At 34.8% G+C, this 288,358-nt stretch overlaps 1 pseudogene; it reads left to right on the plus strand.

The window, feature by feature from the left end:
• The first annotated feature begins 98,316 nt into the window (after positions 1–98,316).
• Positions 98,317–98,734, plus strand: LOC131515447 (pyruvate dehydrogenase (acetyl-transferring) kinase isozyme 2, mitochondrial-like; annotated as a pseudogene).
• Positions 98,735–288,358: the final 189,624 nt, after the last annotated feature.

Consider the following 288,358-nt stretch of genomic DNA (forward strand, 5'->3'; position numbering starts at 1 on the left):
CTGAAAGGATAAAAATAAATTATATCCATGTATTCATGTCAAAAGATAGAAAAGGAACATTAAATTAAGGAAAGCAGTAGGAATAACTAACAAAGGTAAGAACAGACATTAATGAAATAAAAACAATGATCGAGTATGAACATAAGAAATGTTCATTCTTTGAAATGACTAACATAATGATAATCTTTGGCAAGATTGATAAGAAAAAGAAAGAAACTAGAATAACCAATATCAGGAATTAAAAAAAAAAGAACATTAATGATTTTAGATTCACTAAAATCTATTTTCTATAAAATGCCTACACTAGACACTCATCTCCTTTCACAGTGAATTTTAATGAAGTACAGAACACATTTTAAAATATTACTTCAAGGCTCAAATTTCTACTTTGTACTTGACTAGGCAATTTTTAGTAAAGCTTAATGACCCTTAACTTTTCTGAACTTTTCTTAACTGTGTATGAACTGGCTTCTGAAACCAGTAAAAAATTCTCGTCTCTTTTTTCTCCATAAAATTATTATTCCCACATACTTTTAATTTTCAAAGAAAAATACTATAGTTCTAACAACCTTCAATGATGACCAATTAGGTCTTTTTGTTTTTTTCATATCATTATGAGTTCATGAATTCTTTTTTGTTTTGTTTCAATAAATTATAGTCTTTTTTTTTTAATGCTCAGATTATCTTCTCATTTGCCAATGACAGCTTCTTCAGGTTGACTCATATGTCCTTTTTACATCACCACATTAGTTTTTTGATAAACTCCTTGGTTCCTGGGAAAAGATGCTCCAGATTCATCTTGTACTTTCATATCCTGCATTAGACCTGAAATCAGCCATTTCTCCAAGGACCCCTTGGAGTCCTTTAGTGAGAAATTATGTGTAGGGACCAAAAGTGGATGTTCTTTGCCATTGGGTTGCTATTGAGTTTTGCTCTTTTTAATGTATACAGCTAGGAAATACATGTTTTTGGAAAGAAAATATAAATCTTAAGTTTATACTGGTATTACAAATTCAAATTTAAGATTATAGAGTTCTTTTTTTTTAATCTGTATTTTTTTGAAAGAGAGACAGAGTGTAAGGAGGGGAGTAGCAGAGAGAGAGGGAGACCCATAATCCAAAGCAGGTTCCAGGCCCTGAGCTGTCAGCACAGAGCCCGACACGGAGCTGGAACTCACGAACCATGAGATCATGATCCGAGCCAAAGTCGGACGCTCAACCAACTGAGCCACCCAGGCAGCCCAAGTTTATAGAGTTTTAAATGACCTGATTTTATGTTTGTATCTCTTTTTTCCTACGTTGATATCTTGGTTCTCATAAAATTAGACATGATGCCTACTTCCTTTATATATACATAAAATAGCTTCAAAATAATACTTATATTATTACTACTAATTGTATTGATTATGGTTTAAGATTTCTCTCTTTCGCATCCTTACCTTACCTGACTGTGTAGAGATACACAGTCAAAATGCATTATCTTAAAATCATTTGAAAGAATTCACTTCTTTGTATGGTTATGCTACCATATAATTGTTCTTTTCAAAAATACTGTATCATTTAGACCTTTTTAATACCTTACAAATTGAAAGAGATATATTTGTTCATGAAATTAAAAAGAAAATAGAAGACAAGGGACAGACTGGGAGAGAATATCTGCAAAATATATATATATATATATATATATATATATATATATATATATATATAAAATAAAGGATTGTTAGCCACAATATACAAAGAATTCTTAAAAGTCACTAATAAGAAAATGAATGACCTAATTTAAAAATAGGCAAAAGACCTAAGTAGACATCTCACTAAAAAAGATACACATGGCAAGTAACCCTATGTAAAGATGTTCCACATCATATGTCATCAGAAAATTAAAACAATTAGATACTACTACATAACTGTTAGAATGGCCAAAATCCAGAACACTAACACCACCAAATGCTGGTGAGGTTGTTCATCACTGTTAGGAATATAAAATGGTACACATAACTCTGGAAGACAGTTTGGCAGTTTTTTGCAAAACTAAAAATGCTCTTACCATATGACCCAGTAATCGAGCTTCTTGATATTTATCCAAACAAGTTGAAAACTTTGTCTACACACAAACCTGCGGACAGATTTTTGAGTAAGTTTATTCATAATTTCCAAAATTTAAAAGCAACCATAATGTCCTTTAGTATGTGAATGAATAAATGGTAGGACATCCAAACAATGGAATATAATTCAGTGTTAAAAAGAAATGAGATATCATGCCATGAAAAGACATGGGGAATACTTAAATGAATATCACTATGTGAATGAAGCCATATGAAAAGGATACATACTGTATGATTCCAACTATCTAACATTCTGGAAGAGGCAAAAACTACGGAGACATTAAAAAGATCAGTGATTGCCAGGTGTTGAGTATGGGGAGGAAAGAAATCATCTATGAAAAATCACAGATGATTTATAGGGCAGTAAAACTATCCTGCATGATGCTATAATGGTGGATACAAGCCATTGGAACCCACAGAGAGTACAATACTAAGAGTGAAAATGTAAAGTTTGGGTGATAATGATGAGTCATTGTAGATTCATCAATTATAAAAAATGTATCATTCTGGTGTGGGATGTTGACAAAGGAAGAGACTGTGTTTGTGCAGGGGTTATAAGAGAATTCTCTTCACTTTCTGATCAGTTTTGCTGTGAACCTAAAACTACTCTAAAAATAAAGTATATTAAAAAATGTGAAAGTAAGTAATACTTGATCTAGTGGTTAAAATTGTATCACCAAGGGCTTGACTTTGCCCCATATCTCTTTTTTGGTTTCTGAGGTGTGTTATCTCTAATATTCTTTATGGTGGCTTCCTCTAGAATCTTCCATGCCTATAAATTATAGTGGCAGCTTAAGTCTTACATTATCACAAAAATAGAGAATATAAGAGAGATAGTCTCTTCTACAGAGACTCATTGACATATTGGGGAGAAAGTGTTTCTTCCTTAGAAACAGAATGTTCTCCCTGAAATTCACTGGCCCTTATTAAGTTTTCTGTACATTAAGTTTTCTGAGTTAGACACTGAGACAGTGGTATAGAACAAATGGATGGACCAAGGTTAATCAAAGAAAAGAGGATAGAAACCCAACACTGATCATTTGTGTAAGTGAATAGTTCTTGAGAAGAAATAAAACGTTAACAGATGTATTTTTTAGTTCTTATTTCTTCCTGTGAATTTGAGTTATCATTTGCTGGTGCTTCCTTTCAGCTTGAAGGACTTCCTTTAGAATTTCTTTGAGAGCAGTTTGCTCAAACTCTTTTATTCATGGTTTATCCAGGACTGTTTTTTTTTTTTTTTATTTCAGCTCATTTTTGAAGAATAAGTTTGCTGAATATAGGTTTTATTTTATTTTATTTTATTTTATTTTATTTTATTTTATATTAAGAGAGATAGTGAGAGAGAATGGGGGAGAGGGGGAGAGGGGGAGAGGGGGGGAGAGAGAGAGAGAGAGAGAGAGAGAGAGACAGAGAGAGAGAGAGAGAGAGAGAGAATCTTAAGTAGGCTCAAAGCTCAGTGCAGAGCCCAGTACAGGGCTTAATCCCATGACCCTGGGATCTGACCCGAGCCGAAATCAAGTGTTGGACACTCAACCGTTTGAGCCACCCAGGCTCCTGGTAGATGATTTAAAAAAAAAATTTAACATTTATTTATTTTTGACAGAGAGAGATAGAGCATGAGTGGGGGAGGGGCAGAGAGGGAGACACAGATCCCAAGCAGGCTCCAGGCTCTGAGCTCTTAGCACAGAGATCTATGCACTATGGGATCATGACCTACACCAAAGTTGGACGCTTAACCGACTGAGCCACCCAGGCACTCCTAGATGACTTTTTAAAAATCAGCATTTGAATACTGTACATTTTTCCAGTGCTTTCTGGAATTGTTCCTGATGAAATCTTAGTCATTAATCATACAGATACTCCTATACATGATGATTTTTTTTTCTTTGTCTTCTCAAGATATTTTGTCTTTGGTTTTCAAGTCTGACTATAATGTTTCTAGAGATGATCTCTTTATGTTCATTCTCTTTGGGATTGGTTGAGATTCCTGGATCTGCAGATTAATGTTTTTCATCAAATTGTAGAAGTTTCCAGTTATTATTTTTTTGAATAGTATTTTCAGTCCCTTTCTTTCTCTCATCTCTGTTGGGAAATCCAATTATATTTACAATTGGTATATGTGACCTTTTCCTATAGGTCTCTGTGGCTCTTTTCAATCTTTTATTTTTGTTGTTGCTGTTCTTCTTCCAATCCATGAGCATGGAATTTTTTTTTTCCATTTTAGCAGATGTATTCTTAATTTTCTTTCCTCTTGTGAGTCCTACATCATTTGAAAATGTTAGAGGAGAGTGGTACCCTGAACTGCAACACCTCTGTACCAACACCCCCATCATCCTGGTGGGGACTAAACTTGATCTCAGGGACAACAAAGATATGATTGAAAAACTGAAGGAAAAGAAGCTGACTCCCATCACCTACCCACAGGGTTTGGCCATGGCTAAGGAGATTGATGCTGTAAAACACCTGCAGTGCTTGGCTCTCAGGCAGTGATGCTTCAAGACAGTGTTTGATGAAGCTTTTTGAGCAGTTCTCCGCCCACCCTTAGCCTCCACCACCAAGAAGAGGAAGAGAAAATACCTGCTATTGTAAATGTCTGTTCGCCTTTCCTGCCCTGACCCCTCAAAACCTTTGTATGCTTTGCTAAAAAATGGTGAAGCCTTGGGGTGCCTGGGTGGCGCAGTCGGTTAAGCGGCCGACTTCAGCCAGGTCACGATCTCGTGGTCCGTGAGTTCGAGCCCCGCGTCAGGCTCTGTGCTGACAGCTCAGAGCCTGGAGCCTGTTTCCGATTCTGTGTCTCCCTCTCTCTGCCCCTCCCCCGTTCATGCTCTGTCTCTCTCTGTCCCAAAAGTAAATAAAAAACGTTGAAAAAAAAATTAAAAAAAAATGGTGAAGCCTTTACGCTCAATGCTAAATTTCTGTAACAGATTAGTTTTTCCATAAACCCATATTGAACCAATTAAGAAAAATGCCTAGATCCAGGCATGTGTATGGGTGAGAAAGAACACTCAATGTTCAGGTCATTTATGTATCTCTCCTGGTTTTTACTTTCTAGTGGACCTTTTTGAGACTCCTCTTTCTATATGCACAAGCTAATGATATGCCAGGAGTGTTTAAATAGCTCAGGGCCTTTCCAGTCCACTTTCCAGCTAGGTCTTTTTGGTTCTTGTGAAAAACAGTGACTAGGAATATGCTTGCCCAAAATCAAATGCAACATCAGACTAGTGGAATAAGATAATAGCTATACCTCACGTGCTACTTCCAAACGGTAATTTTTCCAGGAAATAATGAGCCCCTGAGTCCACAGCGATAAAACCCTAGTGGTCCTCATGGCCTACCTTACCTTGGCAGAACTTCTACATTGCCCAAGCTTGGAGTGAGGAGGTGGTGTCAACTGTAGGCCAAAAGGACAAGATTCTTGCTCTCCTTGCCTCAAGTTCAACAATTTTTAAATATAAATGCTTTTCAGATTGTTTGGTAAATTTCTAAAGTCTTATAGTGGTTGTTTCAATCATGCTCATTTTATAGTTAGTTTTTGGGTTATGTCTCATTCATCCATAAGTCCTCTATAATCTCTTTCATGAGTATAAAAACAAGGAATGATCAGGAGCTCATGAGCAGGAAGAATAAAAAAAAAAAAATACATGTGTTTATTGTTAAAGCAGTCCAAAATCCTCAGAATAAAATAATTAAATGTCTTTGCCATATTTTGGGTTTCTCTATGAAAATCTACATACTCTAATTAACTTCCTATTATTACATTATTATAAAATTCCAGGCCAGAATATTTTACTAAACCAACTCTTTATTAAGCAACTCATTATGTCTATTTTAGCTCTCCTTTGTTCGGTTCTTAAATAACAAATCTTTTGATTTATTTATTTACTAAATTTTTACTACTTTTCTAATACATGCTAAGTATTGTTGTATGAAGTTAGAAGGCAACAGTGATAAAGATGCAGATTTTATATTCAAGGAAATCATATTCTAAGGGAGAAGTTAAACAAACCAAGCCCATTAAAATATCAGCTGATAGCACAGAAGATACGTTATTTGACCTTCATAACACCTTCAGTAGAAAATTTTTACTTTACAGAAGGTGTTCTGTTGCCTCTGCCACCTTCTCTCCAACATACTTTCACATAAGCAGCATCTATTGGTCCCTTGTGTGTGCAGAGTGAAGTACAGAAACCTATACGGTTTTAGAAAGCTGCACCAATAAATTTTCTGGAAGCCACTATCTTTTCTCAAAGTCTTCCTTCTTTCCCAGAGCTTTCAGTAAACCCCCAGCCCCCACGGTTCTATTGAATCCCCTAAGCCTTTATATTTTCTAAAATCTTAATTGAGTACTTAAAAAAAATAAGAGTGAAACTACATGTTTTTAAGACAAAAACATTTCCAACTTTCTGTGATTAATACCAAGAAAACACAGAAATTTTCATAATAATCAACTAAACAATTATTCTTTCACTGTCATTTTCAAGGAAATAAATGTCAAAGCATGGTTTTATAGTGAAACACTGCAATAACCTATAAATTTTCCAGTGAAAGCAGCTCTATAGGGTAGATTCATGATGAGATGAAATGAAAGAAGCAGGATTAAGCAACAGTCAACTGATATTAAAATGTCAAACACAAGGTGAAAATAATCCTTTGATTGAAGATAGTAGAGTTTGTGGAATTCACATGTTTTCACAAGGATGAACAACTATTTCAATAAAGATATTTTCTTTCATTGTTTTGACAAGACACTGTTCTGTTGAATAAATTGAGGGAAAAAAAGGAAAGAAATACCAATGCTTAGCTCCTGTATAAGTCAAAATAGGTTAATTTATGCTATGATAATAAACTAACTCCAAATTCTCAGCAGCTTAAAGCAATAAAAAGTTACTTCTTGTTTTTGCTGCAGGTTCCATGCTTCCACGCAGCGCTCATTATAGCCATTGAGGCTGATGGAGGCTCTGTGTCAATACTTGCTTCTAACAATCACCAAGCCACAAGAAGAGGACTCGGTAAATTGTGCATTGATTGTTAACGCTTTTATCGAAAAGTGACATACATATTTCCATTCTCATTTCCTTGACCAAAAAAGTCGCATGGCAATTCCTAACCACAAGAGCAAGAATGTTAAGTTCTTCCAGCCACCTGGAAGTATAACCAGAATATTTGTGAGCAACTCTAAATACTACCTCTGCTCTTCACGCAATCTACAATCTAATGAGGGGAATTAGACATCGACTCCAATGTCATTATGAGAAGAGATATGATAAGGGCTGACAGCATAATGATAAAAATATAATGGTAATGACAATAAAAATGTTAATAATGTCTAGGTTTTATCAATTTATTATTTTGCCAGTCATCATTCTAAGTGTTCTACACGGTACTACTAATGCATTTTATTTTCAAAACAACTTTATGAGGTAGGTCGTATTGTTATTGTCTTGTTTAATAGATGAGAAAACTGAAGTACCAAGAGGTTAAGTGACTTATGGATAACATATATATTAGTGAGCCAAGATTAGAACCTAAAGAATTTGGTTCCTGAGCTTGGATTTTACAGGCTATAGGACATAATAACCTGCTTGCCATAGTACTTTGATTTTCAACCTTTGCTTTTAATATACAAGACGTGTCTTCATCTAAAAGCTTACTTAAAAAGTTAAGAACTAATCCAAGTGACACATCGTTAGTTAAAGTGGGGCAGCATGTACTGTCTTCCAGTAACAGATCTAGAAAGTTGGCATTAACATAAAAAAAAACCTTGACATTTATTTGCTAAAAATATGACTAATTAATATAACCCTTCACATCCTCATACCTTAGCTAAATTATCTGTTTGTAACAGGTGCTTTGTGACATTAAAAAATAGAAAAAAAACAAGTGTCCTGAGACACAAAGTCATGAGTCTATTGTCAGGCTAAAATTTAATAGACTAAGTTTTTTATTTCTAGAGTTCAATTTTTTAAAAACTTTCTCAACTACATGGACACAAACAAATCCAGAATTAAGAAAGCTGTAAAGGAGGAATGGACAATGCTCCATAAGAAGGCTGAAAAGCACTATCCTACCAGTTAATTATTAGCCAGCTGGGTAATCTTGTTTAATTCTATAAAGAGGCCAAAAAGCACAGCTATCTGGCAGCCACCAACAGAGAAGAGTCTGAATACCCTCTATACTCCATGAAATCCATGCACCTGTCGAAAGTATTTGCTCTTCCAATCTTCAATGTGCTTCCCATTATTCATTCTTCATTAACATTGAAATGAGAAAAATACTGAGATTTATATTCTTCTAACTTCTATACCACTAACTGCTTTCTCTTAAATTGTCTGCATATAAGAAAGAAACACAAAGCCAATATCTATAATATTTCTTCTCAGAATACAGCATTTAACTTTAGTAGTCATTACTACATATAGTTTTAAGGAGATATATACTTGAAAACAAGCAAATACAAATATTTGGCATCTTAACCACCTTTAAAGCAATTAGGTGAAATATGAGAAATAATTTAAATAACTACAAAAATAAATAGATATATAGATATTATACACACCCCTCTTTCCTACACACAAACACAAAGACATTCATTTACTGAATACTTCCACTTTCTATGGTTTTCTTTTAATTAACCTCATGAATATATTAATGTATTTCAGCTATGCTACATAAAACTGTTTTTTTTTTTTTTAATTTTTTAACGTTTATTTTTGAGACAGAGAGAGACAGAGCATGAACGGGGGAGGGGCAGAGAGAGAGGGAGACACAGAATCGGAAGCAGGCTCCAGGCTCTGAGCCGTCAACCCAGAGCCCGACGCCGGGCTCGAACTCACGGACTGCGAGATCGTGACCTGAGCCGAAGTCGGACGCTCGACCGACTGAGCCACCCAGGCGCCCCATAAAACTGTTTTTTAACCTCCATAATTATAAGTGGGTGTCAGTATGTTTTTTAAAAAAAAGGTTAAAATACTTCATTTCTTAGATTATTTTCTTTATAAAAAAATTTTTTTAATGTTTATTTATTTTTGAGACAGAGAGAGACAGAGCATGAACGGGGGAGGGGCAGAGAGAGAGGGAGACACAGAATCGGAAGCAGGCTCCAGGCTCTGAGCCATCAGCCCAGAGCCCGACGCCGGGCTCGAACTCACGGACCATGAGATCATGACCTGAGCTGAAGTCGGACGCTTAACCGACTGAGCCACCCAGGCGCCCCTCTTAGATTATTTTCAACTCTACTGTTATTAAGATTAATTCATAACTGTAAATTTGAAAAAGCATTTTGGGTTTAGACAGCAAAACTGATATTTCAAATGTAGTTGTTCTACATTTAAAATGGGATCAGGGCACCTGGTTGGCTCAGTCGGCTGAGCATCCGACTTCGGCTCAGGTCATGATCTTGCTGTTTGGGAGTTCGAGCCCTGAGTCAGCTTCTGTGCTGACAGCTCAGCCTGGAGCCTGCTTAGTGTTCTGTGTCTCCCTCTCCATCTGCCCCTCCCCAGCTTGCACTCTGTCTCTGCCTCTCAAAAATAAATAAACATTAAAAAAAAATAATGGAATCAAAAAATATGGTAATTTTACTGTTGAAACTAGTATAACATGAAGTGTTTTCTTGAAAGTGATTTTATATTTCTTAGAACTTTAAAATATAACTCTGGCATATCTCCTACATCTCTTCTTCATTCTCTGCGGTTTATATTACAGTGTGTGCTACTGAATGCAAAATTCAAAGTCTCTTTTAATTTTCAAAAAACCCGTAAGTGATTAAGAGGGTTTAACTGAAATTTCTTATGGTCCTTGGAGAAGTTGGACATAATACATAAAAAATCCTAAAAAAATAAAAACAAACAAAAAAATCATACTCACTTGAGACATTCTTGGTTTTTCAAATCTTGTCTTGTACTTCCTGCCAATGGTACTTTTCTGTCTGAGCTGTTCCCTAGTAAATCATTCTGTCTCATTCTCTAAGACATTTAAAATTCTTCCTTTCTCTTTTGTTTACAGTAGTTTGTTCTTTCATGGAAATCTGGGTACTGGGTAGTAACTTTATATCACATTTGTGTTGAACAATGAATTTCCCCAACTAAATAGTTACATTTGTTTAATCAGGTTATTTCACTCACAAGAACCCTGTTTATATTCTCAGTACTATAGCTATAAAATTTGATATTAGATTTATTTTTGTAGATTCCACAAGCATCTTCCATATATTTTCTCCTATATTGTAATGGGACATTTCTATAAAACACTATAGTCAAAGATATTATCATCATTGTCCCAGTAAACTACAAGGTTCCATTGCTGTCATTAAGGACTTACCTGCCAAGTTAGAAAACTTATGTTTTAACAAAAGTCTTTCCTGCCATCCAAATGGCCATAGCTCCCACAGTAATAAATGTCATCCCTCCTCAGTATCTATCTCTCTAAATCTCCGGAGAGTAATGTCTGAACAAAAAACAAAAGGGGTAAAATCACATAGAGCCTGATTATATTTTTGGAATGAGCTCTATTAGCTGTACCTGAAGAGTTTAAATGGAATGGGGAAAAAAAATAGAAATTTTTCCCTAAGAGAATTTTTTTTCTGTACATATGAGTATTGGTTATGCTAAATTCTGAAGTTTCCTTCTCTGGGTTAGTAGGGCATTCTAAGCCAAATAATTTCATTTGGCTTTGAGAAGTGCCATTATTTCTGTTAAGCCAACTAGAAGTTTAGCAAATTTTCTAACTTCCCTTTGATTTGTTATGTAACCTTAAAGTACTTTAATATCACTCTTTTTTTTTTTTGCTATCTGACCTCTCAGTTACATTGTCATACATGTTTCTTGCTCTCTCAAAGGGAGGTGATCTAGATTAATGAGTTTGAACTCCACAGATTAATACTCTATAAGTAGAAATCATTTTTCAATTGGTATTATTTCACTATTTCAATTTTCTCAAATCACTCGGGACCCATACTAACCTAGAGGGATGACAAACAATAAGATTAAGCTAGAACAGCCATGATGTAAATTCTCGCACAACCTTCAGAAAAATGTGAGTACCAACGTTGTTAGGATTAGACCAACGACAAGCTAACTGCTGCCAAAGCAGAAAGACAATTTGTTCTTAAAGGATCTTACCAAGCTCTTTCCCTAAGGCTTCCCCTTTAACTAAAATCATGCTCAGGAGATAAATGGAAGCCAGTGAGTTATAATGTACAGAAGCACAGATTGTTAACTGAAGTTTGATCAAAGAGAATCAGACTAACAGAGCACAGAGACAGCATTGGTGGTGCAAATTAGTCTGGAAAGGTGATGTTATGGTTGTAACAGCCTTCCACAGAATCAGGATTTGTTAACATTGAACACGTGTTCTAGAAATGTAGGCAGAATACTGTTGGAAAAATTAACAGATGGATTAACATTAATATTACACATTATCAATTATGTATTAAATGTTATTTATAACAATACTGTATTTTAGAAGGAAAAAACCTCAACACTGAGATTTTCATCATCTGTCTTTAAGAAATTTCGGGTACTGTAACCCTGTTCTTCTAAGATAGTAGTATGGTGGTGGTAGGAGTAGTAATCGGAACTGGTAACTCCTAAATAATTGCAGTCGTTTGCACTATGTACCTTGTGAGTGACAAAAAAAGCATTCCTCTTTAAAGACAAACCGTTAAGGACACGTAACATTTATGATATTGCTTACTACATTATAAGCACATACCAAGTGATTTACATACATTGTCTATTAGTAGTGAGGTACAGAAAGATACATTTCTCAAAAGTGCTTCAGTATTTACTGAAATTTGATCAAAGAGAAATTTGACTTTTTAAAATCACAACATTATACAATAAAATAAACTATCTTCATTATGAATATATATTATAAAGTTTCAATTAATTCATTGTTAAGGGATAATATGAATGGTGTTGCAAACATTTGATGGAGACCGTATGACCACCAGAGAGTTTAGCTCTTTACCATCATATGATCGTGTGAATATTCACTACAATAAAAATACTCTGAACAATTGTTTGACCAATATTTTCAAGATAAAAATAGAAGAAAGATGCTGTTAAAAGCTTTGAAAGTACAGCTTCAGAGTCACACGTGACCAATTACAGTGCTTTTGGGGTATAAATATTACTCCCAGATTACAACTAGGAGGAAAAGCTAAGTATATCAAAAGTAAAAAGTAAAACAAAACAACAAACAAACAAAAAGCCAAACCCCACACACAAAAAATTAATATTTAAGTAGTGGTTAAATGGCAATAAAAGCACTGTTAAGAGAAATTGTAGACTTAATTCTCCATTAATTGATACAACAAACTGAATACTATCCATAAGCCAAAGACAATCAGGTAAGGTTTATCAGAAAATAATTTAGCTAAGAGATAGATCTAGAAGAATTCAGAACATGTGAAAAGAGAGGAATATTATTAATGATAAAGAAGTTTTATGTGGTAATATGTAACCCACAATAAAAATATAATAGAGTACCTTTATGTATGTTTGATGGATGGTTTTTGAGCTGGTGACAAAAATAAATGGTTAATGTAACGTTACAAAGGTACTTTTGCCTTGGAAGATGTATGGAGAAAAATAAATGCTGGACAGTGTGTTGTAATCTTAGGTTTTACATAAACAACAGAGAGAAAAAAAAAATGCAATGAATTTGATTCCAAGTTGTCTCTTATAAAGATCTGATGTGTAAACATAAATTTAAAAATGTGAATTTATAGGCAATTCAGAATTTCTTTTTTTTAATTTTTTAATGTTTATTTATTTTTGAGAGGGTGAGAGACAGAGTGTGAGCTGGGGAGGGGCAGACAGAGAGGGAAACAGGAATTGAAGCAGGGTCCAGGCTGTCAGCACAGAGCCAGACACGGGGCTCGAACTCAAGAACCATGAGATTTTGACCTGAGCTAAAGTCACACGCTTAACTGACTGAGCCACCCAGGCACTCCTAGGCAAATCAGAATTTCAACAATTCTGTTCAGAATCTACTCACAAAAAACAAAACTTAAAATAAGTTTTGATGATTCCATGCAATTAACTATCAGATAAATTGGAATTATTTTCTAAACTACCAAAAGTAATACATGGTTGTGGGATATCATCATGGAGGAAAGGAGTATGAATTAAGTTTTAAAGGAGGGCACTTGTTGTAATGAATACTGGGTGTTATAGGTAAGTGATGAATCACTAACTTCTACTCCTGAAACCAATATTACACTATATGTTAACTAACTAGAATTTCAATAAAAACTTTTAAAAAAGGATGATGTTATTTTGAGTAATGAATAATATATTGGAAAATAGGTTTTGAGTGTGTATTGTAACCTCCTAAAGTTAATAATACTAATAGAACTCATTAGGCAAAGATTTATTGAGTATCTTCTCTTGCACACAAACATGCTAGACCTCAGAAACATCTGAATGAATATTGAAAGATCGCCTTCCCTGAAGTAGTTTATAATTTAATGAGATAAACAGATATGCAACATCAAAGCAAACCAACAAAAAAAAATCAAGTCAGATTTGACACTGTTCAAATATTTGTAATAAAAGATATTGATTGATTTGAAGAAGATGACCTTTGAATGTCATCTATAATTGATATACAGGTTTAATGCAATTCCTAACAACATTTCAAGAAACAGTTGTGTAGATATAGACAATATTATTTTAAAGTTTCTATGAAAAGAGAAGGAATCGGAATAACTCAAGCAGCTTTAAAAAAGAAAAAGGAAATAGGAGAAATAAGTCTACTTGATTTCAAACCAATATATATTTAAGTAATAAAGACTGTGGAATTAATTGGTGGAGGGACAGAGACATAGATGAATGAAACAAAATAAGGAACTCAGAAATCAACCCACACAAATGCCCACAACTGATTTTTTTGAATTAAGACTCTATTTTTTTAGAGAAGCCTAAGGTTCACTTCAAAGTTGATAGGAAAATATAGAGATTTCCCAAATATCCTCTGCTTCCACACATGCATTGCCTACCCCATTATCAACATCCCCAGCAGAATGGCACATTTTTTATAACTGATGTACCCACATTGACACATTATAATCAAGCAGAATTCGTAATTTATATTACTATTTAATATTGGTGTTGGGCATTCTGAGTTTGGATATATATAATAACTTACTTATATCTGTCATTATAGTACCACACAGAGTATTTTTACTGTGCAAAAAATTCTGTGTTCTGCCTGCCTATTCATCACTTCCCACACCCCAAAACCCTGGCTACCATTGATCTTTTTACTGTCTTCACAGTTGTAACTTTCTATCACAAATATAGTTGGAATTATACATTAGGTAGGCTTTTAAAATTGGCTTCTTTTAATTATTAATATTCATTTAAGACTTCCCCATGTCTTTTCATGGCTTGATAGTTCATTTTTTTTAACATCAAATCCTCTCATATTCTGGATTTTCTACCATTTATTTATCCATTCCCTGCTGAAAGACATCATGGTTTGTCCAAGTTTTGGCATTAATAAATAAAACATAATGTGCAGGTTTTTGGGTGAATGTAAGTATTCAACTCCTTTGAGTAAATACTAAGGGACATGATTGCTGAATCATATGGCATGAGTGTGTTTATTTTTTTAAGAAACTATAAATCTCTTCCAAAGTGGCTGTAACATTTTACATTCCCACCAGCAATGAATGACAGTTCCTGTAGCTCCACAACTTCATAAGTATTTGATATTGTCAGTTTTCTCAATTTTGTCCATTCTAAAAGGTATGTAGTGGTACCATCTAATTTGTCCTTTTTCTTTTCTCTCTCTCTCTCTTTCTGATGACATATGATGTGAAGCACCTTTGTGCCTGTTTATTTGCCACATGTATCTTTGTTGAGGTGTTTGTTTAAGTCTTGGTTCCTTTTTTTGTTTATTTTATTATTGTTGTTTTAAGAGGTCTTTGCAGAGCAGACTTTAATAGATGTGTCATTTTTAAAATTTTTCTCCTAGTCTGTGATTGTTCTAATCATTCTTTTGTGACTTTCATAGAAAGGAAGTTTTAAATTTTAATGATGTCCAGCTTATCAATTATTTCTCACATGGATCATACCTTCGGTATTATATCTAAAAAGTCATCATACCTTTGGTCATCTAGGCTTTCTTCTATGTTATCTGAAAGGAGTTTTATACTTTGTGTTTTACATTTAGGTCTGTGATCCATTTTTAGTTTTTGTGAAGGGTGTAAGGTCTGTATCTAGATTCACTTTTTTGCATGTGAATATACAATTGTTTCAACACCATTTGTTGAAACACTATATGTTTCATTGCATTGTTTTTGCTTCTTTGTCAAAGATGAGTTAATTAGGGGCGCCTGGGTGGCGCAGTCGGTTAAGCGTCCGACTTCAGCCAGGTCACGATCTCACGGCCCGTGAGTTCGAGCCCCGCGTCAGGCTCTGGGCTGATGGCTCAGAGCCTGGAGCCTGTTTCCAATTCTGTGTCTCCCTTTCTCTCTGTCCCTCCCCCGTTCATGCTCTGTCTCTCTCTGTCCCAAAAATAAATAAATGTTGAAAAAAAAAATTAAAAAAAAAAAAAAGATGAGTTAATTATATTTATGGGGTTCTATATCTGAGCTCTCTATTCTGTTCTACTGATATGTTTCTTTTCTGCTACGACTACACTATCATAATTACTATACCTTTATAGTTAACCTAAGCCAGGTCGTGTCCTCCAACCTTGTTCTTCTTCAATATTGTGTTTGGTATTCTGGGTCTTCTTCCTCTCCACATAAATTTTAGAATCAGTTTGTCAGTATCTCCAAAATAAGTTTGTTGGGTTTTTATTGGTATTGTATTGAATCTACTACACATCAATTTGGGAAGAACTGGTATCTTGACAATATTGAATCATCCTATCTATAAACATGGAATATCTCTCCATTCAGTTCTTCTTTGAAACAAGACATCAGAGGGGCACCTAGGTGGCTCAGTGGGTTGAGTGTCTGAACTTTGGCTCAGGTCACTCACGATCTCACTGTTCTGTGATCAAACCCTGAGTTGGGCTCTGTGTGGACAGCTTGAAGCCTGGAGCCTGCTTCAGATTCTGTGTCTCCTCTCTCTCTCTGCCCCTCCTCATTTGCACTCTGTCTCTCTCTCTCTCTCTCAAAAATAAATAAAAATTTAAAAAAATTAAAAAAAATAAGACATCAGCGTTTTGAGAGGTTTTCTTCATGTAGATCTTACACATACTTTGTTAGATTTATATCTATTTCATTTGGGGGGTTGCTACTCTATTATAAACGGTATTGTGTTTTTTATTTCAAATTCCCCTGTTTACTGCAGGTATATAAAAAGCTATTTACTTTTGTATATCAATCCTGTACCCAGCATCATTGCTATAATCACTTATTAATGCCAGGATTTAAAAAAAATCCTTTTGAATTTTCTGCATAGACAATAACGCTATTATTTCTTTTTTCTTTTTTTTTTCTTTTTTTTTTTTTTTTGTCTTATTGCATTAGCTAGAACTTCCAACACAATATTGAAAGGAAATGGTGAGAGGACACATATTTGCTTGTACCTGACTTTCTGATCTTGGTGGAAAGCTTTGAATTTTTTTTTTTTTTGTATGAAGTACAGTGTTAGCTGTATTTTTTCTTTAGTAGATATTTGTTATCAAGTTGATAAAGTTCCCCTCTATTCTTAGTTTACTATGAGCTTTTATCATAAATAGGTAGTATATTTTAACAAATTTTTTCTGCATCTATTGATATGATCATTCAGGTTTTTTTAGGCTATTTATGTAATGGATTATATTAGTTGATTTTGAAGTGTTAAATTAGCTTTGCATACCTGGTATAATCCCCACTTGATTATGATGTATATTTTTAAACATTTCACATTTTATTTGTTAATATTTTACTGAGAATTTTTGCATCTGTGTACATGAGAGATATTGGTTTGTAGTTTTCTCTTCTTGCAATGTGTTTGTCTGATTTTGGTATTAAAGTAATGCTTGCTTCACAGAATGAGTTAGAAAGTAATCCCTTTTCTTTTATCCTCTGAAAGAAATTGTAGAGAGTTATTGCAATTTCTCCCTTCAATCTTTTGTAGAATTTATCAATGAACCCATGTAGCCCTGGTGCTTTTTGTTTTAGAGGGTTATTAATTATTGTCTCAATTTATTTTATAGATATAACCTTATTTACATTGTCTATTTCTTCTTGTGTGAATTTGGAAAATGATGTCTTTCAATAAATTTTTTTTTCATCTAGGTTATTAATTTGTGGACATAGGGTTTTAATAGCCAAGCTGGTTTTCACAAAAACGCAAAAGCAATTCAATGAGAAGACAGCCTCTTCAACAAATCATACTGGAACAATTCAATATCAATGGCAAAATAATTGCCTGACCAAGTTTCACACCTTGTACAAAAATTAAATAAAACATGGACCATTAACATGAATATAAAGTGCAAAAATTTTATAAAAACACATATGAAAAAGTTTTCAAGATCTAGGACTAGTAAAAGTATTATGAGACTTGACATACAAAGCATGACCTACAAAAGAAGAAAATGGTTAAGTATGATTTCGTTAAAATTAAAAAAATATACTTGCTCTATGATAGTTTTTGCCAAGAGAATGAATAGGCAAGTAAAAGACTGGGAGAAAAATATTTTCAAATTACACATCCAAAAGCCTAGTATCTAGAATATATCAAGAACTCTCAAACTTCAACTGTAGAAAAAAACAAATAATCCAATTAGACCATGGGCGAAAGACGTGAAGAAACATTTTACTGAAGAAGGTAAACAAATGGAAAACATAAATGAAAAAAAGAAAATGAAAGATGTAAACATCATTAGTCTTCATGTAAATGTAAATTAGAACCTCAAGAGTTACTGCCATGCACTTCTCAGAATGGCTAAAAAAATAAAATAAAATTTAACCATCAAATGCTAGCAAGTATGTGAAAGTACTAGATCACTCATATATTGCTGTTGGGAATATAAAATGGGACAGCCACTATGGAAAATTGGGAGTTTAACATGCAAATACCAAGTGACCCAGCAACTGCACTCCTGAAAAATCTTCCTGAAGAAAGGAAGATTTATGTTCATCAAAAAAACTATACACAAATATTGATATCAGCTTTATTTATAAGAGCTTCAAACTGGGAATAACCCAGATGAACCTCAGGGAGTGAATGGCAAAACAAAACATGAAGTACTACTCAGCAATAAACATGAATGCTCTGCTGATCTGAATTAATCTCCAGATTATTATACTTGTGAAAACATCCCATCCCCAAAGGTTACATATTGTGTGGTTCCATTTGTATAACATTCTTGAAATGACAAAATTATGAAATAGAGAACAGGCTAGTGATTGTCAGGGATTAAGGAGGGGTAGGGGCAGAGAAGAAGCAGGTGTGGCTACAAAAGGACAACATAAATCATCTAGTAGTGATGAGAATGTTTGTATATCAACTATATCAATGCCAATATCTGAATTATGATGATGAACTGTAGTTTTGCATAATGTTACCAGGAAAGTAGGTAAAAGGTAGGTAGGATTTGGAATTATTTCTTACAAATGCATGTAAATCTATAATTTTCTCAAAACAAAAGCCTAATTAAAAAAAAAACACGAAAATAAGGTCCTTATTTTTAGAGCAGGAGGTTATGTATAAGAAAACTCAGAAGTAGAAACAGTTTGTGGGCAATGTTCACGTTTTAAAAATACTGATTTTCACATGTCCATAAAATATTTTTACAGGTTGCATTCTTCTGGAAGCAGATTCCATGATGAATTAATGTACACAATATTTATTTTTGAGTGACCTTGGGATTAAGAGATATTAAAGGGGGAAATAAAAAAGGAGCAAAAGTAAGTAGAAAGTCCAGCTGTGAAGCAGAATGGACTACAGTATTATCTGACCCTTAAAGAGAGGCTCTGGAGCTAAACAAAGCCCATCGGAGTTATCTCATGTTGGGTGGTAATGACTAGGCTTATAAATACTGATTTAATCTGTTCTAGATTGAATGTTTGCATCCACCAAAATTCATAAAATGAAAATTTCCAATGTGATGGTATTGGGAGGTGGGGGCTTTGGAAGGTGATTAGGTTATGAAGATGGAACTCTCATGAATACGATTAGTGCCTTTACAAAATAGGACCCAAAGAGCTCTCTCATTCCTTCTGCCACAGGGGGACAGAGCAAAAAGATGACCATCTATGAACCAGGAAGTGGGCCATTACCAGATACCTAATCTTCTGGCTTCCTGATCTTGGGCTTTCCAACTTCCATCACTGTTAGAAATAAATATTTGCCTAAAAAAAAATTTACGGTTAATTCATTTTTCAGAGACAGAGAGAAACAGAGTATTAGGGAGAGAGGGGCAGAGAAAGAGGGACACAGAATCTGAAGCAGGCTCCTGGCTCTGAGCTGTCAGCACATGACATGTCAGACAGCTAACCGACTGAGCCACCCAGGCACTCCTAAATATTTATTTTTAAACCACCTAATAATATTTTTGTTATAGCAGCCAGAACAGACTAAGACAGAATTTGATACTGAGAAGTGGAGTGATGCTATAACAAACATCTAAAAATGTGGAATGGCTTTAGAATTGGGTAAGGCGTACAGGCTGGAACAATTTTGAGGCACATGCTAAAAAAAAAAAAAAAAAGCTTCCATCATTGTGAAAGGGTGATTTCGGGGAAGGCCCAGAAAAAAAAGAGGACAGCTAGGGGAAGAAAACACACAAAAAACACAAAACACAAAAAACACAATCTTCTTACAGAATATTTAAGAAATCCTGAACAGAATGTCGGTAGAAATATAGATAATAAAGGCCATTCTGATGAGGTCTCAGATGGAAATGAGAAACATGTTATTGAATCTGGAGGAAAAGGCTGTTCTTGTTACAAAGTGGCAAAAAGCACAAAACCAAAACTAAAACAAAACAAAGCAAAACAAAACTTGGCTGAATTTTGTTCATGCCCCAGTTTTTTTGCAGAAGGTAGAACCTACAAGTTATGGATTTAGGTGGTTAGTTGAAGCTACTTCTAAACAAAATGTTGAAGGTGTGGCTTTTGTTCTCCTGATTGCTTATAATAAAATACTACAAGAGAGAAATGACTTAAAGATGAAATCTTAATCAAAAAAGAAGAACTTAAAGATTTGTAAAATTGTCACCAGACCCATATTGAAAAAAAGTGTGCCCAGAAGAGATCACTAAGGGTGTGGTTAACCCACCTTTCATAAGATTAGTCAGCTACTTCCACAGTAGCCAGGAGCTATTGTTCAAGACAAAGAAAGATGACCTCTTTCCCTAGCAAGGCATTTCAGAGATCCTCAGGGTTGCCACTCCCATTATGGGCCCCAGAGTGCAAGGGTGCCAGGGACAGAGTGGCTCAAAGGAGGAGCCACAGACTCTGGGACCTAGGGACACTAGGGCTCTGTTTCTCTTATTTAATTCCTTATTTTTGATTCCTTTTCCTGACTGTCTCATCAACTGTCATTGAGATCACCAAGGAAGAAAATGTGCAAGCAGGGTGGGAAGGGGCCAACTATATATAAAATGTAGTTTTACCCTCAGGGAGGGTAGTGACTTTCAGGAAAGTTAAATAAATCATAATCTAGGTCAATAGTAGCTAGAATAGTGTTTTTTGAACCAAATCTGCTAGATTCCAATTTCATGATTTTTAGACCTCACAATATAGGTTATCTTTATTCAAGCTGACAACAAAACAATCATTTACTTACCTACTTTCCTATTGGAAGGAATAATATTCTCCTGTATTATTTAAAAAGTTAATCATCTCTCATTTTCTTACACAAAGCAACAGTGTGAAAAACCAGAGGGATTTTAATAGTAGCATGCACAGTACAATAAACAAGTCTATACTAAGTTCATCAGAGCTGTCATTTCCAGTATTTTCAATCACCAAGATGGAGAGCTAATATTATTCCCATATTATAGATGACATAATAAACTCAAAGAAGATAACCTGCTTTAAGTTACTATATTTTTAGATAAACAAAGACTTAAAGAATAGAAAGTTAAAAAGATAAAATATGGAAAATAAATGTGACATTTCCTTTTTGTCACTAAAATCATATGTACATTTCTGTAAGTTTTTTGTTTTTTTTTTTTTTTTAATTTTTTTTTTTCAACATTTTTTATTTATTTTTGGGACAGAGAGAGACAGAGCATGAACGGGGGAGGGGCAGAGAGAGAGGGAGACACAGAATCGGAAACAGGCTCCAGGCTCCGAGCCATCAGCCCAGAGCCTGACGCGGGGCTCGAACTCATGGACCGCGAGATAGTGACCTGGCTGAAGTCGGACGCTTAACCGACTGCGCCACCCAGGCGCCCCCATTTCTGTAAGTTTTAATAAGATCATTAGCTTAATTTTAGTGTGTCAATATATTTCTGAGATCCTGTGTAACCACTATTTATTTTATTTTCAAATGTGGAATATTTTATTTAAATTTTTTAATGTTTTCATCTCTTGGGGGGGAGAGAGAGAGAGAGAGAGAGCGCACACAAGTCAGGGAGGGGCAGAGAGAGAGGGAGACATAGAATCTGAAGCAGGCTCCAGGCTCTGAACTGTCAGCACAGAGCCTGATGTGGGGCATGAACCCACAAACTGTGAGATCATGACCCGAGTGAATTTGGACGTTTACTGACTGAGCCACCCAGATACCCAGGAATATTTTCTTTACATTGCATAAGACCTAGTTAGGTAAAATCATATAAATATGGAAGTTTCATAATTATATGTGGGTATGTAAAAACTCTTGTTCAAAAATGGGATAATAGCATTCTAATGAATTCCAATTCATTAGAGTGAATTCATTAAATAAATTCTAATTCACTTTCAATGAATTTTTTCTTTTGTTCTTCCCCTTTCTTACCTGCTAACTTAGGCTATTGGCAAGTTACCCCATCCCCACCACTTATTAACTGGTGCCATTATTAAAGGTTGGAGAAAACTCTTCTAGGAGGTAGCTTTTCTGAAGAGGCAACATGTTAATTTTATCCTGCCTCAACACAAGAAAAATATGTTCCTCCATTCTGCAATAGGTCTGGAATCTCTCCCCACCACACAGTTGTTGCCCCCAACCTGGGTTGGTGTGCATAGGAGACTTCCTCCCATTGCATGTCAGTTCCTTCATCAGGGAGACAAGGGCAAAATGTTCAGAGTATATTTTTGTCACCGTTGATTAATCAAAACAGAACCATAATAAAGCCAAGTGAGTGTAAAATAACCAAAAAACAAAGACAAAAACAAACAAAAACCTTGGAAATACTCTTCACAGAAATTTATTAGATGTTCAGCTACACACTTGCATTCTATTTTCAGGAGATACATATTAACATTAATAGTTATACTAAAGTCAGTCAGGACACAATTTTTTCATTTATATTAATCATTCATAAGCTGTATCACTCTAATCTTCATTAATTGAGGGATACAATCTATTTAAGATTAATTTGTCCATATTCTAAATGCGCAATAATTATTTGAGTGAAGTTGGAGAATATGAATATTTATACCTCTAAGTTTAAATTTTATGTAACTTGATTATGTTAATTTACCATTAAAAGCCATAAAATCATCAGTAAAATTTCATAAGCCATTAACATTTCCAACAATGAACACAATTATAAGGGTAAAAATATTGAAATTTTTAACACTGTTTTACCAACTAAATGTTATAGATGTTAATATATAATTTCTTTTGTTTTTCAAATATTATTTAGAGTATGGTAGTAAAATAAAACTTATTTTAACACAAAATAGGTTTGTCAGAGATTATTTTTCTAAACATAATATATAGTTGTTCTATATCTAATCTTTCTCTAGATTTTGGGCCATTCTCCCATACACACTGGAAACCGATGATTAATATATAAATATACTTCATATTGTTTATTTGTTGCCAAATAAAATATGTACATAGCTAAGAAACACAAAAATAAATTGTAGCTGTGCCATTTCGAGTTTGTTCAGTTTTTCAATAGAAAACATTGTTTCTGTAACTTTTAAATTAACATATGCTATTTGCTGAATTTTAGAAGCCAAGTATTTGTTATCAACTATCCTTTTAGTAGTCATTACCAGTGCTTTTTTAAAACATGCAATAAACCCATATTTTACGAAAAACATGAAGATAAATGTGTCTAATTCCTCTACTTACAAGGATGAAATAAGAGGTCATAGGCGAAGTGTCTTGATAGACCCTTCAACTATAATAGAAATGGATTAACATTAAACATAATGGCAAAATACCACCTCTTTTGAGCTTACAATGGTTAAAAAAATAAAACAGGAAAAGGCTCTTTATAAAACCATGAACACAGTTTTAAAAAAACCTTCCCACTTTCTACTGCAGAAAACATAAATTATATACTTTGCAACCAGCTGTAATGGTAGGCATAGGCAGCTGGTCCAATTTACTGTATAGTACTATTGTACATATTGTTTGATGCACAAATTACTTATAATTTCTAGAAGTGCATCTTTGCAGTTTGATATTTTTAAGTAGCACTCCAACAACTTGAAAAGTTGTAGACTTTTGGAGAGGCTAATTCTGAAAAAGCTTTACCATTGCTGAGTATGTTTTTTCACATCATGGTTTACAATAGTCCATTTTGCATGTTCAAAAAAATAAACAGAATGCATGATGCTTTCCATAGACTTCAGGAAACAACTTAGCAAAATTTTGATGATTTTTATGTTCTGATTGTTGTGATTCTTAATGTTAAATCTTTTAGCTGTGTCCACTGCAAAAATAAAACCATACCTCAAAAATCTGCCATCATCATAATTAGAAAAAGGAATTCAAAACTTTAGAGAACACTGAATTTGGGTCAAGTATACTGGAAAAGAATTCAAGAATTTGAGCAAAGAGTTATTAAAAGAAAACTCCTGGTTTTCTAAAACCAAAGAGGAAAAGCAACCACCTAGATTAAAATCAAAGGTCACTTTACCCACTGTGAAAATGTAAGGAGACTGAAACAAGCGTTTTTTCCAAGTATCTGAATTTTTCTTTTCATATGTTTCAGTGTGTTGAATCAAGAGAAGAGAAGGTTAAAAATCTCTTTTCTCTCTTTTATAGTACCATGTCACTGCAAGCCAAGTGCCCTAGGATGGCCTCTTCTATCAGCAGAAATCTTGTGTTTCTGGCTTCTACAGGCTCTTGGACAGTCTGCATAGAGTTACTGCCACAGAGCACACTACCCAGACCTATTTGTCCCTGAACATGCAGGTTCCATTTTTGCTCATATACTAGCTTCTCTACTATGTTCTCCTATTGTTGTATCCCTATTCTCTTGTGATGACAGTCACAGATGATGAGTCAATAAGGGAACAGTAAGTAAAAGTAGTGTAAACTGGTATTGAATGGACTTTAATTATAAGCCCATTGAATGATTATGTTTCCCTAAATGTTTCCTTTGGTATTTAAGGCTCACTGCCATTTTCCTTTGAAAACCTTGGTAGGCTTAAATAAGGATTAACTCATTATAACACTTGTAGATCTCCTCTATTGACCTTGGCTTTATGTTCCAAGCATTTTATTTTTATTCCATTTTATATATTCTGCATTCATAAAATATTTCAAGTGCTGACATTTGCTTTACCTTTATTCCTTTGTAGAAAGTTCTTAATACTACTGTGCAGGAATATAAACATAGGACAAGTCTACACAATTATATCCATATCCATATATATGTATATATACTGACTGATCTCACCTTGTGTATAAAGTTCCAATGATATTTTATGTTTTTTATATATATTTTTATATAATTTATTGTCATTAGCTAACAGAGTGGATACAGTGTACTCTTGGCTTCTGGAGTACATTCCCCTGAATCTTCACTTACATACAACACCCAGAGCACATCTCAACAAGTGCCCTCCTCAATGCCCATCACCCATGTTCCTTGAACTCCCAACCTCACCCCCATGAAGCCTCAGTTTATTCTCTATATTTAAGAGTGTCTCATGGTTTGCCTCCCTCTCTGTAACTATTTTTTCTTCCTTCCCTACCCTCATGGTCTTCTGTTAAGCTTCTCAATTTACACATATGAGTGAAATTTCACATTTTCACATATGAGTGAAATCACAATTTCACATATGAGTGAAAACATATGACATTTGTACTTCTCTGACTGACTTATTTCCCTTAGCATAAGGCCCTCCAGTTCTATCCACATTGTTGCAAATGGAAAGATTTCATTCTTTTTCACCACTGAGTAGTATTCCATTGATATACCACATCTTTTTTATCCATTCATCAGTTGATGGACATTTGGGCTCTTTCTATGATTTGGCTATTGTTGAAAGTGCTGCTATAAAATTGGGGTACATGTGCCCCTACGAATCAGCACTCCTGTATCCTTTGGATAAATTCCTAGTGGTGCTATTGCTGGGTCATAGGATAATTCTACTTTTAATTCTTTGAGGAACTTCCACACTGTTTTCCAGAGAGGCTGCAGCAGTTTTCATTCTCACCAACAGTGCAAGAGGGTTCCCATTTCTCTACATCCTTGCCAACATCTGTTGTTTCCTGAGTTAATTTTAGCCACGCTGACTGGTGTGAGGTAGTATCTCACTGTGGTTTTTTTGTTTCCCTGATGGTGAGTAATGTTAAGCATTTTCATGTGTCTGTTTGCCATCTGGATTTTTTCTTTGGAAAAGTGTGTATTCATGTCTTCTGCCCATTTCTTCACCAGATTATTTGTTTTTCAGGTGTTGAGTTTTGTAAGTTCTTTATAGATTTTAGATACTAACTCTTTATCTGATATGTCATTTGCAAATATCTTCTCCCATTCCATCGGTTGCCTTTTACTTTTTTTGATTGTTTCCTTCACTGTGCAGAAGGTTTTATCTTGATGAAGTCCCAATAGTTCATTTTTGCTTTTATTACCCTTGCCTTCGGAGACATATCAAGTAAGAAGCTGCTGCTGCCGAGGTCAAAGAGGTTGCTGCCTATTTTCTCCTGTAGGATTTAGATGGTTTCCTGTCCCATATTTAGGTCTTTCATCCATTTTGAATTTATTTTTGTGTATGGTGTAATAAAGTGGTCCAGTTTCATTCTTCTGTATGTTGCTGTCTAGTCCAGCACCATTAAAGAGACTGTCTTTTTTCCATTGCATACTCTTTCCTGCTTTGTCAAGGATTAGTTGGCCATACATTTGTGGGTTCAATTCTGGGTACTATATTCTATTCTGTTGGTCTATGTGTCTGTTTTTGTGCCTATGCCACACTGTCTTGATGATTACAGCTTTGTAGTACAGGCTAAAGGCTGGAATTGTGATGCCCCAGCTTTGGCTTTCCTTTTCAACATTACTTTGGCTATTCAGGGTCTATTGTAGCTCCATACAGATTTTATGATTGTTTATTCTAGCTCTGTGAGGAATGCTGTGCTATTTTGATTGGGATTTCATTGAATGTGTAGATCGCTATAGGTAGCATCAACATTTTAACAATATTTTTGCTTCCATCCATGAGCATGTAATGTTTTTCCATTTCTTTGTGTCTTCTTCAGTTTCTTTCATAAGCTTTCTACAGTTTTCAGCATACTGAGCTTTTCCCTCTTTGGTTAGGTTTATTTCTACATATTTTATGGTTCTTGTTGCAATAGTAGATGGGATCGATTTCTTGATTTCTCTATTGCTTCATTATTGGTGTATAGAAAAATGCAACTGATTTATGTACACTGATTTTATATCCTGTGACTTTCCTGAATTCATGTATCAGTTCTAACAGCTTTTGGGTGGAGTCTTTTGGGTTTTCCATGTAGAGTATTACGTCATCTGTGAAAAGTGAAAGTTTGACGTCTTCTTTGCCAATTTGGATGCCTTTTATTTCATTTTGTTGTCTGGCTGCTCAGGCTAGGACTTACAATACTAGTTAAACAATAGTGGTGAGAGTGGACATCCCTGTTGTGTTCCTGATCTCAGGGAGAAAGTTTTCAGTTTTTCCCCATTGAGGATGATATTAGCTGTGGGCCTTTCATATATGGCTTCTGCGATGTTAAGGTATTTTCTTTCTATCCTAACTTTCTTGAGGGTTTTTATTAAGAAAGCATGCTGTATTTTGTCAAATGCTTTTTCTGCATCTAATGACAGGATCGTATGGTTCTTATCTTTTCTTTTATTAATGTGATGTATCATGTTGATTGATTTGTGAATGTTGAACCAGCCCTACAGCCCAGGAATGAATCCCACTTGAACATGGTGAATAATTCTTTTAATATGCTGTTGAATTCCATTTGCTAGTATCTTGTTGAGAATTTTTGCATCCATGTTCATCAGGGATATTGGCCTATAATTCCCCTTTTTAGTGAGGTCTCTGACTGGTTTGGGAATCACAGAAATGCTGGCTTCATGGAAAGAGTCCGAAATCTTTCCTTCTTTTTTTTTTTTTTTTTTTGAACAGCTTGAGAAGAATATGTATTAACTCTGCTTTAAATGTCTGGTAGAATTCCCTTGGGAAGCCATCTGGCCCCGGACTCTTATTTGTTGGGAAATTTTTGACAACTGATTCAGTTTCTTTGCTGGTTATGGGTCTATACAAATTTTGTTTCTTTCCATTTGAGTTTTGGTAGTGTGTGGGTGTCTAGGAATTTGTCCATTTTTTCCACATTGTCCAATTTGTTGGCATATAATTTTTCATAGTATTCTCTAATAATTGTTTATGTTTCTGTGGTGTTGGTTGTGATCTCTCCTCTTTGATTCATGATTTTATTTATTTGGGTCCTCTCTGTTTTCTTTTTGAGGAGTCTCACTTGAATTTTGTCAATTTGTTTCTTTCAAAAACCAGGTCTTAGATTCATTGATCTATTCTACTGTTTTGTGTTTGTTTGTTTGGATTCTATACTGTTTATTTCTGCTCTAATCGTTATTATTTCTCTTCTTCTACTGACTTTGGGCTTTCTTTGCTGCTGCCTTTCTAGCTCTTTTAGGTATGAGCTTAGGTTTTGTATTTGAGACCTTTCTTGCTTCTTGAGATAGGCCTGGATTGCAATGTATTTTCCTCTTAAGACTGCTTTTGCTATATCCCAAAGGGTTTGGACTGTTATATTTTCATTTTCATTTGCTTTCATATATATTTTTAATTTCCTCTATAATTCCCTGGTTGACCCTTCATTCTTTAGTAGGATGTTCTTTAACCTCCATGTGTTTGAGGGATTTCCAAATATTTTCTTGTCGTTGATTTCAAATTACATAGTGTTGTGATCTGAAAATATGCATGGTATGATCTCAATCCTTTTTTACTTGTTGAGGGCTATTTTGTGACCCAACATGTGATCTATTTTGGAGAATGTTCTATGTGCACTTGAGAAGAATGTGTATTCTGCTGTTTTTGGATGAAAAGATCTGAATATATCTGTTAAGTCCATCTAGTCTAATGTGTCATTCAGAGCCATGGTTTCCTTACTGATTTTCTGCCTAGACAATCTATTTGTCCACTGTTGTAAGTGGCGTATTAAAGTCCCCTACAATCATGGTATTGTTATCATTTATTTATGTTTGTGATTAATTGATCCATATACTTGGGGGCTCCACATTGGGGACATAAACATTTACAATTGTTAGCTCTTCTTGATAGACCCCTTAATTATGATATAATGCCCTTCTTCATCTCTTGTTAGTCTTTATTTTAAAAACTAATTTGTCTGATATATGTATGGCTACTCCGGCTTTCTTCTGACATCTGGTAGCATGATAGGTGGTTCTTCATCTCTTCAGTTTTAATCTGCAGGTGTCCTCAGGTCTAAAATGAGTCTTTTGTAGGCAGCATATAGATGGATCTTGGTTTTTTATCCATTCTGATACCCTATGTCTTTTGATTGAGGACATTTAGTCCATTTGCATTCAGTGATTATTGAAAGATACGGATTTAGTGTCATTGTGTTATCTGTACGTGTCCTATTTGTGGTGATGTCTCTGGTCCTTTGTAGTCTTTGCTGCTTTCCACTCACACAGTCCCTCTTAGGATATCCTGCAGGGCTGGTTTAGTGGTCATGAACTTTAGTTGGTTTCAGTGATATTTTACACATTACTTCATGGTTAGTAGATTACTTCTAGTATAGACATCTCTTTGACCTTCAGAACCATTGACTGAGTTGTATGCATGGTTTCTCAATTTGATTGGTCAATGACCTCTCAAACTCAATTGAACCTATAAGCTCTGATTCCCATTCCCCAGATCACTCTTTCTCATAACTTTCATATTTCAGGGAGCACAACTACAAAACATCCAGTTTCAAAAAAATGGATATCATCCTGTATTGGTTAGATAGAGTTACCAAAATAGAGTACCACAGATTAGGTTGCCTATACCGCAGATCTATTTTCTTATAATTCTGGGAGATGGAAGTGAAAGGTCAGGTGTTGGTAGGGTTGGATTCATCTGAGGTCTCTTTCCTTGGCTTGTAAATGACTATAGTAATCTCTCTTTATCTAAGGTTTTTCATTTTATGAGGTTTTAGTTACCTCAACTGCAGTCCAGAAGCAGATGATCCTGCTGACATATCATCAGAAAGTAGCCTAAGTCTACATCACAATGCCCACCTCATTCACTTCACCTCATCTTATACATAGGCATTTTATTATCTCACACCACAAAAAGAAGAGAGAGTATAAAACTAGTATACATTTGAGACAGAGGCCACATTCACATAACTTTTATTACAGTATATTGTTATATTTGTTCTAGTTTTTGTTATTTTTAATCCCTTACTGTGCCTAATTTATAAATTAAACTTTGTCATATGAAGGAATAGGAAGAAAAACATAGTATGTATAGGGTTCAATACTATTTGTAGTTTCAGGCATCCAATGGAGGTCTTGGGGCATATTTCCTTCAGGTAAGGGAGAACTGCTGTGTCTTTCTGTTTCTTCATATGATTTTCTCTCTGTACCTGTGTCTTCTTTAAGGACACCAATCACACTGGATTAGGCCCGCCTTAATAGCCTCACTTTAACTCATTAAAGACTCTCTGTCTCCAAATACACTCACATTCTGATGTACTGGGGCTGAGAACTTCACCATGAATCTTGACATAACACATCCTTAATCTCTCCTTCATCCTTACTCCCCTATCTTCAATCACCAAACCCTGTTAATTCTACCTATTAGATATACCTTTAATATATCTGCTTTGTCTCCATCACACTGCACTAGCCTAATCTACGACAGTATCAGTTTTCACTCAGATTTCTCAGACTCCTAGTCTCATTCTGCTTCAATCATTTCTCTATATTGGTTAGAATGACCTTTCTGAAATTCAGATCTGATTATATCACAACAGTGACTGTATCAAGTAGTGTTAGAAGCTCAGATGAGCTGCCAAAGTGTCAAAGGAGCCCATTAAACAACAATCCAAAAATGAAGTAGTTAAGCTTTTAATTACCTACTGCCATGGTATAAGCAATAGTCTAAAGTGGAGAAGGTGCCAATTCCCCCGGTTACATTTTCTCCCATGGAAGGGTGCACCAGTTGAGGGTTACACAGATCAGTGCAGATGTAAGGGTTGTCTTATAATTGAGGAAAACCTAGATAAAAGGCTCCAGCAGTTTTATGAATCCTGAGGCTAGGGGAAGATGCAGAAAAGGGCTGGTAGTGGAAAAGTACTGGATACTGAGTCAGAATGGGGAAAAGTGTCTTCAAAGTTTCCCCTTCCCCTCCTCTCCTCTATAAGAAGGACCTCTGACAAAGGAGCTAGATAAAGAGATCTAGGACTGAGATGCCTGGGCTAGAAATGCAAATATCCCTAAGAGCAGTGCTGGCTCAGTAGAGCCTGAGTTCTTGACTACAATTCCTTTGAGAGCAACTGCAATGTTATATCTGTATACCAAGTCTGGTGTGTGTGTGTGTGTGTGTGTGTGTGTGTGTGTGTGTGTGTGTTTGTGATGGGATACTGGAGGAATGGGGGGGGGGGCAACTTTATCCCATGAGGCCTGCCAGGTAAAGCCTCTATAATTGCCTATTATCAAACTGGAAAAATGACATAAAAGATTTTAACCAGGAGCTGGGCTTCTAAAGTAGTACAATGAGAGAGTTAAAATTTAAAAGTTAGAATCAGACTCCATGGAGTCAAATCCTGACTCTGGTATTTATAAACTGTGGATCATAGACAATATTTTAAACTTTCTGTACTTTACTTCCCTCAATGAAATTTGGTGTAAAGATGGCATGTATATTTCATGGATTTTGTGCCTTAAATGAATTAATAAAAGATTCTTAAAACATCACCTTGTATATACTAGTTGATCAATACAGGTTAGCAATCATTACTATAAGCATGATCATTATTATTATGATTTTCAAGAGGAAAATAACTAAAAAATATGTATGCTAAAATTAATTTAATCACCTTATAGTTTCAACTTATAAATATGTATGTTTCTATAGACAGTTTGGAAGAATAATAAAAAAAAATGGTCATGATGCAGTACAAATTATCCTTACTATGTCCTTACTAAGGTGACTAACACAAAGATTTCTATATGAAAAAATGAGCTGCCTATGAGAATATTAAATGGTAGACATTAAATTATGCTAAACAGACATATTTTCCTATCTTAAAGATGAAGCATGTAAAGCTCTTTCTTTCTCTCAAAAAATAAAAAGAGGGTCATCTATTACCATCATTACCATCTGGTGCCTTGAATGAAAATACATTAGTATACTGAATACAAATCATAAAATTATCTTAACAATTATGTTGCCTATCACTGAGTTAAAATGTTCTGGACAATAAATGAGGTAATAATATGGTGCCTTTAATCACAGATGTAAGATCAGTTCAATAGCTGGCTGAATTTTTATTTAAAATTTATTCATTTTTTGAGAGAGAGATGGAGACAGAGAGTAAGTGGAGGAGGGGCAGAGAGAGAGGGGGAGAAAGAAACTGAAGCAGTCTCCAGGCTCTGAGCTGTCAGCACAGAGCCTGACATGGGGCTCGAACCCATGAACTGTGAGATCATGACCTGAACCAAAGTCAGATGCTTAACCAACTGAGCCACCCAGGCACCCCAGTTGGCTGAATTTTTATAAGAATTACTCTATTACCTAAGTTTTGATCATTCTCATCCTTTTTTAAAGCTGTAGATCTCCAAATACATTGTGACCTTTCCATGAAGAGAAATATTTAAAATATTCACTTGGTAAAAATTCTTAGGAATAGCTTTGTTAGTGTGAGGTAAAAGCATAGAACAATCCAATAAATGCATATTGTAATAATATGGCCCCCTTGAAATTTCTTACCATGTATAATTTCAGATAAAAAAATCAGGATGGAATCAGTATTTCTAATGCAAGTCAGCCAATATTTATTTAACAAGTGATACAGAAAATCTGAGGTAGTTTGTAAAGACATGTTGGCAGATCTCTAGAGGATTGTGATTACTCTAAGGCTTGATAAAACCTAGTAACCCTGAATGGCATATGCTTAATTGATAATGGCTGGATTTTATTAACTTAATAATAGGATTGAAAATGGATATAATGGTTCTGCACATCTAATCCTTATATAGGAGCCGTTTAGCAGTGAACATCGGAATATTTGGTTTTCAAGTCATAACTTGAATTAAGGGGGTTTAAAACTTATTCTTAAAACTAAATCTCAAACAGCAGGGTATATTTAACTATTGACAATATGCAAAATTAGGTAGTGTAATCACTTTCATTTAAGCATATCAGAGAACCTTACTCCACCAGCATGCATGCCTTTATTGTCTATTATCTATTATCACCATCAGTTAACAACCTTACTACCTTTTTTCCATTTCTTTTCATGTGGAAAGACTCTTCTGTTACACTAACTATTGTTTTGCCTGTGAAAGTGGTATTTCTGCTTAACTGCAAGGCTAAGTGGTCAAACAACCTGGTTAAAAGTCTAAGCAGGTAGTGACAGACTAAAAGATAAAATATTGAATCCTGAGACTCCATTTGTAATGAATCTATATCTTACATGCCAAAATCATTTGGCTACCCATAATTTAAGGGATCCAAGGGAACACTTCAAAGAAATAGATACAAGGGAGGATGAGTCTTTGAACTAGGAGATTCTTTTAGAGTGAAAACACGAATTGCCAAAAAACCACAGATGTTCACCACATGAACAGGTGAAAAAATACTACTCTTTCAAATATATTTATCAAAGTCTTTTCTGCCTTTCTGTAATTTCATTTTAAATGGGCCTCACTTTTCAGCTGTTCTCTGCTTAAAAACCTTAATAAGTAAAGACAGATTGTATGACTTCATTAACAATGGTGAGCCAGAATCTCAAGGCCTTTTCTGGGCCTCTTTTCTCGGCATATGTAATTTTCTAATTGCTGTTCTCTAAAGCAAGAACTGCAATTAGAAAAATGTTATCTGAGGACACAACTCAACTGAACATTATTTGGCATTTCAATTTGTTTTCTAGCATTGAATCATTGTAATGGACATTCTACTTGAAAACTTGGTTTGTCATAATCACCTGCTTATAGTTTATCTACATGTATGGATTTCCTTTTTCAAATCTTCATTGGCCCATAAACATACTTATTAGCACCCATGAAAAATTCACTGGAAAGCCCCTAATAGCAACTAGTGCAAGAAAGCAGAGCAGCAAAATGCATTTTTAAAATACATGTATTTATTTACTTATTAGTAGCACTGTGGAATTATTAAGATGGTCTTCGGTAGATTAAAGATGACTACAAATTCTTTGCAACTTCTGAGAGGTAGAGTCTAATTCCCTTTCCCTTGAATCTGGGCTGGCCTCAGTGAACCGTTTGGCCAGAAGAATACTGCAAAAATGTTTTGAGACTTCTAAGGCTAAGTCATAAGTGTTGCAGCTTTCATTTGGGTCTTTTGGAACACTTGCTGATTGAAATCAGTTGCCAATTTGTGAAGACACACATGCAGACCCACAGAGAGGCTCATGTGAAGCCTTATTTATTTATTTATGCAGATTTATCATAGCAAAACTACGATTGCTGTCATTTTACATTGCTAAATTTAAGATTTAGTAATTTATTAGTAATGCAGCAATAGACAACCAGAACAAGGACTGTGGCTTAAAGTATGCAAAAAAGAAGGGGCAGGGAGAGATTTTAATTTTTCCGCTTACTTATTTAATGTATTATATTGTTTTATTCTCTTTAGAGTTCAGTTGTTAATAAACATTCTTCTGGTCTACCAATCTGGATGTCTGTAAATCTTGAAGTTTTTTCTAAATTGCTTGCAGTGATTACTATGCCTTGAAGAGAACACTTCAATAACTTCCTATCAGAAGTTTCTTTACAGAACTTCCTCTGTTCAGGTAATTCTTAGTAATGGGAACCAAGAACATATATTAATCTTGTCAAAACAGCATCACTCTGCATAAGCTACAAAATAAATATGAAATAAAGAAAGTGATGATAATTAACATTATTGATCTAGTGAGAGATCACTAGTTCCCTCAAACTCCCTCCCTACCTCAGTAGCTGACAATATTAACTATACAGTTACTCAGAACTGAGCCATATTTGAGTTCTCTATATCACCCAGACTTTGAAATTCCATTCACCATGAGTTCTATTCAAATTATAGCTCACACCTGTGCACTTATCTCCATCTCCTTTGCAATGCCATGGGTTATGTCACTATCTTTTCTTACGCACAACCACAATAATAAAATTCCCTAATTCCCCTTTCCTTCAATATTATCCATTCTCAATGAGAAGCTAGAGTGAACTTTTTAAAAGGAAAATACCGAGTGTATATGGCTGAAACTCTACAATGAAAACCCTAAAGATTTTTACAAGACCTGATCTCCAACCACTTTATCCAGGAATCTGTTTTGACTGCAGTATCTTCTGTCACTCAACACTACAGTACATTACAGTATAATCACATTTTCTTCCTTTCCCACTGCATCTTCCTTAATGTCTTGAATACTCTAACCTGGATCTTCAAGTAGCAGGCTCCTCTTGTTTCTTAGATCTCAGATCTCAATCCAAGTAACCCTGACCACTGTGTAGTTCACAGTTATTTCTCTCCTTTAATCTCATTCGATATTAGTTTCTTCATAAAACTAACTGCAATCAGATATTACTTTGTTGATTTTTTTTTTAAACTTGTTACTTAATTGAATATCCACCCACCTGATCTGGTACCAAGTGCTGGAAGAATAGGGATTACATTCTTTCCTGTCCCAGAGCCTAGAAATGTTGTGGCTTGTGGTAGCTTTTGCATAGATATTTGCTAAATAAACAAATAAATAATTCTTATATTTGTTTCTAGAATATGTTTCTCATAGAACTTTGAACCACATAATAGGCATAATGCCATAAATCTTCACTCTAATTCTAAGGAAATATAATCATCAGGAATTTTTATTATCTTTTGAAAACAGCACAGATCCACTAAATGATTCTTTACCAAGTTCATGTTAAGAAAGGACAAGGACAGAAAAACAAGCCAGTCTCTTCACTGTAGACTGACTCTAATTTTCTGTGTTTTTTTGTTGTTGTTTTCCACTCAAATGCACTCATTCAAATAGAATAGAATAGATCTTAAAAAAGTATTTCAAGAAAAGAAAATGTAACCATTATAACCAAGAAGAAAGGAAAAGGTATCTTAGAGATGAGAAATGGTATCAGTATTCTTTTTAATAGTCATGTGAATTGGGAAGTGCAATAATTTTGAAATGATTAACAACTCTTAAATATGAACAAATCTGTTCTGCAAGGAGACATGAAATCCTTATCCAATTTCCTTCATTCAATACAAGGTAAGAAATTGTGGAACATCAAAGAAACTATTTTTTTGGAGTTTAAAAAATGAAATTTGAGTTTTGTTAGAATGAAAGATTACATTTTCAAAAGTAGGGGTAAAAAAATCAGTGCTGAAAGATGTTGGAAATCTCTACTAAGTCATTTATCCACAGAAGTTTTATATTAATGTGTAATTTTGTTCTAAATATTTTTTATTTCCAATAGTCTTTAGAAAGTATTAACTAAATTTGTCTCTAAACTTTTTTAAAAAACTCTTCTATTCAGAAGTATGTATGTTAGTAATATATACTTATCTTTATATATATACATATATATATATATATATATATGTATATATATTACAGAATTTATTACATCAATGTTATCACCATCTGGTATCTTTTTAATTTGTAGCAATAAAATTAAGATCGGTAAAACATAAAGATGTGCTAGACCTCTAAATTCCAGGGAATTCACTCTGTCTTAGAGTAAATCACAAGGTAATTCCATCTTCTTTAAAATAAATCAGAGTATTGCGCATCTTGAAAATGAACATTTAAAAATAATAAGATGAAGGATGAAACAAAATTGGAGGTATAGTTAACAATTATTAAATGCTTACTATGTGTGTGAGACACTAAATACATTTCATTAATAAATTTCAATAATCAGATTAATTAATTTAATCCTCATAATAATCTAACAGGGTATAAACTACTTTTATACCCAGACAGTAGTGCTAAGACATGTTAAATAACTTTCCTTACTCAAGTCATATAGCCAATGTACTGAAATTAGCATTCAGACCTACCAAGGTGGGTAGTCTGACTCCTCAGCGTAAGTTCCTGATTATTATACTGTGCTGCCTCCCAATGGAAGTTTTAGGTTCTCAGCACACAGATTTATCCAGTATAGTACATTTAGATCAGGATCTTTGGAGTTAGGCATAAATGTTCAAATACAGTTCCACCACATACAGTTTTTTGTCATTTTGAAGTTTCCTAACTTTCTGAGTTTTATTTTTCTGTCTTCATTAGAAAATGATTTTTCCCACCTTTCAGGAGTCATTATAGGAATGAAATATTTTTACATAATGAGGTGTCCAGCATTGTGCTTGACATGAGCTTGGTGATTAATAAGTGTTAATTTCTATTCTTTACTTTCTAATATGACAAGGAATGTATATAGAAGTCAGAGTATGTTGGCATAGTCATCATACATGAACTCAAGGACTAGTGAGACCACTGAAAGTCATTTATTAAAATAGAGCTGACTTCCTAAATAATCTGAATGCTCTTTGGACTGAGATAAGAAACTATCACTAACTAAAGGAATGTACCCAAGGTTGTCTCATAGGTTTTACTCTGAGATCTCCCTCACAGAGAGTTGAAAAATGTTTAATCTACATTTGGAAGTGAGTTCAAGGTTATAATAAATTATGATTGATGGAAGTTTTGAGTTAGCAAAAGTGTTGGCTGTTCAGAACATCGGAATTCCAGTACAAACTCATGCGGTGAACTTGCATCGGCATAAAGACATAATGAGACTACCAAAGATGGCTGTGCTGGTTGTGTCAAGCAGAAGAATACCCAGTGTACAGGATGAGTGGGGACTGAAACTTAGCCAGTGTTCCATGTGCCAAATCCTCCAGTTCAGCACAGGAATTATACAGTAACAATACCATACAAACTAAGATAAGTGCATGCTCAAATATATCCTCACCATTCCCTAAACAAACAAAATCACAGGGTGACCAGGGACCCAGGATTTCAGGACCTTGTATATTTTTATATTTAGACCTGGCTGCACAAATGTCTTTTAGATAAAATTATTTTCTGTTTAAGACACAAATTAATACTTACTATAGAAAATTAATTAGTAATAATTATAATTTTGGTATATGCCCTTTTCAGTATGATGTAAGCAGATACACATGTATTTTTTTCTCCAGAAATAAGATTCATATCATATACATGTCATAATCTATTTTTATAGTTTATCATTAGATTTTTCTCTTCTGTAGATCTTATGCTAACCTCTTTATTTGAATTGATCTTTGGAAAAAAGCTAAGAATTAAATAATTAGTTCAAGAATATGGGTATTTTAAGTTTTTCTTTGTTTGGTTTCAGTAAATTGCTAAATTGTTTTTAAGAAATGTTGTGATATTTTACATAGTCAATAGCCATATATTAGAGTGTCATTTCACCACCACCTCATAAAACCTTGATATGCTATTATTCTTCATCTTCAGTACTGAACAAATGGTATCTTATTATAATATTAATTATGTTATTATATTAATCTTAATCCAGAAAGAGCCATTTGCTTATTTTCTTTTGAAAATTACGTAATGATAAATTTAGCCATCCTTCTATTGGGATGTTCATCTTTTCTTAAAGTTTTAAAAGCATTCTTTTAAATTTTGTTCTGGAAAAAGCAATCATTGAAATAAAGAAAAAAAGCTACAACTAGAAGCATGTTTATAAGTTAAACACAATATATGCATAACTCAGATGTATATATGGAACATTATCAACACTTCGACTGTCTTCTTTTTTTCTTTGCTTTCATTCATTCTTTTATACCCCCAAAGGTAACCTCTATTCTGATTTCTATCACTGTAGAAAGTTTTTGCCTTCATATAATTGAAATCATATAATGTCTGGCCTCTTTTTTTTGATCCTTATTTTCTATGGGATTGATCCAAGATTTTGCTGGAAGCAGTTAATTATTTTTTTTTCCTTTTTATTCACCATGTGTAGAAGCATTAGTTAGTCATTCTTATTCACTTCATGAACTGACTGCAATATATTTATATATGATATGGCTTACGGACATTTAAGTTGTTTCTAGCTTTTGCTTATCTTGAATAAAGTGGCTATGAATATTTTGGTATATATCTTTGGGAGCACATATCTACCTATTTCTGTTTTGTGTATACATAGGAAGGGAATTACTGGTTTGTACAATTTGCATACCTTCAACTTTAATAGATGCTGACAGTGTTTGCAAGTAGTTGTACTCATTTACACTTCTAATAGCAGCTTATGAGAGTTCAGGTTGCCCTATCTCTTTGCCAACAAATAGTCATCTGGTGCATGTTTGTAATTTACTGTAGTTTAAAGGGGTATTTCTCTGATGATTAAGGATGTTGAACAATATGTTAACTCTTCATCAGGATATTCTCTTTACAAAGGTAATATTTAAGTCTTTTACCTATATCACTATTAAATTTTCAGCTTTTTTCATGTGGATTTGTAAATTCTTTTTTTTTTTTTTTTTTTTTTTAAATTTTTTTTTTTTTTTCAACGTTTATTTATTTTTGGGACAGAGAGACAGAGCATGAACGGGGGAGGGACAGAGAGAGAGGGAGACACAGAATCGGAAACAGGCTCCAGGCTCTGAGCCATCAGCCCAGAGCCCGACGCGGGGCTCGAACTCACGGACCGTGAGATCGTGACCTGGCTGAAGTCGGACGCTTAACCGACTGCGCCACCCAGGTGCCCCTGTAAATTCTTTATAAAGTTTTAATAATATGCATTGCAAGTATCTCCTCCCACATTGTGTTTTTTCATGGTTGTATGGGTTCACTTTTAATGAACCAGTAATTTTTGATGCTATAGTGGACATTATGGATAATGTATAGTTTTTCAGAATATCATTTGCTTCATCTAGGAGTGTCAACGTTATTTGATTAGTTTTTAACAAATTATTATCTTGTAAGTATTTCAATGTCCTTTTATTCTTCTTTAGTCATTTTCATCTTTAATTCTGTGGTTTTATAAGCACTCATCTTTTTTTTCTTAAGTTTTCAAAGATTTACTACTTTATTATTTTTTATTTATTAAATACTTTTTATAATTTATTTCTATTTTCATATGTGTTTATAGTTTTTCTATCTTTCCTTATATTTATTTTGGCCATCTCTATCATTTTTTAGTTCAACACTTAAGTCTATTATTTTAAATATTTTTTATTTAGAAAATAAAAGTGTTTAGGGCACAGATCTTCATCTAAAAACTTCTGTAACCATGCTCACAGATACTGATACATAATGTTTTCATTCCATTTCTTTTTAGACAGTAAGCGACTTAGGTATTTGTTTTCATTCTGCCAATAGGAATTTTTTAAAAGAAAAATTCTTGTTTTTGTTTGATTTTTGGTAAATTTAAGGCGGTTGGGATTTTGTTACTAATTTTTAATAGCTTTTATTTTTTCAAGCAGTTTTAGGTTTACAGCACCATTGAAAAGAAGGTACAAAGATTTCCCATATACTCCTACCCCCACGCATGCACAGCCTACTCCTTTATCACTATAGCCCAAAGGGCTAGTATAGTTGTTACAATTACTAAATTTACTTGACACATCATTATCATCCAAAGACCATAGTTTACATTAGGGTTAATGTAACTAACTTGTAATTTAATTTCATTATGGCCAAAGAATATGGTACATACTATTTCTTTTTCTATAGAATTCCTTGAAGTCAGGGTCTGTTTCCATGTTTCAAGAGCACGAGAAATGAGAGCACATTGCTCATGTTCAGGGCATGAAATATATTTGAAGGTGTGTGTGTGTGGGTGTGTGTGTGTAAAAAGATCAAGCATGATATAAAGAAAATTTTATATCTCTTTATTAGTTTATAGTATTCTAGATGTTATTAATATTCTCAGTATCTTCACTTGTTTGTGTCTACATAAGCAGTAATGGACCTAGTTTAAGTTTCTTAGAATTGGTTTGTGTCCTATAAAAATTTATTTTTGTATTTATGGAAACTTTTGTTATATGAATTCCAATCCATACATAAAACTTCTTAATAATTTCTCATTGTAGATTTTTGTAGTTTATCATTATAAGTTCTCTGCTTCATTTTATATGATTTACATTAATATTGTATTACTAACATCCTTATTTGTTTTGATTTGCATTTATCAAGTAGTTGTTCTTTTTCCTTTAACTTTCAAGTAGTTATATAGTATATGGAAGAGGCTGGAGTTTATATTTTGGATTAAATAGGAGTGTATTCATTTTCCCAAAACAACTGAATCTCATTTACAAATATTGCTATTTCTAATAGTCCTGTGTTTAGATGTGTCTTATACATTTTGATACTTGGTTCTTTGTTTTCAGTATCTGGGTCAGTAACTTCCAGAGTCCTGTTCCTACTATGATGTATGTTTACTGGTAATCCTCCTTTAGTTTGATTGATATCGCTGATTTAACAATCATTCCTTACATTTTGGGCTTGTAATTATTCCTCCTTTCATTGGAGAGAATTTTGTTGTTGGTGGTGCTGAATTCTCTTCTATTGTTTTATGTATTCATTTGCTTCTACAGTTACAGGTAGAAATTGGGGTAAAAATGCCTTTACAGCACTGTTTTTAAGTGAAAATTATGTCTCCCATTTAATAAATTGGTAAGTTTTTATCTTGATTCCAACTGAACCACTGTCCTGCACCATTTAGGGTAGAATGCAACTCTGCCTATCATGTGGCTAGACCCAAAGATGACTGTCATGACTAGGGGAAAAAACAAAAAGCAGTCTGTTAATTGTGAACTGACAACCACATACGCTAATTAATAGAATGATTTATAGGATAGATAAACAAGGAGCGTAGATAAAGGTCATTACATTTAAGAGAAATGAAAAAAAATCATAGGTAATTTGAAATTAATATGTAACTGATCCGTGTCTGTAACTCCATTCCCTACAGGTGAGTGTTATCAGAGAAGAGAGGTTTGTTTCAGAAGACAGTATCCTATCTTGACTCTGCTTTTTAACTGACTGTAATTGTTACTGAAATACTCCCCTGTGCTTTGGCTGCCTTATTTGTAAAAGTGAATATTGATGACATTGCTCTTATCAGTTTGTGTGGGTACTTTTGGAAATGCTTTGTAAAGTTTTACTCAAACGACTGTGGTACTATTTATCTGAACTAATATAACCTCTGGAAAAATACTAGCAAGGAAAGAAAGCCAGAATTCAGTAACAAAAGAAATTATATTGGTTATAAAAATACCCACAGCATATAGTTCAAGTGGGTGTGTTCCAGTACACTGTCCTGAGTCACTCTTAACTTGCATTCTAATGACCTCATCTCCTCCTACTAGTATTTTTTTTAGTCCACTGGCTAAACTGTTGTGCAAATTTGTTCTTGATTGTTAATAAGTTTAATCAATCTGTAGAGAAGATGAAAAATTTTCAGTGATGATTAACCTCACTCCTCTGTAGTTATTATCAAGGACATTATGCTCATTATTATTATTTTTAAAATTCCCATTTTAAATGTATTATTAATCCTTCCTTTCTCCAGATGACAAAAGCAAAGCTGGGTGATTATTTAACAACCAAGCACCACCAGCTGGTACTCCAGGCTGGTGGAAGTTACCATGTGTTCCCACTTCATCCTACCATAAATCCTTTAAAATGAGAATGTGAAAAGCAAATTAAGTTCATAAATGTCTTTGGATACGAACCATGAAGAAACATCAATATTTTAATGCTATAACTAACCATCAAGGAGATGGGGTGGGAAATGAAGGATATCAAGAAAAATTGATATACATTAATTAGTTTAGCTAACTTATGTGACTTTCATCGTAAGCGTCCTCTGAAAGTGTCAAGATGCCACACTTAGAATTTAAATAAAGACAGTGCATGTTTAGTAATGTCAAAAAAGATTAATCCAATTATAAAGATATAGAAACAATGAAAAAAAATTACACAACAGAGAATAAGCAGTGTGCATTAAAAAGCTTATTTTGGTCCATTTTACACTTATGCCACTGCTTTATTGCTTATTTTAGGACAACTCTGCCTAATATGGATCAGTAAGTAGTTTCTTTTCTTTCATTAATTCTGAAGTGTGGACTTCATTATCAACTCATAAACTACTCCATTGACTCACCTCTTCTCAAGTACTCAGGGAGAAGATGGTTAATTTTAGATTTGACACCCTAAGTCATTAAGTGCTTCACTTACAGAATTAAAACTTCCTAAAGTACAAAACAAAAATGTAATGAAAATATTTTAAATAAGTTTTAATTTTAGAAAATAATAAAAGCAAGGTTTTTTTTTTTTTGCATTATTCAATATACTTTATTGAAGCAGAGAAAAAAGAGCGCCATTTTGAGTTATAGATGAATTATATTTGCCACTTTGCCGAGAAGATTTGTCTGGAATAAATGTGAAGTGTTACTGGGACGGAAGTTAACTTTCTTACTGCTTATCCCACTACTGCTCTCTCCTTCAGTAAACTCAAACTCTCCCCTTAACAATGACTTTGGAAATTGATCCCTTACATGAATCTCCCTTTTGAATTACTGTGACTATTACAGTGCAGGAAGAAAAAGGGTCTGGCCACTCTAATGATGTGTGGCTACTCTCCTTCTCCCATCTTCTGTCTTTTGCTTTGCTTCTCCAAGCCACTGGAAATTTGGGTGGCCATGGCACAAAGCATGAGTAGGTGATACCTTTATCCTTCCCACCCTTGAGAGGGAGGTCACACTGTCTTTCAGAGTTCTCTGACAAGGCTGTGGGCAAGCATGAATAGTTTTAATACTCAGCTGGGTCTTTGCACATAACTTTATAATGTTTTATTCTGATGGTCACAATTAGGAAGAAATGGGAAATAATCAGGTATGGTGTTATAGCCTCTAACTGAGAGAGAAGGTGAAAGGGCAAAAGATGATCCGGACTGGTGTCATAAAGGAACAAAAACCTGAAGGCTTCTATGGCCAGGTTGACCTCATGTAGATGCTCTGACTGGTGTGGAATATTGACTATCATGAATGTATAATTTAAATGTTCAGTACCTTTTAGCAATTTAAATCATCTGGATATTTCAAGTCTGCTGGAATTTCATATTTTACTTCTAAAAGATGAAAACAGAAAGTAAGTAATTTTATAATGTTAAATGAGATAAAACAGACAACTTTAACATCAAATTATTTTCAAACATTCACTTCTAAGTTGTTTGCTTGAATTTAGGAGCATCATTCCCCACCCGCACCCCCAATTAAATAAGCATATAAAGTCTGACTATATTTCCAAGGCCCTTCTAGGGCCCTGTCACTTTATCCCTCCACTTCTCATTCCAAGTACTATTTGACAATTTTCCCTTTATAGACCCCTGCATGTAATCTTGGCCCTGTCCCAGATTAGATCCAGCGTTCATTAGCATCTGAGCTTTTTTCTTGTTCTTATCTGAAACCACTGACCTTGGAAAGTTACTTCTCATGATTGACTGAGCCTTTGCTTTGTTCCTTTTGTTAAGCCATTTTTTTTATAAGATTAATTTCTCTAAGACTTTTAACAATAGCTCTCTAAGTAACATTTTGCTACTACTAACCTTTCACAAGGAGACTAACATTTATGTAATACTGCTATAAATAATTTAAATGTATCATTTTTAATGTTTATTTATTTTGAGAGTGAGAGTGAGAAAGAGGGAGAGAGAGAGAATCCCAAGTAGACTCCACACTCAGCACTGAGCCCAATCCCATGATAGTGAGGTCATGAACTGACCAAAATCAAGAGTCAGATGCTTAACTAACTGCCTCAGCACCCAAGTGCCCCTAAATGTATCATTTTATATCATTATTATTATAAACTTCTGTGGCTGGGGTAGTTTAAGAAACCAAAACACATAGTAATTAAATAACTTTTCCAAGATCACAGAACTCAGAAGCACTCAGAAGAGCTAGGATTTGATACCTAGGATACCTAGGTCTCAAATCCATGTTGGAGAGCATTGTTAATCACCCAGTCTCTCTGGTTCATCATATAATTTTCTTCTAAACTCCTCATTCCCATGTTACTCTCTCTGACCCTGATCCTACTGGAGTATCATCTACCCTTTACCTCTTAGAATTCCCTGACATGCCTTTTTAAAGCTATGCTTTTAGTGTCGTCTCCTGTCTATCCACTTCAATTTGGTTGAGGAACTATGCTGCAAATACATAAATTAAAAAAAAAATCCTTTGCCCTCCATAAACTTACAAGCAGTAAAAATTGTTTAGAAAACAAAGAAATGCTAGAGTATGATAGGAATGAGATTAAGACTAAACACAATGCTTCCTCCTTGAGCAGGGCAACTGAGACAACAGCTGTGGGCTCCATGCTTGGGTAAGAGGTAACCCATAGAACAATGTGATTTTCATATCTTCTTTGGACCTTACCAAAATTTACTTTCAAAATTTATGTTTTTAATAATACAAAGAGCAACAAGACATGTTGATTTATTTTTAAATAATTTAGGCAAATTTAGGACTGGTTGTTTGAACTCTTCACTCATCTAGAGATGACTCCATATAGCAGAATAAGAAACAGTGGACTAAAGTGTTTAATTTACTAGAGGAAATAAGAGGATGATTCAGAGTCAGGTGGGTCTTATAAGTATAATTATATTAGTTGTCCACGATGGTAAAGGACATCCCAAAACAAAGACAGGTGCTAAGGTACTAAAAATTTGAGTTAGTAATTTTGGGCACCACTTATTATTTCATTATTACTTCTATAATACCTGTGATTATTATATAAGTATACAAGATATTATAGAAGTATGTTATATTATAGAAGTATACAAGATGCCAGAAACTTTTCTAGGTACTTCATAATATTTGTAATAATCACAAACTATTTCAATGTAGTTATTATCACTATTTTAGATATGCCATAACTGAAGTTCAGAGAGGAATAATATTTTTATATACTTATATAGTGACGGTTGATCTGAGATTCAAATTCACAAATGTTTATCTTCTTGAATCAATACACACTGCTGTAAATCAGAGAATATATTGTGGCCTAGACAGAAGGGAGCCAAGCGGGGGAGAGATGCTAATGGGGCTAAAAAGTTAGACGGGGTCAGATTACAAAGTAAAACAACATGATCATGTCGGTGCTATGAAAAAACAACAAAATTCTACCAGTTCTATAAAGATTAGAGAAGATACAGAGGATTAGTCATATATTGAAATAACGAAACAAGAGCCTTGGTGGCTCAAGACTGGAGTAGAGTTAGAGAGAGAGATATTTGGAATTAGAATACACAGGGTTTAATGGTAAATATGTATTGTTGATTTTAATTCCTTAATTTGAACAGAGTTGCTTGAGTGTTGCAGAAGTAGGGTAGGGGTTAGAAAATGAGTTCACTTTAGATACTTTTTAAGTGGAGGTGAGTGGTTAAGAATGAGAGAGCAAGAGTGAGTGAGCACGTGATAGAGCACAAGGAGTGAGAGAGTGGGCAGAGCCTGAGATAGAAACATTTCAACTTCTCGATTTCTTGCTACTGAGCCTGCTTGCCAACACCTGTCCCACAAAGACAGATTCATTTAGTGGCTGGGCAGGTGTATGCACCTTCTGTTCTGACCTGCACCCCTGGCTAACCTGCTGCTCCTTTAACACCAGCAGACAAAATCAACTTAAGTGAAAAATTAGCTGATGACAAAACAGCTCTACAATGTAATGACCCGGTTCTGCACTTTTATCTATGGAGATGAAGAATGATAGTTACCATTTATTAAAAACTTAACATTTCAAACACAATATTACTAGATTCTAACATTATTATCTCTGACTCCTACAAGACCCTGTGAGGTAAATACTACTACTACTACTACTACTACTACTACTACTAATAGTAATAATGATCATTATTACTATTATTTTGCAGATAAGAAATTGAGGCTTAAAAAGTTTAAATCAATTACCTAGTAAGTGATACAGCCATTCCTCAAATCCAGCTCTGTTTGATTTCAAAGCCCAACATTTAAACATTATCCTAAACCGCCTCTCCAAATTCTTCCTGATTCCAGTTGGATAATGCAAGGTTGCATCCCCATCATCTATATTATAATATAATTCAAACTCTGTAGAATTTAATTCCAAAAACTCTATGTATAGCTTGTGCAAGAAGCTTAGCTTGGCTTCAGCTCATTCTCTGAGACATATCAATGCTTTCTATACGCCAAATTCCATCAATTCCTACTCTGTACTTGAACAGACCATGTTCTTTTTTTATAACCAAGTCTTTGCTCAAGCAATACATAGAGGTCTTCCTATCTGATACTACTCTTTAAATGGCATCTTCTTGGTGAAGCCTTCCCCACATTCTCACCCCCAAAAGATTGTATAAAACTATTTATCATGTTGACATCATAATTATTTGTGCTTCCATTTCTGATTCTCTCCTTAGACTATGCACATTTCAAGAATTTTGCTTGATTCATTTTCTTGTCTTCTTCAAGCAATGTCAGTCATTATATTGGCACTGAGTCACATTTGGAGAACCAAAAGTTAAAGAGGATTTATTTGCTGAGAAAACTGTGAGATTCCTTTCTACCACCTCTCTACCTCAGAAATGGCAGTTAGGACCACTTAGTAGGCAGGCATGGGGTGGGGGGTGAAAAGGCCGGTGGAATCAGCTTCTAGGGCAGGTTGAGACAGTGCTCTGGCCCGGGTGCAGTGAACAGAAAGAAGTTCCTATCACTGAGTTGCTTTTTTCATGAATTAATCCTTAAGTCGTTATACATGCAGTGAATGATTGTAACAGTTTTTCTCTTGAAATACTTTTCTAATAGAAAATAAAAATGGCTTTAAAATACTGAAATATTTTGAGGGGAAGGATTACTGTCTGATAGCAGAATAATAAATGAGATAACAGGAGAGACCAGAAATACAGCGATACCACTTTTGTCTTTTTTTGTTTTTTGTTTTTTTGAAATAATGCAATCACTGTCAAAAATAAAAAATAACAACTTCAAATTTTTACATGGCTCCCTCTGGTTCTGACATATTTTGACAAACATTATGTTCTTAATTATTTGCCAGAGAATAAAGCATTTGGGATCAAATATTGAAGATAATAAAAAGAAATGTAGAAGGAAATTAACATTTGAAATACTTTTAAGCAGCATATAAGCTCCTTACTTGAGGGGGAAAACATTATCTGAGATATATACCCTCAATGTTTTAAAGTATTAAATAATTCAAGACCACAAATACTATGTAATACAAATTATACAAAGCAATGATTAAAGGTAAATTAAAGTGTTTAGTCATAATGCCATTAAAGAGGGAAATGGGATTAAGAGAAATTGAGAAAAGATGGATTTTAAATAGCAATGCTAGAAGAGGAGACATAAGTTACAAAATATTAACTATATTTTCCATGGGTGTCTGATCACACCCAAATAATGTTCACAACTCAGAGATTTTTTTTTTTTTTTTACAATTTAATATGAGAGAGAAAAGGGAAGAGGCATGCTGAGGCAAAATTAGTTGTATAAAGTGCTAGATTACATTAAGCTAGGTGGCAGCCTGTAGAGCATGAGTAAAGGGGTGCTGACAAGGTCAGACTAACCAAAATATGTTTGTTTTTCACTGTAAAAAATGTTTATAATGTAAAATGTTCAGCCTACACACATACTGCTTGTAGGTAACCCTCTAACCATCATCCATGAACCGTTAATAGTTGCAAAATGATTCCTAAGATAAGTTAGTGGATGCCTTGAAGCCAAACCAACAGAAATAAACCATAGGGACTGGAATTTCCCTTGGGAAAACCCAGGAGGGGACTGTAGAATAAAGAAGCTGCCTAAAAGCAGTAGAATTAGGAAGTAGGATCTGGGATTAGGGAACAGGGCACTAAAGGTTGTTTATAATCAATGATATCAATATAGACTGATTTTCTGAAGACCGGAGGATACCATAAAAGGTAGATACTGGCACCTGAAACAAGCATAATGGGTCACTGTCTTGGTGAAGGCTGATCTTCTCTTAAATATGGTGGTGAATCCATGTCAGTTTTCCCTGTGAGCGGTTTCACCAGTGCCTCACAGGTGATTCTAGAAATCCATAAGGGAATACATGTTTGTATCTTGATTAGCAAAACAGACTCCCTACGAGGATGACATAAATTTTTTAAGATCAAATCTTATTGTAAAGAAACTATTAAATGCTTGATAAATGAGAAAAGAACATAGGAAAAATATTTGGACATTTGAAATATTATTTTATTACTATTTAAAAATATTCTTGCCACAAAGAAGTCCAAATGATTCTAAGAACTTAACTACAGACCTATTACATTCCCTAGGGAAACTAGGATATTTCTACAAGGACTTGAAACAGTATCTTTTCCTTTAGTTTTGAGCAGTGTTAAACATTTCCCCTAAGGAATTTTAGCAACAGTAGAACATTATTTTTTAAATTAACTTTTTCATTAAATGCTTGTTTCCCTCGAAAAGGGAGCAGCTGTTAGTGCTGGCAGACTTTTATCCCCCCAATCTATGAGTACAAATCAAAAACAATTTGTTTTGTGAATAATCTACAGTATGACAATTTGTCTACAAATATGTCACTGCCTGTTTACCTCAGTGTGTGTCAATTGGATTTAGCCCCTTATTTGCGGAGAAGAGAGAAAGGCAATCTTGACAGCATCCCTGCCTGCAGGCCTGGCTCTGCAGCCGCTCTCTCCCCCAACTTCCTGTTGCCACTAAGAACCACAGGGAGTGAGAAGCCACACACTGTGCAGACTGTGGGCTTCGCAGGACTAGGCCAGCTACAAAATTAGAGACCTGGGCTCTCACCGAGACGAGAGAGCTGTTCACACAGAGGCAGATCTTTCTGTACAACACTTTGATTAAGTCTAGGAAGAACCTTAATAGACTGCCATTTACTAGAAAGGAACCTTTAGAGACAAGTGTTGTGGGGGATGGAGTCTGATTTTTTTTTCTATCAGCTCCCTCTATACTGAACAGCTGATGCTTGCATGAAAGGAAGATCAAATAAAAGGCTTATTCAGCATTTATCAGATTCCAGGAAGGAAAAAAAGAAATGTCAGCTCTATCTTACTTATATATAGGTATATCCTACATGTCAGCTTGTATCACCCTGTGTGATATACAGTTCACCCAGTATATTTAATATTATAATCAGTGAAGTGCCTTCCCATCACTGGGTATAGTTCGATCTTTTCACATAGGCACTTGTGCTGCATACATTAATTCACAAGACTGAACTGAGCAAGTGAACCCAAGAACTGCACTAGCACTAGGTTGTTTCGATGGTCTGTGGATTACTAAAACAGATCCTAACATTGTTATTTTGTGACAAATGACAAATGTTCTTTTTCATAGCATTCAGCAGCAACATTAGTGTTATGATAACTGAATTATTTCTATCTCTTTTCCAAATGTTTATTTATATATATATAAATAAATATAAATAATTATATATAATTATATATAATTTATAAATAAAAATAAATAATTAATTATATATATATAATTATATATATATAATATATATTATATATATTATATAATATATATTATATAATATATATTATATATATTATATAATATATATTATATATTATATAATATATATATAATATATATAATATATATATTAATATATATATATTTTTTTTCCAAAACTGAGATGTAGGAAGGAAATGGCAAACTCAATAGAGAAATTATTTAAAGGGCAAGGTATGTATCCACTCACTACAGAATATATATTACAGAGCCTTACTTATTAATGGCTTCAAATATGTTTAGGAATAAATTTCAAGATCAAAGGCAATCTAAAAATATTCACCGCAAGCCGAAAGTATGTAAGAAGGTAATTATTTTAAGAAGGTAAAATTTTGAGCAAAAATGACAATGCCATTTATTTTATACTGATATATTATGATATTACATACGGACAGGGGCTAAAGAAAGTCAACATTACTTCCTTCTTTAAAATGTATTTGTAAAATTACAAACTTTACACTACACACAGAATTCTTTATGAAAGAGAAGTTTTATCTAACTACCTGGACTGGTTTCTATTCAGATTCCATCATAAGAAAATAATAATGTAGAGTGGCCCAAGTTGGGAAAGAAGAGTATCTCTCTATTCCAGCTACAATGACTACCATAAAATAGCTTAAAACAGAATTTGCTATGTGGAGAGGGTAAAAACATCTTTATTTTTAATATGAAGAAAAATACTTATAAAGATATAATTAGAGACTATTAGATGAAAACTGAAAAAAAAAAGATAAAACTTTGACATAATTGAAAAAAAAATGATTTCCCCTTAATTCCTCTATGTATAGGGAAAGAGAATTGTATACAATGATGAAAATACACAGTAGACTTTTGAAAAAAAAAATAAGCAAAAGGTGAGGCAGAGGGAAGCACAACACTTTACATATTGAGAGTGAGAGGCCAGGGACATATGGGTAAAGATGATATACTGAACACCCCATTAATTTGCTTTCCACTGGAAAGAGAGAAAAGGATTTTCAGAAAGTTTTATATCTACAAGGATAAAGAAAACAGGGAAAAACAAAACAACTAACTTTATGGAATCTGGAATGGTGATAGATGCATATGACTGATAGCACATCCAAGGGACCTGAATCCCAAACTGGTAGTGGGAAAAATTGAATAACACCATTTTCACGAGAACTATGAAAAGATGTGGAGATTGGTAGCACTGGATGCTTCTTGAAGTGGGGGGGGGGGGGGACAGAAACAAGCAAACAAAACAGAACTATATTAAAGTTTGTTGAAGTAGTAGTTAGAATTCCCCTCTATCTCTCCATGAAGCTCTTGTGAATGCCTGTGCTGCTGGGTATTCTAATGAACAGCCCAGAGTCCCCTTCAATGACTTGATACCTCTTTGCTCTGAGTGGTGCTGCAAACAAACTTCAGGTGTTAGTCCCCTCAAAGGCCTTATCATCCAAGATCTCAGCCCTACTCAGAGTGGCCTACAACTAATGGCTAATCAATGAAGGATGATAAAGGTCTAGCTCTTTAAGTCCGAATAGGGACAATTCTGAAGGGTTATTTTAGTTTCATAGCTGAGTGAGTCAGCTGAGTCTGTCTGTGGGACTGTATCATATCTATTCTCCTCCTGTCTATAGATATTGAACCCAAGGGTTTGCGTTAATACCCATTCTTAACACTAATCCAATCTCAGAGCCTTCCCCCCAGAAATGAGACCTGCAGCAATGACTCTTCCTAATCTCTGCAGAAGACGGGTGACTTATTCTTTGTAAAGTAAAGGATCTACAGTAGAAAGGGGAACACTAGGGAGAGCCCTGTTGAGGGCAGGGATTTTATACCTAATAAAATTCAAATAAGTGAATATTTATACACTAAGGAAGAGATACAAGTCTTCTTCCTTCAAAGACTGCCTTTAGGGTACTCAGATAAAGCCTTCTCTGGAGAGTCTGAACAGCCTAATAGGGAAGACATAAATACTGTATGTCTATATTAAGATGAAATGGCCCAAGCAGATAACCTTATAGTGAAGCCCAAAGGTGACCCCGATGATGGCAAAAAGCTTACAATAAGCTCTTTTGAAGCTTTAGAAGAACATCAAAGATAAATAAGTGTACACAGCATCCCTCTAATATAAAAAAATAATAAATGCCAGAATATATATATTTATAAAAACTTTGTTTTAATGTTTATTCATTTTTGAGAGAGAAAGAAGAGACAGTGTGAGCAGAGAGGGGCAGAGAGAGAGGGAGACACAGAATCTCAAGCAGGATCCAGGCTCTGAGCTGCCAGCACAGAGTCTGATGCAGGGCTTGAATGGTTGAATTGAGAGATCATGACCTGAGCTCAACCAAGTCACCCTGGAGGCCTCAGAATATATTTTAAAAAAACAAAAAACAAAAAACAAAAACCTTGGAAAAATCAGAGACGATTAAAAAATTAAGAAAATAAAATCATTAATATTTTCAGAAAGAAAAGAGAAGGTATTATATGCATGAAAAAAGAACAACATAGTATAAAAAAGAAGAAGAAAGATAGAGTTCTGGGAAATTAAAAAAAAAGAAACTCATCAGAAGATAAAGAAGAGCTGAGACCACCTATTTGAAAATATACCACAAAGGCACAGATATGGAAAATAAGATAGAAATTATAAGAAATATGGAGACTCACTCTAGAAGTTCCAACATAAATTCATGAAATTCCCAAAAGACAGAATTGGGAAAATAGAAAAGAAGAAATCATCAACAGAATATTCAAGAAAACCTTTCAGTTTCCAAATTAAAGGAGCCAAGATTGCAGCAAAATAGTTGAAGAAAAATGGAATTCTACTATGTCCTTGGAATGTGATGTAGTAGAGTATAGAGTTCTTTGACTTTCTCAGAACAATCTCAGAAGGTAGGATATAGTGGAACGTTAGGACATGCTAATGTCAGTAAGACACAATCAACCAAATTCTGCTAGACAAATGGCCAATTTTTTCAATAAAGCAATACAAGGCCGGGCATAGTAAATTGTTAGATATCAAAAGAAACTTAAACATATGAACAAAAATACAGCATATGCATCACATGGACCTTCTTTGCCCGGATATTTATTCTCATCAGCCAACTTAAAAATTAAAAAAGAGAGAGAGAGAGAGAGTTGGGAGCGACTAAACATGACCTAGTTATTAACTGTTTTCATGTTTAACTTACTGGTTGTGTTACTGTCACTTGGTTCTGGTTAAAAAATAGCTCTTATTTGGTATGGATACATACTGAAATACTTACAATAGACATCAAGATTTGGGGAACTTTCTTTAATATTGTTCTGTCCTTTTCCTTCCCCCCTCCAAGAAAAGTACGGAGTGTGAGTATATGACACAGTGTAGCAGAAAAGTTGATGGGTCATGATGCTGGGTAATGCAGACAGGGAGATCTAGGCATTACACTTTTTCCTGTTGTATCTGTTTGATAATGTCTATTATATATACATTTTTTTTGGTTCTGTAGAGATACCCAGATAAATAATCAAATGAGATGATAGAATGTGATATTTTTAGAAATACAAGATCTCAAAAAATTTACCTTTCATATATAGTTTCTCTAAAAGCTATTGGAGGAGATGGTGCTCCAAAATGAGAGAATAAAAGCAAAAAAACTACATGAGGTAGGGTAAGGAACATAGGAAAAACAACACAGAAAGGACATAAAGAGAATACCTTGGAATGATTATATCACTTTGTACTTCTTGAGACTGAGAAAACACACACACACACAAACACAGACAGAAACACACACCACAAATCTATTTTTCCATTGACATTTAGTTCCAGCTCCCTCCCTACAGAAGCAGATTACTTTAGGTAAGTTAAGAAACATAAACTTTCATTAGAGTTAAAAAAAAAACATATTTATAAGAATTTCAGCTCTCATAGGTCTTTTTTTTTTTTTTTAACTTTTTTTTTTTTTTTTTTTTTGGGACAGAGAGAGACAGAGCATGAGCAGGGGAGGGGCAGAGAGAGAGGGAGACACAGAATCGGAAACAGGCTCCAGGCTCCGAGCCATCAGCCCAGAGCCTGACGCGGGGCTCGAACTCACGGACCGCGAGATCGTGACCTGGCTGAAGTCGGACGTTTAACCGACTGCGCCACCCAGGCGCCCCTCTCATAGGTCTTAAAATGTAAGATTAGAAAAAAAAGCTTTTAGAATAACTAAGAAATTAAAGTCCATAAGGGTTAAATAAATTAGATCAAACATTTTGCAACACCAAAACTAGTTCAGTTTTGGTACTAGTTACATTCGGTACTGGTTACCATTCTGGTTCTGGTACTAGTACATTTTAGTACTGGTTACATTCTGAACTAGTTCTGAGTCGCACCAGCCGGCTACCTCTGTCCCTTTCCCGGATGATCCGGAAGATGAAGCTGCCTGGCCAGGAAAACAAAACCGCCGTGGTTGTTGGGATGATAACCGATGGCGTATGGGTCCAGGAGGTGCCCAAACTGAAGGTGTGCGCGCTGCGTGTGAGCAGCCGTGCCGGAGCCGCATCGTCAAAGCTGGAGGCAAGATCCTCACCTTCGACCAGTTGGCCCTGGACTCCCCCAAGGGCTGTGGCACCGTCTTGCTCTCTGGTCCGCGCAAGGGCCAAGCGGGTGTTTCGGCAAGGCCCCAGGGACCCCACACAGCCACACCAAACCCTACACGCGATCCAAGGGCCGGAAGTTCGAGCGCGCCAGAGTCCACAGAGCCAGCCGAGGCTACAAAAACTAACCCCAGAACCTGCCTTGTTATTAAAAAGATTTGGACTGTTAAAAACAAAACAAAACAAAACAAAACAAAACAAAACAAAACAAAACAAAAAACTAGTACTAGAACTAGTTCAGAATGTAACCCCCAATTTATCAATTCCATGCAACCCAACCTGGGTCTCCTTCCTTGCAATAGGAGCCATGAAGGAGTTTTCAAATTTTCTTTCTCTTTTAGATTGTGCTTAGGTCACAGCTAATGGTTACAGTACCTAATGTATGCATTGTTCTGGTTAAACTTAAACTTGTTTACAATATAAACATTTATAAATACTTCACTTTGCAAAATAGGTGTTACAATGTAGTACCTTAGAGTGATGTAGATAATAATTTATTAAAGACCAAAATATAATTTTCTACTCTTCTAAGAAAGTTTAGAAAAATATATTTTAAATATCAATTTGCACAAAAAGTAAAACAATGCTTGAAATAAGCAATTATTTTAGAAATTCTCAAAATAGTGACATTATATAGAATTCTATAAAAGTCACCTGAATACTTTCAGTGTTTCATGTTATATTGGACCTGAACTTATTTTAGGTTACTGTATCATGTAAGTTGTAGTTCATTTTTTAGTTTCTGATTTCTATTAGTGTGTAAAGGATTTACATTTGCATTTAAATAGGAAGGAAATGTGATAAAGATTTCAATTAAAAGGCTGTCTGTTTGGGTTAATTCATTTTTAATAGGAACAGTAAATATTTTTCAGTTGTTTCAGTTCTTACTGCAAGATCAGTTCATTGTTCTTTTTTATCTAGTTATGTCAGGTGGTGCTCAATAAAGATCACTATAATGTCAGTCCCTCTATTTAAGAAACATTTCTCATTTCTTCATTGATTTTTTTAGAAACCAAAGCAAATTTCTGAATAGTACTTGAGAAAACTGATGACAGCAGGTCACTGCTTTAGTACAAAAGATTCTTAACACATATAATATATATATTACTTATTAATATAAATGTATTCAAACAAGTGTATACATAGACCTATACACATATGGAGTAGATTTTCATTCTAAAGTCATCTGATGGAAAGAAAAAAGAAAAGCTATCCTATCTTGAAAGTTTAGCTAAGTCTTCAGAGTCTCATCTACTTTATAGGAATAGCTCTACAAAATGAAGGACCATCCATTAATTAGTCTTCACATATATTATCTGATTTTAAAGTGCAGGGAGGTTCTATAATGACAATATCAATCTTAGTCTGATGTCCCATAAACTTTCTATTTCTGAAGCTAGTTCTTTGAAATTTGGTCACTTGTCTGTTAATTTTAATGTGTGTCCTTAGATTCTACAGAAATTCAGTTAATTATGTGGCATCTATTTGAAATATACTCTGAAAAATAATTGATACATGTTTATCATATTTCAGGATTTTTAAAAATTTTGTTGGTAGCTACAATTATCTGATTTGTAATATGTTTCTTAACTTACCAGTTTCTAAGAAACTAGCTCACTTTCTCCTTCAAAAACCCTAAAACTTCACTGGACATGCTTTTTTGGGGATTGGAGGAGAAATATAGGCATTTAAATAATGAATTGAAGTGTTTTATTAGTATATTCTGGCCTGCTGCCAGCAGAACATCATACCAATAAGTAAATTGATTAAGTTGCCTGTAATGCCAGCTAGGAGATATCTTGACAGTTGTGTTTTTCATTCTCAGGTGTCTAGTTAAGGAAAACACAGGGGTCCAATTCAACCTTTAAAAATGTTATCTTTTGACTAGAAAGATTACTGCTTTGAGATGCAATGGGATTTTCCACAGCAAACTTAGCAGAGGATTATGTGTTTCATTACTCTCTGAATGAAAAATGGAGTGAATAGATGCTGTAAATAGAGGATATTTCTAGATAAAATTTCTGTAGAAATTATGACTTATTATCATTTCTACAAAATAAATTCATAAAGCAAGTGGCAGTTGGATTAGAGAAAGGTTCATATTATTTTGAGAAACTGGTCCTTACCCCCCAAAATATTTAGAGGATTTCAAGTGTTAAAATAAATTCTATTTCATCTCAACTTATTTTCAGCTATTTTATTCAATTTTTTTATTATCATTAGAATCTATTTTCCCCACAGTGTATGTGTATTTTTTAGGCAGTCTCTAAATTGACTGTTTCATGGTTGATTTTTTTTCCAGCCATATTTAACCACTGATCACAGCTGAATTGATTAGAGTGACTGTGGAGTAATTCAAACAGATAAGATGGCTGAGCTCACCAAACAAACCATGCCATGGTCCAGTAATTGTGTTCCTATAACAACATAATGCACTGCAGTAAGTTAGACATGTTGGGAACACAAACTGTAAGAGCTACCTGTAATACAGTTTACAGCTTTTGTTTATTAGAACTTATCTTCTTAGATTTTTTAACTCTAACTTAGAGATGTAAGTCTTCAAGCAGATTTCCCTACATAACTCGTAAGCTTTGAGAAACATAATGTGAAATAGAAAAATGGATGAATATTAAATTTAGCATCAACAATTTCAAATATCTCTGCTCAGTATGGGTAAAAAAAATTGTTCAACTGAAGAATTCCCAGGACTTTTCATAGTAAATTTCAGTTAATGTCTTATCAGGTCTCTGCAAAGTTAAAAAGTAATACTACTTTCTGGAAATTGCCAAATTAAAACACATACAAAAAACCTGAATCGGGGCGCCTGGGTGGCGCAGTCGGTTAAGCGTCCGACTTCAGCCAGGTCACGATCTCGCGGTCTGTGAGTTCGAGCCCCGCGTCAGGCTCTGTGGCTGATGGCTCGGAGCCTGGACCCTGTTTCCGATTCTGTGTCTCCCTCTCTCTCTGCCCCTCCCCCGTTCATGCTCTGTCTCTCTCTGTCCCAAAAATAAAAAAATAAAAAACGTTGAAAACCTGAATCAAGATATTTTTCCATAATTTTATGAGAACCTGAAAGTATAAAACTTGTGTGTACACACACACACACACACACACACACACACACACACACACACACGAGGTCATATGAGCGGAAGTATGCACTAAGTCTCTAATACTATTTAAAATATATCACAAATGATCTTTACTACAAATGAATCTATTTTCACAGCTTATCATAGACTTCATGCAAAGCACAGGTTTATTTGACTGAAGTTGTATTTCCTACTCTCTACAAGCATAAAAAAACCTATGACAACATATTCAACATCTACCATTTTAAGGGATGTTTCTAGACACCTCAGCAAACCATCAGGCAAGTTGGACTGTTTTTCTGGTGAAAATTAGCAAATTATTCAAATGAATGTATTCAAGTGGTTATTTTGATAATAAAGATGAGAAATTGTTCATATAGATTTATAGCTATTAGTTGGGACACTTTCGACAATTTTATGATTATTTTAAAATTGCACATTATTTTTTCTCAAAAGCAATCCATAAATTTCCAAAATGCAATAAACCTACATGGGTATTTCCTAGTGATCATTAGCTATTGAGTATAGCTAGGACACTCTTAAATTATAAAAAACAAAATAAAATTATTCTTCTATTTCAATGTTTTAACCATGAATTGCACAAGTAAATCTACCATTTGGGGATTCTATTGGGTTTACCATTAATAATTTTTCCCCCTCAATTAGCATTACTGAAGCATTGCATATGTCACACAGCATATTATGAAAAAGCTACTGCTGTTATAGTGGTCAATGGAAAATGGCTTGTGGCAAATTATAGACGTCTTCAGTGTTGATTTAGTTAGATAATTTCATGTAAATTGATTACATTATTAAGCAAATAAATATACAATATCAATATTATTATTTTCTCATCTTACTCTTTGCTTAACTAAAATTTAAAGTCTTACATGAAGAGAGTGCTGTGGCAAATTTGGAATATTTTTGGAATATTTTAGGAACATATTTTGAGATTCTTTCTTAGGATTCTTGTGTTTCTCTTTACTAGGAATTACTTCCTCAATATGTCCACAAATGAGAGTATGGGTTTTGTCTATATAAGAAAATATTCATTTAAAATGACTCTTTTTCAAAGAGATAATCCTTCCAATAATGGCTATAAAACCATTACTTTTAGTTTTATTTTTGAATTTTTACTTACTAGTATTTTTTTTTAAGGCAGAGACTGTTCATGTTAAGTGTCAATTAAAGGACAGTATAAAGAAAAAAATAATTCCTTTTAGTAGAGTCTTTCTGAGGTCTCTGAATGCTTACATATTGAATAATACCTTCTTTAGCTCATAGAAGACATATGAAATAGTGTCACTTTGGTAAGTGAGATGTTGACAAACTTTATTAACATATGTAGGCTGGCAGGGAGGGTGAATAGAAACTATTGGTAAAATCTAGTTCAAATTTTAAAAATAAATTTTAATGGCATACAGACACATACATACACACATATGCATATACACACTGAAATTAAATTCACATTGGCCCAATGGGAAGACCTAGTTGATTTAAAACTTAAACACTGCTCATTTTGTGACATTATTGGTAGCAAGGCACTTCTTATTAGAGTTTTATAGATTTCAAATGATATTTTGCAATACAGAAAATACTGTAAATCCATAAAACTGGTTTCATCTACTTTTGATGCATGAAGAAACTAAAGTCCAGAAATTTAATTGACATTCATACCCAAAGTTATGTCATTAATTAGTAGTGGATCCAAACCAAGGTTTTCCAACTCCCAGGTTGCTACTTTATCTAGAAATAATTAAATATTATCTTACAAAATACATTCAAATCTATAGTGTTTTATTTGTATAAAACTACATTTATGAATAGACATATAATGGTATTTAAATATAGCATTAACCTCTAATATATACTTAATATTAATAGGTAATTAGGTAACAAATTAAGAGTATAAAATGCAGCAAGGGGCATAAAGAAAAAAATGAAAATTGAAGCCAAAATAATTCATACCAATATGCTTATCATGACTTTATTGTAATTTATGCTACATTAAGAAGTCTCAAAATTATGTGAACAGCCAGTACAATCCTGGTCTTTAGTGTTTCAGTGGGATCCTTCAGTGTTTAGTGTTTAAGCAGCATTAGTTAGCCAAAATTCATTTACATTTTATTTAATCTTGGTCAAACTTTGCAATAATAGTTTTTTTTTTTTTAATTCTAAAAACCTATTAATGTACTTTGACACTACAGATGCTCTTACAAATAAAAGTTTATGAGGCGGTATACACTTTTGCTGTTTTAAAAGACAAGCATAGGCATGTGTCTCTGGGACTGACACAGAAGTATTGAACAGAACTGTTGATCCATTTCATTCAGCTAGAGCAATCTCAATATTATAAAGAAAGGTGAAAAAGTTATCTTTAATGCTTATAAACACAGACCAATAAGGATGTAGTCAGTTGAAATCGATCTGAAGTATGTTTCATGACTGGCATGTTCTTCAAAGCACAAAGTAGCACTTTTTTGTTTTACTTAAAAGCATCTGGGTGTATTTCCATTATATTCAAACATTAAAAATAGGGGATCCTGTTAACTATTCAGAAGGTACAGATTTAAGGCAATGGCAGACTTCAGTTTGGCAAGTAGTTCAACATTTATAGCAGTTAGGAGGATTGAGGCAGAAACTGTTTTTAAAGCTACTCACTATACATCTGAAACTGACAGCCAGGATAGAAATGTAGGAAAAATAAATTGAAGACTACTATGTAGAGTTAACAAGTAATAAAAAGGAAGCATATGTCAGAATAATAGAAGCCAAAGTGAGTCAAAACATAAATTTTCTTTGTGTGTGAAAATGACTACACTTTAATCATTTAAGAGCTATATGTTGACTTGGCTGCTCATGGAAATAATGATCTTTTGGTATTTTATTGTAAAAAATTATGAATCTAGTTTCTTGTACCATATAATGTCTATGGTTCTCTATACATTATATAAGAAAATAATGCTCTCCTAAAATATAGATTACTAAATGAAATAATAAAATAACAAAATATTCATCAATTTTGTTAAGAAATGTCTTTTAAATTTATTCTAATATCCATAGTATATATACAGATTGAAAAATTAAAAAGAATTCTGATAATCATTTTGGAGCTTTCCTGGTTTTCTACTCTAAAGGCTTCCATGTTTTGAATATATACTACTCTAAGTAAAACGAGTGAATCTGCATCTCTAATATATGAGTATTTAATATTAACTTCATTAATGGACACATATTAGTAAGTAGTACAGAATTTGAAGTGAAGTATGAGGAAACTAAAAAATTTGAAATAAAATTTCAATATTGCCATTCTTCTCCCCAAGGAATACTTTGTACACCTATCGGGAAAGTGTACAACCATCTGTTCTGGGGACCTCTGGTCTACTCCTAATGTCAAGGTGTAATTCAATGGAAATATGGGTCAGGACCAAAGCAGTATACTCTGGGGAATAATATACTAAAATGCTGTCAGAGGTTTGAAAAGGAGTGCTAACTCTCCCTTCCTTATCCTCTAAGATGGAAGTGTTGTTGAATTGACTGTTAAAGTGAAAATAATGGATTCTCTAGTGTCTTATAAATGTGGCCTCCATATTCCATTCCAGTGTTCTATGGTCAACATTCCTATCATTGGGCAGTTTACACCTCTGGAATAGTTATATTCCAGTTGTTAGCATAAAAAATAGTAATGAAAACCCTTGGGCCAACTTACCACGTAATAATTATATAAGTATAATGATTCTCTCAATAGGATATAAGAGGTGTCAGTTGAAAAGTAAACATTTTCATTTTATTTATTTATTTATTTTTTTTTTTAATATATGAAATTTACTGTCAAATTGGTTTCCACACAACACCCAGTGCTCATCCCAAAAGGTGCCCTCCTCAATACCCATCACCCACCCTCCCCTCCCTCCCACCCCCCATCAACCCGCAGTTTGTTCTCAGTTTTTAACAGTCTCTTATGCTTTGGCTCTCTCCCACTCTAACCTCTTTTTTTTTTTTCCTTCCCCTCCCCCATGGGTTTCTGTTACGTTTCTCAGGATCCACATAAGAGTGAAACCATATGGTATCTGTCTTTCTCTGTATGGCTTATTTCACTTAGCATCACACTCTCCAGTTCCATCCACGTTGCTACAAAAGGCCATTATTTCATTTTTTCTCATTGCCACGTAGTATTCCATTGTGTATATAAACCACAATTTCTTTATCCATTCATCAGTTGATGGACATTTAGGCTTTTTCCATAATTTGGCTATTGTTGAGAGTGCTGCTATAAACATTGGGGTACAAGTGCCCCTATGCATCAGTACTCCTGTATCCCTTGGATAAATTCCTAGCAGTGCTATAGCTGGGTATTAGGGTAGGTCTATTTTTAATTTTCTGAGGAACCTCCACACTGCTTTCCAGAGTGGCTGCACCAATTTGCATTCCCACCAACAGTGCAAGAGGGTTCCCATTTCTCCACATACTCTCCAGCATCTATAGTCTCCTGATTTCTTCATTTTGGCCACTCTGACTAGCGTGAGGTGATATCTGAGTGTGGTTTTGATTTGTATTTCCTTGATAAGGAGCGACGTTGAACATCTTTTCATGTGCCTGTTGGCCATCCGGATGTCTTCTTTAGAGAAGTGTCTATTCATGTTTTCTGCCCATTTCTTCACTGGGTTATTTGTTTTTCGGGTGTGGAGTTTGGTGAGCTCTTTATAGATTTTGGATACTAGCCCTTTGTCCGATAGGTCATTTGCAAATATCTTTTCCCATTCCGTTGGTTGCCTTTTAGTTTTGTTGGTTGCCTTTTAGTTTTGTTGGTTGTTTCCTTTGCTGTGCAGAAGCTTTTTATCTTCATAAGGTCCCAGTAATTCACTTTTGCTTTTAATTCCCTTGCCTTTGGGGATGTGCCGAGTAAGAGATTGCTACGGCTGAGGTCAGAGAGGTCTTTTCCTGCTTTCTCCTCTAAGGTTTTGATGGTTTCCTGTCTCACATTCAGGTCCTTTATCCATTTTGAGTTTATTTTTGTGAATGGTGTGACAAAGTGGTCTAGTTTCAACCTTCTGCATGTTGCTGTCCAGTTCTCCCAGCACCATTTGTTAAAGAGACTTTTTTCCATTGGATGTTCTTTCCTGCTTTGTCAAAGATGAGTTGGCCATACGTTTGTGGGTCTAGTTCTGGGGTTTCTATTCTATTCCATTGGTCTATGTGTCTGTTTTTGTGCGAAAAAGTAAACATTTTCAATTGTATACTCTGATTTCCTTGGCTAAAGAACATTTTCTCCATTTGGTTGGATTTGTTTTGCAGTCCTAGGCAAGGTTTGAGTCCCTACTGTTTAGGGCACCCTTAGGGTAAATTTCTAATTAAAATAAACATTATAAGATCATAAAGTCATCTCCAATTTCAACTGAGTCACTTAAAAGCATATTTTGTATGTGTCCTAAGTAGTGGTTTTTGAACTTTAATGCATACACGTATGATTCTGATTCAGTATTCTGCTTTTCTAATAATAACCCAGGTGATATAAATACTATTGGCCCATGAATCAGTTTGAGTAGCAAGGTCCTAAGCAGTGTTTACCAGCAGCTGTTGCATCTACTCAGTAGCGGACTATGTAGACAGGTGTACATGTGGTGGCATTTATTACCCAGTAAAGGTAGAAATGGTAGAATTTGCAAAAGGATTAATGTCTCATTTTAAAATTGAGAAACTGATTAAGTATGAATCCCAGTCTCAATCACATCTTATTAGAAATTGATCAAACAAATAACCAGGGTAAGGATCAAGAGAAATAAGATGATTTTCGTGAGTACCCATTGTAGTACAATATGCCTGTTTTCAAAAATTTTTGTCTAATTTGAGTCATAAGAATAAAAAATCCTAGGTTAGATCTTCTTTTTCAAACAGTATGTAAATTATCACAGAAAAGAAGATATTTTTGCAACTTCTTATAGATTTTAGCTTCTCTACCACTATTCCTGCAACTCATCAAATGCTTTAAATATATTTGATTTGATCATTCTACTTAACTAAGTATGTATATTGCCTAGATTTATTTTCATATTGAGTTAAATGGGGATTTCTGTAGTTATGGAAGCATACATACTTATAACTAGATCAATATTCAAAAATTGGGTGTCATTTATTATTACCCACTATAGCAGAAGTTGGCCAATTATGATCCATGGGTCTACTCCAACCTGCAGCCTGAAGCCTGCTTTTATAAATAAAAGTTTTATTGGGACACAGCATGCCCATTTATTTACATTTTCTCTACAGCTGCTTTCCCACTACAATGGTAGAGTTAAATACTTGCAAAGCCTAAAATATTTACTATCTGGCCATTTACAAAAAAAGAAAAAAAAAAACAGTTTGCTTAACTCTGCTCCAAACTCATATAAAACATTATCAAATAATAAAATACACTCCCTGTATGAACTATTCTAAAATACTCTCTGTATATGAGAGAATTCTAGAGATAATAATGTAAGTGTAATTACAACATATATTTAGTGTGAGGTACTATTCTAAGTGCCTATGCAAATTTGTGGTCCTTGAGGAGTATGGATTACATGTTGGTGTTATATATTTCCTTCTAGTGAGACCATGCTTTTATTTTTCCTCTTATGAGTCTGCTGAAAAGAAAATTAATAGTCTCAACCACTTGTCACATTAAATAAGAAATGCAGCACTTTAAATACAAAACTTGATTCAACGGGACCACTATAGGTGTCACCCAAGAGAAAATGTATTTTGTGGTGATTTCATAAGCATGTCAGTGTTTCATCTGACATTACAGAACCATTGTTTACAGCCTCAAATGGAATCTATGAGTTGAAATTTTGGTTCTGAGATAATAAAAGATAAAGTCCTTGACCCCAGTAGTTGCTTTGCTTTGGTCTTTTATATAAGCTAAATTGCCTATAGTAGAAAAAAATCCACAATGTTCGGAAAGACTAACAGTGACCACTTCAGCAGCTATACATAACACTAGCACTTAGGGCACATGTCAGGCATAATTTGTAATTAGTCTATGAAAGTATTTAAGTATATCATTTCCTGATGTCTTCAATTTCCTTATGTGTAAAAATATAAGTCCAAACTAGAGCAGTTATTGGAGCTCTGTCTCTGTGTTAGAATTTCCCAGAAAGCTTTAAAATAACAATGATGCCCTGGACCAACTTGTAACTAATTCAATCAGAAAACTTAAGTTGTTTTAATATGAGATATGGTTTAGAATTATTAGGCTAAATTATAAATAGTGTCCAGTTTTTCACTGATGATGCCACACGTGATAACATTGCTCCTCTGATTTCTATTGGGATGCTGAGAGAAAAAAATGGCAGGAATTTGGCAGTAAAAAAAAAAGTCTCAGGGGTTGCCTACTGCCAATTCCCTTCACTGGTAATATAAATAGACAAGAGAGGAACACACATATTTATGGTTACATCAAATAGAACAATAAGATGGAGGTTATATGAGCAATTTCACAACCACAGTTTCTTAGGCAGAATAAGTGTGAATGGAATTTTTTGTTTTTTTTGTTTCAACTTTACATTTCAACCAGTAGATTTTATTTTCAAGAAATCAAGATTTCCAATTTCTTTTGAAAAATCTACTAACATCATATCTGAAATTCTACATGACAAGGGTTGTCAAGATCTGAGTAACATCTATTCTTTCTAGAAGGGGCATAAACTACCCAAATCAACAATTTCCACAATTGTTTTTCATCCTCCTGACATCACAGAAGAGTGACATTTGCCATTCATTGTTGTCCTCATTCTGCTGCTCTCCTTATACTATAGAAATATTATCTGTACCTATGTCTTTGTCAAAAAGGAAAGACAAAAGAAGAACCACAGACTCTAGATTTCAAAAATAGAAATAAACATATTTATTTGTGGCCCATCTTACTCCTCTACATTACTTACAAGTGTATAATATTTGGATTTGTCACTCAGCCAAGGGCAAAAATAGATTCTTGTTCCAATACTTCTTTGCTTTGAGATTAAGAGTTTTTCCTGATGACAAACTCAGAGTGGCTAATGCTCACGAAGTATTTAGGATGGCAAACTCCAAGCTTCCTAAAGACCATGTGTGTGCACACACTTATTTGTGTACTAGGCAATCGAAACAAGCCTAGGTACTATTGTTTCACCCTTTTAATAATGTGGAAACTGAGGGTCTGAAGAAAAGTAATTAGCTCAAGGTCACATAGTTATTACCTTAGGTAACTTGTAGCAGTACCGTGGTTTATGCTACTTCACATCCTCCTAAACTCTGGACTGTGCTGCCTCCATAACTTAAGAGGCTAAGTTGTTTCACCAAATCCCAACAGAGGCAGTATTTTCAAAATTAATGTGTTATGGCTTGGTGTCAATATGTTAAAATCAGTATGTTAACATGTTCTTCTTTATCGTAAACTTAAGCATTCCATGCATTTACTATTTTCCAAGTTAGTAGCTCCCTTGTTACCTGGAGGACGTCAGGGTCACCTCTGAGACTTTAGACTCAAAAAAGTCTGGCTTTGAACCTCAATGGTACTTTCCCCCTTCTTTTGAGACACCTAAAGTATGCCATTACATCATCTTCATAATTACTTTGTCCTCCTTCACACAATTTTAGGAATAAGTTCCTTGAGGACATATTTTTAAATTTTTATGTCTGCCTTTGTGTCTTGAAGAGTATTGAATTAATCGAATATTGGATCTGTTTAACAGTAGTAGTTAATGTAGAGGGAGTATGTAAGCTCTCTGAAAAATTAAAAGTAAAAAATTAAAAGGCTTGCATATGAGCTGGTGGTGAAAAGACTCTCTTTTAAGCTGGCAGGAATGAAGACCTCCTTGTTTGTTTTGTTTTGTTTGCTACGCATCTTTCCTAATTAGAAATAAGTTTGTCTGCATTACTGTGAGTACTATAGACTGAATGGCTTTGATGGGACTATGCAAATCTTCCAGGGATAAGCTACTAAGATTTGAGTTCAGTAGGGGAACACGAAGAAAGGTCTGGCTATTGACAGTTTCTAATGGAGTTCACCATGTCTGTTTTACAAGCAGGCAGCAGGTATCTACGAATTTTAAAATTCAGTTACATATGATTTTAAAATTACAGTTCAATTGATAGGTTTCTGAATAGACTTCTCAGCCTGCTGTATTGTAAAGTCTTTGTTAGCCTGTTAGTTGGCTTAGTCTTCAAAGAGCAAGAAAACAAAAGTTTCTTAAATTCCTGACATACTAGGAAGAGAGCTTGGACATTTATCTCCATGTGAGGGATAGATCTCGCTCTGTATTTATAGAAATAGCATTGTAATGTTGCTCAAAGGATCTTTAGCAAAAATAAAGTGAAACAATTATTTGTGGGGGTGGGTGGGTTGGGAGAAGACATGATTTAATTATCCTCTCATCTCTAGGCCAGACTTTGAATTTTGGCTACAGAAAGCGTATGGAGCATGACTTTGTGCTATGATCTCTAGTGAGTTCTTGATACTAGAAATCTGTCCATGAGAATCTTTTCCTGAGGATCAGCATTAAAAATATCTCATAAAGGGAAACAGTTGCAAGGGGGTGTCACTGTTATTTGACACACTCCTAAACACTTGGTATTGTAGCTGCTAGAAGTCTACCTTCCAGAGAGCATGCATTCAGGGTTTGCTTTTGTAATCTGAGTTTAGATCCCTCAGGCACTCAGCATGCTGGCAATCCCCTGTAAAACGGTATCAGCGGGGGACAAAGTGAAGTAAAGCGGATTGTATCTGACAGAGCTCCTTAAATAAGTTGTTCAATTGACAGGGGAGGTAGGAAGCCTTCTCAGGGTGAATCATTTGAATGATCTAAACTAGTTGATATGTACTTTTAAATTATTAGTTTCTTATTGTTCTCCTAAAGAATAGTACAAAGTGCACTACAGAAAAAGAAGTATTTCCTAAAAGTTTAAATATTTGAAGTCCTATGTTACAAATAGTTTACCTAAAAGTAGTTGTTCTCAAAATAAAGTGCACAGGAGAATACTCAGGGGTGTTCTATCATGTTGATTTCCTTGGTCCCACTATGGAAATTCTGCTTCTGGGCTGGAGCCTAGGAAATTAGATTTTTAACAAGCACTTCAGGTATTCATGATGCAGATAATTTAGGGTTAGGTGTTAATAAGAGGAAACTTCAAGAAAAGATGTAAATTTGGTCTCTAATTGAGCCTCTTCCTCTACTTACCTATACAGATTAACCTTTGGTCAGGAAGTTGGAGCAGATAATAGAGAACCAGAAGAATGTTATCTAAGGTATTTGAGGGAAAAATGAAAGAACTAAAGCTCCCTGGTTGGAAGGTTCCCTGGAAAGTAGCCTTCAAAAAGTTAAAGGGGAAATAACCAAAGTATTGGCCTGCACCTCTGCCCATGATTTGTTTCAGGTATTCTGTTTTCAAGTAAGTATAAAATTTTTCCTACTCTCTTTAAAAAACAATATGTTAAAGTGCTATCTCAATCAGACTTTAGGAGTAATGCAAATTTAATAAAAACAAAACAAAACAACACAAAACACTGAGTTAAAAAAGTCTTAATCATGCTTAGATTTAGACCTTGGGAAATCAAAGACACATGTTTGTATGTCCTAAATATTGTATTTCTTTTTTTTTAATTTTTTTAACATTTATTTACTATTGAGAGACAGAGAGAGACAGAGCATGAGCAGGGGAGGAGCCAAGAGACAGGGAGACACAGAATGTGAAGCAGGCTCCAGACTCTGAGCTGTCAGGACAGAGCCTGACGTGGGGCTCGAACATACAAACTGTGAGACCATGACCTGAGCCAAAGTCGGACACTTAACCAACTGAGCCACCCAGGTGCCCCTAAATATTGCATTTCTGATCCTCTGTAAGATTCTTAGACATTTGCACTGTTGTCACAGAAAATAAATTATAAATAAAGTATAATACACTGAAGTTTAATAAGGAAACACTTTCCATATCATACTGTATATATCATACAGTATACAGTATACATATACTGTATATGTATATACATATACATGTATACATATACATATATATCATACAGTATATCATACTGTATATCATACCATATAAATTTCTAAAATTTTTTACATTATTCAGAGTCTTGAACTTTCATGGCTAAATGTTTCTACTTCTGACCCCACTGACAATGTTTCTGCATCACTCCTTATAACTTTCCTTTGTAATACATTAAGACTTTACATTAAACATGGGGTCTTGATGCTCAAAACTAATATCACTTTGAGAAATCCCACCTTTTTATGTATCTCCTAATTATAGCTCTACTTGCAATGCTGAATGGTAAGAAGAGAATAATATATGCTCATATAATTTAAGAAAAAAATCAGTGATTTTGAGGGAAGAAAAATACTGTTTTAAATATTCAGGTTATGTTTTTCTTTGTTGCTACTGCTATAATTAAATTAAAAAGAACGTAAGAGAAGGGGAGGTTGAATTATGGCTATGATAGCTTTTTTGATATGTTAAACTTGCTAGGCTACAGTCCCTAGTCTTTCAATCTCATATTTGTGTATTGCTGGAAAAGAGTTTTTCTGATTCAATTAAAGTCCTAAACAGTTTAACTTTTGTAAGAGGAATCATTCTAGATTATTGGAGTGGATCTTCCTTACTCCCTTGGAAAGCCTTAAAAGGGTGTGCTTTCCCAAGGAAGAAGAAATTCCATCTGTGGAGAATACCTCTGGTCTTGTGCCAGTGGAGTGTCTTCCTACTTACAGCCTCCCCTCCTGACTACCTGCTCTACTGATTTTGGGTTTGCTTAGGTACCCCCCATAATCACATAAGGCAATTCCTTGTAATGAATCTCAGAATATCAATCTCAATAATAAACCAATACATTTTAATATAAATAATAAATATCTCTAAGTGTGCGTGCATGTGTGTGTGCAGGACAGTACTGGTATCAGACTAGCAGAAAAAAAACTCTCAACAAAATTTCAGTACCATAAACAATATAAAGTAGCTTTACTTGAGAATAACTAGCCAAGATCGATATCTTTGTTTATATTTTTAATGTTTATTTATTTTTGAGAGAGACAGATACAGAGACAGAGAGTGAGCAGGGGAGAGGCACAGAAAGAAGGAGACACAGAATCCGCAGCAGCTTCTAGGCTCTAAGCTGTCAGCACAGAGCCGACATGAGGATCGAACCCACAAACTGTGAGATCATGACCTGAGCGAAGTTGGACACTCAACCAACTGTGCCACCCAGGTGCCCCGAGATTGGTATATTTAAATAGCGCTACTTACATGTATTTTAACTCATTTGATAATTTATATTATTATTTTTCTAATTACGGTAATTCTAGGATAAACTCTTTATTTAGATGGTGTGTTTTTTTTAGATTTAATAAGAGTGTATATATAACTGAATAGAAACTTTAATTAACTTTTGGATATATCCCTATTCCCTAAGAAAATTGGGGAAATTCTAAGGTATTCTATCAAAATAATACCAGCAGCATTTATGGTAAGATTCATCTACAAAAATTAACTTTTGTTTCTGACTGAACCATAGTTAATAATATTATCTCTAAAAATATATATTTAATAGTGATATTATTCAGCAATTTGTTTTTGGGAAAAACAAAACTGTCATGTTTAAAATTTTTAAAGGGATAGAACGGCATTACAATGATCCTTGTACCTATGAGATAACTACATCAGTTACAGAGAATGACATGTTTTCTGTGATGTATGTTGCTGATGGTACCTCACAGGAAGTACCTGATAATACTGTTTAACTTACAGAAATTTATCAAGAAATCTATTATTGCACTAATTAGACTAACTACATTTTTCCCTCTTAAAACTCAATAAATATTTTTACTGTGTAGTTCCCCAAAACCTGAGAAGCATCCTTATAAGATATGACCATTGTTTTCTTGCGAAGGTCCTTCTAATTTGGTGTATATAAATTATCTCTATTTATATAGAGATATATATCTCTATATAAATAGAGATAATATTGCCACTCACTGTGCACATTAGAAAAAGGAGAAAGTTTGCCATTGAGAAATGGTTTTGTATCCTATTTTGAGGATTTAAAATTCCATAGTTCCTAATATCCTAATAGTCCTAAAATCTCCTTATAATCTTTAACAATAATATGCCCATCAAAGTAAAGATATTCCAAGAGGAATCAGAGATAATATTTTCCAACTGTAATGTGGCACACAAAATATATTTATTACCATAACAATCATTATAAATGAGAGTGTTTCTGCAATATTAGCTCAGAAAAAGCATCTTAACTTGCTGGATGCAATGTTGCTACACAATACCATGTTTTGCTCTGTAGCTAATACTTTCAGCTGTGTTTGCATAAATGCTTCATGACCAATCAAAAACAGGTCAAATATTTATTGTTCCATAAAGTAAGGAAGTGCTTAAACACACACATGAACACACACACACAAATAACAATAAAACAGTAAAGTATGGGAGCATGTGGAAAGGATATGGGGACCAAGGTATTATCCTGAAAGAGCGCCCAATCATCAAAGTTGGCATAATATAGGCAACAAATAATGAAAGTATTAGATTATAACCCAAAGAAATCAAATAAATACCTATAAGTCCATACTGATATAACTAATACTAAAAGAAAGAAAGAAAGAAAGAAAGAAAGAAAGAAAGAAAGAAAGAAAGAAAGAAAAGAAAGAAACGAAAAGAAAGACACATCTTTCTTGCAGAAGAATTCCAAATAATAAATGTAAAAGGGATAAAGGAATTAGAATATCACCAATAATAGCACAGCAATAGTTGCTGTAGACAAGATTAGTAGAGTAAACTTTAAGATGCATTACGGGAAGGGAAAACAGAAACTTTACTAGAAGCTTGCTGGACACTACATGGATCAAATGATTAAAGCAACATTTTTAGCAAGGCATGTTAATATCATGTATCCTGATATATGATGCAATGAAGGCATTTCACCTTTGTAAAAATTTTCTTGCAAATTCATAACTCCAGTTTAAGTATGGGAAAATGTCAGACAGATCCCAACTGAGGTAGACCTTACTATCTGATTTGCACTCTTCAAAAGTGTCAAAGTCATAAAGAGTATACAAAATATATAAATAACTTACAAAACTCAACACCAAAAAAACCCCACAAATTACCTAATTAAAAATGGGCAGAGGATGTGAACAGACATTTCTCCAAAGAAGACATACGAATGGCCGAGAGACACAAGAAAAGATGCTTAATGTCACAGGGAAATACAAACCAAAAGCACAAGGGAAAAACAAACCAAAAGCACAAGGAGATGGCACCTCACAGCTGGCAGAATGGCTAAAATAAAAAACACAAGAAGGAACTAGTGTTAATGAGGATGTGGAGAAAAAGGAACCATTTTGCACTGTTGGTGGGAATGCAAACAGCTACTGTGGAAAACAAGATGGAGCTTCCTCAAAAAATTAAAAATAGAACTAACCTATGATCCAGTCATTGTCCTACTGGGCATTTACTAAAAAAATATGAAAATACTAATTTAAGGGTATACACACACCACTATATTTCTAGCAACATTATTTATAATAGCCAAATTATGGAAGCAGCCGTGTCCATCTGCAGATGAATGGATAAAGAAGATGGAATGTGTGTATGTATATATAGAACATTATTCATCCATAAAAAAAGAATGAAATTTTACCATTTGCAACAACATGGATGGAGCTAGAGAGTATAATACTAAGCAAAATAAATTAGAGAAAGACAAATATCATCTGATTTCATTCATAGGTGGAATTTAAGAAACAAAAAATGAGCAAAGAGAAAAAGAGAGAAAGAAAGAGAGAGACAAATCAAAAAACAAGACTCTTAACTATAGAGAACAAATTAATGGTTTCCAAAGGGGATGTGGGTGGGTAAAGTATGTGATGGGGATTAAGGAATGAACTTGTCATGATGAGCATTGGGGGATGTACAGAATTGCTGAATCACTATATTGTACACCTGAAACTAATATAACACTGTATGTTAACTATACTGGAATTTAAAATAAAATAAAATAAAATAAGAGTAAAATAAAAAAGAGGTATCCTACAAATATTAATTATGCTATTTTTACCTTTCTAATTATTGCTCTTGTCAATTATATCAGTGTTTAAAATGCTGAGGCAATTGCTGGGGGGAAGATGGCGGCATAGAAGGACGCTGGGCTCACTGCGTCCTGCTGATCACTTAGATTCCACCTACACCTGCCTAAATAACCCAGAAAACTGCCAGAAGACTAGCAGAATGGATTCTCTGGAGCCAAGCCCAGATGAGAGGCCCACGGAAGACGGTAGGAAGGGCGGAGAGGCGGTGCGCGCTACACGGACTGGCAGGAAGGAGCCGGGGCAGAGGGGCGGCCCGCCGGCCAAGCAGAGCCCGAGTCTGGCTTGCAAAAGCTGAGGGGCCGGACGGAGTGTGTTCCCACAGCTAGCAGGACTTAACATCTGGAAGGTTATAAGTTAACAGCTCTGCTCAGAGAGCGGGAGGGCTGGAAGACAAAGGGAGGGAGAGTTGTTGAGCCCGAGACTGACAGAGCGCAGCTTGGCAAGGAACAAAGGCCAGCACTATCTCCCTCGCCCATCCCCCAGCCAAAATCCCAAAGGGAACCAGTTCCCGCCAGGGAACTTGCTTGGCCAAAAAACACCCAAACGCTGTGCTTCTGCGGATCCATCCCTCCAGCAAAGGGTCTGACTCACTTCTGGTGCCCCAGGGCCCCTCCCTAAGCGGATCACCAAAGGATAAGCTAGCTGAGCCTGCCCCGCCAGCCCCTGTGCACCTTGCCTATCCACCTCAGGTAACAGACCAGATCCCCAGCACCACAAGCCTGGCAGTGTGCAAGGAGCCCAGACGGGCCACGCCACCCCACAGTAATCCCACCCCTAGGAGAGGGGAAGAGAAGGCACACACCAGTCTGACTGTGGCCGCAGCAGTGGGGTGGGGGCACAGATCAGGTCTGACTGCAGCCCCGTCCACCAACACAAGTTATTCAAGACAGCAGAGGGGAAGTGCCCTGCAATTCTATCCAAAATGACAAAGCGGAAGAATTCCCCTCAAAAGAATCTCCAGGAAATAACAACACTAACCAACTGATCAAAAAGGATTTAAATAGAACAGAAAGTAAATTTCGAATAATAGTCATAAAATTAATCGCTGGGCTTGAAAACAGTATAGAGGATAGCAGAGAATCTATTGCTACAGAGATCAAGGGACTAAGGAACAGTCAGGAGGAGCTAAAAAAATGCTATAAACGAGCTGCAAAATAAAATGGAAATGACCATGGCTTGGATTGAAGAGGCAGAGGAGAGAATAGGTGAACTAGAAGATAAAATTATGGAAAAAGAAGAAGCTGAGAAAAAAGAGATAAAAAAAATCCAGGAGTATGAGGGGAAAAATTAGAGAACTAAATGATGTGCTAAGGAGAAATAAGCTACACATAATTGGTATTCCAGAGGAGGAAGAGAGAGGAAAAGGTGCTGAAGGTGTACTTGAAGAAATCATAGCTGAGAACTTCCCTGATCTGGGGAAGGAAAAAGGCATTGAAATCCAAGAGGCACAGAGAACTCCCTTCAGACGTAACTTGAATCGATCTTCTGCACGACATATCATAGTGAAACTGGCAAATGACAAGGATAAAGAGAAAATTCTGAAAGCAGCTAGGGATAAACACGTTCTAACATATAAAGGGAGACCTATAAGACTCGTGACTGATCTCTCTACTGAAACTTGGCAGGACAGAAAGGAACGGCAGGATACCTTCAATGTGATGAACAAAAAAAAATATGCAGCCAAGAATCCTTTATCCAGCAAGTCTGTCATTTAGAATAGAATGAGAGATAAAGGCCTTCCCTAACAAACAAAAACTGAAGGAATTTGTCACCACTAAACCAGCCCTACAAGAGATCCTAAGGGGAATCCTGTGAGACAAAGTACCAGAGACATCGCTACAAGCATGAAACCTACAGACATCATAATGACTCTAAACCCATATCTTTCTATAATAACACTGAAGGTAAATGGACTAAATGCACCAACCAAAAGACATAGGGTATCAGAATGGATAAAAAAACAAGACCCATCTATTTGCTGTCTACAAGAGACTCATTTTAGACCTGAGGACATCTTCAGATTGAAAGTGAGAAGATGGAGAAATATTTACCATGCTACTGGAAGTCAAAAGAAAGCTGGAGTAGCCATACTTATATCAGACAAACTAGACTTTAAATTAAAGGCTGTAACAAGAGATGAAGAAGGGCATTATACAATAATTACAGGGTCTATCCATCTGGAAGAGCTAACAATTATAAATGTCTATGCGCCGAATGCAGGAGCCCCCAAATATATAAAACAATTACAAACATAAGCAACCTTATTGATAAGAATGTAGTAATTGCAGGGGACGTTAATACCCCACTTACAGAAATGGATAGATCATCTAGACACATGGTCAATAAAGAAACAAGGGCCCTGAATGACACATTGGATCAGATGGACTTGACAGATATATTTAGAACTCTGCATCCCAAAGCAAGAGAATATACTTTCTTCTCGAGTGCACATGGAACATTCTCCAAGATAGATCACATACTGGGTCACAAAAGAGCCCTTCATAAGTATACAAGAATTGAGATCATACCATGCATACTTTCAGACCACAATGCTATGAAGCCTGAAAACAACCACAGGAAAAAGTCTGAAAAACCTCCAAAAGCATGGAGGTTAAAGAACACCCTACTAACGAATGAGTGGGTCAACCAGGCAATTAGAGAAGTTAAAAAATATATGGAAACAAATGAAAATGAAAATACAACAATCCAAATGCTTTGGGATGCAGCGAAGGCAGTCCTGAGAGGAAAATACATTGCAATCCAGGCCTATCTCAAGAAACAAGAAAAATCCCAAATACAACATCTAATGCACACCTAAAGGAAAGAGAAGCAGAACAGCAAAGACAGCCTAAACCCAGCAGAAGAAGAGAAATTATAAAGATCAGAGCAGAAATAAACAATATAGAATCTAAAAAAAACTGTAGAGTAGATCAACGAAACCAAGAGTTGGTTTTTTGAAAAAACAAACAAAATTGATAAACCTCTAGCCAGGCTTCTCAAAAAGAAAAGGGAGATGACCCAAATAGATAAAATCATGAATGAAAATGGAATTATTACAACCAATCCCTCAGAGATACAAGCAATTATCAGGGAATACTATGAAAAATTATATGCCAACAAATTGGACAACCTGGAAGAAATGGACAAATTCCTAAACACCCACACTCTTCCAAAACTCAATCAAGAGGAAATAGAAAGCTTGAACAGACCCATAACCAGTGAAGAAATTGAATCAGTTGTCAAAAATCTCTCAACAAATAAGAGTCCAGGACCAGATGGCTTCCCAAGGGAATTCTACTAGACGTTTAAAGCAGAGATAATACCTATCCTTCTCAAGCTATTCCAAAAAATAGAAAGGGAAGGAAAACTTCCAGACTCATTCTAGGAAGCCAGCATTCCTTTGATTCCTAAACCAGACAGAGACCCACAGCCAAGAGAACTACAGGCCAATATCCCTGATGAATATGGATGCAAAAATTCTCAATAAGATACTAGCAAATCGAATTCAACAGCATATAAAAAGAATTATTCACCATGATCAAGTGGGATTCATTCCTGGGATGCAGGGCTGGTTCAACATTGGCAAATCAATCAACGTGATACATCACATTAATAAAAGAAAAGATAAGAACCATTTGATCCTGTCAATCAATGCAAAAAAGGCATTTGACAAAATTCAGCATCCTTTCTTAATAAAAACCCTCGAGAAAGTCGGGATAGAAGGAACATACTTAAACATCATAAAAGCCATTTATGAAAAGCCCACAGCTAACATCATCCTCAATGGGGAAAACTGAGAGCTTTTTCCCTGAGATCAGGAACACGACAGGGATGCCCACTCTCATAACTGTTGTTTAACATAGTGTTGGAAGTTCTAGCATCAGCAATCAGACAACAAAAGGAAATCAAAGGCATCAAAATTGGCAAAGATGAAGTTAAGCTTTCACTTTTTGCAGATGAAATGATACTATACATGGAAATCCGACAGACTCCACCAAAAGTCTGCTAGAACTGATACATGAATTTAGCAAAGTTGCAGGATACAAAATCAATGTACAGAAATCAGTTGCATTCTTATACACTAATAATGAAGCAACAGAAAGACAAATAAAGAAACTGATCCCATTCACAATAGCACCAAGAAGCCTAAAATACCTAGGGATAAATCTAACCAAAGATGTAAAAGATCTGTATGCTGAAAACTATAGAAAGCTTATGAAGGAAATTGAAGAAGATATAAAGAAATGGAAAAACATTCCGTGCTCATGGATTGGAAGAATAAATATTGTCAAAATGTCAATACTACCCAAGCTATCTACACATTCAATGCAATCCCAGTCAAAATTGCACCAGCATTCTTCTCGAAACCAGAGCAAGCAATCCTAAAATTCATATGGAACCACAAAAGGCCCTGAATAGCCAAAGTAATTTTGAAGAAGAAGACCAAAGCAGGAGGCATCACAATCCCAGACTTTAGCCTCTACTACAAAGCTGTAATCATCAAGATAGCATGATATTGACACAAAAACAGATACACAGACCAATGGAATAGAATTGAAACCCAAGAACTAGACCCACAAAAGTATGGCCAACTAATCTTTGACAAAGCAGGAAAGAACATCCAATGGAAAAAAGACAGTCTCTTTAACAAATGGTGCTGGGAGAACTGGACAGCAACATGCAGAAGGTTGAAACTAGACCACTTTTTCACACCATTCACAAAAGAAACTCAAAATGGATAAAGGACCTGAATGTGAGACAGGAAACCATCAAAATCCTAGAGGAGAAAGCAGGAAAAGACCTCTCTGACCTCAGCCGTAGCAATTTCTTACTTGACACATCCTCAAAGGCAGGGGATTAAAAGCAAAAATGAACTACTGGGACCTCATGAAGATAAAAAGCTTCTGCACAGCAAAGGAAACAACCAACAAAACTAAAAGGCAACCAATGGAATGGGAAAAGATATTCGCAAATGACGTATCGGACAAAGGGCTAGTATCCAAAATCTATAAAGAGCTCACCAAACTCCACACCCGAAAAACAAATAACCCAGTGAAGAAATGGGCAGAAAACATGAATAGACACTTCTCTAAAGAAGACATCCGGATGGCCAACAGGCACATGAAAAGATGCTCAACGTCGCTCCTCATCAGGGAAATACAAATCAAAACCACACTGAGATATCACCTCACGCCAGTCAGAGTGGCCAAAATGAACAAATCAGGAGCTATAGATGCTGGAGAGTATGTGGAGAAATGGGAACCCTCTTGCACTGTTGGTGGGAATGTAAATTGGTTCAGCCACTCTGGAAAACAGTGTGGAGCTTCCTCAAAAAATTAAAAATAGACCTACCCTAATACCCAGCTATAGCACTGCTAGGAATTTACCCAAGAGATACAGGAGTACTGATGCATAGGGGCACTTGTACCCCAATGTTTATAGCAGCACTCTCAACAATAGCCAAATTATGAAAGAGCCTAAATGTCCATCAACTGATGAATGGATGAAGAAATTGTGGTTTATATACACAATGGAGTACTACATGACAATGAGAAAGAATTAAATATGGCCCTTTGTAGAAACTTGGATGGAACTGGAGAGTGTGATGCTAAGTGAAATAAGCCATACAGAGAAAGACAGATACCATATGTGTTCACTCTTATGTGGATCCTGAGAAACTTAACAGAAACCCATGGGGGAGGGGAAGGAAAAAAAAAAAGAGGTAGAGTGGGAGAGAGCCAAAGCATAAGAGACTCTTAAAAACTGAGAACAAACTGAGGGTTGATGGGGGGTGGGAGGGAGGGGAGGGTAGGTGATGGGTATTGAGGAGGGCACCTTTTGGGATGAGCACTGGGTGTTGTATGGAAGCTAATTTGGCAATAAATTTCATATATTGAAAAAAAAAAGGCTAATGGGAACAAGATTCTCTAAATTCTTACATGTTCATAGCAACTTGTAGCCTTTATATTTGAAAGTCAGTTGGTTATATATAAAACTCTTAGCTTACATTTTTGTTCCTTGAGTACCTTAAATAAATGTTATTTCACTGAAAAAAAATAAAATAAAATGCTGAGGCATACCTAACATCTTGTACATTTACATATCAAATGATTTGTAAATCATCTTTTTCAACCAAATCTTTTTTCAATTCAATCTTTTTTCAACCAAAAAATATTGAATTATGTGACACTGGCACCCAATACTAGTATAGTGATACAAAGTATAAAGCTGATAGTTGGCTTATATTTTTATACCCATCCCATCATTTAAGAATGTAAAAAACCAAAAAGGTCTATAACTTTTTACATGTAGCACACTTACCTAGGAGGTATCAAAATCTTATATTGTAACTCACTAAAACTGGTTCCAATCAGCCAAAATTGAATAACAACTGTGAATTTGAAGTGACCCACATCTGATGTCGATAAATAATCATAAACCTCAAGTAACACATATATGACAGACTCTCGCTGGATTGGATTTGACTGAAGACTTTCCTGACCAATGACAATGAATTCTGTCTTAACCAATGTCATATGGATGTATTGATTTGTTTCACCTTATCTAGGATGCATCCGTGTTAGCAGAATCACAATGAACTTCCCCTTTTAAACACATGCAGGAGCCACTCTATACATTTTTTTGCCAGTGTGTTCTCTTGTCTAACAAACAAAAATTCAGAGCACATTTTGTTTACCAATATAGTAGTATTTACTGATCAATGTATGCCTTTTCTTTAACAATACAGACTGTGGGTAAGTTATAATTACAAATAAATATATCTCAAATAATAATGTAAACATTGATTTAGGAATCCTGAGTGATCATTTTTTCCTTTTGCTAATTTGCATGTTTTCATTTGAATAGTATCTCAAGTATTTTTTAAAATTAGATTTTAAAAGAAACATTTATTTAATGCCTTTTTCTTAATATTATCAGTAAGTAGTTAAAATTAATCTTTTTACTCCTTAGTTTCATAAGTTGTTGACAGTTTATATTTGAGGTCCTTACAAATTACAGGAATCTGCCTCTTTTCTCATTTATGTGTGTATTCATCTCCAAAGTCATATATGCTACGGTTTTAGGGAAACAATGTATATGGTAACATCTGTTCAAACTAGCTGGTGGGATATTATTTTTCTGTTGTTCATAAATTAATATAAATGATCAAATTAAAGAAGAAATCTCCTCAATTGCAGCAGAATAGTAATTCTCAAGTGTGTTCCAGGAAACACTAGTTTCTTTAAATTCATTAAGTGTTAGATGACTATAGAACAAGAAAAACAAAAAACAACTTTTCTGATCTACTAGGATTGGGAGGTGCTGGGTTCAACAAAGTTTAATTGTTTTTTATACTGAAGAATTTCTCTGACTACTTAAAACAGTAACATTCACTATTAATCTCTAAAAGGGAAAATGTAAATATATTATTTCTGAAGCTTTTTTCACTTCAGAAAAAAACACTGTAAGGAATTTTATGATCAAGCAATAGATATAGGATTTTGATGTATATTGGAAAAACAAAAAGCTAATTGCCAAAAGATAAGTATCATTGGAAAAGACTATTGTCATGGGAGGCTCTAACAGCTCAGTCTTCTGGACTCTGAATTATGATAATATTCTCAGTGAAATTTTTGTCCATCAGGTTTCTCTCTATGATTTTCCTTTAGGACAGTCATTCTTTTTTTTTTTTTTTTTTAATGTTTATTTTACTTTTGAGAGAGAAAGAGCGTGACATTGAGAGGAGCAGAGAGAGTGAGGGAGACAGAATCTGAAGTAGGTTCCAGGCTCTGAGCTGTCAGCACTGAGCTCAATGTGGGACTCGAAATCTTGAACCCTGAGATCTTGACCTGAGCCTAAGTCAGATGATTAACCTGACTGAACCACCCAGGCGCCCCTAGGGCAGTCATCTTATCTGAGTGTGGAGTCAAGCAACAAAACCCCTACAAGATAGGGATATTTGTATTATCTCTGGGTCATATATAAAGTATATTTTTCTTTCCCTTTAGCTTTGGAAACACTATTATGCCTTCTCTACATCTAGAGAGCATATGCTCTATCCTAACTACTCTCAGCAGCCCTCATCCTTAGTAAAAGAAAAACAAAAATGTATCCTATTTACTGTAACAATTTACAGTATGATGAGGAATAAGGTTAAGTACTAAATCTAATTAGTTCTCAATATGTTCTAAATATTCTTTTTCCATGGATTAGATTGAAGAAGGCTTTGTGGTTCAAGTTTTGGAACTGGAAGGAGTTCCATCCATTTCCATATGGAAGAAAGTCACTCCATCCTGTTCCCTACTGAATGAAATAAAACTATGGACAATTTGCATGAAGCAGCTATCTGAAAACTTTGTGGTAAATACGTTAGTAGGAAGACTAGGGACATCAGAATTTGACATACAGTACTCACAAATAAGTGGTGAATTTTTCCCGCACCTGCTCTAGGTAATCTGAAACTCAGAAGTGGTCACTGAATAAGAACAGAAAGAATCCTCAAAGAATTCCTCTCTTCTAACAGCCAAGTAGGATGGAGAAATTCTGTGGGATTTCCCCCCTTCATCCATTTCTCTTAACTCAGCCCCCAAGAATCCTCCTGTGGTTGGTGAAGTGGTGGCAAGGTGAAGTCAGGATCTGCCGGAAGGTATCAAAACTCTGAAGGGGAATCCTTCTGTCTATCCAGTAGAGTTGTGGCCTTAAGATGTTGGATTGAATTCTTATTGCTCTTTTCTCTCTCTCTGTCCTTCTACTTCTTAGTTCTATATGCAGCCTCATTTATAAGAAATGAGGAAGAGTAGAAAATCCAAAGCCCCAGCTTTCTGGCCAGAGGACTGGGAAAGGAAGCTTCAATGGAACCAGGAAATGTAAGTGGTGAAAACTCAAGAGAACAATCTTAAATAGTTGTATCAAGTCTCTCGAGTTTACTTCAGAACCTTGCATGCATGGATCTGACTCAAAAGAGTATAAATAGGCTTTGAGAACTGAACTTATATGATAGATGACCACATAAGACTGAGATTAACCACTAGTGGGCACATTAAGTAGATCCAAATAATAGAGAAACATATATATAGACATCTTGAAAATGGAGTTGACATTAAAACCACACATTTCAGAAGGAAGGTTAGTACTTCAGACTTAATCTCATCTGACAAATTCCCTGTTGTAACAAAAAACATACAAAAAAAAAAAAAGAAGAAAACATTTTCATGATTTAAAAAAAGACCCAGAATCTCATAACATAGCATCCAAAATTTCCATTTCACAATTTTAAAATGTTGGCATACAAACAACCAGGATAATTTCAACTAACAAGAAAAAAAGACATTCAAAGCTGGTACCAATATTGAAACGATCACTAAAGGACTTGAAGACTTTTATTATAACCATGCTAAAAGAAATAAGGGTAAAACCACTTAAAATAAATGAAAAGATAGAAACTCTCAGCACAGAAATAGATAACATAAAGATTAAATAAAATTGTCGAATTAAAATATACACTTACAAGAATACAAAACTCACTAGATTAGTTCAACAGAACAATGGAGATGATAGAATAAAGACTCTGAAGTTGAATATAAATAAGAAAATTTAGGAGACTGTGACACAATACAAAAAAAATCCAATTTTTTTGCCATCAGAGTCTCAGAAGGTTAAAGAGTGTGGTAATGGGAAAAAAATGAAAAAATAGCGAGAAAAACTTCCCAATTCTGGTGAAAGACAAATTAAATATTAAAAAAAAAAATCAGAGATATAAAACTGAATAAAGTCAGTTTTATATGATCTGGGGAGTTTCCCTCCCCAGATAGATCATAATAAAAATGCTGAGAAACAAAGATAAGGAAAATTTCCTAAAAAGAAATCAGAAAAAAAAAGCAATCAGAAAACAAGAAGCATTTAAAATATATAAAGGACAAATGATTCAAATGACTTTTTTTTAATCAGAAACTGTAGAGGCAAAAGGAAATATTCCAGCACTTAAAAGTGCTGAAAGAAAAAAACAATGACAATTTAGGATTATACATTCAGGGAAACAGACAAATACTAGAAAAAAAAATAAAGTTAAAAAAATGGTAAATAAATGGAAGTAAAATATGAAAAAATATTGAAACAAACCAAGAGGACAGGAAAGGAAAATAGAAAAACAAAAAAAATATAGGAAATAGAAAATAATGATATAATAAAAATATAAATACATAAATATAAATATATATACACAAATATACAAATATTTTATATATAAATATATATTATATAAATATAAAAATAAATACAAAAATAAATACATTAAATATAATTGGTTTAAAAACACCAATTAAAAGACACATAATGGGAAACTTAAATTGTTTGTCACCAGCAAAAAAGTTCTGAAAGAATGGTATAAGCTCTTGTAATGGAAGGGAGATGATGCCAGAAAGAAACTTAATTTGGAAGAAAAAAAGGAAAGGGATAGAGAGAGAAGGGAGACAGAGAGAGAGACAGAGAGAAGATAATGCATCACAGAGGGTAAATATTATGTATGTATTACACATGTATGATAGTTGAAAGAAAAATTATAAACCTGTATGACAAGATTTCTAATATATTTAGATAGCATGCATATAACTATTACTGTATAAAAAGAGAGGATACAGGATTCTTTATGTTGGTGAAGTTTCCATATCCTACAATGGTATAAATAAAATGTTGTGGGAAAATCCTTTTCAGCATGAAGCTTTTCTGTTACATTTAACATACAAATAAAATCTAATGAATAGACTTCTACTTCTAGCCAAAGTGAATTTAACAGGAGAGGTTGCTTGAAAAAACTTTAAAGAAGTACAATATATATGTGTATTTTTCAAGATACTGGACATTGAATATAACAACAAATCTTTTAAAAGTTAACAGAGGAATTACAATAGTAAACAAAATATTTCACAAAAATGAATAAAGAGGAAAAAGCAAAATAAGAAAAATACGAACATAGAAAACAAACAGCAAAATGGTTGATGTAAATCAAATGATTACATTAAATATGAATGAACTAAACATTTTAATCCGAAGGTAGATATTGGATAAAAGGATAAAAGAAGGGAGACATGGCTATGTACCAATAGGGGACACAAAAAGGTCTATGACACAAAAATTCAATGATACACAAAAGTGAAAGTAATGATGCAAAATGATATACCATGCAAGCAAAACTTCAAAAGGGCTAGAGTGACTACATTAATATCAGAAAATCTACATTTTAGGGGCGAAGAAAATATAGAAAATATAGAAAGATTTATTAATAGGAAAACAGATATTTAAAATGACCAGAAGTTTATACACTGTATATAAGAAATATAAAAAATATGTACCAAAGAACAAGTCCCAAAGTATATTAGGCAAAAATTGACAAATTTGAAAAGAGAAATAGACAATTGAACAATTGTTGGAGATTTCATTATTCCCGTCAGTGATTTAGAGAATAACTAGAATGAAAATCAGTAATAAAGAAGTTTCAATCAATTTGTATTAAGTGAAATACTTCACCCAATAACAGCAAAATATACATTCTTTTAAAAAGCATACATACATACTATTCTCCAGATTAGCCCATATGCCAGATATAAAACAAGCCAAAATACATTTTAAGTGATTTTTTTAAAAATCAACAAATACCAATAAATAATACCAATGAAACCAAAAATTGGTTCTTTGAAAATACAAGCAAAATTCAAATTTACCTACCCTCTAGAATATATATATATATATATATCTAGAATACCTATCTATCTATATATCTATATCTATATCTATATATATCTATATATAGATATCTATATATCTATATATAGATATATATATGGAGAGACAGAGAGAAAGAGAGATTAGAACTGGAATGGAAGTGAATGGAACATCACTACTGATATTGGAGAAATCAAAAGGATTATTAGAGACTAGCAGAAACAATTTTATACCAAAAAGTAGACAACCTCAACTAAATAGACAAATATCTGGAAAAGTCAAAATCCTGCAGTTTATTCAAGAAGTAAAAACATCAACAGACTTACAAGTAAAGACATTGGATTGGTAAATAAAATGTTTCCACAAAAAGCCCAGGCTTTGATGTTTCACTGGTGATTTTTACTCAATATTTAAAGTGACAAAAGTCTACATATACTTTTAGCAAAATATAGAAGAAGGAAACAATTATAAAATCATTCTACAAAGTCAGTATTGCACTGACTGTAAAGCCAGACAAATAAAAATAGAGAATGATATACCTAATGAATAAAGATATAAAAATCCTCAGTAAATATCATCAAACTAATCCAGAAAGATATAAAATCAATCATACACCATCACCAAGTGAATTTATAAAATGGGCAATTTGAATAGACATTTTATAAAATTTTAGCATTCAGCATGATTCATTATTTGAGTAAAACAAATTAAAACCACAATAAGCATTATTTATAATTGCCAAAACTCTGAGGCAACCAAGATGTCCGTCAATAAGTGAATAAACTGTTATATCCAGACATATTATGGAATATTATTATGAAATATTATGCAATATTTAGCACTTAAAAAGTGAGCTATCAAGCTATGAACAGACATGGAAGGATCCTAAATGTTTATCATTAAGTGAAATAAGCCAATCTGAACTAGTTGGTATTCTAGAAAAGAATGTGCCTGTGTGGCTCCAAAACTATGAAGATAGTAAAAAAATAAAATAAAATAAACATTGATACCTAGGTCTTGGGAGTAAAGAAAGATTAATAGGTAGAGTACAGAGGAGTTTTAAGGCAGTGAAAATATTTTATATGATAACATAATGATAGACACAAGTCATTACACATTTGTCTAAAGCCACAGAATGTACAATACCAGGAATGGATCATAAATGTAGGTTATGGGCATTGGGTGATAGTGATGTGTCAAAAAAGTTCATTGATTGAAACAAATGTACAACTTTGTTGGGGAATGTTCACCATGGGGAAGGCTGTGCCTAGGGGAGGGGAAGGAGCATATGTGAATGGTCCGTACTTTCTGCTCAATTTTGTGGTAAACTCAAAACTGCTCCCCAGTTTATGAAAAAAAAAACATAAAAAAACACACACATACAATAAGGTACCATTACACATATATTAGATTGTCTAAAATTTTAAAGTATGACTATTTGAAATGTTGGTGTAGATATGGAGGCACTGGAATTCTCATACGTTGTTGGCAGAAATATTCAATTATACAAATACTCTGGAAAACAGGTTTGGCATTTTCTTAAAAAAAGTTAAACAAAAACCTACCACTTGACCCAGACATTCCACTTCTAGATATTTACCTAAGAGAAATGAAAACAACTGTCCAGACAAAGACTTTTCTTGACAAATGACTTTTCTCTCCTGTGACAAATGTCACAGTAGTCTTAATTTTCATAGCCAAAAATTAGAAACAACTCAAATAAATGTTCATCATCCTCAGATGAATGTATAAACAAATCGTGTTATATCTATACAATAGGATACACTATTCAGTAACAGAGTAGAACAAAATATTAATACACATAATGATATGGATTACACTTAAAGAATTAAGCAGGGAAATAAAGTATGCTCTATATGGTTGCATTTATATAAAGTTCTAGAAAAAGGAAACTGTGACAGTGTCATTAAAAAGTATCATAAAGTGACAGTGATCAGTGGTTCTAGAATGGGGGTGTGCATGGAGGGGTGAGAGAGGTATTACAAAGAGACATTTCTAGGAATGTTAGAAATATTAATTATATTGATTGTGATAACAGTATGATTTACGCATATACAAAAAGTTATGACATTGTATACTATAAATAAGTGCAGTTTATTGTGTATCAATCCTAAGAAAAAGTATTACAAGGATACTGAAATGATCTATTTTTATGTCATTCAAGAAATCAATCTTTACTGTTTTTATCATCACCAGCTATGCAATATTAGCCTGCTAATGAAATTTAAAACTCATTTTCTGACATCCAGTTCAGCAAGTCAGGCAGTTGAGAAGGTAATCGTGTAATCTCAGGTAAAGAAATGCAGAAATGGGGGAAGGATGGATTCTGCTGTTTCTGTTCAAAACATTTTCAGGAATGCCATCTAATGTAAAAGCAAAAGCTTTCAATTATAGATGGTTGGCTGCTTCAGAGACTTTTACTCTTAAATGCATGCTGAATTCATGGTTTTATTCAATTTTTCCCCTTAAAATTAGGCCTCCATAAAAAACATTTTTGGCACTTTTGTCAGTTCTATGTGCTATTTACAGAGAAGCTGGTTTCTGTGGGACTTATAATATGTAGAGGTCATCATATTCAGAGAGAAATGGTATGGTAATGATTCTATTCCAGAGAGATATTCTGATAAAGCATAAGCTTAAGCTTTGTAGGCTCTTTCGACCCTCTTAATAATAGCTAACATTTAGTGAACGCTTAATATGTGCAATATCTTATTAAATCTCCCCTACAACCTCTTGAGGTCTGTACTATATATATCCTCAATTTATAGATGAGGACGCAGAAGTTTAGAGGTTAAGTAGCTTTCCCAAGGGAGTGAGAAGCAAAACTTCCAGCTCAGGTGTGTCTAAGTGCAGAACTGAGCTCTATGTCTCTAAACTTTCCATCTTCTTCTTATTCACAGGAAAAAAGCAGTAGACATAGAGGTGAAAATTTATAAATTATTATTACTTTAAGACTGTATATGTTCTATGTGAAGATCCCATGATCACATGGTTGATTTCATTCAATCAGTTATGTATCCCTGTATACCTACAAGCAAGGTGTGATTTCATAGCTATACACTATCTGAATGATTATATACAATTTTGGAGATAATTAGGCTCTAGTCAAGGTCACCACAACATAGAAAATCTTATCTCTTCATTCACTGCCTTCTCAGTTCTATGACAAAGGATACTTTTATAATTTAAGGATTAAAAAAATAAGCAACTGTCCAAAGAATCAGCTATCATTGTTTTAAAAGGCAGTAAATAATAACCCTCAGAGGCCCACCACCTCTGAATGGCAACTGCAACTTTCTTCATACATACCTGAGAACTTACTGTTCTATCTGTATGCTTCCCTCCTCTCTTGTTTCTATCTCTGTGTGTGGTTCTTCTTTCTTCCTATGTCTCTACTCCACTGGGTCAGAAGTGAAGTGCCTATCTTTAATATAACTCTGGTAGAGGAATTTTCTGGGTAGGGAAATTAAATTGAACATCTTTGACTTTTCCCCCTCAACTTTCTACTTGCTACCTAATTTACCATTGCTGGTACCAAAGTAGGTCCTGTTCACAATGGTAGAGGCATCTCAAGGTTTCCCCATGATGCTGACCATCTCCACATCTGGTCTGACCACTGTAAACTCCACTAAGCTCATCTTCTGTCCCACTTCTAACTCACAGACAGGATCCCTGGCCGATCTACTATTATCATTCATTTTGCATAATACAAAGTTTCATGATAGCCTTCATGATATTTCCCTTCCCTGCCTTTTATCTAACTTTTACTTTCCTCTATTTTCTTGGCCCTCTACATTTCTTATTTACTCTCATTCCCATTTTCCTTGATTCTAAAATATCATTAAGATTTTTTAAACATTATTTAAAAATGTTATATCCCATTATTTAAAAATTCTGTGAATCTAATTTTTTTTGTTGTTGTTGTTCAAACCTGTTTTGTGTTCCTTATTCTTTATTGAAAATTAGGTGATTCTGAGTTTGTGTTTTTTTCTCTCAAAGTAAAAAAGGACCTCCTAATTAGTTTATAGATTTGTATTTTTTTAACGTTTATTTTTATTTTTATTTTTATTTTTGAGACAGAGAGAGCCAGAGCATGAATGGGGGAGGGTCAGAGAGAGGGAGACACAGAATCTGAAACAGCCTCCAGGCTCTGAGCTGTCAGCACAGAGCCTGACGCGGGACTCCAACTCACGGACCGCGAGATCATGACCTGAGCTGAAGTCGGCGGCTTAACCGACTGAGCCACCCAGGCGTTAATATAGCATTTCTTCATTTGTGTTGGCCATAGTCCAGGAGTTCTAGAATTCCCTACTTACCTCATACTAATTAATTATTAGGATCAAAGCTGCTCTATTGCAAAATTACTATTTTATTAGACTTTATAATTCTTTCTATAACAATCTGCAATCATTTCCTCTCTAAACATATTGTAACTCTGAATTTCCATAGAGATGCACATTATTATATCGCATCAAATATGTGAAAGGATGTATTTAAAAAGAATCATGTTGGCATAGTAATTCTCAAGCTATGTATGTGTGTGTGTATACACTGTCATTTTGTTACCAGATATCAACATATATTATGCTAATTATGGTACAGTATATATAGCTTGCTTCATAGATTATATGATGACAATATTTATAGTTCTAAAAGTATATATTTCACAAATAATTAAGTATTTTACTAGAATTATCTTCTTTTTACCCCAATGCCAGCCAGAACTACTTAAAACCCAAGGTTTAGCTCTTAATAAATAGTTGAATCAAAACAAAGTAGTTAATTTTAGCTCATATTGAATAAAAAGCGTCAGGCCTCTTTAGGCATCCCCTTAGGGATTGAGTTGGTGTTACAGGTTAGATATCAGACTTGGAGAAGGGCTACCACATCTGTAATCTTGATTCCATGCTCCCAAGTCTGTATGGTTTTAGGTAAGACATTTAGCTTCTCTTAGACTTTATTTCCTCGTATCTAGAATGAGAGTAATGAAGACAGTATTATAGAACAGCAGTCCTCAGACTTTGGTGTGTAAAAAAGAAAAAAAAAATCCAGTAAAAGTTAACAAAAATATAAGCAAAACAGGAGAGGCTGGGTGGCTCAGTCGGGTAAGTGTCCAACTTCAGCTCAGATCATGATCTCATGGATCATGAGTTCAAGCCCCACATGAGGCTTTGCACTGACAGTTTGGAGCCTGGAATCTGCTTCAGATTCTGTGTCTGTGTCTCTGTCTTCCCCCCACCCTCCCTGCTCGAGCTCTGTTTCTCTCTTTAAAAATAAATAAACATTAAAAAATTAAAAAAAAAAAAAAAAGGTAGATTCCTCCAGCCCAATCCTCAGGTTCTCAGATTCTGATTCAGTGATCCTTGTTGAAACATTTCAGTTGACTCTGACAGAAATGAAATTTGGACTTTGAAGAACAGACTCTTATGAAAGTCAATGAATAAATACAATAATTTGGCACATAATTGGCACTAGCAAAGGAATTATACCTCCAGGTTGTAGACTATGTAATTTAAGGAAACATACTAAAGTAATGAATCAAGGGAAGCCTGAAGGTAGAGTACACAATATTTGTTATTGGGGATTACAAAGAAAAAAAAAATTCACCACTTTAAAGATGGAGTTACATGAAATAAATATAAAACAAGGCATTAAAAAATTTCCAAAGTATTAATTTCAAAGGTATTATAGTATTTTATATAGACTAAGGCTATTCTGATGACAAATTAGAAGCAATACAACAATGAAGACAACAAAATTTAGGAGTATTAAAGAAATAGAGAAAATCAACTAATAATGAATAATTATAATTAATATAATTAATAATCAACAGTAACAATTATTAATAATCAACTAATAATTAACAGTTATAATTAATAGAGCCATATATACATAAATCATTCAAACTCTGCCTTAATCACATGTAATCAAGCAATTATAACGATAATGGAAAATATGACACAACTATTCTAAAAATTAGTAAGAATTGATATGTAGATATTTCTAAAAATAAATCACTATGAACAAATTATTACAAAGGACAGAAATAAATTTTATTGTTAAGGAGATATAGAGAAAGAACTTTCTTTACTGATAACAAAAGACATGCATAATAATGCAAGTTAAAACAATATTAATGATTAATTTTACATCTATTAATCTAATGAAAATCATTAGCTTGGTTTGTCAGGCTATGTAGAGGCACATACATGTTAAATGTTGTTAGTGAGTTATAAATCTGCTCAGTTATGCCCAGGAATGAAGCTGATAGAAGGCAATATAGCTATTAGAAAAAAAAAAAAAAAATGGAGTATATTCTTAGAAAAACTATTCTTAAGAAAGAATAACTGGTATATTTATTTAATATGCCTAAAATAACGCCATCTATTTTAGATCACTGATCATAAAGTCTATGCTTTTTCCATACTTAATATTTAAAATATTTGGCAAACACTTTAAAATGTTTTGGAATTATTTCCTTAAATGATGTATAATGATGTGTAAGATATCCCAAAAAAGTGAGCTCTACTGGTAAAACACTACTTTGGACGTCTCAACTAAAAAATACTGATTGGATTGGTAATATTGGACTGTGGGTTTCCTGGCTTCGTTCATCATTCCTGGAATTAAAGTGAGATTTAGAGCTAAGCAATTGATTGCTTCAAGTGATTTATTAATTTTGGTGAAGTAATTAGCTTGTTGATTGTTTTCACTGAATCAATTAATTGTTGGAAAAATTAACCAAGTTATTTAGTTGTTTGCTGAAATTGCTTTAATCATCTCTACTTTCTTCCTTAGTTTTTTCCAGGTAAGAACTGGATCTTAACCACAGAAATCATGTGAGGATATATAAAGTGGAAAAGAAAAGGTACTTTTAGTTCGGTTGATATTTTTTGTTACATATATTTAGAACCTCAGATATAATGGACTGAAAATAATAATTACAAACACTTAACAATGTTCGTCATAGTTTTGCTATGAAAAAATTTGGTACTTCTTACTTGGCTTCAAAAGGCAGCATGACTTCAAAGAAAAGAGTAACCAAAACTTAGGAAGTATTGTATTACACACCAGAACCTCTAATTATTCCATTCACAATATGCAATGAAGTTTTATTCATGATAGCAAATAAAAATTTAGCAAGAAATGATCCAATTATTGGTATCTGAGCATGAGTAATCCTATTTTTATGCCACACATTTTATCTAAAAAAAAAAATTTGAATTGAAGGAGTATGTCTAGAACAAAATCTTCTACAAGGCTATCAGTGGATTAAGTTCTCTTACAATTGTAGTTACTCCTACAATTGCTACTACAATTGTAACATTCATTTTTGTTCTCAACATTAAAATATATAGGGGAGAAATAGAAGTTACAGAATGAAGCAAAGATCTATCTTCATATATCTATTTCTCTGTAAAAAAATTTCCCTTTTAAAGGTGGTTAGACTTTTCAAATGATGTTGGTTCTATTAGCATTTGATAGATGTTGATGTGAAAATTTGGGAGCCAGAGCTATAGTAACAAATTTCCTAAGGCTATTTATGATATGACTCCCATCATGTGAACCCCAAATTATCAGTGCCATCTAATAAACTCAAGAATATCACTGATGCCAAGGTACAAACTGCTCATTTTTTCTTCTTCAGTTCTCAAAGGAGGATATTTTAAGATTCAGAAAGCAGAGTTAAGTAGGAATGGAAATAGGAAGTTCTTTATGTCACTAGGTAACATAACTGTTCGTTGGTACAGTGCAGGATTTGGGAGGGAAAATCTTATTAAGTAGATTTTCCCTAAACTACTAAACCATTACCCTTGCCTGAGAGTAATTATGACAACTGTGATATTTAAAAACCTACACAAAGATGGAATCTACCACATTACCCCAATAATACTGGATATATTCTGATAGGATAAATTCTCTGTATTCTCAGGAATTTTATGATTTTTGAGTCAAAATAGGAATCAATAATAGAAAACCTGTATAGCATTGTAACTAGAAGAAAGAACATGGAAATATTAAGTCTTGATCTGCTTAATCAGAACTGTAAATGGAAAAATATAGTGGGGAAATCACTGAAGTCCTTTCATAATATTCTTGATCTCTAATGCTTTCTAAAGAGACTTAGTTCCAGTTTCAAATAAGAATCAACTACTTAGAGCTGGGGGTGGGGGCAGAGGGCAGTGGTGGTAATAGAGAATAGGACTACATTAGTTCCATTTGAAAATGAAGAAAGTGGAATTTCAGGTATGCCTTCTCTAGTTAAGTAACTTTCAAAAACTTTAACATAAAATACCATAAATACCTCTCATGATATATCTGTATTTTATTGGTTTAAATAAATATACTCTTAATAGCTGCTGATATTAATAACATGCATTTCATTAGCACACATTTGAAAAATCATTCCACATGTATGTTACAAACATTTCAGTACACATATGGAATTCAGAGCACTTTGTATTAACTCTAGTGTTCATAGGTTGGAAGTCACTACTTGCAGGTCTTCAGCAAGGAAATATTTTGCCAAACAAAACTAATCTGAAGTGTCCATTCAACACAAGTTGAGGAGGCATTTTTTAAAATTTGTTTCTTAGCACAAATGAAATAAGTTAGAAGACTTTATTAAATAATGAACAGGTGCTATTATTCAAGGAAGGAGATAAAAGTTTGAAGAGAGGTATGGTGCTTTGTATCATGAATGAATGGAAGAGTGAGAGTCTGGGGGATAACTGGAAAGTAGAAGAAGAAATGTGGGAAGGCTAAATACTACAGCATGGGTGTTGGGAGATCTTATGGATTTGAAGCACAAAAGTACAATTTTGGAAGGAATGCCTAAGGTAGGATTTTCAGCTCAACTATTATACATAATTTTATAAATTATCTACTTACGTTCTTCTGAAATCTTCAGTGTACTGATTATAGAAACTTTGAGCAGAGGGGAATTTTCTAATATAAATGTTCCGATTTGGCAAGAGCAAAAATAAGGTTTCTCTGGGAACAGTCTATAAATGATATCAGATGTGACTGAGTAGAGATATTTCCATATTCTACTACTTGGTTCTGAGAGTGGAGGCAATGGTTGATATTCATAGACAGCATTGTAACTTGTCACTGATAACTCTCATGGATCTTTTTGCTCTTTTATCAAGGGGATGGGTCAAGTGAAAATAAACATTTCAAAGCCTTAGAGATTCCAAATTAAAGTAGAGGGCTTCATCTCTTTGAGTTTTGTACAAAAATTTAACATTTTCATGCCAAGAAAGATAAATAAAATAGAATTCAACAGTCAAAACTTATGAATTTTAATTTAAAGGAAAAGCCTCTGTTGCAATATACAATAATGTATAAATTTTACCTGATACAAATAAAAAATGCATGCATTTGCACATAAATCTATTATTACCTAAATAAGAGTACATCGTTTTGCAGATACCCGTTACCATGGGTAGACATGCAACTCTCCTGTTGTAATCTCAATGTTTCAGGAGAAAAAAAAAATGTTCTCTAAAAGGGCGAAGAACATTTTTTTTTAAATAAGTGTAGTCCTGTATTAGACTGTTTTAAGTTACAACATTAATTCAAGTGAACTTTTTTTTTGTTTTTTTGACATGTTGTCAAGTTAAAAGATAAAAGATAAACAGAAAGGCTTATATTTACCAGGATGATTTCACCTCACTAAGAAATGTGGATAGATTCTAGAGGTACATATAAAGAGGAATAAGCCATGATGAGTGATAATAAAGATTAAAGTACAAGTTTGCCGAATCCTAATCCAATGTTTTTTTGTTTTGTTTTGTTCCTTTTCTCCAAACTTTATTTTAAGAAAACCTTAAAGTTTTTATTGTGGAACTGAGAGTGTCCCAGGATTTATAATCTATCACTTCAGGAATCAGATTCTTTGTCAACTTCCCAAAGTTATTAATTAGTATAAGAGAATATGGTAGTATAACAGAATACTGTGTCAGTAAATAGCTGAGATTTACACAGTGCTTTTTAGCTATCAAAAAAACCCCAACTTTTACATGCATATTAGTTTGTGGTCACCATTATGCAGGGTGTGTTCAAACTGTAAAACCAAATCATTCAGAAAGACTCTCCCATATATTCTAAATTTATACGTATCATATACAAAGATTTGCTTTTTGAAATATGTTAGATTTTCACTTAAAAACTTCAGTACTCTAGAAAATATCAATAGCCTTTTTAAATCCTTCACCATAAATAACAATTTCCAAATAGTGAGGCTAACTTAGCCCAACAGAGAGAGCCCAATTGCCATAAGTTTGGCATCACTCTATTGATCACTCACATGTTCATGTATAACTTTTCAAGTACCTATAATGGGCCAACTACAAGGCTAAATATCCAAAATAAAATAGTGAAAACAACACAGTTTATATTCCAAAAAACTTACATAATAGAGGAACATATAGACAATTAATAGATAACTCAGTACAGTGCAAATGCAAAAGTGCTCTCCTATAGATAAGTAAGGGGTATTTAAGGGGGAACACAGAAAGAGCACTGCTAAGGCAAGTTTACAGGGGTATGGAAGTCTTCCCCAAAGGAAAATATATTTGAACTGAGATCTGAAGAATGAATAGGATAAAGCACAAGAAAGAAAAACATTTCCAGAAGTACAAACAGGAGGTGTAAAAGTATGAAGAAAAGAGGGAAGACGTGACTTGTTCTTGAACAAATGCAAGTTGTTTACATGAGACCAGGACAGTAATAAGGTAAGAACGCTACAAAAGTCAACCGCAGAGATGGGATGGGGTCAGGCCATGAGATGACTGGTAGGCAAAGTGAAGACCTTGAACTTCACATACATACATACATACATACATACATACATACATACATAAAAGACATATCACTGAAGGATGCTATTATGCACTGAATTTCCAATGTGACTGTTAGTATTTCAATATATAAATTTTTGGAGGGACACCATTCAACCCACAACAGAGGAACATGATCATCCATAACCTGCTTTACTGAAGTATTCTTTTCACTGAATGTTTCAGATTTACATCTTTAAATAAAGTACTATAAGCCCCTTGTGTACCTTTGTACAAATTCTGTACATGCAAAATTCTGCAAAATTCATAGTACAACACTATAAACTTCTCTTTTACTGGAGGTATGTGCTTTTACTTGATAGTTCATATTGCTTTCTGTGCTTAATTGTCTCTGCAAAAAAACTGTAGCACTCTATAACTTATTAAATCTATGATGCACTTCCATTAAGGAACTTTAATACAGATTGTGGTAAATGTGTGATATAGGTAAAGCTTTCCCTGACTGTTCATTCAATATTTATAATGACCTTTATTCATCTTTTGAACTATCCTTTTTATAATCAGTGAAGAATATGTATGTATTTCATCATCAGCAGAGTTTGACAAAAACAAGGAAACTAGAATGAGACTCTTACAGGACCCAGCCAGTGAAGTACAAGCTAAATTTAGTTTTCCCTGTGCATAATCAATTTTTAAAACTTTTATTATTGTAATTTTGTGACTTAAGTTTATTAATATGGATTGAATTTCATAGGAAAATGTACAATATACAAAGAAAATAATTCACTTACTTATAATCTCTATTCAAGATAAACACTAAAATGAACACATCTGTTTATTTTCAGTCTTCTAGTCTTCCTACTTCTCATTCTCCTCTTCTTTACGATCATACCCCTACCACATAATTAGCATATTATTTATATCCATTGTTTCCCCCATATACCATTCATCATGAGCGTATTCTGATAGCAAATGAATTATAGGAATTAGGGTTTAGCTGAGAGTAACAACAGCAATAGCAACAAAAAAAGGTCTGTCCCATTAAGATTACAATATTTTCTTAACTGGAAGAAGTTAGTCTGTAATCTATATATGATTTTCCTAGTGTCAGGGACTAGGATCCTTTTATCTTGTTCTCCAGAGAAAGCTTCCATCACCAAGGTTACTTCACAGTCCTAGATGGCTCTGTATCTCTTACCAGTATGTTTGTTAACATGGGAGTTGTCCTCTAAAAATATGTAAAATTTCACTCACTTTCCTCAATTTAAAAATGAACACCCATGTTCACTTAAAAATCTTGCCTAAATGCCAGCTTAGTGTCAGCATTTTGTAACTTACTTTATAAGCAACCATGTCTATGTAGCATGATACTATCCTACACTGGGTGTCAATAACTACAACTGTAGGAAGATTCTTCCATTAGTAAGTTTGTGCTAGTAACTGTGAAGGAAATATTCAAAAAATTTCCATATGTAGAATACATACTTTTTTAATTATTAGAGTTTGGACACCAGAATCTGTATCCATCTAAAATGTATTTTTACTGAAATATAATGAGCAGCTTTATAAAGCACAGTTTTTGAAGGACAATGGCAAAATAACTTTATTAAAGCAGAGGGCCTTTCAATTAGTTTGATACAAAGGCTGTCAAACTTTCACTTTCTCAGTGTTGAAGAACACAGCATTACTAAGGCAAAACTTACTGATTTCTGAAATGGCTAAAATCCTTAGCTATATTATTTCTCCAGAGAAAAATAGTAGTTCAAACCAACCATTTCATTTGCTATAAACAATGAATATATCCATGGCTAGTCACATAACCAGTACCCATAGAGTAAATGTAGGGAAAAACATGATGAATTGACATTCAATAAAACTGCTCTAAAAGTAGATATTACACATTCAAATATTTTTCTTTCAAGTTTATTTCTAGCACTAATTTATGTGCTAAAAAAATAAAACACCATAATAGCATATCACTACTATTTCTCTGCCTTATTAGACAAGATAAATTGTGTAATCTTCTTTCATAGCACACGGTGAGGTAGAGAGTCATTTAATTACCTGTGAATCAAAGCAATTTAGGTAACTCTTTCTGATCATTATCACAGAGACTCAAGGAACTAAAATGCTCAATAATCGATAGCAACTCAACCTCAAAACAAAGTTAAGCCCTTGCAATTTTCCTGGAATAGGGCTCACTGTTGGACCAAGTAGGATTCCACTGACTCTCGAATCCCTGAATCTCCTCTCCTCTGACATGGATCATCACTACCCTAGGTACTGCTTTGTGCCTGTTCCTACTCTTAACACGTATCGCTTCTTAAGCTTTAAAAGTACCAGAGTGATTAACTGATATGTGTATACTCAATACCTAGAACTATATTTGACATATTCTGGGCACCAAATATATTATTTATAGAAAATTAAAATTTAAAGGCAAGCGCTGCCCGGGGTGGGGGGGGGGGGGGGCGGGTACTGGAGCCAGATCCCAAGCCATGCCAACTCGGCCACCACTGCCATGCACTGGGTCCCCGCGCTGCTCAAGAATGCTGTCCCTGGGGCGCCTGGGTGGCGCAGTCGGTTAAGCATCCGACTTCAGCCAGGTCACGATCTCGCGGTCCGTGAGTTCGAGCCCCGCGTCAGGCTCTGGGCTGATGGCTCGGAGCCTGGAGCCTGTTTCCGATTCTGTGTCTCCCTCTCTCTCTGCCCCTCCCCCATTCATGCTCTGTCTCTCTCTGTCCCAAAATAAATAAAAAATGTTGAAAAAAAAAATTAAAAAAAAAAAAAAAGAATGCTGTCCCTGGCAGGAGCCCCCAAGTACATGGAACACTTCAGCAAGTTCTCCCTGTCCCCTGTCGATGAAGCAGTTTCTGGACTTTGGGTCCAGCAATGCCTGTGAGAAAACCATTCACCTTCCTCAGGCAGGGGAAGCCCCTGTGCCTGGCCATCATGAAGAGATCAACCTGCTTCCTGACAGAGTGCTGAGCACACCCTCGGTGAAGCTGGTTCACAGCTGGTACGTCCAGTCTCCTGGACATCATGGAGTTCCTGGACAAGGACCCCAAGGACAATCGTACCTGCACCAGGTCACTGATGCCCTGATCATCCGGAACCGCTGTGACCAGGTGGTGCTCACCATGGAATATTTACAACTTGTTTTTACAGACCTCCCTTTAGAGCATGCATTAGCTGTAGGTGTTTCTTCATGACAGGGTGTCAAAAGACAACTCTATATACTGCTTTAGATAGTGTGCAAATTACACCGCATGTGTTCTAGCTGCGAGAAATAATAATAGGTTCTTCCTCCAAACAACTAATACAAAGCCCACCATGTTACAATGAAAAGCCCTGTAAAAAATAAAACTATGGAGAAAAAGGCTATTCTGTTGTTTTGATACATACATACATAACATTTGATACATACATAACATTTTAACATACTGTGGTCCTGAACTTAAGACATAGTTTTGCCTTGTTTAACCCAAAATCTCTTGTTTATTTGTTTATTAAAAACAACTTCTTTCACATGGAGCCACCTTGTTGTTTTGCAAGACAGAACAGACACAAACAGAAATAGGAAAATGAAGCAGAGAAATGCATGGCTTCAGCACACCTGATTATTTGAATATATTATTTGAAAGATAGTATTTTATTCTCATGCTCTGAGTTCAGACTCACATTAAAGAATCAATTTGTTCACTGAACTATATAGTCTAGTCCTTTAGAGTCAATTTCTTATAATTATCTTGAAATAGTCTAATTTGGTAATTTTCAAACTGTTAGGAGGTGTCCTGATACCCTTATGATAGTTGTGTAAAATTTTAAGAATTATAAAACCCCTAAGAATATACCCATATGTACAAAAATCTTATTGGGTTGCAAATTTCGAAAAGCTTTATTTAAGGGATGTTTTATCATCTACATCTTCATAGAGGGACATAAAGTTCAAAAAGGCCAAATAATTTATCCATGAATATCAGCTGATAAATGGATGAGTGGAAATTCAAACCCAAGACCTTTAAGCCTTTGTCTAATTAATTTTTCCCCAGACCACAGCTGCCTCTTGTCTCACATGCCTGAGATTCAACTTTGGTTTTTGTTAGAATTTTTTTTTTTTTTGCAGTGCTTTCTCAAGTTAACCAAATAAAAACAATTTAGATTAACTTTAATAAAAACTATATACAAAAAATACTTGGTAGAGAAAATGCTTAAGTAATTCAATGTCCTTAGAATTCACTAATTTGAGCTATACAGGTCTCATAGCACTTCGTTTGTAAGGGCATCATTTTGTTTTTTTTCTGGAGAATTTGTGGAATAATATTTCAACCAACATTTGTCTTACAATGCTTAGGTAATGGTTCAAGTTGAATAAATGGCACAGATTATTATTGATATGTTAGTGTTGGCCAGTAAAGTTTATCACTGCTGCCACTGAATCAGATAGTATCTAAATACTTCCTTTGATTTTCTCCAGATACCCTTAACTAAGGCCTTCAAAGACAAAAAAAACCATGTCAATTTTCGATTGTCTATTAGCCTTACATGACTTTTATTTTCACCTTTTCACTGTTTATCTAAGATGACAGAATTAGAATAAATGAGACTTTTGCTAAGAGATCTGGTATACAGAGTCTTCTGGAAAGTTTATAGATTAATGTTCTTTTTGTATTGCTATAAGTAAAAAGGCCACAAGATATGGAGTAAAACCATAGTTCTACCACCACATAATGATTCATGAATTTGTGAACATTCTTTAGCTTCAATGCAGCTTTTTTAAAAAATCTGTATGATAAAGATAACAATGCTTATTTAAAAGGGTTGCAGTGAGGAAAGAAATTAATGAAATCATGGTTTTAGTCTTTATATGCAGGTATGGTGGTTGTGACTAGCATTAGACACTAAATAAGATTTAGTTTCCATGAATCTTTTTATTTTTTTTTAATTTTTTTTTAATTTTTTTTTTTAACGATTATTTATTCTTGAGACAGAGAGATACAGAGCATGAATGAAGGAGGGTCAGAGAGAGGGAGACACAGAATCCGAAACAGGCTCCAGGCTCTGAGCTGTCAGCACAGAGCCCGACGCGGGGCTTGAACCCACGGACCGCGAGATCATGACCTGAGCCGAAGTCGGCGGCTTAACCGACTGAGCCACCCAGGCGCCCCTCCATGAATCTTTTTAAAGCTATCTTCTCTCAAAGTTCTTTGATTATAGGCCACTATAGAAAAAAGTTTTCACCACAATTTTCTTTATAGGTTTGTTGGCTAAATCTCCTGGAACTCACCATATGCTCAAAGTGAGAGGATTTTGGTTAATGCTGTTTTTACATCCAGTGTTATCAGAACAGGCTCAAACGGGGTGGTTATTTTTAGATAAAAAACATACATACAAACTTCACAATGAGAGGAGAATCTGTTTTATGTTGGATTACACTGGGTTGGTGTTTTTGTTTATAATACCCATCATCTGTGTTTGTTTTGAGGTTAGAGTTAGTCCATGTTGCTGATGATACAGTAATTTGATTACTATTTTATTCAGAAATAACTTGAAACAGTATATTCACTGCCATAAGAGTGCTCTATGTTCCACCTATTCATCTGTCTCTCCCAACCCTTAAGAAACTACTGATCTTTTTATTCTCATAACTTTGTCTCTTCCAGAATGTCATAAAGTTGGAATTGTACAGTATGCAGGCTTTTCAGATTGGCTTTTTTCACTAAGTTATATGCATTTAAGGTTCTTTCATGTCTTTTCATGACATCCATTTACTATTAATCGAGAGGTTTCTTTATATTAATAGTGAGTTTCTTATAGATAACATAGTCTTTTAGCTTTTCAATTTTTTCAGGATTCTATTACTATATCCTCTAGTTCAGAGATTCTTTCCTCAGCCATGCAGTCTATTAATAAACCCATCAAAACCATTCTTCACTTCTGTTATAGTGTTTTTGATTACCAAAATCTTTTCTCTTTTATTCTCTCCTAGGATTTCCATCTCTCTGCTTCCTTGCCTGTCTGTTCTTGCATGCTGTCTACTTTATCCATTAGAGCCCTTAAAATATGAATCGTGGTTGTTTTAAATTCCTGGTCTGAGAACCCTAACGTCCCTGCCATGCCTGATCCTGACGCCTGCTCTATCTCTTCAAATTGTGTTGTTTTGCCTTTTGATATGCCTTATATTTTTTTCTTGATAGCCAGACATTATGTAAAGAACTACTGTAAATAATTGTTATAACTAGACTTTTAGATAGAGAGGTGTGGGGTGAGGGGAGTTTTCTACAGTCCTATGATTAGGTCTCCAGTCCTTTATTTTTTTTAATATGAAATTTATTGTCAAATTGGTTTCCACACAACACCCAGTGCTCATCCCAACAGGTGCCCTCCTCAATGCCTATCACCCACTTTCCCCTCCCTCCCACCCCCCCATCAACCCTCAGCTTATTCTCAGTTTTTAAGAGTCTCTTATGGTTTGGCTCCATCCCTCTATAATTTTTTTTTTCTTTTTTTCCTTCCCCTCCCCCATGGTCTTCTGTTAACTTTCTCAGGATCCACATAAGAGTGAAAACATATGGTCTCCGGTCTTTTAATGAGGCCTGTGCCTCTGGACTGTGAACTCAAGTCTTTCTTCACCTTAACCTTTTTTTGTTTGTTTGTCTGTTTTTGTTTTTCCTCCCCTTAGGCTAGATAGGATGGCTAGAGTAGGCTGAAGTTGGCATTTTTCTTTCCTCTTATTCAGTTAGACTGATAATTCCCCAGCAGGTTAGGTTTTGATTAACTAGTTTCCCTTGAGGGCAGGCCTTGTTAAGAAAAACAAAGCATTCAGATACATGTATCAACATAGTTACTTTTTCCCTCCCCCTGCCAGAAACTGAAGGAGATTTTCCTCCAATACGTATTGTGGGAAACCAGTTGAGTCTCTGGAGGTAAAACACACACGGTTGTGGGGGTAGAATGATTGAGTGGGTCCCTGTAGAGTTTTTAACTCTCAGAATTGTCCACACTGAGCCTCCTGTAATTCATCAGTCACAGTTCAGGTTTCTCTCTTCCTGTACTAATTATCAGCTCTTTCTACTCACAAGTCTTTTTTACTGTGCTCTCACTGTGTATTCTTTTCTGTGACTCTCCACTACTGGGGACATTGGTGTGCCCTGTGTCCTCCCTTCTCTTATGAATCTATAATTTGTTGCTTTATGTGTTCAGTTTCTTACTTGTTGGAGTAGAGTGGTGACTTCCAAGTAAGGAATCAGAAATCAGAAGTCAGCCCTTTAATAAAATTTTATTCTGGAATAGTTACTGATCTTGTCCAGAGTTCTTAAATGTTTATAAATTTTCATTTCAAGGAATCTACCTTAGGGACTTGATATAAAATGAAGGAAAAAGAAAACATAAAAGAGCTATCATTTTGCTAATTCATCCTTTTACCCTTGTAAGTTTTAAGCGCTACAACATACATACAGGTCTAAGTTCTCAGATACAAAAATAACTGAAGTGAAACCTCTATTCATCTTGAACTCACCAAGTCAGGAACATGGCTTTCCACTCCACTGTTCCTTTAAGGAAAAACAATAACCCTTCACAAAATTGAGCTGCCTACAATGCCTCACTTCAGTCTTTAGAACTCTCCCTCACATTTCCATACTCTTCACTCTGGCTCCTTACCTACTTGATTTTAAACTCTTGAATCTGTGTATCAAAAGGCAGTTAGTGTGTGTGTTTGTGTGTGTGTGTGTGTGTGTGTGTGTGTGTGTGTGTTGGGAGTGGGAGGAAGGGCTGCCTAACATCTGTTTTCTTTTCTTTTGGCAATAAAGGCCAATTTCCTTTGGGGGAACTACAAGACATTCTTTGACCACAATCCGGTTGAAGGCTGAAATATTAACCTAGGTGCTACGCTTCTTTGTGGTGTTGAAAATGACCCAGTCTACATAGATCAATTGTTCTTTTTCCCTGGAATCCATCCTTAAACATAGAAAGCTAAGTCAGCATTGTGCTGGGATAAAACTGGAAATTAGTTGTTCTTGTGTTTTTTAACCCAGATCTTGGGTGTCCATGACTATTGATCTTTACTCAGCTGGGTTTCCTAGACTGTATTATTTTTGTGAGACCTGCTAAATGCTTTCCATTGATTCCCTTCTGGCTTGAATTACTTAGAGTGGATTTCTATTACTTATAAAAAAGTAATTTTAATCAACCTGTCCAGATTTAGTGTCTACTCTGCCCTTTTGTTCATTCTTGAGAGTTTTTTTTTTTTCCTTGATATCTTCCAAGGAAACCATCACTGCTATTCCAAAGAGATTTAACTTGCCTCCTTCTGATTCTCTAGCCCAGAGCTCCTTCTTGGTCAGCTCCATAACTCCTGGTATAAAATACCTAGCCTGTGCTCTGATTAGTGTCTTATTGGAGATTGGTATTAAGTGTATACTAAAATTTTATAAGAAAAATAATAAAGCTATTCACAAAAGAAAGATATGCATCCTCCAGAAAAAAGCTTATCTGAATGTTAGTATCATTTTCTGCTTCATCCCATGACCTTGCATTTAGCATTTAGGCCATACCAACCATTATCTCCAAGCAGACTGCTTCATTCAGAACTCCTTGCACTTACAACAGTATTCCCTCAGCCAGAATATATTTTTTCATTTCTTCTCCCAATCTCTGCTTGTAAACTCCATACCATGTGCCGATCACAAGTGGTCAGTGTGTAACTTTTATGGGATTCTTTATTTTCAAGGCACTGTGCTAGCTTTACATGGATTATCACATTTAAGTCTCATTAAAACACAATAAAGTAGGTACTATAAAGACTATGTTATAGATGAGGGAACAGACTTTGTAATACCATGCAGTAGGGAAGTAGCAAAAGTTGGATTTTGAGTCAAAGCAGAGGTAGCCTAAGGATTGTGCTAATAACTACCGTAAACAGACTTTCTATGTAGTCAATGGTTATTTATGTGTCTATACTTAAAACATAATTGTGTGTATACTATATGTAATTGTGTATCTACTGGTTTTTGTTAAAGAACTTTGGTTAAATAAGAATTTTATTCCTCCAGCAAATCTTATCTGACCTCATTAATATTTTTAATCATTTTCACTAGTCGGCAAGTGTATCATATCTTTTTTAGTTCTTATTTCATCTGAATTTTATTATACTTAGATCTTTATATTTCTGCCTTTTATATTAAGCTTTAAGCTTCTTAAAATTAGAGCAACAGTGGGGCGCCTGGGTGGCTCAGTTGGTTAAGCGGCTGACTTCGGCTCAGGTCATGATCTCACGGTCCGTGAGATCGAGCCCCGCGTCGGGCTCTGTGCTGACAGCTCAGAGCCTGGGGCCTGTTTCCGATTCTGTGTCTCCCTCTCTATGACCCTCCCCTGTTCATGCTCTGTCTCTCTCTGTCTCAAAAATAAATAAACGTTTAAAAAAAATCATTAAAAAAAAAAAATTAGAACAACAGTTATAGCAGGAAAAGTATGGGATATATAGGAAAAAGCATGAGCCCCCAAGACAGGTATGTCAGGACAAAAATCCCAGATTTTAACTGACTACTAGAGTAGCCTTAAAACAAAGGCTTCTCTCTAAGCCTCAATTTTCTTATTTGTAAAAGGAAGATCACAATATTCACATTTCAGGGTGTTAAGGAGTGTCTTATTCATAGCAGGTACTGAGTAATTACTTATTGAATCAATGTTTTTTAAGGCTTCAATATAAGCTACTAATCCACTTAACTTCCACTTTCTTATTTAAGATCTTCCAGATCTATCTCCCTTATCTCCTTAGGATCTTTCAGATTATAACATTATGCATTTTTTGCATTGTACAAAGTAATGATAATGTAAAAAATTCTAAACTTTTAATATATAAATCTCAAATGATTACAACAAAAGTAATATATAATGACTACTTGTGAATGAGTTAAAATGAATGAATTAACTTTCAGTGTAAATATAAATATATACAGGACTGCAAAACTCAATCCCATTATCTTTCAAAATATTTTGGCCTGTGGACCATAGCAATATATGTTTTTTTTTTTTCCTGGATAATTGTAAACAAAATTTTAATTTTTTTTTTTTTTGCACTACACTTCTGCACCTTTCCACCTACCTGCCCCTCTTCCACATACAATACTGCTGAATCATCCTGTGTGGTTAAAGTGTGACCGAATGTAATTTAGTAAGGAGAGAGGTGAAGTGACACGAAGCATGAAATTTAAAAATGAATGTCACACTGCTTTTCATATTGAATACTTAGCATTAATTCACATTGCAAGCAATTCGATGCAAATATTTTGTTGCAAAATAGAGAAAAGTAAAAGACTTCCTTATATTCACTGCAGTTGTGGGGGAAGTTTGAAAAATTGCTATTCAAAGTATCAGACACAGGCGCTTAGCTATGTACTGAGATTCAACTTCTGGCAATTTGAATATATATCCCTCACCCAATTATACTCACACTATTAACTTGGGGCACTGGCATATCTGGTACCACATGGATGCACCTATGTGATTCAGACTGATTTCTGATGGAATCTTATAAAGCTACAGTCTGACTCCTTAGTTCCAACTCTATCTTGTATCCTTCTTCCCCCAGGACAGTCTTTGCTTTTTGCCAGCTTCCGTTTTCTATTTTTTTTTTTTTTTTTTTTTTTTTAACTTCGGGAGAGAAGAAATCAATCTAAACTGTTTGAAGGTAGGAAAAAAAAAGGATGAAGAAAATAGAAAAGAAGTGTCAATGGGTATTAGAGAATGTTTTTAGTATCTTAGTCAGACTGGCAAGGCATTACTAGAGATATTTCCAAGAGATATTTACAAAACTGTTTTTCAACAATTAACATATGTTGTTGGCGTGTGAGTTTAGTAAGTCAAAATATAGGCTCACTGTCACGGACTCAACTGTGAAATTATTTCTGAGCTACCTGGCTTATACAATAAATCCTATCTTCCATCCCACATTTTCAAAATAATTTGGTCTCTTATAAGAAAGACTTCACATATCTATTTATACATTATCTCCATCTCAAGTATGGCACTTTATTCTTTTTTTTTTTTTAACGTTTATTCATTTTTGAGAGACGGAGAGAGACAGTGCATGAGTGGGAGAGGGGCAGAGAGAGAGGGAGACACAGAATTCAGAGCAGGCTCCAGGCTATGAGCTGTCAGCACAGAGCCCAATGCGGGGCTCGAACTCACGACCTGTAAGATCATGACCTGAGCCAAAGTCGGACACTCAACTGACTGAGCCACCCAGGCACCCCTCAAGTATGGCATTTTAAATGCTTGATCACAATTTTGGAGTTATATGAATTATAACTTCAACTCATGCTTTAGATAACAAAGCTTATGGGATACATGAATGATAGATCATAAAGCAATTCTGCTAAATTCACATCAATTAAAACCTAGATTGGAAGAATTCTCCTCCTTTGGTCATATAATCTAGACATACCACTTAATGAAAGTACATGAGGTATCAATGGTATGCCTTTGAAGGAATATAGGCAACTGGACGTTTAAATTCTTTGGTTGTTAACAGCCGGACTCACTTCCTCAAAGCCATAAATCAAGTCCTCAAATGTCCTTCAGAATGTTGGATGAAAGGAATAAAAGCAATACTTTAGCTCCCATTGCAATCCACAGACAGTAATATGTTGGATTTTTGGCTAGGCAAACTTTTGATTTTGTGGGTTTCAGATCAAACTTAGTGCTTTCTACTTTATGTTTGGCACCATTCAAACCAAAGCTTTGAGGCTTTTACACCTTGTAAAGCATCAGGTAAAGTATCAAAGGATAAAAAAAATTCAGTGCAAACCACTTTGGTACATTCATTTTAAAGGCACATACACCTATGTCAGGTTGTAATGTGAAGCTGCTTATTCCTGACTACCCATGAAAACAGAACTATTTTCTTTCAGAAATATCATTTAATATTTGTCTGCTAAGACCTACACTTAATACAAAGGAATTTACAATGAGAAAATTGAAGTTGACAAGCTCCTATACAAAACAAAGTGAGCATAACTGACTAAAAACAATTGTCTTCCAAATTCTATGCATCTGATGAATTTTTTCTTAGAGTTAATTATAAAATTGATATTAAAATCATATTTTAAAATTGTAAAAAATTACAACTAGGGCTTTCTTTAGGTTTTTTCATTTCACCCAATTTACTCATTAGCAGGGCCCATACATTATAGAAATGTGTATTTTTAATAAATTTGTATTAAAATACTCTTCATTGGGCTCCTTAAAAATGGCTGTATCTGATAGGTAATCTGATTCAACTTACTTTACTCCCAAATAAACCACGTTCTCTAGAAAGTTTGCACATGTAAGTACAGCTTTCATTTACTAATATTTTCTATGAGACAGTAAAATATTTTAATCTAACCTGTCTACCTAAAGTACTTATAATCATTTCATTGCAGTTAACTCTATCTTACACAAGCTTTAAGACAAACTAAATTTTTAGACAAAAGTAGAAAAAAAATTCACTGCAAAATATTTGAACTTTGCAGAACAGTTCCACAGTTCTGGGAAATAATTGATATAAATAGAGACAGAATGATTTTAAATAAAATAATTAAATTATATTTAATTACATAACTTTGTTATTTATTTGTCCAAGACAGTATTTCCCTCAAACACTTTTAAGCAGAATACAAAATACATAGGTAGCACGCACTTTGTTTCATGATTAGTCAGGTGTGTATTATGTATTGTTTGTTTCAGTGGATAATGGACATACATATACAACATAAAAAGCTAGCCTATTTACCATACTGTAGATAGTGGAAGAAGACACTAAATTACTCGGTCGGAGGCAAAGTATTTTATTATTTAGGGCAAAGAAGTTCCTAGAATGTAGTCAGCCTGATGTTCACACTGCTTCCCCACGTCCTAGAAGTTCCAGGATGGTGGCACGGTGCCGATGGTGGATACCTGCCCACAGAGTAGGTTCTGTTAATGGAGAGCTAACTGGGTTTACCACTTTTGTAATAAACCAAAGGATGTCTGATTTTTGTCCCGAGAAAGATGTTCCCTCATCCCTCATGGCTGCTCACTGCAAATACAACCCCAAGAAATGACCCAAATAAAAAGCAGCCAGAGATTTCATTTTTTGGAATACCTAGCAATAATTTTAAGGGACCATGGCAGATCACCATTCCAACAGACTATATATGTTTGACATAAAAAAAAAAAAATCCTTTTAAAATGATATAGATTTACAAACTAACAAAATAAAACTCACAGAAATGAAAAATACCATTAAGATAAATTCAATGAATACATTAAACAGAAGAGCTGAATAGAGCAGTAGTAAACTAGAAGATCAGAAGAATCTATTCAGAATAAAGCACAGAGATAAATTCTGAAAAAGAGGGTAAGATAAAATAATACAATCAAAAGATCAAACATTTAATAGAAGTAAGTAGGAAAGAGTAAATTAGGTAGAGAAAGTATTTAAGAGATAATGGCTGAGGGGTGCCTGGGTGGTTAAATGTCCAACTTCAGCTCAGGTCTTGATCTCATGGGTTCATGAGTTTAGGGCCCGAGTCGGGCTCTGTGCTGACAGCTCAGAGCCTGGAGCCTGCTTTGGATTCTGTGTGTGTGTGTGTCTCTCTCTGCCCCTTCCTTGTGCATGCTCTGTCTCTCTCTGTCTCAAAAATAAACAAACACTAAAATAATTAATTAATTAATTAATTAATAAAAAAAAGAGATAATGGCTGAGAATTTTCCAATATGAACAAAAGACATCATACCCATATTAAAAAAAAAAAAATCCCAAAGAATCCTTGGCAGGTTAAATAAACTGCAATCTATAACTAGGTTCAACATATTTAAACTATTGAAAGAGCCAAAGGGAAAAATTAAAATAAGCCAAAAAGATGGCAAAGAGAAAGACTTCTCACAAAGAACATGCAGTAAGCTAACATCTGAATTCCTAGGGTTAATTTGGTCCATTTAACAATCAATAAAAGAAATTCACTCAAGTCAAGATATTTGGTGCTCTATGGACTTGCACAGAATACAGAGATGCTCCCTTGAAGGAATTCATATAATGTACTACACAATCTTCTTGACATCCGCTTTCTCTGCGGGTTTTCCTTCTCTTCCTCTTCCTCTTCCCATTCTCATATTACCCAAAACCAAGAAACTCTAGGCTTTGAAATACAGTCACTGCTAGAGTCAGCTCCCCCATCCACTCCCAACTTCTAGCTTTCACTCTAATCTGGATAATTAGAGAACATCTTCCCATCATATAGAGGATATTCCTGAAATTAAATGCTGCTGAAATAAATTCTGGTTATTTTATATTTTTTTTCAACTCACAACACACATACAAATTTATGCCGCGGTCAATGTAAAGTTATTCCAAAATTGCATCATTAAGAAAATATGGATGCTATATCTGTGTGTGTGTTTAAATTTCTCTCTTCTTCAAAACGGTAACAATAATACCAACCTAAATAAAGTCTTACTTTTTTCACTTGCAACTTCTTCAAAAATATTCTATTTAGAGATTCTCTATATCTGCGTTCATGGAATTTTCTCCTTTTTTGGCCTGATCTTTGTTTTATTTTGTTTCTTCGTGCTTTTTTGGTCATGAAATGAAGTACTGAAACATGAAAGCTTTTATGTCAATTTGGCTTGTGTGTTACCTCATAAAAGAGGCCATATAGGAGATGTGTGATTTTTTTAAAGTTTATTTATATATTTTTGGAGAAAGACAGCATGTGTGCATAAGCGCAAACATGGGAAGGACAGAGAGAGGGGAAGACAGAGCCTGACGTGGGGCTCTATCTCATAAACTGTGAAACCATGACCTGAGATTAAATCAAGAGTAGATGCTCAATATACTAAGCCATCCAGGTGCCCCTGAGCTCTGGGGTTTTGAAAATATTGTGTAAGCAGAGTTTCAGCTTTCTCATTATTACAATAGTGATGACTGTTTCACAGGCTCTTTTGAGAATTAAATATTTTAAGATGTAAATGGCTCAGGTTATAGTATATGTTTATTAAATGTTAGGTTCCTCAGTGTACGTCTTTCCTTTACCTTAACTCGTTTCAAAAGTACTTGACAGCTTTACTGATTTCTCCCAGCCCAAGGCTTTTAATCTTAGGCTTGACCAAAGCATTCTTTTCTTTTCTTTCTTTTTTTTTTTTTCAACGTTTTTTATTTATTTTTGGGACAGAGAGAGACAGAGCATGAACGGGGGAGGGGCAGAGAGAGAGGGAGACACAGAATCGGAAGCAGGCTCCAGGCTCCGAGCCATCAGCCCAGAGCCTGACGCGGGGCTCGAACTCACGGACCGCGAGATCGTGACCTGGCTGAAGTCGGACGCTTAACCGACTGCGCCACCCAGGCGCCCCAGCATTCTTTTCTTTTCTAAATGAATAATGCTATCCATGCACATGACTTTTAGCCACTTTACAGTGAAGGTATCTTCATCTTTGTATCCAGCTTTGATATCTTTTTCCCTCGTGAATTATAGGTCATTTAGAAAGTTTTGCTCATGTACAACACAGGCAGACCCATGTCATCATCATTTCATCAAGACTCATCTTCCTTATTGCAGTAAATGACTTCACTCTATAGCCACTTTTTTTTTAAAAAGTTCTTTTTTAAAGAACTAACTGCAAAAGGTTTACACAATTCCTTCCTCTCCCCCACTTTCCACATAGAATCAGCAACTAAGTCTTGCTAATTCCACCTTCTTTTTTTTCTTATTTTAAAAAAATTAATGTTTGTTTATTTTTGAGAGAGAGAGAGAGCAGGAAGAGGAAGAGAGAGGAGACACAGAATCCGAAGCAGGCTCCAGGCTCTGAGCTGTCAGCACAGACCTGATGCAGAGCTTGAACTCATGAACTGTGAGATCATGACCTGAGCCAAAGTTGGATGCTTAACCGACTGAGCCACTCAGGCGCCCTGCTAATTCCATCTTCCAAATGTTTCTCAAATATGTCTTCTCTCTTATGCTCTTGCATACATAATTTCTCAGCTGCAGTACACCAATCACCTATCTTCATAACACCTGTCTTCAGGATAAGTCACCTTCCATATCATTGCCAAAGCAATCATTCTAAAATCTAAATGCATTCCGCTACCTGGAATATTCATTCCTCATATCATGTTTCTCCTAAGTCACTATCAAGTGTATGGAAAAACAAAAACAAAAGGAAAACAAAACAAATCTGTAAAAAGCAACTCAAGGATTAACTTCTCAGGAAACAGTGGCCTTATCCTCCAACCATGGATTTGGTGCTGCATCTTGTTAGTATGACAGGAACAGGGATATATTTTTCAGGGACAAATGAACATGCTTATCTTTCTCAGATTGTATTTAATCATATTGTGAGTAGTGGTATAATTTTTGTATGTCTCACTAGATAAGGAGTTTTCTAATGCCATGTGTAATGAACATTTATGCAGTGATTAGTAATTGCCAGGGAGTGTGCTAAAACTATGCATGAATTACATCATTTAATCCTCATAAATCCCTGTGAAGCAGGTAGTATTATTATGAACATTTACAGATGAGGGAACGAAGTCACAGAGGTTAAGTAACTTGCTGAATGTCACTTAGCTAGATGGTAAAGAAGAAAAAATTCAAACTTAGAAAAGGTAGATCAGAGCTGCTTCTCTTAACAATTATACTATACTCTCTCCTTTAGAGATCAATGGCCACTTCTTTGTTTCTATATCTCCAATGCCTAGTACAATACTAAAACAGTAATTGACATTTTGTAAATATTCACTGGATGATTATTACATAAATGAATGAATGCCAAATGAATGAATAAATAAATATTTTAATAAAGTGCTTTTTGCTTTGATATACTAGATTTGCATTAAAAATATTTGGCCAGAGAGCAAGCAACTGTCTGCACTTAAAATACTAATAAAAAACTGTTTGAGTTGGGGCGCCTGGATGGCTCAGTTGGTTAGGCGTCCGACTTCGGCTCAGGTCATGATCTCACGGTCTGTGGGTTCGAGCCCCGCGTCGGGCTCTGTGCTGACAGCTAGGAGCCTGGAGCCTGCTTCAGATTCTGTGTCTCCCTCTCTCTCTGACCCTACCCCATTCATGCTCTGTCTCTCTCTGTCTCAAAAATAAATAAACATTTAAAAAAATTTAAAAAAAAATGAGTTAAAAATTTTTTAAAAATAAATATATATTTTAAAACTTGGTAGTATCCTTATAGTTTATAAAGGTTTAAATGACTGTGTTTTGAATAAATATTTAAGCCTGTTTTATGCTTAGATTCAAAATATAACCATATACAAAATGAATCTGCAAAACTGTCTTTGCTTCCCCCCTCCCACTGACAAATTTAATGATTTTAGAGATGGTGACCATGAGCAGCCTAACAAAATACAATACCATCAGATTCCTCATCTGTAAAATGAGGACAATGAGCTATGGAGTCTCAAAGGTCCCTTCTAGCTCCATCATTTATAATTTTCTGACTTAATTTATATCATATGTTTTACTAGTGCACAACATGTTTTCTTTTAGTTCCAGACTAATTTCTTCCTTTTTCTAAGTCTATAGACTAGTGCTAATTGTCATGCCTAATCTATAGTCCAATTTGTAAGGGAAAAAAATCCATTGGGGACATTGCAAAGAATCCACAATTTGCAGAGGGTAGAGTGAGAGACCTGCTGTGCCTGGATTGAAACAGCTGTTTCAAGAACCTTAAGCATCTGGGGAAGTCATCCAGAGAAAGGCCATCCACTGTGCTTTGATCTCTCCACTGAAGCACTGCCTGCCCATATGCTTGGTGAGAGTCCAGCCTGTTAGACCCATGCCTAGGGCTAGCTTTCCCCCTTGTTTCTGCCCAGGAAATGGCACCAAAGTGTTTCTAAAGTGTAAGTGAAATAAAATTTCATTATGGTAGAGCTTTGTATGAAACTGAGGTTATATGATATTACATTAATTAAGCTGAGTAAGTCAACATTGTGCTTTATAAGTGAATAAAAGAGAAAATAAAAAAGGATAAAAGTGCAATGTTTAAAAACATGTGTGCAGAACTGGATGGTTTTTAAAATGCTTCTCGAATATTTTCTCCTTTAATCCCCATAAGAATCGTCTGAGTATACTCTAGTTACTTCCATTTTACAGATGGAGTAATTGATTTTCAGATAGTTGCTTAGGAGCCCCTAATTAGCAAACATGGGGTCTGGGCTCAAATTAAATCTCCTGTTACAGCTTTCTTATCCTTTCCATCCCTAAGCATTACCCTAAGAGAGAGAATGATAAGATAGATATACTCCAGGCATATTTAACTTCCTAAAATAAACCGTATTCATATATAGAAGGAAAACACTTTTTTATGGAATGAAATGTAATTTTAATTGGCTGTCATTTAAGAGACAATTTTATAAAGCTTATTTCTCTAAGAATGCAAATTATTTTTGTAATATTCAATTTTATTATCTATCAGTATAAACAATTAAGAATATGATGGGGTACTGAGGATAGATACTAATCAAATATTGCTTGATTCATACAAAAAAGACATTTAAAGTCTTAAATGCAAACATTGCTCCTTAAACCATGCAAAAAGTTAAGGATATCTCTTTGTCAGGACCAACTCATTTTGTATACCAACCTTTGTCCAGAAATCACCAATTGCCTACCTTACCTAGTCTTCTCTTGTTTACTAACAGTACCTCAAATAAGTAAAAACACATTCTCCAGACTTCCTAAGCATATAACCTGAGTTGCACATAGTAGTTGTTGGACGGTTCCAAAGTAAGTTCTTTAAGTGAAAAACACTCACTGGAAAGAGTATTTTGCCCTTGCCCTTTTCTCTTCTTTCTGAATGCAATGTGGGTATGGTACTGGTTGTGGAGCTGCCATTTTGGGGCTACAAAGAGACATGTATGAAACAGGCTGTCTGGTAAGGATGTCTGAGAACAGAAAGAAGAAACTATTGTAATGGATAATGCAGCCACTGATCCTGTCCCAGCTTGCCTGGCTCTGGGCTTGTTGCATGATACAAATAAACTGATACTTAGTTAACTGCTATTATTTGGGTTCTCAGTTGTATACAGCTGAACATAATACCTGACATATTTACCTTGAACCAATCACTATATCCAGGAAGAATAATGGGAACTGACTGGCTTATGTCCATCTGCTGCCTCTCACCTCACTAATTTCTGTCCATTTATATATATATATATATATATATATATATATATATATATATATATATATATATTTAAATGAAGTCAATCAGGGCCCACACCACAAAAACCATATAGATGTTATCAAATGGGGAAAAATCCAGTCCTCTGAGAAAGGGACAAAGAAATAATGAATGACGGGTAGTCTCTCACAAATGTCCACTATAATATCCCTGTACCATAATTTCTTTAGTTCTCACTTGGGGATACCTAGACTATTTCTATTTTGTTATTATCATAAGCAACGCCTTGTTAAACTCTGTTGTAGATAAATCACGAGCCTCTGTGTGTGTGTGTTTTATTTATTTTTTTTTTAACGTTTTATTTATTTTTGAGACAGAGAGAGACAGAGCATGAACGGGGTAGGGGCAGAGAGAGAGGGAGACACAGAATCGGAAGCAGGCTCCAGGCTCTGAGCCATCAGCCCAGAGCCCGACGCGGGGCTCAAACTCACGGACCGCGAGACCGTGACCTGAGCTGAAGTCAGATGCTTAACCGACTGAGCCACCCAGGTGCCCCTTGTTTTTTTTTTTTTTTAATAGATTATAAGGAAGAGAATTACTGGTACAAATCTTATTAAATGTTTTTATAATCCTTGATACATTTTGCTAAGTTGATTTTAATAATGTTTGTTTCAATTTAAACTTCTGTCCCAAGTGTATAAGAATGCTCAAAGTACAGTTACCATCATCATCACCATTTATTTCGATCATCATATACACTTTGCTTAGTTGTGAATAAAAAAATTATTTCATATATTGAATTTATTTTCTTTGATTTAAACAAGTATTTCTTAGCTTCTGAATAGTACTTTTATTTGTAAATCATGAAGTAGTTAATAAAAATTTCAAAGTACAAGAAGTATAATTTTAAATAAATGTCAACTAAAATCTCCATGGAAGTGCTTCTCAAACTTGAGTGTGTATATCAGAATCACCTGAAGGGTTTTTTTTCCCCCAGCTTTATTGAAGTATAAATGACAAACTTGTATAGATTTAAGTTACATAATATTATGATTTGATATACATGTACACTGTGGAATGATTACTACAATCAAGTTAATTACCACATCATCACATCACAGTTACCATTGTTGTTATGTGCGTGATGAGAACACTTCAGATTTATACTCTTAGCAAATATAAGTATACAATAAAGTATTATTCTGTACATTAGATCCCCAAAACTTACTCATGATAACTGAAAAGTTTTTATTTCCTTTTAACAAACATCTCCCCATTTCCCCTACCTCCCACTCCCTGACTGACACCCACCATTCTGTTTCTAGGAGTTCAATTTTTTTAGATACCACACATATATGAGATCATACAGTATGATCTTTCTCTGACTGGCTTATTTCAGTTAGCATAATGCCCTCCAGGTTCAGCCATATCATCACAAATATACATCTATATATCACATTTTCTTCATCTATTCATTCCTCAATAGACAGTTATGTCGTTTCCATATGTTGGCTATTGTGAATAATGCTGGCAATGAACATGGAAGTGCAGATATCTCTTTGAGATACAGATTTCATTTCCTTCAGATAGATACAGTGAGATTGTTGGATCACATGGTGATTCTATGTTTATTTTTCATTTTAACTTTATTTCCTTTTTTGTGAACATTCAGTTTATGCCCTTAATTAATTTTTCTAAGGATTATATTATCTTTGTCTAAGGATCATCTTTGTCTGTTTCATATATGCTAAATACAATGTTTTTCTTTTTTTTTTTTTTTTTTTACATTTTTTTAAATTTATTTTTGAGACAGAGAGACACAGCATGAGCAGGGGAGAGTCAGAGAGAGAGGGAGACACAGTATACGAAACAGGCTCCAAGCTCTGAGCTGTCAGCCCAGAGCCCGATGCGGGGCTTGAACTCACGGACAGCGAGATCATGATCTGAGCCGAAGTCGGACGCCCAACCGAAAGAGCCACCCAGGTGCCCCAATACAATGTTTTTCTACCAGTATTTAAAACTTCTCTTTTAGGGGCACCTGGGTGGCTTAGTCGGTTAAGTGTCCAACGCTTGATTTCAGCTCAGGTCATGATCTCACAGTTGGTGAGACAGAGCCCCAACTCTAGCACTGCATGGACAGCATGGAGCCTGTTTGGGATCCAATCTCTTCCTCTCTCTGCCCCTCCTTCCTTCTCAAAATAAGTAAACATAGGGGCGCCTGGGTGGCGCAGTCGGTTAAGCGTCCGACTTCAGCCAGGTCACGATCTCGCGGTCCGTGAGTTCGAGCCCCGTGTCAGGCTCTCGGCTGATGGCTCGGAGCCTGGAGCCTGTTTCCGCTTCTGTGTCTCCCTCTCTCTCTGCCCCCCCCCCGTTCATGCTCTGTCTCTCTCTGTCCCAAAAAAATAAATAAAAAACGTTGAAAAAAAAAATAAGTAAACATAAAAAAATTAATAAAACTTCTTTTAATATTTTGAATTTTAAGATTTCAAATTTTAAAATAACTCAAGCTTATGAAGTAGCTTTTTGTTCCTACATTGCTTTTACATTTAATTATAAATAGATAAGAACTCATTTATATTTTCTTTTTTTAATGTTTATTGAGAGAGAGGGAGGGAGACAGAGGATCTGAAGCAGGCTCTGCACTGACAGCAGAGAGCCCAATGCGGATCTTGAACTCAAGAACTGTGAGCTCAAGACTCTAGCTGAAGTTGGATGCTTAATGGACTGAGCCACCCAGGAGCCCATCATTTATATTTTCTTATACTAAGATACTTTATTAGTTTTCAAAAACAGTGTCTTGTTTTATTGATCATCTCTATGCATAGTTGATTAATCTGATTTCCCTTTTTAATTTTTAAATTTTTAAAAACTTTTACCACTTTCTTTTCTATATTTCCTTTGGGTTGATATGTTTCCAGCATGTTGAGGAAAATGCTTATTAATGTTTAATATTTCCTATTTTCTAAAACAAATTTAAAAGTTCCCTCCAAGTCCCTCCAAGTTCTTATTTAGCTTCATTAAACTTCACACATCATGGTGCTGTTCAATCATGATCAGCTGGTAGCAGTTAATAGAGTATTTTACCCATTCACTCTTCGTAAACCCATTTTTATATTCCAGATCTATAGATGAGAATACCTGTTTAGTAGCGAATTACTAACATTATGCTGTAATCACAAATGTTCCTCCATGCGGAGTTGATATTTTATAATTTAATAACACTTTCTTTACAACCTGGAAACAAATAGTTGTAAATATTGTATGTATTTTTGAAAGGAATGAGGGGGAGGGGAGTAACATTAATAAGATGGTGAAATAGAACGCTCCAGACTCTCTCTCCTCCTAAGTACGGATGCAAGGAATAAACGGCTACATGTGTAGGACCGCTCTATGAAAAAATCCAGAAATAGCTGAGAATCTCCTACACACTCAGTGACTGAGAAAATACCCACAGTGAAACAGGTAGGAAAAGCTGAGACACACTGGCATCTTAAACCCCATCCCTGGCACAGCACCATACCATCTAGAAAGCGTCCCCAACTCCCAGCTTTTTCCTGAGCAGTGAAAAGTTGACACCACGCGTCCAATGCACCAACCGTTACTGTTGCCACCTGAGGAACCGACCCCTAACTCGTATTTCTGGGAGACATTCACTAGACCCCTGGGACCACAGACAGCATAGATACCCCTTTAAACCCTTGCAAGAGCACGTAGGGCAGCTAGTCCGCAGGGCTCTGCGCACAGCGAGCGAGCCTGCCGTAAAGCCGAGCTCCCAGCTTCCCCCTGGAAGGGGCTAGACTGCACGTCTCAAGTCCCGACTCCTCCGACTGCTGCCGGAGGGTCTGGTTTCCAACTCTCCTACCTTTGGCGGCACTCAGTGTCCTCTGGAAGCTTGGCCAGTGTCTGGCTGGTGAAACTCCATGACCTCGCCACCCACAGCTCGTTTTCTGTGGTGAGTGGTGGGAGTCGCGGACACGCGAGGTAGGTGGGGCGTGTGGGCACTTCCGGTGACTCCCACCTCAGTCCTCCACCGGTTCTTCCAGGGGTAACAAACAAACCCTTTAGCTTCTACCCGGAAGGAATTGGACTACACTTCCAGTGCCCTCACTTTTCCGCAGCTGTCCGAAAGGCTGGGCTTCTCCCTGTGTCTAGGAACTCCTGCGTCCGGGCCTGTGCTAGTCCCTCTGGTCTCCGGTAAACTAAGCGCGCTTTTAAATGCCTCTGGAGGCCTACTGTGACTCCGGTCCAATTACGCCCCTGCAATAACACCCATCTCCTGGCCTCTCCCTACAAGGAGTTAGACTGCACATCCAGTACCCCACCTTTTCCAGCTGCCTCCCCCGGAGGTCTGGCTCCCACCTGGCTTGTCTCTGGCAGGTAATCACTGGTCTCCAGGGAATTGGAAATGGTGGGTGAGCACTTCCTGCAGCACCCCTCCTGCCCCCTTACTCCAGAGATGGAACCAAGCCTTGCGTTAAGGCACCTGTCTCTGAGAGGTCCTGGGGCCTGCCATTCACTTGTCCCCCGGGACTGACAGGAGCGCACAACAGCGGTGCGAAGTGGTGTTGAAGGATCTTTTGCCTCAAAACCCGGGTTCCTTGTCTCCTGGCTTTGAAGAATAAAGTGGACACAAAATGAACAGCAGACAAACGTTTAGAGTATAATATTAGGAAGAAGAGTATGAAAGCTCTCTTCAGAGGGCGGACATTATAAGGTGAATATCCTAGACTATAGGCAAGGGTCCTTGTTTTTATAAGGTTCCGGTCAGCCCTCCCCCTCACCTCACCATTATTGGCTTGATAGCCCTAGGTGCTGGGTGGTCCATTCCTAATTGGCTAGATTCCATTGTGTGAAGGGTTGCCTATGGTCTTATCATTCCTTGTAAGGTCTCCTACTTATATTTAATTAGGTCCTTTGTCAATTTCCTGAGGGGAACCTCAAGGGGAGTAGGTGGTTTCTGTTACATTCTCAAGAGAAACCCTGTGCCAGAGGGAATTTGCTGTAGTCAGACACTCAGCATTGTTCCAAATTTTGTGTTTTTCCCCACCCAGGGACCTCAGGTCCTATCATTTCCCTCTCTGCCTGTCTTACCCGGTCTTTCCCTGGGTGAGTGGCATGTGGTCTGAAAAAGAGTGCAGGCATCTGCCATAGCTCCTTTCCCCAGCTCAGTGCAGAGTGAGTGTAAGATAAACTCCAGCTCCCAGGTTCTCCATGAGGAGAGAAGCAACTGGACCACATATCTAGCACCTCAACTCTTCAGCTGCTTCTGGAGAGGCTGGCATCCATCTTGCCTGTCTCAGGGAACTGAAAGGACTTGGCACACCCTAGTCTCCTGGGGAGGAAAATATAACTGTGTGGGGAGATGGTTAATTAGCTTGACTGTAGTAATCATTTCATTATGTGTGTATCTCAAAACACCATGCTGTATATTTTAAACATTTTAAGAAGGCAAACAAATGTGTATACTCAACTTGTTGAGCAGTGTTACTTATATATGTATTAGAACAGTTCATAAGTTGTGTTGTTCAAACCTTCCAAAATGTCAACTGTTTTGCCTATCTGTCATTTTTCAGGATTTAAAATGTCCTTTATGACTTTAGATGTCTTTTAACTAACAACCTTTTTCTATCATGAATCACATCACATTTGTCAATAATGTCTTTTTATAGGAGAGTGGGGAAGACAGCATTATGTATATTTTTACAATTTCTAATCCCACTCCTTTTTCGAAACACTCCTGCTCACATAACATCCCATAGATAACATCTTTTATGCTGCCCATTGTTGCTGGAGTTTTTACCTCAATACCCAGAATGTGTTGTCTCACCACTCTGAAGAATGGACACAGATTAAAATGAGCAGCAGGCAGAAGTTTATTAGAGTAGAAGATTAGAGAGTAAGAATAGTATGAAAGCTCTCTTTACAAAGAGGGGACATTCAAAAATGAATACCTGCGACTACAGGCAAGGGACTCTGTTTTGTAGGGTTTTGATCAGGGGCCCTTGTTCCTTCTCAGGTTCTACCCTTGTCTAGGTAACTCTAAATGCTTAGTCATTCCATTTTGGTTGGCTCATTTCCATTGTATGAGGGGTGGTCTGTGAATGGTCGCTGTTCCTTGTGGGTCATGTGTTTCATGGTCTACTTATTTTCAGTCGGGTCTTTTGTTTGTCAAATTCCTAGGGGAAACCTGAGGGAGTAGGTGGTGTCTGTTACATTCTTAAGTGGAATTTTATTCCTGAGGGAGTGTGCTCAAGGTCAGATGTTCCCAGAAGAAATGTTTTAAAATGTGTTTTCCTCCACCCAGGGAACTTCAAGCTTTAGCCTCTCACTTTGTGCCTACTGAATCCCATCTTTCCCCATCATACCATAACTCATCCAAACCCTTAATATTTTTAAAGCCCCCAATTCTCAGAAATTGACTTCTGAGACTCTTACAAGAGAATGCTCCCTTATTGGAAAACTGCTTGTTGATATTAGCAATAGCAAGACACATTTCAGTATAGCGTATGGCTTATGTAAACCTGATTTTATTTATTTTTTGTTTTTTTAAATGTTTTAATTTATTTTTGAGACAGAGAGACAGAGCATGAGCAGGGGAGGGGCAGAGAGAAAGGGAGACACAGAATCCAAAGCAGGCTTTAGGCTCTGAGCTGTCAGCACAGAGCCCGACATGGGGCTTGAACCCACAGACTGTGAGAATCACAACCTGAGCCAAAGTCAGACACTCAACCGACTGAGCCACCCAGGAGCCCCTATGTAAACCTGATTTTAAAAGCATATCCTGGGGCACCTGGGTGGCTCAGTTGGCTGAGCGGCCGACTTCAGCTCAGGTCATGATCTCACAGCTCTTGAGGTCAAGCCCTGAGACAGGTTCTCTGCTTACAGCTCAGAGCCTGGAGCCTCTTCAGATTCTGTGTCTTCCCCTCTCTCTGCCCCTCCCCCAGTCATGCCATGTCTCTGTCTCTCAAAAATAAACATTAAAACAAATAAATTAATAAGTTAATAAATAAATTAATAAATAAAAGCATATCCTCGGGGCTCCTGAGTGGCTCAGTAGGTTAAGCATCCAACCCTGGCTCAGATCATGATCTCATGGTTCCTGCTTTGGAGCCCCGCATTGGTCTGTGTGCTGACACTGAGGAATCTGCTTGGGATTCTCTCTCTCCCTCTCTCTCTTCTTCTGTCTCACTCTCTCTTTAATCTTTCAAAATAAATAAATAAACTTAAAAAATAAAATAAAAGCGTATCCTCATAAACAAATTTAACCTTGATACAATAATTTACAACCCCAATTATTTATCTTAGGTTAACCTTAAATATCTATCATAAGAGATTTTACTTGGTTCCTCCAATTTTTAGATCAATTATATATTTATTTTAATCAGTCAGACTCATGGACTGATTCTCAATGATAAACACATGGGAGACTTAAATTTAAGCCAGCAGGCACTTTAATACTTTCACTATGAGGATTATGCCATTGCTTTTTGAGGGACTGGAACACTGATGTTCATCATTCTTGGTATCCCAGCCTGATATAAATGTGCATTGGACTGAATTCTAATCAGAAGTTTCATGAGGGATAACACACAGTGATTAAGTTATAACTTTTTCTAAGTTTGATGACTGCTTTTTCCCTTTAAATATACTCTAACCATCTTGATTGGATTTGAGGATATTCCACATATTTATAAATTGTCCCTGAGGATGAGATACTTCTAGGATGGCACCTCTCAAATCATACCTCGATTTTTTCGTCTTTTCTCTCAGTGCTAATCTTTTATTGAAATTAAAGAGACACATCTTTCAAACTCATTCTCAAAATTTTCATTTGATTAATTTTAAGTCTTCTTCCTGTCCTTGAGCTGCTAAAAGTAAATCAGAACACTTCAGAATGTTTCTTGACCTACAACTGGCCTTTGATAACATAGAGATTTCACTAAAATAAATGCTTTTGATTATGCATTTTTAGTTTATAATCCTTTAAAATATATTGAAGCACTACTAATTGAATAAGAGTTAAAAACATTTTATATATATGCTTTCAGTTTTATATAATAAAAATTATTTTCTTGTATCACATCATTTTCTATTCAACATTCTATAATTCTGTGTTTGTGATTGTATTATTGTAGAGTCCTTAATAACAGCACTGTAAATCTTCAAGATCTTTAATGTTTTATGTATACTAACTCATCTTCTTCTCATTCTATTTTACAGATGAGGAAATGAGTCAGAGTGAAATCAGATGACTTTCTTAGGTCACAAAACTTAGTAAGAAATGAAGCAAGGATTTAAATCTGAGCAGCCTTGTTTGGAGTCCACTGGGCTTTTTTGGAACTTTTGGTGACATATGATAAGCAACAATAACTCAAACTACATATTATTACTCACATAAGAGTATGGAAAACTTGTCATATGAATATAAGACTCCAAAGAGAAAAAATATAATATTGTCTTGGAAGTAGAATGACAACATACCAAGCAGGGGTAATATTTTTGACAAGGTAAGTGTAAAGTAGGAACTTAACAGTTCTATTCTTTCTACTACTTACTAGTGTAGCTTATTACTCTTTCTCTTTTTTTAACTCCAAAATATTTTTAAAGCTGTCTGTAAGGATGCCACAATTGCTTTTATCATTACATATCTTTTTTCCTGAAAGTTTTAGACAATAATCAAGAAAAACTAAAAAAGAAACAGATATTTGAAAGAAAAATAAAAATTATCATTAGTATTTGTAGAAGTGATTATATATTTTTAAATTTCCAGTATAGTTAACATATAGTGTTATGTTAGTTTCAGGTGTGCAATACAGTGATTCAACAATTCTATACATTATTCAGTGTTCATCATGTTTATCTTAATCCCCATTACCTATTTCACCCATCCCCACTTCCCTCTGGTAGCCATCAGTTTGTTCTCTATAGTTAAGAGTCTGTTTTTTGGTTTGTCTCCTTTTTCTTTGTTCATTTGTTTTGTTTCTTAAATTGCACCTATGAGGGAAATCTTATGGTATTCGTCTTTCTCTGACTGATTTTGCTTAGCATTTGCCTTCTGGATCCATCCACGTTGTTACAAATGGCAAGATTTCATTGTTTTTTGTGGCTAAATAATATTCAAATGTATATATATGCCACATCTTCTTTAGTCATTCATCTGTTGATGGACACTTGGGCTGTTTCTTGTCTTGGCTATTGTAAATAATGCTGCATTAAACATTGGAGTGCATATATCTTTTCAAATTAACGTTTTCATATTCTTTGGGTAAATACCCAGTGGTGAAATTACTGGATCATATGGTAATTCTATTTTTTTTTAAATTTTTTGAGGAACCTCCACATTGTTTTCCACAGTGGCTATAGCAGTTTGCATCCCTACCAACAATGCATGAGGGTTCCTTTTTCTCCACATCCTTGCCAACACTTGTTGTTTCTTGTGTTTTTTATTTTAGCCATTCCGACAGGTATGAGGTGGTGTCCCATTGTGATTTTGATTTTCATTTCCTTGATGATGAGTGATACTGAGCATTTTTCATGTGTCTGTTGGCCTGTATGTTGAAGATATGTCTATTCGTGTTTTCTCATTTTTTGTTTAATTATTATTTTTTTTATTTTTTAGAGAGAGTGAATGAGTGGAGAGAGGGACAAAGGGAGAGGGAGGCAGAGAGGGAGAAGAAATGGGAGAGGGAGAGGGAGAGAGAAAATATCTTAAGCAGGCTCCCTGCTCAGCATAGATCACAACCTGAGCTGAAACTGAGTTGGATGCTTAACTGACTGAGACACCCAAGTGCTCCTCTTCTGTTCAATTTTTAATTGGCTTTTTTTTGTTTGTTGTATTTTTTCAGTGTTGAGTTTTGTAAGTTCTTTATACATTTTGGATTCTAGCCCTTTATCGAATATATTATTTGGAAATATCTTCTTTCATTCAGTAAATTGTCTTTTATTTTTATTTTTTTGATTGTTTACTTTGCTGTGCATAAGCTTTTTATTTTGATGTAGTTCCAGTAGTTTATTTTTGCTTTAATTTCCCTTGCCTCAGGAGACATATCTAGAAAAATATTGCTACAGCCAATGCCAGACAAATTATTGGCTATCTTCTCTTCTAGGATTCTTATGGTCTCCATTCTCACATTTAGGTCTTTAATCAATTTTGATTTTATCTTTGTGTATGGTGTGAAAAAGTGGTCCAGTTTCATTTTTTTGCATGTGGCTGTCCAGTTTTCCCAATACCATTTATTGAAGAGATAGTCTTTGTCCTGTTGCATATTTTTGTCTTTTTTGTCGAAGATTAATTGACCATAAAATTGTGGGCTTATTTCTGATCATATTCTTAAAAAATGTCTCCCAAGAAATTCGATTAAAACATTGTTGGGATTCAAAAACCCATCTCATTTGAAAGTACAATGTGAATAGTTCCATATGGCAACACAAAATAAAATTCCTGATAATAAATGAATAAAATATACTGAATTCAAAGATGTACATTATAAATGTCTCTTGAAAGAAAAATGAAGCAAATAATTGGGTTATATATCTAATAATAGGTGGTATTATCTCTATTAATTTATTGAGCACATATTTATTGAGCACATATTTATTGAGTAATCAGTATATGACAAGTACTCCTGGATAAAATGTATGAGTCAAACATTGCCTTGACAGAACTTACCATGGAGTGGCAGAAGGATTAGTTATATAGCCTATAAAAGTTATTGTGTAATAGAAGACTGTTCCTAGTAAAGAAGTTCATAGAAACTACCCAAGGAAAGAGACAGTATACCTAAAATCTAAAATAAATTGAAGAGGCTCCTAGGTGTAGAGGGGGGGAGTAGATAGCTCCTTCAAGGCAGAAGGACCCTTTAGTAAAGACCCTGGTTGGAGCAGAAACATAGCAGTATTAGGGAAAAACCATGGAGTTAAAGTACATTGAGGGAAAGGAAGCACATTGAAAGGTGAAACTATGACAGTGGGTACATATCGTATGATATTAGTTCTGCTCAGACATGTTAAAGATGTGTTCTCAAGAGCAAAGGGAGACCATAGTAACATTTCATGTAAGAAAAAAGTGCAATCTTATTTGTGTTTTGTAAAAATCACCCTGTCTGTAATGAGAGAATAAAGTGAAAATGGGATAAGAATTCCCAGTAAGACAAGAAAGGAAAGAGGATGAAGACCAAAATGATACCCAGGTTTCTTTTCTTTTTTTTTTTTTCCTAATTTTTTTTTTAATGTTTATTTTATCTTATTTTTTTTTTTTTTGAGAGAGAGAGAGAGACAGAGTCTGAGCAGGGGAGGACAGAGAGAGAGGGAGATACAGAATCTGAAGCAGGCTTCAGGCTCTGAGCTGTCAGCACAGAGCCCAACGTGGGGCTCAAACACATGAGCCTTGGAGCTGTGAGGTCATGTCCTGAGCAGAAGTCGGCTGCTCAACCAACTGAGCCACCCAGGCGCCCCAAAAATGATACCCAGGTTTCTGATGGGAGTGGTGTCATTTAGTGAGAGAGAAATATTGAAAGAACAAAAGATTTGGGTAAATCAGTAAACAAGGAATTTAAAAAAAAATTAAATCAAATCTGTGTATCTCTACCCACCCCCTGTTTCTCTCCCTTCATATGAATTTACTGTGTAAAAAAGAATTGTATAAAATGAGAGAGAATTATTGAATGACTAGTGATGGTACAAAAGCTAACTGTGGGAAAATTTTTAACTATAATGTAATTTCAAAACATTTAACAAAATTAATGTCAAATATATTAAGTATTTAAAATAATGCTTAAAATTTGATAGGAAAATTACCCAAGTAAAATATATATTAAATATTCTTGTATTAAGGAATATTCTGGTTATTAAAATAATGATCTCGGCTTCAAACTGACCCTTTTGTACTGTTCTTTGAGGTGGGGCTGGAACTTTGCCAATCACTTTTCTCCTTTGATAAGGGGTTCCTATTAGATTCTTTCAGTAGGAGTAAACAGAGGAAAGCTGTTGTTGGAAGGAGAAGGACCTGCTACTTTTGTTTGCTTCCTGCTTCTGTTGCCATCACCACCACACTCCTCTGTCCTTAAAACAGCAACAGAGAACCGAATCCTGCCGTAGCAGCTGATTCCATTTGTCAGTCTTTCTGTGCTGCGGGAACACGTGATTTTCTGCTGTGGTATCTCATAGGTAGCCCCAACTTTGCATCACCCCTCTCTAGAGATCTGAGTTCCAGATTCACAGGACTCTTCCTCCAAGTTTCTAAATGCTAACTCTTCCAACCTTACCTCTTTGTTCTCCAGCAAAGAAGGTGGCAATTGCTTCCTTCTGTGATACTTTAGTATTTCCTTCTTGTCTTTCTAGTTCTCTGAGTCATGGTTTCTAATTCTTTATACCAAAAATTCTGTTAAACTCTCTGATGAAGTTTTTATATTGTTACTAGACTGGCTGATACAGAACTGCTATTTATGATATCCATTAAAGAAATCTTAAAAGGAATGATTTACAGATCTGTTAATATTAGAAAACCTACCAATATTCTCTGGTAAACTACTGTTTGTTAAGTACTTCTCCAAGTGCTAGGAACACAGGAGTAAAGACAAACTGAATCCTTGACCTTAAGGAACTTACTTGACCATAAAGGTTAGATGTGAGATAAGGCTTAAACATGTAAGCAAGGTAACTTCAAGTATTGATAAGTGCTTTGATAAAGATAAAAAATGAGTGCTATACTAGAATTATAAATCTGTCTAGGGTAGGGAGTAGAATGGGTATTTGACTTGAAACCTAAAAGATGGTAATAAGCAAACCATGAAAAGATCCATGAAGGAAGAGGTTCCTATGCACAAGTTAAGCTCTGCAGAATCCTGAGTGACATGAGCTGGCATTCTTTCTGTTTTTGTAAGAGAAAAAAATGTGTTTGCTCCTACAGGAAAATAAATGAATAAATAAAAGGAGGAGGAGAGTAGAAAGAAATAAAACTGTATAATGAATATAAACAAATAAATAAAATTAGCCACATTTTTCTGTTATATGAAGCCCACATGGGTAAACATAGCACTGGACTAGTGACACTGAACAGTTAAAAACAAGGTTATATTTTCAAAGCTTTGAAGGATGTCAAGTCCAATTTAAGAACCCAGTTGATAGGGGCGCCTGGGTGGTGCAGTCGGTTAAGCGTCCGACTTCAGCCAGGTCACGATCTCGCGGTCCGTGAGTTCGAGCCCCACGTCAGGCTCTGGGCTGATGGCTCAGAGCCTGGAGCCTGTTTCCGATTCTGTGTCTCCCTCTCTCTCTGCCCCTCCCCCGTTCATGCTCTGTCTCTCTCTGTCCCAAAAATAAATAAAAACCGTTGGAAAAAAAAAAAAAAATTAAAAAAAAAAAAAAGAACCCAGTTGATAGATTTTGGAAATTTTCATTTCCTCTTCCCAGCATTTTTCTATGAATGATTGTTTAATGAATATTAATACATCAAAATTGCAGAAACATATTAATGATTATGAAGCTTTAAGAGCTAGAAAGTTTTCACATATACTCTCTCATCTATTTATGTGTGACACAAAAAATAACTGTACAAGCAAGCATTTCATAATGATTTCCTCATTATTTCTTAAAACTATAGTTATTCTTTCAAACACTCGTTCTCATGCAACAAGTATATATTGAATACCTGTTATATGTCTAGCGCTCTTGCATATGCTGATGATTTTCTTGACTCCATAATAAGGAACCAGTACCATCAATATGTAAAAAATCAGTTGACTGGCATTTTAATGATAAAGCTCCTGTGAGGATTTATTTTTTTCTTTTTTAAATCAATACCTATCCAAGGATTTGAAATCCGTTGGATGAGGTAATACCAGGAATTTCTCATCTAATCCATCTGTCCTCCCTTTTAAAATTAATAGAAGAAAGCACCTTGATTCTGGAAATCATTGCATTAACATACCTCTTTAGCTACTACTATCATGCTCATACTGCAACTCTGAATTACCAAGAGGGTCAATTTCAAACATCTGAAATGACAAATATTCTGATTTCTGGCTGCTCTCTTCTACTTGCCTATTCTGTACCCTATTCTCTGTTCTAGTATACTAATTTTAAAATGTGTCAACCCAATGGTATCTTTAATGTACTAACCATGTGTTTGCAGAATAAGGGGTCTATCATGTTTCTTTTCTTAGTTTATAACCTGATCTAATGCTATAATATCATGAATACAACTTCTATTCCAATTTTTTTTTTTTTTTACTCCACCCTTGGTACTTACCTGACAAAATCTAAATTTTCCAACTATTTCTGCAATATATCCAAACTGCTGAGTGTAGGGGCTAGAGAAGAAAATGCAATCTCACTGACCGGTCTGTCTTTGAATTGATGGCTACAAACCTCAAGTGAGCCTTCAGATCTTCCATAAATCCTACTGCATTTCTATCAGACATTTTCTCGTTGTCTCTCCAGATCCATTCTTTACACTTCTGAAAATTGTTCTCTTTCTTGGGAGACTGATCTATATGGGATCTCTAGGTTTTGCAAAATTTCAGCCTTTAGTGGGAGCAGGAGTGAGAGATGGAGAATCATTTATCGTATCTGTATTTGGATCACTCAAAATTATTGGAGTTTCTATTGTCAACCCTCTCTACTAACAAAAACTGAGGCTTAAGCGTATGCATGCTTCTCAGGGCTTTACACCAGTACCTAGATTCTTTTTACTTTCTGATTTCCTCCCTTTTCAGGGCAAGATTATCCAGTCTTCAGGAAGTAGAAGTATTACTCACATTTCTCAATTACACTTTAAAAAAAAACTTTTTTGGGGCGCCTGGGTGGCTCGGTCGGTTAAGCGTCTGACTTCGGCTCAGGTCATGATCTCACCTTCCGTGAGTTTGAGCCCCGCGTGGGGCTCTGTGCTGACCGCTCAGAGCCTGCAGCCTGTTTCAGATTCTGTGTCTCCCTCTCTCTCTGCCCCTCCCCTGTTCATGCTCTGTCTCTCTCTGTCTCAAAAATAAATAAACGTTAAAAATAAATAAATAATTTAAAAAAACATTTTTTACATTTATTTATTTTTGAGAGACAGAGAGAGACAGAACACAAGCTGGGGAGGGGCAGAGAGAGGATGAGACATAGAATTCAAAGCAGTCTCCAGGCTCTGAACTATCAGCATAGAGCCCGACACAGGGCTCGAACTCACAAACTCTGAGATTATGACCTTAGCCGAAGTTGGATGTTTAACCAACTGAGCCATCCAGGCACCCCTCTCAATTACACTTTTAACACTAATGCTATAGCATAAGGCCTTTACATCCCATCCCTAAAAGCTAAGCTTTTAACTTCCTATCAAGCCTCTTGTTATTTTGCATTCTACCCTACCTAAATACAACATGTCAAGCTATACAAATGGGAGGAAACGTTGGGATAGTATGAAATATTAAGAAATATTGAAGAACAGGGTAATATTTCACACACAAAAGTATATATGAAACTGAAGTTTTCTAAATTAGCCCTGAGAACACATTAACTCTAAATTGAAGAGGATTTTCAACTGGTAATGAGTTCCCATTAGTGGAGGTATTAAGGTGAATTAGAACAATCATCTCTCTAGTATATTGTCCAGTAAATTAGTACATTATAAGGAGATTGGAGAAGGTAGCTTTCTAAAAAGGATGAATTTTATGGTTCACTCAGACTCTGAGTTTTATGCTTCTAGTGATGAGATTCAAAATGTAGAAAGTTCTTTACTCAAGTTCTTTTTCCTAAGATAATCTTGTTTCTTCGATATACTACCATGTGACTATGATGAACTAAAGCATACTCTGGATTATTTTAGATAACTGCAGTAGATAAACGTTATTGAGATATTCTGGTAAACATTTTCCCAAACTCAGCAACCTCTTCTATTGTTTCTAGGCTTCATATGACCTTGAGATTTTGGAAGATAATTGGCTAGGAGTGTGTTAGGTGTCCTGTGTGTCTCAAGAAAGAGCTATTTCTTTTATGGGCCGACCTTAACCCACTATTTTACTCTTTTGCATTTGTGAAACTCTATTGCAGGAGGCACAACAGATTAGACGATGGGAAGTATAGAGATATCACGTCAAGCTCCAAATACATGTATTAAAATGCATATAGTTATAAGACTAGGCAGAAAAAAAAGTGCTCTAGTAGAGACAACCATTTCTGCCATGATACTAAGGGAAGACTTCTAGTGAAAAGTGGCATGATGAGTAAAATTTTGAAAGACAGGTAAGAAAATTGAAAATGTTTAGGTAAAAATGGAAGTGGGGGAGGAGTGAAGAGCATTTACCAAATTTTTTTAGATTTATTTATTTATTTTGAGAGGGAGTGGTAGGGCAGAGGCAGAGGGAGAGAGAAAATCCCAAGCAGGCTCTACACTGTCAGTGCAGAGCCTGATATGGGGCTTGAAACCGTGACTGTAAGATAATGACCTAAGCCAAAATCAAGAGTCAGTTGCTTAACCGACTGAGCCACCCAGGTGTCCCAAGCATTTATTGATTTTAAGAGGCTCTTTGTTCTGTAGCTATAGCACAAGATGAGTTTAAGTTTTCGAAAAGAATAGAGTCTGCTATGTTCAGGTAAAATCATGGTGTTACCAGCAGTATTCTAACCAGTGAATTAAGGTTTTATTATGGTTCTCTCCAGTCATTGGAGGCCTGTAAGAGTAGTTTTTTTTTTTGTTTTGTTTTTTGTTTTTTGAAAACCAGTGTTATCTTAAAGCTACTGTTTAACATTTGAATTTTGTTTTATTTTACACACAGACTGTCACTTCTAACAACCTCTAACATTAAAAAAAAAAAAAGAAAAATAATTTTGTTTTATATTAAACCTTTAATTACATCAAAACCCTGGGATCCCACAAAGCAATTCCGTATCTAGTTCTTAATGAAGAAGATACTTTGCCGTTGGTAACTATGTTCTCCTTCTTGCCACAGTGAATGTTTTCCTTGGTACCTAGGAGGACCATTTTTCTTGTTTTCCCTGGAGAGTCCCAGTATAAGCATGTTGTCTAGGTTTAATTGTTATTAGTCATCCCTTTCACTATTGGAATAAAAATGAATAATAAATCATATGGCCACAGAAATGATAGTACAAACATATTGAAATTTTTTGTTATGTATATCGAGTTTGTTCAAATTTACTTTAAAAATATAATTATTATTTTTACAATGAAATTTTCTTCACCCATAAAAGGAATTGAATTAAATTTTGCTATATGCTGCAACGTGAATGGACATTTAAAAAATTATGCTTAGTGTAATAAGCCAGACACAGAAGGGCAAATATTGTACAACTGCACTTATATGAGGTACCCAGGATAGGCACATTCATAGATACAAAAAGTGGAATGGAAGTTATTATGGATTGGGAAAGGAAAAATGGAATTATTGTTTAGTGAGTACAGAATTTTTGTTAGGGATGGTGAGAATTTTGGGGAATAGATAGTGGTGATGGTTATACAACATTGTGAATGTATTTAATGTCATTGAATTACACACTTACAAATAGTTAAAATGATAAATATTATGCTCTGTATGTTTTATTACAATAAAAAAAGAAGGCATGCACTAGCCTAAGGCAGTATTATATCAAGATTTGTTTGATAAACAAGCTGAATTAGGTGAGCTGACATGCTTTACCGTCCCAAATTTGGTATGTTTGTAGGTACTCTGGAGAACAAGATTAATGCACTGCAATAGCTTTGATCCGGACTCTTCATTTATCCTTTCATTGTGTTTTTTATCCTGCTTCCCTAGTGTCCTTTCCCAGGAGTTACCGTGAGCTCATGAGGGGATATCTCACTTGTAGAATTTCAAACTGAATAAATCATAATAAAACATGTTAAAAATGTAATTATTTAAAATTATATTTTTATCTGGCTCATAGATCAATTAAAAGTAAAGTTTAAACTTTAGCTAAGACCCCATGAAAATACACAAAATACCTAGAATAGGTTATTATTCACTGACTGTTGTGTCAGTCATGGAGTTATCGATAAAACTTCTAACTACAAAACTGATAAGATGTAAAGCACATGTCAAATATAATTAATGAAGCAGTATTAATAACAATACATTTAACATTATAGGACGTTCTTAAATACTTATTGTAAAATGACTTTTATTAAAGTGTAGTTGCAAATACAACTGTTTAATTTCTAATTATAAGGAATTTGTCACAATGTTTGTGTAGCACTAAATTTATGGTAACAGATTTGCTGAGATGCTGTGATCTACTTTTAAAAAGTATTAAGTAGAGGGATGTCTAGCTGGCTCAGTCAGAAGAACATACAACTCTTGATCTCAGTGTTGTGAGTTTGAGCTCCACGTTAGGTGTAGAGATTAAATAAATAAACTTAAAAAAAAAACTGTTAAGTAGAATGACTATGCAGACTGAAGGACACATGGTAAGAGGACTTTATGGAATGTTTGCACCATATGACAGTTTCCTATATATAAACTTCACCTTACATTCCTATAATTTTCAAAAATCAAAACAATAAAATTCAAAGGGTTACTATGTGTATTTCAGTAGCTACTAGAGATAATTTTTATTCCCAAATATTAGGTAGCATACCATGTTGAAATACTAATATTTCATTTTATCTGCAATTGTTAATATTATGGAATATTTTTAGTGAAGCATTAAGGCTACAGCCACCTTAGGGCAAATGATGTGAGGATAAATTAAAATATTAATAAAATTATAGATATTACATTTAGGAGTATTACACAGAATATCAAATATTCACCAAAGAGGCTGATGATTAAAAGTATCTTCTGGGACACCTGGGTGGCTCAGTCGTTTAAGCGTCCGACTTTGGCTTAGGTCATGATTTCGCAGTTCATGGGTTTGGGCCCCACATCAGGCTGTGTGCTGACAGCTCAGAGAGTTGAGCCTGCTTTGAATTCTGTGTCTCCCTGTCTCTCTGCTTGTCACCAGTTCACACTCTGTTTCTCTCTCTCAAAAATAAATAAAACATTTAAAAAATTTAAAAAACACCTTCCAAGGATATATATGTATATATTTATCATGTATTATATATTTTATTATTATACATTTAGATTTGGTGTGCTGAGAAATAGTTAATTTTGTTCTTTGACATTAATTTTAATCCTATGGGGTAGAGGTGGTGGTGGAAATAGTTCATAAAGATTCTTGGGCAGACAAAAATGTTAATAGTCAGACATAATAGAATTTGAAGCTATTTTAAGTCAAAATGAGTTATTTAATCCTCCATCTAGTGCAGGTAGAATTAATTCATCACTAACCTCACAACAAATTTCAAGGAAACTAGGTCTGCTGTAACTGTTAAATTGTGATAGAAATTAGGAAATGTTGAAATTTTCTCATCAAGAAACTGTGCATAATGTCATTTAGTGCATTAGCAGAGTTCCCCATATCTTGTTCAAAAGTGTCTTTTTCTATCTTCATTTCACCATTGTGTGGCTCATTTGAAACAGCCAGCATGTTTGAAGCAGTTTATAACTGTGGCTGAAGAAACTATTCAACACAGCTCGTTAACTAGCAATTTTACCTCAAGACCATCTTGATTGAGTATTTGATTCCTCATGGTTTATTCTTCTGAAAAGAAAATAAATAAGTAAATAGTGAGTGCTATAAATATACTTCTTGAGTGTGGGTGGTTTCTTGATGAGTCAACCAATAATATTAACTCTGTTGGCTAATAATGATTGTTTTGTGCATATTTATGTATGGATTGCTAAGGTAGCAAGAGCATTCTTAATAGCAGTTTAGATGTTTAATGTTCTATCTTCATTGTTAATTCTTTCTTCCTCTCCTGAAGTTTTCAGAAGGTGAAGATGGTCAACTAATTTGAGTTCTGGTCCCTGCTGTATAGTTGGCTCGATATACCTGAGTAAACACCAAAACAATGCTAATTCTTAACAGAAGTGTTCATTCCAGTTGGTTGCAGTAAGGTCTGCCTCATCCTATCTCTCTCTCTCTCTCTCTCTTTCTCTCTCTCTCTCTCTCTCTCTCTCTCTCGCACACACACACACACACACACACACATGCACACACACAAACACACACATATCCATTCTCCTTTCCTCCCCATTTTCCCTCTTTCCAAAAGGAATCAGATGAAATTTTATTTTTGTTGTTTCTGGTAGTTGTCTCTATAGTTCTAAATAATGTGCTTATATGACCGTAGTTTGATTAATCAACTTTGACAGTGTGTGATGACCCTCATCTTTGAAGAATAAGATGTTAACTCACCCTAACCCTCTTATCCTCCTTTTTAATTTTTTTGCTTACATTAATGTTCACTTTATAATTCAGTCAGTATAATGTATATCCCTTAACTTGCTTTCTCCATTTCTATAATGGGGACAATAATAAATCATGTTACCAGGCTTGATGATAAGAAGTAACCTGTATGACTTATCTAACCCATGATGAGATATAAAGGTTATTATGTTTTAGTCAAGTTCTGGAATAGTTGAGTATGTAAAATATTGTGTATATGTATCTTATAATTTTGCCATCTTTTAATTATGTTTCCCCAAGAGCAAACATTAATAAATGAACAATAGTTATTAGTTATTATATCACCCATTGTTAATAACTCAGTCTGACTTCCTGTCTCCTAAGTGCTGAGTAATGGACTGGGTTATGATCAGGCACTGAAACTTCACTATGTAGATTGTAGAAGATATAAAGAGGGTTGGATGAGTTATTAGAATCAAGACCTAAGTATGCAATTAAAGTCTAATAAGCAAAATAAAGATAGCACAAAAAAGTGGCCAATAGGAGAAGAAATTAGGCTGAATATAGATAGCAAGGATCGTTAGAACCAGGTAAACAAAACACAGCCACCTCAGTGAGTCAGAGAGAGTTGATGAGCCAGTATAATTGCCTGGAATAAACCTCGTTACCTGTGGTTGAATTTGTGTATGTGGTATGGAGTAGAACAAATAGATACTCTGACCTCAAGGAGATTACAATATAATAAAAAAAAAAAAAAGATAGAGATCAAAATGTATAAAATATTAAAAATATACAACAATAAGCATTTTTTTAAAAATTGAACTACACAAAATTTTAAGTCTTGATAGTTGTAATGGAAACTGAAAGAACATAATGGATAAAATTTTCAAAATTTAAACGAATATAAGAGACAACTAGATTCCCTTAAAACATTTTAAGTATGTAGTACATTTGAGTCTTTTAGACCACCTTTGTTCAGTATTATGTCTGTTTTTAAATGAAATGAAAAGTTACAGTAAAGGGTTATCTTTAACCTGTCTCTACTGTATAAAGCTATCTATAAAAATAATCGTTAGTAAGGATTCTTTCTACCAGGGAATATTATTACAAGGAGATTGCTTAAGTCTGAATGGTCTATCCAGATTTTATGATATTAATATTTTTATACTGAAATTGTACCATATGAGAAAGAAATGATTTGTTCTAATTAAAAAAAATCAGGTTTGATACTAATGGGTATGTAATAATAATAAAACAAAAACTCTTGGAAAGAGACATTTAATTTAATACATCAGGCTGCTTCTATCCAAGGTGGCAAACCAGGTTAAGCGTATTAATAGTTGGACTATTAAGCACATCACTTAATATTGTTCACTAACATTTATTGATTCTTAGAAAAGACTTGCTAGTAAAGCCTCATTCCTGTACTGCTAAGATTAGGTTTATCCTGCATTAATACTTTAGTTTGATCATTTAAATATCTCTCAAGTTCAAGTTTTACATTTTAATTTATTCTTAGGCCTATGACAATGCAACTAAAACTTTAAGACTTTGCTCACTGGAATGATTTAGCCTTGATTTTAATAAGCCCAGGCAAATTGGCAGCTTTAAATAACACACACAAAAAAAACAGTATTTTTCAAGCTTTTTGTACATAACTACATATGATTATCAATGTTATGAACAATGGGATGTGATTGTTCATGGAGGAAGACAATTTCCTTTTATAAATTACAATGCATCTATTTTGTCCAAGTAAGAAACTTCACAATAGTTTTGAATGTTCTTTTATAGCCAGTGGCGGTGGGAGGGAAGTATAAAATGAGTCAATCAAATTAAAAGATGACTAAATTTTTCTTATTTTAATATTATCTCTGGGTTTACCCATGTAAAGGAAAATTACCTAAAAGTTGCAAACCAAAGTATCAGAAGTTAAAGATGTGTATAATTATTCAAAACTTATCTTCTTTCATAGACTTTGTTTGTATTTGTATATTTTATTTTTATAAGCATGATGGTCTCATTTGATGTCAAGTGGCCATTTAAAGTGTCCCTAAAATATTTTTTGAGGGGTATGGAATATGAGTTATGATAATAAATAAAATTCAGTTCTCTAAGTAGTCACTGAGTTGTTTGGACTCAGATATATCACCTTTTTGTTATTTTGACATTCTTCAGATATATCCTGTCTCCATTTCTTACGGTTTTTTCTCACATTTCTATAGCTATAGCCTTAGGAATTTATTGAATTTCTTAGAAAGCATTTAATTTAATTTTAATACGAGCCTATATGAATATGCTCCATAAGCAGGCCATTTCTACCTAGTTACTCTTACAAAAAAAAAAATCAAGATGAAATAATATCTGACTTCTCAGACTGAGTTTCTTCAGGGTAACTGCATAGTCAGGATAGCTGACATGAGGTAGGCAGCATGTCTGCAGTAACTGTATTAGGGATAGGACTTAAGCTCCTATTTATTAAATTTATAATAATTAAATAAAAATCATTTTAGTCCATAAAATGGCCAAAAGATGAGAATTTAAAGTTGAAGTAATAATTTAATCAAATGGTTAATGTTTCAGAGAAGGAAAAAAATGCTGAAGAATCATGCATTCTAGAGGAAATATAAAATATTTGAGCAATAATAAATATAACCAGTGAATTTAGCACATTTATTATGTACACATGTTATATATCCCTATATCTGCAGATTTTGGTGTTTTTTGTTACTAATTTAATATGATAATGACAAAGGTGGTAATGCTTGACCTTAATTTAAGAGTTATGGAGAGAAATTTTGAAGTGGTATATGCAGTAGTCTTTGTTTGTTTGTTTGTTTTGCTTTTTTTAAGAAGCACCATGACTAAAATAGTGGTAGAACACCGACTTCTGAGTAGTACATCTATCCAGGAACTTTTGCATTTGTAGCTTCAAGAAAGTCCTTTAAATACATTTAAAATGGTGACAATAGTGTTTGTAATCCAGCTAACTTGACAATTGTGAAAGTTTACTAATAAATAATAGTGTAGTAAAAATAAATAAGTAAATAAATAAATAAATAAATAATAGCATAGCATTCTCCCAATACCTAAAATACTATATTTTTGCTAGCATATCATTTACAAAGCTGGAAAAGAGTCCCATATTTTATTTTGAGATGACAGTAGTGTCCTTGTTCCTCAAATATATTTTCATCATCAATTCTAAATAAATCTATTCAAATAATCTTTATATAACTATTAATTCTCCTATAAGTGGCAAATTTCTGACACATATGCACCTGGGTGTCATCAGTAGACAGTGTTATCAATGATTGCTGAATTTCCCCAGCTTTGGCCACCATTTTCTCTTGAAGTAACCCACAAAAATCCCTTATATATTCCTTTTTCGGCACTCTTTCCTTCCTCTCTTCTTCCTTGCTTCTCATACGCTTATTTCTCTCTGTGTGTGTGTGTGTGTGTGTGTGTGTGTGTGTGTGTGAGTGTTGTATGTGTGTGTGTTTTATTGAAATACTAGTAAGTTTCTGGGCCATCTGGGTGCCTCAGTTAAGTGTCTGACTCTTGATTTTGGCTCAGGTCATGTTCTCGCATTTGTGGGTTCGAGCCCTGCATTGGGCTCTGTGCTGGCAGCATGGAGCCTGCTTGGGCTTCTCCTTCTTCCTCTCTCTCTGCCCCTCTCCTGCTTGTTCTCTCTCTCTCTTTTTCACTATCTCAAAAAAGAAATATTAGTAAGTTCCTGCTACTGTTTAAGGTGTTATTGTATAGTAATGTGTAAGACTAAGTCACTGCCTTCATCATGGCAGGATATTGAGATTCTAACAAAGTACACAAATACATACATGATAAATTTGCAGATATCAAGATATATTGTGAATTACATAAAGTAGGGCAAGTCGATAAAGAGTGATTCCAGAGAGGAGTATGGGATTCAGGAAATTGTTCATGAATGTGTTTAGAGAAATTTTTTCTCAGAGGATGACATTAGACCTGAATGACAAAAGTAAATGACATGAAGATATTGGTACAGTAGACTCTTTCTTTTAAGAAAGAGCCCATTGAAAACCCAAAACAAAAAAAAACAAAAAAAAAAAAAAAGAAAAGAAAAAAGAAAAAAGCAAAACATTTCAATTAGAAGGGCTCTAAGTGAAAGGTAAGCTAGAAGCACAAAGTATTCATTCCAATGATGCAAAGATAGCTAAAAACCAGAAAATCTACTCACATAAATAACCATGTGAATAGGTCAAAAAAGAAAAGTGCATGACCATCTCGGTGTATAACAAAAAAGGTATATGACAAAATTTCGTGAGTTTTAACCCTTAGCAAAATAGCAGTGGTTGACCATTTCCTTAATATAACTGAAAAATGGGGAAAAAAATGATCAGTCCATAACTTTCTAATGTTTCCTTGGAAACATTATTGAAACACTGCAACAATTAAATATTAGAAGCATTTCTGTTGAAGTCTAGAAGTCTAGAAGGGGAAGAATAAGAGGCCCAGCATCTTTTTTTTTTTTTAAGGTTAATCTAGAAGTACTGACCACTGCAAAGGAAAAGAAGTTAAAAACAAAACAAAAACCAAAAAACAACTTTCATTGGATCAAGCAAAATTGTATTGGAGAAAGTGTGGATATTGAGTGGGTAACAAATGAGGTTGATGGAGGCCAATGTCAAATTAGGTAGAAAGGCATTGGCCATTGAACAATGGGCAATTAGTCTAAGTGTATTGAAAAGTAAGGGAATACCATTGGGAGTGTCAGAGGACATCTCATGAACCATTCTGATTGTTTGGTATCACAAAGTTTTTCCTAATTGTTTGCCCTTCTCTTCTAATTTGCACACAAGAAACAGCTGGACATTATTTCCCCATCCCGTGTGGCTGTTTTCATTCATGGAAATGTTTTGTGGATAGTTTCTATCTCTCCTGTTTTTGCACATGTCATAGTGATGTTCTGCCTGTGGTCCCAAAACCTTTGTGTGACCGAGCTGCCCCAAAACCAGTGTTAGAATTAGCAAAGCTGTAGTCCTTGTCTTCCCTTCCATGGTATATTTTTGTCCCCTAGTTCTACAGGTAGTACTCTTTTTTTTTTTAATTTTTTTTTAACATTTATTTATTTTTGAGACAGAGAGACAGAGCATGAATGGGGGAGGGGCAGAGAGAGAGGCAGACACAGAATCTAGCAGGCTCCAGGCTCTGAGCCATCAGCCCAGAGCCCGACGCAGGGCTCAAACTCATGGACCGCGAGATGGTGACCTGAGCTGAAGTCGGACGCTTAACCGCCTGAGCCACCCAGGCGCCCCTCAAGGTAGTATTCTTACTGCTGTATCTAACAAGCTTGAAAAAAAGCATAGGATCCTACCTGTATCCCTTTCTCCCATGAGCCAGCATAGTGTCTTTCATTCTTCATTTCTTTGGACATTTTTATTTGCCTCTTGTGTTTAATTTCCTGCATTTATACCTAAACAAAGCAAATACAACTAAGGCCACTTACCAGCATATTCACTAATACAAATGCACATCACTGTCTGGTACCAGGCTCCACCAGGCCAATAACCACTTAGGCCCAGCTGGGACAAGACAATTTCTTACAGAGCCATTTATTAAAATAATAATAATAATAATAATAATAATAATAATAATAATGTATCCATTAGACCATGTAATAATCTAATTTCTAACCATTAAAAAGACAAAAACAATTCATTATATGTATGTTTGATTTTATCGATATGACTATAAGAACATGTATTTTATTAAAACTCTTCAGATTACAGGACTATGTATTTATTTTGAAACTAGTGAAATATACAAATGTACAAAAAAGAAAATGTTAAAGACTGATAGTCTACCAAAGTGAATGGCTGCTAACATTTTGTAAGCATCTGTATGTATATGAATTTGGTAATTATGTGTTTGTCCCATTTTAGAAGTTGATTTTGTTCCTTACTTTATTTTGAGCATTTTCCTACATCTTACATATCTTTTGATAATTTGATTTTATAGTCAGTATCTTGGTTTAGTGTCATATTTTAGTTCTTTTTATATTCTGTTTGCTGCAGGTACAACAGTTTTGTGTTCTTTTATTCTCTGTTGAGGTTTTGCTTAAATAGAATTATAACTTGATAGCATCATCACTGTTAATATAATTTCAAATGAAATTTCTATAATAGTTATTTTTGATATTTGGATGAAGTTTTATTATCTTATTAAAGTCATTATATCTATATTTTATTGGTTACATTGAATATTACTAGTTCTTTTATTATAAAAATTCCATTCTAGGATTTTAGGATTTAAATAATCTTTCAGTTATTTGGAGCGAATCATTTAGTACTTGTTTTTTCTAAATAAAATGTAGATGGCATATGTTATAATTATCTAAGAACAACTTTTAAAAATTATTTTTGTTTTTGCCTTTCTGAGTAAAAGTCAGATAGGTTATACCTAGAAATTTTGTTTTACAATCTGCATTATCTTTTGGCAGTCTTATTTACTTTGAGTTTGAAGTCAGCCAGATATTTTTCTCTTCTCTTAGGTACTAAACTTTTTTTTTTTCCTAGAAGCTCATAGAGAGTATTTTTAAGTCCTTTAAACCTGCAACACTTTTACAAAGGCATATCTGAGTTCTGGTATCTTTTAACTAATGTTGGCCAGTCCTCTAGGAACTCTTTCTATACTTAAATCCAAGTCTTTAATATAGAAAAATATTTAATTACTAATTTAAAAATTATTAATCTACCATTTTACAGCCTGTCAGCTTTCTTCCCTCCTTCTGTCAGCCTTGCTCCATCTTACTCAGTATTCTTTTTTTCCCTTATTATTTATTTTATTAATCTTATTTTACTTAATATCCAATCTGATGATCTCATCTCCTTTGTGGTTTTTATTTAAGCAGTCATAGGTCATACTCTGTCTTTTCTATTTCCTAATCAGAAAATCATTAGTCTTGCATAAATTTTATTGAAGTGTTTTGAGAACTTGTATAAAACCTTTTTTAAAGTTATTTCTTATTATAGCATTGTTTACAATTGTCTTTCAGAGTGGTTTCTTTTAAAATACAGAGTTTTCATAGAGCTCTTGAATTCTTTTTTCCTGTTACTTACTTTATTTTGATCCCCTGATATGCATGTTTGAAATGATATGAATTCTGTTTATATCTTTCAGATCCAGACAAACGAAGAGGAAAAAGATTCGATTTTCTGTAGTTGACTTATCTGCTTCATATATCCAGTAGCTTTAAGGGTAAAGGTAAGGTGGCCAACACTCATGTAGTTTGACTGGAAAGTGTCTTCTCTTGTAGGTTTTCCCCCACTGTGTTTGGCATGACTTTCTTACTTTGGTAGATGACTATTTTCACTGTGTGTAAGCATGGTATTCATCCTTAGAAAACAGATTTAGCAGTGTGTTTACTTTTTGCCTGTTATGGTTGTGTCAGAAAATTATTAACCAGGAACAATTTCAAGTTTAGATTATGCAAAGAGTGTAGCTTCTTGTTTCTGACTTTCTTGGTAGAGTTGCTGATGAATCTATATATTTCTTTTGATTTGTTCCTCTTGATTTGATGTACGAGTGCCTTCTGTCCTCATGCCTCCAAGCGAAGGGATATTATTGGAGCTCTGCTATGTTCACTGCTTTATTCCTCAAAGTTACTATTATTTTCCAGGAAGGGCATCACTGTATGTTCAAGATATTCTAAATCTGATGCTATTCATTCTATATGTAGCAGAAAGAAATTCCTTGAATACAGAAAATTGCTCTGTTCATATTTTCTCAGTTTGAAGAACTCATATAACACACATTCAACATTGGAATAGGAATCAAAGAGATTTTTTTATTAAAGCTACTTCAGGACATTAATAAATGACATTAATAAATAAATGAATGAATGAATGAATGAATCTCTAAAAACCCTACTTTATCTTCTTGGTCCTTATACACATTTATCATGTTGATCAACAAATACACAGTTTATCTATTAAGGCATAATTAGATTACGTTCTTTAAAGAAAATTATTAAGTACTTATTATTTGTATGGCTTTCTGGTTAATTTTACATGTTTCTCTGTGGGGATGGGAAGGGTTGATAGTTAGCATTGCAGTGACAGGTAACTAGGCTTTCTCTTCCAGGAGTATGAGTCCTAACTGGAGATGTAAGACACACACAAACAACAGCTACCTAAGGCAGAAAATCTAAAATGTCCAAGTAATAAAGACAATAAGTACCTAAGGTACTTGAAGAAGGGAATTTATTGGACTGACTTATTTAGAGAAGGCACTGGAATTTTAACTGAGACTTGAAGGGGGGGTTTGTTTCAGTAAATATGAGTAGCAGTTAATCTAAGTAAGGAGAAAAGAATGGAATTCAGAATGTGAGAGGCGAGCTAGAGAGATTTAATGTATTGCCTTATGGTCTGCTTATTAAGATTGTTCATCATGGTGTCTACGAACTTTTGCATATCTGCAGCTGGAAACTAGTTTGTTATTTTTTTTAGGGCAATTTGTATTTTTGAATGGATAACTGTATCTTGAATCATTCTTCTATAATGAGTTTATGGAGAAATCACACAGTTTGAGGAACTTGAAGATTTTGAGGGTATCAGCTTACATATATTTTATTAAAATGTTTCTCTTCTCCAACTGTTTTAGGAAAAAAATTGACCAAAAGGAAATAGTAACTCCATCTTAGTGAACTTTTGTTCCCAAAGTTTCACCTAAATTTTTACTGTATAAAAATTGGACAGCAACATAATCTAAGAATCTGAATAACTTTAATTTAACAAAAATATTTTTCATGTTTATACTGATAGTTTTTTTCCGCAGCATTGAACTAGTGTATTGAAAAATAAAACATCTTATTACACGAAAGTCCAATGATATGTAAATACATTGGGCAGCATCAGTTACTGACCCTACTTTCTTAATGTTTAATTTTCTCTACTACCAACAAAGTTGATTTTTCCACTTTAAAATCGAAGAAGAATGTTTTAATAACATAGATTATATTCGGCACTCTATTTTTGCATTATCAGGACATTGTAACATCTTGTAAAGATACAGGGAAAAATTTAGAATCACTGAATTTTATTGAATATCAGAATATTTTCAGTAGTGGATTGAAAGATATAAAGCCTTACTATGCATATTCTATGACATCAGAACACAATATTTACACTGAATACAGTAATTCTGAAAAAGCTTATTTTCTCTCTCCTACAAATTATGTTTTTATATATGCTTGTGATCATTTTTAGTCTGAAACAAAATAATTGCTCCAAAAGGTCTGCTATTTGTCTTACATGCTTAAAAGTTATTAAATCCTAAAGTAGTATAATATTAAAGGTATTGAATTTAAAGTCAGATAAATGCATGTCTAAATATGGGCTTAAATAGTGATAAGTTTCCATCTTCAACTGATTTTATGATTGTAGTATTGTGTGTGTGTGTGTGTGTGTGTGTGTGTGTGTGTGTGTGTGTATTTATTTATTTATTTATTTATTTGAATAATTACCTGTTTGTTTAGAGAAGGGACCTTGAATTTTAGTGTATATAATTTTCTTCCTCTGTGAAGATTCAACTGAAATGGCAGAATAACAACAAGAGTAAGACCATAATATGCTGGGCAGCAAAAATAAAAGGATCTAGTAGTAGACCAGAAAGTTTGAGTAAATCTTTATGATAGACAAATACATTTGGATGAACATAATATACAAATTTAAAAACAAGTATAAAACTACTACTGACTGGAAATTAATGTTTATTGAGAATTCAAATGTCAGGCAGTTTGCAGATATGTTATGTTAATTATGTCAAATTTATTTGAACCCTCTGAAGTCGATTCTTATAGTGAAGACGATGAAGGTTCGAAATTTACTCAATATACTCTAAGGTCACACAACTAAGATAGGCAGAGTTTAGCTTGAAATCAAGGATATATGTATATATAATATATATAATTTTGTGTATAGATTCTGCACCAGTGTGTGTGTGTGTCTGTGTGTGTGTGTGTGTGTACACATACACACTATACATATGTGTATATAAATATGTATGATTCACTAATATAATATATTACCATGACTTTCTGTTATAATGGTGAACTTTAGTGTAGTTAAATCAAAGTTTCATTTCCTCTTACCCTCTCTTCTCTATATAGTTTGATCACTGTTTTTAATTTAATTAATAATGGGTATTTATATCCTTTAAATTTCATTAATTTAGTGTACTGCAGAGTGAATTAGTATATTATGATCACATTTCCTTTATTACTTGAGTATTATATTCTTTTCTTCATTTTGTCTTACATATCTTGAAATTCACATATCCTTCATGACTCTACAAGATATTTTTTTCAAAAATGTGCCTATACAAGATATTTTATTGAGTTTCCTGCTTTTTTTCCAAGAGACTGCAACCCTAAAACCTTGAGTCCTCCTTCTGCTATCTGGTTTGCTCCCCAAGTCTACAAAGCTGCCATGTTTCTATTACTGTGTTGAATCCACTGTTATTAGACTTTCATCTTTCTTGGCATATGTTCATGTCATTTAGAGAACATTAACAATTCCTATAAGAGTATGTGGGAGAAAAGTTTTATAACCTCTTATATTTCTTCAGTATCTTAATTATGCCTTTATACTTAATTGATTAGTTGGCTTACACATAATTCTAGGTGGAAAATTATTTTCCCTTCAAATACTGAAATTATTTCTCCATTATTTTTAGCCTCCTGAGTTGCCGTTGAGGTCTAGTGCCTTTCTGATTGCTAATATATTATACATTTATTTTTTTTTTCTGAAAACTTTTACCTTTGGTGTTAAAAATTTTATGATGGTGTGCCTAGTTGGGAGTCTTTTTTTAGTAAATGTACTACTCTTGTAGGGCCTGTGGCTTTTACTTTTGTGAAATTTTCCTGTATTAATTCCTTGATAATTTTCTCCTCTCCTTCATTTTCCTTTTTTTAATATTTGAACCTCTTTTAATAGGAAATTGGACTTCCTCGACCAAAACTAATATATTAATTTTTCTCTTTCTTTCTTTGGCTATGTCCTTTTTCTTTTGGTTCTACTCTTCGGAGAACACCTTAAATTTATCTTTTAAACTTTTTAAATGTAGGAATATTGAACAGGATGAAAGGAAAAGTATTAAATATCTCATAAAGTTTTACAACTCCAAGTTTAAAGAAAAAATTTCTAAAAGCTTGATAAAAACATAAAAGTAAGAGATAGAGACAGAAAGGGGGAAGTCTTGCTTTATTTTAAGTGTCAATTAATTACTCTCTCTGCTGAATATTAAGCCAACTCCTGCTCTTAGTACCTTACAAGTCTCATCAAAACTTCCCATATTTACTTCAGATTTCTTCTATACATGGTCTCTTTTGGAACATCTATTTTTGTTTACCTTTCAATATTTTCTACTTGGGAAATTCTGTATTTGGGAAATTAATCAATATCTCTGGTCACAGATTTTGTCTATTCCTGTAACATTGCTATTGATATACTTACTCTTTTTTTATATATTTATTCTCACTTACATGTTCTCAGTACTGTCTTGAATTAGAAATATGTTTTGCTATTGCTAGTTGTAAAAATGTGGCAAGTTGATTAATTACTCAGTGTTTTAATTTTCCCATAGAAAAAATCCTGGTGAGACTCAGAAGTCAGAGGAGTTTGGTAAAACCAGAGTTAGGTCAGATCTTAGTTATGAAAGCAGGTATGTGAAAATTGTTCCAAGAAAATAACTAAATGAAAAGGGAAAAAAAACCCAATAGTCTGCCATCTCCAGAGAAACAGAATTAATAGGATATCTATATCTATACCTGTCTTTATATTTTTCTGTATTTATATTTTTCTGTATTAAATCTCTCTACATATCATCTATCTATTTATCTATCTAATCATTTATTATCTATTTTGTCATCTATCAAGGGGAATTTATTTTAAGAAAATGTCTCGTGATTTCAGCGTTTGGGAATTTTAAGCTTTGTAGGGCAGACTGACAAATTGGAAACTCACTAAGGAGCTGATGTTGTGGTCTTGAGCTAGAATTTCTTCTTCCCTGAAAACCTTGGTTTTGCTCTTAAGGCCATCAATCGATTGGATGAGGCTCATCGTCACTGAAGGTAATTTTCTATATGTAAAAGATGCAGATGTGAACCACATCTATAAAATACCTTTATAGAAACACCTAGATTAGGGCTTGATTAAATAACAGTATTATAGCTTATCCAGGCTGACATATAAAACTCACCATCACATTTCCTCTGACAAGTGTTGTTTTTTTGTTGTTGTTGTTTTTTCTGTCTAATAATGTCAAAGACTAAAGGTCATGCTTCCCAATTTAAGAACCGTAACCTGGTTTTAAGAGGAGAGTAAGTTTGGTTATCCAATACCTACCCTATGAAATATTAGCCTAAGTAATGATGGTTATTAAGAATGGGATTTAGGATCGGAGAAGGACATAGAAAATTGAACATTCATTTACTTTCTCCACCAGTGATTATTCTGATCAGGAGCATTCAGAGTGTTAAGTAGAGGTGAGGCACTGGACCATTTTCAAGTCATTCCTGGAGTTTTTAGCACTTTGTATAGAATAGACCCTTCTCTCACTCCCTTAGACTGATCTTTAAAAAAAAAATAGTCAATTTTTAGAAAATTGAAACCAAGTTCTCAGGAAGCTTTAAGGTGACCCTTTCTAAACTCAAAGTGCCCTGAACTTTCCCACACAATATTGTACTGTTTCTAGAGAAATCACATGGGGACGCTCCTTGCTTATTCCATTATCAGTTTATCCACGTGTAAATATTTGGAGGCAAAGCTACTGAACCTTATCAACCCAAAGAATTGTTGTTGTATATAAATAAAACTGGAAGAGAGCACAGGTTGCAGCTTTAGCATTTTATTTTATTTTCACACTGGTAAAAGCTCTTCAATGTAAATAGATATTCTGTTAACACAGAAATTAAGCCACAAAATTTTTATACAGTTTTTAAATAGTATATTAATTTATTTTAATTAGATATTGCTTAAATATGGGTATTTATAATCGTATATTAGGAGCAAGTTATTACTGAATAGGTTTTGATTTTAAACTTTTAAATATATAGTATTATAACTAAAGATTCTCATTTTAGCTATAAATTAATCCTTACAATTTATTTTTATACAAATATCCAAAATGCATATTTAATTAAAAATTGGAAAACCAATTGATTCAGTAATTAATTTTTATTCATGATAAATTTATATCAATATGTAGAATCGATTTTCAAATAAATCATGAATGACATCAAGACTATTGATGTCTTAAAGCTTATTTCCACCAGATCTTGACATTTTATAAATACTGCAAAAGATGTATTCAATCTAAGAATGCATTTTTCTATTTCTTTGCTGAAATGAATGATGTCATTTTTAAACCTAAATGATTAAGTCCCAAGATTAGCTAATTTTCTCAATGGTCAGTTAATACATAATCAATAAACTTGATGCTCTGCTTCAGCTTGAGGGATATATATACATTTTTTCTAGGCTAGAAAAAAAGATTGCTCTTTCTAACTTCAGTTTTCCCCTTGAGCTCTGTATGGGCAATTTCATTATGCGTGGTCCTGTCATGTGTTTGCCCCCCAAAAAGGAGTATTTTTCCACTCAGTCACACTTGTATGTTTGTAGGAACTGGGGGGTTGGGGGGGAAGAAATATCTGGGGAGGGTTTTATTACTGAAATGCACACCCAGTGTGCACCCTTACACAGTTTTACCTTTGATTTTTATTATCTTAATGCCTGCTATATAGAAAACCACTATGTTTTAATTAAATTTATTTTTTTTATTTATTAAATTTTTTTTTCTTTACCTTTTATTTAGAGATGGTGAGGAAAGGGGCAGAGGGAGAGATAGAGAGAATCTTAAACAGGCTCCACGATCAGTGCAGAGCCCGGTGCAGGCCTTGATCCCATGAGCCTGGAATCATAACCTGAGTCAAAATTAAGAGTCAGACGCTCAACCGACTAAGCCACCCAGGAGCCCCAAAACCACAATTTTTTTTAATGTCTTTTGTACACAAGCACTGACCTAGGAAATTTACATACATTATCTCTTAAAATTTCAACAAGGAACTTACTTGATAGCTATAAGTTATCTTTACTTTAAAGGGAAGTTTAATGAAGGTCAGTGTGTTTAAGTAGTTTGTCCATGTGTACATATCTATTTGGTAGACTTAAGATGTGTGCCCTGCTATGTCTTCATAATGAATCCTTCCCAACTTCAGTGTTTATCTGCAGTACTATACAGTAAGAATCACTACTCCTAATAATATTCCAGAGGTGGTTTCTCAATCATCTGGGACCTGGTACACCAGTTTATTGGTTAGATAGACCTACTTTTGATGTTTAAAAAAAGAGGGACCATTAATTTTCTTATTTTTGCTTTTTATTAAAATAGAGTTACTTCTGGGAGAGTAGTGGGGCCTTGACTATGGTAGTAGGATATGTTTGCCCACTTGCTTTGCAACTTTTGTTATATCATAGCTGGCTTAGTTTCAACTCCTCACATTTCTCTATCAGCAATAATTTCTAAGCTAAGGAGAATTCTAAGTTGGTAGTTCAACACCTGAGTCAACAATAATTTTAACGATTGCTAAAGCAAGCTAATCTGTTCATGTTCTAATATTTTTACTTACACCACTCCCTCTCCCCTCATTTACTCCTTTGAGTCTGCCTGTTTTCCTTATTTCTAACCCTCTTGAATTTCACTTATATTATTTCTGCCAAAGTATGGTTGACACATATATAGCATATTAGTTTTTATTAACTTTCACTTTTAAAATATATAAGCAGGTAGCATCATTATAAGGTACCGTCTTTTTCTTAATGATTATTTTTGAGAGAGAGAGAGAGAGAGAGGGAGACAGAGCATGAGTAGGAGAGGGGCAAAGAGAGAGGGAGCCTGCACCCGAAGCAGGCTCTGGGTTCTGAGCTGTCAGCACAGAGCCCGATGTGGGGCTGGAACTCAATGAACCATGAGATCATAACCTGAGCCAAAGTTGGATGCTTAAGTGACGGAGCCACCCAGGCTTTAAAAATAAATATGTTCTATTTTCATCTTTTTTATTCTAATGTATTAGACTCTTACTCCTTTTAATATAATTTTGTAATAGAAAATTAATTCTTTAATATTTCAAATGTCTCCATATGCTCCCCTGTATTTCTCATAATCCCTTGAAATTAATTTCATGTTTTATGACTAGTTGTAACCAATGGACTTAGAGTATAAACAATGTGTTTTATTTCCAATCTGAGAATATTTAAGAATTGGTGTGCTTTCTCCACCACTGTATTCCCAGGTCACAGCAATGTCAGAGGGCAGATCGTTCAGATAGTATAGCTGTAAGATGAAGGAAGCCCACCAGACCTTCTATCTTATGTAAATAAGCAATAAGTGTTTATAGGATTAAACTAATAATACTTTGGGGCTGACTTGTTACAGTTTCATGGCCTAGCCTATTCTTTATAATACACCAACATAGTCTCCAAATACTTGGCAGTGTCTTCCTCCTTCCAGTAAGATCTTGACTATAAACTCTTTTGTTCATAGATAATTTTAATTATAATGATTTTCTTTGCTAGCTGAATTTTTCTCAAGATGTCTAAATAAACTTGACTCAGAACATAAATTCAAAACAGCACTTTAAAAATAGAAATTAAGTATTTGGGTGTATACTTATAGTATTTTCATGACATTACGAATGATTAAACTACAAAAAACAAAAGCATAGCAAAGCAATGAGAGAAGTAGAATCCCTCTTCCTACAAATACAGATATATTTCATACAGATAGGACATTTCATTGTCCTATCCATCCATCTTCACTTTTTTTTCTAAACATATATCCATGACAGAAGAAATATGGTACAGTTTATAAATCAGTGGAGTATAATGAAAAACAGATATTGCTTCTAGACTTACTTTATGAAAACTTGTCGCAGCACCTTTCAATTAAGTACTATTATCTCTCTATTTAATTAATCATATAACTGACCTTTTATTACTATATATTGAATATGCTTTGTGAACGTACAACAGATTTAATTCCTTACATCTGTAAGTACATGAGATTCTGAGCCAAACTTAAAGGACACTGTACATATTCCAAATTCTCCTAGACCTGGCCCACCATTGCTCTGCAGAATGCCTAACCTGAGTCCTAAGCATTCCAGGAATCTAGAGGCCATCTTATAATTGTATACTCGAGTGCACTATTGCCAGCAGCCATCAGAAATTACTTATTAGGTATACAAAACCATATTGCCTGGGTATTCTTGCTCAATAGTCTAATAGTGAGGGTCTGGGCCTTAAGCTCTGCATCTGGGAAATGAGGATGTTAATAGTATCAACCTTATATCATTATTACAAGCTTTAAATGTGTTAAGTTTTGGTAAAGTGCTTAGAACGATGCCTGGAATATAGCAAACATTATATCATGTGGGCTTTTTTTACTAATAGAAATCTGAATACTTACATTATTTATATGGCAATGGTAGGTATATTGTGCTTCTATCAGTAAGTTAACATATGAATGAACCTCTGACAATCTAAGATTAACAAAAATATGCTTTTAGTCAGAAGCAGAAGGATTTAATTTCCTCAAAACTTCTTTCCCAACATAAAATCAAAGCACATACTATTCCCAAATGTTTCCACATGGAAGCCACAGCTCCTTATGCTGGAGGGGAACATCTCATGTTCCCGCAGCACCCACTCTCAGCCTAACTTCTTGGCATTTTTCACTAAAGGTGGAGCCTTAGTGTGTGACCTGTTGTTGTCTGTCTTGCATCCATCACTGGTTTCTTGTCCCCACCACCAATTCTAGCCTGATGTTAGGCACCATAAATCTTGCATGAATTTTTGTTTGGATTTGTTTGTTGTCTGATTCTCGGTGGTCTTGCCAGAACTTACAGTCAAGAACCAGCTTTTTAATTTTGTTTTGTTTTGTTTTGTTCTTTTACCATGATACCCATCTGTTCTGAGCTTTCCTATTACAGCTCTTTTTTACTATTGTAGATTTCTGGTAACTGACTTTGACCTCAGAATTTTTACTTCCTTTTATATGTTTTTGAGAAAAAAAAAAAAGTAGTGCTCTGAGTGGTATATTTGATTTCATTCATCAGTTCATATCTCAATATGGTATTGCTATGTAAGAATCTTCCCTTGCTTTCAGTTTCTTCTCTGGAAGGGGGTGACCCAAGGAAGCTGCTAATTTTCCTGCACAAGCTCTAGTATATTAGTGCCATTCTTTCTTCTTGATTCATAGTCTTTGTTTGAAAGAAAGTAGAGCTGACCTGGGACTTTGTTTCAAAGCTATAGTATGTGCAGACTTTGAACATCTGAATAAAATGAATGACAGAAAGAAAGAATAAATGAATGTATAAATTAACATTATTAATTTATATTTCTCTGTAGAGTGATTTGATGTATTTATAGAGATAACTGTATGATAGCATAATTTGGAAGTAGGTAGAAATTCAGCACATGAAACCAAAGCATATAAATGGAAGCCTATAAAGTCTCTAATGCATTGAATACCTATAAATGTGAAGGTGAGCATGGGTGCAATTTTATTTTTTACCTGCCAATAATAAGATGAAAATGCCATTGTTTCCATGGGTCATGACATCCATAAAAACAAAACCAATGTATACAGGAAGCCTAACAAAGATAAGAAATATATTTTCTTGAGGGAACATATGTACATATTCACAAATACATGCTTTTACACACATGCCAGCACTCAGACTTGTATAACTATATCCTTATGTATCAAGTAGGTAAGCCTTATAAATATCTACTAAAAATCTTTGTAATTTTGAGCTCCTTATAACTACCTTATAACCACAGAAGATTTCAAAGCATAGAGAAACATGAAATCTGACAAGACCATGAAGTCCAAAACATTAGAATGTCAAGTTTGTATTACTGAGGACTGTGGATGCACAGCAATTAAATTGAACCTTCTCCAGGCCATTTAAGGATTGTGAGCCACAACTGAAACACAATGAGACCAAAGTCTCTGCTCCCATCTTCTTATCATCAACCAGAACCTTAGGTTTCCTTCCATACTTCTTGGCTGCACTTTCTAGCCACAGGACTCTTTTACAAGGCATTTTCTGAACCAGGAGGAATTGTTGCCACTCTGGGAAACAAATTGGGAATATAGCAGGAAATTTACTTTATTTGGTCTATCACAATTTAATCTTCAGCTCTAATAGTTTATTTGCTAATCCTACTTGACTAAATTCTTGCAGAGGTCTTTAATCTGTAATGATATTTATATCAATGCCCGCAAGCAGTGCTATAGTTAATGGTCTGTTGTCATTTCCATTATAAACTCCCTATTGCACGAATAACAGGAGAACCAAGAACCTGTGACTTTCCTAGCTGAGGGCACATTTCAATGCTCTTCTAAATTACAGTATTAGCCAGAGCACTTTTGTCAGGCAGTATTTTCAGGCAATTTAAGAAATGGCATTTAAAGGGAAAAAAGAAATCCAAATCCTACTCACTATCTTAACAACCAAATAAATATCTATAGGTAAAATGTGTTCTGTTTTTCTAGTTTCTTAATCATGTTAAACATATATGTACAAATAATAAACAGTTTTACGTCTTCATTACATTACTGAGAGATTGTCTTTAGCACCTGGCTTCAATTAAATACAAAATAAACTAATAAACATCAGGAACTTTTTATGTTTTACTCAGATTTTTAAACAATCTACTACTATATCTGGAGGCATGAATGAAACGTATTACAACATATTTTATGAAAGACATAATTTCTAACATACACATTGGAAGGGGCTGATAATTATAATTGTAATGTGGCTGAAATGGACAAATATAACCATAATATTCTTTTCACTGAATAAATTATACAGCTGAGTGTTTCATTACAGTCATGCCTTGCTTAATGGAGCAGAATATAGAACCAATAGTTCTAGTCTCTTCTTCACTAAGCTGCTATGGTTTCTGTGGAATGATAGGCTCTTAAGAGAATAGCCTTCCCTTAATAGAATTGGGATATTCCACAATGAACAAACAAAAAGAAAAAAAATGCAAATTCAGAAAATACAGTGTTAATATTTTTTTAAATTTAAAATACATGGCAGAAAGAAATGTATTCTATCAATTGCACCATTAATTCTAAAATGTAAAAAGAAAAAAAAAGTGGGACATATGGAGTAAGTACAATATATGTTTAATTTCTAAAGGTGAATTTCTTTCATTACACAATTCTAGGTTATGACAGAGGACAGGTTGCTGGGATCCTGGTTCATTGCAACAACTGTCCTGTATAGGTTTCCCTTTCTATCTTTGCTTCCCCTAGTCAATGTGTCTGTGAAGACCCCGAAGGGAAATAGAGACAGAACTTCACTTATCCATGGCTCTCCGAAACAAAAGGCAAACCTTCTGTGAGTGAGTCAATTGAGAATAATTTGTTTTATGATATTTTATTTTACTCTTAAACAAAGGCACTTAAAATCACACCCATTTTTTGTCATACATTTTTGAAATTTATTTTTTGCCTTCCTGTTTGTATAAAGAGAACACATTGAAGACCATTTAAACTGTCATTGATGATTCAGTCAGAATTTAAATTATTGTCTTGTGATCTAATACAGCAATGCCCCTAGGGCATATTGAGTAAATGTAAGGCTGTTTGCCATTATGCTAAATGACCTTACACTATGCTGTGTTTGTAGTTCTTATGTTTTGGTTTTGTGGATATTTTTCATATTTTTCTGTTATGCCTGGCTGTATGCTGGCAAATTTTACTACTCTCATTGAAACTGTTAGTTTATATTTCCACTTAATTTAATTTAATTCAATTTAGTTTTAAGTTACTTTATTTTTTTTAGGCTTATTTTATTTTGCTTTTATTCTACTGGTGACTCAGAAAAGGCTATTAGGAATTCATGTAAAACAAGATTCCACAGCTGTGAATGAAAATCTGAGTGATTTAGAACTTGAGCATTATTTCACATATTGTATGACCTAAGTTATGATTGTTCAAAAGTTTTCTTGTTCTTTACTCAATATACTTTGTGTATCTACAAAACATATTTGGAAAGTTATTGGATGAAAGGTGAGTTGTTATGATACAGAGGACTAATTTCAAAGAATATTTATTTAAAATGTTAATAGGACTTTATGAAGATACCTTCAGTAATCCCATTACATAAAACCACAAGTAGGTGTTTTGGGGTTTTGCATGCATTTTTAGAAGGCAGTAGGTATCTACCAAAGCTCCCTTAGTCCCTGCAATAAAAAAATTATTATTATTATTTAGATGCAAAAAAATCTAAGGAAATCTAATATTTAATCAAATACCTAATATAAATATGTAAGTCTCTTATTTTTTTTCATGAGGGGATTGCACTGACAATTGTTGAATATTGAAACCACATGCAAGTCCAATTATAATAATGCTAGCTTACATGAATTGAGGGCATACTGTATACCCAGCACTGTTCGAAATCTTTGTCATTTAACAACTCTTTTAAGTCTCACAACAAAACCTAGGATGTGGATGCTGGTTTTTTTGTTTTTGTTTGTTTGTTGTTTTGTTTTTAAGGTAGGGAAACCAAAACATGAGTAAATAACAAAACTTCCCATGATCCCACAGGTAATAAATGCGGAATCAGAATTCCAGCCCAGGTGGTCCAAAAACATAGCTTCTTACCCATTATGTGCCTTCGTAGGAGAGATAATAATAAAACATACCTCCAGTCTAGCATTCGGTACAAAAAGTAAGCTATTATGACTATGTAGAAACAGAAAAACATAGAAAAGTACCAAATAAAAATCTGTACATTTTGTGATCACATGTCTTTTAAAATATGGTTTGTAAAATGATTGCTAAAAAGCATAGAGAAAATGACAGAATTATGTGTTTTTTTTTCCATTTTTTATCTATGTATACACTTTTATATATGATATTTGCTTTTTTTATAATTCTAAGAACATTTAACATAAGAACTATCCTCTTAAAATTTTAAGTGTATAATATGGTATTATTAACTATAGGTACAACATTGTGAAGATCTCTAGAACTTAATCATCTTGAATAAATGAAATGTTGTACACATTGAATAACAACTCCCCATTTCCCCTTGCTCCCAAATACAATTCTATTCTATGCTTCTATGTGTTTGACCATTTTAGATTCCTATGTAAATGGAATCATGCAGTATCTGACCCCCTGTGACTAGCTTATATATTTTTTAATGAATATATATTGGTTTATAATGAAAGTATATATTTAGATATATTTAAAATATATAGTAAATTTAAGAAAAAAATGACAAATAGGTAAATAAGCAAAAAAGGACAAATACTGATGATATCAAGGACAAACAATTGGGTTCTTGGCGGTGTGATTAATGCATAAGAGACATACACAAACATTTGTGATATACATCAAGGAGGTCCATTCCGTTAGCCCTTCATATATTCAGAAGCCCAGTGGGAAGTGAGTTGGAGAAAATAAAAGCTATACACTAAAGGACTCTTTGAAAAGGAGTTTCAAGTGCCTCCTTATCCAAAGAGTGCTTCCAAAAAGGAAGAAAATGAGATCTGAGAAAAGTTTTGCAATGTGACTCTGAGATTAGTATTCTCAGTAACTCTGGGAGGGGCTACCTCACCCTGGCCTGAGCCACAATGGTGAGGAGGCCCCAGAATAGAAATGATTGAATGGGCTGCCAGAGACAAAGAAGGCCCCAGGTAGATCAAAGAGATGATGTTCAGGCGCAACCAATATTTCTGGCTCCTGATGTTATCCTTGTAGTTGGCTTTGTAATGATCCTAGTTTGTGATTCTACAAGAAGCAAACTGGTTCCTCAGTTTGATAGATAATTCAGTCATGGCTCAGAATTCTTAATTTTTTACTGAAACTGTAAGCTCTCTCTAGTTACCAAACATGAAAGCACAAAATGAGGTACCTTAAGAGAGAAAGGGGACTAACTAGATGAAAGTTTATGGTAGCGTAGAATATTATATTGATCTTAAAATACTTGTGTTCACTACTTTTAATTGTCTGGATTCTGGTAGTTTTGAGGTAGCCCTAGATATTCCTCTCCTTGACTCACCTGGCCTGTCTTTTCTTAGGTTGTTAGGAAAGGGGAGCCAAACATGGAGTCCCTAAAGAATAGGTGGCAAAGATCTACATTTATTTTTATGGCTCGTTTTTCATGACTTCTTTGCAATGTAAAAAAAAACAATATGAGCTTCAGTCTCCTGTGTATAAGCAAAGAACAGAGAGAAGCAGCAGAAAAAGTCAGGTTAGAATGTGAATATGTCCCTGATTAAGTTTTGGCCTAGAAGAAGATGAGGGAAATGAGAAGCCAAAATTACCTGCTAGCTATCTGAAAACGTGGTTCCAGTGGGAATAACCCATTTCTTTTCTGTTTTTCATGCTTTGGGTCAAAGTTGATGACCTTGGTTACACAAGTCTTCTTCCCCATCTGGGACAAAGGGCAAACACATTCAAATGTGATCCTGGCATGGGGGGGCCACCTGAAGGAAAATAGGCTCTTGTTTGGGAATTGGTTCTAGTTTCATGTATCTACCAAGTGGACTTTAGATATGCAGCTAGTTTCCCTGAGAGGAAAATTCTGTAGTATAGAAAATAACAACAGCCTTGAGGCCTACTTTTCACTTTTTACAGAGTTCTTAGAATACTTGAATGGCAGGTCAGAAGAGAAGGATATTGGGGTAGAAATAGGTCATGGTATCTGTTCTATAGTCCTCTCTGTTTTCTATTCCCGAGGATCCTGCTTACTAAGCAACCTCACAGGCAGGAACAACTAGTCAGAAACCTGACAAAACAGTCTTCATGAAAGAGAGAGGGGGAAAGACCTCAGCACAGCATACCTAGGTGCTTCACCCGAACTAATGAGGAGAAACAAAACAAAACAAAACGTTAATTCATTTGTCTTGCTTTGCCGAGTTTTCCTGCAGCCAACTTCTTAATGTTACCTTAAGCAGTTTATTTTGTTTAATTGTCTAGTTCTATAATAAAGTGGGATGACTGTGCTTAAAATTTCACTTAAATATTACCTTCAGAAGTGTTGTTTACTATGTTCACAGAAGAGTTTGCTTTGTAGGTTTTATAATATTCATAGAGAATGATGTATCCTTGTTCGAATTTAATTTAGACTGGAGGAGTAGATAAAAGGGGAAGTTGACAAAACCCACAGGATAGCATTAAGAAAATGAGGCAGAATAATGCTGCTGAAGAAATGCAAATCTCTCAAAGTCCATTAGTACTGTTAATAGAGAAGTAGAAGAAAAAGCATCAACTGCCTGCCTGGGGTAAATAGAGTGCAACTCACCCACAAAAGCTCTGAGGGCTGGGCCTTTGACTAGGTATTTTTAGACTATACAGACTCAGAAAATACCTTAGATCTTTATTAAATAAAATCAATGTATGCCTTGTGCTAGGTAACAGAGAAAATTAGAAATTTCCTTCTGTAACTGAGCGATAAGTGACCCTGTGTGTAGCTACCTGACTGAAGGAGTAGGTCTCAGAGAAATTGACAGTTGTTGGGCTTTCCTTGTTTTGAGATAATTCTGGGATCTGCTATGATGTTACAAAGAAAATTTACATCTAATTATTATAAGACTCTTAATAGAAAAACAATATAAAGAACATTTTTAATAGCTCACCCTATCAGTGGTAAAATCTCTTGTTCTATGTGTAGGAGACACTTTATCACTCCTCGATTTTTCATATTGGAGCATTTATTTAGAAAATAAGATGTCAATGGGAATAGGCAATGAGTGATTCTCCTGACAAACAAAATAAAAGTAATCTCTTGATTAACTTTAGGATTTAATAAATCCAGACATTAAAATAAGTTCTTAAAAAGACACCTGAACTCTTCCTTTTAGTATGATCCCGTACATTAAATCCTAGTGGGAGAGAATGATCTGTCTTATCCACCTGACCGTCAGGTTGATCAAATGTGTTACATGCCCAAATTGTAAAAAGCAATGTATCAATGAAAAAGTTAAAAAAAAACAAGTAGGCCTCACTTTAACCTTAAATTTACCACATAATTGGGGATAGAGAGCATGTAAACTGCAGTATTATTACATCTCTTTACTAACAAAGTATTATATTTCTTTATTAACAAACTAAGAAACTAAGTATATATGTATTAATGGGATAATTAAGCACTTCTTCAAGGTGCTTTCTAACTTCCTAAGAGGGAGTGATTTTGCAAATGACTTTGATGTTAAAAACAAATTGGTTCAATAAGAAATCGCTCAACTAGATCTAGGTTGTTATGTTTCCTTTTTTTAAAAATTATTTTTAAAGTAGCCTATTAGTACAGTTAAGTAAGATTATTCTATTACCTGATTGTTTGCTGTCTTGTTGCACTAAAGGTACCTATTACTCTGCCTTTGCATTCCAGGCTATGCTCGCAAGAGTATTTATGTATCTGTTATAATCTTGTGGTGAAAGTAGACAATTGCACTTACACTGTCAGCATACACATGCAAAAAACAGAGAATCTGTTCCCTTCTACTCCCCTCCCCTCAGCTACATCTGTGATGCCTGATGCCTGCTCCAGAATTAGCTCTAAGTAAAATTGGCTCCAAAACTAGTATTTATATTTGGAAGCTCATTGACACCAAGTAAATTTTACTCTTATCAAGCTCTACTCTCCTATTCCTCCTTTACACTAATGTATAAATAGTTGATAACAAGCTAAGGCTATGTCTCTCAAACTGGACTTACCAAACAATATTATCAGGTATTCAACTAAGTCATATTCCCATAGCAGATAAGCTTGAGAAAAGATACTATGTCCTCCATTAGGAGAATCATAATGTTCATTAGCATATGCAGCCATTGAACAGTACTGCTATAAAGAATTTTTTTTCTTCATTTAGCCCAATATTTTCCAAATGTGATTCATCTTGTAGCATTCTTTTTTTTCTTTTGAAAAGCTCCTTTTATGCTTAGGAATGGATCTGAGGGATATGGTAAGGGAAAGGCTGGAATCAATAATAACTCTGCTCTGTCTAGGTGTGGACAAACTGCCTTTTGCCACACCGTTGTGGCCCAGAAAGCAAAAAGGTAATCATTATAGAGGACCTTCTCAAGATACGGAAATGTCTTTGGTGAACTCAATAGTAGAAAGTTAAAAAAAAATTTTTTTTTGAGCATTGAGAAAAGCATTGATGGTTCTTTATACACAGCACCATTCTTACTAAAAGCCAATTACATTGCAGGCAGTTGAAAAGGGAATGAGTGTAGCCAAATGGAAAAGACCTTTGGATTTGAGATGTATAGAATTATTTGAATACTTACTTTGACATTCTCTCAATCTGAATTTAATTCCTTGTTTTCTCCCTTCAAATGTGTGTAGAATTGGTAAGTAACAGTGAAAAAAAAGGTATATACTATGTGGAAAATGAGTGCCATGTTACACATTTTAGCCCCAAACTCTACTTTCTCTGGGATAAAAGTATCATGAAACTGGAGACTGAAGAAAATGCTACAAAGATGGTATAGAAAATTTAATTCCAGAAAAAAAAAATACTAGATTAAGAAATTATTCAACACTTAGTTTATAAATGAGGTAAAATTATGGGTTTTTTTAAGACTTTTTTTTAGAGAAGTTTTAGGTTTACAACTAAATTGAGAGGGAAATACAAGATTTCCCATATACCTCAAGTGCCCATACATGCATAGACTCCCCCATTATCCACATCCATTCACCAGAATGGTATACTTTTACCAAGGATTAATCTATTTTAATGAATCATAATCACCCCAAGTTCATAGTTGATATTACAGTTCACTCATGGTGTTGTACATTTTATGGACTTGTGGAAATGTTTAATGACATGTATCTGTCATTATAATATCATACAGAATATTTTAACTGCTGTGAAAATCCTCTATGCTTTGCCTATTTATCTTTTCCACATCAACCCCAAGTGATCACTGATTTTTTTTACTGTCTCCATAATTTTGCCTTTTCCATAATGGCATATTGTTGGAATTATATAGATTTTTCATATTGTCTTCTTTAGTAATATGCCTTAAGATTCCTCCATGTCTTTTCATGGCTTGATACCTCTTTGTTTGAATTGAATAATATTCCATTGTCTAGGTATATCCTAATTTATCCATTTATCTACTGGAGGACATCTTGGTTGCTGCTAAGGTTTGGCACTTATGAATACAATAGCAACAAATAGCCATGTGAAGGTTTTTGTGTAGATAGAATTTTACGACTCCTTTGGGTAAATACCAAGGAACCTAATTGCTGGATCATATGGTAAGAGTGTATTGGTTTTGTAAGAAGCTGTCAAACAGTCTTTTAAAGTACCTGTAAGGTTTTCTATTCCCAACAACATTGTATGGGTTCCTGTTTCTCCACAACCTTACTAGCATCTGGTGATATCAGTGTTCTAGATTGTGGCCATTCTAATAGGTGTATAATGGTATCTCATTGCTGTTTTAATTTTCATTTCCCTAGTGACATGTGATGTGGAACATCTTTTTGTATGTTTGTTATGTGTATATCTTCTTTAGTGAGGTATCTGTTAAGGTCTGTGACTCATTTTTTAAATGGAATGGATATTTTCTTAATGTTGAATGGCCTCATTTCTCAAATCTGAAACATCAGTGTGGCAGACATAAAATTGGCTATGGAATGTTATAGCAGTACTGCCCTTGCTGAAAGAAGACAAAAGATATTACATTGGGAGTATTGCAGTGAGGTGGAATAGGAGGACTTGTCTCTAAATATATTTTTCATGTGGAGTCCCCAGGTGGTTTAGTAGGTTAAGTGTCCGACTCTTGATTTTGGCTAGGGTCATGATCTCATGGTTCATGAGTTCAAGCCCCACTTCAGGCTCTGCACTGACAATGTGGACCCTGCTTGGGATTCTCTCTCTTCCACTCTCCCTGCCCCTCCCCCACTTGTGCTCGCTCGCTCTCTCAAAATAAATAAATAATAAAAACTTTAAACTATATATAATTATATATATAATGCCTTGTCCATTTTCAAGGGTAAAGAATGCCAAAAGAGGCTAACATTTAAAGAAAATGTGCTTTAAAAAAAGGAAAAGAAAAGAAAATAAAAAAGAAAATGCATACAGTATACAGTTAAAGCTACAGTTGTGTGTGTGTGTGTGTGTGTGTGTGTGTGTGTGCACGCGTATGTGTGTGAAATGAAAGCAGGCATCCAACACTTTTGAGCAAGTTGAAAGAAATAGAGAAAAATTCATTGTGTGAACTTATTTACTGAAAATGTCAGGCTTTATTATTTATTTTTTTCAGTAGTAATTTAAAATGCTCTGCAAATAACAGGATGAATGCATGATGTTCTTGTTCCTGAATGAGAATGTTTTGTTTTTGACATAAAATGTTAAACTAAAAATTTCCTTCTGTTTTAAGTATCTATAGATGTATAAGCTAAGGCATTTCCCCAGTTTTTTAGTCAAGATTCTAGTGCACAAGTAATAACCATATAACTGTTAAGAAAATCATTTTATAAAAATGATTTCAGCATTATAATTTTCAGGTTTTATGAAATATAATTCAAGACCCATTTAAACTTAAGAAAATTATGTTTAGGGGACACCTGGGTGGTTCACTCCATTGAGCATCCAACTTTGACTCAGGTCACATTATCTCTTGGTTGGTGGATTCAAGCCCTGCATCAGGCTCACTCCTATCAGCACGGAGACTGTTTCTGATCCTCTATTCCCCTGTCTCTCTGCCTCTACCCCGCCCATGCTCTCTCTCTCTCTCTCTCTCTCTCTCTCTCTCTCTCTCTCTCTCAAAAATAAAATAAACTTTAAAAAAAGAAAGACAATTATTTTTAGGACAGGAATTTCCAACCACTTTACTGAGGCAGTGAAAATTTAGTTTCTATTTCACTCAGATGAAGGCTCTGGCTCAACTAATTAGGGGTTAACAAAGAAACAAGCAGAATGTTTGGTGTATGACAGTTAGGGAGAATATCTACCAGTAACTCATAAGGAAGTGATGGTTTTCAGATTTTTATTGTAAGTGTGATGTCTTCTATCAACAGTGCCTTACCTACAGCTAATTTTTGTGAGATTCACAAAACAACGATGCTGACTCCAGAAAATCCACAGACCCCATTAAGATCTATGTAAAATGAGTGGGTTTTACCCACTACCCACCACTTTACCACTGGTTTAGGACAAGTCAAAGGATGTGCTGTTCTACACAGCAGGTTAGTGAGGGAACTATAGAACATTAAAGACAGAAGAAAGTTTACATGAATCCCCTCATTTTGCATATGAGAAAAGAAGATGATAGATGAGAAAGTAGTGACAGTGCTAAGATTAGAACTTTCACCTACTGTTCCCCAAACTCTTTTCTTGAAAAAGGAACTTGGAACTCTCAATACTTAACCCAAGCTGAATTTTCTACTTCTTTATGATTCCTCTTTATAAAACATTAATTACAAATCTTTTACTCACTTTTAATTTACTTACACATTGACTTTCAGGCCTTCTTTCCTACAAGTGCTTGTCTGCCAACTGTATTTCTGAGATATGTAATAAGAAATCTTACTATAGTTAAGATATTAAGATCTCATAAGTCTATTTTTATATTCATAAACGATTTCAGAACCTCCAGTTGCCACTACTTTCCCTTGAAGAGTTGGATTAGCCAGAATTAAATAGATTGCAATATTTAGAAAACAAGTATGTTATCTCCTTTTAGCATCATTTTTATTATTTTATGGTTTCCATGTTGTGAAGATATTGAGAACTCCTTAAAGACACTATGAGTTTTGTCTTTTTGTGAATTCACGAAGTGCTTATAACTGTCTACAAACACCATTTTCTACATTCTGACTGTATGTGTCTGATATGTCAAATTGTGCAAGGCCACCTATTACATTTTTATCCATATGAATTCAAATTTTCTCAGCCCTATTCATCTAAAACAAATAATGAAAAGAATTAGGTATTAAATCTTATAAATCTGGAAACATCAATTTAAATCTGTTCACTAAAATAGATTTGCTCTTGTTTATTTATAAAAGCATTTTTATAGGCTGATTCTCTTTTCCAGTTTTTTTTTTAAATTTTTTTTCAACGTTTTTTTATTTATTTTTGGGACAGAGAGAGACAGAGCATGAACGGGGGAGGGGCAGAGAGAGGGAGACACAGAATCGGAAACAGGCTCCAGGCTCCGAGCCATCAGCCCAGAGCCTGACGCGGGGCTCGAACTCACAGACCGCGAGATCGTGACCTGGCTGAAGTCGGACGCTTAACCGACTGCGCCACCCAGGCGCCCCTCTCTTTTCCAGTTTTATTGAGAAAATGAACATGCATCACTGTATAAGACATAGAATATGATGGTGTGATTTATATATTGTGAAATGATTAGCACAGTAGGTTCAGTTAGCATCCATCTTCTCATATAGATACAATTGAAAGAAAAGAAGAGAGAAAAGAAAAGGAAAGGAAAAGAAAAGTAATGGAAAGAAAGAAAGAGAAAAAGAAAGAAAGAAAAGAAAGAAAAGGAGGAAGGGAAGGAAAGGAAGGGAAGGAAGGAAAGGAAAGGAGGGAAAGGAAAGAAAGGAAAGAAGGAAACAAGCAAGATGGAAAACAAAAAAAGTTTCCTTGTGATAACTCAGGATTTACTCTAGCAACTTTCCTGTGTATCATACAGCAGTGTTAGCTATAGTCATCATGTGGTATATTACATCCCTAATACTTATTTATCTTATAATTGGAAGTTTATGCCTTTTGACTGTCTTCCTCTAATTACCCCTCTCCCTACCCCATGTCTCTGGCAACTACAAGTATGAACTTGGTATCTTTTTCTGTGAGTTTGTTTTAGATTTGAGATCATGAAGTATTTATCTTGTCTTTCTCTCTCTGATTTATATCACTTAGTACAATGCCTTCAAGGTTCATTCATATTGTTGCAAATGGTAGGGTTTCCTCATTTTTTTGTTTGTTTTTTATGGCTGGAAAATATTCTATGTCTTGGCTATTGTAAATAATACTGCTCTGAACATGGAAGCACAGATATTTTTTTTGAGTTAGTGTTTTCATTGCCTTTGGATATACTTCCAGAAGTGGAATTGCTAGATCATATTATAATTCTATTTTTAATTTTTTGAAGATTTTCCATTTTGTTTTCTCTTCTGGCTCTACCAATTTACAATCCCACCAACAGTGCACAAGGGTTTCCTTTTGTTCATATCAGTGCCAGCATTTGTTATCCTTTGTCTTTTTGATGATGGCCATTTTAATAGGCATGCAGTAATATCTCATTGTGGTTATAATTTGCATTTCCCTAATGACTAGTGATGTTGAGCATCTTTTCATGTACCTGATGGCCTTTTGTATATCTTCTTTGGAGAAATGTCTATTTAAGTCCTTTACCCATTTTTAATTGGGTCATTTGTCTTTTTTGCTATTGAATTGAATGAGTTCTTTATATGTTTTGAATAATAACTCCTTATCAGATACATGGTTTGCAAATACTTTCCCATTCTGTAGATGTCTTTCACTTTGTTGATGGTTTCTTTTGCTGTGCAGAAGTGTTTTAGTTTGGTGTGGTCCCACTTATTTATTTTGCTGCTTGTACTTTTAGTGTCAGATCAAAAAAAAATCATTATTAAGACCCATGTCAAGGAACTTTGCTCCTGTTTTCTTTTAGAAGTTTCGTGATATCAAGTTTTATATTTAAGTCTTTCTTCAGTTTCAAGTTAATTTTTTGAGAGTAGTGTAAGATGTGTATGCAATTTCATTGTTGTATAATCAATGATTTTTCCAGCATCATTTATTAAATGTTCTTGGATACCTTGTCAAATATTAGTTGGCTGTATATGCTTGAGTTTATTTCTGGGCTATTAATTTTGTTTGTCTATTTTTCCGTTATGTCAGTACCATACTGACATATAGTTTTATAGTATACAAAAATATATACCTCCTTGTTTGTTCTTCTTCTTAGATTTCTTTGGTTATTTGGAGTCTTTTATGGTTCTATATAAATTTTAAGAGTGTTTTTTTCTACTGTAAAAAAATGCCCTTGGAATCTTTTCCTTAAATTATTGATTTATTTTGAGAGAGAGAGAAAGTATGAGCAGGGGAGGAGCAGAGAGTGAGCGAGAGAAACAGAGACAGAGAGATAGGCCAAGTAGGCTCTGTACTGTCAGTGCAGAGCCCACATGGAACTCAGTCTCACGAACCCTGAGATCATGACCTGAGCCCCTGCCATTAGAATCTTGATAGAAATTGAACTAATTCTATAGATGACTTTTGGTAGTATTGACACCTTAACAGTATTAATTCTTTCAATTTGTGAACAGAGGATACCTTTTCATTATTTGTGTTTTCTTTTCCTTCTTTTATCAATGTCTTGCAATTTTCAGTGTAGAGATTTTTACCTCTTCAGTTAAATTTATTCCTAGGTATTTTATTGTTCTAGATGCTATTATATATGGGATCAGTTTCTTTATTTTTCATAAATTTTATTGTTAGTATATAAAAAGCTACTGATTTTGGTGTATTGATTTTGTATCTTGAAACTTCACTGATTTCATTGATTAGATCTAACAGATTTTTGATTCCTTAGGACTTTCTATATATATAAAATCATGTCACCTGCAAATAGAGACCATTTTACTTCTTCCTTTCTAATTCTGATCCTTTTTTCCCCTTTATTTTGCCTAATTGTGTTAGCTAGGACTTTCAGTAATATGTTGAAGAGGAGTGTGAGAATGGGGAGCCTTGTTTTGTTCCTGATCTTAGAGGAAAGCTTTTAGGTTTTGGGGGTTTTTTTGTTTGTTTTATCATTCAGTATGTTGTTAGCTGTGGGCTTGTCATATATGGCCTTTATTATGTTGAGATATATACATTTAGTCCCTAATTTGTTAAGAGTTTTTACATGAATGGATGTTGAATTTTATTGAATGAGTTTTCTGTGCTTGTAAGATGATCATATGATTTTGTTTTTCATTATATTCATGTGATATATACCACATTGATTGACTTATGTCTGTTGAATTATCCTTGCATCCCTGGGGTAAATTCTACTTGATCTTAATGAATACTCCTTTTAATATGCTGCTGAATTTGGTTTGCTAATATGATAAAAAAAATTTTTAATGTGTTTTATTTATTTTGAAAGAGGAGAGAATGAGTGGGGGAGGAGCAGAGAGAGAGAGGGAGAGAGAATCCCAAGCAGGGCGGCACTGTGAGCACAGAGCCTAATGTGGGGCTTATATTCATGAACCATGAGATCATGACCCGAGCTGAGATCAAGAGTCAGACACATAACCCCAACTGAGCCACTCAAGTACCGCTACTAATATGAGAATTTTTGCATCTAATTTCATCAGGGATATTGGTCTATAGTTTTCTTTACTAGTAGTGTCCTTTTCTGGTTTTGGTATCAAGATAATACTGGCCTTGTAAAATGAGTTTGGGAGTGTTCCTCTTCTTTGATTTTGGAAGAGTTTGAGAAGGATTGGTAATTCTTTAAATATTTGATAAAGTTTCATCAATGAAAGTGTCTAGCCTTTTTTTCATTGGGAGGTTTTTGATTACTGATTCAATCCTCCTAGTAATTTGTCTAGATTTTCTATTTCTTTCTAGTTCAGTTTTGATGTTACATGTTTCGAAGACTTTTTAAAAATTTATTCTATTTTTTTAAATTTTATATTTTATTTTTAAAAATTTACATCCAAATTAGTTAGCATATAGTGCAACAATGATTTCAGGAGTAGATTCCTTAGTTCCCCTTACCCATTTAGCCCATCCCCCCTCCCACAACCCCTCCAGTAACCCTCAGTTTGTTCTCCATATTTATGCGTCTCTTCTGTTTTGTCCCCTTCCCTGTTTTTATATTATTTTTGTTTCCCTTCCCTTATGTTCATCTGTTTTGTCTCATAAAGTCCTGATATGAGTGAAGTCATATGATTTTTGTCTTTCTCTGATTGACTAATTTCACTTAGCATAATACCCTTCAGTTCCATCCATGTCCATTTTCTTGGGGAAAGTTTTCATAGTAGCCTCTTAAGACCCTTGGAATTTCTGTGTTATCAGTTATAATGTCTCCTTTTTTTTATAATTTTGTTGATTTGGGTCCTTTCTCTTTTTTCTTTAGTTAGTCTAGCTAAGGGTTTGCACTGTTTATCTTTTCAAAGAACCAATTCTAGTTTAGTTCATCTTTCCTATTGTTTTGTTCTGTTTTTCTGTTCTCTATTTTATTTATTTTTACTCTAAACTTTATTTTTTTTCTTTGCTTACTTTGGGTTTGACTTTTTTTTTTCTTTTTCTAGTTCCTTAAGGGATAGTTAGATTGTTTATTTGGGATCTCTGTTCCTTCTTAATGTAGATGTTTATTACTGTGAACCTTCCTCTTAGATCTGCTTTCTCTTCATCCCACACTCTGGTATGTTGTATTTCCATTTTTGTTTGACTTAGGAAACTTTTTTATTTTCCCTTTAATTTCTTTCTTGACCCATAGGTTGTTCAAGAGAATATTGTTTGGTTTCCATGTGTTTATGAATTTTCCAGTTTTCCTCTTTTAATTGATTATATGAATTTGTGGATAGAGAAGATACCTGGTATGATTTTAATCTTCTTGAATTTGCTAAGACTTATTTTGGTGCTTAACATGTGGTCTGTCCTAGAAAATGTTCCATGTGTGCTTGAGGAGGATATATATTCTGCTATTGTTGGATAGAATGTTGTATTATGTATTAGGTTCATTTGTTCTGCAGCATTGTTAAGATTCTCTGTTTTTAAAATTGATTCTCTCTCTGGATGATCTATCCATTATTGAAAGAGGAGTATTAAAATCTCCAACTATTATTGTATACTGTTTATTTCTCCTTTTAATTCTGTTAGGTTTTGCTTTGTATATTTAGGTGTTCCAATGTTGGGTGCATAAGTAAGTTGCTATATCTTTTTGATGTATTAACCTTATAATTATATAAGGACCTTCTTTGTCTCTTTTTAACATTTTTAGTTTAAAGTCTATATTGTCTGATATAAGTATAGCAGCCTCTGCCTTTTGTTGTTGTTGTTGTTGGGTTACCGTTTGCTTGAAATGTCTTTTTGCATTTTATTCGCAGTGTATGTGTACCTTTAAGGCTAATGTGTGTTTCTAAACAGCATATTGTTGGGTCTTGTTTTTTATTCATTTAGCTGTTCTAGGTCCTTTGATTAGACAATTTAATGTTTATGTCGAAAGTTATTATTGATAGGTAAGGGCTTATTATTGCCATTTTGCTGATTGTATTCTGCTCATTTGTAGATCCATCATTCAGTGTTTCTTATCCTGCTGTCGTGCATGCAGGTGTGTGTGTGTTTGTGTGTGTGTGTGTGTGCGTGTGTGTGTGTGTGTATACACATGCAGGTACAGATGCTGATGTCTTTTGGTGTCAGTATGCTATGATTTAATTATGGTGTTTTGGTGTGTAATTAGTTACAAGTTTTCCCTTGTAGTTATGAGTATTACATAAAATATCTTAAAATTACAATATCCTATTTTAAACTGATAACAATTTAACCTCAATAGATGTGTATGCTTTACGCTTTTACTTCTCCCCCCATCCCATTTTAAATTATTGTTGTTACATTTTACATGTTTGTTTTATACACACACACACACACACACACTCAAAACAGGTAATTTTATTTATGGTTATTTTGCTATATTAAAAAAACCCTTTAAAATAGAGTTATTTATGCAGCCATTATTCCATATTGCATAATCTATGACTGTACATTTACAATTAGCAGTGAGATTTATGCTACCTTTTTTGTATTTTCATTGATGTTAATTAGTATTATTTTACTTCCACTCAAATAATCCTCTGTAGAGTTTCTTGTAAGACAGGTCTGATCTAATTAACTCCTTCAGCTTTTGTGTCTTCAGAAAGTCTTTATCCCTCATTTGTTTCTGAAGAACACCTTTGCTGGGTATAGAATTCTTGCTTAGAATTTATTTTGTTTCAATATTTTGAATATGTCGCCCCATTCTCTCTTGGCCTTGTTTCTCTGGATAATTTCCAATGTTTTTTCCTCCAGATTTCTGATTGTTTCTTCTGTATGGTTGAGTGTACTTTTGAAACTCTTTACTTCTTCAGTTAAGTTACTATATTTTTCAACTCTAAGATTCCTGTGTCTTTTTGGGGGGCAGGTTCATGGTTGCTATTTCTTTGTCAGACATCTTGATTTGTTTATGTATTGTTCTATTTTTGTTTAGTTGTTTGTCAGTATTTTCTTGCCATTCACTAAACTTCCTTAAGAAGATTATTCTGTGTTATTTGAGCATTCATAGATCTCCATTTCTTTAGGATCAGTTATTGGATTTTTATTGATTTCCATTGGGGGTGTCATATTTACCTGCCTTTTCATGATCTTTGATTCTTATGAGGGTATCTGCACATTTGAGTAATAGGACTCCTCTTCCAGACTTTATGCATTTGTTTTGGTGGAGACATTTCTTCACCTGTCAGCTCAGTTTGGGTTTCTGGGTCTATCTCCTGGTAATGTCCTTAGAAAAGTGGTACCTGCTATTAAGGTCTATTTTTTTGGATGAGGGAACTATTTGTGCTCTGATGACAGTGGTGGGGTGCCACTACCTATGAACAGTTGTATAGGGCTGCCCAATCAAATGAAACTGTAGGATGGGCCCCACAGATGCCTGAATTCTCTAGTCAGGATTACTAGATAGTTGAGACTGGGCACAATATTCACTAGTAGATGGGCCTATAAATTAGCTTTCCAGCTCTGACAAGGCAGCAGGCCAGGGCCCAGTACCTATATAACTTATTGCTTGGGGCCCAAATTAAGCCTGTGTATGCACTGAATTCCCTGGTTGGGTGAGACCACCAGCTTTGCTCTACAGATGGGACTGTGTTCTCTGTTCAAATGCCACTGTACATAAGGCTGTTGAATGTGCTATGCAGTTCCCATATATTCTAGTTAGCTTCCCTGACTGGATAACCTGAAGACTGTATCCAATAACGAATGTGCTATGAATTAGAGCCCCTGCCCAGGTGCAGTGGGAGAAGCAGCTCTAAAACCAGTAAAACTCTTTGTTGTCTTAACTCAGGCCAGCCTACACTCTAAGGTCCATGGCTGAACGGGACCACTATCTTTGCTGTGCAGACTGTCAGCTCTGTCTGCCCTTCTGTCAGCTCAAATACTGCCCTTCTGTCAGCTCAAATACCACTCAGTTTTCAAGCATTTTTGCCAGTTCTTCTTCTAGTCAGATGGGACTGGAAGACATTTTCTACAGCATATGGGGCTATGTTTCTGCCCCTTTGCCTAGGTGGGAAGGGGAGCAGCTGCTCTAGGTTACTTGTGATTTCCCAAACAGGCTTTCTGATTGGGAAAGGCTGGAAGCTACCCTCATCCTTCCTTATATATTAACTCCCTGCCTGTGCATAGCAAAGGAAGCCTTCAAATCTGGCATTAGCTTTGCTTTGGAGGCAGTCAACTCTGCCGGCCTCTCAGCTTGAGTACTACTGGCCTGCATATCTTCCAGAAGTTATCACCAGCCCTTCTGCTCATATGAGGCTGGAAGGCACCCTCCACAGCTGATGTGATTCAGCTTCTTTCCTGGGTGAGCAAACCGGGCTCTAAAGCCACCAAAATTTTTTGCTTGAGGATCTGAATCAAGCAGATCCACACCCTGCCAAGTAACTTGGTTAGAGTCTCGCAATTTGGTTTTGCAGATAAGCAAAGATGCTGGTTGGGAATACTATTTGGACACTACAGATATGAATTCTGTCTGTTAAGATTCAAGTGGTGGTTTAGCAAGCCCCTCCCCACTCTCCATCACAATTACATTCCCAGTGGCTGGGAACCTCAGATTATTTTGCAGTCCCAATGGTAGGAATTTAGAATAGTGTCTCCCACAAAGTAATCTGAGTTTTCTTTTCCAATTGGAGGAGCAGAGGCTCAGGGAAGACCTCTTTGCATGGTGCTGTGCTGTCCTGGGGGAGGGACAATGCAATCAATGTGTAGTTGCTGCTCTTGCTCTTCTAATGTAGTCTGTCTTGGTCTCTGAAGTGCAGGTGATGCTTCAGCCTCACCCCCATATTCTAGGATTGTCTCAGTGGTGTTTGTTCTTGAACAGATGTTAGTTCAGCTCTTGAGGGAGAATGAGGTCAGGAATGACCTATGTCTCTGTCTTGGTAATTTCTTTCCTTATATCTAACATGCTTAAGCCTTCATGTTTTATCTACTACCCATTAAGGTATAGATTCTACAACAACAATGATTTTTATAAAATATACACACACATGCATTTTAAACTTAGAGCCAGAAACAAACAAGAAAACAAATAAAAGGCATGAGTGACTTTTTTTTTCCCTATCTCCAAAGACAACAAAAGATAGAAATAGCAACAAAAAAAAACAAAAAGCTGTAACATGCTTCTGTATACCCATGATAAAGAAATTTCCCAACTATGTTATTGTCATCTAAAAGAAAATGTACCTCATGGGAACCCAGGTGCAAATGGTTTGACTGAGATTTCTTAGAAATCTAAGATGACTTCCATACCTTTTCAAACCATTCTACAGTGTTTTTCATTTTTTCTTTTTCTTTTTCTTTCTTTTTTTCTTTTTTTCTTTTTCACAGCTATTTCTGAGATGGTGCAGCTGCAGCTGTACGCATAATAATAGTTCAACTTACTGGCATCTATTTCCTGATTTAGAATCAACAGGGAAATAATTGTCAGGACTTGAAATGGAATGCTTCAATACAATAGTTGTACATTTAAAAATTAATGTGAGTCTATTTAATTCTAACACCTAGGGATGGGTTTTAAAAAAGCAATACTTCAACAATTTCTCTTTGGGAATAGCTAAATTTGAATTTAAAGATTTACTGCCTGACCTTAATGTATGTAGAATATTTTTATTCTTTTATCTTTCATTACTATGACTTCAATATAAGAAAATAGTTAAAAAAATTCTCTGTGACATATATATATATTTGCATGTACTTATTTATACTTATAACTTAACTAATTTAACTATACTTAACTATAACAACTGGTCAGTGTAAACACATGATATAGCTTTGAAAAGAAAACAAATACATTTTCCCTAAGAAATGTTGATTATTTATATTGAGATTCATAGTTAATTTCCTCATTAAATATGTCCTAATAAATATGTGGTTGAAAAAACCCAACAGAAAACACTTAAAATTTTACTTTGAAAAATTTAGTAACAATAAGCCTTCTGAGATTTTAGGAAGTGATACAGGGTTAAGGCTACATAATGCCAAAGTGTTGGAAAGAGAATAATGCAATAAAAGTGAATTCTTTCAAACCATTGAGAAAGTAGACCTATTTCATTTCAATATGTTCTCAAAGTAATACATGTCAATTAAAAATAAATATTTTCTTTTTTTAATTTTTAAAAATCTTAAGTCATGGATGCAAATATTTCTCAGGTTTAAATTATGTTTATAAGTAAACAAATAGTTAATATATATTAAATGCTTTCTGTATGCTAGACACTGTGCTGTTGTTCACATGCATTTCATCACTTAGTTTTCACAGTTTTTTTATGTATTATTATTTTTCATGTTTTACAAATGAGAAAGAAGTAGCATAAAGAGGTTAATACAGCTAATATGTGATAGAACCAGAATTCTAACCACATTTTTCCATGTTTTCACATATAATAGCCTAAAGTTAAATTAGCTTGAGGAGAAATGGAATTAAACTTCCATTGTCAAAATATGCTTTCATATTAAAAACACAATGACTTTTTTAAAGTATTTTTTCCATACTTTAAATATACCATTTCATTGGTTTGGGGCTCATGGTGGTAGATGGTTTTCCCTAGCTTTCTTATTTCTGTCTACTTTTTGTTATTGTTTATTTTATTTGCCTTAACTCAAGCAACATGATGTGTGCTCTTATCTCTTGATGTTTGGGTATGCTTAGAAACCTGACATCAAAATATGCAGTTAAAAGTTTAAATAATATAGAGGACATTTCTCACTGATCCTCAGAACTACTTGTAAAATGTTTTCAAGCAGTAATCCTATTAATGTAAAGGTCCCTTTGACAAAATGAATTCAATCTGGTTCTCCCCAAGTGTATCTAAATAGTAAATAACAAAATCCTTATATACATATGTGAACCACTTTTCCAAATTATTATAAAGTGATTTTATCTCATATGTTCAATATACAATTGGAATGTAGTTATACCACAATATTCTCTGTGCTTTGATGAATGAAGCTAGTCTGAGAGATCTGCCAAAGAATTCTGGAACTGAATGAGATAACTGCTGGACTCATAGTATAATTATTGACAAATGAATAGGGTTCATTTATTTAATGATTCATTAAACAAATATTAATTATTCACTGTTGAAAATTATAGTTGTCATTAGGATAGATGTTAAAGTCACAATACTAGCCTTCAGGATGCTCAGTCAGCTATGGCAGTGGGGATGTATCACAGACTGTTATAATAGACTGTGATCAATGTCATGTTAGAAGTACACCTATTATGACTGAGGACCAGGGAAGGAGTTTGGGAAAGTTTGGCAAAGCTTATCTCTAGCAGAATTAATTAGAAGCTCATCAGTAAAGATGAGATGGACATTTGTGGCAGTGGAAAGCAAAACACAGCATGAGAAAACAATGGAGATGTGTACAAAATAGAGGAGTGACAGGGAGGCTGAGGAGTAGGCACAGTCATTGTATGCGATGCTAAAACATGGGTTTTATCCTAAGACTACAAGGAATCCTTGAAGGAGCTATGTAATGTTACTGAAGAAAAAAGATCTATTTTAGAAATATCATTAAGTCAAGAGTATGCAGAAAGAATTAAGAGAAAATCAAACAAGAATAAGAAAAAATGAAGTCTGGAAGTAAGACGTACTTAGTGGGAGAGGTGAAAAAAGCTACATGAGGGATATTAGTATGAGGAAATAGCTAGAGTTACTGAACAACTGGATGTGAGGGGTGCAAAGAGGAAGGAATCTGGGTTGACTTCTGGACTTTTATTTTGGGTTGCTATCTAGAGGAGTAAAGATGGAGAGCAGGTTTGAAGGGTATTGGCAGTGATTTAAAATGTAAACAAATGCATCATGTAATGGCTAGAGACTTTGTGAGGGGAGGGCCAGAGAGTGATGTACAATGGATAATTGGATAAAGAAGTGCCTTCACAAAGGAACCTTTTTTTTTTTTTTAATTTCATAACTAGGTAGAAATGGTAAGGTATTTGTTTTGTTTTGATTAATTTGATCGATGAAGAAAAGATAATCATTAATTTAAGGATGCAATATGTATTTTCAATCGTGAGTTATATGACCAAAGTTGATAATATGTCTGTAAAATTTTCAGGAAACTTGAAATTGACTACTAATTGGGTATGATGCAGTTTTATATACTATTAAACTACCTCATATGGTAGATAATAAAGTACTACTAACTCCATGCTTAATATTGGAATAACACTGTACTTCTAAAGAAATTTAAATTATTAAAAATAATTCAGTATGAAAAAATGAATCTGTGACAAAATTGTCAGCTTTAATATCAATTAGATTCAGTAACTCTTAAGTCTGTCGAGATGACAAAGTTGCCTTATTAAATCTTCAAATGTTACTTAGATCATGGGAGGTCTTTGCCATAACATGTAGACTCCAATTTAGAGTGATAGGCTTATCTGGTACAAATCTGACTCAGTGTTTAGAGTAATGTTAGAATAACTGCCTTGTGGATCCTCCCTATGGGGTCCATGTATACCTTAGTGAGGTCTATTCCCTAGAATAGTAGTCTCATTTCAAATCTATCACACCTCCTCCAGTCCTATGATCTTTATATGGGAAAGACAGCACCTTATAGTAATTCTTTCTTTATTTGACTAATATAAATTGCATCACTTTCTTCACTATATATATATATATATATATATATATATATATATATATAATGTTTTTTAAATGTGGCTTCAAAAATAAACTCTTCAGTTTTAATCCTACAGAAGTTATTGAACTATTCCTCTGAAAATATTTTAACAAAGTTGACTTGAAATTATAAATATCTCTGCTTTCTGCAGTAGCACTGACCTATTATTAAGGCAAATAAAGAGTTAATAAAACCAAGTAAAAATTATTGAGAATATGATCTTAAAGAGAAGGTTACTCTTTGAAACTCAACTTTGCACAATCTCTAACAAAGTACAGAGTTTATGCAAAGTAAGAACACTGCAAATTCAGCATTAATCAAATTACTCTGTAATTAATGTTATCAGTCTTACCCAGAGGGTAACCTGCTAACCTTACTTTTGGGATTTGTATTTTCATTCTACAGCCATTCAGATTACAGCTTTTTGATTTATACTTTATTTTATTATATAACATAATCCCTGATATTTAAATTATCAGTAATTTTGAGAAGTTTAAAAGGCCATTCCCTTATATTTGATGATGGTACATTTGGTAAAGCTTTCTTTGAGACTGGTATTTTTAGTATATATATATATATATGGGTATTGTTAATTAGTGGGAGACTGAATATCTGGTTCTCTAGATACAATTTATGCAAGTGTACATGCACAGTTTAAAATGAGGGAAACAGTGAGGTGTACGTACTTTTTGTATGAAAGGATGTCCTTTCTCAAATATAATTGTGGTCTCATTTAAGATACTTTAGAGATCAAAAGTAGTCTTTGGTATAAGTGAATTATTTATATTCTCGATGGTCTGGTGATTTGATTATAATAATTGACTACATTTGAAACATAACTTTCTAAGTGATTGAAAATGTGTAAGTGCATTGTGTAAGCATGTAATTAATTAGTTAAAAGTTATTCTAATGGAAAACTTGAAATGTTTATAGACATTAAAATACAAGTACACGTTCTAATCTTTTATTGGTAAATGCAGTTGTGTTTGTTCCCAAGAAGATAATCATTCTTGTTGATAAATGTCATTATTTTGGTTGATTTTTTGTTTGTTCCAAAAAAAGTTGGAGTGGGAGAGGGGTGACAAAGAAACTGGTTCTGAATGTACAAAGCAGAAGTGGAGGTAGAAAATATCCTAAGTAATGCAAGTTTATTAGATATTGCCACAGGAAACTGGATAGTAAAAATGAAGGAATAAGTGCCTTTGCTCTCATAAAGAGATTTATAGGGCTGTGCTGAATTTATGTCTTGTTAATTCAAAGTAGTAAGAAAGTGAATAAGTAGAGTTACAAAAAAACATGCAAGAAAATAAACCAGACCCTCCAAGCAAAATTAAAATGATATTTTGGCTCAACAGAAGACTATTCTATACATACATTTCTAGAGCATTTCATGTTCTGCTGTCAGTTATGATGCAGTGTTGGGGGGGATGTCTTGGATGATCACCTGGTGTAAGATTATGAAGAAAACCTTAAAGAAAAAGATCTCTTGAATAACCCTTTTATTGTACTGGAAATATGTAACAAATATAATGTTAGGCTTCCAGTAATAAGCACCATTTTTACATAAATTTCTCATTTATTCTTGCTGTTTTATTTTTGAAATTAATTTTAAAATTAATATATCTTATCTCATCTTCCATGTTCTTTTGTGAATGGACTGAGAAAAAGAACAGAAATATTAGATAGGCCCTTTTAAAATTTATTGACAAATACATTAATGATTATATGTTAAAACATGAATCAAGTCCACCTCCTCTTCAGATTTACTGGCTTAATGCCACTTAATGACTTGCACCATGGAATTCAAAAGAGACCAAATGCATTTGTTGTTTCCTTAGTAATACCTACAACTAAGAATAGAGTATTATGATTCTGTTTGTGTAATTTTATGGATTTGAAGTTACATATAATAGAAAACTATATAAATAATGAGCTTTTGGCTACCATGGAATTTAAAATTAATAAACTATATTAATATCTAGAATGAAAGATTGAGAGCAACAGCCACAGCATGACATTGTCAGATTTCGATTCACTGTGCCTGCTAAATTATACAGATGTTAACTTACTGTTTCACATCCACTAGATAGAAAAGGAATACCTCAAGCTTGTTTGCTAAGGTATTTCCTAGGGCAAGTATAGATTATCATAGATAGAGGCCTTGGGGATTTCTTCTCATTTTGATTGATGGGATTAAAAATTATAGATTGTTCGGTTTGAGTAGCACTCTGATTTTTGTTTACTATTATCTGTGGGGCCAGAGTTGGATTTGTGTTATATTTCTTAGTTGAGACAGCAACTGCCACTTTGCTACCGTCTTCCTTTTTCACAGTGTTCTCTCCTCAGGCATTCAAATCCCTGCCCTCAATTCCCCAAATTCTTACCCTAAGCATCATTGCCATCTGTATATCCTATAAGCATTCTTAAACCTTCACTCACCTCCCCAGCTTGTCTCTAGACTTAAGCATTATGTGAACCCCTGGGAACTGGCATACCTTTCTCCAAATCTACATTTTTGTCTTTCTTGTACACCAAACAAAGAATGCTGGACTAATAATAAATTGATTTGACTCCAGCCTTGGCTCTGAATAATTCATGAAAACTTATGCAGATCACAATATGATGCCCATCATCTCGGGCCCTTTGACTTCAGCTGTCTAATTTATTCTCTTTATTTTGGCAGTAGCATAAGAGCACGTCTCTGACAAGAACATGGATTTCTAGGTAGTTGCTCCTGCACCCTCCCACTTACTCTGTGATTGGTTCACACTTGGACTTGTGTCTTTGCAGTGGTCCTTGTCAACAGCTACCATAGGCTGATTTTTTATTTTTGTGGTCACCCATTTGTAATTTTTTGGAATCTCTTTTGGATTTCTAAGATTTGGGATTCCCTCTTGGTTTTGATTCAGTTTGATCTTCTGGTTTTGGTATTTCTACTCTCTGTAATGATAAACGCCCATCTTAAGTATTTGCTCATGAGAGCCCCAATTGTCCCCGCAGTTGTAATCATTTTTATTCTCCCTTGGGGTTTGACTTTTATTATATTTAAATTTGGATTGTCAAAGTTGATAAATGTCTCTAATTCTGAACTTACATGCTGATTTTATTCTTTTATGCATAGTTAAAACTATTTCTACTGGCTTCGGGCATGGTACTCTGAAAGATCTTCTTGCTGTAATAGAAATGGATCCTGGAAGGGCACATTCTTTAAGGCAATGTGATAGGAAAGGTTTGCAAGAACATGATGAAGTATAAAAATGGAGAAAAAAAATCACAGGAATAGGTGCTACATGGAAGAGAAGACATGCTCATTAAATAAATATATGGAAAGTTTCTCAATATAATTATTAATTTGGGAAATGCAAATTTAAACCACAATGGAGAACATTTTGTATTTCCTAGATTGTCAGCCATCTAGGAACCTGATAATACCAAATATGAAGAAGATGTCAATTAAAGAACCTTGAATACACTCTGGTGAGAATGTATATTGATGCACACACTTTAGGAAAATAGTTACCATTATCTTAATATTCACATATCCCTAAATTAACTAATTATGTGTTTTAAAGAAATGTTTCCACATTTGGTCCAGAAGATATGTAAAACAATGGTCACAGTAACAATTTTTGTGAAAACAAACATCTGGAAACAATAAAAATAAACATTGACAAAAAGTGGACAAATAAGTGGTGGTTCAGACAATGAAATGTGAGAAATAATAAGCTCTGAATAAGCCACAGATACTCAGAACCATACAGATAAATGCTAACCTGCCATTGCGTGAGCAAAGCAATTGCCAGAACACTACCTATAGTAAGATATATTTTAATAAAGTTCAGAAACAAAATAATACTATTTTATTTGGCATGCATATAAATATAATAAAGGCATAGGAATCATAAAAATGATAAATACAGAACTTGTTATACTATTATCTCCTTTAGCAGAGGTCAGCAGGGATGAGGGAGAATATACAGGTAAAAAAAATACCACTTGGTGGGTTTCTTATTGGGTTTGGTAGCAGGCTCCTGGGAGTTCACTATATTATTATTCTTGAGAGCCTTGCATACATATTACATAAATGTATCAAATAGCATGTTAAAAATAAAATAAAAGAATATATGCTTTTCAATAAAATTTCCCAGTCCCTAAATAAGAAATTTCCTTTACAGATTTTCATATGATGAGTATCATTTATCTAGTTTTATTGAGACATAATTAACATACAACAATTATATTGAGGTATAATTGACATAAAGTGTAAATAAATGTGTAAGTTTCAGATGTATAGCATAATGATGTGACATATGTATATAGTGAAACCACAATAAGTTTAGTTAACATCCATCACTCTATATAGTTACAATTTTGGTTTTCCTTGTAATGAGAACTTTTAGGATCTACTCTCTTTGCAATTTTCAGATATACCATACAACATTGTTAGCTATGATCATCATGTTGAATGTTTACTTTTATTTCTGTTGTAGGAAGTGATCTTATCCTTCATGGGCTGAAGTATTAGCTATAAAGTAGATGATGAACAAGTACTTACTAAATTTGTAGGCTAGATGTTATCACAGAGGGATTTTAATATATAAGCAAACACCTTTTAATGTTTTCTCCCTTTTTATTTATATTGCCTAATAATATATCATGCCTCACTAACCTTTTGGTAGAGGAAAATACAACAATACAGTTAGTATAACAATAGACAGTTCCCATTCAAAAGAGTTGTTGTGAGCTCTCCTTTTAAACTTTAGATGTATTTAACAAGACAGTGTTCATTTTATGTTTGCTTCAGAGTAAGTCCTTTGCTGTCAATATGACAAAATCAAGTAAAATGCTGGCTAGATGAGAGCACAATCATTTATCCTCTACTACATATCAAGAAATGTTAAAGAAAGATTCTAAATTCTGACAAAGCCTTTCAATACTTGTAACTGACCAGTAGGTAGAATTAAAAAAAAGAAAAAAAAAAGAAGAAGAAGAAGTGTTTTTTTCAGTAGCACCAAAAGAACTCAAGTGCCTGAGCAGTTAGTGAATGCTTGATAGGTCAGATGCTATTGTCATTTTGTAAGAGGCTCTTAGATATTTAGAAAGTATTCTGTGTGAGCACATACCATTGAACAAATTGCAGGAGGATACATACATGTCAGGCCACAATGACTGCCTCTAGATGTACTTACTAATAAGCTTGTTATCAGCACATCACTGCTCAAGAATGCATACTGTGCAATAAATTTGCTCCTCTCTCAGTTCAGATCTTTGTGAATGAACAAAATAGAAAAGTGGGAAACAACTCATGTTTAGGGATTAAAAACATTCAAACCAAAAGAATAACAACAAAATACAGCTTATGAACCCAGCCTTAAACTAATTCCATATCCAAAAGATTACATCTCCCATTCTGTGAGTTCTCTTAAAGTTGCTACTATAAACATGTTATGATCTTTTGACACTTCACTTTCTCATGACTTTTGTGATCAGTTACTCCATCATTCCTTTTTTTAGAAGGAACTTAGGGGTAGGGAAGTCCGTCTATTTCTTATAATTGTTCCTTAAGCTCAGCACCATGCCCCACTAATTGGGCAGCTGTGGCACATGAATACACCCTTTCTCCATGAACTTCCACCTTTTCTTCAAAGCAACTTTTTCACAGGTCAAGGGTAAGTGACTGAAGGCACCTAGCAGATGATGTAGTCTTGCCCTGAATCTTTACCCTGGCACTAATGGACTATCGCTGTAACAGGAGTGTGATGGATGACCTCTGCTCATCAGAGGGGTTGACACACTCTTATTTTCCTATCCTTAAATAAATACAAATATTCTGTTAGAAAATACATGGATTTACCTTTTAACTCTTAATTTTCATGAAGTTAAAACTGAGAAAAAATAAAATCAAAAGAAGCCTTAGAGCTCTCAAAGTGAGTCATAGAAGTTTCTGACTATTCCAACATAAACTTAGGTAGGAAGAGAAGACCCTAAGTGTTGAGTGCCATGAAACCCTCACACTTTAAGCCTGCACTTTTCATATCAATGGAGTCACCTAGCTGCTCTCTTTATAATCCTCATACCCTTAGTTTCTACCAGAGTCAATTCTTAGACCACTGAGCCTGCTAAGGAAAGAGTAATGTGCTGTTCATTTTACCTTATAATAGGAGTTGGTAGACTTTTTCTGAATGAGCTGTAAGATTTTTGCAACTCTATTATTATAGTGGGAAAGCAGCCATAGATAATACATAGATGAATGAGTGTGTCTGTGTTCAAACAAAACTTTATTTGTGGGCACAAATATGAATTTTATATAACTTCCACCTGCCACGACATAATTATATTTTTTTTCATCTTTTCCGAATCATTAAAAAGTGTAGAAACTGTTCTCAGCTTTCAAGTGGTACAAAAATAGGCAGTGGGCTTTTGCTATAGCATTCTTGGTACATCCATTGCTAATGACAGTTAAGGTGTATGGTAATATATTCAAGTTAATGCGCGATGCCATTGTTATTTTAAACTAAAGCAAAGTAAATTCACTTTTTCATATTCACACTTGCATATCATGGACTTCCAACAATCATGTATGGACTTTTGAAAACTATTGCATTTGCTTCCTATCAGTCAAATAAAATATGAAGGAAACTTTAAAAAACTCTCTTTAGGGGAAAAAAAATAACCCAGCAGCTTTGTTCAGATTCAGTGGTGTTATGCACTGCATTATAGATAGCTTTAAGAAATGTTCAGCCAGGGGGCGCCTGGGTGGCGCAGTCGGTTAAGCGTCCGACTTCAGCCAGGTCACGATCTCGCACTCCGTGAGTTCGAGCCCCGCGTCGGGCTCTGGGCTGATGGCTCGGAGCCTGGAGCCTGTTTCCGATTCTGTGTCTCCCTCTCTCTGCACCTCCCCCGTTCATGCTCTGTCTGTCTCTCTCTGTCCCAAAAATAAATAAATAAAAAACGTTGGAAAAAAAAAATTTAAAAAAAAAAAAAAAGAAATGTTCAGCCAGGAATAATGCACAGGTGTGGTGAATAGCCATAGCTTCAGGGAATTAAATCGTTTTCTATCTACATTATAAATCTGGTTACTCCTTTTAGAAGCACATACCAAATAAATTTCACAATTAATGTACTAACTTTACATTCAGAAATCCTATTTCTAGAGATATCTCTGATTAAGTAATGGGCAAGGTGTTGCATACTCAAGGCACTGTTGGTCCTGCTAAGGATTCCCCTTGTTAATAATCAGCTGTTTTCAAGGGAGTCACTGGATATAAGTGGTTATCTATCTATTTATTGCTCTGCCTTAATAATGCACTTGTGAAAATCTTCTCTCCTGCATATACTTCCTTAATTTTTGACTTTTGTAAATTTCTGTATTTAGACCAATGATAGAAAACTACTTGCTGCCAAATCACTGAATAACCAATCTCTGAATGGTCTTCTGAGCCATTATCTGATTTTCAAGTAAATCAGTGGCCACTATTTCATAATACATTCCAAAGATGCTAGGTTTAATTTTAAGCATTTTAAGTGTTTTCTTTAGTCTGTCCTGGGTGACCCTTTCCTTTGGCCTTTGCTTATTTATTTCTAATTGTCTCTTGACACACAATCTGACTATAATCAGTGTTTAGTCTTCCTCTAACTCTTCTTCCATCAGATACACTGATTTCTTTTTATCTACAGCTCATTTGCATTCTCACCTGAAAAGGTGCAGCATCTCAGTAAGTCATGCTTCCCACTGAACCCAATTACTCCCACTGTGCAAAGCAAAGTGAGCCTGAACATCCCATGTGGAATAGGCAACATATGGTTGCTACCATCAACACAGCTGGAACATCTGTGTATAAATTCGTGCTCTGTGTGCATCACTTCAGTTGCATACTCATATGAGGCTGAGAGCATGTACAGTTGGGAGGAAGTCTTAGAGATAGTATAGCAAAGAAATAGAAGAGTAGATTTGAAAGATGTATTTACCTAGCGAATGCTCCAGCTCTGTTCTGCTTTCTTGAATGAAGGGTAACTACAATTACTCATTTAAAAATTTCTCAACTTCATAATGTAGAAAGAAATCCCATAAATGAATTAGAAAGCTAGGAAAATGATATCAACCTTTGGTTTACCATGTGTCAAATTAATAAGAAAACAATTTCACACACAACACTAACCATACTTACATGTGCCCATCACTGCCCTAAAGTTCTTACATGGATCATATTATCTAGTGGTCTATAAATACTGTATGTTGAGTCCTCTTATTATACATATTTTATAAATGAATATATTGAGTTAAATTGCACAAAAGACAAAACCAGGATATGAACTAATGTAGTTTGGCTTTTATATATATCTATATTGGTAGATATATAAAAATATGTTGATATTATATATTAACATAATATACATTTATATATAAATATATGTATATATAATCCTATCTGTACATTTATTTATTTATTTTCATGCTATTCCTGAAAAATATCTCAAAAACAAATTACTATAATTAGGATTTATAAATTTGTACCATTTCTTTTCCCTAGTGATACCAGCTCAAGGTTATTAGAGGTGTGCTAGGAAACAATGGCTAGATATTCTTTGTCTAAATTACCTGGGAAGGAAGCAGATATACTAAGGAGAAGACAGAATGGAGGTGAAAACCAGCAGGTATGGTTGAAATGGAGAGAATAGTAACTATGTCTCTCCTCCCACTCCAGTAAGTGACAACTAACCAGATGTTTATTCAACAGAACTTTCTCAGTCTTGACGTAGAAATAGCAATTTCCACTGAGGGAAGAATCTGTAGTCATATGCTTGCTATATAAAGAAGACACAAATGATATAAGGAAAACATTGAGGAAAAAAATCCACAAAATATACAAATCATTAACAGTTTGCATGAAAAATCTATCTGGCATTGGACAATTTCAAGGAACTATTAAAACTAATTTTGTTTCAGTATAATTCCACAAATATTACTGACCTCCTATTTTTACAAGGCACTATGGTTCTCAGAATATTTTCATTAGCAATACCAATAAGTACAAATTAGATTTGGAGTTGAGTTTTATAGCCTTTCCCTTCTTTTTCCTGTGTTTTAATTATGAGCCAGCAATTAATTAAAAAGAAAATCAAACAAAAAAGCAGAGGAAATATAAAATAGGAATGCCAAATTAAGGGGAACTGGTCTTTATAGAATCAAAATGTAAGTGGAAGTTTCTTAGCAACAATAAGTATACTGAATTTATTAATACCTTTTGTAACCTAGATTTTGGTAAATTCTGAAGAAATAAATTCCTTACAGACATAGGAAAAGCAGTTATAGTCCTTAAGAAAATTAGAGTCGATCAGTACATTCAAGACCTGTGTGGCACCAAAATCAAACAAACAAAAAACCCAACAAATAACAAACAAAACAAAACAAAACAAAACAAAACAAAAAAACAGTTGGAATTTAATTCCAAAGCTATAGGTTGAATAAATGTATAAAGTTACCCAACTCTGTTTACAAATGCTAAAGGAATTGAACACAGGTAAAGATGGCCATGGAGTAGCAGAAATCAGGGTGAGTCTTTACTGTTTGTTGAATAAATTATGGAATACATCTTGAAATAGACATGGGAGAATTTCTAATAAGGTGACTAACAAAGAAATGAGAATTGGCACAATACTGAAGGTGGCTTGACTCAAATAGAGGACTTGCTATGAGAGAGTTAATAAAAATTAATGTGGCACTATAGAGTGCCTTAAGTATTACATGGGAAATCAGTTGTTTTGTGTGTGTGTGTGTGTGTGTGTGTGTGTGCGTGTGTGTGTGAGTGCGTGTGTGTTTACTCTGAAGAATGACAGAGCCCCAAAATAAATTCCCTATAAAAGGAATTGATATTATGTGAAAAGCTTTTGGGGATATCATTCCATTAGGAAAGTGCAAGATCAGCAATAAGATATAGGAAACAAAATTATTGGAAGCTAAAGGACAAGTTTGAAGGCAATGAAGAATTTTCAGTGTGATGTGAGAAGAATGGCTGAGAAAATGAAGAAGGTTGGTAGACTTTTACGAAGGATGGAAAAAAGTAAGAAAATTAACCCCAAGATTTAGTAATTTGAAGACCAGTAGAATTATAGTACTAATGATAAAAATGAAGCCATTGGATAAGAAGAGAGTTCCATCATGAGGGAAAATAAATTTTGTTTAGATATTTTGGTTTGTTAGTGATGACAAATAAATAAATGTAGCTGTCTTCTATAGACAAAGTGAATCTAAAGGTCTTAGAGGTCTGTATTGACAGAGAAGAGTTTGAAGGGAAGTGATAATCTTTCAAAAGCAGTGAGCATAGGAAAAGAGCAGAAGTGTAAGGGGTGAGCTAGCGAAGGACAGAGAAACTGAGAACAATCCTAGAGTACATTCCAGTTGGTGGCAAGGAAGGAACATGTTTCAATAATGTAGGGGTAACTGACTATCATTAAACAGAGTTAGTATCTCACTGTACTTATGGAAAAAGAAGAGTTTTTGAAGATTATATCATGATTACAATGAATGCTTAGTTTATATCCGTGTGTTTGTGTATGTGTTAAATTTAGAAACATTAAGATTTTACATGTTAGATTAAGAAAATGTCCTCCTTAAGCATTTTTTCTTCCACAAGTGCAAAAGATGTTTTCAAATACATTTTTATATTCATTTTTAAAGTTATGTGTCTTGGCAGGACGCCAAGCCATAACTCAAGGCCAGATCTCTGGAAATTATTCAATAGGCAAAGTTTTTGTTGGATTTGTTTTTGTTTACAGCCCTCTTTCTTTGATGTTCAGGTTTAGTTTTCCCTAGAACATGACCTCTTTTTCCAAATGCCATCGCCCCGCAGAACCAGAAAAGGCCCCACACCTCAGATTTTCTCTTTCTTTATAGCAAATTCTATTATTCTTAACTCATCAGTCTTAACTGGTTCTAATTTAATGACTTATTGGATTAAAAGTGCTCAAATGTTGTCTTTTTCTAATTATATTCATACATCCTAAAAATAAAGATATAACTGTTTTAACAGAATATGTAGAATTTCCATGTGAGGAAGTAAATGTTACCTCACTTACTGGACTGAGAATTCTTATGGGCAGGCATTTTGTGTCCTTTGCTACAGTTGACCGAGATCCTGTCACTGCAGGTATCTTTTGTCTGGGATTCAGTATATAATTTTAACCAATTAAATAACCACAAATCCTTCTAATAGAAAATAAACATAAATAACATTTATAGTATTTATTGTAACTTGAGGTTTCCATCATTATTTCAGTCCAGCACACCATTATCTGTGCTGGTTTTAATGAGACTGCTAGCAAAGAAAAAGAACTCAGTTCTCATTTTGTGTTCTGTGTCCAGAAATACTTTATTGGTAATACTGAAAGATAACTCACCGTTGATCTGATTTAAATTTAAATAAAGGACTTAAAAAGGGAAACTTCCCTGTTGCATTGCCCTTAGCTAATATTGTTATGCTAATCCTAAATATGCATTGTACAGTCAGAAGCTTAAATGATCAACAGTAGCTGCATGTTTTTCTGCTGATTTCTTTTTCTTTTTTTTTTCTCTTTTTTTTGTTGCTATTTTTTAAATTTATGCAAGGTAAGTTTCCTATTCATATTTTTAACTTCACCTAATGTATCCAATAACAATGTAAAGAAACAGAGATGTTTTAAAAGATTCAGAAAAGTTTACTGATTAAAAGATTACTACACAACTTTCAGAGTTCTATATATGGCATCAACTAAGTGGATTTGAAAGTTAAATTTACAGAATGAATACATTCATTTGGACATGATTTATATTATCTTAACACCTTTAATATATATTTTTTGAGATATATTCAATTGTATCTGTACTAATGTAAAAAAAATTCTTGAAAAGTGATGACTCTTTTTTTTAGCTGAACACTTGTTTATTGTGATTAAAATTCATCTCACAAGACAGCAATTTAAGAAAACACCAAGCTACTAACTGTATAGCAAATTTTTATATGTTGTCTTTTTGAAAAATATTTTTAATGTTTATTTATTTTTGAGAGAGAGAGACAGAGTTTGAGCAGGGGAGGGGGAGAGAGAGAGGGAGACACAGAATCCAAAGCAGGCTTCAGGCTCTGAGTGTCAGCACAGAACCTGACTAGAGGCTGGAACCAGGAGCTGTGAGATCATGACCTGAGCTGAAGTCAGACACTTAACAGACTGAGCCACGCAGGTGCCCCACATTTTGTCTTTTGTTTCAATTGGTGCTATCATTTATATATTGCTTCTATTATTAACATAGTACAAAAATATGAAATGTGCTATTTATTTTTAAAGTTTATTTTGAGAAGGAGAGAAAGCTCCAGCAGGAAGGGGAAGAGAGAATCCCAAGTAGGCTCTGTGCTGTCAGCACAGAACCCGGTGAGTGACTTGAGCTCACAAACCATGAGATGAGCACCTGAGTCAAAATCAAGAGTTGGACACTCAACCCACTGAGTCACCCATGTGACTATCTTAAGGCATACTTAGATATGAAATGTACTATCTTAGTACTGAAATGTACTATCTTAAGGCATATGTTATAATAATTTAGTTTACAGGCAAAAACTCAATTTATTTTATGTCTACATCACTATTGGGAACTTAAATGAATTTTATATATACATGCTTTAGAGTTTTTGCTTAATGTTAATATAATGTATTCCTTTTCTTTTAAATCATATTAATATACTAACATTTGACATGAGTCTTTGGTAACAGCTGGAATATGAAAAATAGATGCAATACTCCTGATTTCTGATAATACAATTTTGATAAAAAAGTGTTAGTGAAATCTAGCAAGGCCCTTTTACATCATTCAAAAAAACTTGTCAATGGTAATTATGCAAATATATACTTTTCAGCAAGTTTATATACAGATGTACAAGTACTTAGCACTTCCATATGCCTTCACAATGACCTAATTTCCATAAGCAAACACAGTTTGCTGTGTGCAAGACTACTAACATTTAGATTTTAAAGTGAGAGCTAAGTACTATATAACACAAAGATATTTCAGTGACAGAATATTCTATTAAAAAAACATATTTTTCATTAATGATTATGAATTAATAAGGAAATTGATGCCAACTGTACACTTTTTACTTGGTCTTATTTTGGGTCAATTTTTTTTTTTTTAATTATTTTTGGAGGGAGTACATTGTTTGCCCCATTCTTCCTCTAAATTTTTTTCTTCCATATTATTACATTGGTTAAGACCTTGCATACAACATTGAATAGAAGTGATGATAATGGGCATTCTTATCTCATTTCTGAGCTTTAGGGAATATTTTAATTTATTCTCTTTTACTTTTACTGAGATGACTACACTTTTGGGTGATCAATATCAGTGACAGAAGATGATATAGATTTCTGATTTTATAGAATTTTGCCCTGAGCTGGTTGCCCTAGCATCAAGGCCCTTGACCTTGACTGTCTGTATTAATTCTCCTGATACTAGCTGAATAAAGGGTTTAGAAACCTCAACTGGCCTCCAAGAGTTTACTGACATAGACCCACTGCTGGGCCATGCCTACACCTCCTTGATAATTTGGGAATTGAATGATTTCATTTAATATAAATAAATATTTAAGTATATATATAATTTTTTCTGTATATATGTATATATATATGTATGTGTGTAAAAACAATGTAAATGTTTATTATATAAAAACAAAGTGTTGCCATATGAAATTAATTATAAAATCTGAAGATAGCTGCTTTCATTAAAAATCCAAAGTTTAAAAATAAGTCTGAGGCAAATTAACAAAATTGCTACACTCTTTTCACATATTTTGAGAATAGAGGTAGATACTCAAAAAAGAGAAAAGATATACAGTGATTCTTCAATACAATTATAATGATGAAAGGTCATTCCGTATCTATGTGTATTTCTGATCCAGGAAATAGAAGAATATATGATTTATAACAAATAATTTGGTGTCATATATTAAAAGAGAATAAGCACTGAAATTCTATGCCTGCTGCTACTGGTGGAGAATGACAAATCAGTGACTTAGCCACAGGTGTTGTAAATAGCATGTTTCACACAGCCAAGATCAAAATGCCTTTGGAGCTAGAGAGCAGGAATCATTAAGAATAGGACTCTTACAAACAGGTGTGTGTGTGTGTGTGTGTGTGTGTGTGTGTGTGTGTGTGTGTGTGTATAAAAATATACCTGTAATTGACATTTAGCAGATAACTATTTCATATTTTTATAAGCTGCTTTGTTTAAAAAAAAGTACTTCAGAGATTCAGTAAGATCTGTATAAAATCCTTTGTACCAAATTACTATCTATAATTATATTAATATAGTTCATATCCAAGAAACATCAGTCCGAAACAGGTATTGGTTTGATATAAATCAATCAAAGTAAAGCTTCAAAACAAAAATAAATAAGGTCTTAATGCTCTTTCTTTTGATAAAGGTGACTTTCAGCAGCAAAAATTCTATTTTCTGTAGAATGTGACCACTTTACCTGCTGAATCAAGTAGAATGTGGAGATATTCAGGAAATACTATTGATTTTAAGCATTATTTGAACCTATAAACAGATTTAAAATGACCTTCTACTGTGATAACAATATCTATAATTTGAAAAGTTTGTAGAGGAAGAAATGTTGCAAGGTCCGGAGTAAGATAAATGGCAATTTATGGAGGTCAGTTGGCCAATTTCAGATCAAAATAGTTGATATCACTGCAAAGCAGTAAATATAGCAACACAATTTCTGGAAAATCACAATTTGAGAATACTTTAATTTTTAAAGAATTGTTTTACTGGCCACTTGGAAATTACTTTATCTATTAAGTTAATGTTATAACTTGGCCATTTGCTATAGCATGTATTGACTCCTTGAAACACATAACTATGGAAATCTATCTGAGCTTTGGTTTGCCAAAAAAGACATCATATAGTGAACCTTAAGTCTTAGGTCAGCCCATGTTAATGTTAAAAGTGTAGAAATAATAATAATGAGTATGTTTTATTTATTTTTTTTTACAAGTTAACTTCTTTTAGATAACACAGTATCTCTTTTTCAGCTAAATCTAGTGACGTTCTTTAGGGTTCATTACATTTCCACTTTTTACAAATAAATTTGGTATCCATGGTTACAGTGGTTGGTCCAGACTCAGGTTTAACCTTGCAAATAGATATCAGTTAAAGTTTTGTTAATGGAAGGTGAGTAAGTTCTGGAGATCTACTATACAACATGAGGCCTATAGTTAATAGTATGGTATTGTATACTTAAAAATTGGCTAATGGTATAATTTATGTTAAGTGCTCTTATCATACATACAAACAAAACAATTTAATTTAAATTAATAAATAAAGAGGGCAGAAGGAAACTTGTAGAATTGAAGGCATAGGCTTGATTTCAGTGATAATTTCACAGTTGTATATTTTTCTCCAAGTTATGTATATGGAATCTATAGCTTTTCATATGTTGATCATGGTTCAGTAAAGTGGCACTTAAAATGTAGTTTAAAATAATTCCAGATTGGAGTGCCTGGATGGTTCAGTCAGTTAAATGTCTGACTTTAGCTCATGTCATGATCTCACCATTTGTGAGTTCGAGCCCCATGTCGGGCTCTGTGCCGACAACTCAGAGCCTGGAGCCTCCTTTGGATTCTGTTCTTCCCTCTCTCTCTCTCACCCGCCTCTCAAAAATAAAATATTTTTAAAAATAATAATTCAAGATTTTCCATATTTGTTCAGTATTCTAAGTTGGAAGAGCTTAGTATAAACCGACATGTAGAGCTTAAGAAGTTACACATTTATAATCATTTAAAAATACTAAATAGAAAATAGGAAAAGTAAACCTGTCTAAAAGCAAAGCTCATTTCTAATGAACACAGAGCTTTTCTACAAGAAAGGGGACATTTTTCTAACCAAGCAGGCTATTCATCCAGGAAAAAAACATTCATCTTTCTGACCAACTTCTACCTGGCCCCCCAGGAATTTCTAACTTCCTATTGTTTGCTTCATTCTTTCAAGCCCCATCTGTCTGAAAACACCTCCCTTTCAGTCTCATTTTGAAAACTTGTTTTCTGGATTCACCTAATTATTTTGTTGTGCCCTTACTCAGCATTCAGCTCAAACACTTTGTGTTCTTGTTCTTGTTAATCTGGTTTACAAGCAAAACATAATCTCATTAAAAAAGAACTGAAGAAAGTATTTTAAGTACTTCCTGCCGAGTATTACTTGGAATTTCCTTGGTTGAATTTTTCAAGGCTTAAAAGTCACAATATTTTTAGTTATTGGGATTTCTTTAAGAATGATTTTCCTGGGAGAAAAAGTTATAAACATTTTATTTTTAGAAGTTTCTGTAAACGTTGAGGTCAATTCATTTCTTTATCAAGTGTCTACTCTTTTATCTATTCATCTGCTTGAAGTAGAAGACATTAGATAGACCTAAAAATCATCTGTAAAAATATCTGTATGTTTCCTATTTTATTTGTATCAAAATCTGGGGAAGAGGAGGAGACTGGCAATACTACTTTTAAAATAACTTTTTTACAAGGAATCCTTCTAAACTTTTAGCCTGATTTGCCTTCATTTCCTTCATTATCCTCTGTGAATTTATATGTACTACTCCAACCCCCATCACCATATAGTTAAGGGTATATTACTTAAGAACAAGGTCATTTTTTTTATAACCACATTAAAGAACTTTAACATTGATCCCATGCTATTATTGAATCCAGATTGTATATTCCAACTTGTCATTTGTCCAATAAATGCCATCTATAGTGTGTGTGTGTGTGTGTGTGTGTGTGTGTGTGTGTGTGTGTTTGTTTGTTTTTCCCCTGATCTAGATCTACACCAGGTATACTCATTGCATTTGTTTGTTATGTTGTTCTAGTTTTCTTTATTTTAGAACATTATCTCAGCATTCCCTTGTGTTTCTTGACCTTGACATTTTTGTAAAAGATCCCACAATTTGGATTATTCTAATATTCCCTCAAGATTAGATTCATGTTATGAATTTTTGTCAGTGATACCACAAAAATGATGTCCCTGTTACAGATTTTGAGGTTCGGTTTCTCAGAATGTTCAGGTGGTCTCAGAACCAACCAAATGGAATCACATCAAAGGAGAAGTCATGTATAAAAGACTACAGAGCAGGTGAACTACCAGTTTTTTAATAATTTATTTATATCACATACTAGCAACTGTTACAGATACTAGCACTATATTGATAAAGATGCTGAATGGCTAGCATCACAGATCAGCAAATTACAACCTTCTGGCCAGATCCAGCCATGGCTATTAATGCAAGAATTGTTTATGGTTACTCTTGTGCTGCTATGGCAAAGTAGAGTAAAGATAATAAAAAAATTATGGTTAACAAAGCCTAAAATTCTTACTGTCTGGCTCTTTGTAGAGAAAGTTAGCCAGTCCCTGCTTAAGACAGCATAATCTAGATAATGTATCTTTGTAGATAGACAGTTATTGATAAACAGTTGAGCAATGAGAAAAAAATATGTTAACAGTCATGTGGCTTTAATTTTTTTTGTGTGTGGGGTGAATAGATTTTGACATTACATCTTATAAATATTCTACTGTCTGTTTAGTACAAAATATGTAATACTTTAAAATACTTGATTAGTCACATTCTAGGTCTTGTCGAGGAAGAGTAAGCAGTGTCACCTAGCCAGAAATCCTAGTGTTTCTGAGCCTAACTCTCCTATGATTCTATTGTTCTCTTGCCCACTGCCTACTATAGGCCTTCTTCAAAGGACTAAGCTCATGAGGCTTTAGCATTTCTTGTGTCAGCAAAGACATGTTTCCCCCCCTTCAAGTGATTTATTTTATTTTATTTATTTTTTAAATTTTTAAAAAGTTTATTTTTGAGAGAGAGACAGCATGAGCAGAGGAGGGGCAGAGAGAGAGGGAGACACAGAATCTGAAGCAGAGCCCAATGCAGGGCTCGAACCCATGAACCATGAGATCATGACCTGAACTGAAGTTGGGCACTTAACCAACTGAGCCACCCAGGCACCCCTCAAGTGATTTATTAAAGGGAGAATTAGATTGACTTTAGTGAAATATATTCCATCTTTCCTGAAGACAGAATTTTGGTCCCCTTTAAGAACACTTCTGCTTATGTCTTGAGCAGAATCACATTTTCAAACTGGTGTCTGGACATGCGAATAAATCCCATTATCCATTAATAGGATTTGTCTGCACACCTCCTGTGCATCCTTTGGTGACTGAGAAGTCCTTCACAGTGGGCTGCTTTTTTCTTTTCTATTCTTTTCTTTTTTTTTTTTTTTTTAGGTTTCCTCTGAACATCAGTCCAAATAATTTCACTCTATGATACATTTATTTTGTTTAAACTCATCAAGAGAGTGAGAGACTAGTAATTGATAAAAGTCTTGAATGGCATTGTATTCTCCCTTATTTCACACAAGGAGGTGCCCTGAATTTAGTCTTTTATCTGGGAAAGAACTACAATTTAAATATTTGCAAAATAACTTGGGAATAAAACCAACATCTGTGTTCTTAGATGATGCATTACTCACTACCATTTTTAAGTCTCTGTCATTTAGACTGTCACAAAAATGTGGTTAAAATGCTTAAAGAATAGTGGTATCTATAAAAATAGTCTAAAAAATTGGAAATTTGCTTATAATTTGATGGTAGAAATATTGTACTTTGGGAAATAAAAACATACTCTAGTTTTTAGAAGAATGGGAATTTATACTAATAATAGTACATATTGGTCAGACTAGATCAATAAGATTAATATTGAGTGAAGATAGATCAAATGTCCAGTGTTGTTATTGGGCAACTTGTATCTGCCTATACCTTCATTCCTAGTTGCTAGCAGGAGGTGCCCTTCAGGTCTTACTCTGAATGGCACCCTTTCTATTATCAATCTAGCCTTCTAATGATAACAATACTAACAGTTACTAGACATTGCCATTCTGTACTATGCCCCTTATTTTATCTGTAATTATTGCAACTTTTTGCAAGGCAGACATTATTGTCTCATTGTTACATATAGAAGAAAGGCCTTTGAGTCTCCAAAGGTCAGCTAGTAAGTGACAGAGTTAGGATTAAAACCCAGATCTAACACCAATGTCCACTAGCCCACCTACTTTTATCTCAGAGGTTTACACATACTGATCAGACATATTGTTGATTATTTGGCCTCATTGGTTAAATGTGGAGCAAATTTTTAAAATAAGAATTGCAACAAGAACACTTTTTTTTCATTGAGATTTGTCTTATTCCAGAATCCTAATTGCAAAATTATCCCCCAACCTGTGCAGCGACAGTATACTGCATTATTTATATATTCTTTGAAACCTGCTCATTACTTTACTGCCTGACATTGCTTGATATGTGCCAATCTGACACAAACAAAAGATTTCTAGATATCGAACATTTTCTTGTCAAGTGATGTTAAAGAACTAACCTAAAATATACCTCCAACTTCCATGCTCCTAAGTTTTCTATTTCTCATTTCTCTAGAAACCTTCCTTATATTATGGTTCTGCAAGTTAGCTAGAATATTAGTAAATTTAATTGTTTTAATTAAAGAGTTAATCCTCCTTTAAAGAAATTTTAGACACAAAAGCAAATAGCCATAACTTCATATAGATCTATGCAAAATTAAATATACCTGCATGTAAATTTACCAAGCTGTGAGTGTACTTTACATATAACCATTTTAACTGCACACTGGTTTTAAAGAAGGATAACAGATGATACTGGAAACCTCCTCCCAAGGCTTACTATGACTTGTCAAAATCAATGTTGTAAATTCCAGACACTATCACAACTCCTTCTATTTCTGAGTATATAAAAATTGGGAGTGGGAAGAAGGAGACATCAGAAGTATAAAACCATTTATTTTGAAGGAAGTGAACTATTTATAATAAGAGCTTTTTACTTTGTCTGAAATCAGTTGGAGAGGTTGGGAGAATAGGACATTTGGGCAGTCTAAAAGATAGTCATGTGTATTTCAGAATACCTACAAAAAGGGAGGCTATTTGATTAAATTGCAGAATCTTCAGAGCCACAGATGTTAGAGTGACACATAACCAAAAGGGTGAGAAGAGACAATAATATAAAGAGTCTAAGTAGAAAAGAATAGTATCAAAAGGAAAAGAAAATGGTAGGAGGAAGAAGCAGAAAACAGAAGATGGTAGGAGGAAGAAGCAGAAAACAGAAAGCAAAAGTCCATTTGGCCACTGGTTCATGTGAGGTTCTACCTCCGAGAAGAGAGAAGAGGGGATATAAGACCATTGGAGACTTAGCCACCCTCTATGAGAGAGACTTTATTAGTGGATAGGATGGATGTGGAGTTGAGTAATATCCCAACCACATACTCAGCCCTTTTCAGACTGATAGAGACCCCTAGAATGTGATGAAACAGGACCAAGCCAGAGTCATGAAAGGATCTTGCCCCAAGCACTGGCATGGTAACTTGCCAACTTGGAGCCTTGTCTATGCTCTCTTGACTTCATATCCCCATCCTATAGGGCAACCAACAGAAGGAAGGAATAGAGAAGGAGTGGAAAAATAGACCACTATCTTCCTAACATTCTCTTTCTCCCAAGCCACACATTTTACCAAAAGAAAGACAGAAGGTGTGGATCAGATATAAAATTACATAGTTAAATTGTACTGACCAGAAAGTTATTTCATCCATTCAGGGTGATTTCACAGGAATGAAAAGGAGTATTATATATGGCCCTAAGGGAGGATTATATATGGCCCAATTGTAGGACAATGATTACAATAAATGCAAAAAGTGTCAGGTTTATACCCTATTGAGAAAGAAACTTGAATAAGCTGGTTATAAAAAAAATGAGGGGCGCCTGGGTAGCTCAGTCGGTTGAACATCCGACTTCGGCTCAGGTCATGATCTCGCAGTTTGTGAGTTCGAGCCCCATGTCAGGCTCTGTGCTGACAGCTCAGAGCCTGGAGCCTGCTTCAGATTCTGTGTCTCCCTCTCTCTCTCTGCCTCTCCCCTGCTCATGCTGTGTCCTCTAGGTCTCAAAAATAAGTAAAAAACATTAAAAAAAATTTAAATGAACATGCCAGCACTATAATCATGTGCCTTTCAAAAATAGTGCTCTTGTGGTTCTTACAAAGTGTAATATTATTGTCATATTTATACAGTAATTTACTATGTAAATTGGTCTCTATGCTCAAACAGAATTGTATCTTTCATGACGTAGTAAGATAAGTAATAGGATAAAAAGGCAGAGAGGAAAGAGTTGAAACTATGATAGACAAGGAAGATACCTATTATAATAATATTGAACAGTAACCTCTTTTATTTTAATCCTTGTTAATCCTGCATCCAAACTGCTAAACAGATAGTACTATTGTAGCAAGGAATTTGGGACTTGCTAGGGTAAAATAAAAGGGATTTTGATTTTGAAAATTACTCTTGAAATTTACATATTGAATATGTCAAATGTATTGAAGAAGGGGGATTCAACTGAGGCTGAATTCTGTAAGAGAATAGGAAGGATAAGAATTGCTGAGACCAATTCAACATTAAGGATTGGGAGTCTAGACTGGTTTGGTGACCCAGATCCTGTTTCTGAGGAAAGCAATTTTTCTAAGTTCTGGCTTATATCCAATGGAGGCTGTAATTTTCTAAATTTGCCACCTCTCTCCATCCTGGTTCAGGTCACTATATCTAGCCTAAATTATTACTCTAGATAATAATCTGCTACCTTGTCTCTTTACAGTCCTGGAAACAAGCAGAATGTCTCAATCAGAGCATAAATCATGTCATTACACAACTCTGCTCAAGTCTTCCAATGGTTGCCAATTTCAACCAAAGTTAAAAAAAAAAAAAAAAGACATATCTGTTGAGCCCTATAAAATTTGACCTACCATCATGACTCCATTATCTGTCTAATCTCATTTCTTACTAACTCCCTTTATTATTTCTTTTCTAACTCCATCCATACAGACCTTCTGCTGCCCTTTGCACTTAGCAGGCCTTAGGAGCTCTACAATGGTTCTGCATTTCATCTACCCGGAACACTCTTCTCTTAGATTTGTAACACATCCTCACTCACTTCCTTCACATCTTTGCTCAAATATCACCCCTACCCGAGCACTCTATTTATGTTTGCCATGTACTTCACCCAATCCCCATCCTGGTACTTCCAATAAGTATCCCCTGCTTTGTTTAAAATATTTTTCCATAGATATCATCAACTTCTAACATAGTGAATAATTCGATTAATGGCATGATTTGCCATGAATTTGGGACACTTGAGTATGAAAGAGGTCACTAAAATAATGAAAATGATGCAATTAAAAGATCTGCTTATTGACCAACAATTGGTCTTATGATATTAAAGAATCTATAAAATGCTTCTGTTAAGAAGTTCTCTTATTTTTATAGAATAAAAATAGCATTTATGTGAACAATAAGGTGAAAGATTAAAATTTTAGTATTGAATATACTATGAATATTAAAATAATATATATGAACATTAAAATAGAATAGTTACTGTTGGCACAGCAAAATTACTTTTTTTTAAACATTTATTTATTTATTTAGAGAGAGAGTACATACACGAGAATCCCAAAAAAGCTTTGTACTGTCAGCACAGAGCCCAATGTGGGGATCAATATCAAACTGTGAGATCATGACCTGAACTGAAATGAAGAGTTGGACTTTCAACTGACTGAGACACCTAGGTGTCCCTCAAAATTATTTTATAATTTCTTCAGCTGTATCTTTCTATAGTATAGTATCATTTTTCAACATGGAGTTATTATTTCCATTTTCATGGAATTTCTTAGAGAATGTTGATAAGGAATATGTTGAAAGTCACCATTAACTTTCATAAAAAATGTAAATCCAGTATTTGAGTTTTTATTATACATTTTTTTTTTCTTTTTGTCCTTATTCTGAGTCCATTGATGCCAAAAGGAATTAGTAAACAATGAAAAGGGTTACCAAACAATAAAATAAAATTAAAAAGACATATAGATTTAAGTTATATGGTAAATAATAAAACCATTTTGGTATGATCATTCAGATTTCTGACAGTATTCTTTTTTAGGGAACTTGGAACTTTATACTGCCATTTGTAAGTTGACAGCTTTCTACATCTTGTGGCCTATGGCCCAGGTAAGGGTGCAACTGGATGGCAGCACTGATTACTTTTTGCACATACCAATAGAAGAAACTATATATAGTCTACATATAGTATACATATATATGTATCTACAGATATATATAATTTTTAACTGTTTTTGGAAATAATTTTTGATTCACAGGAAGTTACAAAGTCAGTCTAGAAAGGACGTGTGTGTGTGTGTGTGTGTGTGGTATGTGTGTGTGTGTGATTCTTCTGGACATCTGGGTCTATATTGTTGCCTTATATTTATTTTTTGTGTTACCTGTATGATATCTGTCTTCCTCTACTAATTGTAAGTTTCGGAAGGGCAATGAATTTTGTGTGTTTTGTTCACTGCTGAATCTCAAGAGCTTAGATCAATCCTTGCATAAGTGATGTACTCAGTAAAAAATCTGCTGAATTAAATGAGTTGATAATAGATTCATCACTTTAGCATGCACAGGCCATATTGTATGGTAATAGATGAAATGACACTCATAGCCTGAGACCCTGATCATGAGAATTATGATAATCATACCAAAATGTCTTTTTATCTCCTTTCTGTTGTAGCAAAACAAACAATGCCTTAGCCTTGAGGTATATAATTTGGCAATGTAAAGCACAAAAATAACTTAAAAATTACAAAATCCTATTGTATTTTACCTATGTTTCAGTATATTTATTTAAGAATAATTTCCAAGAAGTAGCCTTTTCAAAGAGACAGCTTAGTGTACATTAATTTGGGGATAGGATGTTTGGGCAGTATGATTGGAGTCATGGTTTAGTTACATTGCTTACACAATTTAGGTTTATCAGGAGAGTGAACAGAGAGATCTAAAGTCTCATAAATGTTACAGGGGAATATTTATTTTAGGCCTTCAAGGTCTTTCATGGTCTTGTATTTTGTTCAGCATGGGCCTCAAGGCCAATATGCCAAGATCCTACAACATTGATACTTACTATTCTGAAGTTTATAAATCTGAAGAACAAGCAAGTTTTGTGATTTCAAAAGATGAATGAGTTTCCAGCACAGTGATTGGTTTTTCATATGACTTTTGGTTTTCTTTGAAGACTTCAGTCATTGATCCAGGGTAATAGCTGTATGGACATATTTAAGACTGGGAAGGATGCGCCATAGGGTTGTGATGCCAAGGATTATGAAAGGTAGAAGCATAAATAGATCATTTCCCATGCACCAATTTTCCTTTGTCCTAATCAGGAAAACAAACCTCAGGTTCCATCTGAATTCATTGGAATTGATGACTCAGAAAGTGGCATAGTGACCAGGTCTCTAAGTTTTCTTTTCTTCTTCCCCTCCTCCCCCCCTCCTCCTTCTCCTCCTCCTCCTCCTTTTTCTTTTTTCTTCTTTCTTCTTCTATTTTTTTTTTTTTTTTTTTTGCCATTAGTCAGGTATGACATTGTTATATCAAATGTTACCCCTTGGAAACTAATGGGTTGGAGTTAAAGAGAAAAGTCTTCATTTCCATTTCTGATAAGAATCTTAAACTAACAGGGAAGTAAGGCTGGCTATGAAAATAAGGCATAGAGGCAAAGATAAGGATGGCAGTCAGTTACTCTTGGCATTTGGGTCTTCGTCCAGGAATCTTTTGGTGGAAACTATTTCCATATGGAAGTCTGCTGCTGGATCAAAGCTTCTTGGGAACCCTGTTTCCTTCATGATGCCATTTTCACTGGTCTTGAGAGATCCTCAATTATAGATCTCAGACTTGTCAAGATCTCTAAGTCATGGGAATAAGATGGTTTATTTCAAGATGGCAGATGCAGGTCCAGGCATCCAATCCTTGTAATCAATAGCTGTATTTGTAGTTAATAGTACATAGTGAGGTCCTTATTTGTTTGTTTGCTTGTTTGTTTGTTTATTTAAAGAGCATAAGCATGGAAGGGACAGAGAGAGAGGGAGAGAGAATCTCAAGCAGGCTCTATACTGACAGTGATGTGGGGCTTGAACTCACGAACCATGAGATCATGACTTGAGCTGAAACCAAGAGTCGGACACTTAACCAACTGAGCCACCCAGTCTCCTCCATAGTAAGGTCCTTTTAACTAACTAACTAACTAACTAACTAACTAACTAACTAACTAACAGCAGTCTTATGTTGGTATCATTTTCAGTAAAACTAGGTCTCCAGATTAAAGGTTGTAGAGGGATTTCTATAGTTTTCCCTGAGAGAAAGCATTTAGGCCTATTGGTTATAAAGGTATACTGTCTTAAACATTTGAAGCATTTGACCATTCATTATGGACTTAATTGTACCCTTCCAAAGTTCATATGTTAAAACCTTAATCCCCAATGTGGCTGTGTTTGGAGATAGAGTCTATAGGAGGTAATTAATATTAAATGAGGTCATAGGATGGGGCTCTGATCCAATAGGATTAGTATTCTTAGAAGCTACCAGAAAGAGTATGCTCATTATCTCTCCCTCCCTCCCTTGCTGTCTCTTGCTCTCCCTCTCTCCTCTGTATGTGAGGATACAGTGAGAAGGTACGTGTTTGCAAGCCAAGAAGAGGTCCCTCACCAGAAACTGCATCATCCAGCACCTTGATCTTAGACTTTCCAGCACTGTAAGAAATTTCCATTGTTCAAGCTACCCATTCTATGATATTTTGTTATTGCAGCTTGAGCAGTCTAACACACTATTTATACCTGTAGAAATTTATAATCAGTAACCAGAGGTGTAATTCTAGTCTGTTAGGGTGGGCTGTGATTAGTCCATACAGTGATATCCTCTTATTTCCTTTTGTGAAAATCCAAAAGACATTAAAGCTAGAGGTATTTACCTATACCACAGCAGTTATAATTCATCAGATAATTTTCAAGCTTTATTTTAAATACACCTTTTGTTCCTTTATTGATGACTAAAGATAGTAAGGTAGTATCTTATAAAGTACTTTGATTACAGTGCCTATAAAAAATGTACCTCAGTTACTGAATTAGTGATTTAGTCTATACCCCAAGTGGGAAATACAAAGACTATAAGATGAAAATAAGCCATCTAAAAAATAGAGAAACATGGGGCGCCTGGGTGGCTCAGTCGGTTGAGCGTCCGACTTCAGCTCAGGTCACTATCTCGCGGTCCATGGGTTCGAGCCCCGCGTCGGGCTCTGGGCTGATGGCTCAGAGCCTGGAGCCTGCTTCCGATTCTGTGTCTCCCTCTCTCTGTGCCCCTCCCCCGTTCATGCTCTGTCTCTCTCTGTCTCAAAAATAAATAAACATTAAAAAAAAATTTTTTTTTAAAGAAATAAAAAAAATAGAGAAACAATGGTAAAAGCATTCTTACTGTCATTTGAAGAAGGTGAATGCTTAAAATCCATCCTTCAGTATTCAAATAGATGTTTAGTTCTTGCCTTTACAGTTATGCCAGGCTTATGAATTTGGCAGATGGGACATATGTCAGAAACATCCTAGGGAATTTTGAGTAAAATTGCCTTATGAATGCTGATTTAAGATTGGAGATAATTTATCTATGCTACAGGGATAAAATAGATCTGTTCTGGGTAATAGATTATGTTAGCCAGCGTTATCAGAATGAAAAAAAAAAAGGAAACCTCTCTTGAGGAATAGCACACAACTAGTTTATAAACAGATAGTCAGTGATTACTCTGATAGTGAAAACATATTATACATGGTGAAGACATTGACAGTTGTCTAGAGCCTTTTGATTTATACCATGAGGCATACCATAGTGGTTACTGATTGTCCCTCAGTGACTCCTGCATAAACTTTAGAAATATAAATCAACTCCTAGACAAATAGTGTACCAGTCTTTGCTTGAACATTATCATGCTTTTGAAATAAGAAGCATGCAATCATTAAAACAAATATGCAATCATTAAAACTTATTTCAATTAATATATTTTACTTGTACATAATGAATTATAACAATTGAAATTCCAAACAAACTTGATCAATTTTAAAATCTTTCCATTCATGAGGGAAAGGAGGCAATCATTTTGGTAACTGGTGGCCATTCTAGAAAACCTACAGATATTTGTTAATCTGAATTTGGTGCCTGGATTTGGGAAATTCAAAAAAAAAACAAAAAAAACCCACTTCACAAGGGAAACAAGACATGGGAAAGCCATACGTTTTCAAAGTAAGAAATAGGAATAGCAATAAAGGGAAATGATTTTAGCAATTTAAATTGCACTTCTCATAATAAGGAAACTTAAAAAATTATTCAGTTCAAGAATATTCTAGAAATACTGAAAATTAACATAATACTTTAATAACAAAAATGGGATTTTCTCTCTGCACAGAGAATAATCTGATCATTTTTAGAATAAAAATTTTATTTTACTTTTTTGTATTTATGGAGAAATATTTTGCAGAAAAGGAACTATAAACCTTTTCTTTTATGAATATATATATTAAAATAGAGTCAAAGTTGTTACAATGTTTAACATGTTTCATTATTTTCATTTACTTTAAATTTTGCTATATAATCTGCATGTATATATATGTGTAGGACACGATATATACAAATATGTAATTATTTATATGCATGATAATATCAAACATTGACTTTAGCTTAAGATATAATGAACTCTATCAATATATCAAACAAAATAATGCATATTTTATATTTATTATTCTATATTAATAAAATATGATGGTTCTCTTAAGAAAATGGCAGGTCATAGCTATGATTTTGTATGTATTCTTATATCTATAATAGCTATAATTAATATAATTTCAAATATGTATACTAGCTATCCTCTTTAATCAAAACAACCAACTTTTGTTCCTCCAGACCAAGAAAAAACTAGAAGTTGGGACATTTAAATGTCTTAACTATTTTTTCTTAGCGGAAAGTTAATTTGTGTTACCTTTATAGATATATGAATGCATAAATAATATCACCCAAAGGCATTTGGATATATTGATAAATTTTAGCTCTTCTGCAATGCATAAGGATAAACTAAAACTAAATTTAGTGACTAGATATTAATTATTTTTTACTTCAAATTTATCCAATTATCCCAATATTAGTAATACAATTCAGTGTTATTACTAGTTATTAAATTTGATTAAAGGTATGAAAATTATAATTTACATCTACACATTAAGCCTTTATGATTTATGACATAAATGAATTTAGACACTTTAAAACGTCTATCATTAAAATTTTCATTTAAACATAATTTTATATATTTAAAAACTTAAACAATTGCAGAATTAACAATAACTTACTTGACTCATAAAACCATTGTAATATTTTTAAATATCAAATTATGTGATTTTAAGACTAGTGACATATAAACTAAAATATTATATGAAGATTAATTGTATATAGTAAAATCTGGAACAATATATAGAGTAGACTTTTAAACAAATAATATTAACTTATTTACATTCATTTATTTATCAGAAATATTAAAAGAACATTTTCATAACAAAATTCATGTATATATAAATACTTAACTTTAATACTTAAATTAAGTATTAATGAAATATTTAACTAAACTTTAAAGATTTTAATGCTTTGGACCTCTTAGGTGTTTCTTTAGTCGGAGTTGTAGGTTTAATGTTCTTTAATCAACATACTAAGGAACAAGAAATACAGTTTATTAATTTTGTGTTTTGTTTTGTTTTTCTCCCAAGTTAGCTAACATACAGTGTAGTCTTGGCTTCAGGATTAGAACTCAGTAATTTTTCTCTTACATATAATACCTAGTCGTCATCCCAACAAGTGCCTTCTTCATTTTCTCCCCAAATCTCCCATTTTGCTTAATCCTACAACTCCCCACTCCCATCAACCCTCAGTTTTTTGTTTATATTTAAGAATCTCTTATGGCTTGCCTTCCTCTATATTTTGAACTTATTTTTCCTTCCCTTCCCCTATGGTCATCTGTTAAACATCAATTTACACACATGAGTGAAATCATATGGTATCTGACTTTATCTAACTTATTTTGCTTAGCATAATACCCTCCAGTTCCATTCACATTGTTTCAAATGTCAAGATTTCATTCTTTTACATTGCTGAGAGTATTCCACTGTGTGTGTGTGTGTGTGTGTGTGTGTATGTACGTACGTACGTACGTACCACATCTTCTATCCATTCATCAGTTGATGGACATTTGTGCTTTCCATAATTTAGCTATTGCTGATCATGCTGCTATAAACATTGGAGCACATGTGCCCTTTGAGTCAGCACTCCTATATCCTTTGGACAAATTCCTACTCGTGAAATTGCTGGGTCCTAGGGTAATTCTATTTTTTATTTTGTGAGGAACCTCCATTCTGTTTTCCAGAGTGGCTGCACTGTTTGCATTCCCACCAACAGTGCAAGAGGGTTTCCATTTCTCTCCATCCTCACCAACATTTATTGTTTCCTGAGTTGTTACTTTTAACCACTTTGACCGGTGTGAGGTGGTATCTCAATGTGGTATTGATTTGTATTTCCTGGATGATTAGTGATGGTAAGCATCTATTCATGTGTCTGTTAGCCATCTGGATGTCTTTGGAAAAGTGTCTATTCATGTCTTCTGCCCATTTCTTCACTGGATTATTTGTTTTTTGGGTGTTGAATTGGTAAGTTCTTTATAGATTTTGAATACTCACCCTTTATCCAGTATGTCACTTGCAAATATCTTTTCCCATTCCGTCAGTTGCTTTTTAGTTTTGTTGACTGTTTCCTTTTCTGTGCAGAAGGTTTTTATCTCAATGAGGTCCCAGTAGATCATTTTTCCTTTTATTTCCCTTGCCTTGCGAGACATGTCAAGTAAGAAGTTGCTGCAGCTGAGATCAGAGAGGTTGCTGCCTGTTTTATCCTGTAGGATTTGGATGGTTTTCTGTCTCACATTTAGGTCTTCATCCATTTTGAGTTTATTTTTGTGTATGGTGTAAGGCAGTGGTCCAGTTTCATTCTTCTGCATGTTGCTGTTCAGTTCACCCAGCACCATTTGCTAAAGAGACTGTCTTTTTTTCATTGGGTACTCTTTCCTGTTTTGTTAAAGATTAATTGGCCACATATTTGTGGGTCCATTTCTGGGTTCTCTATTTTATTCCATTTGTCTATGTGTCTGTTTTTGTGCCAATAAATACCATGCCATCTTGATGATTACAGCTTTGTTGTACAGGCTAAATTCCAGGATTGTGATGCATCCAGCTTTGGTTTTCTTTTTCAATGTTACTTTGGCTATTTGGTGTCTTTTGTGGTTCCATATGAATTTTAGGATTGTTTGTTTACCTCTGTGAAGAATGCTGGTGCTATTTTGGTAGGGATTGCATTGAATGTGTAGATTGCTTTGGGTAGTATAGACATTTTAGGAGTGTTTGTTCTTCCAAACCATGAGCATGGAATGTTTTCTATTTCTTCATGTCTTCTTCAATTTATTTCATAAGCTTTCTATAGTTTTCAGTGTACAGATCTTTTATCTCTTCAGTTAGGTTTATTCCTAGGTATTTTATGGTGTTTGCTGCAATTGTAAATGGGATTAATTCCTTGATATCTCTTTTTGTTGATTCATTTTTGGTGTATAGAAATGCAACTTATTTCTGTACATTGATTTTATATCCTGAGACTTTGCTAAATTCATGTATTGGCTCTAACAGGTTTTTGGGGAAGTCTTTCAGGTTTTCCAGAGTATCATGTCATCTGTGAAAAGTGAAAGTTTGACTTCCTCTTTGTCAATTTAGATGATTTTTATTTTGTTTTGTTGTCTGATTGATGAGGCAAGGACTTCCAACACTATGATCAATAACAATGTTGAGAGTAGACATCCCTGTCATGTTCCTGATCGCAGGGGAAAACTCTCAGTTTTTCCCCATTGAGGAATTTATTAGTTGTGGGCCTCTCATATATGACTTTTATGATGTTAAGGTATTTTCTTCTATCCTGACTTTTGTGAGTTTTTTTTTATTAAGAAAGGATGCTGTATTTTGTCAAATGCTTCTCCTGCATCTATTGACAGGATCATATGGGTCTTATCCTTTCTTCTATTAAAATGATGTATCACATTGATTGATTTGCAAATATTGAACCAGCCCTGTAGCCCAGGAATGAATCCCACTTGACCATAGTGAATAATTCTTTTAATATACTGTTGAATTTGATTTGCTAGTATCTTGTTGAGAATTTTTGCATCCATGTTCGTCAGGGATATTGACCTGTAATCCTCCTTTTTAGTGGGCTCTCTGTCTGGTTTGGGAATCACAGTAATAACGCTGGCATCATAAAATGAGTCTGGAGGCTTTTCTTCTGTTTCTGTTTTTTGGAACAGCTTGAGAAGAATAAGTATGAACTCAGCTTTAAATGTCTAGTAGAATTCCCCTTGAAAGCCCAATCTGGCCCAAGACTCTTACTTGCTGGGAGATTTTTGATAACTGATTCAATTTCTTTGCTGGTTATGGGTCTGTTCAAATTTTCTATTTCTTCCTGTTTGAGTTTTAGTGGTGTGTGAGTGCCTAGGAATTTGTATATTTCTTCCACATTGTCCAGTTTGTTGGCATATAATTTTTCATAGTATTCTCTAATAATTGTTTATGTTTCTGTGGTGTTGGTTGTGATCTCTCCTCTTTCATTCATGATTTTATTTATTTGGGACCTCTCTGTTTTCTTTTTGAGGAGTCTCACTTGAATTTTGTCAATTTTGTTTCTTTCAAAAACCAGGTCTTAGATTCATTGATCTGTTCTACTGTTTTGTGTTTTTGTTTCTGTTTGGATTCTATATTGTTTCTTTCTGCTCTAATCTTTGTTATTTCTCTTCTTCTGCTGACTTTGGGCTTTCTTTGCTGCTGCCTTTCTAGCTCTTTTAGGTATGAGCTTAGGTTTTGTATTTGAGACCTTTCTTGCTTCTTGAGATAGGCCTGGATTGCAATGTATTTTCCTCTTAAGACTGCTTTTGCTATATCCCAAAGGGTTTGGACTGTCATATTTTCATTTGTTTTCATATATATTTTTAAATTCTTCTTTAGTTCCCTGGTTGACCCTTCATTCTTTAGTAGGATGTTCTTTAACCTCCATGTGTTTGGGGAATTTCCAAATATTTTCTTGTCATTGATTTCAAATTACATAGTGTTGTGATCTGAAAATATGCATGGTATGATCTCAATCCTTTTATACTTGTTGAGGGCTATTTTGTGACCCAATAAGTGATCTATTTTGGAGAATGTTCCATATGCACTCAAGAAGAATGTATATTCTGCTGCTTTTAGATGAAAAGTTCTGAATATATCTGTTAAGTCCTGTGGTCCGATGTGTCATGCAGAGCTGTTGTTTCCTTATTGATTTTCTACCTAGATGATCTGTCCATTGTTGTAAGTGGAGTATTAAAGTCCCCTACAATCACAGTATTATTACCTTTTCATTTATTTATGTTTGTGATTAATTGATTCATATATTTGGCTTCTTTCACAGAGGGAGCGTAAACATTTACAATTATTAGCTCTTCTTGATGGATAGACCCCTTAATTATGATATATTGCCCTCCTTCATCTCTTGTTATAGTCTTTGTTTTAAAATCTAGCTTGTCTGATATAAGTATGGCTACTCTGGCTTTCTTATGTTGTCCAGTAGCATGATAGATGGTTCTTCATCCCCTCACTTTCAATCTGAAGGTGTCCTCAGGTCTAAAATGAGTCTCTTATAGACAGCATATAGATGGATCTTGTTTTTTTTAAATTTGTTCTGATACCCTACGTCTTTTGATTGGGACATTTATTCCATTTACATGGATTGGATTTAGAGTCATTGTGTTATCTGTAGGTTTCATGCTTATGGTGATGTCTCTGGTCCTCTGTAGTCTTTGCAGCGTTCCACTCACAGAGTCCCCCTTAGGATCTCTTGCAGGGCTGGTTTAGTGGTCATGAACTCCTTCAGTTTTTCTATGTCTGGGAAAGCCTTTATCTCCTTCTATTCTGAATGACAGCCTTGCTGGATAAAGGATTCTTGGCTGCATAATTTTCCTATTCAGCACATTGTATATTTCCTGCCACTCCCTTCTGGCCTGCCAAGTTTCAGTGGACATGTCTGCTACTACCCTTATATGTCTACCCTTGTATGTTAAGGCCTATTTGTCCCTTACTGCTTTCAGAATTCTTTGTATTTTGCCAGTTTCAGTATTATATATCATGGTGTTGACCTGTTTCTGTTGATTTTGAAAGGAGTTTTCTGTGCCTCTTGGACTTGGATGCCTGTTTTCTTCTCCAGATTAGGGAAGTTCTCAGCTATAATTTATTCAAATAAATCTTCTGCCCCTTTCTCTCTTCTTCTGGAACTTTTATGATACAGATATTATTTCACTTCATTGAATCACTTAAGTCTCTAGTTCTCCCCTCGTGGCCTAGTAATTTCCTTTTCCTCTTTTTTTCAGCTTCATCATTTCCCATCATTTTATCTTCTGTTTCAGCTATTCTCTCCTCTGTTTCTTCCATCCTCGCTGTCACTGTATCTGGTTTATTTGGCGTATCATTTATAGCATTTCTTAATTCATCATGACTATTTCTTAGGTCTTTGATCTCTGAAGCAATAGATTCTCTGCTGGCTTCTATGCTTTTTTCAAGCCTGGCTGTTAGTCTCATGACTGTTATCCTAAATTCTTGTTCAGATATATTGTTTATATCTATTTTGAGCAATTCTCTGGCTGTCATTTCTTCCTGGATTTTCTTTTGAGGAGGATTCTTCCATTTAATCATTTTGGCTAGGTTTCTGTCTCTTATGTGTTTTAACAGCTTGTTATGTGTCCTGCTCCTGCAAGTACTACTATATTAAAAGGGAATCATACACTGTCCAGGGCCTGGCACTTCAGGAAGTGTTTTCCGAGTGTGTTTCATGCACTTTGTTGTTGCATATTTGGCTGCTCTATCCCACTTCTCAGCCCTCTGCAAAGCTCCTTCTTGCTCATAGTGGTGGACTGGTTAGACCTTCTACCAGATGTGCTTTGATTTGTTTGTTGAAGTAACCCTGGAAAAAAGGAAAGGGCAGGGGAACTTGATACCACACAAAGAGAAAAGTGGAAGTGGTGAACAAAAAGACCAAGCAGAGAATTAAAGAAACTATAAGGTTTAATCTAGAGAAAGATAAAGGAAAATAAAGAAGGAGATATAGAAAAGGTGTAAAAAGAGTACAGTAAAACTGCCTGATTAAACAAAGAAATAAAACAGAGAAAGAATATATATAGGGGCGCCTGGGTGGCGCAGTCGGTTAAGCGTCCGACTTCAGCCAGGTCACGATCTCACGGTCCGTGAGTTCGAGCCCCGCGTCAGGCTCTGGGCTGATGGCTCGGAGCCTGGAGCCTGTTTCCGATTCTGTGTCTCCCTCTCTCTCTGCCCCTCCCCCGTTCATGCTCTGTCTCTCTCTGTCCCAAAAATAAAATTAAAAATGTTGAAAAAAAAAAAAAAAAAAAAAGAATATATATATATATATTTGGTCAATTCATATATATATATATATATATATATATGAATATATATGTATTCATTTTATTTTTGATCAATGATTTTATTTTTGGTCAATTCATATATATATATATATATATATATGAATTGACCAAAAATAAAATCAGAAACTATGAGCCGATTCCAAAGCAAAAAAGAAGAAAATAGAAAGAAAAAGAAGAGAAAAGAGAAAAAAAATAAAAAATTGAAACAGACTAACATACAATGACAGGATAGTTGGTTGTTGGTGTCTAGAACCAGTGTGTGTGCTGGTCTGGAGGAGAGGCCTTCTGAAACCCTCAGTGTCAGTCTCAGTCAGGTAGATAAGCATTTACCAGGCACAGGGTGAGGGGTGGGTTGGGGTTTGGTGTAAGCAAGTCCTGCCTCCACTGGGGCCGCTGTGCTCTTCCCTGAAGTCCCAACATGTTGATGTTGGGGAGGAAAAATAGTGACACTCTTCTCCCTGGACCAGGTGTCTAAAACCACCCTGTTCAGGCAGCCCTCACATAGTAGCCTGGTTACTCGGCTTGCTCTGCTCGATAGTCTCCCCTGCCTTCTAGTCACTTGACTGGGATTCAAATCCCGATGTCTTAAGGGGCCCTGCACTATGCAGATTCTGTTCTGGTGTAGTATCACTCAGCTCTGCTGATTAAAGGCCTTTGGCTGGTGCCTGCAGTAAAGTTAAAAAAGATAACTGCAGAGAAGGGAGTTAAGATGGCAGAGAAGTAGAGGCACCGGGATTTCCCTATCCTTCAAACATAACTGTATTGAGGTCAGAACACTTGGAACACCCAGGAAATCAATCTGCCAAGTGACAGATCTCCACAGGTGAAGGGCAACGTCTTGGTGGGACAGAGGGTCTTTTGTCCTTGGGGAGACAACAAAGCCTCCTCCCACAGTACTCGAGGACAGGGACTGTTCTCTTCCAGGGTGTTCCTGAGATCCCTACCTTCCCCAAGGCTGGCAGCCTACCCTGCAGGCATGGGAACACGACTGGTTCTGGTCCGGAGAAAGTCTCACAATTTTGAAAACTCCAATCTTCAGCTCCTGGAGCTGTTTGCAAAGTAGAAACTGTCACTCTTCATATTTCTCATTACCCAGTCTGTGGTCCAGAGAGGTTTTTCTCTTGTACTAGTACAATACTGCGATCCACAACTGCTCTGTCATTCTCTCCCTTTTGTCTCTCCACTGAAGTGGTTCCCTCTCCTCCCTGCCTATGCTGTTTTATCTCCCCCAGTTTGCATACACACACCTCTGTCCTGCCAAGCTGTCTCCCTCCACTGTGGAGATCTTTCTGTCACTCTGCAGATTGATTTCCTGAGGGTTCCAAGTGTTCTGACCTCAATACAGCTGTGTTTTAGGGACAAGGGAAATACCAGTCCCCCTACATCTTGATCATCTTAACTCCCTTTTCTGAATTATTATTTTTTTAATTTTACTCTCTATCTGAGCTACATATTCCTAGATTGCATACGTAATAACAGAAAATTATTTTGATAGACTAGTGCACAAAATTTTCAAAAGGTTAGAAAAGGAGAGGGAGAGGAAATGAAAGTAAATAGGTGAAGGAGAATTAAGAGGAGCCAGATTCAGACAAATAAGAAAGTTTCATTATAAAAAGCTAATTATTATCCCTTTTTTTTTTTTTTTTTTAACATTTTTTTTTCAACGTTTTTTATTTATTTTTTTGGGACAGAGAGAGACAGAGCATGAACGGGGGAGGGGCAGAGAGAGGGAGACACAGAATCGGAAACAGGCTCCAGGCTCCGAGCCATCAGCCCAGAGCCTGACGCGGGGCTCGAACTCACGGACCGCGAGATCGTGACCTGGCTGAAGTCGGACGCTTAACCGACTGCGCCACCCAGGCGCCCCTAATTATTATCCCTTTTCAATAAGAAGGAGATTAGATGAAGAAAATCTGTTTTTATGTGCACATGTATGTGTGTGCATACACATACACTGCCAACACACACACACACACACACACACACACACACACACACACAAACAAGGATGTGTTACATTTGGTTTAAATAGAGTAGCTTCTTTCTTATGTGAGCTCTTGAAGACAGGAAAGACCATCTCATGAGGATTTCTTTCCTTTGTTTTAAGATGCCTCTCAAATTGACAGATTTGCTCATTGCAAAGTTCTAAGTGATCCTTGTAATTCTAGATTTCCTTGGTAATATATAAAAAAACACTTATACACCAATAGAAAAATAGAGTAATTTTTGTGTGTGTGTTTTTCAATGAGGAAAAAGAAATTAGATAAAGAAAATATACACTTGTATATATGTGCATATACATACACCCCCTATACACACAACAAAGATTTATTACATTTGGTTTAAATAAAGTAGCCTCTTTCTTTTTGTTTTCTTTGTTTTAATGTTTTTAATGTTTATGAGAGAGAGAGAGAGAGAGAGAGAGAGAGAGAGAGAGACAGCAAGCAGGAGAGGGGCAGAGAGAGAAGGAGACACAGAATTCGAAGCAGGTTCCAAGCTCTGAGCTGTCAGCACAGAACCTGATGTGGGGCTCAAAACCACTATCAGAGAGATCATGACCTGAGCCAAAGTCAGATCCTCAACTGACTGAGCCACCCAGATGACCCTGAAGTAGCGTCTTTTTTTCTTTCTTTCTCTTTAACATTTATTTATTTTTGAGAGACAGAACATGAACGAAAGAGGAGCAGAGGGAGAGGGAGACACAGACTCTCTGGCAGGTTCCAGGCTTCAAGCTGTCAGCACAGAGCCCGATGCGGGGCTTGAACTCACAAACTGTGAGATCATGACTTGAGCCAAAGTCGTATGGTTAACCGACTGAGCCACCCAGGCTCCCCTAAAGTAGCCGCTTTCTTATGTGATCTCTTAAAGACAAAAAAAGACCATCTTCTCATGAGTATTTCTTTCCTTTGTTTTAAGATGCCTCTCAAATTAACAGATTTGCTCATTGCAAAGTACTAAGTGATCCTTGTAATTCTAAATTTCCTTGGTAATATATAAAAAACACACAACAATAGAAAAATAGAGTGAGTATATGAACAGTTTTTGTGTGTGCATATATGCATTGATGCTAGTATAATAAATGCAAAGAAATTACTAAAGGAATATTGACCACTTTTATAATATACTTTACAAATTTTTTCTGAATATTTTTTATGGCTTTTAATTTTATTCATGATGATTTTTATCATATAGAATTGTTAACATTTTGCTAATGTGCAGAGATCAATATAAATAAATTTGGAGCAAATTAAAAAAATTCCTTGGTAAAAGTTCTCCAAATATTCTCCAAATATTCACATACATGTGCCATTAACAGCATAATATACATGTACATGTCTGAAAATGTTAATACTATTCTCTAACCTGTATGTTTGAAATTGTCCTATAAAGTGAAGGCAAGACAAAGTGGGAGTTCTTAACTGAGGACTATTGCTATTAATACCCAAGCTGTACTCTGCCATAACAAGGCAGAGTGCAAGACAGAAGCCGAATTCCTATGGCAGTCCCTGCTTGGGCCCTAAAGGGAAATGACAATGGGTCTGGAATATCTCTTCCTCTTTAAAGCAGAATTACACACCTGGTACTGATCGAAACATGGCACCAAAAGTGAAGGAGACACACAAGCACCCTTAAGTCTTTATTAGCTCAAATTTTCATTAAAACAACAAATATGAGAATAGCATTAAAATGAATATTTCAGGGAGAACCCAAAGCTTAAAGATATAACAGGATAGAGGAAGAACAATGTTCAGTTTTGTTATGAGAATTGTTCACTGTTCAAATTTTCAGAAGATATGAAGCATAGGTTTTGTTAACTAAGGAATAAGGTATAGGGCAGCAAGACTGGGACCATGGGTTACAAGCTGTTGGTTGGACAATTTGAGTTGGTTAGTGTAGGTGGGAAGGAATTTTTGGGGTCTAAGTGCTGGCAAAGATCAGATGGGAAATATTTTTGTTTGTCATGGCCTGTTAGACATTCAGTCTACAATTCTAAGTACATTTAAAAAAGGAACACATTGCTTCTCTCTTTTTACACACACACACACACACACACACACACACACACACACACGCACACACTCTTTCCCCTTAAAGTACATGACTTCGTATAGCCTTTCTCCTTTTTAAAACATATTCCACATTCTTGGAAATTAGCAAACACAGGCTAGAATCCCGTCCATTGGCATATGATATTGGGCAATTCTTGGCACATGATATTATGGAGATTACTTACCTTCTTAAGTGATTTCCCCTTTTTCTTTTTAAGTTGCAGAAGAAAATAAAGGACTGATCAATAAAAGGTAAATAGAAATACAATCAGAAGACAGAACCTTGGAGAAATCATAATTCAAATTTAGACTTCATTTATGTACATTCATGGACATTACATTCTTTTTTATAGTGTTTTTAGATATATTAATAAAATCCTCTATACCACTGATCTTTTTTAAATACCTCATCATACTTATTTTAGAAAATGTTTTAATTTCCTTAATTATTCTTTGGAAAGTCTCTGATTTATCTTCCTTTACCTTGGAAAGTAGCCTCCACTTGCAGATAGTTATTTTTAACTATTTTGTGCAGTGGCTTTTTAACTTCTTATCTATTATATTATTTCAGAAAGTAAGTTATTTTCAAATAAGGGGGAAATAAAAAATATTAGTTGAATAAGATCAATGTCTGACTACTTCAAGGGAATGTTTTTAGATCTGAAAAATAAGAAAATATGTGTATGTGTGCTTAAATTTGTGAAGTTCTATTCAAATGTAGGTGTATTCTCATTTTGGAGGTGGTAATGGAAGGACACCCACATGCTCATCTTGATTTGTTTGTAATCTAACATTAGATCTGAGCACATAACATCTTTTTTTTCTGTATATGGGAAGATGAAATCAATCGCATGACTCTTTTTCAATGAGAAAAGACTCTTCCAACACATAAATTACTTTCTTTTCAGTGTTTATATGATGTGACCACAAACTATTGGCTATAGATGATTGCTACAAAGATATACATCTGCTCCTAAATGGGCAACACAAAGGAATTTGGGATTGGTGTTCAGATTTCACAGTGCTATAAATGTAATCACAAAAATTTGCATGAAGATATAGAGAAATTTATCTGTGGAAGAAATAATGATTCAGAGATGCAAAAAAGAATGAAGTGAAATCAACAGAAAATACTCTCTGGTCCTTGTTAGCTTTCCAGCTCCTGCTTCCTATTCAACAAGAATACCCAATTGCTATTGGCTTTGATTGCCTCAGGATCCTTCTATCAAATTCCTTTATTGTTTGAGCTATCCCAAGTTGGTATCAGTTGAAATCAATAGAACACTAACTAAATTATTCTGAACTAAAACACTGAAATTCCATTATTGACCAAGTTTTCCAAAACTTTTCATTTCCAAGGTGGCCCCTTAAATAATGGAGTTATAGAAGTTATCCTTATGGTTCTCACTTCCACCTTCCTACATACAAAAACATCAAACACTTTAATTTCCCAAATGTGGTATTTCTGTATTGGAATAGGTTAACTTTGGATTTAGCCAGTGTGTGTTAGAAACTCCTTAAAATAATGCCTCAGTAGCATTTTTTTCGCTTCTGCCATAAGCAGACAGGTCAGGTTCAGTTCATGCACAGAAAATTCATTATGATCACAGCATTTATTAAGGAAAAAATTCAATGAAGAAATTTCAGTAGATGCCATTGACTTGTATTTGCTGAGGCCTTTTCAGAGCATAACTCCCCCCCCACCCCACCCAAACCATTAGTATATTCTAACAATGCCAATTTTCATCTAAGATACTAAGATATTACATGTATATGTATTACAAACAGTATTTTACTTAATTACCTAAGTATATATTTTTTTCAACCTCTCCTGATTTTTTCCAAGCTTGGAAAATATGCCAGATAAAAGAGAATGAGCTGTAGCTACCTTTCTTAGGAGTGGGTAAAAAGCCCAGGCTATGTTTATTTCATCACTAAAAGGTACCTTGAATCACAGGGGAAAATTCTGTGACTTCCTTTGTGACTGAAAGCCTTCTTTATGATTTTCAATAATAGTTTTTAAGACAGTGGATATATTCCATAAGCACTATGTAACTAAGTATTAATTTTACAGTAGTTTTTCTGCATATGTGAACTAATTCAGATTCCCTTAGGAGATTCCCATAAGTGTGAGCTATAGCATATTCATTCAGGTCATTCATCTTGATCTTCTACCAAAGAAAAATAATGTTTCATATGAGAGTATTTTAAAGTGACTGATGAGGATATTGAAAGAACAATAAATTGCTAGTCATAATGAAAATATATTGATGTGCTAAGTGAAAATCCTTCTCTAGTAGCTCTACTTTATTTAGAAATGGAAGAAAGAGAGCATAAGAGACAATGACCCCAGATCCACCTGTCCTGCTATCCTTGCTATGACAAGCCCTGATAGCTAATGACTCCAATAGACATTCCAGGAGCCAAGCAACATAGGTTTGGTGAACATATTGCCATCTTGTCCATACGGTGCACCTGTAAATCACAGGGTACCTCATCAATGTAACTTACCTCACAAATAGAAGAAAATGTACATTTTTCCCTTGCTTTCCATACCATAATGATTTGCTTACTGCTTTTTGCTCTCTGTATCACTCTCCTCTCACCAACAACATACCATCAGATCTGGCCACCTTTCCTTCACTCAGATGTACCCATTTTGTTTCCACCTAAGGATCTTAGGTACAAGCTTTGCCTTCTGTGTAGACCATTATTCCCTGAAATGTTACACGCTCTTTTCATTATTTTAAAAATTTTTTTAAGTTTATTTTTGAGAGAGAGAGAGAGAGAGACAGAGCATGAGTGGGGTAGGGCAGAGAGAGAGAGGGAGACACAGAATCTGAAGCAGACTCCAGGCTCTGAGCTGTCTGCACAGAGCCCAACATGGGGCTTGAACCAATGAACCATGAGATCATGACCTGAGCCAAAGGCGGACGGACACTTAACCGACTAAGCCACGCAGGTGCCCCTGACTGTTTTCATTTGTAAATCATTTAAATTTATATATATTTTCATGTTAAGTTGGATAAATAATTAATTTAATGCTTGTCTTTGCCCCTTCATAATATAAGCTCCATGAGACATAGGTCTCTGTTTTCCTTACTGCTGTATCCTCATACCTATAACAGGATTGATCAGAGAGTGGAAGTCCACATATGTTTGTTGAATGAAGACATCACAATAGGAACACAAACAAATGTTGAAAGCATGATATAAGCAATAAGATGATTGTCATGAAATAGATATTGGGTTATTTAAAGTAGCCAAACCATAATCAGACAGTTTCAGTGAGAGACAGAAAGAAGGAAGTGCCTGGTTCTTGAGAATATAATAAATGCCTGGTTTTTGAGAATATATAAAGACGAAATATTCAAATCTTTAAGGAGACATGGAATTTCTTTGTGTTTTTTTTTGTTTGTTTCGTTTATTTGTTGCTTGTTTTCAAAATTAGTCCCTAGTTTAAAATAGAGAACCCCTGCTTCAGTGACAAAATGAAGTGTTTGAACCAGTGTTCAAAATCTGGGCATTTCCCATGTTTTCCATGTTTGTATATATATGTGATGCTATAAAAAAAAGCATAAATTAATGGCTTATATCATAAACCTACAGGGAGTAATTTATTATCTTCCCTTTCATATCCAAAAGCTCTCATTCTCTTCTTTGCCTGTTACAGAAAAACTTTTCGGGGGTGAAGATTACAGGTCCTCAAATCAGAGAACTACAATTGACTTGTGGGTCTACCATTATGTAACCCTTTTTAATCTAAACTTACCCGGCTTTAAACTGGCAATAACAATAGTACTGAACTCATAGACTGTTGTGGGTATAAATGAGATTAGTCTGGCATATGTAAAAGAGCAGACCCTCCCACTTACTGAATACTTGTGTTTTATCTGTTTGGAATACCTTATATTGCCTAATTTAGGCTAACAGTCTTTAAGTTAGGTATAATTGCCACAATTAAGAGATAAGAAAACTGAGGAACAAAGAAATTAAGTAACTTTCCAGAGTCATTCAGTTAGTAATAATGCTTATATAGGATAAGTACTTTACATGTTACCTTGCTATTTACTATTTCAGTGGTCCTCAGTGTGCTCTAGCTTTTAAGTTACATTGAGAACAAATAAAATTACTCCAACATCATCCCATTTATCTACTTCACCATGTGTTTCTACATTCTGATTATCTCTCATTTATCTTCCCTGAATCTTTAGTCATAGTTTTTCTCCATGTCTTTAATATCTGAATTCTCATTTGGAACACTGGCAGTATTATAGAATGGTAAATGGCTTAAGTGTCTTAACTCTGAGCTCCAAATCTGAGTCCTGAGTTGGAAATCTGACTCCATAACTCAGTAGGGGTATGATTTTGATCAAATGACTTTAATATTTAAACTGCAACTTTTGTTACATAATATTGGGGAAATGATCATGCTTTATATGGTGTTGTGAAATTATGTGTAAGTGACTTACCATGTTGCTTGTTACCTAGTAGATGCTTCATTAGTTTTAGCGTATTAGTGATCTTGGCTAGGGCATGTAATAATCCTCCTTATAGTGACACTCCCACACTATATATCTGGAGGGAGAGTATGGTCATCTTTTAAGCTTTTTGTCCAATATTTCTGATTATCCCACTTTTCTGGCATGTGTGAGATTGGACATCCCCGATCCTTTGAAGTTAGCTGTGGCTAATGATAATGAAATGTATGTGGGATTGTCTGTGTCTTTCTTATACAAATGTAGCTAAATTTAGTGAACGATTTACTATCTTTCCTTCTCCCTGATACACTGGTTGGAAATGTTCTATATGATGCATGCCCTCTTAGCCTGAGACCTGGAACCTGAGGATGTAGGCAGAGTTTGCAGCAGACCCTGTGATGGGCACATGGCTAAGAAACAAAGAACCATTTATTCTTGTTAAAATACTATTAAGATTTTTGGGTTTCCATAATAACAACAAAATCTAGACTATCTGGACTGATGCAGGGGTTGCAAGACTTTTTTACATCCTCATCTAACATTTCACTAGGAGAAAGGCAAGCTGTTCATTGAAGCACATAAAATATTTTTTTTTAACACAATGTGTTTTGGATCTTCTCTTTACTTATTTCTTGATAGAAAGAAAAAAAATTCTCTGAAAGAGGAAAAATGGCTCTGTTGAGGACAGTTTGTGAGTTTCAGGATCATGGAGACTAGAGAAATAAGGGAAATCTCTGTAACATGGAATAGAATAAAGACACTCCTCAGAATTTGGAAATTATGTTTCTCATTATTCCACATGACCATGATTACCAAATTGTGTAACCAGGGATAGATGAGGTGTGTGATCATGTCAGATTTGGCTTTTGATATGTAACTTCCTGAAACTAAAAATAAATGTAGGGGGGAAAAAAGTAGAGGGACACCTGGGTGGTTTAGTCAGTTAAGAATTCAACTGTTGATTTCAGCTCAGGTCATGATCTCACGGTTCATGGGGTGGAGCCCTGTGTTGGGCTCTGGGCTGACAGCGTGGAGCCTGCTTGGGATTCTCTCTCTCCCTCTCTCTGCTCCTCCCCTGCTCTGTCTCTCTTGCATACATGCTCTCTCTCTCTCTCTCAAAATAAATAAATAAACATTTAAAAAAAAGGTAAATGTAAATACTGGCACTTGTCACTAATTATATTGTGGTTGATAAGAATTAGTGTTCTCACTCAGGTTTCAATACTGTGAAGAGCATCGGAAGTTTTTCTGATTACCCTATATGAAGAGTACTTTACTATGCCCTTTATGGGAATTCCTGGAGCCACCTAGAGACAGTGCTCCTTAATTAACTGTAGGGAGTTTTGAATCAAGAATAGCCATTCTAAACCTTGATGTTCCCCAAACATGTTTATTATTTATGCTCTGTAGATGCTTAAATGCTAATGTAACACCATTTATGGATAACAAAAAATATTTGATACAAAGAAGATATATTGTATTAGGGTTCTTCCAGAGAAACTAAAAAGATAAACAGTTGACCTTTCAACTATATGGGTTGTTCAAGGGTCAACTATACTAATAGTTCCAGGTGTTTTTCTTTCTTTTTTATTTTTAAAAGTTTATTTACTTTTTGAGAGAGAGAGAGAGAGAGAGAGAGAAATAGAGAAAGAGAGAGAGAGAGAGAGAGAGAGATTGAGTGCAAGTGGGGGAGGGGCAGAGAGAGAGGGAGAAGAAGGATCTGAAGCAGGCTCCGTGCTGACAGCAGAGAGCCTTACACATACATGGCTCAGACTCATGAACTGTGAGATCATGACCTGAGCCCAAGTTGGATGCTTAACCAACTGAACCTTCCAGGTGCCTCGCCAGGTGTTTTTCTATTACTCTGTCCCTTCTACCTGAAATGGCATTCTTCTTAGTGGCTCCCTCTCCCCTCAGATACCTGTGCACATAGTCCTATCTTTATTATGGAAAACTAAAATATAATTTCTTTTCTCTAGCTTACTTTATTGTAAGAATACAGTATATAATACATATAAAATACAAATATGCATTCATTAATTATCTGTTTTTGTTTTGGTAAGGCTTCCAGTCAATAGTAGGCTATTAGTAGTTAAGTTTTGGGGAAGGCAAAGGTTATATATGGATTTTTGACTGCAAATCCTAACCCCCATGTTGTTCAAGGATTCTGTGTGTGTGTGTGTGTGTGTATGTGTGTGTGTATTCAATTTTTTTGAAGTTTATTTATTTATTTTGAGAAAGACAGACAGCGCAAGTGGGGGAGGGGCAGAGAGAGAGGGAGACAGAGAATCTCAAGCAGGCTCCGCACTGCCAGCATGCAGGGCTCGAGCTCATAAAACCATGAGATCATGACCTGAGCCAAAACCAACAGTCAGACTCTTAACTGACTGAGCCACCCAGGTGCCCCTATATATATGAGACTTTAAAGAGTTGGCTCATGCATTTATGGAGGAGGCTGGCAAGTCTGAAATTTTCAGGGTAGGCCAGCAGGCAATACACCTGTCAAGGAGCTGATGATGTTGCAGCTAGAGTCTGAAGGTACTCTAAGAAAGAATTTCTCCTCATTGGAGGATGTCAGTCTTTCTTTTTAAATTTTTCCCCCTTTCTTTAAGGCCCTTCATCCTGATTGGATGAAGCCCACCACATCTGGGAGAGTAATCTGCTTTAAAGACTACTGACTTAAATGTTAATATCATCTAAGAAAACACCTTCAACAGCAATATCTAGACTAATTTTTGACCAAATATTGAGTATTGTAGCTTAGCTGAGGGGAAACCTAAAATTAACCATCAAATATATTAACCCTTTAAATGTTGAGTGACTTGATTTTTTACATGTAATGCTTTTATGTTGTATTCTCCTATGAATAAGATTTACTTATATGAATTTAGAAAAAAAACATTTCTAAAATTGAATGATATATATGTTTGTCTTAACTTTCTGACTCTTACTCTTTCCTATGCTTGTTTTGTTTGTTTGTTTTTATCTTTTTTCAGATTGCAAAAAGTGAGCCATGTTCAGATTAATTCTGTGGAATAATCCCTGCTCTTTATTCTAGTACTATACTATTCGTTACTTTTTCTTCCATTTTGTTTTATGTGACTACTTCTCTTACTCTTACATACTTCCTTCTGTTTTTCACATTTTGAAGCTACATTTCTTCAAAGAGCACTGCGCCCAAAATAAGATCTACTTGAGCCAATTAGTTAATAATTAGTATGTTACAACTTTGCTAGACTCTGCTCTCATATCTTGCACCTCATGAGCCACTGTCTAGCCTAATTTGAGGCATCACTCTTTGGTTCCTGGTCCAATAAATTGTGGCCTATGTAGAAGTCATGTTGTACTAAATGTGGCCTCCTGTGTGATAAGAGCTGCTTTTCACTGCTTTTTTGGAAGCAAGCTGTGCAATTGGCTATCACTTGCAGGCTTACATCCAGTACCACCAAGACCTGGATCATTACATTTTTATAACAACTTTCAAAACAAAGGACCTGCGATAAAAGTTACTTTCTAAGCCAAGTATTGAATATCTAAATATATAGATACTAAAATTATCTCCACTAAAACCATCACAAACTGTAAGAGAGAAAAACAAATGTAGTTGGAAAATTTTGGAAATGGTATTATGTAAGAGACCAAACATAAGATTTCAGTTTTATAATGTTCAAAATAGGTATTTCATGCAAACATTAAAACAAATTATTTGAGCAATTATGAAAAAATAAATGGTGAGCAAAAACTGACATGCTTTTATCATATCATAGCCATACTGATGACAGTGTGTCTGATGTTCATTTACTGAAAAGAAAATGGTATAAAGTTAAGGTGGGAGAAAAACAAGAGGATACCAACTAGTTAATGAATAAATAAATTAAGTAATCAAGGATGGTGAAAGATAAAAAATAATTGATATTTTTCATAGTACTTTTGAATGAGTCTGAGTTTAAGCAGCCTAGCTCTCTGGTTGAATGTTTTAATGAGGGATCTGCTAGTCTTTTCACTGATCTTCAGCTTGCCTTGCTTACCAGAGATAATAGGCCCATAAAATATTAAGTTTCCTAGAAATATTTAAATGCTTAGTGGAAAGGCATAGAATGATATATACATATATTTGTCAGTAAAAGCAAACACTCATAATAAAGGATACTTTTAAAGTTCCTTTTTCCTCCTGTTAGCCACCTCCTAAACACTTCTCCAACAGACATATTTTATGGAAATTCTTATTTTATGACACTTGTTTCAAGTTTCTTATTTTCTTATGAGAAAAACAGTGCATAAATAACATAAATCTGAATGAGAACAGTGTACTAATGGAGGGATTTCTTTCTACATATCTAGTTTGTACTCCTCTTTTTTTTTTTTTTTTTTTTTTTTTTTTAACCAATTTGGGACATGGCCCTTAGTTTTCAAATAAATAGTTGAGACAATTCCAAGCCTGAGTAGCTGAGCTCAATTAAATTCCCCTTGCTACACTTCTAACATTTTCTTACCATTTTTAGTTCTTTGTCACTGACATGATTTCTAGGCAGATATTCCCTGTGGCATTTACTTATCATCCTTTGCATTTTGAACATTAACTTAATAGTATTTTAGTAACATGTAAGTTGTATTTTTTCCAAGGTGTCAAAGCAGGTGATATGAAATAAAGGAAAACAATTTAATTGAATGAAGGAAAGATTATTTATTCAGTTCAAGTTAGCTGATCATTATTTAGCTGTGAGAAGAGGCAAGTGTGATACAAAGATACACACATGCACACACACACACCCACCCACACACACAACACTGGCCCCTAAGAATTTACCACCTAATATGTGAGAGAGACACACGTCATTTTCCTCTATTATCTGTGGCATAAAGAGAGCACTGGCTCTATCAATGTTCTCAACTTTTCATTTGTAATACTTAATTTGTTTGCACCTCTTGATGTTTGAGTAGGTAAGAAACAAAGAACAAAAATTTCCAAACTTTGGTGAACTGGTAGGGTCCAGTCAAATGTACAAAAGAAGAGCATCAAACTGGGGAGATATAGGGAAGTATTGTAGTATATAGTTAGATATGTGAAGAAAATGCTGTTTGTGAGACATGTGTGATAGGGAATAATTACTGACAAATACCACTTTAGAGAACCGCTAAAAACAGGATAAGGATTTTTAACTCACTGTATTTTTTAATTTACCGATAACCTTTTGTTTTTCTCTTCCTAGATGATGCCATTGCCCTTATCGATGATTTTGACTTATTGTTTTTACAAAACTCTCTTAAAATTTACTCTCACAGCGTTCTCATTTTATTGGAAATTAAGCATATAATCAGCCCTTTAGTGACCACCTTAGCAAACAGACCTCTATCTCTTTAGGCTGAGATGTAGTTCACTGGCAGGCATAGATATTACTCTATAAAGTTGTCTTCAAGCTTCTGTTCCACAGAAAGGCCCTTAGTAATAACAGATAATTGCCTTATTTTGAGTATGTTGACATTGTCAAGCTACTTTTGAAAAGATGAGACTTTAATAAACCAAGAACAATATTTGGAAAATGTATTATGTTTTTTTGAATTTACTTCATTGTTTTCATTTGGTGGAACATATTTTCCTATTATTAGAAAAAAATCAATGGGTAAGAAACCTGAACTCTTAAATAAAAAAATGAACCTACATTCATCTAGAGAAAATAAACCCAAGGAATATAAACCAGAAAAGTGCAAATCGGTTTTAAAAATACAGTCTTAAATAGCTATCAAATGCAGTGCACGCTCCATAAACTGCAGACGGCTTCCTGAATAAAATATGAGGACATGTAGCTCTGTGACTATCTATCTCAGTTAGTTAAAAAAAAATTCTGAAGAAAATTTCTAAATAGGCCATATACTATCTGCAAAGGAATAAACAAAGTATCCAGCAGTGACAGTGTTTGCTTTTCATGTGGTGGAACTGTGTGCAAATACAAGGCCTAACAAATGTCAGCTCCTCATTTGCAAATGAAGATGTAAAAGGAAATGTCGGTGGCAGTACATGCAACAGTTCATATTTGAAGTTTGACACAGTGAACTGACAGCCACAGAGGAGCTGCAGTGGCCTAATCCTTTCTTTCTGCCTTCTAGCAATGATAGTTGGGAAGGGGGGGGAGGTTAATAAATATGTGATGAGGAAAAGCTGTGGAAGAATAGCATATCTTCTCCGCAAGAACTCATCTTCAGAGATAATTAACTAGGTGACAACATACAATATGCCATTAACAACAGCATTCAAATCATTTCTGGACTTAAGTACAGTTTTAAGCCGCTTATCAGATTTTCATTTCTGAATCCATTCAGCTGTCAGGCTTACATCCTGGCTCTTTATTGAAGCTCACATGGGAATCCAAAACCTTCTAATTTTCTATACAGATTCATTTCAGAATCAATTAGAGTTGGTGGCAGCCTTGTCCCTGTGTGTAAAGGGGATTAGCTGGGCACTTGCTCAGCTGAATCTACCTCTGAATGTACATTCAACCTTCCGTCGAGAATGAGCTCTTTCTCCCCCCTTCTAGAGGACTCTTCAGCAATTGAACTCCTGTAGACAACAGATGGCAGATAATCACACGAACAGCCTCCAATTTTGTCAGTAAAAGAAAAGTGATCGTCCACCTCTCTCCTACAGTAAGTAGGTAAGAGACCTCTGGGCATTTGAAGCATGTTCTGCTTTTAAAATAAGGAAATCCACAATCAGCCCCCCTTCTCTGGCAATCTCCTAACAATGTCATCCTTGAGTCCTTGTCCCTGACTTTCTCTCATCAACTATTGGCACATCTTCTCAACCCTTCTGCTTTTTCATTCCTCATCCTGCCTCACCCAATTTTGCTGAAACCTTTATTCTTTCTGTGTGCTATCCAGCCCTAAAAACCATTCTTCATGTTAGCAAGAAAACATTTTAATGTTATTCTTTCAAAAAAAAGTTATGTAGCATATCACAGATAAAAGTACCCTATATTATTTTGTAGGTAAAGCATTTTATGAACAGTCTAAAATGTGTCACTTATCAAAAAAATATGCGGAAAATGAATATAGTCCATGTGACCATGGCTATTCTCTTTTTGTTTTCTAATACTCTCCTCAATTACATTAAACATTCAATATCTTTTCCTACATGAAAAGTATTTAATTATATTATTTCCTTATTTTAAAAATTATGAAATCATGAAAGTAGTCGAGGGACCTAATTTAAAAACAAATAAAGTAACAAATGTTATAATTAAAAAAGATAAGTCCATGGCCTCTGCCCTTCAATGCTTATGAGCATTATAGTCATTCAGATATTTTAGAGGTTTCTTCTGGTATTTTCCTTCATATTTTAAAATACTTCACTTGTGGGGACCCTGGGTGGGTCAGTCCTTTAGGCATCTGACTCTTTAAAATAATTTTTTTTAATGTTTATTTATTTTTGGGAGACAGAGAGACTGAGTGGGGGTGGCGGCATAGAGCGAGGGAGACACAGAATCTGAAGCAGGCTCCAGGCTCTGAGCTGTCAGCACAGAGACCGATGCAGGACTCGAAATCATAAAGTGGGGGATCATGACCTGGGCCAAAGTCAGACACTCAACGGACTGAGCTACCCAGCTGCCCCAGGCATCTGACTCATAATATCAGCCCAGGTCATGATCTCATGGTTGGTCATGAGATCGAGCCCGGCATCAGGCTCTATGCTGAGTGTGACATCTGCTTGTGATTCTCTCTCTCTCTCTCTCTCTCTCTCTCTCTCTCTCTGCCCCTCCCCTTCTCACACTCTCTCCCTCTCTTTCTCAAAATAAATAAATAAATACAAAAAAAAATAAAATATAGGGGCTCCTGGGTGACTCAGTCAGTCAAGCCTCTGACTCTTGATTTCAGCTCACGTCATGATCTCATGGTGAGTTTGAGCCCCATGTTGGGCTTTATGCTGACAGTACGGAGCCAGCTTGGTATTCTCTCTGTCTGTCCCCTTGCCCACTCACGCTAACTCTCTGTCTCTCTCAAAATAAATTAATTAATTAATTAATTAAAAAATAAATAAGTAAAATATAATAAAAATACTTTACTTGCAGTACTATTTTCTAACTTCTCAATTTTATAAAGATCTTTATTTTTTTAATTAGTTAATTAATTAATTTATTTATTTATTTATTTTTTAAGTAGGCCCCATGCCTAATGCAGAGCTTGAACTCACCATGACCCTGAGATGCTGTACCAACTAAGCCAGCCAGGAACTCCTCTAACTACCCATTTTAAATGTTATATATTAATTTGTCTCTAGGAAATATAATGTTTGAACTCGTTCACTTTAGGCTGCCACTTTGCACTTTTGCACATGTGTTCAACAAGGCACCATATGTATAATTGGAGTATGAATATTGTCCATGGAATTGTACAAAGCAGTGGGGACCCTGTACCTTGATACAGCATCACTAAGATCATCCTCTTTTATCTTTGTCTATTGCTTTACTGATTTAGTCAAGTCTACACTGCCACTAGTAATAAGATGCAGTATTCTATGCTATCACTTGAAGTGTTTCTAATTAAACTATTTTTCATATTACAATATTTTTATATTATATCTATTTAAAATAATTTTTTAAGTTTTATTTAGAAAGAACTTATTACCATATATGTATCATGTTTTGCCTACATAGAAAGAAAAATATAATAGAAATAAATTGGCTAAGGCTTTTCTAAAAGTTATTTATATTAAGAATCTGACTTACGAGTCACTTTCATCTCAGGGTTTTATTTATGTTTTTCAAAACAATACTGCTTTTCAAAATAATATTATTATCCTCTGTACTATCAAGAGTGCTAGAAATGCAGATATTGTAAAAGATTGCTTTACTATTGTGTCTTGAATTTTTCCCAAGCCTCTAACACTGCCATTTTCTTGATTTTAAGAGATGTCAGCAGCAAGTTTTCAGACTGCAAATGGTGCTCTGATTTCTTCCTTAAATGGTAATTAAATAGTCTATTACTTCAAAACTATAGGTGTTACAGTTGTCCAGACATTCTACCAAGATTACTAACTATATTCCTTCATGTACAGGCAAGGACAACTATGTCTCAAATGATTCCTAGTCAAGAGCTTTTGTAAAATGCTATTGATTGATCATAAGATGTGTTCTAATTTCAAGGTTGTTAAAATAGGGAAAATAAAACCCACAAATCTAATAATTTATGAAGTAATCAAGGATCAATTAAATTTCTTACATTTTTATGACTATCAAAGATATAAGGACAATTAAAGATCTTTCTAGGACTAATAAAGATCTAGGTGAGCTAAGGAATATTCAGTAAACACACTTTTATTGTTATTGCACACCATTTTGTTATCCCTAGTGTTAGTAACTGCATTTTTTATGTTGACTACTTTTGTCTGTATCATTCAATAATTTGTTCCCCCACCTCTCCAACAGAAGTTTTAAAATCCAACTCAGTTCAGTCAAACATTCAGGATCCTGCCCCCCCCACTCCCCTGTGGAGACATCCCTTCAAAAGGCCTCTTTTCCTTGCTGCAGGGTGGGATGTTTGTTTTCATTAAATTATTTGAGACTTTCTTTAGAATCTTACCATCCTTTTTTGTGGATCCCATATTTCATGACTCATACCTTTCTCTTTTTTCATTACTCATAGAATATATCCTTCAGAAGATAACTGAGGAGTACATGGGAAGACATTTTTAAAATTACTGTTCGAAAATACTTTAATGTTAATCTCACATTTGATTAATGGTTTTGCTGGTATAGAATATTTGGATGGACATCATGTTTCTTTAAAAGTTAAATGACATTAAAAAGTTATTTATTTATTTATAACATAATTTATTGTCAGGCTAACATAAGTGTGTAAATGTGCTCTTGGTTTTTGGGGTAGATTCCCATGGTTCATCGCTTACATACAACAGCCAGTGCTCATCCCAACAAGTGCCCTCCTCGATGCCCATCGCTAATTTCCCCCTTCCCCCTACCTCCCCATCAACCCTCAGTTTGTTCTCTGTATTTAAGAGTCTTTTATGATTTACCTCCCTCCCTCTCTGTTTGTATCTTTTTTTTTCCCCTTCCCTTCCCCCATGGTCTTCTGTGAAGTTTCTCAAGATCCACATATGAGTGAAAATATATGATAATCTGGCTTTCTCTGACTGACTTATTTCACTTAGCATAATACCTTCCAGTTCCATCCATGTTGCTGCAAATGGCATGATTTCATTCTTTCTCATTGCCAAGTAGTATTCCATTGTAAATATAAACCACATCTTCTTTATCCATTCATCAGTTGATGGGCGTTTAGGCTCTTTCTATAATTTCGCTATTATTGAAAGCACTGCTATAAACATTTGGGGTACATGTGCCCCTATGAATCAGCACTCCTGTATCCTTTGGATAAATTCCTAGTAGTGCTATTACTGGGTTATAGGGTAGTTCTATTTTTGTTTTTTTGAGGAACATCCACACTGTTTTCCAGAGCAGTTGCACCAGTTTGCATTCCCACCAACAGTGCAAGAGGGTTTCCATTTCTCCACATCCTCACCAACATCCATTGTTTCCTGAGTTGTTAATTTTAGCCACCCTGACCAGTGTGAGGTGGTATCTCAGTGTGGTTTTGATTTGTATTTCCCTGATGGGGAGTGACATTGAGCATCTTTTCATGTGTCTGTTGGCCATCTGGATGTCTTCAATAAATTAAAAAAAATACATAGTAATAAAGAGGCACCTGGGTGGCTCAGTTAAGTGTGTAACTTTTGCTTCGGTCATGATCTTGTGATTCATGAGTTCGAGCCCTGTATCAAGCTGCCTGTTGTCAGCACAGAGCCGGCTTTGAATCCTCTGTCCCCCTCTCTTTCTGCCCCTCCCCTGCTCACTTTCTCTTTCTCTCCCCCTCTCTTTCTCCCCCTGTCTCACTCTCAAAAATAAATAAACATTTAAAAAAATTTAAATGACATTATTTCCATTGAGTCATACTCTCAAGCGTTATTCTTGACCTCTTTAATGACATTATTATTTTAATCTTTTCTGCAGAAATAATGAGAATATTTTTTTTAAACCTTGGAAAATTCACAATATTATGTTTAGATGGTTATCTTGTTTATTATGCTTCATTGACCCCTTTAAAATATAGAACAGGTATCTTCAGTTCTGGGATTTTTTTTCTGTTAATATTTAATAATTTGTCACCTCTTACCTTGCCCTAAGTTTTTGGAGTTCCTAGTATATGAACATGATACCTACAGAATTGAACGTCTATTATACTCATCATTTTTTAAAATATTTCCCATCTCTACCTTTATTTTGATCTTTTACCAGAGTAATTTCCTCAGCTTAATCATTCATTTCTTCTTTTTCTTTCTTTCTTTTTCTTTCTTTCTTTCTTTCTTTCTTTCTTTCTTTCTTTCTTTCTTTCTTTCTTTCTTTCTTTCTTTCTTTCTTTCTTAATGCTTATTTTTGAGAGATAGAGACAGAGTACAGGCAGGGTAGAGGCAGAGAGAGAGGGAGACACACAATCTGAAGCAGGATCCAGGCTCCAAGCTGTCAGCACAGAGCCGGATGCGGGGCTTGAACTCATCAACAGCAAGATCATGACCTGAGCAGAAGTTGGAGGCTTAATCAACTGAGCTACCCAGACATCCCTCTCCTGACAGTTTTAATTTGGGTTATATTTATTAATTTCTGTCTTTCATGATTTTAATTCCCAAGAATATATCCTTGTTCTTGAATTGATCCTTTCCTAAATAGCATCCTGTTCTTATTTCATAATGAAATATACTTTTTTTTTAAATTCACACACAGACACCGTCTTCTTAATTATTTTTATGGTTGTGTTGTCTTCATATTTCCAGCAAAATGTGGCTACCAGCTTATATTTTAGATTGAAACACTGAAATGACCATTAGAATTTCTGTTTGAGAAGCAGGAATTTTGATGAGTAGGCTTCACCAAAAGGTTATAAGAGAAGAATATTCACATATTCTTCAAATATTCAAACATTGCGGACCCCATCATATCCTAATTGTGACTTATGTTTCTGTAGAAAGTTGAGATAAGTGCATATTTTCAACCTAACCACACATAATTGAGAAACTCAAAATTTAATATTTTTCATGATAGAAATATCAACTACATATATTTAAATTATACAATTTGATAAGTTTTGACATATGTGTATATATATGATCATCACCAAAATTAAGACACTGAACATATATACCTTAAAAATTTCTTTTTGCTTTTATAATCATACCCTTTGTTCATTCCCACATCCTCATCCCCCTTCTATCCCCAGGCAGCCACTGATCAGTTTTAGGTCACTATGTGTTATTTTGCACTTCCTAGAATTTTATATAAATGCAGTCATATATTATATATTTATTTTTGTCTGAATTATTTCACTCTGCATAATAATTCTGAGAAAAACCCATGTCAAAGCATGAATCAATATTTAGTTCCTCTTTTTTTTTACTTAGTACTTCACTATAGGGGTATACCATAATTTGTTTATTCTTTTCACTTTTTGATCAATGTTGTGTTGTTTGCTTTTTAAATCTACAGAATAAGATGTTACATGCATTTGTATATATGTATTTATATTACATATGCATTATTTGCTCATATAGATATTTTCTACCAATTTATGGCTTATATTTTCATTTTTAAGTGTGTTTCAAAATCAGATTTTTTAAATTTTGATGAAGTCTAACTTATTTATACTTTTATGGATCATGCTTTGTGTCATATTTAAAAAAACTTTTGCATAAACCAAGGCCACAAAGGTTTTCTCTTGTATTTCAAGAGATATCACTTTAAATTTATGTTTTCATTGATAACCCAATTTTGATTAATTTTTTTCCTAATGTTTGAGGTATATATTAAAGTGTATTTTATGCTTATTCTTTCTTCACATTTTTATTTTGCATTAAAAAAACAGTTATTCTTTTATATGTGAGCCTATTTATGGCTTCTCTATATTTTTCTATTTTTCGTGTAGATACATTCTCTTTTGATTACTAAAGATTTATAATAAGCTTTAAATTATTATCCAAATTTATATTTATCCATAATAATTATCCAAAATTATTATTCTTTTTCAATGTTGTTTTGTCTATTCTAGATACTTTGCACTTCCTTATGAAATTTAGAATCAGTTTGGCAATTGACACAGAAGGGCCTGATGGGATTTGGACTGGGATTATGTTGAAAATGCAGGTCAGTTTGGGGAGAAGTGACATCTTAGTAATGTTTTGTCTTCTGAAACATGTTTTATTGCTCTATTTATCTAGCTTCCTTTGTTTTGCTCAGTAGTGTTGGTAGTTTTCAGCATACACGTCTTTCCCATCTTTGTCAGATTTATCCCTAAGTATTTCATTTTCTTATGCTATTATAAATGTTATTGTTTTCCTATTTACTGTCAGATTATTCTTTAATATAATACACGGGTACTGTTTATTTTTGAATATTTTTTTACACTCTTATTAACATCACATTTTATTTTTAGTAGCTTTTTATATTTCATATTTTTGGCATAAACAGTAATGTTCTCTGCAAAAAATGACAGCTTTACTTGTTTTAGTTTTCCACAATGGGTGCTTTTTATTTATTTTCCTTGCCAGATTGCATTGTCTAGAATGTGCAGTGTAATGTTGGACAGAAGTGGTGACAATGGCATCCTTGAACTTCTGCTGAAAGGCAAAAAGCATTTAGTATTTTACCAAGTATGATGTTATTGGTAGTGCTTCATAGATGCCTTTATCAGGTAGAGAAAAATCCTTTCTTTCTTTTTAAATTTATTTTTCTTCATAATTTTTGGAAGTGAGAGCTCGCTCATGTGCGTGCACAAGCAGGGGAGGTGCAGAGGGAGAGGGAGGAAGAGCATCTTAAGCAGGCTCCACACTCAGCACCCCACGTGGGGCTTAGTGTCACTACTGTGAGATCATGGCTTGAGCCCAAATCAACTGACTGAGCCACAGATGCCCTGAGAAAAATCCCTAATCGGAATCTACTGATGTTGGATTCTGTTAAGAGGTTTTATGTATATAAATACATTTTTTTCTAAAGTTGTGTTTAGAATTTTGTTATCTATGATCATGAGTGATGTTGTTCTGTAGTTTGTAATGTTTTGGTATCAGTATAGCACTAACTTTATAAACTAAGTTGGGGAGTACTCCCTCTTCAATTTTCTGGCAGAGTTTATATATAATCGGTATTATTTCTGACTTAAAGATTTGGTTTGCCTCCATTTCTCTTTTTATCTTATTTTCCCTTATTATATTTTTAATATCTACAGAATCTCTTGTGGTAGTCCTGTTACTGGTCATTTTTCTTTGTCCTTTCTTTTTTACTGGTCAGTCTGATTTTACCAATTGCATTAATCTTCTCAAAGAACCAATTTTTTACTTCAGTGGTTTTTCTCTGTTTTTGTTTCCTATTTCACTAACTTTGTATTATCTTTGTTAGTTCCTTCTTTCTGCTTACTTTGGGTTTAATCTGTTCTTTTCTTGATTTCTTAAAGTAGAAGATAAGCTCATCATTTGAGATGTTCTTATTTACGATATAGATACTTACGTATTTAATATATAGTTTCTCTAAATTCCAGCTTTAGCAGCAATATACAAATTCTGTTATATTGTGTTATTAATTTTATTCAGTTAAAAGGCCTTCAAGTTTCTATTTTGATTTCTTCTTAGACTTTGAGTTACTGAGAAGTATGTTATTTACTTCTGAAATATTTGGAAAATTTCCTTACAGTATTATGTTATCATTATAATTTAACACATACTATATGTGACTTAAATAATATTAAATTTATTGAAACTAGTTTTTTGGCCCAGAATATGGTCTATCTTAGTCAATGTTTCATGTGTACTAAGTAATGTGTCTTCTATTTTTCATCTATAATTGTCAATTAGGTAAAATATTTGATATTGTTCAGTTACTCTATGTGCTTACTGATTTTGTGTCTAATTGTTCTAACCATATATTATGAGAAAATTATAGAAGTTTCCAAATATAATTGTCAGATTATTTTTCCTCACAGTTCCATCAGTTTATCTTTCATGTATTTTGAAGAGCTGTTGGTGCATAAATATTTAGAATTATAATGTACTCTTAGTAAGCATACCTCTATCTTTATGAAAACAACTCTCAAACCTGTAATATTATTTTCTCTCAAATCTACTTTATCTGGTATTAACATAGCTACTGCAGCTTTCTTTTAACTAGCCTTAGCATTGTGCAACTTTATCATTTAATCTCAACCTATTTATGTCTTTATATTTAAAGTGCATTTCTTACAGGAAGCATATAACTCTTGCTGTGTATATGTGTGTGTAAATCTCTAAGGTGACAATCTTTGCTTGTAATGGAGTGTTTAAACCATGTACACTGAATATGATCATTGATATGGCTAGATCTATAATCTTTCTACTTGTTTTCAGTTTATCTCACTCATTCTTTGTTTCCTTCTTTCTCCTTTTCTTACTTCTTGTATTAATTGGGTCATTTTTATGATCCTGTTTTATCACCTTAATTGGTTTATTAGTTAAATTGTTTTTAAAGACTTTTATTAGGTCAGTAATTGTTGTAGTGTACATAATATGCATCTTTAACTTATCTGTCTCAAAGTAATATTATACGACATGATATATAATGTTATAAACTTACATTTGTTTTATTCTGGCTTATATGTTTTAGTTCTCATATATTTTACTTATATATCAATTTTAACCTTCTAATACAATGTTATCATTTTAGTTTAAAGAATTCATTATCTTAATTATATTTAAATTAGATTTAAATATAAGAACTAAATCATGTATTAGGCCATGTTGTTACCAAATTTAGTGTATTTATTTGTGTACATCCATGCTTCTATTTGCTATAATTTTTATTCTGTCTGAAGGATTATATTTAACAATTTTTTTAATGTTGATCTGTTGGTAATGAATTTTTTTGTCAATTGTATGTCTGAAAATGTCCTTTTTTCACCTTCATTATTAGAAGATATTTTGAAAGAAGTTCAAATTAATAGTTTTTTTTTCTTTCAATACTTTAAAACGTAGTTCTATTGTCTTTTGATTGTGTAAGAAGTTGAACAACATAATTCTGACTTCTAAGTACCTCAGTAATATTTTATAATAGAAAATAAGAAATAAGAAGAAAATAAGAGAAAGAAAAAATATAATTAATTGTGAAGGATCAGTGTTGAAACATATGGGTCCTTTAAATAGACGTGTAAATTTAAAGCATGTGTTTTGGAATGAGTTAATATATGTTTAAATCCTATGTCTATAACTAGATATGCAACTTAGGCAAATGATATAAATTTCTGTTCCTCAGTTTACTTACATAGTAGATAATAAGAATACTGACCCCATGTGAATAAATTAAAGAACAATTGGAATATAATGCCTTAAAAATCTTGAGAATTATAAAAATATTTTTTGCTCAAAGAGTAAGTACTTTGGGCATTTTTTGTATGAGAATACAATATTATTTTAAACATGTACAGAGTCTTTACCTGCAACAGAATTTTTACCAATGGTGCACTAAATAGCCTGGCTACTAATATCACTGATACAAAATATTTTTGGAAATGGTGTTTACATCAGTATGACATCCTAAGTGACAATGTTCTATTTAGTATGTGCATTTTTTTTCTATAACTTTAATAGAGGTGTTAATAAAACAGATTTCACTCACTGCTTCTCCAGCATGCTTCATTTCTTGATGTAGATCTGAATTTCTGACCTACATCATTTTCATTCTGTGCAAAGTACTTCTTTTAACATTTATCTCAGGGTGGATCTGTTGCTGCTGAATTCCATCAGGCTTTATTTTTGTTGTAATTATTTGTCTCAGAGTTTTTTTCTTTTACTTTCAATGGATATACAACTCTAGGTTGGTATTTTTTTCTTTTATTTCAGTCTTTTACATACTTGATTTCATTCACTTCTTGCTTGCCTGTGTCTGACAAGTTGCCTGATGTAATTCTTGTCTTTGTTCCTCTAATGGAACTCTGGATCTCACTGGATCTTGTAAGATTTTTCCTTTGCTCTGGTTTTCTGCACTTTCGGTACAATATGCCTCAGTCTATTTATTTATTTTTATTTATCATGTTTTACATTCTCTAGATTCCTGGATCTGTGATTTGCTGTCTTTTATAAATTTTGGGAAATTTTTATCTATTATGACTTCAAAAATTTCTTCTCTCTTTTCTTATTGTTCTCCTTTTGGCATTTCACTTGATCACTTGTTACACCCTTTGAAGTTGTCCTACAGATCATGGGTGTTCTCTTCTGCTTTTTACATTTTTTTGTTTTCACTTTTCCCTTCAGATTGGAATGTTTCTATTGACATAGATTCAGTCACTGATTCTTTCCTCAGCCATGTCCACTCTACTAATGAATTCATCAAAGGGATTTTTCATTTATGTTATGGTGAGTTTTTCTTTAATATAAAAACAAGAACTTTAGAATTCAACCATATAATCTAAACTTACTTATTGAACAAATACTTATCCACAATTTCCATGAAGATTGGGCATGAATCTCTTATTGATTATATTAAGCGATAAATAAATCTCACCGTTTAAAAAGTCAAATAATACCTTTTTAAGTGGATGAGTGTTTCTAGAACCAGTTATTTTAAGAAGTATTCCTTTGTGATCAAATTCTGTGTGGTTGATTGGTCTCTGTCCTCAACAAAAAGCCTGACCTGCTTACACTTGACAAACTTAATAGATATCTTTGCTTCCATAAACCAATATTATTGAAAAGACTTTTTATTATCTCCAAAGTACATTCTAAATCTGTTCATTTCTTTCCTCATCCACTGTTGCTGTTCTCACCCAAGCCATAATAACCTTTGCCTGACCAAGTACAGTAGCCACCCAGTAGATTTCCTTGCTACCACTTTTTGCCCTTGTTTCAAGAAGGATTTCTCTTCCCACTTCAACTGTCAGAACTCAAATCAACCTTTTTTTGGAATGATAAGGACATATATTGGCTCACAAAATTGGAAGTCCAATGAGATTCTTAAGGGTTGAGTTAATTCTGTGATACTGGCTCATTTCTCTGCAGATCTCTTGGCTGTGAGTGATTCTGTGTGTCAGCTTCATAGTGAGATTGTATCTCCATGTGATGACATGCATAGGAACATGGAGAAAGTCACTTGTAGAAACTCTGTCAGATCTTCCAGACAAATGTCCCTCAGAATCTCCTAAAGCTCCTAAAGCTCCATTTCTGAAAAAACTCCTGTTAAGGACAATAGAAATAACAGACAAATCAAGCCTCTTTGAGTAGAACTGGAACCAGCTTGCGTGAGCTGCATGAGCAGAAGTGGATACTTGAACAATATTGGGGTTTTATTAGAAAAAAAGAGGAGAACACTGGAAAATAATAGACACACAAAAGATATCTGCTATACCTAGGAAAATCATATGTTCTGGTTAATAGGAATAGTTCTGTGTATACTGGTTTTTGTGGGATATTTGGTTACTTAAAATATCCCAACATCTACAATCCATAGTTTACACAGCAGCCAGAATGATCTTTTAAATATTGCCGGATTACTTTTCTCCTGTATTACTCCACAACTGTTTCTAACTCCCACTAAATATAAAATAAAATTTCCTCATTACCTTTGCCTTCACAGCCCCTCCTTGCCTCTATGACAAAATCTCCCTCCATGACGTTTCAGCCACACTTTTCGTTACTCAAATAAGTCCAGCTCAATTTCATACAAAAGCCTTTGAATTACATTCTCCCCTATGCTTGGAATGCTGTGTTCCTTAATTTTTATATGGTATGATTCTTGTGATTCACATCTTAGCTCAGATGTTCAGATTGTCTGAACAATCTAAATTAGCATACTTATTTTCTTTCTATAAAATCAATCTTTTTTTATAAATTAATTTCTATTTTTATTTTATTTTATTTTTGAAATTTACATCCAAATTAGTTAGCATATATGGCAACAATGATTTCAGGAGTAGACTCCTTGGTGCCCCTTACCCATTTAGCCCATCCCCCTTCCCACAACCCCTCCAGTAACTCTCAGTTTGTTCTCCATATTTATGAGTCTCTTCTGTTCTGTCTCCCTCCTGTTTTTATATTATTTTTGTTTCCATTCCCTTTTGTTCATCAGTTTTGTCTCTTAAAGTCTTCATATGAGTGAAGTCATATGATTTTTGTCTTTCTCTGACTAATTTCACTTAGCTTAATACCCTCCAGTTCCATCCATGTAGTTGCAAATGGCAAGATTTCATTCTTTTTGATTGCTGAGTAATACTCCAGTGTGTGTGTGTGTGTGTGTGTGTGTGTGTGTGTGTGTGTACACATATATACATATACCGCATTTTCTTTACCCATTCATCCATCTATGGACATTTGGGCTCTTTCCATACTTTGGCTATTGTTGATAGTAATGCTATAAACATGGGGATGCATGTGTCCCTTTGAATTGGTACACCTGTATCCTGTGGATAAATGCCTAGTAGTGCAATTGCTGGGTTGTAGGGTAGTTCTATTTTTGGTTTTTTGAGGAACCTCCATACTGATTTCCAGAGTGGCTGCACCAGCTTGCATTGCCACCAACAATGCAAAAGAGATCCTCTTTCTCCGCATCCTCGCCAATATCTGTTGTTGCATGAGTTGTTAATGTTAGCCATTCTGACAGGTGTAAGGTGATATCTCATTATGGTTTTGATTTGCATTTCCCTGATGATGAATGATGTGGAGCATTTTTTCATGTGTCTGTTGGCCATCTGGATGTCTTCTTTAGAGAAGTGTCTATTCATGTCTTTTGCCCATTTCTTCACTGGAGTATTTGGTTTTTGGGTGTTGAGTTTGATAAGTTCTTTATAGATTTTGGATACTAACTTTTTCTCTGATATGTCATTTGCAAATATCTTCTCCCATTCTGTAGGTTGCCTTTTAGTTTTGCTGATTGTTTACTTTGCTGTGCAGAAGCTTTTTATTTTGATGAGGTCCAATAGTTCATTCTTGCTTTTGTTTCCCTTGCCTCCAGAGATGTGTTGAGTAAGAAGTTGCTGCAGCCAAGGTCAAAGAGGTTTTTGTCTGCCTTCTCCTCAAGGATTTTGATGGCTTCCTGTGTTACATTTAAGTCTTTAATCCAATTTGAGTTTATTTTTGTGTATGGTATAAGTAAGTGATCCAGGTTCATTCTTCTGCATGTGGCTGTCCCGTTTTCCCAACACCACTTGCTAAAGAGACTGTTATTCCATTGGATATTCTTTCCTGCTTTGTCAAAGATTAGTTGTCCATATGTTTCTGGGTCCATTTCCGGGTTCTCTATTCTGTTCTGTTGATCTGAGTGTCTGTTCTTGTGCCAGTACCATACTGTTGTGAGGATTACAGCTTTGTAGTATAGCTTGAAGTCTGGGATTGTGATGCCTCCTGCTTTGGTTTTCTTTTTCAAGATTGCTTTGGCTATTTGGGGTCTTTTCTGGTTCCATACAAATTTTAGGATTATTTGTTCTAGCTCTGTGAAGAATGCTGGTGTTATTTTGATAGGGATTGCATTGAATATGTAGACTGCCTTGGGTAGTATCGACATTTTAACAATGTGTGTTCTTCCTATCCAGGAGCATAGGATCTTTTTCCACTTTTTTATGTCTTCTTCAATTTCTTTCATAAGCTTTCTATAGTTTTCAGTGTATAGATTTTTCACTTCTTTGGATATATTTATTCCTAGGTATTTTATGGTTTTTTGTGCAACTGTAAGTGGGATCTATTCCTTGATTTCTCTTTCTGTCGCTTCATGGTTGATGTATAGGAATGCAACCGATTTCTGTGCATTGATTTTAGATCCTGCCACTTTGCCAAATTCATGAATCAGTTCTAGCAGTTTTCTGGTGGAATCTTTTGGGTTTTCCATATAGAGTATCATGTCATCTGCGAAGAGTGAAAGTTTGACCTCCTCCTGGCCGATTTGGATATCTTTCATTTCTTTGTGTTGTCTGATTGCAGAGGCTAAGGCTCCCAATACTGTTGATTAACAGTGGCTAGAGTGTTCATCCCTGTCTTGTTCCTGACCTTAAAGGAAAAGCTGTCAGTTTCTCCCCATTGAGGATGATATTAGCATTGGGTCGTTCATATATGGCTTTTATGATCTTGAAGTATGCTCCTTCTATCCCTACTTTCTTGAGGGTTTTTATCAAGAAAGATGCTGTATTTTGTCAAATGCTTTCTCTGCATCTATTGAAAGGATCATATGGTTCTTGTCCTTTCTTTTATTGATGTGATGAATCACGTTAATTGTTTTGTGGATATTGAACCAGCTCTGCATCCCAGGTATAAATCCCACTTGGTCGTGGTGAATAATTTTTTTAATGTATTGTTGGATCTGTTGGCTAATATCTTGTTGAGGATTTTTGCATCTATGTTCATCAGGGAAATTGGTCTATAGTTCTTTTAAGAGTGGTCTCTGTGCTTTTGGAATCGAGGTAATGCTGGCTTCATAGAAAGGGTTTGGAAGTTTTCCTTCCATTTCTATTTTTTGGAACAGTTTCAAGAGAATAGGTGTTAACCCTTCCTTAAATGTTTGGTAGAATTCCCCTGGAAAGCCATCTGATCCTGGACTCTTGTTTTTTGGCAGATTTTTGATTACTAATTCCATTTCCTTACTGGTTATGGGTCTGTTCAACTTTTCTATTTCTTCCTGTTATAGTTTTGGTAGTGTATATGTCTAGGAATTTGCCCATTTCTTCCAGATTACCCATTTTATTGCTCATAATATTCTCTTATTGTTGTTTTTATTCCTTCTGTGTTGGTTGTGATTTCTCCTCTTTCATTCTTGACTTTATTTATTTGGGTCCTTTCCTTTTTCTTTTTTGATCAAACTGACTAGTAGTTTATCAATTTTGTTAATTCTTTCAAAGAACCAGCTTTTGGTTTCATTGATCTGTTCTACTGTTTTTTTAATTTCAATAGCATTAATTTCAGCTCTAATCTTGGTTATGTCCTGTGTTCTGCTGGTTTTCGGTTTTTGTTACTGTTCTTTTTCCAGCGCCTTATGGCATAAGGTTAGGTTGCGTATCTGAGATCTTTCTTCCTTCTTTCAGAAAGCCTAGATTGCTATATACTTTCCTCTTATGACTGCCTTATTGCATCCCAGAGGTTTTGGGTTGTGGTGTTATTTTCATTGGCTTTCGTGAACTTTTTAAGTTCCTCTTTAACTGCTTGGTTAGCCCATTCATTCTTTCATAGGATGTTCTTCAATCTCCAAGTATTTGTTACCTTTCCAAATTTTTTCTTGTGGTTGCTTTCGAGTTTCATAGTGTTGTGGTCTGAAAATATGCACGATGTGATCTCAATCTTTTTGTACTTTCTGAGAGCTGATTTGTGTCCCAGTATATGGCCTAGTCTGGAGAACATTCCATGTACACTGGAGAAGAATGTGTATTCTGCTACTTTAGGATGAAATGTTCTGAATATATCCGTTAAGTCCATCTAGTCCAGTGTGTTATTCAAAGCCATTGTTTCCTTGTTGATTTTTTGATTAGATGATCTGTCCATTGTTGTGAGTGGGGTGTTGAAGTCTGCTACTATTATGGTATTACTGTCGATGAGTTTCTTTATGTTTGTGATTAATTGATTTATATATTTGGGTTCTCCCACATTTGGCGCATAAATGTTTACAGTTGTTAGGTCTTCTTGGTGGATAGACCCCTTCATTATGATATAATGCCCTTCTGTATCTCTTGATACAGTCTTTATTTTAAAGTCTAGATTGTCTGATATAAGTATGGCTACTCCAGCTTTCTTTTGTTGACCATTAGCATGATAGATGGTTCTCCATCCCCTTATTTTCAATCTGAAGGTGTCTTTAGATCTAAAGTGGATCTCCTGTAAACAGCCTATAGATGGATCTTGTTGTCTTATCCATTCTGTTACCCTATGTCTTTTGATTGGAGCATTGAGTCCATTGACGTTTAGAGTGAGTACTGAAAGATATGAATTTATTGCCATTATGATGCTTGTAGAGTTGGAATTTCTGGTAGTGTTCTCTGGTCCTTTCTATTCTTTGTTGCTTTTGGTATTTATTTATTTATTTATTTATTTATTTATTTATTTCTAGATATAGATATAGATATAGATATATAGATATATAGGTATTTTCATCTTTTCTCCCCTCAGAAATTCCCCCTTAAAATTTCTTGCAGTGCTGGTTTAGTGGTCACAAACTCCTTTAATTATTGTTTGTCTGGGAAACTTTTTATCTCTCCTTCTATTTTGAATGACAGCCTTGCTGGATAAGGAATTCTTGGCTGCATATTTTTCTGATTCAGCACACTGAATATATCCTGCCACTCCTTTCTGGCCTGCCAAGTTTCTGTGGATAGGTCTGCTGGAAACCTGATCTGTGTTCCCTTGTAGGTTAGAGACTTTTTTCCCCTTGCTGCTTTCATGATTCTCCCCTTGCCTGAGTATTTTGTGAATTAGACTATGATATGCCTTGTTGATGGTCAGTTTTTGTTGAATCTAATGGGATTCCTCTGTGCTTCCTGAATTTTGATGTCTGTGTCTTTCCCCAGGTTAGGAAAGTTTTTCACTATGATTTGCTCACAAAGGCCTTCTACCCCTATTAATCTCTCTTCCTCTTCTGGGACCCCTATGATTCTGATGTTGTTCCTTTTTAATGAGTCACTGATTTCTCTAATTCTTAAATCATGCTCTTTTGCCTTAATCTCCTTCTTTTTTTCTGCTTCATTATTCTCTGTAAGTTTGTCATCTCTATCGCTGATTCTCTGTTCTGCCTCTTCCATCCTTGCCACTGCTGCATGCCTCTGTGATTGCAGCTCAGTTATAGCATTTTTAATTTCATTCTGGCTATTTTTTACTTCTTTTATCTTGGCAGAAAGGGATTCTAATCTATTTTTGACTCCAGTTAGTATTCTTATTATCGTGATTCTAAATTCTGGTTCAGATATATTGCTTGTATCTATGTTTGTTAAATCCCTGGCTGTCGTTTCTTCTTCTTCTTCTTTTTTTTTTTTTTTTGGTGAATTCCTTCATTTTGTCATTTTGAAGGGAGAAAAGGAATTAATGAGGTCGAAAAATTGAAATAAAAAATTAAAATTGAAGAAATATTAACATTAAAAAATTAAAAACACACACAGATGTGTGATGCTAGATTATAGGTGTGTTTTTTCTGAGTGTTGAAAGTGGGTTGACAGATTAGAGAAAAAAAGGGGGGAGAAGAAAATTGAAAAAAATAAATGAAGGAAATTGAGAGTTTGCAAGATGAATACACTGAAGTAAACTAAAATGATATGATGGGAGTAAAATAGAATTTGAAAAAATATGAACAAAATTAAAGAGTAAAGTAGAAAATAATTAAAGAAAATTAATAAAAATTAAAAATAAATATGAATCTTTTCTTTTTCTATATTCAAGAAAAAGAAAAGAAACGAAAAAGAGAAAAAAGACAAAGAAAAAAGGGAAATTGTTTGAAAATTTGAAAAGGTGAACACACTGAAGTAGCTAGAATAAAATGATGGAAATAAAATAGAATTTGAAAAAATTTACACAAAAGAAAAAATATAGTAATAAAAATTTAAAATATTTTTAATAAAAATTGAAAATAAAAATGAGTTTTTTTCCCTTTCTGTATTCAGGAAAGGAAAGAAAGTTTAAAAGAGAAAAAAAAAAAAAAGAAAGAACATTGAATAGATGGACTTGCTAACAAATTGAAGTAGGACTGAAATTACTTCATTTTCCTCTAGAAGTCAGTCTATGTAGTGCTTTATAGTCTGTAAACTAAGCTGGTGGTGAGAATTGTGTTCTTGAGAGTGAAGTTGGCCCAGTTGGGAGGGGCTCAGTGTAATGGCTCTGTTCTCCATTAGATGGCACAGCTAGCCTACTGGGGTGGATTGTTGCAAGGCTCACAGGTGCACATGCACATGCACAAGAGCGGTGAAAATGGTGCCACCCAGCTACCCAGTCTGTTCTCCTGGATCAGCAATTGTGCACCTGTCCTCTGTCTTCAGCTTTTGTCCACTCCCTGCTTTCTCACTCTTCGTGACCAGGCCCCAGGCAGTACCTCTCTCCCGAGTTTTGTCTCAGATGTGGCTGTTTTCCCTGGCCCCTTACTTCTGAAGGACTTTGACCTGTTCCACCCCTCTGTGGGAGGGTCTCACCGAGCAGTGGCCAAATGAGTAATGGCTTAATGTCAGCTACACCCAGGAATGCTTGCTGGATCCTGCTGCTGCTGGTGCCCTGAGACTATGGCCAGATGCCAGCCCACCCCAGAAAATGTTCGCGAGATAGTGTAGCAGCAGCATTTCAGGGAGTATGGAAAATCACAGCACACATCTGGCACCAGGCTTCACCCTTAACGACCTTGTTCCAGCACCAGCAAATGTGGGCATTCTCTGGGGTCTGCTGGGACTAGGTGGCTTCAACAGTCTCTACCAAGAGTCCTTCCAGCAGTGGAACTGCTTTTCCCCATGTGGCCCAAGAACCTCCTGGACCCCACTCTGCTCCTGGGGATTCACCCTTCCCACCAGAGCACCACCAGGTATCCAGCTGCAGAGTTGCAGACTGTGCTCCCCTTGTTTACAGTCTGAATGGAATTTAAACCCTCTCCTTTCTCCTTTCTCCTTTCTGCTTTCTCCTTTCTCCTTTCTCCCTTTTTAGTTTAGTCCCTGCAGTTGTTTCCAATTTTCCACTTTCTTTCCAGCTGCTTTTGGGGAGGGGTGCTTTTCCCATATCCTTTTTTTTTTTAATTTTTTTTAATGTTTATTTATTTTTGAGACACAGAGAGACAGAGCATGAACGGGGAGGGTCAGAGAGAGAGGGAAACACAGAATCTGAAACAGGCTCCAGGCTCTGAGCCGTCAGCACAGAGCCCGATGCGGGACTCAAACTCACGGACCATGAGATCATGACCTGAGCTGAAGTCGGACGCTTAACTGACTGAGCCGCCCAGGCGCCCCAACTTTTCCCATATTCTATCCCCCTTCCCCAGTCTCCGTCCTCTCTCCATTCACAAAAGCACCTCCCTTCTTGAACCTTCTTGTTCCCCAAGTTCACTTCTCTGCACCACATACCTGCTGAATTCTGTGGTTCAGGTTGTGCAGATTGTTGTGTTAATCCTCCAGTCAGTTTTCTAGGTGCATAGGATGGTTTAGTGTTGGTCTGGCTGTATTTCATGGACGTGAGATACACAAAAACCTTCCATGCTGTTCCGCCATCTTTCTTTCTCCTATAAAATCAATCTTTTTTTAAAGAAGTTGTTCTAATAGCTTCTATCACTCTCTGAAATTTTCTTGTACATGAATATATTTGTTATTCTCTAAAAGAGAATAACATCTGGTGCATATAATACATGAAATCAGGGAACTTGTCATTCTTAACACAACTGTCTCTGCATAGCCTAGAACAGTGACTGTCACATGGTTATCATTTAACAAATTTAGGTAATGAATAATTATATTTAGAATAGCTATTTTTGTCCTTGTTGGTTCTTCTTTCTACAGCAAATATACCCATTCTTTCAACCATGCTTTTCAGGATAAGATATTGAGATTCTTCAGCAACCATTTCATATAATTTTAGATGTGCCTTCATGTGATTTTGTAATTCTTAAAATATGAAGTGCAGAACTTAACACAGTACTCCAGAATGTACTCCACTAGTAGCTGGGAAAACACATTCATTTGTGAATATACTAAAAATGCGTAGAGTATCTGGGATACCTATGGCTTGTGGTAGCCAATGCACATCATTAGTTTATTTTGAATTCAATCTAAGATTAAAAGCAAAACTCTCCTCTTATTTTTTAATTAATATTTTAAATCAAGATCCATTCATCTGCATTTCTCTTTCCTAATGTTAAGCAAACTGGTAAATGGATTATATGACAAAATGTAGTTCTACAGGGAACTTAATATCATGAAATCATATTAAAATTAGTTGGAATTCCCATATTAATGGGCCCACCAATCCTAACTCAAATTTCAGAATCTGCAAAGAATTCAGAATCTGATAGTATTATGGGGTTTCCCTTATACATAACTAGTTGTTTTTCTCTTGCTGATTAAAAAAAATTATCTTTATTTATTGACATTTAAATTATAATGTAATTTGATGCTGTTCTCTTTTGGTTCATCTTACTGGGGACTCTCTGATTCCTGCACCCAAATGTCTGTTTCCTTCCCCAGATTAGAGAAGTTTTCAATTTTTTTTTTTTTACCTTAGGGTCCTATTTATTTATTGATTGATTGATTGATTGATTGATTTTTAAAATACAGTTGACATACAATGTTGTGTTAGTTTCGGGTGTACAACACAATGATTTGACATTTATATACATTGTGAGTGATTGTCATGATCTAGCTTTGTTATTACAATGTTATTGACTATATTCCCTGTGCTCTACTTTACATCCCCATGACTGATTTATGTTAAAACTGCAAGTTTATACTTCTCAGTCTCCTTCTCCTGTTTTATCCATATATCCACCCCACTCCCTTCTGACAATCATCAGTTTGTTCTCTACATTTATGTATCTGTTTTTGTTCTTTTTTGTTTTGTTTATTCATTTTTTTATTTCACATATAAGTGAAATTATACAGTATTTGTATTTCTGTGTCTGTCTTATTTCACTCAATATGATGTCCTCTAATTCCATCTATGATGATGCAAATTGCAAGATTTTATTTTTTATAGCAGATAAATATCCCTGTGTGTGTGTGTGAGAGTATGTGTGTGTATGTGAGTATTTTATATCTTCTTTACCCCTTGATCTAACTATGACAGGTAGGTTTTTTCCATATCCTGACTACTATAAATAATGCTGAACTATAAATAATATTGAACATAGGAGTACATATATTTTTTTAATTGGTGTTTTTCATTGTCTTCGGATTAATACCAAGAAGTAGAATTGCTGATCATATGGTAGCTCTATTTTTAATTTTTTGAAGAACCCCCATACTCTTTTTCATAGTAACAGCACCAATTTACATTTTCACCAACAGTGCACAAGTATTACCTTTTATCCACAATTGTGCCAACACTTTTTATTTCTTGTACTTTTTATAATAGGCATTCTGACAGGTATAAGGTGTTACCTCACTGGGGCTTTGATTTGCATTTCCCTGATGATGTTACATTGGGCATCTTCATGTGGTGATTGGCTGTCTATGTGTCTTCTTTAAAGTGTTTATTCATGTCCTCTCCCCAATTTTTAGTTAGACTATTTGATTTTTTTGTTGTTATTGGTGGTGTTGGGGTTTGAGCTGTGTGAGTTCTTTATATATTTTAAATATTAACCCCTTATCAAATATATAATTTGCAAATACAATTGACTCCCACAAAGTGGAAGTTAGGGAAGGTGACACTCTATGTAGTTGAAAATTTACATATAACTTTTGATAACCCAGAAACTTAATGTCTACTAGGCTACTGTTTCTAGAAGCATTACCGATAACATAGTCAATTAACACATATTTTGTATGTTACATGTATTGTATACTATATTCTCACAAGAAGATAAGAGAAAAGAAAATGTTCTTAAGAAAATATTAAGACAAGGAAAAAATTTACAGTACTCTACTGTATTTATTGAACAAAGTCTACCTGTAAGTAGGCCTGCACGGTTCAAACCCATGTTGTTCAAGGATCAACTGTATCTTCTCCCATTTAGTAGGTTACCTTTTCATTCTGTTGATGGTTTCTTTTGCTATGGAAAAGCTTTTTAGTTTGATTTAGCCCTACTTTTTTTTTCATTTTTAAACCATTATTTATTCAGACTACAGAATATTGGATTTACATCTGACAGCTTATCATATGCATTATGAATATTATAATGGTGTGTTGCATATTTTACTTATTTATTATTTTTAAATTAATAGACATAAGTTCCATATTAATATAAATTAAATATATATTAGATTGACTTCTTTTTTTGAGTTCCTGGCAAGGACAACTTTTATTTATTTATTTATTTATTTATTTATTTATTTATTTATTTAAACTTATATCCAAATTAGTATATAGTGCAATAATGATTTCAGGAGTAGATTCCAGTGATTTATCCCCTACGTATAACACCCAGTGCTCATCCCAACAAGTGCCCTTAATGCCCCTTCCCCATTTAGCCCATCCCCCACCCACAATCCCTCCAGGAACCCTCAGTTTGTTCTCTATATTTAAGAGTCTCTTTTGTCCTCCTCGCTGCTTTTATATTACTTTTGCTTCCCTTCTGTATGTTCATCTGTTTTGTATCTTAAATTCCACATATGAGTGAAGTCATATGATATTTGCCTTTCTCAGTCTGACTAATTTCACTTAGTGTAATACCCTCTATTTCCATCCACACTGTTGCAAATGTCAAGATTTTATTCTTTTTGATTGTCGAGTAATACTCCATTGTGTGTGTGTGTGTGTGTGTGTGTGTGTGTGCGTGTATAAATAAAATCATTTGATAGCACTATGAGTATTTCCTTGTATATTACTAGTTACTTTTCTCTTGCTGCTTTTATGATTCTCTTTAAGTATTGACATTTTAACTATCATGTGTCATCATGTGGACCTCTTTGATTTCATCTTGTTTGGGGCTCTCTGCTTCTTGGATCTGGATGTCTTTTCCTTCTTCAGGTTAGGAAAGTTTTCAGCTATTATTTCTTCAAATACATTTTCTGAAACTTTCTCTCTTTTCCTTCTGGGGCCCCTATAATGTGATTGTTAGTGTGCTTAATATCATCTCAAAGGTCACTTAAGTTATCCTCATTTTAATTTTTTAATTTTAACTTGATTTTAATATTCATTTATTTTTTTATTTATTTTGATGTTTAGCCTGGATGATTTCCACTACTCACTTTTCCAGTTTTCTGTTCTCTTCTACATGATCTAATCTGCTGTTCTATTTCTCTAGTGTATTTTCATTTCATTTATTGTATTCTTCATCTCTGATTGGTTCTTTTTTATATTTTCTCTCACTTTTTTAAGGTTTTCACTGTATTCATCCATTATTTTCTTCAGTTCAGAGAGCATGTGTATTATCATTACTTTGAAGTCTTTATCAGTGTTTCATTTAGGTTTTAGTTTTTTTTTTCTTTTTCTTTCTTTCTTTATTTTTTGTTTATCCTGAGTGTCTGTATTTTGTGTGTTTGTGTGTGTGTGTGTGTGTGTGTGTGTGTGTGTGTGTGTGTTTGTTTTAGGGTGGGTACATATTCCTCTGCCTCTTCATTTTGCCTGACTCTTTGTTTGCTCCTATGCATTAGATAGATCAGCTACATTCTCTGGTCTTGAAGGAATGGTCTTAGATAGAACGTGTCCTATCACTCCTGCATGGACCCTCCCACTGTGTCTGGTTTATGAATGCTGTGGTAGTGCTGATGCATGTGGCTGGCCCCTCGTCTATCTGGCTGTAGGGCCAAGCTGTTACTGCGGCAGGTGTGCTGGTGGGCAGGATTATCCTATTTTCTGTGAGCTGTAACTGAGGTACAGGTTTATGCAGGGCTTTCTGTGGGGCACATTTCCCTGGCACTTGCAGTCTAGAAGGAGAATTCTTTTTTATTTTAATTTTTTTTTCAACATTTTTTATTTATTTTTGGGACAGAGAGAGACAGAGCATGAACGGGGGAGGGGCAGAGAGAGAGGGAGACACAGAATCGGAAACAGGCTCCAGGCTCCGAGCCATCAGCCCAGAGCCTGACGCGGGGCTCGAACTCACGGACCGCGAGATCGTGACCTGGCTGAAGTCGGACGCTTAACCGACTGCGCCACCCAGGCGCCCCAGAAGGAGAATTCTTAAGTGTTACCCTCATTGCCGGGATTAGCATGGCAGGGTCAGGTAGTAGCAATGGCTGCCACCGCCAGTATCTTAGTACCCAGGGAGAGGCCCAGCTGCCTTTCTCTCTGGCAGGTGCTCCAGGGTTAGTAAATTGGTCACCCATGGTATATGTGCATTTTAATCTGGTATTTTTGCATTGGTTCTGTGTTGTCTGCACACGAGCCCTTCAAGAGTGGTTTTCCTTTTTCCCTATAGTTCTGTAGTTTTCTTGAACATAATCCCAATTGTTTTACAACATCAGATGTTTTGGGGGGCTTGTCTCTCCTCCACAGGATCTAAAAGTTGTAGGCCTGATGTGGATCTTGAATTCTCTTGCTTCTCAGGAAAAAACTCTATACCTTTATTTCCTCCTCCTACCATAGGATTCTGCCTTTTTTCTTTTAGTGTGACCATATCTTGGGCTCTTGTACATATCTCTGTTGTCTGTCACTTGTTGTGGAGACTCTACTCATCTAGTTCCTAGGTCCCCTTCAGAGGGAATTATTTCCTCTGTAGTGGTAGATTTGTTGTATCCTTGGGAGCAGATGAGCTCAGTATATTGCTACCACATGGTGTTAACCTTTCCAGAAATCAACAATGTTGGAAGGAAGGAGCAGTGTCTCCCATGGCATGCCAGTCAGTTTTTGTCCCCTAATATTTCTGTTTGGGAAAATTTTAATTGTTTATCTTAAAGTTCACTTTTCTTCATAGCTCAGTGCATTGTCTATGTAACTAAAAGTAGTTCCTGATGTCTTCTTTCTTTCTACTTGCAGTTTACATTATTGTTTACATCTCTAGGCTGAAATTGTTTAAATTATCTTGCATATTAGTCACCTTTTCCACTACAGTTTTAACCTATTAATTGTGGTTATTTTAAATTCCCTGCTATATCTCTGAGTCTGTTTCTGCTGATTATTATATCTCTTGGCATGTTTTTATCTCTTGATTTGTTTGTGCACATTATAATTTAAAAAATATATAGGAAAGCTTAGATAGTATAATAAAGACTGATAAAAACCACAAAACGATAATATTTAAGTTTTGAAAATAAAGGGGGGGAGGGAAGATGGCGGCGTAGGAGGACACTGAGCTCACCTCGCGTCCTGCTGATCACTTAGATTCCACCTACACCTGCCTAAAGAACCCAGAAAACCGCCAGAGGATTAGCAGAACTGAGTCTCCAGAGCCAAGCGCAGACGAGAGGCCCACAGAAGAGGGTAGGAAGGGCGGCCAGGCGGTGCACACTCCACGGACTGGCGGGAGGGAGCCGGGGCAGAGAGGCTGCTCGCCGGCCAAGCAGAGCCCCCGAGTCTGGCTGGCAAAAGCGGAGGGGCCGGACGGAGTGTGTTCCAACAACAAGTGGGACTTAGCATCTGGGAGGTCATAAGTTAACAGCTCTGCTCGGAAAGCGGGAAGGCTGGAGGACAAAGGGAGGGAGAGTTGCTGTGCCCTGGGACGACAGAGCTCAGTTTGGCGGGAAACAAAGGCGCTTGCCAGCGCCATCTCCCTTGCCCATCCCCCAGCCAAAATCCCAAAGGGAACCAGTTCCTGCCAGGGAACTTGCTCCCTCCTCCGCGCAACACCCAACTCTGTGCTTCTGCGGAGCCAAACCTCAGGCAGCGGATCTGACTCCCTCCCGCTGCCACAGCGCCCCTCCTGAAGTGGATCACCTAAGGAGAAGGGAGCTAAGCCTGCCCCTCCTGCCCCCGTGCACCTTGCCTACCCACCCCAGCTAATACGCCAGATCCCCAGCACCACAAGCCTGGCAGTGTGCAAGTAGCCCAGACGGGCCACGCCACCCCACAGTGAATCCCGCCCCTAGGAGAGGGGAAGAGAAGGCACACACCAGTCTGACTGTGGCCCCAGCGGTGGGCTGGGGGCAGACATCAGGTCGGACTGCGGCCCCGCCCACCAACTCCAGTTATACACCACAGCACTGGGGAAGTGCCCTGCAGGTCCTCACCACTCCAGGGACTATCCAAAATGACCAAACGGAAGAATTCCCCTCAAAAGAATCTCCAGGAAATAACAACAGCTAATGAACTGATCAAAAAGGATTTAAATAATATAACAGAAAGTGAATTTAGAATAATAGTCATAAAATTAATCGCTGGGCTTGAAAACAGTATAGAGGACAGCAGAGAATCTCTTGCCACAGAGATCAAGGGACTAAGGAACAGTCATGAGGAGCTGAAAAACGCTTTAAGCGAAATGCAAAACAAAATGGAAACGACAACAGCTCGGATTGAAGAGGCAGAGGAGAGAATAGGTGAACTAGAAGATAAAGTTATGGAAAAAGAGGAAGCTGAGAGAAAGAGAGATAAAAAAATCCAGGAGTATGAGGGGAAAATTAGAGAACTAAGTGATACACTAAAGAGAAATAATATACGCATAATTGGTATCCCAGAGGAGGAAGAGAGAGGGAAAGGTGCTGAAGGGGTACTTGAAGAAATTATAGCTGAGAACTTCCCTGAACTGGGGAAGGAAAAAGGCATTGAAATCCAAGAGGCACAGAGAACTCCCTTCAGACGTAACTTGAATCGATCTTCTGCACGACATATCATAGTGAAACTGGCAAAATACAAGGATAAAGAGAAAATTCTGAAAGCAGCAAGGGATAAACGTGCCCTCACATATAAAGGGAGACCTATAAGACTCGTGACTGATCTCTCCTTTGAAACTTGGCAGGCCAGAGAGGCTTGGCACGATATCTTCAGTGTGCTAAACAGAAAAAATATGCAGCCGAGAATCCTTTATCCAGCAAGTCTGTCATTTAGAATGGAAGGAGAGATAAAGGTCTTCCCAAACAAACAAAAACTGAAGGAATTTGTCACCACGAAACCAGCCCTACAAGAGATCCTAAGGGGGATCCTGTGAGACAAAGTACCAGAGACATCGCTACAAGCATAAAACATACAGACATCACAATGACTCTAAACCCGTATCTTTCTATAATAACACTGAATGTAAATGGATTAAATGCGCCAACCAAAAGACATAGGGTATCAGAATGGATAAAAAAACCAGACCCATCTATTTGCTGTCTACAAGAGACTCATTTTAGATCTGAGGACACCTTTAGATTGAGAGTGAGGGGATGGAGAACTATGTATCATGCTACTGGAAGCCAAAAGAAAGCTGGAGTAGCCATACTTCTATCAGACAAACTAGACTTTAAATTAAAGGCTGTAACAAGAGATGAAGAAGGGCATTATATAATAATTACAGGGTCTATCCATCAGGAAGAGCTAACAATTATAAATGTCTATGCACCGAATACCGGAGCCCCCAGATATATAAAACAATTACTCATAAACATAAGCAACCTTATTGATAAGAATGTGGTAATTGCAGGGGACTTTAACACCCCACTTACAGAAATGGATAGATCATCTAGACGCACAGTCAATAAAGAAACAAGGGGGGCGCCTGGGTGGCGCAGTCGGTTAAGCATCCGACTTCAGCCAGGTCACGATCTCGCGGTCCGTTAGTTCGAGCCCCGCGTCAGGCTCTGGGCTGATGGCTCGGAGCCTGGAGCCTGTTTCCGATTCTGTGTCTCCCTCTCTCTCTGCCCCTCCCCCGTTCATGCTCTGTCTCTCTCTGTCCCAAAAATAAATAAAAAACGTTGAAGAAACAAGGGCCCTGAATGATACATTGGATCAGATGGACTTGACAGATATATTTAGAACTCTGCATCCCAAAGCAACAGAATATACTTTCTTCTCGAGTGCACTTGGAACATTCTCCAAGATAGATCATATACTGGGTCACAAAACATCCCTTCATAAGTTTACAAGAATTGAAATTATACCATGCATACTTTCAGACCACAATGCTATGAAGCTTGAAATCAACCACAGGAAAAAGTCTGGAAAACCTCCAAAAGCATGGAGGTTAAAGAACACCCTACTAACGAATGAGTGGGTCAACCAGGCAATTAGAGAAGAAATTAAAAAATATATGGAAACAAACGAAAGTGAAAATACAACAATCCAAACGCTTTGGGACGCAGCGAAGGCAGTCCTGAGAGGAAAATACATCGCAATCCAGGCCTATCTCAAGAAACAAGAAAAATCCCAAATACAAAATCTAACAGCACACCTAAAGGAAATAGAAGCAGAACAGCAAAGGCAGCCTAAACCCAGCAGAAGAAGAGAAATAATAAAGATCAGAGCAGAAATAAACAATATAGAATCTAAAAAAACTGTACAGCAGATCAACGAAACCAAGAGTTGGTTTTTTGAAAAAATAAACAAAATTGACAAACCTCTAGCCAGGCTTCTCAAAAAGAAAAGGGAGATGACCCAAATAGATAAAATCATGAATGAAAATGGAATGATTACAACCAATCCCTCAGAGATACAAACAATTATCAGGGAATACTATGAAAAATTATATGCCAACAAATTGGACAACCTGGAAGAAATGGACAAATTCCTAAACACCCACACTCTTCCAAAACTCAATCAGGAGGAAATAGAAAGCTTGAACAGACCCATAACCAGCGAAGAAATTGAATCGGTTATCAAAAATCTCCCAACAAATAAGAGTCCAGGACCAGATGGCTTCCCAGGGGAGTTCTACCAGACGTTTAAAGCAGAGATAATACTTATCCTTCTCAAGCTATTCCAAGAAATAGAAAGGGAAGGAAAACTTCCAGACTCATTCTATGAAGCCAGTATTACTTTGATTCCTAAACCAGACAGAGACCCAGTAAAAAAAGGGAACTACAGGCCAATATCTCTGATGAATATGGATGCAAACATTCTCAATAAGACACTAGCAAATCGAAATCAACAGCATATAAAAAGAATTATTCACCATGATCAAGTGGGATTCATTCCTGGGATGCAGGGCTGGTTCAACATTCACAAATCAATCAACGTGATACATCACATTAACAAAAAAAAAGAGAAGAACCATATGATCCTGTCAATCGATGCAGAAAAGGCCTTTGACAAAATCCAGCACCCTTTCTTAATAAAAACCCTTGAGAAAGTCGGGATAGAAGGAACATACTTAAAGATCATAATAGCCATTTATGAAAAGTCCACAGCTAACATCATCCTCAATGGGGAAAAACTGAGAGCTTTTTCCCTGAGATCAGGAACACGACAGGGATGCCCACTCTCACCGCTGTTGTTTAACATAGTGCTGGAAGTTCTAGCATCAGCAATCAGACAACAAAAGGAAATCAAAGGCATCAAAATTGGCAAAGATGAAGTTAAGCTTTCACTTTTTGCAGATGACATGATATTATACATGGAAAATCCGATAGACTCCACCAAAAGTCTGCTAGAACTGATACATGAATTCAGCAAAGTTGCAGGATACAAAATCAATGTACAGAAATCAGTTGCATTCTTATACACTAACAATGAAGCAACAGAAAGACAAATAAAGAAACTGATCCCATTCACAATAGTACCAAGAAGCATAAAATACCTAGGAATAAATCTAACCAAAGATGTAAAAGATCTGTATGCTGAAAACTATAGAAAGCTTATGAAGGTAATTGAAGAAGATATAAAGAAATGGAAAGACATTCCCTGCTCATGGATTGAAGAATAAATATTGTCAAAATGTCAATACTACCCAAAGCTATCTACACATTCAATGCAATCCCAATCAAAATTGCACCAGCATTCTTCTCGAAACCAGAACAAGCAATCCTAAAATTCATATGGAACCACAAAAGGCCCCGAATAGCCAAAGTAATTTTGAAGAAGAAGACCAAAGCAGGAGGCATCACAATCCCAGACTTTAGCCTCTACTACAAAGCTGTCATCATCAAGACAGCATGGTATTGGCATAAAAACAGACACATAGACCAATGGAATCGAATAGAAACCCCAGAACTAGACCCACAAACGTATGGCCAACTCATTTTTGACAAAGCAGGAAAGAACATCCAATGGAAAAAAGACAGTCTCTTTAACAAATGGTGCTGGGAGAACTGGACAGCAACATGCAGAAGGTTGAAACTAGACCACTTTGTCACACCATTCACAAAAATAAACTCAAAATGGATAAAGGACCTGAATGTGAGACAGGAAACCATCAAAACCTTAGAGGAGAAAGCAGGAAAAGACCTCTCTGACCTCAGCCGTAGCAATCTCCTACTCGGCACATCCCCAAAGGCAAGGGAATTAAAAGCAAAAGTGAATTACTGGGACCTTATGAAGATAAAAAGCTTCTGCAGAGCAAAGGAAACAACCAACAAAACTAAAAGGCAACCAACGGAATGGGAAAAGATATTTGCAAATGACCTATCGGACAAAGGGCTAGTATCCAAAATCTATAAAGAGCTCATCAAACTCCACACCCGAAAAACAAATAACCCAGTGAAGAAATGGGCAGAAAACATGAATAGACACTTCTCTAAGAAGACATCCGGATGGCCAACAGGCACATGAAAAGATGCTCAACGTCGCTCCTTATCAGGGAAATACAAATCAAAACCACACTCAGATATCACCTCACGCCAGTCAGAGTGGCCAAAATGAAGAAATCAGGAGACTATAGATGCTGGAGAGTATGTGGAGAAACAGGAACCCTCTTGCACTGTTGGTGTGAATGTAAATTGGTGCAGCCGCTCTGGAAAGCAGTGTGGAGGTTCCTCAGAAAATTAAAAATAGACCTACCCTATGACCCAGCAATAGCACTGCTAGGAATTTATCCAAGGGATACAGGAGTACTGATGCATAGGGGCACTTGTACCCCAATGTTTATAGCAGCACTCTCAACAATAGCCAAATTATGGAAAGAGCCTAAATGTCCATCAACTGATGAATGGATAAAGAAATTGTGGTTTATATACACAATGGAATACTACGTGGCAATGAGAAAAAATGAAATATGGCGTTTTGTAGCAACGTGGGTGGAACTGGAGAGTGTGATGCTAAGTGAAATAAGCCATACAGAGAAAGACAGATACCATATGGTTTCACTCTTATGTGGATCCTGAGAAACGTAACAGAAACCCATGGGGGAGGGGAAGGAAAAAAAAAAAAAGAGGTTAGAGTGGGAGAGAGCCAAAGCATAAAAGACTGTTAAAAACTGAGAACAAACTGAGGGTTGATGGGGGGTGGGAGGGAGGGCAGGGTGTGTGATGGGTATTGAGGAGGGCACCTTTTGGGATGAGCACTGGGTGTTGTATGGAAACCAATCTGACAGTAAATTTCATATATTAAAAAATAAAAATAAATAAATAATAAAAAAAGAAAAATAAGAAAATAAACACACCTTCATATTTTTCCTACTTCTGGACATTTCATGTGAGTTTTGAGGTTAATTTGTCCAGAAGTAAAGGTGAGTTGTTTGGATAGTATTGCTACTTTTGTTATCCTTAGTGGCCCTCAGGCTTTAAATTGCTTTAGTGATATCTAGCATTTAGAGTGGGGATATATTTGTCAGAGGTTTTCTTTTGATTACTGTTTCACATTTAGCTGTATGTAGGCCTTCCCTTTCTGCTGTGTCTCAGAGAAGATCTCTCTCCAGTATTTCACTGCTAATTGTTTTTTATTTTTGTTAGCCTCGTAGTTAGTTGTTGCATTATGGGGTAAAGTATCTTCTCAATTACTCTTATTATGCCTCAGTCTTATGCAACCACTCTTTCTCTAAGTCTTGAGAATGTGGATTTCTCACTATTCCTATTCCTCCTGTAGCTATAGTTCTGGGTGCAGATGCATCCCTGCCCTTTCCCCAGGGCTGGGAATTTTGTATATGTTTCCTTTCACTGTCATTAAAGTGACATTGTGTATTGCTCTTCCCTTATAACTTGTCTTTTGTTCTCTATGGGAGGTAGGATATAGGGAATCATTTCACATGTTCCCTGCAGCAGCTGCTATTCTTACCTTGGCTTGCTACAAGGAAAGCTTTCCCAAGTTTGTCATCAGTTATTTTTTTGTTTTTTGTTTGTTTGTTTGTTTGTTTGTTTGAGCTCCTGTGAAGTCTATGGGGAAGAGCATGCATGTAAGTGCATTTGCATCACCCATGGATTCTATATTCTGCTAGACCATATTTGGCCTTTACGAGTTCTTTAACAATTTTCAGTTATTTAACAATTCTCATTAGTGTCAAGCTGTTTCTGCACAGATAAGCATATTATCATGTCTATTCCCTCCTTTCAGGTTTACACTGCTCTCACAGTTTTCAGATTTCATAGATTTCAGGTTAGTTTTTGCCTTTCCAACTCAGGTCTTTAATGAGTTCAAGAAATATGGTAAATTTTGCACTTCAACTGTTTTGTTTGTTTCTATAAGGGTGGAAACAATGTTCTTTCCAGTTTTAAATACACCATGCAGAAATTAGAAGCCGTTTACCTGCATCTTTAAAAGATATTTTTATTGAATGTATAGAGCTTCACATTCAAATTTTATTGGTGGTTGTTCTCTCCACAATATTTTTTGATAATGTTATCTTTTGACTTACATAGTTCCTGATAAAAAAAAAATTTACAATAGGGTTACTTGTGGGGCTCAGTTTGTTAAGCGTCTGACTCTTGATTTTGGTTCAGGCCATGATCTAATGGTTTGTGAGTTTGAGCCTCACATCCAGCTCTGCACTGACAGCACAGAGCCTGCTTGGGATTCTCTGTCTCTCTGCCCCTACCCAGCTTGTGCACAGTCTTGCATGTGCGCTCTCTTTTTCTCTAAGTAAATAAATAAACACATACATACATACATACATACATACATACATACTCTGCCCCTACCCAGCTTGTGCACAGTCTTGCATGTGTGCTCTCTTTTTCTCTAAGTAAATAAATAAACACATACATACATACATACATACATACATACATAAATAAATAAATAAATACTTTGTGATAATACTCACATTTTTATCCACTGTATATAGTAAAACTTTTTTTCTCTGTTTGATGGTAAACAACTCAGTTATGGAGAATTGGTATTATTTTCCTAAGTTGAATTTGCTTGTGGTTTTTGAGGGTCTTGAGGTATAAGTTTGAAATTTTTATCAAATGAAAAAAATAAGAATTGTGCATGTGTCTATTCCATATCTGGAACTCTGGGTATATTTGTGTTAGATTTCTTAATATTTTAAACATGTTACTGATGTGCTGCTTATATTTTTCATTTTTCTGGGTGTTCTTAATTTTTAGTAGTTTCTGTTCCTTCATCTTTGATTTTACTCATATTTGGTTCTGTACTATCTAATATCCTGTTAACACACCCTAGTGAAATTTTTATTTCAGGCATTATTTTTTTCATGTCCAAATGTTTGATTTATGTTATTTTTTATATCCTTTTCCCCCTCATTATACACATTTTGATCATTTGTGCACATATTGATCATTTGTGGAACAGTAGAGTTAATGTCTTTGTCTGCTCATTCTATTCTCTCAGTCATGTATTCATTGATTTTTATTGCTGTAATTTTCTTTGTTGTGTTAAATGTCCCTTCTTTGAATATATGATATATTTTTTTTTGTTTTTAATGTTTATTTATTTTTGAGAGACAGAGAAAGACAGAGTATGAGTGGGTAAGGAGCAGAGAGAGAGGGAGACACAGAATCTGAAGCAGGCTCCAGGCTCTGAGCCGTCAGCGCAGAGCCCAATGTGGGACTCAAACCCACAAACCGTGAGATCATGACCTGAGCCAAAGTTGGTACTTAACCGACTGAGCTACCCAGGTGCCCTGCATATATGATAATTTTTATTAGATGGCAGATTTATAAATTTTACATTATTAAATGTTGGATTTTTTTTAATGCTGTTAAATGGTCTTACATTTTGTTCTGGCAAGCAGTGGACTTAATTAAGATCAGTTTACTCATTCTGAAGTCTGTTGTTAGGTTTAAATAGAGCATGTCTAGAGCATCATTTAATCTAGGACTAGTTTGGCCACACTCCTAAGATACAGAACTTTGGGGGCACTTAAGATACTTAACCATGATTTTGATAATATCTCTACTTAACTTGTGTGAGTTTACATGACTACCAGCTCCATGAGATTTTTGAGAACTGACTTTCATGCTATAAATGTGCAAATTGGTATTTGGCTGAAGCTGCAGTAGGACCTACATGCATCTTTATGAACATATTTCTCTTCATTGGTCCCTCCTCTGTGAAACTCTGCTTTATAAGTTTCCAGCTGGCTTGTCCAATCCAAACAACACTTTCTGTCTGTTTGAGTCGGTGAATATTTTTGAGTGTCTACATTCAAATGTGAATCGAAGGGTACTCAACTTAATTATTGTATATTATTGGTACTTCTTGTTTTCCATAATTCTTTTTTCTGTCTTTTGTTCAGCTTGATTACTTTCCATTACTCAATCTTCCAGGTCAGTAATTCGTTCTTCTGCTGCCTCCATACTGTTCAGTACATGAAGTATGTTTTTCATTTTGTTTGTTGAGCTCTTTGTCTCTGTTATGTTATTCTTTATCTCTGTGTTAAGGGTCTCACTCATATCTTCCATGCTTTTCTCAAGTCCAGTGAGTATCCTGATGATCATTGCTTTAAATTGTCTACCAGGCATGTTACTTAAATCTATTTCACTTAAATCTCTGGCCATGGTCTTGTCCTGTTCTTTAATTGGGGATAAATTTCTGTCTCATTTTGTCTATCTCTCTGTGTATGTTTCTATGTGTTAATAAAGTCAGCTATGTCTTCTGCTCTTGAAAGCAGTGACTTTATGAAGAAGAGGTAGGTCCTGGAGTGTCCTGCAGTGCAGTGTCCCCTGTTCACCAGAACTTGGCACTTTAGGAAAGTATCCTATGTGTGTTGCTTATGCCCTACTATTGTATCTGAGTCACTTTTCCTTTCATTGCAATCGTCTGTACTGACTCTTTGCCTGTTGTGGGGCTATGCTCACTCTCTGTGGTGTTAGTGAGGCACAGGTAGGCCAGCTCTGAGGAGGCATGCAGGCAAGGGAACTTTAGAGCAGGGCAGAAGTGTTAGGAAAATTTGTGCTGGGCCACGGAGTCCTATCCTCTATTTTCTGAAATGCTGTGGTGGCTGAGGGCTGTGCACTGGAGTAGCCAGGAGCCTGAGACAGGATGCAATGTGAGGCAGTGGCTGGAGTTAAGCTGCTGGGTGCAGCAGCTGGGTGCGGTGTGGAGCTGGGTGTGGCACATGATAGCAGCTGTGCGCCCAGCAGCTGGGCAGTGCATGCACAAGTCTTTAACAAAATTTACCCTGAACCTAGGGCCAAGACTAGCATGCTTGGTGTGGACGAGTCCTCAAGAGAACTCGTGGGCATGGCACACTGCTAACAGTTTAAGTAGCGTCTGTATGGCCCTGATACCCACAAGTGGCTCTGTGTTTATGTGGGGGGCAGGAGAGGAAAATGGTACCTGCCAGCTCCCTTGTTTTCAGAGAAGTTCCCCAACACAGTCCAAAGTCAGTATGAACAGATCTGTGTCCCATTCACCCCTGGCATTTTTTATATTGCCTCTCTGGGCGGGACACTGTCTCTCTAAGGGTGGTGACCCAGCTCGCACTTGCTCTCCCAGGTGGCCCAGTGCTGATTCAGCTGACTTAAAAAAAATTTTTTTTTCAACGTTTTTTATTTATTTTTGGGACAGAGAGAGACAGAGCATGAGCAGGGGAGGGGCAGAGAGAGAGGGAGACACAGAATCGGAAACAGGCTCCAGGCTCCAAGCTGTCAGCCCAGAGCCCGACGCGGGGCTCGAACTCACAGACCGCAAGATCGTGACCTGGCTGAAGTTGGACGCTTAACCGACTGCGCCACCCAGGCACCCCTGATTCAGCTGACTTTTAAAGCTCCAGGCTCTAAGTCCCACTGTTTTTACAAACTCACTCACAGAATTCAACCCCTCTTATTTTTGAAGCCCAAAATACTCGGGATTAGTCTTCCCCACGTGAGCTCCCTAGTGTAAGGGCCTGTTTCTCTGCCTTCTTTGCACACAACCTCCTCCCTCCTGCATGCAGTCTCCCTCCAGCTTTCTGACCTTCCTGAGTTTTCAGATGCAGCTTCTTTTCTGTATTTAGTTATGGAGTTTCTTCTGCCAGTCTTTGGATCACTCTCCAGTTTGTTGACTTGGATGTGTATGAAATCTAGCTGTTAACATGGGACAGGTGAGCTTAGAGTCTTCCTACTGTGCCATCTTGATGCAAAGTATTATTGCTCTTCTAATCCTACTGCTACTACTGTAGAAACACTGATATTTCTAAAATGTGTCACTAGTAAAATCTTTGCAATTTGTGCTTGCTTCAGTAAAACATTTCTAGTATTTTTCCTCTAGTATACAATGCTTTTTTCTGTTAAACTTGATCCCATTACTTCTTATGACTAAGAGGTTTCTTTATTCAATAATGTGTTAGACAAGCCTGTAAGATGATATTCTTTGAGATCAAACAAGTACCAATCCTAGTTATTCTATTCACAGTTATAAGAAACCCGTTTGTGGAAAATCAACATAGATTGTGTAGATTCATGATAACTTAAGAAAAAAATTAATGTTTATTTTTGAGAGAGAGAGAGACAGAACATGAGTGAGGGAGGGGGAGAGAGAGACAGAGACACAGAATCGTAAGCACGATCCAGGCTCTGGGCTGTCAGCACAGAGCCGGATGTGGGGCTTGAACCCAAGAGCTGTGAGATCATGACCTGAGTGGAAGTCAGATGCAAAACTGACTGAGCCACCCAGGCACCCCTTTTTTTTAAAAAAAAAGTTTTTAATTTTTTTTTTATATGGTAACTTATACGTTTCAGGAAAATATGGATTAAGAAATTTTTTCTTATTTTTACATTTGGCTGGCCTAAAAATATTCTTTTTTATTGTCACCTAGAATCTACCTGGTTTACTTAGGTTCAAGTAAAAAACTTAATTTTGTATAACTACTATTTATTTCCTCCTCACCTAACAGGTTTTAATTATATAATTCATTATATTACAGGGATCACAGCAGTTAGACTCTAGAAGGAAGAAATGGTATTATGAGTATTTATAGATGTTATATATATTTCAGTATCACAGACCCAAGTTTTTTTTTCATATTTATAAAAGAAAGATCAAGTTATATAAGTTTAAAGGATATAAACATTGAAATGAATCCAAAGAAAGTTTGCTCATTTCCCCTCTTATTTTTTCCCCCTATATTTTTTGTCATTTCCTATGTACCAAATAAAAATATGAGGGCAGACTAATAGGATAAATCTGTTAAAAAAAACCATATAGTCAGCTTCAGAAATTAAGAGCCGGACATTACTATGCTGTTTTCTGTAAGAATGTAGGCTCCATGAAGACAAGAGTAGGTTTCTTTTTATTATGGATGTATCACAGTGAATGAGAAAAACTTTGTTTATAATAATTGCTTAATAATTTTTATTGGTCACTATATATTGAATGAATGCATATACTTCAATGAATATAATTTTCCATTCTTTCAGTATTCACAAAACTCATCAATCCACTCCCCCTAACATACACTTACTGTATTGTTGCTAAACCCAAGTCTCAAAGAGCTTATTGCCTGATGTCACTAAAGGAAAATAGAATCACTTCACTTAATGTTATGTGGTCTTTTTTCAATGTCTGTAAATAACATAGAAGTATTATAATTTGGGTAAAAAATTATATGGAAATCATGTTCTTTATATATTTTTCATTGAACTAGGAATGTAACCTCGTGATATATTCTTTAAAAACTCCTTCGGGAGACATGAGATAAAATATATTTTACATAGATATATAGACTCATATAACTCTAACTCCATGTTTGTACCTACTCAGCTATAGCTACATAATTTTCTGTCTACTATCCATTTAAATCTAATTTTTATAGTAGGTTTATATTTAGTCTATTCTTTGTTTTGCCACAGTATTTTTATTGCAGGAGTGTTTGTTATTTGTTTTGCTTTATTCTATTGTGTTTTATTTTGGTTCTGGGTTACTTTTTTGTCTCATAATGTGCAGAGGAGGTCAAATATTACCATTTTTAATTAGCTTGTGTCATTCTGTAAGAAAAGTCACTTTTTAGGTTTTGGCCAAATATACAATAGTGGCCATGTCTATAAGCACCATCTATCTCTTTGTGAATAAGCATTAACTAAAAGAAAACCTTTGGGAGTAGTAGTGCTGCTGCTGCTGCTGCTGATGATGGTGATGTAATATTGTAGTGCGCTAGGCAAGCACACGTGCAGTTCTAGACTTTTTCTATGTGTGTGTTCTATGATCTATGGCAGGTAAATAGTAGCTGATCTTGCCCCTTCCCTTTCTTCCTTTGTACAAAATAATGACACTGAATACCTAGGCAAAGTGACTGAGGGAATTTTTGTTTACACATGTGAGTATGAAATAATATATTTTTAATGTGGTGTTCATTTGTGTTTTCAGATTTTCAGCTTGTAGTCACAGTCACAGACTCCTTTGCTTTTTGCCACATAGAGAACTCTATCTGAGTGAGGGTTTTAGATGGAGGCATAGGAAGATCCTGAACAACCTCCTCCCATAGGCATACCAAATCTAAGCTAAATATGGATAATTGCCCTCTGTAAAAGATCTGAAAACTAGATGAACTGCCTCTCCAGAGCAAAGAACAAAAAGACTACATTGAGACAGGAGAGGAAGAAACATGGTCTCACCAAAAACTCCACCCCTGTTGTGGCAACACATAATAAGGGAGAGATCTTATTAGTCTGACACTACTCTTAGGGGAGCAGAGGGTTGATGCCCCACATTAGACATTCTAACCCTTGGGATTTAGACAGGAAAGTCAAACTCCTAAATGATCTGGCTTAGAAAACCAATAGGGCCAACATCCAAGTGGTCCCAAGTGCTACAGGATCCTTTTATTTTATTTTTTATTTTTATTTTTTAAATGTTTATTTTTGAGAGAGAGAGAGAGAGAGTGTATGTGGGGGAGGGGTAGATAGAGAGGTAGTTCTGTGCTGACAGTGGAGAGCCTGGTGTGGGGCTCCAACTCAGGAGCCATGGGATCATGACCTGAACTGAAGTCAGCCACTTAACGGATTGACCCACCCAGGCGCCCCAATATAGGATCCTTTTAAAAGACTCACATGCAGTCTCACTTGACTCAAGACATAGAAAAAAATAGCAGTTTTAAAAGAGCCTAGACTGTCTGTGAAGGAGAGTCGTTTGCTAATCTAAAAGCATCTGCTGCAGGGGGAAGTGACAGTTGAAACTCTCCCCAGAGAGAAAGGTGCTGGTGGATACCATTGTACTCTCAAGCTACCTGGCTAGCACAGCTGGACAAGCTGAGATGGCATCCACCCACCAACTTACTAAGATAGGCAGTGGTGAGTGGTGGCAGCACTCTTTTGCTGCCTTACTGAAGCTGGAGAATAGGTGCAGTTGCAGCATTCCCATGCTCCCTTGCCAGGGCAGGTGAGCATGAATGGTGGTGAAGTTGTTTCACTTCCTTGCTAAGTAAATGTGTACAGGAAGTCACAACACTCTCGCTCTCCCTGGCTAGAGATACCAAGCACCAATGGCCATGGTATTCCCCTGGTTTTAGCTTAGGCTTAAGCTCGCACATGTACACAGATGTTTTTCCACTGCATTGCTGAAGCCCATGGGTATATGCAACCAAGACAATTTCCCTCTGCTTTTCTAAAGCGGTGAGCATGTACTGCCCCTACACTCTCCAGCTACCTTTCTTAAGCCATTGGGCACAATTCACAGTGAGCATCTTTTGATGGTAAGACCCTGATGGCCAAGGGATGAGTGTTACTGAACTCCATGGAAATGTAACAATAGTGAAAGCATTTCTCAGCAGACCACCATGCCAATGGCTCTGCACAGACAGAAGACTGAAACACAACCCATCCTCCTGTGAAAAAGGCCTATTTACTCTGTCTGGAGCTACACCTGAGGGACAGGCTTCAGGTTTTCCACACATCTTGGGGCAAAAAAAGGCATTCCAGGGAATATAAGCATGGACACAGTACTTTAATGCACCCTCTTTGGCCTCACTACAGCTCAACAAAACCTCCCAGAAAGGAACTTCCACACTTGTCTGGAACCTTAATTTTTACAACTGTTGCCCATGGGACACTGCTGAATCTCCTGGTCTGGAGGCAAGCAGTGATTACAATTGCGACTCCACAGGGCTGTATATATTTTGCATACTTTAAACGCTGCTGCCTTAATCAGTAAAGACACTGAGTAGCCAAAATAATATTAAAAAAGAAAAGTAAAGCAGGAGGCATCACAATTATGGACTTCAAACTGTATTGCCAAGCTATAATCATCAAGATAGTAAGATACTGGTCAACTAACTAATCTTTGACAAAGCTGGAAAGAATATCCAGTGGAAAAAAGTCTCTTCAGCACATGATGCTAGGAAAACTGGACAGTGACATATAGAAGAATGAATCTGGACCGCTTTCTTACACCATACACAAAAATAAACTCAGAATGGATGAAATACTAATCTAAGACAGCAAAACTTCAAAATCCTAGAGGAGAAAACAACAACCTCTTTGACCTTGGCCATAGCAATATCTTAATAGACATATCTCTGGAGCAAGGGAAACAAAAGCAAAAATGAACTATTGGGACCTCATCAAGATAAAACACTTCTGCACATTGAAGAAAACAATCAACCAAACTAAAAGGCAGTGATGGAGTGGGAGAAGATATTTGCAAATGACATATCTGATAAAGGGTTAGTATCCAAAATCTATAAAGAACTCATCAAACTCAACACCAAAACCAAATAACCCAGTGAAGAAACGGGCAAAAGACATGAGCAGACACTTTTCCAAAGAAGACAGGCTAATAGATACATGAAAAATGATGAACACCACTCATCATCAGGAAAATAAAAATCAAAGCCACAATGAGATACCACTTCACACCTGTCAGAATGTCTATTAACATTAACAAGTTAAGAAACAACAGAAGTTGGTGAGGATGCAGAGAAAGGGAGACCCTTTTGCACTGCTGGTGAGAATGCAAACTGTTGCAGGTACTCTGAAAAACAGAACAGAGCTTCCTCAAAAATTTAAAAATAGAACTACCCTATGACCCAGAAATAGCACTACTAAGTATTTATCCAAAGTTTACAAAAATGATGATTTGAAGGGGCACATGCATTGCAATGTTTATTGTAGTACTATTGACAATAGCCAAAGTATGGAAAGAGCCCAGATGTCCATTGACTGATGAATGGATAAAGATGTGGTATATATATTCAATGGAAGATAAATTAAGAATTCCAAATAAGATAATACCAGAGATCTCTGCCAAGACACATTAAAAATAAAATGTCAAAAGTTAAAGAATCTTAAAAGCAAGGGAACACATTGTTATATAAAAGGGAAACCTATAAGGTGATCAGCAGATTTCCCAGTAGAAACTTTGCAGGCCAGGTGGGAAATGGGATGACATTTTCAAAGTGCTGAAAGGACAACCACAACAATACAACTTCCAATCAAGAATACTCTACTTTGGGGGCGCCTGGGTGGCTCAGTCGGTTAAGTGTCCGACTTCAGCCAGGTCACGATCTCGCGGTCCGTGAGTTCGAGCCCCGCGTCGGACTCTGGGCTGATGGCTCGGAGCCTGGAGCCTGCTTCCAATTCTGTCTCCCTCTCTCTCTGCCCCTCCCCCGTTCATGCGCTGTCTCTCTCTGTCTCAAAAAATAAATAAACGTTAAAAAAAAAAAAAAAAAAAAAAAAAAAAGAATACTCTACTTTGCAAGGTTATCATTCAAAATTGAAGAAGAAAGAGTTTTCCAGACAAGTAAAAGCTAAATGAGTATATCACTCCTACAGCAGCTTTACAAGAAATGTTAAAAAGGCTTCTTTTAGCTGGAAAAAAATGGCACTAAATAATAAGAAAACATACGAAAGTAAAATTCTCACTGGAGAAGGTTAATACGCAGTAAAGGTAGTGGATTGAACCCTATAAAATAGTTCCTATGAAGGTTAAAAGCCAAACATGATAAACTAAACTAAAATTGCAATAATTAGTTAAGAGCTACATAAAATAAAAAGCTGTAAAATGTACTACCAGAAACATGAATAATTGGTGGGTTTGGGGACTAAAATGTAGAGTTTGGTCATGTGTTTAACGTTTCTATAGATTTAAAAGAGATTGCCATATATATGTAATATATATATTTATAATTTATATAATAATTCTAAAGATAAACTCATCAAATCAAAATGGAAGAAAGAGACAAAAGTTACAGAGAGGAATAATACAATACAGTACAATACAATACAATGACATAAAATAATTAACAAACTGGCAATAAGTACATACTTATCAATAATTAATTTTAATGTAAATGGACTAAATTGTCTGCTCAAAAGACATAGAGTGGCTGAATGTGTAAAAATACAGATACATTTATATACTGGCTATAAGAGACTCACTTCAGAAATCAGAACAAACACAGTCTTAAAGTGAAGAGATGGAAAAAGATATTCTATGTAAATGGAAGTTAAAAGAAAACTGGTTCAGATATAAAAAAAAAAATCAGACAAAATAGACTGTAAAACAAAGACTGCAATAAAAGACATAGTGGGGTACTATCTAATTATAAAGGAGTCAGTCTAGAAAGATTATAAATATATTTAGACCCAATATAGAACCACAAAAATATAAAACAAATATTAATAGACCTAAAAGGAAAAGTTGACAGCAATACAATAAGAAGGGACTTTAACACTCCATATACATCAATGGATAGATCATCCAGATAGAAAATCAATAAATAACCACCAGCCTTCAGTGACACGTTAGACCAGATGAACTTAATAGATACATACAAAACATCCCATCCAAAGCAACAGAATACAAATTCTTCCAAGTGCACCTGGAACATTCTCCAGGATAGATCACACAATAGGCACAAAATAAGTCAGTAAATTCAAGAAAATTGAAATAGTATCAAACATCTTTTCTGACCACAATGGTATGATATTGAATCCAGTTACAAGGAAAAAACTGGAAAAACTACAAATATGTAGAGATTAAACAACATATTACTGAAAAATGACTGGGTCATAGAAGAAATCAAATGAAAAATTATTAGAAATAAATAAAATTTGAAATATTACATACCAAATTTATAGAATGCAGCAAAAGTGGCTCTCAAAAAACATAAACAATTTAACTTTACACATAAGGAACTAGTGAAAGAAGAACATATGAAGCCCAAATTTAGTAGAAGGAAAGAAATAATAAAGATCAGAATGGAAATGAATGAAGTAGAGGCTAAAGGACTATAAAAAAATCAATGAAACTAAGAGCTGCTTCTTTGAAAAGATAAAGTTTAAAAACGTGTATATAGACTAACCAAGAAAAAAAGGGTTCAAATGAATAAAATCAGAAATAAAAGAGAAGTTATGTCTTCTACCACAGAAACACAAATGATCAGAGGAGGCTACTCTGAATTGTATGCCATCAAGTAGAACAATCTACATGAAATTTATAAATTCCTAGAGAGTTAGAATCTTCCAACATATTATCATTAAGAAATAGAAAAATTTTTAATAGACTGATTACTGGCAAGGATTGAATCTTTAATCAAAAACCTTCACCAAAACAAAAGCCCAGGGCCAGATGGCTTTACTGGTGAGTTCTCTCAAATATTCAAAGATTTAATAACTATCCTTCCCAACCTGTTACAGAAACTTGAAGAGGAGGGAATACTTCCAAGCCCCTTTTACACAGTAAGCATTACCATGATACTCAAATCAAACGAGTACTCTACAAGGAAGAAAATTTCTGGCTATTATCCCTGTTCAACTTAGATGTAAAATTACCAAGATGCTAGTAAACCAAATTCAACGATACACTATAAGGATCATGCATTAAGATCAAGTGGTATTTATTCTAAGCATGTAACAATGGTTCAAGATCCACAGATTAATCAACATGATATACCACATTAACAAAATGAAAGGTAAAAGTCATACTATTATCTCAATAGATGCAGAAACAACATTTGACAAATATTCATTTATTATTAAAAAATGTCAACAAAGTGGGTATAGAGGGAACATACTTCAACTTAATAAAGGCTATATATGGCATACCCATAGTTATATCATACTCAGTGGTGAAAAGTTAAAGCTATCCTCTAAGATCAAGAATAAGACAAGAATTTCCACTATCCCAACTTTTATTCAACATAGTATTGGTAGTCCTACCTATAGCAATTTGGCAAGAAATAGGAATAAAAGGCATCCATATTGGAAAGGAAGAAATAAAACTGTTACCATTTGCAGATGACTTGATATAGAAAGTCCTACAGACTCCACCAAAAAACTGTTAGAAATAACAAATGAATTCAGTAAAGTTGGAGGATACAAAGTTAATATACAAAAATGTTGCATATCTAGCCACAACTAAGTAACAGAAAGAAATCAAGAAAATAATCCTATTTACAATTGCATCATATTTAATAAAATACCTAGAAATAAATGAGGTGAAAGACTTGTACATTAAAAACTATAAGACATTGATGAAAAAATTTTAAGAAGACACAAATGAAATATATTTCACGTTCATGGATTAGTAGAATTAATACTGTTAACATGTCCATACTACCCAAAGCAATCTGCAGGTTCAGTGCAACAATCATCAACCTTCCAATGGCATTTTTCACAGAACTGAAACCAATCCAAAATTTGTATGAAACACAGAAGACCCTGAATACCTAAAATAATCTTGAGAGTGTACAAAACCAGAATTAGTAAACAACCTGATTTCAAAGTGTACTACAAAGCTGTAATAATCAAAACAGTATGGCATTGGCATAAAAATTGAAACATAGATCAACGGGATAGAATAGAGAGTCCAGATATAAACTTAACACACATGATCAATTAATTAATGAGAAAAGATGCAAGAATAATTAAGAAAGGACAGTCTCTTCAATAAATATTTCAGGGAAAACAGGACCTTTACATGCAAAAGAATGAAACTGGACCACTCTCTTATACCATATACAGAAATTCATTTAAAATGGGTTAAAGACTTGAATGTAAGACCTGAAATTATAAGACTTCTAGGACAAAACAGATAGTAAGCTCCTTGATACAATCTTAGGGTTTACTTTTGGATCTGACACCACAGACAATGGAAACAAAAGCAAAACACACAAATGGGACTGTATCAAACTTAAATCTTCTCCACAGCAAAAGAAACCATCAACAAAATGAAAAGGCAACTACTGAAATGGGAGAAGATATTTTCAAACTGTCTGATAAGGGGTTAATATTGAAAATACACAAAGAACTCATACAATTTAACAATAAAACCAAACAAATAAAACCAAATAATTGAATTTAAAACTGAGCAGAAGGCCTGAATAGACTTTTTTTTTTTCTGAAAAAGACATATAGATGGAAAACAGACACATGAAAAGGTTCTAAACATCATTAATCATTAGGGAAATGCAAATAAAAACAATAATGAAATATTACCTTATACATGTCAGAATGCATATTATTAAAAAGACAAAGAATAACAAATGTTGGAGAGGATGTGAAGAAGAAGGAACCCTCATGTATTGTTGGTGAGAATGTAAATTGGTGCAGCCATCCTTGGAAAACAGTATGGAGATTCTTCAAAAATTAAAAATAGAATTACCATATGATCCAGCAATTCCACTACTGGGTGTCTGTGGGAAAAAATGAAAACACTGATTTGAAAAGATACACGTACCCTGTATTCATGCAGCATTATGCACAATACCCAAGGTATGGAAAAAATTTGATCCATCAATGGATCCATCAATGGATGGATAAGGAAATGATGATATGTATATACACACATGCACACATACACACACAGTGGAATGCTACTCAGCCATAAAAAGAATGGAATATTGCCTTTTGTGACAGCATGGATAGACCTTGAGGGTATTTTGCTAATTGAAGTAAGTCAGACAGAGAAAGACAAATACCTCATGATTTCACTTATATGTAGAATCTAAAAAACAGAACAAATAAACAAAACCAAACCCAGCTTTGTAGATACAAAGAGCAGATTGCTGGTTGCCAGGCTTGGGCATAAGTGCAAAATGGATGAAGGGGATTGAGAAGTATAAACTTCCAGTTATAAAATAGCCATGGCGATATGATGCACAGCAAGGGAAATATAGTCAGTAATATTGTAGTAATTTTGTATGGTGACTTATGGTAACTAGACTTGTTGTGGTCATCATCTTGTAATGTATTCAAATCACTATGTTGTAGATATGAAACTAATATAGTGTTGTATGGCAATTGTACGTCAATTAAAAAATATAGTTTGCATGTGTCAAATAGCACATTAAGAAAATAATATACTAATTGTAAGTGGTAGGGTTACAACTGAGTCTAAGTAGAGGTTTGGCGTGCAGAAGAATAAGGTGTTGGATTTCTGTACTATCTAAGATACCCCTAAAGCCATGCAATCCCATTCCCTTCTGTAAACCATCCAGAGTTTGGGATATAAACTCCTGTGTGGTTCTCCACTGCTTAAAACCCTTCAAGTGTACTTATTGCCACCTGACCTTTTTGATCTAAAGCATAATTTTCTAATGATACTGTTTTCCTTCGCTATAACAATTTAAGAAAAACACTGGAGATATTGCTGAACAAGACTGCAACTGATATATATTATACTGCAGTCCAGCAAAATACAAAACCACATACTAAGTATTTCTGACTTAACAATATGAAATTGATTTTCAGTCCCAACAAGGAGAAGTGATTATCTTTCTAGGGATGACACACCTAATTTTTTTCACATTGGAATTTATCTAACACTATTAATACATTTCCCAATTATATGTCACTGAGAAATACAATAAATTTTCCAAAAGGAGTTAGGGAAGAAGGTATGCAATGGTCAAAACAGATGAAAGTAGAATTTCAAATAATTTTGTTTAGAAATTTCAGTGGTTTACAAATTTTGAAAATATGCCTGGAGGAATACTTTAATGCTTAAAAGATATTAATGCCCAGCCAGCCATAAAATAATGTTCTGACCTTTTCATACGATTCTAGACAGAGGAAGATTGTTTCTCCTGTGCATGGACACCATGAATTCCCTAGGCTGTTTATCAACAAGGTATAGCTAATATGAAACCCTTCAGCCATTATGTGCTCCAAAAGGCTGTGGTAATAATCACCCAGCAGAGGAGAGAGAGATGCCTACTATTTTGACTGTCTACTTAAGTGCCCCAAGCTCTGAATGAGGTCATCACAACAGAAGTAACCATCAGTTATAATCAGGAGAAATTTTTTAAAAGCCACATCACAAATGCTGTTGGGAAAACTGTTCTGTAGCATGCAGAACAATGAAACTGGACCACTTTCTCACACCATACACAAAAATAAATTTAAAATGTATGAAGACCTAAATATGAGACAGGAAACCATCAAAATCCTAGAGGAATACACAGGCAGCAACCTCTTTGACCTTGGCCATAGCAAGTTCGTACTATACACGTCTCTGGAGGCAAGGGAAACAAAAGAAAAAAATTAATTATTGGGACTTCATCAAGATAGAAAACTTCTGCACAGTGAAAGAAACAATCAACAAAACTAAAAGGCAACCAATGTTATGGGAGAAGATATTTGCAAATGACATATTGAATACAGGGTTAGTATCCAAAACCTATAAAGAACTTTTCTTTTTTTTAAAAAAAATTTTTTTAACGTTTACTTATTTTTGAGACAGAGAGAGACAGAGCATGAACAGGGGAGGATCAGAGAGAGGGAGACACAGAATCTGAAACAGGTGCTGACAGCTCAGAGCCCAACGCGAGGCTCGAACTCACAGACCGCGAGAGCATGACCTGAGCAGAAGTCGCCCGCTTAGCTGACTGAGCCACCCAGGCGCCCCTATAAAGAACTTTTCAAACTCAACACCAAAAACCAAATAATACAGTTAATAAATGGGAAGAAGACATGAATAGACATTCTTCCAAAGAAGACATCCAGATGGCCAATAGACACGTGAAAACATGTTCAACACCACTCATCATCAGGGAAATACAAATCAAAGCCACAATGAGGTACCACCTTGAACCTATCAGAATGGTTAAAATTACCAACACGGGAAACAACAGATGTTGGCGAGGATGTGGAGAAAGGGGAACCCTCTTAACATTGTTGTTGAGAATGCAACCTGGTGCAACCACTCTGTAAAATAGTGTGGAGGTTCCTCAAAAGTTAAAACTAGAATTACCCAAGGACCCAGCAATTGGACTACAAAGTATTTACCCAAAAGATATAAAAATACTGATTTGAAGGGACATATGGACCCCAATGTTTATAGTAACACTATCAACAATACCAAATTATGGAAAGAGCCCAAATGTCCATCAACTGATGAATGGATAAAAAGAATTGGTATATGTATACAATGGAATATTACTTACTATCAAAAAGAATGATATCTTGCTGTTTGCAATGACATGAATAGAACTCTAGTGTACTATGCTAAGTGAAATAACTCAGAGAAAGACAAATACCACATGATTTCACTCACGTGGAATTTAAGAAACAAAACAGATGAACATAAAGAAAGGGGAGAAAAAAGAGAGAGGCAAATCATAAGAGACTGTTTTTAAAAAAAATTTTTTTAATATTTATATTTTGAGAGAGAGGGAGAGAGAGACAGAGTGTGAGCAGGGGAAGGGCAGAGGGAGAGGGAGACACAGAATCAGAAGCAGGCTCTAGGCTCTGAGCTGTCCCCACAGAGCCCAATGCAGGGCTCAAACTTGTAAGCTGTGAGATCATGACCTGAGCCCAAGTCAGACACTTAACTGACTGAATCACCCAGGTGCCCCATTAGACTCTTAACTGTAGAGAACAAACTGAGGGTTGATGGAGGGAGGGAGGCAGGGGATGGGCTAAGCTGGTGATGGGTATTAAGGAGGGCACTTGATCTGATGAGCACTAAGTGTTATATGTAAATGATGAATCACTAAATTCTACACCTAAAACCAATATTGCCCTACATGTTAACTAACTAGAATCCAAATAAAATCTTGAAATGAAAAAAAATTAAAAATTAAAATAAAAAGCCACATCCAAATTCTCTCCACTTAATATTTATATTATATTGCTCTTCCTAAATATCTTCCCAGCCCCTAAATATGTCTCTTTTTCATGAAGTGATGACCTGTATGTTAGTTTAGAAATTAATCTGATGGCATTTATTTTAATTCTATTTTACTTTTTAAATAAAATATGGTACAGAAGTAATTTATGTGCTACTTACCTTTTGACTAGTCTGGCTAGATTATAACCTCTTTAATTTATTAATTAATTCATTAAATGCCCATGGAATTCCAAATAGGAATTGAAAACTTTTCAGGAAGGTTAAAGCTTAATATGTAAATAATCCATGCAATTGAATTACTATAATGTAATTTATAATATGAACAATACTTATAGAAACATATGAGAAAAACAGTAAAAATTTCAACTCTCAATTGTATTTTCTCACATTTTTAAATATCTTCTACTTAGAGAGTTTCCTGAAGTTGAGATATCATTATTTTCTTTCTTTACCCTAGTGATGCATCTATTTCTGCTTTCTGATAATCACCTCAGGGGTGAAAAAAATATCTCTTGCTGCGACAATTGTGAGCTGCATTTTTTGGATATTTTTGGATATTTCATAGGTACATTGAAATAACCCAGTGTGAAAATTAGATACCGATAGAGAAATAATAAAAAATTAGGTAGCTGTAGCTAGAGATATAGAAAAGCATAGATTTGTGTGTCTGTATACGTATGTAAAATATATTTCATGTTTCCCAAAGCATTTCATTTTAAGAGTTGTAGAAGGCATTTGCATTGTATGTAACTGAGTACTATACATATCCTAAGAAAAATGGGAAAAAGACTTCAGCAGGTACTTGACAAAAGAGTTTACCCAATAAGTATACTAAATAAGTTAGCCAAGAAGCATAGTAAAATGTGTTCAGCATCTCTATATTGGTAAGCATCATTAATGGAAAATAAAGTAATACTATTAACACTATTTTAGTATTCAAATGATTAAGATTAAAAAGAGTGACAATTGTTAAGAGTTGGCTAGAAAATGTCTAACTTGAGCTCTCACACATCATTGATGAGGTTGTAAATTGGAGCCATCCCCTGGAAAATCTTTGGCATTATCTACTAAAGTTTATCATACACATATCCTATGAAATAGCCATTTTCCTTAAGTATATACCCTGAGTGTACACGACCTAAAACACATACATATGATGCATCACAAACAAACAAGATGGTCTCATGTCAGTATTATTCACAGTATATCAACTCTGGGGAGAAAAAGTCCATGTTCAATAACAGTGGAATGAATTTTTCTATTATAATTATCCAATGGAGTACTGATATTTTTTTAATGAAAATGAGTGAATTCTTGTTTTCATAACATTAATGAATCATCCAAAAATAATGTTGAGAGAAAGACACTAAAGGAAACTAATATATATGGCTTATATTTCCATTAAAGTTCAAAAACAGGCAAAACATCTATAGTATTCAAAGTTAGGAAAGTAGATAACTTCGTGTGGAAGAAAAGGGATAGTTAAGTGACAGTGCCATAAATGTTTTCACAGATATTGGTGATGTTTATTCTTGATCTAGATGGTGTTACATAGGTGTGAAAAGTTTATGATAATTCATCAAGCACAACACTGTAATTTTTTATACTTTTCTCTATATTAAATGTCAGTAAAAACTTTATTTGAAATAGAACTTAATTTAATATGCATGATTATAATCCTTTAAATGCTTAAGAAACAGTTAATCTCTGTTATTAAAACAGATTTTTTTTAAAATGCATATTTCTATAATTGGTGTTAGTTAAATGCCCTTTCATTTGTTCAATGGATAGTAAATATCTTCATTCCCACATTCCTTCTACTCACACATATACATTGGAAATATTCTTTTGGAAAATAGATCATTTGTCATAAAATTTTAAAGATGGTTATTGAAGGATACTTGGTGACTCAGTCAGTTAAGCATCCAGCTCTTGATTTTGGCGCAGGTCAGGATCCCAGGGTCCTGGGATCGAGCCCCACATTGGGTTCTGCATTGGGCATAGAGTCTGCTTAAGATTCTTTTTCTCCCTTTCTCTCTACACTCCCCCGTGCCTTTTCTCTCATAAACAAACAAACAAACTTATTGAAATATTGGACAAATTGTTTTCTCCAGGAAAGACAGAATTTTAATTTACCAGCACTGAGAGAACTTAATCCTTATGTGCTCTCAAGGAAGAAGAGATTCTTTCACTTACTTCCAAAATCATCAACTCATGAAATACAATGAAAACTGAAGTCTCTACCTCACCATTTGATAGAATCAGCTCTGATATTCTACAAATATTTCAGTGCTCCTGTTTATTTGTCTAAAATGCTTGGTATTGTAAAATACAGTTATTTTTCATCTTTTTAATAATACTTAATATACTAATTATACAAGCAGTATCTTACTAATTACACAGTATATATAGTTCATAAGAATTTTTTTAATAATACAATATCCCATTATAGTAAGGTTGAGTTTATGACTAATATAAACATAAATATTTTAAAATAATTTTATTAAATACATCTTCTTTCAGTTTGCTTATTAATTTGATAAGGCACACTTGCATTTTAAAAACTTAAATAAGAACTCTTTAACAGTAAATAAATGTGTGCAGTTAATTTTATGTGCAGTGATTTTTAAAATCATACTGCTGAAATATTCAGATGAAATCAATAAAGGTTTCTCTTTCTTTCTCCCTTTCCCTCTCTTTGTTTTGCTTGCTTGATTTCTTTCTTTCTTTCTTTCTTTCTTTCTTTCTTTCTTTCTTTCTTTCTTTCTTTCTTTCTTTCATTTTTCTTTCATTTTTCTTTCAACTGGAACTATTACTTAAACTGCTTAGAAAGATCAATATCAGATATTTGCCAATCCAAAACAATTTTAGATAAAAAAGGCAACTTTTTGTTACATTAAGAGTGCTTTATAAGTCAGAATTTCAAATGCAGAATTAGAACATCCATGCCATTATACTGTACATGTTTTTCTTTTATTTTTCTGACTTTTAATTATGAAAGAAATATTTGTCCATTGATAATGTGAAGCATTTGTGAACTAAATGAATACTTCTGTTTATAAAAGTTGTGTGTTCCCTTTTCCCTCATGTATCTGTATTGTTACATACAAAGATATACACAAAAATAACAAAACTGACATTTTATATCTGTTATATTTTATGCTCTATTTTTGGAAGTTAACAGAGCTTAAAGTTTGAATAGTCTTTTTCTATGTAATCATGCAGAAAAATTATAATTCTATCACTTTTAGTTCATTTCCCTGGATTCTTGCACTCTTTGTAACAATTCAATACCCATTTCAAAAATGCAGTGAACCATTTTTCACTATCTCACTGAAGGAGCAATATCCTTGTTCTCTTTTAATATCCATTTCTTTAGGAAGCACATTCCAGCAACTGTTTCCAAGATATAAACATTAGTATTACAGCACACTATTTGACTATAGCCGGTGGGGAGGATTTCCATGCTTCAATACAGTATAATATTCAAAAAAATAAAACTTTTAAAGCTTGAAAGGGACTAAGGCAACATGATTGGGTTGTGACTACCATCTTGAATTAGGTATTCTAATGACATGCCTATTTCTTCTTTTCAAGCTTCATTTTCCATTAAATATAATCTGAGCAATTCAAATGTGGACTGAATCTCAGTTTTTCAGAAATCCAGTTTATCTGTTCCAAGCTCATTGCTTCCATTTACTTCAAAGATTGAAACATATAAAGAAGCTCTGTCTATGGTTAGTATAGTGAGGCCTTTAAAACAAGATACTATATGAAATACATAACTAAAGTAAAATGCCAATACACTTATTCAAATTTGTTCATCAGGCCAGTAGAACCATGATTGACAAAAGCGATATTGAACTTATTTATGTACTATATCCTGGTGATGCAAGTAAAAATAATTATTAAAGTAAGGGCATGAATATGCAAGAAATGTGGAAATTTGCCTCATTTAATAGGGTAGTTGCATTGTTGTTAAGGTTTTTATTTCTTAATTTTCTATATTATACTCTTGCTATGTAATTAAAATGAAAAAGGTAAAATTAGGACATTAAATGAAGCAAAATCAACAATAAATTTTTATTAACAATATAAATTTTTAAATGTGAATGACATTTTGCTTTTTCTTTATTAATACAACTTCCATATTTTTCAAGGTCCATGGAGCTGGTGATATATTACTAATTATTATCTTTGGTTTGAAATAGATCACTTACATTTGCTTTGGGCTCCCTTGATTTTTTTTTTTTAATTGTGCCCATAGATAACCCAAAGGTTTTCTTAGGGTATACCAAAATTCCTCAAATATGTCCAGTGAGTAAGATAGACTGTTAATGATTCCCTAATTGTGTTACCAACACTAAGATTAACCACCCCCATTCAGAGTCTGAGTTCTGGTTTATATAATCGTTTATCACCTGGTGAGTCAAATCTACTTATATATTATTAAAGACAACTACTATTTGAAAGAAAACTTTTCATGATTTTTTTTTAGGAAATCCATTTTGTTCTCCTATATATGTAGTCATGTGAGGATATATCCCACAATTCTTGGAAGTCTATTTTTTGTTTCCCCCCAAAGGTCCTGTGTGAAATTGTATCTTAAAGACCACGGCAGAATAAAAGCTGTACATTAACCTCTATATGAGTTTTTTTAATGGAAAAAAAGAGAAAAATAGTATCTCATAATATCTCTGTGATTCAGGTAGGGTGTAGTTGCACCTTTATGGTTAAAAGTGTAGGCATTATTTTTGTCAGATGATCTCTGAGTTTAGAAATGACTATATACTGAACACAAGCATTGAGAGGCTGTATATGTCCTATCTAAGCCATATGTTTGGCACCCTACAACATGTTAATTATAAATATAATTTAAGTTGGAGTAAGAAAAAACAGAATTTCTTAACTACAAGGCAAATTAGAAGCATATTTTAAATAAAGTGTTTTATATTCTCAAAAAAACCCCACAAATCACTCACTATATTTATGCGATTACCTGCTATTTTCTTTCTTTTTAAATATCTATTTCAATATGGTATTGAGTGATTAAAAGATACTATAGCAATCTCTGATTCTTAGAAAATTACTTTTATTGCTGGCACCATATAGCCAAATTACATTTGCTAAGATTGAGAAATGAAATGTTTTCATTTGTTGTTAAATAGGATGTGTATAGAAAGAGTATTTAATAGCATAAATGTTTTAAAGTTGATTTCCTCATATCTGGGACATTATGCTTTCCTGAAAGTTTTACTTGCATCTAAGACTATTAGAATTTGTGAAACATGTAAAATACTATCCTTGAAAGAATATTATTCTGGTTTTCCCACTAAAACTATCTTAATAGAAATTGATGATGCATAATCACTAATCCTTGCAGTATTCTGCTTTAATATTATTATTTTTTTTGTCAAAAGTAATCTCCAACCTGAATTATAGTCAAAGCAGCATCACTGGATTAAAATTATAATCAGTATCAATATTTTGATCACTGGCTTAGGCCTGTTTGCTAAATAAGACATTTCAAGGATTATCCAATACTTAAAATATTTTCATATTATCTTATCATTGTTTCTTTCACATAAAAACAGTCAATAAAGGGTGACTTTATGAAGTACATAAGACAATGATACCTTTATATACAAGATAACAGCCATTGACATTATCTGGTTCCCTGATTTTACAGATATAGTGTATGACTTTCCTAAGGTCATAGTACCAAAAATCATTAAAGTCACAATCAGTAGGAATAAAATAACTGAGTGCCATGTTCATTTTACTATATCACATTCTCCCTAGTTTATAATATAATGCATTATACTAGAGTTCTACTAATTTTAGAGTAAACATATGTCCTAGGATGTTTAGAGCAATGCTGGTCTACATTTACTGCCATGGCATAATTAATAGCATCCTTTTCACTCTCAAAAGTGTCCACATTTGATTGCTACATTAAATGGTTGCCCTAACCCATAATATTGAATTCATGCTAATATTTACATATGAATGTGTTCTTGTAGGTTCTTGTATTGTAGGTTGGTACAATAGTATCCAACTGTATGAGGCACTTAATATTATATAAGGAATAATAATATAGACTTTGGGAATCACACAGAACTCAGACCAAATCAGCTTGTCATATAGTTCCCATGTTGCCTGAGGTGAGATAGTCTCTCTGGGACTCAGTTTTTATATCAATAAAATATGTCCTATAATACCTGCATTGATATGTTATCTTGAAGATTAAATCAGAAAAATATAACAAGTGTAGTGGCAACCAACACATATTATTTCAATTCTTACAATAACTTTATTTTTTAAAGAGAAAAATCTTTAGCATAGTATTTGGGACTATTTATAGAACTGAATAACCGTTCAGCAGCTTAAATGCAAGCACTACCTACTGCTCTGGTAGAATCCATTTTGAGCTGAAATTAACAATTGTTCCACTTACCACAGCAAGGAATCCATTTTGCTAAAAATAACAGAAAGGGACATGCTGTATTCCAAAATACATGTATATCAGTTCACTTGAAAAAAATGGATTTTAAATGTATGCAATGCAATAGTCTCCTAATTTCATTCTCTCATTTCCTCATAGACCATTGTTTTCCCTTATTTTTAACTAAAACCTTAGAATTTCCTTAGGAATAAGCTGTCATTCTTGACACAATATCCCACTGAGACCTTAGCAATTAGTCTTGAAAGAAAAACAAAATGAAATGTATTACACAGAAATTTCCTAATATATTTAAGGTTTTTAGTTAGAAGATACCATATATATGAGATATATGAAAATTAATTCTAATAAAATCAAAATGATGGTTTAATTTTAAAATGCTTTATTAATAGCAAATATATTGAAGTTAATATAAATTTAATTCATAATACATGTAAGTAGTTAGCCATGAATATACTGCAAATTATTCTCCATTCTTTTGATAAATATTTCTTGAAGCTAGCTATTTTTGGGGTATGGGTATTGACTGACAACATGCCTTCAGGGTCAGTGACTCTATGTATGTCCTATTTTTTGACATAAACCTTAATTCTTCCTCTTACTAAACTACAATTCTATAGATGTTCCACAGAAAATTTCACATCTACCCTCCCGACCCCAACACACATAGATACATGATATTGTGTGTAAGAACATGAGTGTTTATAAAGTGTATGAGTCTAAGGCTCAGTAGAAATTTTAAGGTTAAAGATAGAAATTTTGGAAATTGTGCACACTTAGATAGTATTAAAGCCACAGGTTTGTAGAATTTTATTTAATCATGGAGTTTGGATAGAGAAGGAAAATAACACAGAACCTAACAGGGAAGTCTAGCATTTAGATGTCCAGAAGAGGAGGAAGGGCCAGAAAAGGTGAATAACAAGAATGGGCTGGATTGCCAATTTTAATTCTGACATGTAAAGAACTTAGAAGTTCCCACTTGCATCCCTAAATAAGAAAAATAGAGACAGACTGAAAGTATGGACTTTCTTTGGTCCCATTTAAACTGAGGTATTAGGGTAAATCACTATACTCAAATTTAGAAACTGATGCTTATCCATGGAGACACAGCCAAGGTCTATCTGAAGCATAAGCCTCTGTATAGGTCAGTAGAAACTTAAATTAATGAAACACAGCAGAGATAATTTTGATGAATAGCTTGAGGCTGAGTGTGGAAGAGCATGACAGTGAAGAAAGTATGGAGGGCCACAGATTTAAAGGGTCCCACTGTTTTGTGGGCTCCTTCCTGAAATCCCAGTAGGTTCTCATGGTGAAGATACGAGAAAAATCTTCTCTACCTCTGGCAAGGGGAGAAGATCAAGCATTGTGAAATATAACCAGAAGTTTCCACATAACAAAAGTCAGAAGAACAGAAAGACTTTTCTAGAGCTTCATCCTAGTTAGAGGTAGTAAATTTCTCCATTAATGCCCCCCTTCCCTATAGCCTTTCTGTCTTACCTAAGCGGGCTGGGATCCAAATCAACAGGAGCCAGGATTTCAGTGAAATCATATGAATACTGCTGACAGAGAATGGAGTAAAAGACAGGATGGAAAAAGACTATACCATTAGAGAAACACTTGTGAAGCCCATGGCCTTAAAACACACTTAAGGCCCACCAAAAGGAAAAGCAAAACAGAACTAAAACAAACAAACAAACAAACAAAAAGATCTCAGGCTGAAGACTTGACTCAGATATTACACAGATGTCCTATTTATTAAGGAGGGAATTTATGATTCATATATTAAGGTCTCTAACAGACAACATGTAAGAATAGATATGTAATATTAGCAAAGAAATGGCAACTCTAAGAATCAAAAGGAAATGCCAGGAGTCAAAAACATTATAAAAAATGGAGAATGCTTGGATGGTTTCTTCAATAGAATCAACACAATGAGAGAAGGAATCAGAGGCCTTGAAGATATATCAGCAGAAACTTCCAAAACTGAAATAAAAACAGGAAAAAAAAGGAAAGAAGAAGAAAGGAATAAAGTAGGAAGGGAGTTAGGGAGGAGAAAGAAAAAAAAAGAAATATAGTAGAATGGCCAATCAAAAACCATGGGACAACATGAAATGGTACAACATGCATAACTGGAATACTAGAAAGAGCAGAAAGAGAGAATGGAACAGATGGAATATTTGAAGTGATAATAGCTGAAAACTTCCTAAAAGTGATGATAGACAACAAAATGATACAGGGTGTCAGAGAAAATCAAGTAGGAATAATAAAACAAACAAACAAACAAAAACAACCAGGCATATCCTATTTATACTGGAAAAACCAAAGGGAAAAGTTATGAGAGAAGATAGGGGTTGGGAAAGGTGGTTATACCATACATGAATGAGAACAAGAATCAGAATTACAATGAATGTAACATAATAACCTAAGAGAAAACCAACAAGAAAAGGCAGACCAAATTGAAAATCACTGACTTTTACTGGACCCATCAGAAAACTTAAAGTTACAGCCAAGATACACTTGCCTAGAACAGAAGCTGTTGGATTCATAAACTAGTAGGAACACTTACATGGCAAATTTGTTGAGTTGCTAGAGACTAAGCATACATAAATATGAGAGAGAGAGAGCTTTTGGTGACTGAAGTTTTAGGGAGGCATTTGTAGATTTTACCTCCAAGAAACCGACTAGGTTTTCATGGTGAAGAGTCAAGAAGGATCTCCTGGCTGTCAGGAGACAGTAAAATTTCTGAGGTCTTGAATTTCCAAAATATCTTTATTTTCAATTGCACCAAAAAGAATAAAATACCTAGAAATAAACTTAGCCAAGGAGATGAAAAATCTGTACTCTAAAAACTATAATTTTTTTTAACTTTTTTATGTTTATTTATATTTGAGAGAGACAGAGAGAGCAAGCAGGGGAGGGGCATAGAGAGATGGAGACAGAATGTGAAACAGCCTCCAGATTCTCAGCTGTCAGCACAGAGCCTGATGTGGGGCTCTAATTCATGAGCTGTGAGATCATGACCTGAGCCGAAGTCAGCCGCTCCATTGACTGAGCCACTCAGGCACCCCAGAGAACTATAAAATATTGAGGAAATAAATTGAAGACAAAACAAACCGGTGGAAAGATAGTCAATGATCATGGAATGAAAGAATTAATATTGTTAAAATGTCCATACAAAAGCAATCTACATATTCAATGCAGTCCCTCTCAAAATACCAAAAGCGTTTTTCACAGAAGTAAAACAAATAATACTAAAATTAGTATGGAGTCAAAAAATACCACAAATTGCCAAAGCAGTCTTGAGAAAGAACAAAGCTGGATGTGTCCCAATTCCAGATTTCAAGATATACTACAAAATATTAGTAATGAAAACAGTATGGTACTTGCACAAAAATAGACACACAGATCAATAGAACACCATAGAGAGCCAAGAAATAAACCTATACTTATATGGTCAATTAATCTATGACAGTAGAGGCAAGAGTATACAAAGTGAAAAAGATGATATCTTAAGTAATAGTATTGGGAAGGGGCGCCTGGGTGGCTCAGTTGGTTGAACATCCAACTTGACTCAGGTCATGATCTCACAGTTTGCAAGTTCGAGCCCCAAATCGTGCTGTCAGCATAGAGCCCACTTTGGATACTCAGTTCCCTTCTCTCTGCCCCTGCCCCACTTGCACTCTCTCTCTCTCTCAAAAATAAATAAACAATAAAAAACAATAATAATGGTATTGGGAAAACTAGACCACTCTCTTATACCATACACAACAATAAATTAAAAATGGATTAAAGATATAAATGTGAGACCTGAAACCACAAACTGTTAGAACATAAGGAGTAATTTTTTTGATATGAACTGTAGCAACATTTTTTTAGATATCTCCTTTGGTAAGGGAAACAAAAGCAAAATTAAACTATTGGAACTACATCAAAATAAAAAGCTCTGCACAGCAAAGGAAACAATCAACAAAACTAAAAGACAGCCTACTGAATGGGAGAAGACATTTACAAATGATATATCTGATAAGGGGTTAGTATCCAAAATGTATAAAGAACTCATACAACTCAACATCAAAATGGGTTAAAAATGAGCAGAGGACAGGGGTGCCTGGGTGGCTCAGTCAGTTAAGCATCCAACTTTGGCTCAGGTCATGATCTCACAGTTGATGTGTTCAAGCCCTGCATCAGGCTCTGTGCTGACAGCTCAGAGCCTGGACTCTGCTTTGTATTCTGTGTCTCCCTCTCTCTTCCCCTTTCCTGTTCATGCTCTGTCTCTCTCTGTCTCTCAAAAATAAATAAATGTTAATTTTAAAAAAAGTGAGCAGAAGATGTGTATAGATATTTCTCCTAAGAAGATATCCAGATGGTCAACAGACACATGAAAAGATGCTCAACATTACTTATCATCAGAGAAATGCAGATCAAAACCACAATGAGATAGTACCTCACATCTTAGAATGGCTAAAATAAAAATTAAAAAAAAATTCAAAATTAACAGGAAACAACTGTTGGCAAGTTTGTGAAAAAAAAAAAGAACCTTGTGCACTGTTGATGGGAATAGAAACTGGTGTAGCCACTGTGAAAACAGTATGGAGATTCCTAAAAAGCTTAAAAATAGAATTACCATATGATCCACTAATTCCACTACTGAGTTTTACCCGAAGAGTATGAAAATATGAATTGGAAAAGATATATGGACTCCTGTGTTTATCACTGCATTATTTACAATAGCCAAAGTATGGAAACAACCCATGTCCATTGATAACTGAATGGATAAAGACATGATACACACACACACACTGGAATATTACTCAGCCATGTAAAGAATTAAATCTTGCCATTTGCAACAGCATAGGTGGATCTACAGGGTATAATGCTAAGTGAAATAAGTTAGTCACAGAAAGAGAAATACTGTATGATTTCAGTCATTTGTGAAATTTAAGAAGCAAAACAAATGAACAAAGGAAAAAAGAGACAAACCAAGAAACAGACTCTAAACTATTAGAGAATAAATTAGTTACTAGAGGGGAGGTGCGTGAGGGGATGGGTTAAATAGTTGAAGGGGATTAAGAGTACACTTATCGTGATGAACCCTGAATAATGTATAGAATTGTTGAATCACTAAATTGTACACCTGAAACTAATATAACACTGGATGTTAATTATACTGGAATTTTGAATGAATGAATGAATAAGTGTAGTTTAATAATATCATTTATACCTCAATAAAACTTAACATTTTCATTTTTTTTAAAAAGTTTATTTATTTTGAGAGAGAGAGTGAATGGGAGGGGGGAAGAAAGAGAGGGAGAGAGAGAATCCCAAGCAGGTTCTGTGCTGTCAGTGCAGAGCCTGAGACAGGGCTCAAGCACACAAACAGTGAGATCATGACCTGTGCCAAAAACAAGAGTTGGTCACTTATCGACTGAGCCCCTCCATGTGCCCCAACATTTTTACTTTATTGAACCACTTTTGAGGCACTGATCCACTTTCTATGATTTGGAGGTAAAATAAAACATAATAGTAACAAAACATATTCTAAGCCATAAGGTATATGCTGAGTAAAACCAATGACTGCTTGTCTTGTTAACATTATATCCCAGAATGTAGCACTTTGCCTTGAATTAGGACATACATGTTAAAAATTTGTACCATCACATGATTTTTCCTCTAAAACCAATAAATCATCCTGGGATAACTTATTAGGGATCACTGGGGCCCTGGATTGAATTCTAGGAAGACAGGTATGTCCAGTAATAAAGGCACAATGTCTTTTTTAGTCTTTTTTTTTTTTTGGCATGAAGGCTTTACTATATCAATCTGTAGAAGGACACATTTTTCTCAGTGTGTTCTTACCTGCTGAAAAACAAACTTTAATGGCAGCTTTTACTTATGGATGAAAATACACTAAATTATATTTTACACACTGTAGGTTACCAACCTTAATTCATTGATTGCATTCTAATTAATTTTAGTTGAAACAGAACTTCTTACATTACAATTTGAGCTGGGAATATACAGAGTAGTTTATTTATTTAAATAATTTAATATGTTAAATTTTCCATAAATAAGAGTTCTTCATTCTAGACAATGTTTTAAAATGTCTTTTCTTCTTCTTTAGTATAAATATAATGATGATAAAATGAACGTTATAACATAAAATTTTCAGGGGAGTTTCTTCAGGTGTTTAGTTACATTAAAATCAACAAGCAGCTTCATTCTTTTTATATAATATAGAAAAACAATGACAGTATTTATTGTTATTTTAATAATAGGAACTTGGAGTGAAAGCCCTAGGAATAAAGATGCATATTTGGAAGAGTAACTTGTACAGCTTGCATTTAAAAAAAGGATAAATAATGTATATTAGGGCCACGACCTCTTAGGGTAATGAAATAATGACTTCTTTCATTTAAATATTTAGATTCATTTCCTAAGTTGTGATTGCTCTTAGCTTTTTTGTGCCCACTTAATTGTGCTGTATATTTGCATCCCAAAATGACAACAAACTAGTATCTCCAGTGGAATCTAAGAACGAATGACAGGGAGAGAAGTCAAAAGATAGATATTTTGGAATACAAATTGAATTTAACATAAGTAAGAAGACTCATGAAGGCCAGGAAGAGAAAATTGTGCTGGCAATAATCAGACCGCCTTGAATTTGTTTTTATTGGGTACTTGGAATAGATCAGATGTCATCTCGTGTTTTTTACAAAGTTCACCTTCCTTCTGAATGTTGTTGGATTCCTTTTTAACTTATATATTTTCAATTCATGGTTTTTAAGCCATGAACTAATCTTTGACCATAGAATTATTTTTCTAAAGCATTATGATTCATAAACATTACATTAATTCACTTAAAATATTCTCTATTTTGTTTTATTTTACTAGAGACCACTTAAACAACTACCAGGGAAATGAGGCTTTGCTTGAATTATTTATAAGTCTTGAACTTGTGCTCACTGTAGACCCAGGCATATTTGAACTGTTCTCAGAGTTCAATCTTCTTACCAAATACCTTCTAACTGAAACAATCACATCATATACCAAAATCAAATTGATATTGACAGATTCTTTATCTTAGTTTTATATTCATAGTGACTTATTTAACATGAGTCCATTCAACATTTTTTTTTC

The sequence above is a fragment of the Neofelis nebulosa genome, chromosome 6, assembly GCF_028018385.1.
Source record: "Neofelis nebulosa isolate mNeoNeb1 chromosome 6, mNeoNeb1.pri, whole genome shotgun sequence".
In the NCBI taxonomy this organism is placed as follows: domain Eukaryota; kingdom Metazoa; phylum Chordata; class Mammalia; order Carnivora; family Felidae; genus Neofelis; species Neofelis nebulosa.